General features: G+C 28.6%; 11 protein-coding genes across 26 annotated transcripts in view; 2 read left to right on the top strand and 9 right to left on the bottom strand.

Annotated features, from left to right (window-relative positions):
* LOC123293983 (b(0,+)-type amino acid transporter 1) overlaps positions 1–89666 on the top strand; it is a 91288-nt gene extending 1622 nt beyond the window's left edge. The window contains exons 1-10 of one of the 2 annotated variants that reach the window (XM_044875009.1): positions 56121–56296; positions 66844–67158; positions 71513–71614; positions 84688–84930; positions 85118–85243; positions 85311–85455; positions 86613–86937; positions 87805–87954; positions 88052–88220; positions 89571–89666. In XM_044875009.1, the coding sequence (XP_044730944.1) occupies positions 56200–56296; positions 66844–67158; positions 71513–71614; positions 84688–84930; positions 85118–85243; positions 85311–85455; positions 86613–86937; positions 87805–87954; positions 88052–88220; positions 89571–89635 (1737 nt within the window). In that variant the 5' untranslated portion in view covers positions 56121–56199 and the 3' untranslated portion in view covers positions 89636–89666. Of the gene's footprint in view, positions 1–56120; positions 56297–66843; positions 67159–71512; positions 71615–84687; positions 84931–85117; positions 85244–85310; positions 85456–86612; positions 86938–87804; positions 87955–88051; positions 88221–89570 lie in introns of those variants that run through there. The other variant, XM_044875010.1, reaches the window with a different exon arrangement.
* A 3945-nt stretch (positions 89667–93611) lies between these two features.
* Positions 93612–106582, bottom strand: LOC123293987 (uncharacterized MFS-type transporter C09D4.1-like). 3 transcript variants are annotated; one of them, XM_044875028.1, is made up of 7 exons: positions 106400–106582; positions 104349–104718; positions 103482–103681; positions 102740–102843; positions 102546–102656; positions 102304–102482; positions 96759–97055 (listed from the first exon to the last, which is right to left on the bottom strand). In XM_044875028.1, the coding sequence occupies exons 1-7, from the start codon at positions 106505–106507 to the stop codon at positions 96880–96882; spliced, it is 1248 nt and encodes a 415-aa protein (XP_044730963.1). In that variant the 5' UTR covers positions 106508–106582; the 3' UTR covers positions 96759–96879. The 3 variants fall into 3 exon arrangements, with proteins under 3 accessions (XP_044730964.1, XP_044730962.1, XP_044730963.1); XM_044875029.1 differs by lacking the exons at positions 102546–102656; positions 102740–102843; positions 103482–103681; positions 104349–104718; positions 106400–106582 and adding exons at positions 93612–94312; positions 94376–94486; positions 94638–94741; positions 95363–95562 and having other exon boundaries at positions 96686–97055; positions 102304–102417; XM_044875027.1 differs by lacking the exons at positions 102304–102482; positions 102546–102656; positions 102740–102843; ... (1 more) ...; positions 104349–104718; positions 106400–106582 and adding exons at positions 93612–94312; positions 94376–94486; positions 94638–94741; positions 95363–95562; positions 97896–98179 and having other exon boundaries at positions 96686–97055.
* Positions 106583–110087: 3505 nt separating this feature from the next.
* On the bottom strand, positions 110088–116841 carry LOC123293986 (feline leukemia virus subgroup C receptor-related protein 2-like). Its single transcript, XM_044875026.1, has 7 exons — positions 116678–116841; positions 115499–115938; positions 113718–114087; positions 112978–113177; positions 111331–111434; positions 111136–111246; positions 110088–111077 (listed from the first exon to the last, which is right to left on the bottom strand). The coding sequence occupies exons 2-7, from the start codon at positions 115766–115768 to the stop codon at positions 110759–110761; spliced, it is 1374 nt and encodes a 457-aa protein (XP_044730961.1). The 5' UTR covers positions 115769–115938; positions 116678–116841; the 3' UTR covers positions 110088–110758.
* A 4009-nt stretch (positions 116842–120850) lies between these two features.
* LOC123293989 (uncharacterized MFS-type transporter C09D4.1-like) lies at positions 120851–124203 on the bottom strand. The gene is made up of 6 exons (XM_044875030.1): positions 123838–124203; positions 122714–123080; positions 122352–122554; positions 122176–122279; positions 121543–121653; positions 120851–121470 (listed from the first exon to the last, which is right to left on the bottom strand). The coding sequence occupies exons 1-6, from the start codon at positions 124102–124104 to the stop codon at positions 121164–121166; spliced, it is 1359 nt and encodes a 452-aa protein (XP_044730965.1). The 5' UTR covers positions 124105–124203; the 3' UTR covers positions 120851–121163.
* Positions 124204–131582: 7379 nt separating this feature from the next.
* On the bottom strand, positions 131583–136033 carry LOC123292807 (uncharacterized MFS-type transporter C09D4.1-like). Its single transcript, XM_044873521.1, has 6 exons — positions 135767–136033; positions 133959–134256; positions 132829–133031; positions 132640–132743; positions 131955–132065; positions 131583–131889 (listed from the first exon to the last, which is right to left on the bottom strand). Exons 1-6 carry the CDS (start codon positions 136031–136033, stop codon positions 131583–131585), a joined length of 1290 nt encoding a protein of 429 aa, XP_044729456.1.
* A 4589-nt stretch (positions 136034–140622) lies between these two features.
* Positions 140623–143833, bottom strand: LOC123293990 (uncharacterized MFS-type transporter C09D4.1-like). The gene is made up of 6 exons (XM_044875031.1): positions 143747–143833; positions 143102–143468; positions 142128–142330; positions 141953–142056; positions 141435–141545; positions 140623–141376 (listed from the first exon to the last, which is right to left on the bottom strand). Exons 1-6 carry the CDS (start codon positions 143825–143827, stop codon positions 141073–141075), a joined length of 1170 nt encoding a protein of 389 aa, XP_044730966.1. The 5' UTR covers positions 143828–143833; the 3' UTR covers positions 140623–141072.
* Positions 143834–147246: 3413 nt separating this feature from the next.
* LOC123292806 (uncharacterized MFS-type transporter C09D4.1-like) lies at positions 147247–151470 on the bottom strand. The gene is made up of 6 exons (XM_044873520.1): positions 151399–151470; positions 149959–150325; positions 149299–149501; positions 149130–149233; positions 147605–147715; positions 147247–147541 (listed from the first exon to the last, which is right to left on the bottom strand). The coding sequence occupies exons 1-6, from the start codon at positions 151468–151470 to the stop codon at positions 147247–147249; spliced, it is 1152 nt and encodes a 383-aa protein (XP_044729455.1).
* A 2936-nt stretch (positions 151471–154406) lies between these two features.
* Positions 154407–154872, bottom strand: LOC123293997 (uncharacterized MFS-type transporter C09D4.1-like). Its single transcript, XM_044875042.1, has 2 exons — positions 154827–154872; positions 154407–154754 (listed from the first exon to the last, which is right to left on the bottom strand). Exons 1-2 carry the CDS (start codon positions 154862–154864, stop codon positions 154454–154456), a joined length of 339 nt encoding a protein of 112 aa, XP_044730977.1. The 5' UTR covers positions 154865–154872; the 3' UTR covers positions 154407–154453.
* On the bottom strand, positions 154866–158815 carry LOC123292805 (uncharacterized MFS-type transporter C09D4.1-like). The gene is made up of 6 exons (XM_044873519.1): positions 158540–158815; positions 157109–157475; positions 156067–156272; positions 155895–156001; positions 154911–154937; positions 154866–154872 (listed from the first exon to the last, which is right to left on the bottom strand). The coding sequence occupies exons 1-6, from the start codon at positions 158813–158815 to the stop codon at positions 154866–154868; spliced, it is 990 nt and encodes a 329-aa protein (XP_044729454.1).
* Positions 158816–169848: 11033 nt separating this feature from the next.
* On the top strand, positions 169849–176440 carry LOC123293991 (leucine-rich repeat-containing protein 58). The gene is made up of 4 exons (XM_044875033.1): positions 169849–170409; positions 172724–172940; positions 174143–174332; positions 175096–176440. Exons 1-4 carry the CDS (start codon positions 169928–169930, stop codon positions 175278–175280), a joined length of 1074 nt encoding a protein of 357 aa, XP_044730968.1. The 5' UTR covers positions 169849–169927; the 3' UTR covers positions 175281–176440.
* Positions 176441–182066: 5626 nt separating this feature from the next.
* Positions 182067–287684, bottom strand: LOC123293984 (glycogen synthase kinase-3 beta-like). Of its 13 annotated transcripts, XM_044875022.1 has the most exons (12): positions 287299–287684; positions 264569–264631; positions 202678–202868; positions 202169–202252; positions 197697–197717; positions 196066–196122; positions 192697–192807; positions 192399–192636; positions 190948–191150; positions 188837–188893; positions 184531–184717; positions 182067–183506 (listed from the first exon to the last, which is right to left on the bottom strand). In XM_044875022.1, exons 1-12 carry the CDS (start codon positions 287381–287383, stop codon positions 183298–183300), a joined length of 1506 nt encoding a protein of 501 aa, XP_044730957.1. In that variant the 5' UTR covers positions 287384–287684; the 3' UTR covers positions 182067–183297. The 13 variants fall into 13 exon arrangements, with proteins under 13 accessions (XP_044730957.1, XP_044730958.1, XP_044730946.1 ...); XM_044875023.1 differs by lacking the exon at positions 264569–264631 and having other exon boundaries at positions 287299–287682; XM_044875011.1 differs by lacking the exons at positions 264569–264631; positions 287299–287684 and adding an exon at positions 219589–219998.
* Between the last annotated feature and the right edge of the window lie 674 nt (positions 287685–288358).

Here is a 288358-nt window from a genome sequence, read left to right as displayed (position 1 = left end):
AAATATCGATATTTAGCGACATGTAAGTCTGCTGTATGTTTTTAATTGTACTTTTTAAATAGAATATACAATTTTATTTCGAGTATCGTGGTATTTATTTCAATAACTAGATCTATACCGATCTGTTGAAAATTGAAAATGGTACCAGAAAAATATAATTTAATTAAGAAAATAATGGTATAAGGTGAAAAAAAAACAGTTCGTGGAAAAAATTGATTAAAATTAATTTAATTAAAAATAACCATGAACATTTTCGAGAAACCATTTTTCCATGAAAAACTATGATAGGAGTGTTTAAAAATCAATAAAATTTCATAAAAAAGTGTGTCTCATCAGATAGGTAAAGATCGACGCCAAAAAATGTACGCCAGCTTAAAGGTGAGGGTTAAGAAGGGAGTAGTTTTCGATGTAGAATAAAAATATAATAAAACTCTAAAATCGTTAAGACCTATACACCAAACGATGAACAAAATGGTGCAAAAACTGAAATATAGTGGTTTTTTAAAAAAACACTTTATCTCTTTCTCCTGATTGTGATTCTCCAACAATTTAATTTTAATCTCCTCTAATCTGCTAGTAGTTGTAAGTTTTTACAAAAAATAGTATAATATTAATTAGTAATTACAAAAAGGCTTTAATCAGTGTCGATTCTACTAGGAATGTGTTTAATAAATGAGAACATTATTGAAAATACGGAATAATTTAATTGAAAAAGTTATGGACATTATAACATATCCCCAACAAGTTATGTATAGTTTAGTAAACATTGAAAATAAACTTTTTATTTTACTTATAACTTTAATGCTGTTAATACACCAATTAGAAGTCAGATAGAAATGCGATAAATAAGATATTACTGCGAAGATTAATTATGGAATTTATCACATTTTATAATTTACTCTCAAAAATTACTACGAAATTACAAAATGAAAGGGTTAAAACTTTGTGGTTTTATAACGTAATTAAAGATATTTCTTACGAAATTCTCTTGTTATGGTAGGTCCACACGATACCAACTTCACACAGACTTCTATAGCATTTTGTCTGTGAAAAAAATCAGTGCAAACAAAATTCGGTATGATGGTAAAGTTTTACATGAATATTTTTACTCAGATTTTCAGTATCTATTAATATATCTAGATATCTGCACAGACTGAAAGTCTGAGTAAAAATGTTCATGTAATGAATATGATGACGAAATGTATATGCAGACCCATAATTAGTTCAGACTTAGATTATTTCATACACACACGAATACTTCCAGCGCAGACATACACGAATACTTTAGTTCAGACTTAGATTATTTCAGACACACACGAATATTTCCAACTCAGACATACACGAATACTTCCAACTCAGACATACACGAATACTTCCATCGCAGACATAAACTTCCGTGCTCAGACTTTTTTAACTCAAACTTAACCATCATACCGACTTTCGTTTGCACTGATTTGTTGCGCAGACAAAATTCTATAGTAGTCTGCGTGAAGTTGGTTTCGTGTGGACCTACCATTATTCTCTTGCTCGAATAACTTTAATTGGTTCAAAAAATAATTTTTGTAACTAAGCACAAAATATGTGTTCAAGCGTGAATCGAGAAATTAAAGTTGGATATTTGAGAGGCGGTTTTTTTTAGCGTGACGCGACGGGCAAGAAAGTTTCACCAGTCAGAGTTCCAAGAAGGAGACAAGGTGGTGTAAAAATAAAATTAATGGTAAAATTTCGGACATAAAAATATAAGAAATAAATAAAATAGGATTTGCGAAGGCAAAAAATGACACGATATCCGAAAATCAGTCATTAGTGAAGCTGTTGCCTCTCTCGGTCCCCTTCTTTTTGTGTTGACGCTCTTGTTGATTGGACAACTTTTAACTGCGTGACAAGCTTCAAATTGATAAATATTCATTGAGAACGACAAACTTGTAAAGTTTTATGGTGAAGAAAAACGTACATCTTGCTTGTTCTTTTGAATATCGTGTAATGTTTGTCGTTTATTACGCCTAGCTCTAGACCTACGAACATCTCTTTAATTAATTACGAGTTGATTGGATTGAGTTTGTCGACTATAGAGGAGTTATTTGGGTTTTGGAGTTACCCCTTGCGTTCAAAAATGGACACAATAAAAAAATTTTTTTTCGGTCTATTTTTTTAAAATCCTTTTAAACACATTTAAAACTTGCAATGAAATGTTTATATTAGTTTCCAAATTATCGTCAAGTTAATTTTGTATTCTTTTGGGAATAATTAAATAATCTTCTTGACTTTCATACTGAATGCAATAAATGGTAATCGAATAAAATAATGCACTCTGAAAAAAGAAAACATAGAAACAATATAAAATTAAGAGTCTGAAATTTATGAGATTATTAATTACAAAAAAAGATGTGGGGTTCTTTGATAATCAATTATACATTACATTAACTAATTATTAGTAGGTATCAATAGCTTCTAGAAAATTCATTGAACTGCTTTCGTTAATAGTAATCTCACTTCAAAGATCATACACATTTGACACAATCACGTGATAGCAGTATGTAAAAATTGTCTAAAAAAAATAATTGATTGTCATATATAAGTTTAATTAAATAGTTCAGACTTGTGATACAAACATTCACAAAATAATGGCTTAATTAAAATTTACTACTATAGCTTCTCATATGACTTGAAAATATACTTCGATATTATAAGTTAAGTTGATATTTCATAATAATATATTCTTTTCCGTACGGAATTTATTATAATGAGAGTTTTAATAATGCATTTTGTGCTATGATGTCTAATTATATTAACATCATTATAGATCAGATTATATAATTGAAAGTAAAGATAAAGTTTAAAAACTTACCTATCAAAACCAAGTTTTTATTATACTTAGCTACCCATAAATTTGTAGGTAGCTTCAACTTCAAAATTTTGCCTAAATGTGACTTTTTGCGCTTAAATTGCCAATTTCTCACTCAAGATGTTAGTGTTCAATGGTGCCAAGTTTCCGTATTAGGTAGCGACAAGTGATTTTGGCTAACAAAATGCGGCTATTCTCAACTTCTATCAAAGTTTGCAAATGCGAAAATTTTTGAGCACTTGACCTCTCATACGACTAAATTGGAGGAAAAAATAGGTTGAAGCTATATGAACGAAACTGTTTTTTTTTTGTAGGCAAAATGGTCAAGGAAAATTTCGTCTTAATTCACAGTTTACCGCACTAGTTTTACATTATAGGTACTAATAAAAACCTTGTATTTTTCCCCCTAATTATTTACAATTAAAAATAGTTGAAAACTCGTTACCAGATAGGTTATCGTTTGTTTTGAATAACTCATAGATAACTAGAACCAATTTTAAAATAATAACAAATGAAATTATTATGAATAACAATTAATAATTTTAATAATAACATTATTAATAATTAGTAATCAATTAATAAACTATATAAAATACGTAATTTAAAACTGTAATGAAGAATTATTCTTATACGATTCTAAATAATATGTGCCGTGGAACAGAGAAGTGTGTGATTTTTGAAAAGTTTGTGGAAAGAAATGACCTTAATTTTTCAAAATTATGTTTTTAAAGGAGAATTTCTAAGACTTACTACTAATACAAATTTAATATAATCTAGTGTACTAAGTTCATTTAATTTACTTAAGGTGTTTCGATACCAGAATGAAAGTGTTACTAAAAAACTGAAATTTTGTTTTTCAATTAATGAGTATTTAATACGTCTTCTGTATAAGTTTTAAGTCAATTCTCTGTACGGTTTACGATAAATTAATTATTAAAAACAGTCCTTTTTATATGGTGGTATATGAAGAATAAATGAAAATGTTGGTATTCGCTCCGTGCGTGAGTTTTTTAGGAGGCGTTTCCATGGTAACGATACACTACTTTAATTATGGTAATTATAGAATTGTATGGATGCATATATAATTGTATGGATTGCATTTATGACTTACAATGAAAATTTAATGTTATTGTCTCACAAATTTAAATAAATAATAATGATAATTTACATTAGAAAAATAATATTTGTGCAATTTGATTTCTTATTTTTACAATTTTTTATGCATTAAGTTTAATTAATTAGTGTTTTTCAATAATTTTAATTTGACACTTTCTATAACATTAACATGTAGAGAATTTCAAATTAGCCATAACAGCCTCCTTTAACGCCAAAATTTTTCACTGGTAGCGCTGACATCGATTTTATTGTCCCTACCATGACTACGCACACAACGAATATGAGTCAATAAGTGTTTAGTCAATTTAAAAATGTTTTACAATTTACATAGAAAACTTTTATCAATATTCCTCAAGTTTTAAGCTTTAAAATAATACCAAAATTAAGAACTGTTCATAAAAGTGAAAAACTTTGTTTGGCAAAAACATTGATTTTGATAGTTTATTTCTCCTAAACCGTACAAAGAATCGCTTCACAAAATTTCGTACCCAAGGATGATTAATTGATAAATAAAATTCCGAAAAAGTCATATTGATTTTCTGTACGGTTTATGAGAAACGTGCCCTTTTTTTCGTAAAAAAACTGACTTTGCTAGTTACTTTCAACTAAACCGTTCAGAGAATCGATATGAATATTTCACAAAAGGTGTATAAAAGGATAAATATAATTTCCAATTTTTTTTTTAATATAATTTTTATTTGTTCGATATCGAAATACATAAATATATATTTTTATTTCACAATTAAAAGTACAAGCACGTTATTTTTTTACTTGCACGTTATAAGTAGTTTCAGGTATTTTTACAGTCTTTTCAAAATCAGACCCTTCTCTGCTGCACTTTGTATTTTATTAAACAAATGTTTTTATTAGAACAAAATGAATGTTAACAATTAATTGATATTTATGTTAATTATATTACTATTTAAATTTTTAACTTACCATTTTTTTATACAATTTATTTAGATTATTATTTACTAAAACCATTTTTCCTCCATATACAGACAAAAAAAAATAAAATTCTAAGATATGATCTGTTTGAAGGTGTTAAAATAAATAACAAATTGTAGATTTTTGTCAAAAAATGAAATCTTCATTGATTATCACAAATTGTTGCAAATAACTTGGTCAAATTTATGTTTGGAATTTTTTAAGAATATTTCACAGTCAATTTATCTTTCCCATACCTTTTTTCATATAATATAGGGAAGAGTTAGCTTCCATTAGAATCATACCACTTATAGATTCACTTCAAAATAATCTATTTTTTTAACTGGTACCTAATACCTGTTACATTATACTTTAATAAAGCCTCAAACTGCTCAAATCTATTACGTACAAACATTAATTTTTCTTTAAGAAGAGTAAGAGAATTTAAGTAGAGTAGACTTAATCTAAATTTTTTTATTGCGTTGCTAGGATATAACTTATAAAAACGTTTTGTTAATTTATTTTATGATGTGCCTAGGTTTTACAGTTTTGCTCATTAGTTGGTTGTTTCAAAAAATAATCCTGTTTCATTTCGATTACTAGTTATGGAGTAGAGTGAGCTCTTCATTGAGATTGAAAACCCAGGTGAAGTTTAATGTCTGCGAAAGATATGCGCACACACAAAGCATTTTTTGCTTGAAACATTTTTATCGCTAAAACTTATTTTTCGTTTTTAAAGCGTATGTCAACTGCATATGTTTAAAAGCCAAATCGATAATCTCTTGTCTTTTTCAAGCGTATGTCAACTACATATGTTTAAAAGCCAAATCGATAATCGATTGAAGTTCTTTAAAAATTGATAAAACTTTTAGAAATCTCCTTTATTTATATAACTAACTCTGTTATGCATAATAAAATTTTGAAAATTTTTCAATTTACTGCGAGGTATCATTTAACGATTTAGGTGCCAATTCAAATATTATTTATATTCAAATAGGTAAACAAATGAATATAAAGGATATTACATATTGTTTTTGATAAACAAATGATTCAATTCGAGCCAATTCAATGAATAAAATATTTTATTTAATAATATAAAATTTATTCTAAATTTTACCATATTTTCGAATTTATTATCATAGAAAATTTCTTTAATGAAGAATGAATGAAAATATCTTTATCTTTGTTTGTCTGAAAAAAGTTACTTCAATGAATTCTTGTTTTGTAACGACCTACGTCAATGATTTTATGGAGTCAATTTTATAAAATAAGTTGGCCTGTTAGAGATTCAATTTTTATTTTATAATTTTCCAGAATATTTTAACTCGAATACAACAGAGTTTATTGTCGTGCGTCAACAAAAGCAAAACGATTTTTTGATCAATCGAAAAAAAAAATTCTTAAAAAATTTTAAAGCAAATTAGTTTATTTCTTCGATCATTTTGAAAATTAAATTAAAAAATGGATAGAAAACAAGATATTCCTCAAAATTAATTAGTAATGTAGCAAATAATTACAATATTTGTTCTACTTATTTTAAGAAAAATTTACGAAATATTTACGAATTTCTAGGTAGTTTAAAATATTTGCCTTTTTTTTCTTACTGCTTAAAACAAAAGAAAGTCGGTGTTGGCCTATGTTTATGTATTTATCTGCTAATTCTTTCCTATAATCTTCAAATGGGTCATCTATGCACTTGTGCGAAGCTGCAAAGACTCACTAATAAAAACTACTTTGAAAAAAAAAGAAAATAGATGATTGGTTTTGATTTGTTCTCTTATATTAAAATAGAAATTAGCTTTTATGTGCAATTAAAACTATACTTGGTCTCATACTCAAACAGCGCTGCTCTAATAATCGTTCGCTTTTGTTCAGTTTTGTTGGACCTAAAGCGATTGCGTACAAACAATTTCTTGACTTGTTGCAAATAATTTCAGAAAATGCAATTCGAAAATATTAAAACTTCTTATTAGGACATCCTTAAAAGTACTAAGTCGAGTGGTGTAAGATTTTCTTGAAAGTATTTGAATTAAAACTATAATTTTATTTTATGTCATTATTAATTTAGTTATTACCGAATAATAATTTATGATTTGATTTATTAAAATGAAAATGTACTTGGCATAAGTTTTGAAGCATTTGCAAGAACGATATACTTATAATATCTCACATTTTCTAATACATAAACATAACATAGATATTATCTGTTGTTTGTTAGTAAAACTTAATTAATAATGCGCAATTGAAAACAATATACAGGCTGTTTTTGCAAACAAGGAGTGATCATATACAGGTTATTCATTTTTAAATTGGACAAAAGATATCGATGTAATTCTTTTTAATTTTCAAAATAATCTCATTTAAAGAATGCCTCTTTGAAGTATAAACAAATATAGTTTCATTTTCAAATATACGATCCAATGACACTTCTATACCACAAACTAGTGATGAGGAAAATTAGTCTCGGTGTTGCAGTCTTGGTCTTGCAAATTTTTCAAGACCAAGTTGAAGACCAATATAGCTATCACTTCGACAAGATCAATACCAAAACCAAGCAAACAAGAATGAAGACTACGACCAAGACGCAAGATTTATTTGGTATTTGGCCACGACTCATAACAAGACTTTTACCAAACTTATTGTTGAAAATAATTAATTAATGAACCACCCAAAGAGTTCTGTGTGCGTTTTTATTATACCTGAGTAAATTTTTTTCGTATTTTCAGTAAAGCCAGACAAATTAAAGTCCTAAGACTCCAAAAGTTCTGTAATAATACAATAAGACTTAATCGAAATTTAAGAGTTCAAAATATAGTTGATGCAAGGCTAAAAGCAAGACTCGATTGATCAAGACTAAGACTGAAATCATTTTTGCAAGGCCAAGGCCAAGACCAAGACTAAAACTAATAATGTAGGACTAATACGTAGGTGGTCTTGGTCTTATCCTTGGTCTCGCTCATAACTTCCATAAATACAGATCAAACTTTTTTTGACCTAGATGTTATAAACGCACTATAATTAAAAAAAAACTTTCAACGTCATTCATGAACATGTGGGTTTATCGTAGAGAGTTTAGAGAGGCATACAGTGGGGTTTATAACTTTAGATGTGTCAATTTCTGTATTCAAGGAGATCCATTATTTCTTGAAAAAAAAAAACGATCAAACTTATTTTTTTTATTAAAATAGCTTTGCGAACAAGCAAAATTGCCGCTTTGGAAATAAGAATACTGTTCATTAAACTTTTTGTTTCTCTAAAAGTCATTTATTTACATGAAATTATTTTTAAATGTAAAAACTTTCACCTGTAGTTTGTTTTTTGGGACTGTTGCAATATCTAGAAGCTTGTGTTGCGAGATAGCTTTTAATTTTGTGATGTCTCATGTAAACTTTAAGATTTACTAGAAGGAAAATTAACTAAATAAAAACTGTTCTTAATTTGATTTTATATTTCAACAATTATAATCATTATGTAAGTTTTAACGTTTCAAAATAATTAACAAAGGTAATTTCATGGTAAAATATATATAGGTACATTTAATTAATTATAAAACCATACAAACGTTCATATAAAAACTTTGTAAAGTATATTAAAATATTTTCTGTAAAAACCATGTAAAGTTGGTAAAACTATTTAGACATATAATAAACAAAAGTTTCAAAAATTTTAATAATAGCCCAATATGCCATTTCAGTTTTTGCATAGTTTTATATTATAATTTAAATTTAAGGTTGATATGTACGTTTATGTGTCAAACTTTAAATAATAATGTTTTTTTCGTTATTTTCTTTGACACAAAATATGTTACAAGAAAAAACTATTTTTTTTTACTTTTTCGGTAAATTCATAAAATATATGTTGGTTATTCTTTTTTATATTATATCTGACGACCTTCCGCATGAAGAGATTTATTTATAAATCATTTTCAGCTTCTTTTAATTATATTAAATTCTACTTTGTTAAATAACTTCTCATTCTGATTTTTGGTAACTTCTGATTACTGTTTGTAGATGACTTTAGATATAAAATTTGAAAAGCTATTTTACAATAATAAAAATAAAATATCTATTTCCCAACTTTGTCAAACGAAAACTTGAAAAAAAAAGTTATTCAATACAATTTTAATACTATTCTCTCATTGTGCTTACAATATATAATTTATAAAGAAAGAAACATAGTTCCTACCGGGTCCCCACGATACTTCCTGAAGAAACTCAAAATTATGATGTCATGTCTTATTATTAGAAAAAGTTAACATTGGCAAACAAAGTTATAGTAAATCAAGTTTACTACAATTTATCACTTGTAATAAATGTCTGATTATGATCATTTGTTCTTCTGAGACTGAGGATTTGCTTAAATTAAAACTTCTTCTTTTCGATAAAATTTCATATCTAATTGGACTAAAGATGTCTATTAAAAATCTCTATTAGAAGAAGGAACATTTAAAATTATAGGAATGAATTTACCAAAAAATTAATGAATTATAACATCAAAGTTCAGAGGCAAAATTATTCGTAGCTTTTAAAAAGAAAACTGTCGGTGTTTCGGTCGGTGTTTTAGTTTACAAAAAAAACATTTTTACTACAATTTATTTTTATTACAGTCATAAAAAAGTTTTCCTTGTTGATTTTCCAATTTTTTTTTTATTGATGTTTATAAATAACCAGTCAACAAACAAAAAATCAATGATTGTATATTTTTACTTCAAATATTTTTAAAATTCACAATCACAAATGAGTAAGATGAATTACGATTTATATCAAATTTCTGGTCAAAATATAATGAAAGTATTGTTATGCTCAAAATTGATTAAAAAGACTATTTAGATGCAAAAGTACCTTTTATTTGCCAATAATGGATAACAAATTTTTAGTCATATTCGTCTTCAAATCAAATAAATTCATTTTCTTTTTCAATTTTTTAAATTTCTTCTACTAAGGGGTCAATTTTTATCTTATCTATGCTTGCTTTTGTTTCCACGTAACGTGATTCTGGAATTATAAGTTTCACTCGGAAATTGCTTGCTTCTTTTTTGGACTTTTGCCTAAAGCTATTTTAATCTATCCTTATCTTAGTCTTAAAAGAAAAGTTGCAAGGTTGCGTAAGATTTTTTTCATAAACATGTCATAAAATACTTAAACTTTACCTTCTTACAAAAAATTTCGCCCGACAAAATCTGATACATAAACAAAAAAGCTTTGATTATGATAAATATTGAATGAAAGAAATTACTTTTTTAACAGCAAATATTTCATTATATTAATAGAAAATTAAATAGTAGTAAATAAAGCAGAAACTTCCCCTTGAATAATAAATATACATCTTTACTTAATTGCAGCAGCAAACACAGTAAACATAAATTGAATGACACGGTAAATTGACAGCGGTAACAATAATGACATGCATCCGTAAGAGCAGATCGATTGAGGCTTACAAAACAGGCGGGTAAAAAATTAGCTACCTACACTAATTACAAACATAGAACAGTTTAATTAATTTATTAGTAGGTAAGTACTAAAATTAGTAATCAAAATACTATTTTTTACTCTGTAAAATATTTATAATAATAATATAATTTCTCTTATTACCGAAATATAACACCAATATATAGCTTTTAATTATTAAATACCAGCAGTTACCCATTTGGTTCGGTGGAAAATTTCATCTTTAAAATACTACCGCGTTATAGCCTTTTCTTCTTTTGCTCTCACTTATGTTATCTTTTTTTTCACAATTTATTTGGTGTTAATTTGTTTCTATGGTTGCCGAATACTAATTCTTTTTTTAATAGTAACACTTTTTAATTAAAAACTATAATCTGTGAGTAACACAGTTCTTTTTTTTTAAATATATTCCTTATATTCCGACAAGGTAGTAAAAGCTAGTGGAACCTTAAAATTACCAATAAAAAACTAAAGTAATGGTATTTACATGAAAAAAAGGGATAGACAATATTAAAATAGAGTGTAATGTTGTTTACCTAACAAGTTGGTGAATTTCGCTACCTGGGAAAACTCTTATAGGTCAAGCAAAGAGTGCATTTATGAAACTAAAAAAGTTCTTAACGGGCAATAAAATAAACAAAAGTATACGTGTGCGGTTTTAAAAATGTTACGTGTGGTCAGTTTTTCTTTATGCTTGTGACACTTGAACCTTGACAGCAAATATAATAAACACAATATAGGTATGCTTTTGAAATGTGGTGCTATAGAAAGCTTCTAAAAATTTCATGGAAGACATATACCTCAAACAGTAAAGTGATTAAACTTATCGGACATTCACCAAAACTGAATAAGACCGTAAAAAAGAGACAGTTAGGCTACTTATATTCGATCAAACAAATGCAATATTATTCGATCAAACAAATACAATATTTTCAAGGCGGTTTTATTTGGTAAAATTTCAGCAAAAAGAGCAGTTTGAAGGAAAAAAATTAGCTGGATGGATAATTTAAAAGCCTGGATGAAATGTTTTTGGAAGAAATCTGCTGGGTCCCGGAATAAAGGAAAATGTGGAATAAAGTAGTCTCTAACATCCCTTAAAGAGATATGGAACCATACATATTATATACATCCAGGAATAATGTTCCATAAGACTTATATACCAAACTGCAAGTGAATATGTTCTGTAGTTCGTTTTATGAAACCACACAGTAACCTTAAATTATTCTATGTGTTGATAATTCAGATAATAAACTATCTGTGTGTTAAATACGACCCAAAATCCGTTCAGGCACTTTCGCGAGATTAAGTAACAATCATCCATACATCTAAATATACAAACATACAAACTATGACACTTATGTATATAATGAGTAGGATAAAAATCTCATATACCTGTAAATGTAGGTATAAATTTAGTAATAAATAAATAAGGTATAAATTTAGTAATAAATAGTGTATTTTTGTTTTGCTGTAAAACTGGAATATACAAAATAGAAATTTATGTAGGTTAGTAAAATTGTTTAAATTAATTCTGTACCTTTATATATAATACAGAGAATATAGACATTTCATTTCGGAAAAATTCCCGGAAAGCTGGATTTTTGCATGAATCTTCTATTTTAACAAAATCCCAAGAGCCACCATCGATTCGAATGTCGGTACAATAGTTATCCTGAGTCAACGGTCACAAAATAACGATTATTCGCGAATATTGAATATTCGACAAACAGATACCGTTAAGAAGTGCATACTGTTACAATTTTTTGAAACGAATTTTTTTAAAAACCATTAGTCTTACGAAAAAAGTAATTTTTAATATACTTTGATAACTTCTTTGATAAATGGAATCAATTCTACACTGAACCCTATCAGCATAAACCTAAAATTGATTGAACTATATTTTACCGAGACTTATCGTGCAAAACTTTCCAGAAATATCTTCTTCTTTTATTTATTTTTTTAAAATTTTCTATGGGAGAATTTTTGTAAGGTTTTTATTAGGAAATTTTTAATTGTTTGATTATTTTTAAATACTCATTTTGAATTTCATAAGGCTCTGAGTTTACTTACAAAGCTCCAATGCAACCTTGAAGTTAGTAAAGATAGAAAATTTTTTTTTTTAAATTTGCCAGGCTCCCAAGTTCCTTGGTGGTCGAGTCTTACAGTCCTTGTGAGTCTAAAAAGTTTGTTAACCGACTTCAAACAAAAAAGGAGGAGGTTCTAAATTCGATTTTTTTAATGTTTGTTACCTCAGAACTTTCGACTGGGTAAACCGATTTTGATGATTTTTTATCTGTTTAAAAGCTGGCGCTTCCCGTGTGGCCCCATTTCAATTTAGTCCTATTTTGACAATGACATCTATGAGAAAACTATATAAATCTTAAATTTGCATTAAGGTTGTGCGCGACAAATGGATGAATAACTCAATATCACGCCAACCAATTTCGATTATTCTTTTTTTAGTGAAAAATTACTTCAGATTCACTAAAAATAAAAAAAAAATAAACTTTTAACAAAAAAAAAACCGACTTCAAAAGGTTAAAAATGCACTAAAAAGTAAAAAAATTACGATAATATAATGTAGTTTTAATTATTATTATTTTTGGGGTCGGTGTCAGCCAAGTAAACAACTGTGACAGAAGAGTTTGATACATTAACATGGCTGACACCGGCTTCAAAAATAACAATAATTATTACTTACTACATTATATTATCGTTATTTTTTTACTTTTTAGTGCATTTTTATTTTTTTACTGAAGTCGGTTTTTTTTTGGTAAAATCAGTATATTTTACGTAAATTATTTTGTATTTCAGCTAATATTTTACTTATTTTAATTCGTTATCTAAGAAAGTTGTAAGTAATTTTCATAAAAAATTTTATTTAAAAAGGCCAATTCATAAATCATTATCCAAATCATTTACAGTTCATAACTATAATATTTTATACTCGAAAAGAAGGAAAACTATTAACAGTAAATATTACGTAAAACGTCTCAAATATTATTTATAAGTAAATACCCGTAACGAAATGGATATTTTTCAATCATTAATATATTATTATTGATATCATCACAGAATCAAAAACTCAATCATTCGAGGAAAATAAAAAAAAAAAACCACTATCTTTTCAAACGATATTAAGTCTATCGTTCGTTAATGTCTTTCTGAAAAATATATTGTTACATTGATTCAAAGAAAAGTTTATTTTCAATATATTTATACTTTATATAAAGTATGTTCCATTCATTAAACAATTTTTATTGAAAAATTACTTATTTTTTAGAATATTATAGCAAATAAATTTGAATAAAACGCAGAGAATTCTGTTTAAATAGTTTATTAACAAAGAATACATAGATTTTGAATATCTATAATAGGGAATATTCATGTATTTTTTTTGTAATTCATTGTTTACACCGTTATAACATAGTTAAAAAATATAAATACTGGTTAAAAATGTTGTATTTAAGTGTAAAAAATATTTAAAATACATTAATTTTGAGATATTTAAACGCAGTTTTTTGGCGCTCTCTGTTGATGACGTATAAGTACGTGATCTGTGACAGTTCAATTTATAATTTACACTTTAAAAAAATTAATTTTCAACACAGAATTTACACTCTTTATCATTAAGTTTTCTAATAAAAAGCCTTGGAATAATTGAAACCAATATAATACTTGGTAATACCATGCAAAATGTAAGTAATTAATACCATAAAGTAAGTCAACAAATTTGACAAGCCCGTACTATGGAGTCACGTCCGTTTAAAAATTTGAATTTCCCGTTTTAGAAATTTTGAATTTTTCTCACTGAATTTGTACTTTTATTAATTAATTTTAAGTAATTAAAAAGTAATTAATTACTAAAATAATGGTTTAGTTGAAATGTCCAGCCAATAAAGTTACGGGAAAAAAATTTTTGAACCAAATTTAAATTTCATGAATATTCTCTATTAGAAAACCTCAAACGTTTTGTGATAATTTATCGCATGCTGAATCTATACTAATAAATTTATACTCATTGAAAACAAGTGAAAACAAACAATTGACTGAGTTAATTGTTGAAATACCATGTATAGACAGTGTTGATAACGCATTCGTTTGTCTTTTTACGTCATGTAAGTAAAGATAGATAAACAAACAAACACATACATAATATATGTAACGTATAACTTTAAAATATAATTAATAGATACCTGAATATACAAACTATATAATGTTTTTAAGCTAATTTGCGCCCTCACGGGTAAACAGTGATGTTTACGAAAAATTGTTGCAAACAAAAGTTGTTTATTTTCACAAGGTGGGTCCTACGGAACTTGTTTATTTTTACAAGACCTGTGTTGCTCATTTACGAGTTCGACGCTACTTTTTACGTCCTACGCACGCTATACAAATTTTAGCTTGATATCTTCAGTAATCGTGTTAATGGACAGATAGACGGACATAAAATCGAAAATGGGCTAATAAGGTGACTATGAACACCTATACCAAAATTTATGAACACCTATACAAATTTGGGTCTAAATTTAGTATACCTTGATATATTTCAGATAAACATGATATAAAAATGAATACTTTCTGAAATAGATTGGAATATATGAAGGAACTTTATATATTCTTTCTGGTGATCTTCTTATGTATAGACAAACCCGTTGATAACTCATCACTAAATTTTGGATGGAAAACATTACCATTATGTCACTGCATATCTAGTAATAGACACTTTGCTTTTGAAGTAAATCTTTAATAAGATATAAGCATTCTCTTGAAGGCAGGGAAGATTTGCATATGACCGGGTAAATAAAAATTTCCATACGATAACAAGAGTGTTGAATATAATTTATAAATTTATACAATTTTCATAAATATTTTCCGTCGTTTTACATTAATATTATCGATATCTATTATATTTAATGTATTTATAAAACGTGTATGAAATATTTTATTAAATATATACAGTGTGGGCCATGTTATTCTATACACTTAAATATCTCGTTTAGTAGTTAACCAAACAAAAAATACATAGTTTGATTACGGATATCATGTTTTGGCATTAGATTGGACTTATTTCTTCGGGTTTCTTGGAACTAGTTATATACAATGCATTACACCAGCTTTTTTTTTACAGGCCATAAAAATATAAATATAATGAATGTGAAAATGGGCTGGTTACTTGTTTCACGTTCATAAGGTTTTTTTATTGCCATTTTCAATTGTAAAAAATTTAAAAAAAAAAAAAAAAAATAAATAAAAAAAGTCTTGATCCCAGTAAATGGGCACCGGCCTCTCTTTTCACAAATGTAAATAAAAGGCAGAATGTCTGTCAGTAGCATTTCTCGACCATGTATTTCCACCGTAGTTTCTAAACTCACCCGACCATCTTACGTTGTCTCCCACAATTTCTACTATTCATTCTTGGTGACCAGAATATAATTCGATTTGCCCACATATCGGTTTTTGAACGTAAAATGTGTCCTGTCCAGGTCCACTTTAGCTTTTTAGACATAAACTTTGGTGAGCAAATTTGTGTTTTTGAACGTATCACTTTATTTCTAATTTTATCTCTCCGGTTAATATTGAGAAAACAGCGTTCCATACTCTGGCAGGTATCCAGTTGATTGAAAATCATGTGTGTCAGAGCCCATGATTGACATTCATACGTTAAGACTGGTGTTACTTAGAATCAATTATCTGAGCTTCCACCCTCTCCTCTCCGGACTTCTTTAGTGACTTCTGCCAGGCTTTGGCACAGCGGCGTTGTATTTCTTTGTTATAATGGTCTTTAAAAGATACAATTATACTGCCCTTTAAAAGATACAAACCAAAGACATATTCAAACTTTCAGCTCAATCCGTTGATGATAACTGCTTCAAAATTGAATTGCAAGATAAACATATATGCATACATTGTAAGTTAAATAAAAGCTTGTTAAAAAGGTTTATTTTGAAATTTTTTTATAGATCAAATGTGTTCGATGTTAAATATTTTTATAACACTCTGTTTAAATCAATAAAACTTTTCGTAGGTAATTAATTACTTTTTAATTATGGTTGTATTCTTAAATTGGGGTAATAAAGTAGTATTTAAGTAGTAGGAAAATGTTTTAAATTATTATAAATAAAAAAAAAAATTTACTTAAGAATTTATTTTGAAGTTTTGAGTATCATTGATTGAGTATGACCTGTATTTATATGACCAAATATACAAGCTTGAGTCGTTAAGTTTTCAATTGTTCAGAAAGCAGGAATTATCTTTATAGGTTTGTGGTACATAATACTTACGATCTTATATTACATGTGATAATGAATGATGTGAAATGATAATCTTAGATAATTAGAGACGAATAATTTGCAAATGAAAAAAACTTTTGTTTTGAGTTGATACAATTCTATGCAAGCAAGCAATTATGTGTTATTAGCTGAAGCTATTTTTAATTTAACATTTGTTTATTTCCATGTTTTACAAATGAAAACAATTTGAAAAATGCGTAGTAAAATATAAATATCTAAACAGAAAAAGCATGAATGAAAAATACTTTTTAAATCCTTGGGGTAGAATTTGAAGCATGAAGGATAACATAATAGACATGGTTTTAAAATGTGCTCATATTGTATTGTTTAGGGTTCTGTAGGCGAATGTTAGTAAATTATACAATCATAATTAATGAGAGAAAAGGAGTTAAGAAGTTATTTATTTGATTAAATTTGCTATTAATAAACATTACGATTCTTCTTGGTTTCCGCTAAGAATAGTTTTTGATGAGATAAAAAATTTATTCATTTGACTTCATATAGGAAAGAGATTACCACTAACCACTAGAAATATGAGATTAGAAGGTAATTTCAAATTAATTAAATAAATTTTAAACTATAGTTCTTATGAAAAATGTTCGGAGGAGGTAATATGAACTTTTTTGAGCTATATTCTGACATTAATAATTTTTGAATTTCATGGTCTCGCATTTTATCTGTTTCTTTGCCTAATGATTCTGAAGTATTATTTTATTTGAAAGAGAGACAAAATCTGATTTGCTTTGAAATTGCAAACGAAAAATTTTCGAGTAACGAACTGAAATTGTTTCGAGATCGCAGCCTTCGATTTTGGAAACTAAAAAATGAATTATATCCAAATTTTAGGCAAAAAAAAGTGCTTGATTTTTTGTAGTTTTCTTAAGGTAAATATAGGAAATTTTTGGTTTCGGTATTGAATAGAACTTGTGTACTACATACGGTAATTTTGATCCAAAAAATAAATAAAAAATTTATTCAACGATTGGATGAAAAGCTTTTAATTTGTACGGGATTCTGGAGATAATTCGAAAAATGCTCATATCATATCGTCAAATGAGCTAATTGAATGAGGTTTTGGTTCTTATTACCCCAAATTGTCTATAAACACAAAAATCTTGTTTAATTTACGATTAATCGACAAGTTACGACGGTATCGATTAAATAAGTTGCAGTTAGTTGTAAGTTGAAGTTACTACGGAACCTGATGTGTAAACGAATACTTAGGGCATAGTTACATTATATTGAACGACTTTTTTTTTCTGAACTACAAGCTTACCTTCAAACACGCAATTTCATAAATAAGTTATTAATAATGCAAAGGTATGAACAGGCTTCCGTATTATATATATCTATTAAAATTTCAATAATTTTTATGAATTGTACTATCATGACGACAATAAGCACGTTTATGTGAATAAAATTTTATTTTCAAATTAAAAAAAAAGTAAAAAAAAAAATTAAAAATAGTTTTTAAGAGTTTTATTGTATGATTGAAGGTAGTCAGAGCCGGATTTAAGAGAGTTATATTAATTTGTTTGTGTTCCCTGCAAGTCAATTTTAGCATCCTACTCAATTTGGTGTTTCTTTGCTGACTCTTGTCACGTATGATCTTTTATAACAAATAGTGCAGAAGTTTTTAGCAAAGTATAATTCAATGTAATTTAATTATTTTTGGAGATAATTTATTTGGTTCCCTCGCGGCCTTTTGAATCTTTATGTTTCATAGTCAGGACAATGTATTGACATCAGTTTTATATTGATGTCTGTGCGTCAATCACAATGATTTGCGTCAATCGTTGCTTCAAGATACAAAAAGGACTGAAAAATGCAGTACATAAAAATTGGGAAGTTTGGGGGAGAGCAGAAAACAATAACCTTGAAAATTTCCTATTAATATTAAAAAACATGCAAATTTAGATCGGCAGTTAAATAGGTGCATCATATTCTGGGTGCTGCTCACAAAGGGCGCCAAATGATCCGCAAAACAAAAAATTGCTGAATAATTTTTATTTTTATTTCTGGATGTATTGATGTCTGGAAAATTTATTTTAGATTGAGTGCTAATGTAATATAATGAATGTTAATTCGTAAATAAAAAGGAAAAAAAGGAACAGTAATAGTCTAAATCAAACTGTAATAATATATTCATAATAGAAATGGCATGTCTTTTCTACTGGAAGGGCTGACTCGACCTGTGTCTGTCAGCACTTTCTTATGGCATCTACACTGTGTGGTTACATAAATGATCTCTTTTCTTGATTTTTCTGATTAAATGTTAAATATGATTTTGAATCATTAGGGATTGAACTAAAAGCGAAGTCTCTTTGTGAAAAATTGGATATTGATAGAACAATGCGTCTAAGAAGACGCCGTAAAACTTTCGGTTAATTGGCTAGAAATAAATAATAGGTATCTCTTGAACTAATTCTAGATGAGCATATACATTTCAAAATCTAATCTTGTTTTATCAACCATATATTTTGTCTCAAATTTAAAGCCTAGCTTGAACCCACGACTTTATTTATTTTACATTATTTATTTATTAATTACCGAGTAAATATTACATATAATATTATATGTTTTCCATAAGCTCAATGGGGGAGGGCTAAAAAGGTATTGTGCCCCGGGGAGTTAAGTTCGTTACGTCACTGGGCATAGACTCACGAGAATCGCACTTACATGATCGACTGGTTTTCTGGTAAATTGGTTTGCTTTAAAAATAGATTATATTTTGAATAGGCATCAGCTCCTGCTGAAAAACTTTTCAAATATTTATAGTTTTTGCGATATTTTTGAATGAAGAAGTGGTGATCGAGGACACTTAACAAGAACTGCGTCTATGATTTTGACCAAAGATCTTTGTACATGCAGCATGTGTACTTGACATAGAGACAATAATATAATTTGATTAATAACGATGATTTATTGATAGTAATATTTACCAATTAATTCCAATTAGTTTGATTCTGAGTTATGAGTTTATGAGCGTGTAATAAAAGTAGATAATATGTCTATTTTTATCATGACATATATTTTTAGTTAATTTTGTGATCATTCTAGAAATTTTTCAATAAAAAAAGTCAAACTACCCTGTGGTGACAAATAGCTTGAATTCTATACAACTAGGGAGAAGAGTTGGTAAAACTTAAAAGGCTGGTAAAATTTTCATAAAATAATACTAAAAACCATTCAGATTAAGGATGTACGAGCACCAGGGCAATTATGGATAAAAGTCTTGCTTTTTTTTATGTTGGACTAAGTTGGGCTAAGTATAAATCAATTCTGAAAATTTGAGGAGGGATTGTCTGATTATTTAAATAAATAAATGACTTTAAAAGTGGGCGTATTTAACGTTGGCCTTATGGGAGCGGTATATGGATCATATGTTGTCATAGATTTCTCCAAAACTAGTCGGTGGAAATAAAAAAAACTTTTTAAATTAAAGTTAAAGCTATAATAAATTATTGTAAACAAAAAAATCTCGTTGTGCCCGACTAATTAAGGATGTTGGTGGTGAAGACACAAATTAAAAAAAATATATATTTTCAATTTTTATGTTATAACTTGACAATATAAGACGAAAAGTAAGAATAAAAGATATTTCGAAAACTAAGGCAGATATCCAAAAATTATATTCTTATTTTTCGTATACATTCGTGAAGTTAGAACAAAGTTCCATCATCAAAGTGGAAAAATAAGGTACAAATACCTAAAATTCTTTTAAGATTTGAGTAATGTTGGATCCTGAATCAAATTTGTTTTATTTTCGATAACAGTTTTATCCCTGGAAAATTCACTGTAATTTCGATGTTACTTTCGTAAAATAATACTTTTGAGACTTCAAATCTGAAACTTTATCAGATTGCTTTTTTCAAATTAAAAATTGGCTACAATATTTCTAAGCATAACTTACTATTAAATGACACTGTATGCAAGAAGTGTATTTCACTAAAAAGCTTTTTTTGAATGAATATATATTATATATGTAAATAGTATAGACACTCTAGATAAGAAAAAATTGAATCAATTAATTAAAAAACTTTATAAAATTTTATTCCAAATGATTGGTAACATTTTCTGAATTTTAGTTTTTATATCATTCTTATAGCTATGTTTCATTTTAAAATATTCAGCGATCAAAAATATAAATATTAAGTTCTGTGGTCTCGTTAAGATTAATTAAACTTTGCTTGAAAAAATTATTTGGTAATTTTTTACTTCATATTTCAATAAAAAATATTTGCAAGATGAGCTCATTTTTGTTGATCGTACGTAATTATAATAAGACTGTGCGTGCTTCTTATAGCGGTCCTTGCCATGAAAGTCACGTAATAGCTTTGAGTTATTTGTTATTATAGTAAAACTATTTTTAAACGTTTGAAAATAATTTGAATGTGACTTTTATTCATTTTATATAAATCTGGAGTTCTTATACTGTAATAAATTTTCAGAAAATTTAAGTCTACTCCTTCTACCATTCATTCAATTTATGTAAAATAATTTTTTGTTTTTAAATAAATATTATTTTAATATATCACGTCCTCTAGATTTTCTCTTTTTTTTACTGTGGAAAACTGAAACTCTTTTGTTTTGTTTTTTTACATTCATTTTATTAACGCGGTTAAATTAAGTATTATTTCATTGGAAGTTTTGTTTTTGATTTTGAAAATCGATTCACTAGAACATCGTAGCTTGCGAGTTGTTTGCCGAGGTCGTGTGATGTTAACAACAATAGCGTTGCGTGTTAATGTTATATGTGTTAAAAGTATATAAATGTTTCAATTATATTCACAGGCTGTAATATATTTCCCTTGACAATTCTAAAGATTTTCACAATGGAATTTATAGTTCATACATTTTTGAAATGAAGAAAGATAATTTCATTGAAATACTCAAATACAAAACTTCGTTACAAACCACACTCAAACAGACAATTGCAATTGCAATACACATTGACTTAGAGTCTTAGACTGACACATATTTACGTGTTGATGTACTCTTTTTTGTTCGAAACTTTATCATCATTAATCTAAACAAGTGAAATTTCCAAAATTTTAAAAACCCCCGACAACACATCTAAGAACACATCAATTTTCTTTCGGTAACTTTAACATTAAATTACCTTTTTCATGGAACCCTCAACTCAAACTTGAGATCTAGCTAAGAATATTCTCCATTAAATAACCTTTCAAACGAAAAAAAAAAAAAATATAAATCGGTTCATCCGTTTAGGCGCTATGATGCCACAGTTAGACAGACAGACAGACCCACAGACAGATACACACACGTAGTGGTCAAACTTATAGCAACCCTTTTGTTTTAGTTCGGGGGTTGAAAATGAAAAGTCTTTGGTCAAACATTTATATGAACTCTTTTTCTTATTTTTGTGAAAGGACTCTCACACAAAATTGTTTGCAATATTATTAATACATACAAATGGTAGGGAATATGTAACTGTCGAAATGTTTGAAAAATCATTTTACTTTAATTGTTTTTCGTTATTTATCTTTTTGACAGTTGCCAAGTGCCTGTCACCTGATCTGCTAATGACTATTAACGGCAAGCACAAAAAATTGAAAATCAAATTTTCTTTTTCATAAATACGGGTCTCAAACCACCACAGTTGAAACCTCTTTTTTCTTTATTAACTAAATTTACTTTTATCAAGTATCCAACAGTAAGAAAAAAAAAAGAGGCATAGAAAATTCGCTTTATTATGAAATAACGGTATCTTATAGGAAAATATGGTTATAACAAGTGAATTTAACCCCCCCCCCCCACATGTATTTCAGGTACGAAACCCAAATCTCACACTGAAAACATATCTAAGAACACTTTCCATTAAATTACCTTTTTCCTTAGAGCCTTCTCCAAACTGAACCGATTTTGAGGATCATGATCTATGTTTTACTTGTCCGAGTACAGAACCTTTAAATCGCGCTTGAAACAAAGCTAAGAACCCTTTTTATTAAAGTACCTTTCAAACAAAACAAAAACAGACAGGCAGACACACATAGCGGTCAAACTTATAAAGCCCCTTTTTTAGTCCGGGGGTTAAAAATACTTTTTAATACTTATATATTATTGAAAACGCCAGAGTGTCAACCCGTTTTATTGCTATTCATCTATGATAGACGTGTTATATGAAAATTGATTCACTTGCAGTCGTTAAAATGTTTTCCTTCCTTTTTCACTACTCGCATACTTGAATGGAATAAAATAATCGATTAAGTTAAAATTAGATATTTTAATATATAAATTGAAAACTTAATAATATATTATTATGCTATAAAAAGGAAATTTTTTCTTATACGATAACGGAAATTATATTCTAAGCAAACAATTATATTAAAAATTATAAAAGATAATAATAATAGTGAAAAATTTCCAGAAAATTTAAGTGTATTGACACTTTATAAAGAAACCTTTCATTAGATATAGGTATTAATTTTGTATGTAGGTACTGTAAAACTATTTAATTTATAAATATTAATAATTCATTAATATTGATCTTAAAGGTGTTTACACTTAAATTAGGTTGCTTAAGAAAATTGAAACAACGATATTATTTTTTTTTTTAATATTTAATATCGTTGTTGGTTTTATTTCAAAGAAATTATTTTAATGGTAAAAGTTAAGAAAATTTGAACCAATATTACCGACTCGCCCAACTAATTATGTCCAGATTGGGCTGGTAAATAGTCGAATATTTTACCATGCATATAACAGGTTGGCTGATAAGTCCCCGGTCTGACACATAAATGGCGTCGCTAGTATTAAATGCATATTATTTTTATATAGTACCAACCTTCAAATGATTCGTGTCAAAATTTGACGTCTGTAAGTCAATTAGTTTGTGAGATAGAGCGTCTTTTGTGAAGCAACTTTTGTTATTGTGAAAAAAATGGAAAAAATGGAATTTCGTGTTTTGATAAAATACTGTTTTCTGAAGGGAAAAAATACAGAGTCCGGAAACTCATTATCAAGCCAAGTTTTTGCTTCCACTGTATTTTTTCCCTTCAGAAAACAGTATTTTATCAAAACACGAAATTCCTTTTTTTCCATTTTTTTCACAATAACAAAAGTTGCTTCACAAAAGACGCTCTATCTCACAAACTAATTGACTTACAGACGTCAAATTTTGACACGAATCATTTGAAGGTTGGTACTATATAAAAATAATATGCATTTAATACTAGCGACGCCATTTATGTGTCAGACCGGGGACTTATCAGCCAACCTATTATGTGCCTTTATTCTCTAATAATACTAATTACCAATTAGAATGGTGTTTTCTTAAAACAAAAACAAAATGGTGGAAGAGTTGGGAAAGGAAGAATACATGAGTTTATATATTGGAAACATATTACTTCTTTGCGCTTCCACAATAGAAATAAAATTAATTTTAGCATCCGCACTTGGTGCAAAAAGTTTGTTGTTTTACTTGCTTAAATTTTAATTACCTTTTATTACATAATGAGTTTTCAAATAACCTAATTTGAGTCGTTGAAAGTTTATCTATTTTACATTTAAGGCTCGGAAACATTGAGATTATTTACGTTTAGTAAAATAAAAACAAATTTTTTAATGTTTAGCTGTTAGACTTCTGTGTAAATAATATTTGATTAGGTCAAAGACTTAAATGAAGTCATATTACTTTAACTAACACTAACTTTTTGTATCCAATTTTTCCACGGTTTACATAATTTATTGAAGATAATTAATTTCCGTTGATAAAGTTAAATTAAAGGAAATTTACAACAACAAAAAAAACTTAAATTTCTGTCGACATCGAATTCATGTTCTTGAAGGATAATTTAGAATTGAACTTTAAAAAAATTCTTAAGCAAATGTCAATCTTTCTGGGTGAATCTGCACTTGCAGGTGCTGTAATTTCTTCGAGTTTTTGGTCAAGATCGAATTATTCATTCCTTTACAATTATATCTACCTCTAAAATAGATATAAAAATAGAAGAAGATGTTCAAAAACAAAAAATTTTGCTTTCTTTAATACAAAAAAATCTTGTAAGAATTAATTAAACACTTGACTTCTTTACTTGTTTATCTTCGAAAGCATTTAAAAATTCTATTAACAATATCAATTATGCTAAGTTTTTAATTACTTATATAATTAACTAGTGTAAGTAATATTTAAGATACGTCAAAGTTCTTAAAACTGAAGTATTTATTTTTATAAGTTTTTCTAGTTAACAATATTAAGTAAGAATAAGAATGGAAATATTGACAGAATGGCCAACATTATGATATGCATGTAAAAATTAAAACAAATAAATAAACTTTTATTGTAATGGATAATGGGCCCGAAAATTAGAATAATTATTTCCAATATATTTAAATGTTTTGTCGACATAAAAAGTAACTTAAAATATGAAGCTTAATTTAATCATTACCAACTGAAGAAAATAATTTTAAGCTTTATTACAATTTGATGTTCGACTTGGAATACTGGGAAGTTTATCATTCGGTGAGAATCGTCTCGAAGAGTTGCAACTCCAAATAACTTATTTTTTTTACGAAACGACTCATTTTTAAATATTAATTATAAAAAATTGCAAAGTGTCGAATTATTTAAACTCTATTAAATTAAAAGATTATTCAAATTATTTAAGTGTTGTTAGAAGAGGATAATTGAAAGTTCGAAATTTCTCTGAGACAGTTTTTCTTACTATTGTTAACAAAGAGAGGAGGGGAGAATATTATAAATTTGACGCATGATAAAAGATGTTTTCAGACATTATTTATAATTTAAATTAATTATTTTATTACGATATAATTTTTTTTTTCTTTTATTATGATATATCGAGTTTTTTTTCATATTTTTTACTTTTTTCTACAATTTTAATATTTAATAAAAGTTCATTCAAATTGGAAAAATTCATTCAAATTGGGTCACAAGGAAGAGGTTGCAAGAGCTTGCTCTTACGTCTGAAAATGCTGGAATCTAAAATACGAAATAAAACCAAAAAACTATGTTTGAGAATTTATTCCGCAATTATATAAAGTACAAACAAGGTCGTTACAAGGTTCTAAAATCATTCAAAGTTTGTTTACACAATACTTGAATGATGCCTTAACACAAATTAATTACTGAACAGTTTTTATTTTGTTTTACGTCATTCACAACTTCAATAAGGTTGAAACATCTTGTACAACATTTTTGAACGATGAATATTATGCTTTGATTGGTTACAAATAAAACATATCATTAAAGGATTACATATTTTTTTCTTCTAAATCTCGAGTGAATGTAATTTCAACGTATAGAGCAAGAAAATACCACAATATTATTAGGTCAAGAGCAAAAGATTACAGCTTACCGAGTTACATACCCTGGGTAAACTGTAATATCTAACTAAAAACTATATATTGTTGGAGATTGTGGATGGGTGAGTCGAGTTTGCTTGTTAGTCTACAACATTATAAAACATGACCCAGTTTTCATGAACTTGATCATATTCATCTATATTTGTCTAATACTTTCATACTATTTTATAGAACTTGCAACGGAACTGAACTTGATATAATGTTATTGAGTAGTTTATGACTTACTTTTAAGTAATAAATACATCACTAAAGGATTAATTTTAATATTGTTAAGAAGAAAAGTTTTGTACTAAAGTTGTTTGAATTCCTTACTAAAGTTACTCATAAGAAGACACGCTTTTCATGCAAGACGACCTTTATGGTTCACACATTCAAGGACCCCACAATATAAAATAGGAAAATGACTTTCTGTAAAACTTTTTCTAACCCACCCTAAAATGTTCTTTGGATCATTCTGATCAAAAGCTATCACGACCACAAAAATTTTTAACGAATAGTTTTCGGGCGGTCAAAGCAACGAATATAATATAGTTTTAGTATATGACTTTGAAATGGCTATCTATGAAACTTTTTCTAACCGCCCCCAAAATGTTCTTTGGATATAATTTAATCAGTATGATTAAAAACTGTCATGGTCACAAAAATTTTTAACGAGTAGTTTTCGAGTTACGGGTGTTCAAAGCTACACTTACATTACAGCTATACAGAATGTTCGATTTAGATCTAGGCATATAAATATTACGAGTATGACAGAGTACATGCGTTAAGGAATGCATCTAAGTTAGAAGTATTATAGGTGTTATATGAAATTGTAAAAGTGACTTGCATCGTGGCTTATCTGTTGTCTTACAACTATCTCAACGCATATCAATGCTTCAACACATGTATGTAATACCTCTCACTTAGATACATTGCTTAACGTATGTATTCTGTCATATTCGTGATATTTATATGCCTACATGTAAATCGAACAGTCTGTATAGCGAGTAGCTCGAAAACTACTCGTTAAAAATTTTTATGGCCGTGAGAGCTTTTGATCAGAATGGTTCAAAGAACATTTTAAAGTGGGTTAAGTTTCACAGAAAGCCATTTTCCTAAACAATCGTGCGGAGTTCTAACATCAATACCAGGCTACCAGGCTTTTAATAGTTTCTAATGTGAATAAACACATTTTTGTATATAAAGACATTCTGTAGTATATTTGGTATCAGCATTGCACCCGTGCGAAGCCGAGGCGGGTCGCTAATCATACATATTCCGCTTTGAATCTCAGCTCTAAGTCTTTGTTATCATCCCTAAAGAGAGATAATTTAGATTATCTCTCTAGATAAATTGTATCTTATACATTTCACTATTTTGAAACAAAGCCTTAAGGTGTTATAATCATTGTTGATAAAATTTAGAGAAAAATCTTATATTTAAAAAATTTTTATTTTTCCATTTGAAATAACCAAGATTGACTCATCTTCAGAAAAATTACAACTCAATTGTGTTTTCAATTATTACTCTCAATTATTTTTTTAAGAACGCAAACTATCTTTTAGGGAATAAATTAGAGCCTAATCTCTAAAATTAAATTTTGCCCTGCTAAATTAATTATCTATACTAAGTCTCTTTTATATTTAAAAAAAGATTAATCTACATATATATAATGAACATTTTAAATGATTTTTGATAAAGAATTATTATTATAACTGAACATATTTATTTGAATATGATGTCTGCATCTGTTGCCAAAATACTAAGTTTGTTTATTTGTTTGTTTATAATTAGCATTTAAAACAAGTCAATATTGTTATATTTTATAATAATTTACTATATATATTTATTTTATTTTACCTTCTTGCGAAATCGAAAATATGTTTGAAAATTATATCTAGTTCAGACAGCTCCTGCAGTAGTCGTGATACACTGCCAGGCCCAGGTCAGCATGTCTGCCGCCCAACCAGTGTCCTATAATAGCCGCAACAACTTTGTTAATAGAGGCCCTTCGAAGTTATATAAGATCTTCGGAACGCCTGCGATTGTACTCTGACCATATCTGCTTGTAGTACCACAAGTAAGTTCCTTCCTCCATCTTAGATTGGCTTTTTTTAAGATATCCTCTTTGAGAAGCAACTTGTAGTTCGCAAATGGAACTCCCGCATATTTATTGATGCTTATGTCAGGCGGCATTGTGTCATTCCTTGCAAGCTCGTTGGCTTCACAATTTCCGGGAACGTCTCTGTGTCCCGGTACCCATACCAGGTTTATATTCATTTGTTCTGCCAGCTCATTTAAGGGCGCAAGGCAGTCCTGTGCTACCTTTGAGGTTAGATAGACTGAGCTAAAGGATTTAAGGGCTGCTTGGCTGTCGGTGAAGATTGTAATGTCCCTGCACCTAAGGGTGCTCAGTCTAATTTATTCACATACCTCGTAAATAACCACCACTTCCGCTTGATACACGCTACAGTGATCCGGCAGCCGAAATTGCTGTGAAGTAAAATTTTCATTAAGGATTTTTCATCAATCATTAAAACTTTAAAGGATATTGCCTTTTAACGACACATACAGACATGCGTTAAAAATTATGGTAGTTTATTTTTTGTTCGAGGGCTAAAAATTAGTGAATTATCCTGTATTGCATGCCCTTGTAAAAGGATTACTTTTAATATTTATTTTACAAACATATCTCGATCGAGATGGCAGCAATGAAAAAAAATAATCGAATGTAAATAAACCAATGGGAAAAAAATAGAAAATTGAACAATAGAATTTCTCTACTTACTTAACTTCATTTAATATTTATTGAATTGGATGAATGAAATGAATGTGTTTACAATTTTATATCCAATTTTTACACTTTTTAAAAGCGTAGAAACTTTAAAATATGTTTTTCATTAAATACAAACATGAGTAGGCAAATATCTTACCGTTCCTCAAGTATTATGTAACTTGCAGTATTTATACTGTCCATTCAGAATGTTGTGCTCCATTCGGTTTATTATGCTTATTGATTTTATGATATCTCCACCTGTTTTAATTTGAAAGTTACCCACATTTTGCAATTCATAAATGTGATAAAATTATACACCAGATTTCAGGGAAGTGGCAATCTTGGCAATGGAATTGAGACTGTGTCAACGTAAGGAAATCCAACCTTTTAATTCCAGTTTTTGCCCATGCTTCAAAAAAATCTAATGAACTTCGCCTTGATTTGCCAGCTTTTATCAAGACTCGCCAAAGGATGGTAAATCAAGTTTTGGCTTTCCCTTAGGTGAAGTAGGACTTGGTTTGAGAGCCAAGGCCTGATAAGTACGTCTGGGTGAAGATCAGATATCAATTGTTATCCGATGTTAAGCCAAGACTGTACCAATCTTACTTTACAAACTTCATACATTCAAGTTTGGACGAAGGAACCGACTCAGTGGCCGTGCGAGTTAAAGCGTAATCGTCCTTAAAACGTTCAGGTACTATATGGGAGGTTGTGGGTACAAATCCAGGCAGCGGCAGTATGAGCAATTATAACCAATTGGGCGGTAAAATTGACCACACTGTCGTCGATTGGATAAGAACGAAGTTACCGACTCCACCTACATCATCAAAATTTAATTGTATATTGAATGTAGTTTAACCTAAAATAAATAAAGATTAAAAAATAATGATGTGGGTGGCCTCTGTTATAGATAGATATATGAAAAACGGATGTTAAACCCTATTATTATTTATTATTTCTAAGCCTGGTCGAAGGCTAGATAACCACGTCTGGGCGAAGGTCAGATAGCAAAGCTTGACCCGCTGTTGTAATTCGATATTATAACTCTTTACAAACTTGGTCCAATGGACAATAATTTACTTTCAAACTTGAACCAATATTTTTCCAAGTTTTGTTTTCTGTTATGAATTTTTAAAAATCGCAAAATTTGGCCTTTTTTATAGAAAAAATTACTCTATACAAAATTTAATCTATGCCTTGATAAAATCGGTACGTCAGACAGTATAAGCTACACCAGACAGTATAAATACCATTGGTTGCTAAGGCTACAGTACATAAACTTCAGCTTTACAGAATTTTGAGATTTTAACAAAATTACCAGAACTTTAATCTCCTATCTTAGATTTAAATATTTTTATATATGTATTTTCTGATATTTAAAAAAATTATATTATGGAAAAAATTATATTCTTGACTTTTACTTTATTGTCGAATTATTTATGAAAACGATTTTCGAGTAGCTGACATTGAATTTGAAAATATAAAATTTTATAGATGAGTCTAGGAGAAGTTTATCCCCTCTTTTTAAATGACCATAGGGGATTATTGGAAATGATTAACTTTACAATAGAGAATGGATAATATACATAATCGGAAGACGCTTTAAAATACTTTACGGAACCGATATAAAATGTTATTACTGCTATTATTTTGATTAAATCTATTCACAATCTTCTCTCGTCTACTTACAATCAATTTTGTTCAACATTTATTCTTGACTTTTACTTTATAAAAGAAATAACTTTCTTTTCCTTATAAAAATGCTTCAACCAGATAATTTTCTTTATAAATAAATTGATGTAAGATACCTATCCGATGTTAGTAAAGATGACAAAGAAGAATTTTTGATGACGTTGACAGTCCAAAATATGATATCAAAGTTGTTATAACAACATCAAATACATCATCGAAAACAATTTCTAAAAAGGTTAACCGCTCTACAGTGCTCTGTCTATTCACACTATGGCGTAATAATATATTTAGAAAAATTCTTTCCACTCAACAGAAGCTTATGGTTTGATTGAAAACGAGAACAAGAGTGCCTGAGTAGGCAACTTCAGAAGATTAAAATCTAGCAAGGTTATAATGAGCCCCACTAATATCTCTAATTTTTTAGGTATTTGTGTTGATTTTTACTTAAAAAACTTTGTTAGAAAATTTTTGATCATTATCACGATTTATCTAATTTGATCAGTTGAAATACCATGTATAGACTGGTTGATTTCTCTGCCACATTACACATACATACATGTTACACATATATAACTGATATTCCCATATAATACATACTATACAATTTGCGCATAACTTACGCTCTCACGGGTAAACAGTGATGTTTACGAAAAAATGCTCCAAACAAGAGTTGTTTATTTTTTTGATAAGGAACATTTTTTAAATTTAAACTTTTGTTCTATCTCTAACGGTTTACAAGATGGGTCTTACGAATCTAAGACCCAATTGACCTATGTTCCTCATTTACGAACTCGACCCCATTATTTACGTCTTAAGCACGCTATGAAATTCAGCTTGATATCTCTTTTCGTTTTTGAGTAATCGTGATGACAGACGGACAGGCTACAGACGACAGACGACAGACTAACAACCGGAAATGGACTAATTAGGTGATTTTATGAACCCTATACCAGAATTTTGTTCATAGCATCAATATTTTTAAGCGTTACACACTTGGGACTAAACTTAGTATACCTTGGTATATTTCACATATACATGGTATAAAAATTATTTTCGTAAAAACCATTTTAACACATGTGAAAATATGTGAAATGTGCCTCGTTCTTTCTAAATTTGTTTCTTTTCCAAAATTTTCTCTTAATTAAGTTTTGTAACGAAATTTAAACAAAAGTACCAAAAATATTTGTAACTGTAGCGTGTAACTTGACGCAAGTCAAACGAATGTTTATTATTCGTATGATTCCAATTCATATGTTAATATTTATAGTGCTAACCCTTATACGAATTGTACAAACCTCTTCAGGTTGAGGACATTCGAATACGACAGTATAAATTAAAAGGTAGAAACCTAAGAAAACATACTTGACGCCCATTCATGATGGTTATTTCGTAATTCAATTCATATTCATAATTCAAATTTTTGTGAAAAATTCTTATTTATTCCCGAAAACAAGGTATATAAAAACAAGTTGCAAAGCATATTTCGCCAAAATTAAACTATGTTAACTTAGAAAATGAGACTATAGAGGTGTGCCAAATCCGTAATTGGCCGAATGGATGATATTGAGATTTTGTCAATTTCAAAAAACTTTTGAAAAAAAAAACCGACTTCAAAAAAGAAAACAATTCAAAAACAAATTAATAGGCACTAAAAAGTAAAAAATAACGCAAATATAATGTAGTTACAATTATTGTTATGTTTGGAGCCGGTGTCAGCCAAAGAAACAACTGTGTATGCTAAATTAACTTGGCTGACACTGACTCCAAAAATAGCAATAATTGTAACTACATTATATTTTCGTTATTTTTTACTTTTTAGTGCATATTAATTTGTTTTTGAATTATTTTTTTTGAAATCGGTTTTTTTGTTTTGTTAAAAGTTTTTTTATTTTATGATTTTTAGTGAATCTGAAGTACACTAACTAATTTGTCACTAAAAAAAGAATCATCGAAATCGGTTGGCGTGATACTGAGTTTTTCGTCCAAATGTCGCGCCCATACTTGTAAATTTAAGATATATATTAATGGTTTTCACATGGATACCATTGTCTGAATTGGACCAAATTGGGACCACACGGGAAGCACGAGCTTTCAAATAGATAAAGAATCATCAAAATCGGTTCACCCGGTCAAAAGTTGTGAAGTAACAAACATTAAAAAAAATACAGTCGAATTGAGAACCTTTTTATTATTGTTTGATGTCGGTTAAATATGGTAAGTTTTACAGAACGGAACCCTTACAAAGATTCGAAGATCCGTACACTTGATCATACCACATACATAATTGTAATAACCTTTACACTTTTTCCAGCTTCTCATATTCAAGAAATTATTTCAAAATAAATATCATTATTTGAAGAAACAATGATATGATTTTACAATTGTCATAATTTATTTTCCATAAAATTTATATGAAAATAAAAATACTGAAACTAAAGTCATGTAATAATATAACATGTGCCCTTGACAAATGAAACATAAAAAAGGTTGATACTACCTTCAAATATAAAGGTGAATTGTTTATTTAAATAGATGAAAATCTCCTTAGGGTTTGATATTTTCTTTCATATGTGGTTTTTGTGTTAATAGCATTCAATATGAACTTTATTTTTTATTTTTTATAACCAGAATGTATGGTTGTTTTTATCATTTTATTTCTGATGCTAACATTTTGAATGTCATTTGCAATTTATGCTAAAATTAACTTTTACCTGCAGTTTCGCTCGTGTCAATTCAGATAATTCAATTTTTATTTTATTAATGCTGTATATTACTATAGATACAGTATCTTCGTTTATGCATACAAAATCTGTTTTTGGGTTCGAAATACAATTTGGATAATTATTTTGTTTTGTTAAAATATTAATATTGAGAAGAATACTTCTAAACTAATCCTGTTTTTTACGTGTTAAGAAAACTTGGCAATTATGACATAAGTTAATTAAAAATCAAAGACTTTCTCATTTCAATTACGATTCACTTTTGATTTGGACTAAATGTTGAATAACCAATGTGACTAAATGTTTGTAAAGGTCTATTAATGCATTAAGAGCCAGGCCAAAAAAATTCTCTGAATTTACTAAAACTGATTTGACGATTGGTTATGGTAGTTGTGTACACCCACATACTACAGTCAGTCAAGCGGGCGGCAGAACATGTGTCACATATATGCTTTCAAATCGGTTAAGATTGCATGTTAATAACAATAATTATTGCATATAACAGTTATGTCAACCAGTTAGTTAAATGTTAGAACAGAGCTGGCCAGTCAGCTCTAACATAAATAAATCAAATGCTATTATTTGATTGAACTTGAAAATTTGTTAACTTAAACTGATGACACTTATCAAAATTTAATTGAACGGCTTTTTACAAATGATTCTTTAAATTTTATATTCCCTAATTAAATTTCGTAATTTTAGAAATTTTATATTCTCTAATTAAATTCCGTAATTTTAGATTCCGTTTATTCTTCCATCATTTATTCGTCTTCCATCATAATTTTTAAAAACGTCTACTTGAACAACTTAAAGCGAAACAGTGTGTTAAAGAGAAAAATTGTAAACTTAAAGTTCCTATGAAAGAATTTCAGAAGTTCCTGAAAGGCAATGTACCAATATTATTTTCGTGAAAGTGTACTAAATAAGCGACAAGTAACAAATATAACATTATAAGAGTGCATTTGATTATTACGTTAGAATTAAAATTATTGTCAACTTTTTAGTGCCATAAAGCGTAAAGTTTAGTTTTTTAAACTTTAATTTTTTCTCTCATTTTTTAGTCACGCTAAGATAATGATTACACAGACTGAAGACTGCACAACGACGGCGCAGTCCGCCACCAAATTTCAAATAGCTAATTCTTACTGATGATGGCCACTTGGTAGTCGAAATACGTATTTACATAATACAAAAAAGCTAAAATTAGGGCAAAAATCGAAATTAATTTCTTTTTCGGTGTTTTTTCTGAATTAAATATTAGAGTTTAATACAACAACCAAAACTAAAGAAGAATGTTCTCAATTTTAATCGAAATTTTTCTTATTATAAAATAACATTTCTATTATAATTCTAAACTTAACGTTAGAAGCAAAGGTGTTGCTCGAGAGAAGCTATTAAAACATAACAATCACAAAGCGATAAATGCGATGACAATCGGAAGCTTGAAGAAAACTAATTAAACATTCCAATCGAAACAAGAAATACATATTAATTATTCGAGGAAAAAACTAAATTGTTTGCTTTATTTCAAAACTGCAAATTTTAGCGCATTAAAACTTATTTAATAATATTAAGAATAAAAACTATTTGTCATTATTCAGAAAATAAGAAAAAGTTTTTCTCTACAATTCGAATCAAATAAATGAAAAATTCGCACGTGTCTTCGTTCAAACCAATTGGTTGTTTGTTAAACATGATTGCATCATGAAAACTATATATTTACTAAAAAGTTTTTCATGTTTTTTCTACGTATAGCTAGATATATTTATGAATGCGCGTCTATTGGGTGTAACCCGTACAATAAATGGTGATCATGAATCCCGCCAGACAGCGCGGGGCAGGCGTCAAATCATTGATCTTACTACGATGTATATATGTATGTATGTATGTGTATTGTATATATAGATAGAAACTTTTAGGTACATGTGAACTGAAGGTATTCCATTTATTATATACATTCTAAAATTGCGTTGGTGTACCCATACGTAGTACAGATATACTACGCGCTCAAAATGTAAAAGCTTATCTTTCTAGTATATTGCTAGTATATGTTGACAGTTACTAATTTAATGAAATCATAGTTAATAATCTAGTGAAATTTTTTGATTAATTTTTTGTTTTGAGATCACCCCATGTTAAAATAAATTAAATATTAGTGTTTAACAAATTTAGAAGGATGCTGTATTCTACCAGATTCTAATATGATTTGTTTTAAACAATTTATTGTCAAAATGAATTATAGTTTTAGCTATATCATAAAGAGAACTATAGTAAATTCAAAAAAATGCCCTAAAAAACTTGATATTGACATTATTTTTACCAGTAATTTCTTTTTGAACAATTTTAAGGATAATTTTTTGTTGTTTTCAACTATAGACATAGTAGAAATAAAAGCCACGATACTCGAAAATTGTTTATTACGAAATTTCATTTAAAAAATAAACAGGCTTACATTTCGCTACATAACAATATTTCTATTACAGCGCAAACATCGTCAGTAGCTAAATTTATTCATATAACACATAATAAATATTCTTTACAAAGTTAAAAATATATCTCTTGCAATCGTCATTTCCATCGCTTAAACTTAATTTTATTAACGGCGAGTAAAAGATTTTTATAATGATAAGATAATAGTCGCGCTTTCGTTCAAAAAATTATTCTAATTTTTGTTAATTTGTGTGTTTTTATGGAAAAACTTTTTTTAATTTTATTTGAAGTTTTTGGCCGATGAAAAGTCTTCCTTTTATGAATTATGTTATACATTTATTCTTCTATTGAGAATTGAAGCCGTCTATGAAGCCAACAGTAAAGTTTCTTTTTTGTATAGTTACTTACTTTGAAATTGAAATATTAATGTAATTAATTGAAATAGTAAATTACCATTTATTCCTAAATAATAAATGCAAAATACCTTTTTTAAATTTTTAATAAATCAACCTGAAAAGGCAATATCTCCATCAATTTTGAACCAAAAATTTTTTTAGCGAACTATTTAAAAAGCACTTAATTCTACTTTCTTTTGTCTGCGCAATACCTATACCATAAAAACTACCCATACAAAAGATACAGACAATGCAAAAAACCACAAAAAATCGAAATTTTGCCTTTTTTTTACCAGTTTTCAACTGTTTTGACATGAAAATTTTTTTTAATTTAATAATCCGATGGAAAATTTGATTCTCAAAAGTTTACAAAAAGATTACAAAAAGTTTTATATAAAAATACCTCGAAATTTTGCTTGGTTTACTAGATGTTTGGAAGAAATCAAAATTAGTGTTTTTCACCGCTATCTCCAATTTCCACCCTCTAATTTAATAGCACTCCGCGATCTTCTTTAATAACCCATTGAACGATTCTTGCAATAAAACCCGCGAAAGGTTAATTGCAATGAAGACAAACATTCATATCGTTATTTTATCATAAATTTTACCATAGTGTGGTAATTTGTCGAGAGTTTGGCAGCCTTTCAAGGTAAAAATTTGACACAGAGAGGTAATCCATTTTATAAAAATGAGTTTAGCTTGTGGAAATATAAAAATTATTGACAATTAACCAAAATACTTTTAATGAAAATAATCGTTTGCATTTTTTGTAAGCCTGATTGTTGTATTATCAAAATCACAATACAAAAAATGCTAAAAATCAATGTTAACGTCACTAAAAAAAAGTTCCTATATTATATTAATTTTTATCCCGTGGGTGTAATCGCAGTTGTTACACATATGAGAGGGAGTTGTAAGTCCTAGTATAATAATAAAAGGGTAAACAAAGGTAGGCATTTTTATAAAATTTAATTACGTGAGTCATATCCGACGATGCGATACAAGGTAATGTAAATTTTTATAAACAACGTCTATATCACTGGATAATAAATATAACATTGTCAGCGATTTCCATTAAAAAGTGATTCAATTACATTTATACGATAATTACATATACAATGGCTAGAGTTTTTATACGATTTAACGCTGTATGTGTTTGGAGGGAGTAAAAATGTAGGGGTAATATCGTTGAATGGATATGTATCGTTTTGAATTGCAAGTGTAACTGAATCTGAATCTCAAAATAGCTTGTATAAGTGAGTTTGACGCATATAAAGTACAGAAAAACTTGTAACAAATGTAAACATTTGGTTTGTATAGTCTAATGCGATCCTTGAGGTCCACTTGCATAACTTACCAACATAATAACTAGTTAAAAAAAAAAAAAACTCGATCAAACATTATGAAATTCGTTTTGGATCATTTTGCCGTTATTATTTCGATAGTCATATTGCATCATATTGCCGTTATCATTTCGAAGTCGATATCATTTTTTGTTCGCGTGATATCGAACAGAATATAATTGAAAAAAGACTAGCCTGATTCGACCGAATGTTATGAAATTATTTTTGGATCATATTTCTGTTAATACTGTTCGATCGACATCTCAACGAAGTCGATATCATTTTTGTTCCTGCGATATCGACGACAAAAAAAAATATCTACGGACGTACGAACGTTTCATATGCGTCAGAAAATCTGCACTAGTTGATTATCCACATCTATTAAATCGGTAAAAATTCTAAGGTTTTGTTGATAGGTTATCACATGTATATTACCAAATAGTTATAATATACTATTGTATATTAAACAAAAATATTTTAGAGAAAAAAGTATGGCACCTTTTTACATTTGCTTAGCTTAGTGCAAATTTTGTGACGCAGAGCAGAGTGTGAGTACACACACTCACACACAAATACATACTTCTTCTCAAAATTGGTGTTAAAGCCTTGTCCTGACCATGAAACGTAAAGTTGTTATTATGACAATAACTTCCTATACTGGAAAGTTAAATATATGGCAAAAAAGTTTTTGAGATATTTGCGGGAAAAAACCACTTGGTTCACTAACTGATGAAAATTTTAATTTTTGTACACTTCCTTGTTGGAACTGATTGGCTGGTAGGTGTCTATTGTTATCTATGTTTCTAATTTTGACTTTAATATATCGAAAACTATCCACTTAAAAACTTTTTGTTCCGTGGCACTTTAGAGCTGTAGATTAAAATACATTTTTCATTTGTTTTGTGCTGAGTTTGTTGCCATTTGCTTGTATACTCAACAATATTATTGGCAAAGCATGTAAAATTTTAATATACCTGGAAATTTTGTCTTCGAATAATTGTTAAAAATTTATTCACTAGTTATTGTATACAATCACATTGAATATAATATGTATACGTGTTTAAGTATTTTACATTAATTCAACAATTTTAACATTCTTTAGTTAATAGTATAAAAAACAATCTGATGTATCTCCTGATATAATTTTCATCAAAACAATTTCACCCACATGATTGTAGCAAACTGTTTATAAATGTATCATACGTATGTATGTATATATCTATCTATCTTTATATTGTAAAGATATTAGACGTTATTAAGGTTACCATAAATACGCGGAAAGCTTACACCACATATTATAAAGTGTAAAAAAAGGTGTAAAAAAAGCTTTTGGTATTATCTCATACTAATACCAAAAGCTTTTTTTACACCAGGAAATAAACACTATTTTATAATTTTTTTACTGTACTGCCCGCTTTACTGTACATTCTATTTTTTAAACAAATACACCCACATAATTCTCCGCATTTGACAAACTGGGATTTAAAGGGAAGTAGCTCTTGGGCATCAAAGATAATATGGTTTAGATATTTGTAGGTCAAGGGAGAAAGAGATAAGGGGACCTTTGAACTTGTTTCGATATCTAAATATCGAGGAAGAAAGGAATACAGATATACGTATGGTGCTATGATAGTAGAAATAATGGCCTTGTAAATAAAGGATCAACTTACAGAAAGCCCATATACATATTCGAACTTCGGTTGTGACAAACGTTTATTGACTATAATGTCTTATACATGTAATTCATTTTAATCTATACACCTGAATATACCGTTTTGTAATTTTCTTTCGATTAACTACAATAATGACATATTTTAAGTCTCATTTCCTCCGAAACCTAACATTTTGCGAAAAAATTAAACAAAAATTATTTATGTGGATCAACTTTCTAATTTAAAGTGTCATTCTATCCTTCCGTTTAGGTTTTAAATTGGCTATTAAAGAAACCCGAAGAACTAGATCCAATCTGATGTCAGAACATGATGTTTCCCATCAAACTCTTCAACTTATGATGGGTTAGCGATAAAACGAGATACTTAGGTGTACTTATAGATTAAAATGGCCTATCCTATATAAACAAATGTAAAAATATACGAAATAAATATACGTAAACTCAAAAGACATTATGTCGTACTGTACAAAACAACCACAAAATTAACGAATAATTCGATACGGATAAAAACTAAATAGATTACCACCAAATACTTCGAAAAATCGGGTACACAGTTTTGGGCTAATATTTGACACACAAGATTTAAGCAATAGTATCATAATTCGGTGAAAATTCAAAGACTGGAGCATTTTTACCTTTAAAGCTTGGTTCAGTTTTGATTCCCAACACTTAAAGAAACTCTTTTAAAAAGTTACCCGTGACTGAATGTTTCTGGTTACCTTAGATATATGTATAATACTAGAATGCAGTTTTTGCTATTTTTAGTGAGGTATGTGGAAACTATTTTATTAATATATTTAAATACAGTGTGTTTTTTTTGACATATGCTTGAAACTTGAAAAATAACTTTTATCGGTAAAAAGGCTTCAAGCGAAAAATTTTGTATGTGTAGGCGCACAGCTTACGCGGACATTTTTGACTTGACCGATGTTTTCAAGCTCAATCAAAAGCTCACTCTACTCCATAACTAGTAATCGATAGATAAACACTTTAAATTAGAAAGTTGTATTTGATTAAAAAAGTAACATTTTTTTGTTCGAAACATTTTTCTGCAAACTGAAAAACTTTACTTGCTTTTTCGAACCAAAATTTCGTATAATTGTTTCTTCAAAATCTAGACAATCTTCGAAAAAAATTGTATTCAAATTGAATGAACAAACGCACAAAAATTTAAATTACTGTAAGCTATTCGGTTTACAAAAAAAAAAAAAAAAATGTTTATACAGTACAATTTTCTAATTTAAAACGCTTGTCTAAAACTAATGTTTGTCAGTTATGAATCAGAGTGAGCTTTTAATTGAATACGAAAACTTAGATCGCATTCGATGCCGGGATAAGATTTTTCGTTTGAAGCATTTTCCTCGATTAAATAAATTTATCGAGTTTCAAGTGCATGTCAACTTAAAATTGACACCCTGTATATATATTTATATATATATATATATATATATATATATATATATATATATATATATATATATATATATATATAAAATTCTAGTATTTATACATAATATGTACAATGTATATAATTTATAAATATAACACGGAAAATATTATAGTTTTCATTTATATAAATTGACCTACGACAATAATATACCAGGTATGTTATTTAATAAATGAAAGAAATTTTTAAGCAAATAATTTTCTGCTACGAAATGCATCAGTGGATCATCGTTGTTAGAAATATGAATTTAAGAATAGCACGAAAGTTTCAAATGGACCAAAATGATCTCGTTTTTCCCTATTATCAATTCTTCAAAACTTTTTTATAAGCTCTTATTTAACTTGCTAAGTTTGTACGTATATATTAAGTACTGTTTGCTCGGTTTAAATATTGCAGATTAATTTTAAAGCAGTTATCCTGAAACGATTGTTCTGAAATTTTTATAACAAGTGTAGTTTGGATGACAATGCATGGCGAAGTGGCGTCATTATAAATCCAATATGGCGGAGTAGTAATTTTTACGTATTCCCAAGATATGTACGAATAACATATGTAAAACGGATGACTTTGCATTTTTATGGTAAACATGACCCGATTTTCCCATCGCTTTTACCATATTTGATAAACATACCTTTTTATACTATGTATATATGAAATATAAATAGGTATATTAAGTTTAGTCCCAAGTTTGTAACGCTGAAAAATATTGATGCAACGAACAAAATTTTGGTATAGGTGTTCATAAAATCACCTAATTAGTCTATTTCCGGTTGCCCGTCCCCCGTCGGCCAACATGATTCATCTTTTAAGCCGTTAGAGATAGAACAAAAGTTTAAACATACAAATGTTTCTTATTAAAAAAACAAGTGAAAACAAACAATTGACTGAGTTAATTGTTGAAATACCATGTATAGGCAGTGTTGATAACTCTGTCACATTTCACATACATACATATCTGACATATTTAACTGATATTCTCATATAATGCGCAAGTGTTGATGCGCACTCGTTTGTTTTTTTGACGTCACGTAAATAACAAAAGATATTCACTTTGATATTCCTATATTAATACATACTATAAAATTTGCACCTAATTAACGCCCTCGTGGGTAAACAGTGATGTTTACAAAAAAATGTTTCAAACAAAAGTTGTTTAATTTTTTATAAGCAACATTTTTTACATTTAAACTTTTGTTCTATCTCTAACGGTTTACAAGATGGGTTCTACGGACCCAAGACCCAATTGACCTATGATGCTCATTTACGAACTTGACCTGACTTTTTACGTCCTGAGTACGCTGTAAAAATTTCAGATCGATATCTTTTATCGTTTTTGAGTTATCGTGTCCACAGACGGACGGACGGACGGACGGACGGACGGACGGACAGCCGGAAATGGATTAATTAGGTGAATCTTTGAACACCTATACCAAAATTTTGTTCGTAGCATCAATATTTTTAAGCGTTACAAACTTGGGACGAAACTTAATATACTATGTATATTTCATATATACATGGTATAAAAAGTATACAGCTTTTGTTTGAAACATTTTTTCGTAAATATCACTGTTTACCCATGAGGGCGCAAATTATTACTTTTTTGTGTAAAAAAGGCTATCTTTCTTTATTTACATGACGTAAAACAACAAACAATTGCAAAATGAATACTGCTTACATATGGTGTTTCAACAATTAACTCAGTCAAATGTTTGTTTTCACTTGTTTAATTTTAAATTAAAAATTTAAATTCTCATAAAAATAATTATCTTCTACTTTTTGTACAATAATTTTTATTTACTCAAAGATTATGTCTACGAAACGATTAGAGTCTTAATCATAATTATAATTCCTAATTTAACTTTAGAGGATTTGCCAAGTTTTTACAACTAGCATTAACTTGAAATATAATAAAAATGTAGCAAAATTTTTTTATTCCATTCAATGAAATTCGTTCAATGAAACTAATTAAGATAATTTATTAACTGTGATTTTTTTTCATAACAATGTTTTAATTACATGGTAAAGATAAAAACAATTAAAATACTAATTAAATTATTGTTTAATTGTCATTCTGATACTACAGGCGCCAAATTTTAATTTGTCTCATTCAATATCGGTTTTTTATTTTAACTTTTTTTACGTCTATATACAGAACATTTTAGAACATTTTAGCTCTATGGCCATGGGTGTAGTATTCGACAAATATGTATCAGAATGGCAGAAAATAAGAAGGCTGCTATAAGGGTCGCACCTATAACAATTTTTATGTGTACGAAAAATTTCCATAGCCAAGGACTTCTCTTTCAAAGAGTTTGGAAATTCTTGTATGCAATCTTAATATTCTCCAAATTTGTGTGAACTTTTAATTATTTTAACTGTTAATAGCTTAGGTGGTGACTGTGCGTTTCATCAAATTTGCACTTTGCGTGATTTTTATTGGAGGCGTTTTCATGGTAACGATACACTACTTTAATTATAGTAGAATTGTATGGATGCATATATATAATTGTATGGATTGCATTTATGACTTACAATGAAAATTTAATATTATTGTCTCACAAATTTAAATAAATAATTATAATAATTTACATTTGAAAAACAATATTTATGCAATTTGATTTCTTATTTTCCCAATTTTTAATGCATTAAGTTTAATTAATTAGTGTTTTTCAATCATTTTAATTTGACATTTTCTATAATATTAACATGTAAAGCAAATTAGTCATAACAGACTACTTTATCGCCAAAATTTTTCACTGGAATCGCTGGCATCGATTTTATTGTCCCTACCATGACTACGCACAGTCGCACACAACGAATACGTTGACTGTCGTCAAATGTTCTGAAATTATGGATTCTGGTAGTCCTTGAAATGCTACTTTAAATGTTCAACTACATTTTTCTTACAATAAAAAAATGAATTTTCATAAAAAGAAGAAAATTTTAGGTGAAAAAACAATAAACAAGTGAAATTTACAAAATTTAAAAAAAAAACCCGATATACGGAAACCAAAACGCGCGCATGAAACACAGCCAATAATACTCACCATTAAATAACCAGTCAAATGAAACAAAAAAAATCAAAATTGGTTCATCCGTTAAGATGCTACGATGCCACATAAAGACAGACAGACACACACACATAGGGGTCAAACTTATAGCACCCGTTTTTTTGGTACGGAAGTTAAAAACCAAAAATTTCTCCTAAAGTAAAGCTTATCCGAGTACATGTGTACCTACTTATATAAATTTCATATTAGTTTCTTTTTTTCCCTTTGACTTTATGGAGATGTTTAAATTTCAAAATAATTTTAATTAGGTATTCATTTATATATTCATTGGTATGTATCAACAACGCTTCTTAATTGAGTACAATTAAAAACAGGTCAAATTCATTGACTTTGGTCAGATATTTGAAGAACGTTGTCTATATATTTATATGAATTTGTAGATATCATTCATTTTCAAAATGTATAAAATCTGGCGGGAAATATTCCCATGACCTCTATATATAAATATGAAAAACTTCCTATGATTTTTTTAAATTAAAGTGAGGGAAATTTTTCTCATAATTTCGATAGGATTTTTCACAATAATTTTTAACTAGTCATAAAAATACCAACCTTCTTACGCTGGATTATAAAGTTTATTTGCTACTTTTTTTCTTTTCGTAAGGAGTAAGAGAAAGTAAAATTTTACGAAATATTGTACCGTAGTGACACTGTAGTGAAATTATAAGGTTTACGAAACCAACAAAAATTGATTGAAATTTAATAAAGAATTCTTATTTAAACATTTCTTTTATCTCTTTCCATTTACGGCCATTAGTTGAATTTTTGAGGTTTCTGTGAGATGCCCTCTCCAAGTAGAACAATTTTATATCTCCTTCAGGACTCACAATAAACTTAATTAAAAAAAAAAATGAAAACAAACAATTGGCAATTGAGTTAGTTGTTAAAATACCATGTATAGATAGTGTTGATGACTCTATCACATTACACATACATACATGTCACTCATACATAATAATACATACATATTCCCATATAATACATACTATACAATTTGCGTTCTCGCGGGTAAATAGTGGTGTTTACGAAAAAATGTTTCAAACAAAAGCTGTAAAAATTTCACACAGACAGACGGAGGAACGGGCAACCGAAAATGGACTAATTAGGTGACTTTATGAACACCTTTACCAAAATTTTATTGGTAGCATCAATATTTTTAAGCGTTGGAACTAAACTTTTTTTTTAAACTTGGGACTAATCTTAGTATATCTTGTATATTACTTATATACATGGCATAAAAATTAATTAGCTATACCGTTTTCCACAATTAAACCGGCCCATTAATAAAATATAATGAACAATAAAAATTAAAATAAATATATGTACAATACCTTTCGACAAAAGTAATTGATTAATTTTACCTTTACCTAACATTTTTGATATAATATAATTTTAATAATTTATCAATTTAACAAAAAATTATAATATTCAAAAGGTTATACGTCTATTTCATATAAGTAATTAATAATATCTTTGATTAGAGTAAAATTTTATTGAAAATATGTAAGTAATTAATTAATATGGAACCAAAATATTGCTATAGACACTTTTTGATTTATAGATTTGTTTGGAAATTGGTTAAAGATTTATTAAACTCCTCTCTCAAGGAACAAAAATCTTGGTGAAATACAATTTATCAATCATAAGTAAAATAAAAATTCCTTTCCTAACAATAATTCATATTTGATATCGTAAATCATCAAATTGGAATTCTGTTTTGAACATTGATTGTTAAGAATAGTATATTATTTGATAAATAAGCATTCTATTATTCATTAATTATTTACAAAAAAGTGTAAATAAATCAGTGTTTTATAATTTTCAAGGTAAAATTTTCGTTACATATATAGTTAGTACGCAGAATCCAATTAAAAAAGATCTCTATAAGACAGGCCCAACAAAAATTAGAAAAAAAAATGGCTGTGTTACCCAAAATAAAGTGCAAATCTCAAAAAATTATCTATCTAAAATTATATCTCTTAAAATTATTTTATTTTTTATTATGAAATCGCTGGGAGCTAATTGATTTTAAATTGATCAACATGGTTATTCGTTCTTTACTCTTCCTAACTTTTCTATATTTGTATCATTGATCAGATCAATAGGTGCCTTTTCAAACGGCCGATATTTTATCGTCAAACATAAAAAATATCCTTAAATCAACCTTCAATTTCAAATAAAAAATTACTAAAATCTATTTGGAGGATTTGATTCCATAGACAAGAGGGCATAGGTACGAGTTAAAATTGTAGCATTCTAAGTTTCTTTTCATAGATTTAATAAATAGAAAATAATCAAAAGAAAAACTTTTCCAAAATAAATTAATATACACTAAAATGTAAAAAAATAACGATAATATAATGTAGTTAAAATTAATGTTATTTTTAGAGTCGCTGTCAGCCAAGGAAACAACTCTGACAGAACAGTTTGCGACATTAGCTTGGCTGATACCGTCTCCAAAATTAACAATAATTTTAACTACATTATATTATCGTTATTTTTTTACTTTTTAGTGCATATTAATTAATTTTGGAGAAGTTTTTCTTTTGAAGTCGGTTTTCTATTTGTTATAAAATTTTTTTGTCGGTTTTCTTTATGTTATAAAACAATTATTATAAAATTTTTGTCTGATTTACGATATTTTGTTAAGTGATAATATTAGCACAGTTTAAGTTATCATAACGAATTTAAGAGTCTTTTTTTATTACTGATTATTTTCTTAGTGCTTCAAGACTACGCAACTCTTCCGCAATTTTGTTTTTGCTTTAAAATACGTGTATGTAATACGACCAACACTTATTCATCATAATAACAAGACAAAAATACTTATTTACATAAAATAATTTGCCTACGTGAGAAAAATCATGTCAGCAAATTATCCCATAAATCTGATAGAAAAATGTATTTCTTACAAGAAATACTGTCGTCATTTTACGTGGTTACATTATTATATTCTTTAATTATTTAACCACGATACACTACAGCAACAACTGGGAAATGTATTTTCATACTTAAAAAAAAAAACACCAGAAAAGTTAAAAATAAATGTCTACCGATTTGATTTATTTATTAAAAGCTTTATTTATTGGCTAAAAATATTTTGTTTTTTTGCAAATATATTTTATGTTTTATCCACTCTTACGACTTCGTCGCATAATATGTTTTATATTTTCTTATATATTTTTTTTGTAAATAATCTGTATTGCGAATTAATTACGTATTTGTTTAGGAAAGTATTTTTATTTTTAATTTAAAATATAATTTCCGGCATTATAGATCTAGCTTATATGAAATGTTTTTAATCGTGATTTATAGCTAAATAAAAAATAGCTAAAACTTCGTCGCACATCTCTGTCGCTATTGCTAATGTGTATGTTATTATGTTATTCAAATTTCAGCAATTTTATTTATATTATATTTTGGTCCATTTGATAGTTTTTTGGGGATCATGTCCATAACGAAGCTAAGAATTTTGACAATTTTCATAGTTAATATTACATGATCTTTCTCACGTAGGCAAATGATTTTATGTAAAAAGTTTTTTGTCTTGTTTTTATTGTAGTAGCTCTAACTTCAGACATTTCTGATCAACAATTAAATATTTAAACTTTGCATGATATATCTCAACAATGAAACGGTCCATAATCTTGGTTTTTAACCTCCGAACCAAAAAAAGGGATGTTATAATATTTGACCGCTATGTGTGTCTGTCTGTCTGTGCGTTGCATTAATTTTTTTTTTGTCTGTGGCATCAAAGTGCTAAATGAAAGAACGGATTTGGATTTTTTTGTTTCGTTTGAAAGGTAATTTAATGGGGAGTGTTCTTAGCTTTGTTTCAAGTGCGAGTTTAGGGTTCCGTACTCGGAACCAGTAAAAATAGGCGATGACCTTTAAAATCGGTTGAGTTTGGAGAAGGCTCTGAGGTTAAATGAACTAAGTCTAAATCAATTCCGAAAATTTTACAGAGGATTGCTCGATTATTTAAATAAATAAGAGATTTCAAAAGTAGGCTTATTTAACATGTTTTTGGAAATTAAAAAAAAGAAGCTATTTAAATTAAAGTGAAAATCTTAATATATTCCTGAAAACAATCCGTGTTCCTGACTTATTAAGCATGTATGAGCACGGTAGTGGGGGGTACAAATTAAAATATATATAATTTTCCAATTTTGATGGTGAATTATGTTACAATTTATTGACAATATAAGATGAAAAGTAAAAATACAATTTTTCGATATGTGGAGTAATTTTCAAAATATCGAAAATTTTATTTAATTATTTAGCTTTCGATATTTCGAAAACCTAGGCAGATATCAAAAAATTTGATTCTTATTTTTCGTCTACATTCATGAAGTTATAACAATATTCATTATTAAAGTTGAAAATAAGGTACAAATAATTTTAACCACACGTCTAAACTTGCCTTGGTGCTGGTAATACGTTAAGAAGAAATTTTCATGAACTTTTTCCAAAGAGCACTTGCACTTTAAGAAAAAAAAGGTGGTTGGTATATACTTATTAAACGTTGATAAACAAGTGAAAACAAACAATTAACTGAGTTAATTGTTGAAATACCATGCATAGACAGTGTTAATTACTTCACATGCAATACCATGCATAGACAGTGTTAATCAAATAACACAAACATACATGTCACACATACATAACTGATATTCCCATATGATTCACACTATATAATTTGCGTCTAATTTTTGCCCTCATGGGTAAACAGTGATGTTTAAGAAAAAATGTTTCAAACAAAGGCTTTAATTTTTTTATAATAAAAATTTTTAACATTTAAACTTTTGTTCTATCTCTAACGGTTGACAAGATAGGTCCTTTGGACCCAAGAACCAATTGACCCATGTTGATAATTTACGAACTCGACCTCACTTTTTACGCCCTGAGCACGCTATAGTAATTTTTGCTTGATATATCTTTTCGTTTTTGAGTTATCGTGTTGACAGGCAGACAGGCAGACAGACAGACGGACAGACAGTCGGACAGACAACCAGAAATGGTCTAATTAGGTGATTTTATGAACACCTATACCAAAATTTTGTTCGTTTCATCAATAGTTTTAAGCGTTACAAACTTGAGACTAAACTTAGTATACCTTGATATACTTAGTATATTACATATATACATGGTATAAAAATAATGAGTTAATAAAACAGTTTTAAGTGCATATAATTTATTATATAAGACGTAAAATTAAAATTGTTTATTTTATCTAATAAAACGATAATAAATAATTATTACTCAATTATAAATATTCCCATCATTTTAAAAATACTTTGTGATCATATGCTTACATTCTTAGAATAAAAATTTTTTGTTTTATTTATTCTAGACTATAATATTTTCTCTGAACACGATGCTTCATTGGTTCAAAGGTTTCCTGTGATGTGACGACATTTTATTCGTATACATATATCTTGAGTGCAAATTTAGTGTATATGTGCATTGTAGGTACAATATTTTTTACGATACAATGAATAATTTAGATTATTCGGAGTACAGGAAGTTAGAAAATGAAATGGAAAATTCATTAAATAAGGAGATTTCTTTTTTTAGATTGTATTACTGAATCTCCAATAATATTTTATCGTTTAATGGTAGTTTTTTATTAATTACTTTTTTTAATTAATATTCTAGTTGATGAGAAGGATATGAACAACCGAATGAACTTTAGATATCGTCCCTTGTGGAATGGTTTTTTTTTTTTATATATGTGAAAAGAGTGACATTAAAATTATGTTCTAGAAAAAAAAATCACCATTTTTCGTTTTGAATACTAGCTAATTAATTCGAAAATCTGATGAAACTTATTGTGTTGACATATTTGAAACGAGATTTTCTAGTAATTTTATACTTCAACGTCATGAAACTGTTGATTTTAAGAAAATTGAATTATAGATATTTCTTTTTTAATTGAAATAACGGAGGAGTAGATTTAATTAATAACGGATTACACAGCGGCTGCGATACTGATTTTACTAGTGCGCATTTTAGAAAAAATATGCGAAAAGTGCTGATTTTGAACTCATTTTAATACATTTTTAAAGAACTTTTTAAATAAATCTTTTTGTCCTTTTAACAATATAAATTATAATTTCCAGACAATTTTGCCGCGCTCATTTTGTAAGGAAAGGTCGCAGTTTTAAGGATGTACGATCGCCAGGGCAATTGAAAATAAAAGGCTTGAATTTTTTTTATGTAGTTGGACTGAAGTCTCAAGGCAGTTGGACTGAAGTCAATACTTATGCAGTTGAAGTCCAAATCAATTCTGAAAATATTAGGGAGGGTTGCCCGATTATTTAAATAAATAAATGAATTCAAAACTAGGCATATTTACCATTGTTCTTATGGGAAAACGGTAGATGGATTATATGTTTTCAGAGATTTCTTCAAAACTAGTCGGTAGAAATTAAAAAAAAAAACTATTTAAATTAAAGTTAAAACTTAAATAAATTATTGAAAACAAAAAATACCCGTTATGCCCGGTTAATTAAGAGTGTATGAGCTCGGTAGTGGGAACACAAATTTAAAAAAAAATCCCTGTTATGATGGTGAATCAAGTTATAACTTGGTAATATCAGACGAAAAGTAGGAATAACTTTTTTCGATAACTAGAGTAATTTTCAAAATATCGAAAATTGATTTGTTAAATTATTTAGTTTTCAATATTTCGAAAACCAAGGCAGATATCGAAAAATTTTATTGTTATATTTCGTCTACATTCATGAATTTATAACAAAATTCATTAAAGTTGAAAAAAAAACAAATAATTTAAACCACAAGACTAAACTTGCTTTGGCGCTCGTACTTCCTTAATGTGAATTAATTTTATAATAAAAGAATGTAATTTTAAATTGCCGCGTTTTTGTGAACTGTCTGTAGAATATAATAAAGAAGTAATTAAACAATAATTCAAACTTTATACACTGTGTTTTCTTGTAGCTTACTGTAGGTAAGAACAGTTTTATTTTTGTCTAGGCCAATGTTACAACAATAAACAACATAACTGAAATTCTATTCCTAGCTTTGTATACATACAAGCGAAAATATGTGTTCAAAATTTTAAGCATACAAATAATAAACAGTGGTTCAAAAACTATTTTATTTATGCCATTCAACTTTTGTTTAACGTACAGTTTATGGTGTTATATACGTAGGTGTCTATATCTGATATTTCAACAATTATCCCAGTCAATTTTTTGTTTTCACATACCTTTAATGTTATTTCAACACTATGTGTCTACGCAGCTTAATTTAATTTATTTTGGACAAAATTAAAGGTAACATTTCTTAAATTAGTGGCTGCTCAAATTTTGAATATTTCCCATAATTTTCACCAAATTTTTATTGATGGTATATGAGAAAAATGATATCAGTTCGATGATACATGCAAATTATTGTAAAGCTTCAACCGCAAAATTAAACATTTCGAAAATTGTTAAGAAAGTGGAAACTTTTCTAAAATTTACAAGGTATTTCTTTCCCAGCACTGTAGTTAAATATTATTGGTTGATTACCCATGCTGTACCTGCGTACACACACAAATATAAAGGTTTCTTACTGCTACAAATATAAAGGTTTCTTACTACAACCTAGATTTCTTACTGCTTACTGTAGTGTTACTTCAACTAATGAATACAATACAAGTAAGAAATGCACATATATATTAGGATGAATACACTCACTCATCTCTCCATTAAAAATAATTCTTTAAATGTAATATTAAATTTCATTTTTTAATAATAACTTTCTTTTTTTTAATGATTCGAAATTTTTTTGTCAATTGATTCGAAAGATTAGTTTTTTGTCAAAACGCTAATTATCCTTCACTGGAAAAAATTTAAGAGATTGACATTTTCACACGCTTCTCTTATGCTAAGTGTATTAAAAATGTCATTTTTAATTGCAATTAGATCATGCTTGGGGTGGTAAATTGTCTTCAAATTTTAACAGCGTGTGAATTAGGCTTTTCATTACTTATATTAAAAATTTTTAATATCAATTAAAGAGAATTGAAAAAAATACACTCGAACCAGGACTCGAACCCGGACTTCTTGTATTCATGTCAAGCGCCGTCTTTAATTAAGATTACTAGGCAAGCATTTGTCAATAATTAGTTTACGATTGAATGTAACATATTATATATCAAAATTAGTCAAACAGACCATGATGTAAATATTGTGTGCATAATTAAATGTGAACAACAAAAAATAAGTAATATTTTTAATATCTTTTAATATTTTGATTGCGTGAGCCAACTACCTTAAAGCAACCTTGTTCGGTTAGCCATATAAGGTAGTTTTAGTTATATATCAGTTTTAAAAGAAAAAGAAAATTAAGCTATTCATATTGTAAAAATTGTATCTTATGAGCAAAATATTTCAAAAACAATGGTCTATTTGATTACATGACTGTTGTTTAATGTATCAATATCAGCAGTTAACGCAGACGCTATCAGATTCCAGACGTACCTCATTCCTACGTAATTTGAATAAGAAATTCTTAAAATCAACTTGTTCGTGCCGTTTATACGTGGTATTTTTTCAGGACTTCAAAAGCTGAATTGCTTTGCGAATACACAGGAATTATATCAAATAAAATAATTACTTTAATTACGAAGATTGATAAGGTTATTTATGATTTAGAAAAACGATGTTTATCTGATTTTCATTAATCTCCGACTTAATTCAGAAAAACAAACTTTATACGAAACTATATTTAGAAAATTGTATGTTTAAAAGTTGATAAACAATAAGTTTCAGTGAAAATATAATAAAGCAATTTTTTAAAATTTATTATTCAAACAGACACGTTGGAATAAATTAGTCACGAAAATGCCATGGTCTATAAAATGTTTTCTTAAATATTTTCTATAGTAAGTTGGCTAAAGTTTTAGTAATAATTCAAAATATTATGTGTAATTTTATATGAAGTTAAAAGCTAAATATAAAATAAATTTTTGGCATTTATAAATACTTACAAAAATGTATTGCTTATTTATCTACATAATCATTAAAATCTAGAAATGTGTATATTTTTGGGACCATTTATTGGATTATAATGTTATACTTATTCAATCTTTGAATGAACTTTAGACTTTTGAATAATAAAAGCTTTCGGGGAATCTTGATTACCTGTTTGATACAGGAGGTGGTGACACCACGATACAGGACAGCAAATGTATAGAAATAGGATGCTTACCAAACTGCAAGTGCGTGGCTGTCCATATACTTGTCTCCGAGTTTAAGGAATGAAAATTATTAGGTGCAAAAAGAAAAATTTTGATTTTACTGTTTATTTATTTACGTTCAGTTTTTTTATTATGTTCTATGTTTTAAATTACATTCCACCTAAATAACTGTTTATTATTGGTGAATAATTTATCACACTGTATTTCAGTTTTAAGCATAGCGTTAATTTGAAATGAGTTTGAATGTTTTTATTGATAGCTGTATAATATTTAAATTCTCACAATTTTTAAGCTGTACATAATGGAGCAAAAGAAAGAATAATGGAGCTTTCAGTAGATACTATTTCCATTATTACATTTTAAAAAAGACTTAAAATAAATAATAGTTTTAAAAAACTACAATCCACGCTTTTGCAACTAGCTCAACTAAAACGTAGAAAATAATTTCTTTAATTATTGTAAATATTTTATGGACAGATATTGGTAAAAGTAAAGCCTTTATAAAATATCTTAAAAAGCACCTCGCTTAGTTTTTTTAAACAATTATTCATTTTGTGTTTTTTAGTTTTTTAGACTATTATTTAATTATCAAGAATTTAGCATAAATATGGTGGAAGCGCAAATAAATGTATATATTTTCAGATATGAAAACCGTTAACCCTGAAAATCCTGGTCAGGAAAATTTAATAATTATGTATTGTAATTGTCAGTCCTTGAAAAGTATGCCAAATTTCGAGTTAATCCGAATTTTTGAAGGGTGTCAAAATCATGTTCAAAGTTTATGTTACATACTAACATACGTATGAAGCTAATAAAAGCGTGTTCAAATGTATTTATACAAATTTTTGGTACTTAAATGTCTATATTCATATCTTAATATATATATTTCTTGTGTGCGTGTGTATGTGACTGAACTCCTCCAAGACGGCTGGACCGATTTCGATGAAATTTTTTGTGTGAGTTCAAGGGGATTGGAGAATGGTTTAGATTTACCATTCGGTCCACTACAACTGTTTTTGAGGGCTCCGTACCAAAAAAATGAAATTTCATTAAATGGTGGGAGCGCATATAAATCATATCACATTATGTATACTATGTGTACTATGTATTTTTAATAGTATTCAGGTATTGTCAATAGGCATTTATCAGAGCCATATGCGAGCGCAGCGAGCTCTACTATCAAAGGTCAGGCCAAAGGTCGAAGGTCAGGCCACTCCAATAAATAGGAGTTAAATTGGGGTTTTAGCGGGATGGGTTTAGCGGACAGGCTAAACGTAGTATAGGTATTCATGAATTGGAGTTACGTTTTTACGGGACAACGTCCGTCGGGGCCGCTAGTATACATGTGTATTTTAGTGACATACAATAGAAGGTTATTCCACTAATTTATTCAAGCCCGATTGTCAAACTCTACTCTTTCGCTATGCCTAGCTTTTTATTTAATGATTCATATGAAATCATTATTCAAATTTATTAAAAATTTCACGTCAATGAAAAGTGTAAAAAATTTATTGGCAAAAATACAGAATATCATTGAACAATATCTAACCGTATAGTGGGAGTATTTACGGACACTGATATAAGTTTAAAAAAAGCCTCACGAATAGAATACCTTTATCACTGACATTCAAGCTCTGAACTTTCCGTCTGCTCAAGATCCATTACTGATATCTTTGATCTCAACTTATTTTAATTAAAACTTTGCCAATTTATCAAGGTAATTTTCTTTGAAAGATAAAAAATTATCATTCTTGAGCTTATAGGAAAACGTCGTAAATTAAATCCTGCCAAATATTCAGTTTTTTTTTTCAATAAAATTTAATTTGAATTAAAATATTTGTTTATAAATTATTTTAATTTTTATGTGAGGGAAAAAATCATTATGAATTATGTAAAAAATATGTGATGGAAATATTATATATATGAATACGTCATCAGATAGATAAATCATTTGATGATTAAATTAGATTTTGTGAGTAAACTAAATTTATAGGGTATGAAAATAAATGAAATACTATAAATTTACTGGAGATATGTAGGTAGTCTGAATTTAAGATTTATAAAATGCATTTAAATATGCATTTATTTAGAAATTGGATCAAAAATGCATTTACAATAAATAATACTTGCAAAATGTATGATTCTAAAATGAAAATTTAAACTAGTTTTAGGTATGAAGCTAAGAACTCATTTGCAACAGGACTGTGCAAAGGCGATATATTAAGATAAATGCCGTTTTTCAAATACCGGCTCGGCCAATTTTTATACCAGCACCAGCTTCAAATTAATGCATATATACTTTTTTTCTTATTTTAATAAGAAGCTAAGCGACTCTTTGACACTGTCGACGTCGATTTAAAAACTTCCAAAGCGGTGTGCCAGTCTATGAAAATTTCAAATTTAACCTTGTTCAGTATCGAACCAAAGTTGCCAGAATCAGATATAGCCGATTATCTATCTTTTTTTTAGAATAGAGACCGTTAGAGATAGAACAAAACTTTATGGGTAAAAAATGTTCCTTATAAAAAAATAAATAACTTTTGTTTGAAACATTTTTTCGTAAACATCACTGTTTATCCGTGGGAATATCATATGGGCATATGGGAATATCTGTTTTGTGTGTGAGACATGTATGTATGTGTGAGCTATCTAAGAGTGGCTACCTTTTTTTCTTACATGACGTAAAAAAAACCAATTGATTGCGTAATCAACACGGATAGTCTATAAATGGTATTTAAACAATTAAACAATTAATTTAGTCAATTGTTTGTTTTCACTTGTTGAAAATCGTATAGCAATGATTTTCAAGATTGCAGTTGATTTTCATGCCTTTAGTAGACTAGAAATTGATTGATTTACAAACTGTATTCTAGAAAATTTTGCATTTTTAACTGACCTAAGTTAACTAGTTTTAAAAATGTGATATATTGTATTTATAATTGTCATAAGATAAACTTATTTTATTAAAATTATAATAATGTTAAACTTGTTTTGTCTAAATTGTTGACTTTTTAATTGGCGCCAACTTAAATATTATTGCAAAGTCTGATGTTGCCTCAAAGTAACAATAAATTTTTCTATCCAGGCACTAATTTTGAACACACGTTATATTTTTGTATTTAATTTTACTTTCATACCTGTAGGCTAGTATTCTATATGCAAACAGATAAAATTTTGGAACCATGCCAACTGCTGACGTAGAAACAATATATCATTGAGCCAGGCGAGCAAACCACATGACTTTATACACAAAATTTCGGTGGATATCTCGTTCAGACGTAACGAAATGACTGTGTTTGTCATGTTGTCCTCTACAAATATGAACATCGTTGAGTAGTTTCAATTTAACATTCATGAGTATCGTTACAAAATAGTTATGTGCTAACAAAATTTATTTTATTGAATTTTTTTGGAAAATTTGTTTTTTTAATTTGGTTTTTTTTTTGGAAAAAAAGAAAAAATAGTGAATGCTTAGAATTCATAATAGATAATGTTAGATACAATTCAAGACATATTTAACTGCACATTTGCAAAATCGAAAAAGTGTTCTCAAAATAATAGATTTATAAATCAAGATTTACATTTAGGTACAAATCTGTTTATTTTATTACCTATTTTTAGTTTTAGAAAATTGTGTGAAAATTGATTTGCATTGTTATGAAAAGTGCTTTTTCTGTGGTTTTTTTTATTTTAAAAATCAATTTTTCCAATCAAAATTTTTAAAGAAATATTTGTAAGTAATATTATGTATATTGGCATATTAACTATAAAAAGATTAAAAATTAGAATAATCTTTATTAACGAAAAATTAGAGTTTTTAGAAAGTCATACTACAAAATACTCATACCAATGATGATCATACAAGGTGCTCTTCTATTTTAAGTTGGCATATACTTGAAAAATAAGATTAATCGATAAAAAATGTTTGGTGTATATGCACACATCTTACGCAGACATTAAACTTGACCATGGTTTTCAAGCTCAATTAAAGGCTTACTCTACTCCATAAATGATAATCGATAGGCGAACACTTTAAATTAGAATGTTGTTATTGATTAAAAACATAACATTTTTTGGTAGAAACATTTTTTCACAAACCGTACAATTTAGGCACAAACGGACTGAAAAATTTTACCAAAAAAAAGTATTGAAATTGTTATTTTGTATAATTTTTCTTGTGAAATCTAGGCACTTTTCGAAAAATTTTCCAATAAATCTAATAAAAGTGGTTTGTTTTTCTACATAGACCATTTTTGACCAAGTTGAATGAACAAACGCACAAAAAGCTAAATTTCGAAAACTATTCGGTTTACAAAAAAATGTTTGTGTATTTATAAAGAACAGCTTTTAAATTTAAAGCGTTCACATAATGTTTGTCAGTTATGAATAAGAGTGAGGTTTTAATTGAACCTGAAAACTTAGATCTAATTTGATGCCGGTATAAGATGTGTTCCTTTAAAACTAATATTTGAAGCATTTTCCTCGCTTTTTATTTGCCAAGTTTCAAGCATTTGTAAATTTGGGAAAAAATCATTTGTTCACTCTAAACTTACTTAGAGGTTGGCACATATTATGGGTGAAAACCACTTTAGTACATTCCTTGCTTTTTAAACTGACGTTATTAAGTGCTAAAACAATGATTTAAAGCGAGATCAAGATAAGATTCTAAAAGAGCATATACCATTTTATCAAAACATTATTCGAATATAATTCGTTTCGAATACTTATTCAGAGTTAGTATCCAACAACGTGGTATATATTTGCTGGTGCAGGAGTGAGACAACAAGTGGTGTGACATCCATATTTTTACTTGCACTCACCTGTACCGCGTAAAAATGACGCCCTGATGTTTAAACTTACTTTTACATTTAGGAGCTTTATTATTCAACATATTTCCTGATGGGTCATTTCACCCAAAAAATTTCAAAATGGGCTTGTGGTCTATAAGCAAAATAGCCTTATTGCACTTTTTATTACCCCGACTATACAATGGCGAAGGCTATGTGTTGGACCGATATGTGTCTGTTCATCTATTCGGACATAGCTTCTAAACTACTTATCATAATTTGACAAATGAGGTATCGCTAGCAGCATCTTGAAGCGCCCGCTGCTTATCAATTGAATATGGCGCCCTCTAGAGGACATAAAGCTATGACAGAAAAACAAATTTCGATTTAATTATAGCGTGTTTGGTATAAAATTAAAGGACGTAATTACCACTTTTTAAAAATATATATATTGTTACACTTAATCACGAAATTATAACCGCAAAATAGTTTAACATGTATGTATTTTCGTCTGCTCCCTCCGAGCTTCTAAACTACTTATCATAATTTGACAAATAAGGTATCGTAAGAAGCGTCTTGATCGTTCGCTGGTTATATTCTATGTACCGTCACATATAATTGAAAATGGTGCTCTCTAGAGGACATAAAGCTATGATAGCACTTTTCAAATAAATATTTGTTGTTATACTTTCTCACGAAATTAGGTATAACCCTAAAATGGTTTAAATAAAATAAAGTTTGAAAACTAAAACAGTAGGAAAAAATGAAAATATTTTTATCTGAATTTGTTATAGTAAGTAAAATCGTCATTACAGTCGGGGGACCTGTCAGATTAAACAGTTTTTCGAAGGACCGAAAAGAGGTTCCCCGACTGTAATGGCAATTTTACTTATCATAACAATTTCAGATGAAAATATTTTCTTGTTTTCACACTTTTTAGAGGGCGATTATGTAATTGTCGGAGTTTTAGTTTTCGAACTTTATTTTATTCAACGTGTTTCCTGCTGGATTATTTCACCCGAAAAATGTCAGCATGGGCTTGTGGTCTATGTAAAATAGACTGATTGCACTGTTTACTTATTCTATATAACCCACGTTGCATTCCAGAATCGTTCAAGTATATCGCCTTACCGAACGTAATGTATTTAAATTATATACAATATCTTCTTAATTTATTTTAAAGTATTATTATAATAATATTTGATTCATATACGAACGTCATGTATTTACGAATGCTTTTCTAAAATAAACTTTGTCTTTAAATATTCTCATAGTTAAAATCTTTATACGAGTAATTTATTTCAAAATGACCTAAATTTTAACGTAAAATAATTTGTCGTTTATTACTTAATCTGATCATTTTCTAGTGCATAATATATATTTTAATATGTTTATTTACTACGTTAATTTGTTTAATTCGTTATAAATTTTGTTTTTACAAATTCAAATATAATCTTAGGTTTATACCAAAAGGTCTGATTCACACATGTACACCCCTAAATAATTCCAAGTTACATAGGTACTGAGCATTTGTAGTTATTTACGATATTAGTGGGATAAAAGCATTACTAATGTACGCCTGCAAAATTTGCCCAATGGTCCTGCAAAATATGCCCAACGAGTGCATAGTACGAGTTGAACAACCGCAGAAGTACGTTAATTGTGCGTTATCACACGTGTATCGTACAAAACTTTATCTACGCCTCTAAAATGTAACTTATTATTTATAAAAAAATGCATTACTTTTCATATTTACTGTCTCTTATAATGCCTTCAGAATACTTTAATATTATCATTCCAAACTTCTATTCCACTATTATACACAAAATAGAAACTTTCTTACTTTGTATACCTACTCTTCTTTGGTTTTAAATAGTATATATTGCAGTTTACATAAATTAAGTTTATTAAACTAATTGCTTTATTTCCAAATTTGAAAATGCTACAACCTAAAACTTGCATTTTAGGTACTCCATTAATAGTAAAACGTCTTCAAACCGAAATTCGCATAAAAACCTAGAACTTAAATTGTCATGAAAAAATTAGAAAATGGAAATTCTTCTTGGAGGGGTGGTGCATTACACTCCGTATATACCAATTCGATTATTGTACATAAATTGTTCATTTGGTTGAATAAAAACAATGTCTTAGATACAAGTTTCAAAATAATTTGCAAGTTGATTATAGTTGTAGTTAAATTTTACATTTGTTTGAAAAAAGTTTTTATTACGAACTTTTTATAAGAAAAAACAAGTTTTTCAACGAGACATAAACTTTATAATATGGTTTCTTTAATTTCCTAATTTTCATATAAATAAAATGAATACTTAAGGGACCGAACATTAGCTAATAATATCTGTGTACATAGAAGCTTTGGAATATTTTTATTTTTTGTTAAATTTATTGTGTGTTAAAATTATATACAACTTTATACCAATTATTATTATAATTTTTGGGTAATTGTATTTCATGGGACATTAATTTGATACTATAATTTAATAAAAAAAAAAAAAAAACAGACATTAAAATTGTTTATAAAATTTCATAAATAAAATTATTTGTTATTTATAAAATTTTATAAATAATTTTATTACATACTAAAGTAAAACCTAAACTATAAAAGTAATAATTTTTAAATTATTAAATCGATATTACAATGCGGTAAATAAATCAAACAATATGAATTTTTTAAATTTTATGAAAAATAAGGGAATAGGTTTGTTTTCTTAAAAATTGTACTCATTACTTCAAATTTAGATCATTTACACTACTTTCTAGTTTTTTAATACTTGAATAAATAATCAAGTTAGATCAAGAATCAAGAGCCAAGAGTTTTTTTTCTTGGATTTTCTTTGCAAAAAAAACCTACCGTACAGTTTGTAACTGATTTCATGGTGCAATATAATTTATACCTGATTCCGCACTGCATTCCAATTTATAAAAGTCTCGCATGAGTAGAGCTAGAGAGGTACTCTCGGTTACGCTTGATGAAAGTCGAATCGGCATTTTTTTAAACTTCTGGCGATTATATATTAATTTTTTTAAATGTATTATTTCACAGCGCTTCTATATTAAACTTATTTAAGTTTAAAACACTCGATGTAAAAGGGTTCGTTATTTTACGTTATTATACGTTACTATAACTAATTTTTTTTTTTTTAATATATTGATATCTTCATTAGTTTATATTTGATTTATATATATCATTTTTGATTCAGGCTACGATTTTTATTTTTATAGTATCCTGTTTACCCATTTTAGTCGAAAAATGAATTCCTATAATTTTTATAGTGATGACCAGAAAGAAATGACTTTCCCAAAATAATTAATGTATTGCAGCATCCACTAGCTTCTGAAAGAAATGTAATTTCATAGCTAAGAAACTGAACTATAACTAAAGTCAATTATTTTGAAGATATTTTTTAAAATGATAAAATTAATTATAAACAAATAAATTATAAATATGATATACAAACAAATCAATAAAACAAAAGCTTAAATAAAGCACGAAATAGAGAAATGATAAACTATTTAAGATTAAGTGTATAAATTGTTATAATTTCATTTGAAATTAAAATAAATTGTTTCACTATAATTTCAAATTGTCTATTTATGTTGTGAATGTCTTCTAAGATCAATGTACGAAAAAGTTCATTGTGCGTAAAATTTATACTGATATTTATACTGATATTCTATCTGATAGACCGACCTAAGGCAACAAAACTTTGGACGGTATGAAATATTTATTGATGTTTTTATATATATTTTAGGTCTGTTTACTATTATTTAAAAAAGTTAACTATAACACAATACGTGGGGAAATTGATAGTATGCAACTATCGACAGCGTTGGCAAATGAAATGAAATGGCAATTTTAAACATCCTGTTATTTTTGTGTTTCCAACCGTATTATCCAACAAAGACTAGCTGTTAACATAAAGATAAGCAGATATATATAAACAATACTTTTGTATTGCTTGATTCATTTTAAGCAAAAAAGTACTCTTGTGATTTTTTCTCTAGACGCTTAGTTAAAAATTCTTGGAAGATTAAAAAGCAATATTCGACTTTAAGAAAAATATGTTATTTTTTCACTAAGCTAACGCAGCTCTTGCGTTACGAATTTTCATCTTTATATATAGTTGCTATTTTATTTATTAAATTTTGCCGAAAAATGAATTCTTACAATTTACATAGTTTTTCTGCTAACTTATATCGATGGAAAATATTGCATACTTCAATTTTTAGTCATTAACATTATTTTTTATACCTTATACTCATGTTGGTATAGTTTTGAGGCTGACTTTTTGCATCAAAGCATCAAAGTTCTTGGAATTAAGCATATTGTTTTTATTTTTTATGGACAGTTCTCAATAAAAGAGGAAATTGATTTTTTGCTCTTGATAAAATAAAGAGCAGGACCAAAACTACTACCTTTAGAAATTACGATCAATATGCGAACTAGTATTATTTATACCCATTTACTAAATTTACGTTAGAAATTTGTTTATGATGATGTACTATGTGCTTTGGTATTTCTTTTGTACCACGATGAATTTCCATCGTTGATAATATTTTTGTATGTATGTAAATTTATTGCAATCTTCCGTATTGTGATGTGTACTATACATCAATATTTACCTTTATTTCTAAACGATTTAGTTATTCTTCTCTTCTCTACAGTAGTATCTGTGTCATTTCATTCATTAAACCGTAGAAATAAAGACAAATGTTTAATTGAAAATTAAAATTACATAATTATCTAGAAATTGGAGGGTAATTGATTTCATTAGTGATTTTTTGACGTTATCATTACAAAATAAAAAATGAAGTTTTAATTTTATACTCATACTAGCGGCCCCGACGGACGTTGTCCCGTAAAAACGTAACTCCAATTCATGAATACCTATACTACGTTTAGCCTGTCCGCTAAACCCCAATTTAACTCCTATTTATTGGAGTGGCCTGACCTTCGACCTTTGGCCTGACCTTTGATAGTAGAGCTCGCTGCGCTCGCATATGGCTCTAATAAATGCCTATTGACAATACCTGAATACTATTAAAAATACATAGTACACATAGTATACATAATGTGATATGATTTATATGCGCTCCCACCATTTAATGAAATTTCATTTTTTTGGTACGGAGCCCTCAAAAACAGTTGTACTGGACCGAATGGTAAATCTAAACCATTCTCCAATCCCCTTGAACTACACAAAAAATTTCATCGAAATCGGTCCAGCCGTCTAGGAGGAGTTCAGTCACATACACACACACACAAGAAATATATATATTAAGATTAGTTAGTTATTTCTGCACAAAGGAGGCTGTGAGTTTGAAAAACATATAGTACCGATTCACTCACTAAATTTATGTAGGTATTAAAAGAGTTTAGAAATTCGGAAAGGATTTTTTAAAACCAACCTTCCAAGTGCTCATATAATAATAACACAAAAATTTTTGGATTGAATTAAATGTGTAATACTAACAAGTACATAATATTTCTTGAATTAACGATCTCAATTCGCACCGTGCGTGAGTTTTATTGGAGGCGTTTCCATGATAACGATACACTAATTTAATTATAGAATTGTATGGATGCATATATAATTGTATGGATTGCATTTATAACTTACATTGCAAATTTAATTTTATTATCTATCAAATTTAAATAAATGATTATGATAATTTACATTTGAAAAATAATATATGTTCAATTTGATTTCTTATTTTCACAATTTTTAAGGCATTAAGTTTAGTTAATTAGTGTTTTTCAATAACTTTAATTTGACATTTTCTATAACATTAACATGTAAAGAATTTCAAATTAGTCATAACAGCCTCCTTTATTGCCAAAATTTTTCACTTGAAGCGAGCGCTAGCATCATTTTTATTGTCCATACCATGATGTTAAGAACATATTTTCTTGCAATTAGCACTTTTTTTGCTGTGATTCCACAACAAAATTACCTAATAATTTTTAACTCTCGATTTTAAAAAGTTATGTTGATTATCTGAGCCATAATTGAAATATAGATATTTAATTTTTTTTTTAACATAATGCAATACTAATTTTTCTTTAAATGTATATATTTACAAATTTTTTTTCGTTTTAATCAAATAGGTAATGAATTTGTGAAGTTATATAACCAAAGCAAACTTGAATACACAAATATAAAAACCCGCAGGCATGATATATTTTCATTAAATGTATTTCTGAATAAAATCAATACCACAAGAAACACTATATTATATAGAAATTCAAATGTATTACAGAATCGAGGGTTAAAAAACTCTGTATAGTGTATACAGTATTAGGTCTTGGGTATGACGTAATATCTTACAGTCATTATTTAAGCATAGCTGTAAATTTGAGAGGCTGTTGTAAAAGTGGTGTCCAAAAATTACTTATGTATGATGTTTGATGATGTATTTTCTTTTTCTCTAGGAATGTTTTCCGGGGTATGGACTTCGTATTTCTGGAAAACTTGTAATTAGGTACATAGAAATCCATATATTTAAAAAAAAATCGCAGACTGTGCCGGTATAAGTTATTATTATTATTTATTATTTAAATTATATGACACGCGAGGCCAATTTAATTTTTTGTTTTCGTATCGAGGTAGATTGGAAGTAAATATGTGATAAACTAAATTAATTAATTTATTAATTTAAAAAAAAGCAAAAAAATTATTTTAAGAATCTTGAACTAGGCTCGAACGCTGACATCCTGTATCGGAGTTGCTTTAACACCTTTTTTTATCCTACCAAATTTTATTTATTATACATATATTACAAAATTTCTATCGCTTTAGAAGCTTTCACACTAAAAGAAAAAGTAGGACGATATTCAAATAAGATGCTTATTCAATAAAAAAAAATGCAAGAAGCCGTTGTCCGACATCTTAAAATTCCAATTTTCAAGTTGTCAGACAATGAATACCCCGCTTTGTAAAGGTTTGAGGAGTTTTTTCAACTATCTTCCTATTTACATTTCATTAATGAATATTCATCAATTGGAAAAAGGTGTTAGACACAACAATAATCTCTCAAATTTCCAGTTGTTCTGAAATGTCAAATATCACACCTGACCTAACCCAGACTGAATATAATTCGAAAACAAAAGCAATTTGCTTTGTGTTTTGAGATCTTTAATTTTTAATTAATTATGTATTTTTTTGTAATTAAATATTAAACCTGTCTAGACATTAAAATATGTGTGAGATTTTGCTAAAAGCAACCATTTGATTGAAATTACAAAGGATTATGAGAATTTATTTAACACAGATATAGTAAATTTATCCCTTGATATTTAAATAACAAGCGTCAAGGGTCATAGAAAAATCAAATTTATACAAAAATATAATCTCACAAACCCTTATCTAAACTTAACTTAGATAACTTAGATAATATTTTCTGTGTTAAGTATATTGTATTTTTTTATTGAATTTCACGAGTGATTTTGTGAAATCACATATGGTTGACCTAACTTAATAGAATCTAGGTCCTCTAGACCATTCTATATACAGATGATTTTATTATTTTCATAGGAACATCTCACATACAGGTGTTACTTTTTAATAAAACGTATCGAAAAAAAAGTTGAAAACACAATTTGAGGAAAAATTACCATTTAAGGGCTTCTCGTCTACCTAAGCCATTACAATAGGGTATCGGACTAAATTTTTTTTATTAACGAATTGAAAAGTGAAGTTGGTTTTTAAAAATCTTGACTAGCATGCAAGATCTGAACGTTTAAAATTCCTAATTAAACAACGATGAAGATACCCACTAGGGACATCATACGTGGATATCGCCGTAGAGGTTACATATAAAACTATGTTTTGTTAAATGGAGATGGGCAAACTTTGAATGCAATTTTTATGCTTATAACTTTTCTTCGTTTTTAATCAATTTTAATTTCACTTTCAAATTTTGTCATGATATCAAGTCTAGTTTTACATTCTTATGGGTAATATGGCCAATTCGAAATCAGTATTATCCCCTATTGAATTGTTAAAAATCGTTACAAATTTGGGACTAAACTAGTATACCTTGATATATTTTATATATACATGATATAAAAATAGTAAACACAGAACGAACAATTGTATTTTTTCAAAGAGGTGTTATATGTTTGGTCGCTATGTCTGTCTGTCTGTGGCATCGTAACGCCTAAACGGATGAACCGCTTTTAATTTTTTTGGTTTTGTTTGAAAGGTAATTTAACGGTGTGTGTTCTTAGCCATATATTTCAAGTGCGAGTTTAGGGTTCTGTACCCGAAAAATTTGTTGGGGTTTTTTTAAATTTTGTAAATTTTACTTGTTTCCATACATTAACTTAAACTAGGAACGATTCACCTGTCAATATCAAAATATTCATAATCTCCTCCTATAGCTCTTCTACATTTTTGAACTATAAGCGCATAATAGAGTCAAAGTTCAAGAAGTTTTTTATTTGCCTGTCTTGGTAAGGATAATGGTATTAACGAAAATTTTGTCCTTGACTATAGCTCGACGATTTTTTTGACAATTTTTTTACCTAGCATATATATTTATTAAAAGAAGGTAAAGACAACAAAATACTTAAAAAAAATGACAGGAAGTTCGCAGCTGTCGAAGGTTCTGAAGCAAGCTTTTGCAAATTTCAACTCTTGCAAACTTCCCGCCTTTATATTTTTTACATATTGGGTTGTCAATTACTTCCTTTTTTGAAACTTGCACGGTAGATAAAAAATATCGTTGACGAGTGAAATTTACAAAATTTAAAAAACCCCAAACAATTTTTTCGGGTACGTAACCCTAATTCGCATTTGAAACATATCATAACACTCTTCTCAATGCTTTGCCTCAGACCCACAGACACACGTATCGGTCAAATTTATAACACTACCCTTTTTGGTTCGGGGTTTAAAAAACATTTGGTTCGGGGATTTAATGAAGAAAATTGAAAATCAGAAAACATAATCTTTGTGCAAATAAATGTGCACATAAAACCAGCATATGGTGGACAAATCTGATTATCTACGAATATAAAATTTGATTTTATGGAAACAACTAAAAATCACAAAAACAAGCGATTTCTTTGGTTTCTAGTAAACTACATTTCCATTAGAATTGATTGAATCTGCTGCATTGCATTGAGTGAAATTCTATTAGTTATTTGGGTTAGTAGTTTTAAAACTATTGACGATGTTGATATAAATTGAAATAGTGTACGTCATCAATAGAGTATCACTGAAATTCACTATTGCAATTATTTTAATGCTACATCAAAATTTATATAAGACTTCTCTTGAATATGTGACATAAAAATTTACAAAAATGTATTTTGTTTGTTTTAGGAAATAACAATGTGTCTACAAAAGACGGCACCGTTTTACAGTGGCGTGGAACAAATGGTATACAACACAATGGAAGCGTACCGAATGCGGGCACACCAAACAATGGTGGAATTAATGCAACAGTCAGATCCTCTAACGGGAGCTGCAATGGGGGTCTCATCTGCAGCGGTGGCAGCGAGGACTCGGGCGGTAGTGATGCCGCACCAGGGCCGGACCAGTTGGAGGGACCGGGCACAATTGCGGATGACCCTATTCACCTCAAGAGACGGGTGGGACTCGTCAGTGGGGTGGCTCTAATTGTTGGAACTATGATTGGTAAGTGTGTAGACTAAAAATATGGTCTAAAATTGTATATCACACGAAATTTTCTATTATCTCCATGGTTTCTATTGACTTGCATATTTGAAATTTTAAATGGCACTTCCTACTTTGTGATAAAAAAATGAAATCGACCGATTGGTTTTTAAAATAGACTACCCAGAAGATTGAATTCATATCACTATGTCAGTATTGGTGTGAACGTCATACTGTGTACTGTATTGAGAGAATTGTAACATTATCATTAGTTATAGCGGAGCCAGGCCCATACTGATTGACGAGACCCGCAATGCTTATGGTGAATAACCTTTTGTAATACTGTAATATTACTTACGCTAACATAGATACTATAGTATCTGAATCTTTACCATATCAGCATTGTAGTAAACGTCATTCGTTTCTTACCGTGTATTCAAATGTATGACTGATAGTCTAATAAAAAACAACAAACTTTAAACAGGCTCAATTTCAGGATAGAAAGTTACTATTGTTTTCATATAAATGATATATTTATGGTGTAAAACTATAAAGGCATTTATTTATTCAATATAAGACTTTACCAAATAATGAAATCATCTTGCATAATTTGGCAATGCTTCAACAAAGTTCAAACAATTAAAAAATTGTATAAACGCGCAATTTTTATTTTGGTAAGCGCCTCACAACGAAAATTAAGAATGAAAATTTATGTATTAAAAAAATAAAAAACAAAGCATTTTTAAAATACAAAATTAAATACATAATTATGTCTAATATTATCAACAATAATAAGATAATTTGATTGTTACGTATACCACATTTGGCAGCCTATCAAACTTATTTATTGTTAGACGGTAAATGTAGATACAGGTTGAACTATCAATTCTATAACAAACCATCGTAGATGAAATCATAAATAAAGAATTCCGTGGAATTTATAAGACTATTCTGTGGTAATGCTCGAAAGTAAATGATGACTTATATCGTAAGAGCTTGGTATTATATCGTTCTTCTAAAGACATTAAAAATATTCTATAATAATTTATTTTCCTTATGGAAACATTCATGTTTACATAACTTAAAATTATCTGAAATGAGGTGCCAAAAATTGAAGCTTAGGAATAAAAGAACAAGAATTTGCTTTTAAAAATATGTAGTTCCATTTAAAAAAACAAAGTTGACTGTTTGACCATGAAGGCATCCAGAAAATTAATATAATATTTTTATTCTTCCTTAATCTTTTAAAAAATCACCTCTATATTAAACAAATGTCACATTTGCACACAAATCACCCAGTAAAACAAATTTTAAAATGAAAAAATATTTTATGTAAATATAAATTATTTAAATTTTTTCTGTTTTTTTAAACTAGTCACAATTTTAATGAATTATAATTATACGATTTTGTCGTAGTGTTATCTTAAAGCAATTATAATGAATGACATTTTGACATAGCACTGTCAAATTCCAATTGTTTTCTTTGGCTTTTAATAATATTTTCAATTATATTTATATTTTTATGCCAACATTTCTTCCACGAGTTTATTGAAACATAGTTAAATATTATAAGTTTGTTTGCATATGAAATTCAATAGGACAGAAAGTATATTTTAATGAAATACAAAATATTTTTCGCGTTTCCAACAAATGATAGTTAATAGCAACATTTGAAGTTGATTTATTTTTGATTCTCATTGAGAAAAAATCAATTATGTTAGTGCCATCGAATTACATTGAGAATTATATACTTTTACTAGCGGCCCCGACGGACGTTGTCCCGTAAAAACGTAACTCCAATTCATGAATACCTGTACTACGTTTAGCCTGTCCGCTAAACCCATCCCGCTAAACCCCAATTTAACTCCTATTTATTGGAGTGGCCTGACCTTCGAACTTTGGCCTGACCTTTGATAGTAGAGCTCGCTGCGCTCGCATATGGCTCTAATAAATGCCTATTGACAATACCTGAATACTATTAAAAATACATAGTACACATAGTATACATAATGTGATATGATTTATATGCGCTCCCACCATTTAATGAAATTTAATTTTTTTGGTACGGTGCCCTCAAAAACAGTTTTACTGGACCAAATTGTAAATCTAAACCATCCTCGAATCCCCTTGAACTCACACAAAAAATTTCATCGAAATCGGTCCAGCCGTCTAGGAGGAGTTCAGTCACATACACACACACACAAGAAATATATATATTAAGATTAGTTATGGAAAAATAAATCTGGACGGAACTCTGATCTAAACACTGCACTAATTGTTAGAATCCCTCCAAAAGACATTTTTAGTCTACTACGATAATTTTCATTCACTTTTACCTAATTTTTATACCATGCATATATGAAATATACATAGTATATTAAGTTTAGTCCCAAGTTTGTAACGCTTAAAAATAATGATGCTAGGAAAAAAATTTTGTCATAGCTGTTCATAAAATCACCTAATTAGTCCATTTCTGGTTGTCCGTCCGTCCGTCCGTCCGTCTGTGGTCACGATAACTCAAAAACGAAAAAAGATATCGAGCTGAAATTTTTACAGCGTACTCAGGACGTAAAAAGTGAGGTCAAGTTCGTAAATGAGCATCATAGGTCAATTGGGTCTAGGGTCCGTAGGACCCATCTTGTAAACCGTTAGAGATAGAACAAAAGTTTAAATGTAAAAAATGTTCCTTATAAAAAAATAAAAAACTTTTGATTGAAACATTTTTTTGTAAACATCACTGTTTACCCACAAGGGCGTTAATTAGGTTGCATATTTTATAGTGTGCATTAATATAAGTGTATATCAGTGTGTGTGTGTTTATTTAAAAGTGAATATCTTTTGTTATTTACGATTTACGTGACGTCAAAAAACAAACGATTGCGCATCAACACTGTCTATACATTTTTGTATGTGTAATGTGATAAAGAAATCAACACTGACTATGCATGGTATTTCAACAATTAACTAAGTCAATTGTTTTTTTTCACTTGTTTTTCTTAAATTTACCCCTATTGTACCCCTATCAGCTATAAAACGAGATTAACATTTTTGATACACACTTTGTGACCATGGGGGATGGATTCTTAATTTGATGCTTTGATATTTTGTAGATGTTTAGTCATACTTCAATCTGAAGGGGCTCATTTTCAAAAACAAACAGGTATAGGCTCGTTTCCATTATTAATAAAAATTCGAAAAAAGTACATAGGTTGTACATAAAAAGTGCTACCGTTTCATACTATTATTATCCCTCATCCCCGCCGGTTCTTCGAAAAAAATTAGTCAATTTCAAAACTTCAATTGCTTATAACTAGAGAAATGGTAAAGATACATGATCGAGTATCTTGGCTCAAAATACATATTTTTGAATTATCTTCAACTTTCCCATTTAATTTTATCAGCGAAAATCAAAATAGTTTTCCAGAAAACCTTTTTTCAAATTTTTCAAAAAAGCCGATTTTAGTTTTTGGTAACATTACGTACCCATTCCCCATGGTCACGAAGTGTGTAGCCCAAAAAAATTGGCCTCCAATTAGGGGGACTGACCTATAGGCACTTCTCACCCCTTCAAGTGCTTGAGACAACCGCTATCGATATCGTCAAAAATATGGTCAGTATAATTATGGACATACATTTTTTACTTCATTTCTTTGTTTTCATATCTTTTTCTTCAGATTTTTCTTCAGAAAAACCAGCCGTTAACATTATTTTGGGCCGTTAACATAGAAAAAGTACCCATTAATAGTAGCCGTTATTAATATAAAAAAAGTTTCCTTTATTAATATAATCCAACATAAATTGACGATATGAACTTTCTTGCCAGAAATCCTCCTTTTTCTTTGTATAGCTCAGTAATCGTCATTATTTTGCTTCATTGGATACTTCGAAAATATCTTAATTGCGTCGACTACCCCTTTTTAGTTATTCGAACGTGTGTAATTTTTGGTTACTAGAACGAAACATGTTAATGACCACTCGAAAAAATGTAGGTAATATTCCACATTTTAGAGAATCGAAATGAATTTTCATTCACTTCTGTCAATCTTAAAAATTATCGGAAAAAAATTAAGGTGAAACGAATTTTTCACGTTGACCGTCGCCAGTACTTTCTGGCTTAAAAAAGCTTTTAATTTATTATTTTGAAAATGATTTATAATTCTATGACATCACAAAATACTAATATGTATTAGAGTTTAGCGTGATGTAAGAGATTTTTTCAATTCGATATAAAAAATTATTGTATTTCTTATTTTTTACTATGCAATATCATGATTTTATGTCATTAAATAAGACAAATTTCGTACATAGATCAAAATCATAATACTGGCTTTATAGTTCAATAGTATTTAAGTTCATTCATCTTTTCTTTGTCCAGGGTCTGGAATTTTCGTGTCACCGTCAGGATTGCTGGTACGTACCGGCTCCATCGGGATGAGCTTTATTATATGGATGGCATGTGGCCTCCTATCATTATTGGGTAAGTTTCAATTCATTTTTTGATAATATTATTAAAGGTATAAATAGAGAACTTGAATTAAGTAAAAAATATTTATATTTTCGAAAAAAAAAATATTTTTATTTAACAAATCATTAAATACATCAAATTTTAGCAATACTATTACTCAATCAATGTGATTAGTATTTTAGGGTATCAAATACACAGTTAGTAAATTCGTCCCATCTCTCCTGGAACTAGAGTTTATCTTTTCCTGGGTTTGACTTTTGCTCTAAAAAACAATGTTTTATTCATTTAGCTATGATAACTAAGTAGAGTAGATAGATAGATATTTGAAGACGTTCTTGCAACTAAATTCGCATTTGTTGATTCACACATTTGAAAAAAAAAACTCAAACTAAAATTACATCAAATTGTAAGTATTGCTTCGAAAATTAAATTCTATATTTTTATTTAGAATATCAATTTGCGTTTGATTTTCTAGATATTAAATTTCTAACTTAAAATCAGCATCAACTACTTTTATTTAGAACTCAACATTATAAAAATCTTATTTGTATATATTAAAGATCAAAGATCAGGGAAGTTTCATTTAATTAGTATTTTCTATACATTTACAATTTGTAGCCTTTGAAAACAAAAAATAAACAAAAAGTTTTTCTTTTTTCATGTAATTATCAAAACGCTTTGAAAAGAAATCAGTCGTTATTGAAAAAGTCAATTGATGTCAAAGACAACGTAATTTTACCAATAATACAGTGTAAGAAATGAGCGCCAAAGAAAATTTCTTTTTATTAAATGTTTCCATCTAAGGACTGGGTGATTTGATTAAATCTCAATTTTTCGAAAAGTATCGGAGTATGCTATAGTTGCGAAAAAATCTCAACAATTTAATGTGAAAAGAAGCCAAATCGAGATAAATCTCGGAATATAATATTTAAAAAGTCTGCTTAATATAAGTAAAAATGAAGCTTGTTTTTTAGAAAGCATGTCTCTTGTATTATCTTGTCTTGTAAAAGTTTTCTATCACCTTGGCTTACGTTTGATTGAATGTTTTCTATCGTTTCGTCTCGTTATTGTAGTTAAAATATTTTTAATTTTCAAAAAAAAAAAAAAAAATTATTAATATCTGATCATTTTATACGTTTGTCAAATATTTTGAAGTAAAAAAAATAGAAGATCCTCAAGGCTAATTTTTCAATATTAAAACCCAATACACAATAATTTAGAAAATCAATTACTGTCATAATTATCAAAAATTAGAATTCATTACTTTTGTTTTGCTTATCGTTGACGTATTTTCATACCGCTCTATTCGTCTGTCGCGGGATCAATATTTTTTATAAGAACAACTACTATACACACCCTTTTTACCCCACAAAGAGGAGCAGACTAGGCTTTCGTTAGTTATGGGAGAAATTTATTAAAATCGATATCTTCAAATTAAAAATGTATCAATACATTTAGAGAAATGAATCGTCGTTCATGGCTATAGTTTCCGAGTCACTTGTTGAGAGAACCACTATTTTCAAAACTTATACATAAAAATTTTCCAGAGCGTTTTTGGCAACTAAAAATATACTAAATCAAATTCATCTACTCACATGCATTATCAATTATCTGAAATATTTACCCAATACTTGCTTAAAAAAATAAGATATGTCAAGAGCATTTTAAATAATCAATGGAAGGCAAAAGATTTAGTCGCTTTTCGATTTTTTATTTAAACAATCATCCTGTGTATTTTATTTTAAAGCATATTATATAATTTAACCTTGAATATCGAAATTGGATTTATTTTTTATTATCGAAAAACAACATTTTCGGTATAAAGTGAATATAATGAAAAAACAACATATAAACATTTTTTTCTTTTGAAAATGAAGTTTCAAGTTACAAATTGCAAATTACAAAAGAATACATTTTAACTAAAATGTTGTATTTTTGTTACAAATACATTTTTCTCTTTTAATTTAAAATCACTTACATTTATTAAATAAATTTCAAATTATCAAGAACATTGTTTTTTACACTCCGATCAAACAACTCATATGGAGACATTATAGATAATTTAAATTTTATAATACAATTTTTGTATTTTTTTTAGATCTTTCGTACTATTTAAGGAATGCTTTCTGATTCATGTTCACAGTTAAAATCGAGATTGTTCATTTTTTGATACCTATATTTAAAATTTAGAATTTCTTTTATTACCCATGTAAAAAAATATTAAAATTCATACATATAGGTATTACTTAATTTTCCGTGTAAGAAATGCGCCAGTCACATTCGTGTGTACAAAAGTGTAAATATTTAGAAAATCCCGAAATAAGGGCATTAGTAACTTTACTTTTTTTATTCTACTTCCATAAAAATTTGAGAGTTCAATATATCAAAATCTGAGCACGCTCATATGCTTTTTTGTCGTTGATTTTATGACTACTTATAACATTAAAATAGGAGACTATGATTGTGAAAATAGTGTACCTAAACTGGGTTTTTTTATTGTCTTGCAAAAGAAAATATAATAAATTCATCAACTTACATAGAAAATATTAGTCAGTTAAATATTTTTAAAACTAAAAATATTTTACACATGACGACATTGGTTCGTATGCTGATGTTCCTATATAAATCAGTAAAAAGCTGCAGACTACACACATCTCAAAACTTTATCGGGTTTTAATCATTCTGCAAGGATTGGCCATAAAAACAGAATCAAGGTTAAAAACACGATATATCTTTCCATGGGTACCATATGTATTGCAAATAAACTATGAGTATCATATACGAAAGATAGGTATAAAAGAAAGCAACAATTTTACTATTCCATAGGCACTACAAGAAAATACTTTTATTCCGGCTCGGCGCCAAAAATACTACTAAATATTTGACAAAGATTTAAGTAAATAATACAAAATTAAAATAATTTATACTTTTGTTGTCTTCGAAATAAAAACGAAAAATTTATTTCGAACATTTTTTTGTAAATAAGATTTGTTTGTGTCTTTATTGTAAAAATTTATTAAATTCCTCTTAACATAATAAATATTTGGTGATGTGTGTGGTATTTAATCTGTGAAATTTATTTTGAAAATTCCTATGACATAACATGTATAAATTCGTTCGTTTACTTCGTATCCCTTTATTCGCTTTTATGATAATGTTTAACTTAAAACTTACACATTTTTTGTGTGTTGGCTCAGTTAAAGAATTTTTTTGTATGAATAATAAATCCTTTAATACCTTAGAAAGTAAAAGTAATAAATAATATTATTAAATTTTTCATTCATTATAATTTTATTTTTGATTTATCTATATTTTAATAACGACTATTTTGATAAGAATTCAGTAGAGACTCGATATAAATCTAAGGTGTCACAATACCTCAATCAGGTGTTAATCAGGTCTCAATATAAATCATGGGTGCTTCCGATTATTGGGTTTCTCCCAATAAATGGAAACATTACATAACAACATTAGAATGTATACTCAGTGTCACAAAAAATGCACGAATTACATATAGTTTTATATGTAATCCGATGCATTTTTGTGACAGTGAGAGTATGTATTTAAGAGAGGCTGTACACACAGCATACTTGTTGTACGCTTAGATGTATACACCGTGTTCTGTTATTGACTGCAGAAATCCAGCTTACCAAAATAAGCTCATCAAGGATGCATCTGGACTTTTGCAGTCAAAAACAGAACACGGTGTATATAAAAAAGTTTCATTTTTAGTGATTCTAGAAAGCTGTGTGGAAAGTGCGATCGGGTGAAAAGTGGTTCGATTACAGGACCTTTCCGATTGTTGTGAGATCCGATTATCGAGACTCTACTATATACCATTTCCTTGCGTTGCCACAAATAAATAAATTTTTATGTAATAAAAAATACATATATAATAAAATTATTTTTATTTTTTTCGTTGGTTTATTAAGTTTTTTAAATTTTACTTGTTTTTAAATTCTTAGAAAAATTTTATAATTATTTTCATAGGGAGTTTTTACAGGGTATTCCCAAGATAAACAATAAAAAATTAAACAAATTGTTGGATCCACATTTATTTCAATGTAGATATAAAAGTCGTATTAATTGATACTGATGAGTTTCATTTCAATAACTTGGCACCTACATAGGATAAATTTTCTATAACATTATTGAAGTGAGAAGAAGACTTAATTTACTTTTAACGAAACCTCTAACGATGAAAATTTAATTCATTAAATGTTAAGGTTTTTATCATTATACAATTTTTGTAATCAGTTTATCTATGATATGAAATCTGTGTATCTGAAATCTATATGTTTAATAAAAATAGAAACCTTACACAATATTAAAATATATGTAGATTACTATAAAGAAATTAATTCACCTTGAACTTACTTGATAGAAAAATAATTATTATTATTCTAGAAAGCTTTTCATATGGAATCATATTATATGATTGTTAATAGAAATTTAAATAATCAAGGACTTTTTTCTAATTTTAACATTTTGTGTCTAGTCAAATATAGGATGATCATTAAAACATTTGTAAAATCTAAAAAATCGAACATAAAGCATAGATTTCTTAGGAGAGTTGTTTCGTTGTGTAACTGGCAAGAGTTTAGGGTTTTTTTAAACCATAGAATCGATTTTTGATAGTTGCAAACCTATACGCTCGATCAGTTTTCCCAAATCGGAATTTGATGGGTTTTGTACTTAAAAAATAGAGATTTCGGAAAGTATTGGCCGAGCATAGGAAATGATAGATATCTCGAGTAAACTTTTCTATTTTATTTAAAATACCTAGAATTTAACTAATTATTGTTTGTAATAATTTAATCAATAATAATAATAATTCATTTATTTTCCTAGTCCTATTTCCTGCGAATTAATTAGTAATATAAATTATGGATATACGAATATTGAAATAATAATATAATAATAATGTTTCTGTGTGCAATTATTGTCATTTTAAACTTGAATATTTTACGCCTACGCCAGTTAAATTTTACAAAACAAAAAAAAAACTAAAATCGCAAAACGCGATATAAAGCTACTTTTGTTGTATGTTTTTGCAATTTTATTCAAAAACTATGAGCTTTTGACATAAGTTGCTACCATCATTTTGAAAGTATATTAAATTTTAAATAATTTAAGCCAACCCGCTGCTTCGTATGTCTAATGGTTTTGGTATATGATGCTTGAAAAATTTACATGGTTTTCAGAAATGTTAAAATTTTGAGTTTTGCTTATGTTATACCGTTAGAGATAGAACAAAATTAAACGGTAACAATAGTTTTTAAAAAAATAAATAACTTTTGCTTGAAACAATTTTCTGTGATCATTGTTTTCTCGTGGAGGGGAGGCAAATTGGAACCAAACTTTGGTGCCCATTTTCTCCAAAAATATAAAAGATAGAGAGATGAAAATTTGTAGATGGCTTCAATTAGTGAGCCTTATGAAAATTTATTGTAAAAATCGAAAAAAAAAATTATTTAGATTACTTCGAAAAATTTTCAAAACCAGTACAAATTGCGGCTAAAAAGCGATGCAAAGGTGCTTTTTTGGTATGTTAAACCCCTTAGGGAAGTGTGAAACTACGCTTTGCAAGACAAAAAAAGTTGTGCTACCTAACTTTTAATAATAATAATAGGTGAAAAACTGAAATAAGCCCGAAAATCTAAAGCACAACTTTTTTTTTTGCTCGCAAAAAATAGTTTAACCTCCGATAAGGAGTCCAAATAACAAACCAAAAAAGCAGCTTTACATCGCGTTTTTCGATTTTAATGTAGAATTTGACTGGCGTAGCTGTAAATAGTATTGACATAGTATTTTCAATTGAATGCAAACGAATTAAAAGTACTTGACCGGAGCATTTATAATCTGATTTTGATAAATTGGTACTATAAGCTTAATTAATAGTTAATTGAGTTGTTGAATAAAAACAAGTAATTATTAACTTTGATTTTGATAATTAATATTGAAATTCACCAAAAATTATTTATAAAAAATATATTTACAATCAAATCTAAAATGAATTTAACTCAAAAAATATTCACAAATTACAGGCTTGCTATTCGCTCCGAGCGTGAATTTCGTTTCCATGACAACGATACACTACTTTAATTATAGAATTAATGGATGCATATATAATTGTGTGGATTGCATTGAAAACTTACATTTAAAATTTAATATTCTTGTTTCACAAATTTAAATAAATAATTACGATAATTAACATTTGAAAAATAATATTTGTACAATTTGATTTCTTATTTTCACAATTTTTAATGCATTAAGTTTAATTAATTAGTGTTTTTCAATCATTTTAATTTGACAGTTTCTATATCATTAACATGTAAATAATTGCAAATTAGTCATAACAGCCCACTTTATCTCCAAAATTTTTCACTTAAAGCGCTGGCATCGATTTTATTATCCCTACCATGACTACGCACACAACGAATAGGCATAGTGTACCATGTTGGTGATGAAATGTATCTCAGTGTCCGTGCATTTTTTGAGACACTGAATACACAAACTCGAGTAATGGTACTTATTAAAAACTTTCTAAGCATGCTTATTCGAGCTTCTACTCTATTATCATTTTTAAGGGTTTTAAAAAAGAACAAATTCAATTTTTCAATGCCCAAAATAAAGTTAAATCTAAATGACAAAACAATGAGTCAAAAATAAATATAAAAATGAACTTGATCTATTCATTAAATATACTTGAAAATTTTACTCGATTCGACCTTGTCAACAACAATATTCAATAAATGCAACTAATAAAATTTAATTATTAATAAATGATTGCCAAGTTTAGATATGAATGAATATTCATCTAACAAATACTCAAAATTATGTGACTTTACTTTATGTAGGTAACTACATAATAGCCCTTCGTGAGTATTTTTCTAGCTAACTTCAGAACCACTTATGACATACTAGCCTTTTGTACAGTACTTAAGTTATATCTCAAAAACTTCTCACACAATTGTGGAGAAATTATTCTATTCGCTCCGAGCGTGAATTTCGTTTCCATGACAACGATACACTACTTTAATTATAGAATTAATGGATGCATATATAATTGTGTGGATTGCATTGAAAACTTACATTTAAAATTTAATATTCTTGTTTCACAAATTTAAATAAATAATTACGATAATTAACATTTGAAAAATAATATTTGTACAATTTGATTTCTTATTTTCACAATTTTTAATGCATTAAGTTTAATTAATTAGTGTTTTTCAATCATTTTAATTTGACAGTTTCTATATCATTAACATGTAAAGAATTGCAAATTAGTCATAACAGCCCACTTTATCTCCAAAATTTTTCACTTAAAGCGCTGGCATCGATTTTATTATCCCTACCATGACTACGCACACAACGAATACATATATAGAGATTTGTTCAATAAGATGCTACCAAGAAAATAGGCGACATTTTGATCAAAGAGATGTTAAGATTAAGTTATTTTAAATTAGACTAAGTCTAAATCAATTCTGAAAATTTTAGGGGAGGGTCCGATTATTTAAATAAATGAATGACTTCAAAGGTAGGCATATTTAATATCTTATGTCTTATGGGAAAACGGTAGATGGATTATAAGTTTTCATAGATTTATCCAAAACTAGTCGGTGGAAATTAAAAAAAAAAAAAAACTACTTAAAGTTAAAGCCGTAATTATTTATTGAAAATAAAAAATCCCGTTATGCCCGATTAATGAAGGGTATGAGTACGATAGTGGGGACACAAATTTAAAAAATATATATTTTTTCAATTTTGATGGTGACATGGTGACTTATGATATAACTTGACAGTATAAGACGAAAAGGAAGAATAACACTTTTCGATATCTGGAGTCAAAATATCGAAAATTATAAATTTTTTTTCTTATTTAGCTAAACTAAGACAGATATTTAAAAATGTTATTCCTATTTTTCGCCTACATTCACGAAGTTATAACAAAATTCATCATCAAAGTTGAAAATAAGGTACAAATAATTTCTACCCCAAATTGCCTTGGTGCGCGTTCTATCTTAATTGGTAATATCTTTCTTTAGTGAACAAATCTCTCCCATTTACCAAATTCCAAAACACAAATTTTTGAGGGTTTTCTTAATTTTCATTTGTTGTTTCCGTTTTTCCGATTTGCATAAAATCCCTTTAATAGCTACCTCCGACTATAGGACGAGTTAATTTTTTAGATATCGACTAAAATCGTATACAAGGAGTTATACTCCAAAGCCATTTTCTTCGTACGATAGGTACTTATCGTTCAATTTTTTTAAATCAACCAGATATTAGTCGAGTAACGAAAGATCCAACGTCAGTGTGTAAAACAAATCCAATTAAAATATGATAACATCAAAAGTAAAAAAAAAAAACAAAAGTCAATATTTCCCAAACCAGAAAAATAAATGCTTCATAATAGCTTTAAAAAAATTAATTACACTATATTATAAGTATTTATTGTTACAAATGTATTTATTCAATTACTTTTTTTTTAATGAATATATTTTCAACTAATCCTTAACGTAATAAATAGACTGTTGCGGTTAGTTTATGTTAAAATTGTAAATTTGCCAAAATTGTTGTTCATAATAATTTAAAGAAAATATAAGCAAAACGGATAATAAATTCTATTGTCTAATGATAATGTTAATGATGAAAATTTTGTATTAATTTCAATATTTTTCCACTTCGTTTATTGTGTTTTAAAATGTAATAATAATTAAAGAATTAACCTCGAATGCTACTCTCCTTAAATATAAATACTGTAAAATGTAGTTTAAAACTAAGTCAATTATTTATGTAGTCTGAATATTTTCAAGATTGTCTATGTCTAGACTCAAATTATGTTTGATCCTTTTTCTTGAATCGAATCAGAACTTGCGCTATTATGCTAACGTAAGACGCAAGTAGGTGTCCTAGGTATATTTTGATACAGTCTTGGAATTGTTAAACGTAAAAGTTACTTCCTGATTTAAAACACCAGTTACGAGTCTTTTTTCCTGATTTAAAACACAAGTTTAAAAAAAAAAAACACTAACTTTCTCTTTGTGACTTCGCTTCGCCCCATAACAGGTGTGATATTTTCAAGAGGGTTGCAGAAAATGTATACGCAGTATGACTTTTATTAAATTTCTTTCAAATTTGTTCCATTTCAATGTAGTGAAAAGATTGCATTATTCTGTATACTTATAGGTGTACACTAGCAAAGTCTCAATGAGAAATTGAATGTAAATAAGAGTTTATAACGGGTGTCTTTTGGTCAATGAGACAAAATATTTATTTACCTTTTAACCAATAAGCGATGTTACTAATAATTATTTTATTCCATTTTTAAAAACAGGGAGTAATTTTCACGTTTAACAATAACGTTCACTAGCTCGTCCCGTGTGGAATTCCACAGTGCGGTACTCGTTGGTAATAACAGGCTACAGAAATAATATATAAACTAGCGGACCCGACAGACGTTGTCCTGTACACACGTCAATAAAATAGAATAATATTGAATGCGATGATAGCGCCATCCGTCGAATCTGATGTAAAACATTCCAAAATCAAAAACTCCTTACAAATAAAAATTAATTAAAAAAAACATCTGAATTCACAAAATTATTTAGCGGCCCAAACAGACGTTGTCCTGTGGAAACGTAACTACAATTCATTAATACCTATACTACGTTTAGCCTGTCTGCTACACTCATCCCGCTAAACCCCAATTTAACTCCCATTTATTGGACCGGCCTGAGCTTCGACCTTTGGCCTGGCCTTCGGCAGTGGAGCTCGCTGCGCTCGCATATGGCTCTAAAATACATAGTACACATAGTAAGTTGTAATATAATGTGATATGATTTATATGCGCTCCCACCATTTAATCAGATTTAACTTTTTTGGTGTGGAACCCTTAAAAACAGTTGTAGTGGACCGAATGGTAAATCTAAACCATTCTCCAATCCCCTTGAACTCACACAAAAAATTTCATCGAAATCGGTCCATCCGTCTAGGAGGAGTTCAGTCACATACACACGCACACAAGAAATATATATATTAAGATGATACAAAAATTATTTCCGTTTTATTTTATAGACAATTTTATTGCAGTTATTATGTACAAATTACATAATTCTGAATATTATTTCTCCTGTCTGTTTTTTCCTAAGCGGTACGTTTTTAGATTGTGAGTCTATTTTTCGTCATTATCCAGCACACAAAGCTTTGAAATAAGGGAATTTGATAAAAGAATAACGAAGATCTTGCATGGACAGGACAAAGGAGGCTAAAAAAATAATATGTAAGAATATAAATATTTATGTAAAAAAAAATGATTAAATTAAAATTTTAAAAAGAGAATCAATTCAACTTTGATTCTGCTGTACTGTTTAAATAAATTAAATTTGATGAAGCCGATTATATGCAACAGTTTATTTCAACTATTTTCTTTTTTCCATTCACAAAATGAAACCTTAGAATTTTTAATTATAAAAAAAATCAAATATTTTGAATCCGTAAAAATATATTTCAAGATAATGTTACATTTTAATTAAATGTTACATTTTAATTTCAAAATAATTAATTGGAAAATTTATTTTTGTGTAATTATAATTAAATTGAAAACAGATTAAAACAATTAAATGTATAATTATAATATACATTTAATATAAATTTACTATTTCCCCGGACATCGTGTATTTCGTTTGGCTGGCTTTGCGTCAGAGACAACATTTTCGTTTCATTTTTATTTATTTACTTGAGGTTGATTGGACTCCTATGTTTCAACGTCCTACATTTTCTATTATTTTCAACAAATATCGAATAAAATACTTACATTTGCTACAGAAGTACGTACCTGAAAATGTGAATAGCTTAGTTAATAGTTCAGATTTAGATTTGAAGTATTTACATAATTTACTTAGATTTTTGTTCACCATCCAATACGTCGCCTTATTAGTTGGTTAGAGCGAAACCAATACCGTCCGCGGTATGCTTTGGATAGCGGGTTCGATTCCCGCCGTCGCAACAAAATTAATTTAATTAATAGTTGTGATGGGCTGGTGTAGGGCATGGTATATGCATGAAGGGGGTGCACTCGGCCTCTCAAATTGAGGAACTAATAAGTGAAATTATCAGCGAAAAGGTGGTAAAACACTTATATGGTATCACAATGGGCTCTAAAGCCTAAGTGTGTCCTTCGTGGACAACCAATATAACTTAACCTAACATAACCTAACACGTACAAAATATCAAAAAAAAATTTTAATTTATTGTTTTTTTGTTTAAGTTTTACTTTGGCATTTGAACATCGCATAGTTTCTATATAGCACAACCTTTCATAAAATTGTCCAGTGCTATGACTCTATTTGGTTGTGCATGTGGTTTTTTTTCAAGAACTCAATTCTACACTGTTGAAAAGTACTAGTTGCAAGAAAATATATTCTGAACATAGTAAGGTAACAAGTGAATATTTTCTTAGCTCAAGAATATTTTTAAGCAGTCAAATACTTGTTTCTTTGAAGTAAGTAATAACTAATAAGATCGTTGACTGAATAAGTATTTACTTGCTATAGAAACATCAATAGCCAAATAAATGCGTTTACTTCCATGAAGTAATTTTTTTTACAGGGTAGGCATTTATCCGATTTATGATGTTAAATAAATTGCCCCGTCCTAATATAGACCCGGCCAAATCCGTCATTTAACATGATTAATTTTCGCATTTCGTTTCCTGAAATTGCAAATGGTTAGTCCATTATTAAAGAAACGTCGGTTATCAGATATCGTATATCAAATATTAACAAAAATAAAATATAATATCATGTACTATAATATAATAGTGGTGACATGCGTCATAACCATTCAACTATGACAGATAATCTGACCATCCTATTTATATGGTATTGAAAACAGCCTTGTATCATCGATTCATCAATAATAATTAGAATAATGTATAAATAATTAGTTAAAAACTATAAATGTACTTTACACAAGAGTTTATTATTATACTTCTAGTAATTTGTTAATTTTAAAGCAGCTCCTCAATTAATACAATACAATTATCAAATAATTCACTAAGATTAAGATAATTGAAACACTATTCTAAATCTATTTACAAATTTTAATCCAAATCGGCCTGACATAGTTTCCCAAAATACGATTAAAAATATGCTTCTTATTTTTCTTGATAACTTTGAAATCTACTTTTATAATATGGTATTTGCACACAACTCGAGTAAATCACTTATCTGTACATTTAAAATGACAACGATTTCATTGTTCATCACATCTAGAATGAATGTAGAATTTGGTTGCCTATAAATTTAAACCGTAATGAGCATCCTTTTGACGTGATCTTGCTAGGTACATATAGGTACCTATAAGAAGGCCACCACGAAGCCAACAAATTTCAAGTCAATCATTTAAAAAATTTTTAGTTTACAATGAAAACGAAAATTCCAGCAAATTTTCTGAATAAACAATTGTCTAAGTTGTTAAAAATTTACTTCAAGATGAATAAATAACAATTTAAATAAATTTACTTCAAAAGACCTATTTTCAGCGTTAAATTAAAATTATAAATAATAGAGATAGAGTTCCGGGAGAGTAGGTTTTTTATTGGAAATTTTCTCCTCTTTAAGAATTTTTAATTAATCTTAAAATTTCTTAAACATTAATATTTTAAGAAATGTTGGCGAAAAACAAAATACCTTTTTTTTCATCTTTAATTGTTTATAGCTTTTGCAATTTCTTACGTGCTAAAAAATACGTCTGGCACAATCTAGACATCAATCCGAATCCAACGAGCTATCACCCGTATTTTTGCGACCATTATTTCTATATTTCACCAAATTGAAATTGTTAACCAGAATAATAAAGGAATGTATAAACTTGTGATCTCAAATAATACAAACAATACAAAAATTTTAGGCCAAGTAAATAGAAACTTCGAAAAGGATGATTTAAAATATTTTAGAAAGTTTTCTAAATAAAAATTCAATTTTTTTTCAATTCAAATCTACCCATTATTTATGTCAAATCTCAAATAAAAATTCAAGAGATTCCATTATTAATTTTGAAAAATTTATTTGTTACAGGTGCTTTAGCGTATGCTGAACTAGGCACAATGAACACCAGTTCAGGAGCAGAATATGCATATTTTATGGATGCATTTGGTGCACCACCAGCGTTCCTCTTCTCCTGGGTAAGCACTCTGGTATTGAAACCATCACAAATGGCAATTATATGCCTCAGCTTTGCCAAATATGCAGTTGAACCGTTCGTTTCAGAATGTGAACCACCAGACTTTATAGTCAAAATCGTTGCTCTACTGGCCGTAGGTAAACACATATTAAAAATTTATTTAAGAACATAGTTTTAAAACTCCTTAAAAAAAAATCATAAAATTCCTTCTTTTAAAATTCCTTACTTCTAAAACTCCTAGTCAACGCATGTATCTATCGTCGGCTATGTTGGCGAGACAATTCGATAAAACACTTTTTAATTTCAGATTGATTTTTATTTCAGTGCTGATATTATTTGTTAACTGCTACAGTGTTAATTTGGCAACATGTGTACAAAATATTTTTACAGCTGCAAAATTAGTTGCAGTACTTATAGTAATTATCGGTGGAGGCTATAAATTAGCAGAAGGTAATGACATAATTATGCTGGATAATTTGGAAAATATACTTATTTCGTATTTATGTTTTTCGTGTAGGAAATACCCAACATTTACGAGATCCATTTGAGGGTACTTATTATAATTTTGGCAGTATTGCAACTGCATTTTATACTGGTTTATGGGCCTATGATGGTTGGAATAATTTGAATTATGTGACTGAAGAAATTAAAAATCCCTCCAGGTAAAAAAATTGTTGCCAACACAAAAAAAAATCTTAAATGATGAAAATAATTGTTAAAGCTCAATTTATTGTAACCAAAAATTTTCTAAATGAAAAATTCAAAGTAATTTTGTCCTATATACAATCTGATTTTCATTTGATGAGCTCGATTCTTCTTTTGTTATCTTAGAATCTCCGTCTATATAACGGTATAACTGTAAAATTAAAAGAAAATCAAATCCCTCATATAATCATATACCTTCTTTCCATAAGTGTTTAAAAAATGCACAACTTCACTGGGTTACTTGCATCAAAAAAATTAAAAAAGTTCATATGAAGATATTAGAACACAACCCCATGTCGAAATTTTTCGGATGAAATGACCCACCAGAAATTATGTTGAAAAAGATGCTCCTTTATGTAAAAGTAACTGTAAGCACCATGGCGTTAGTTTTGTGCAGTACAGATGAGTAGGTACAGATGAAAATATGGATGTCACACTCCTTTCTACCTCACCCCTGCACCAGCAAGTATGTACGGCGTTGGTGGGTACTAACTCTGCATAGGTATTCGAAGCGAATTACATTAAGGTTAAAAAAACACTTTTGATTTCCGGTAAATTTCCGAAGCCCTACATATATATTTCTGTATGGCATTTATGTTATACGCTTCGAATAGGAACTAATGCAAAGTTCGTATCCTGCAACGTCGTACATATTTTATGGGGAAAAATTTCAGCATAGGATTGTGGTCTCTGTGGCAAATAATTTTTCATTTCTGAAATGAAGTTTTAAAACAAAAATATAATAATAGTATGCAAATGAATTTTTGAGTGATTCCTTAACTAAAAATAAAAAAATTTTAAATGACCATATTTTTGACTATATTTATTGACTTCTTTTGGTGCAAGAAAACTATGCCCGAGTTTTTTAATCACCCTGCATAAAATTTAAATTATTTTCCCAATCAAAGTTGTGAGCACGCTAATGTTGATTAGAGATCCTTATTACGTTAAAATATAGTGGTAACTATATAATAATAATAAAAATGGACGAACACCAGCGAAAAGTTATTTAATACTTAATTTTTTTTGCAATCGAAATCGTGTTTTATTTAACAACCCATTGAGATGATTTCACCCTTATATCAGAAGTATTTATACCAGTTTTTGTTTTCAGAAATTTACCACTGTCAATAATCATTGGAATTCCATTAGTGACAATATGTTATGCATTAATAAATGTATCATATTTAGCTGTTATGTCCCCACAGGAGATGATAGATTCAGAGGCTGTGGCTGTTACATTTGGCAATAGATTATTAGGTATGATGGCATGGTTAATGCCATTATCAGTTACTGTTTCAACGTTTGGATCTGCAAACGGCACATTATTTGCCGCTGGACGGCTGTGTTTTGCTGCTAGCAGAGAAGGACATTTAATGGATATTTTAAGTTATGTGCATATCAGGAGATTTACTCCAACACCGGGACTAATGTTCCATGTAAGTATACTCCATTAGACAAATTTTAATAATGGTTTTAGCAATCACCCAATTAATACAGACACCAACGGTCTTTGTAAAAAATCTTCGATTCAAATAACTCAATTTATACAGACACCAACCGTCTCTGTGATTCAAATAACCTACCATGGCAATATTTTTTAAAAACTTTGTAAATGATAAAACATAAAATTTTGACCAAAAATACAAATTGAAATTATAAAAATATTTTTGCATTTTCTCAAAATTCATGGCAAGCTGGTCGGTATTTGGTGTTTTTTTTTTTTTTTTGCACTTTTTTTGGTTTTACTCTCCAACCAGCAAACAAATCAGAACGATAACGTGCGATAAGGAACATAGTTCCAATAAAATGAGTAAAAATTGAGAAAAGCACCACGTTATGATCGCACAAAAGTTACACACTTCTGACATTTCCGTCCTCTCCCTCCTTCCAAACACCTGAAAAAGGGGTAAATGGTTTGAATGATATTACCTGGGAAGGGAAGGGGGATATGTCTGCTAGTATTGCGTAACGTTTGTGTGGTCCTTAAGGAACTTATTTTGCAAGGAGTATGAATTTTTTTTCAATTTTTACTCATTTTATTTCCCCCTTTTCTGCCTCTCGACCGATGACCGCTCTGCCATATATATGTCTTATGAAAAATAATGCTCCACATCGACTCAAGAGGTTATTTACCACTCAGCAGAAAGTTAGCGTTCATAGATTTTTTACGTTCCATTTCCTTGAATAAGCTCGTAGTTCTAATAAGTAATAAGTATGAACAGATTTATAAAAATCAGCCTTTGCTCTCTTAATTTCCTTATAAAAATAATTTAATTAATAATTGAAATTTTAATTTATTTCAGTCCTTAATCGCTGGTGCAATGGTCCTATATGGAACAATAGATTCCTTAATTGACTTTTTCAGTTTTACGGCATGGATCTTCTATGGAGGATCGATGCTTGCCCTTATTGTTATGCGTTATACCAAACCCAATTATCCGCGACCCTATAAGGTAAGTTGTTTTGTAAATTCCTACAAAATTATTCCGCACAGATCATAAAAGATAAGAGATAATTTCATTTAAATTTTTTTTTTTTTATATAAATTAGGTGCCGCTTATCATTCCAATATTGGTTTTGGTAATTTCAATTTATTTGGTCGTCGCACCAATTGTCGAGAATCCAACGATTGAGTATTTATATGCAGCTACATTTATTTTGACAGGAATGATTTTCTATGTCCCATTCGTACATTATGGTTATCATTTACGGTGCTTAGGTAAGACGCAAAAAAATTATATTTTCTCTATTCGAAAGAATAAAAAATTAAATAAAACAAATCTTGTATCTTTAATTTTGGTTTAAAGCCCAATCCTAAAAACTTTTGTTCGAAACTATTCAAAAGTCAAATTAGGTAGCAGAAAATTACAAATAAAGAAAGGTGTCCTATAATGATCCCCCGAAGAAAAAGTGTAATTTATAGCCAAACTGTTCTAGATATGTATAAGGTCGAAATATTTTTGGCTTTTTTATTTAAGCATTGCGATATTGGCATATCAATTTTTATTTATTTGTTCAAATTTTTAGAGCTATTCAATATTTCTCTACTTTTTTTTCTGACCTTGTAAGAATAGGTAGGTAAAATGATCCTATTACATTATTTCCAAACAGTTCACATAAAATATTTATTGTTTTTTTCCATCAACGATTAGTATGAAAACAAAAATCACTGGTTAGATAATCTAACTAAATCAACACATTCAAGACCCGCCACATGAGGATCATTATACCTATTATAATTTTACACACAAAATCGGAATCATTTTAACACAAAATAGCTTATATATCGCCATAAGTCTTTGCTGAACATTAATTTGATCACGTGGATTCACTTAAAACAACGATAGATCATTTCTCCCTGAGAGGTCATTATTTAGCACTTTCCCCTTTGTTTATAAGATTTTTGTAGCTGACTGTTGCAAAGATTTTTCAAAAAATATTACAGCAATAATTTGAATTTATTATCAATATTTTAATTTTATCTACTCCTTATATTTTTCGAAAAATATACGCAGTGAAATGCGGGATGCCGAAAATAGTGTGTGCGAAACTAGCACTTATATTTCTGAAACTGAGACATGTAGAAAAAAAAATTTCCGAGCAAAATTGCTTTGTTAGACTAGCAATTAGTACAATAATAGCTGTTGTTATTTTGTTATGAAAGAACTTTCTTTATTATACTAATCCAATCTGGGGGATTTGACCTCTTTAAAAATGAAAAAAGGTATCCACAGACATTACACACATAGTAAAATAAACCTTCAAAACGTGTGGATTCGAGAAGAGAGCATTCGAGATTTTACTCTATAATTTGAGTCATATGTCCTGGTTTTGGCTGCTGAAAGTTGGGTTAAAGCACAAGAGCTCAATAGAGAGAGACTTAACAATATGAAAATACTTTATTGTACGCTGTTTTTTACTGTATTTGTGATTCGCGAACATGGCATACGAAATTGTAAAATAGGCTTTCAGGCTTGCTTTTACGGTTGAACCTACCTAATTTTCTCATATTTTAGTAAGTCTTCGTAACCTTTTTAAAATTTTACTAAGAGTTTTTTCTTTTTTGCAGATGGCATGACAGTATTTTTACAATTACTCTTGGAAGTAGCTCCAACACAAACAATGTTTGAATAAAAATATAAAATCATTATAAATACTCTAAGAAATATTAAGAAAAAAACGTAATAATATCTAGACAAAAATAAATGTTGTTTAAATAAATAAAAATAAAATTGAAAAACACAAAAAAAAAATTTACAAAGTAAGATTGTTGGTTTTATAAACAAAATAACTAAAATAAACACAAGTTAAAAAAATATTTCAATGGGAATAATTAGAAAAACTATCTCTAAAATAAAAGAATCATTCCGAAATTTTTAAGACAAAATACGTAATTTTGTTCAAAAAAATATTTAACTTTTTCTATATTCATTTTTCGTAAGAAAATAATTTTTGTTTTGTATATAGTGAGTTAAATATTTCGGAAAAACTACAAAGTAGGTAGTTGAAAAAGCAATTTGAGTGTCATTTAAACCTAAAAAAAACTTGTGATAATTTGTGGATTTAATAACTAAAAAAATAGCATTAAATTGGATTTGTAAGTGCAACTTTTTAGGGGCAAACTTTTTTACAAAGACGTTGAAAATTTTTTAACTTCTGTACATTATTAAAAATTGTATTGAATATTGTAATTGAATATATTTTTGGTAAGGACTCGACTCATTCACAATTCTAGGCCCATAATCTTTTCTAACTAGTATTTCCTTCATCTTCAATTTTCCGAAACTGAAATCAGACAAATTTTTACTTCTCTTTTTTATAAAATATAACCATTTTTGATCTATAAAAAGTACCATTACATTTTTATCAGTATGGGCAAAAGAGCTTGGAATGGTTTGTAGATAATTACAATCACTTTATTATTTAAATCGTTTTTGTACAGATACTGAATTTAAATTGTTATCTTGATTTGAATTTATTCCGAATGTGTCCAGATTTTTTGAAGACGAGCGAATTATTAAAAATATATTTAATAAAAAGTCAAATACGTAATTTAAAAAAACTGGAAACTTAAAAGACTTTAAAGCTATTAATGCCAAAATAAATACAATTGTTTTTAAGAATATTTTACATTTTTATTCGAAAGCAAATCCAATTTAATTGATAGCAAACAATATTTTTAGTAATACTTCTAGGATTATTAAAAACAAATAATTAAATAAAAAAAAACTATTTAAAAAAAAAATAGCTGCAACTTGTAAACTTTTGGACTTATCATTCCTTACTTGGGCAGCTATATTATTAACCAAAAATAATAATTATATACAATCAAAAAAACTTAATTGTTTTATTTAAAGTAAATCAAAATACATTTTTTTTAACCAAAATAAATTTTATTAAAAATACAATCGTCAATCTCATTTTAATATTCAAACTTTTGAAAATCCTTAATCCTTGCCTATTAAGGAGGGCTGACTCGCAAGTAATAGAAAAAAATAAATTAGTATTTTGTAATTTATTTTTTCCTATTACTGGTGAGTCTGCCCTCCTTAATGTTTCTTTTAGTTAAATTAAAAGACTACCTATAATTTTAATTGTTTTGCGGTAATTTCCTACGAATTTAACTGTTTTTCAAAATTTCTCATTATTCACAGAGAAAAAAAAATCGAATAAGATAACAAAAGAAAGTTTCTCATAAGGAATTTTTGCTGATAGCATTATCATTTGTCAGCAACGGTATTATAGTTTACATTTTATATGTATTTCATTTTTATAAGGCCCATAGTTAAATTCCGACTAAAATAATTCAAAATATTTATTGGGCTTATAGTAATGTTTCGGAAACTTCTGTTTAATTTCGATTCATTTCCGACATATAAATAATAAAAATTTTCTTTAGTCCAATTTCAATTCCAGTAATCGATTTCAAGCCTATCGTTCAAATACAGCACAATTGAAAACAACAGACTTGCATTTATAAAAACATATAAATAAAACAATTATGTTTTGAATTTAATTAAAATGAAAAAAATAATTATTATTTTCTAAAAAAGAAGGAAATAAAAGGAACTATACATTTTTATAATTTACAAATATTTAATTAAAAAAATAAAAAAATATATATTTTACATTTTACATAATTTGTTAATAAAGATAAAATAATTAATACTACAATTTTACAAAACTATTTGTTAAAATAAAAACACACAAAATATGTAATTATTTAAAAATAAATATATATTTTTCAAAAGTCAAATGAAAATAAAACAAATATTTTTAAATTTAATAAATAATAAAAAAGTAAAAATAAATAATAATAGTAATATAAAATAAATAAAAAAACCGTTTTAACAAAAATGTACAAAATGAAGATATATATTATATGTTTTTAAATAAATATCATTTGTTATTTAATAATTTTTTTATTTTTAACAATTCATAATTGTCTAATCTTATTAAAAATTTTATCCAAGCCAAAGACTTTAACAAGGTGAAGGGGCAAAGAGAGTGACAGCTGCCTACTAAAGACTCGAAAAAAGCAAATTTATTGTCCGTTTTTTAAATCTCACCCAAATTTTTTGCCATTGCGAAAACTTGATCTATTAAATTTAAAATTTTTTATCCTACATTTTAAACTATAAATTTTATTTGTACACCATCCAGCCCTCTTCCGTGATCAAAAACCTTCAGCCCCTGGCGTGGTTCTCATGCAGATTAATCGTTAAATGAACCCAATTATTTTATTTTTGAGTCAAAATATACTCCAAAAGCTCTGTTTCAATAAATTGAAATTAAAAAGTTGTTTGTGATTTGTTCGATTTTTTCAAGGGGGTTGCTGGTACTCCCTTAAGAAAATCGCAAAAAATCGTGTAAATTTCTGATTTTCATAAAATTCAAAAATAAATAAAGACGTCAATTATTGGGAGGACACTTCGAGGCTTCATCCAATAGAGATACATATTAGCATATTCGTTATATTTTGGACAGATAGATACTTTTCTAACTAAATACATACTGGCCTAATATGGAGAAAAACTTTTAAATCGGTTTGATTTTCGAAGATATGCTCCACCAAAACTTGTTATCTACTTTATTTTATGGCAAATAACTTTCTAACTTGAAAAGTTCTCCTAGAACTAGATAAAACGCCTGGAATGTAAAGGAAAAATTCAAGCACCATTTTTTTGATGATTTTCTTGATGAAAAGTTTGCAGCACTATTTTAAAAGGAAGCATTTGATGTTAAAATAATCATAATATTATTTTTACATTATTAAAATGATAATATTGGAGTTTTTCTGTTCGTGATCGTCATCTATAATACGATTTCCATCCGAGTATGTCACCCTCGTTTTAAGGTGTTCTAGAAGAAGCAAAAAATTTTAAAGGTAAGTACAACACATCTACCTACGAGAGGTTCTTAAATTGATCTATGAAGTCGACATTAGTTATGGAAGTCAAAGACGTGTTAGGAGTTTTTTAAATTGGTTTAGGTCAATTTTACGGATTTCTCCAGTTTTAATGTTCTTATATTGCTAAAAAACCTCAATCCTGCTGATATCAGACTTTCTAAAGTTCGACTTTCTAGAATTTATTCGTAGCTAGATATTCTTGCATTTGTTATAATTGTTATATTGAACTATTTCGTAACCCTTATTTAATAAATAATTCCTGCCATTATTATCGATCTTCGCTTGCATACTAATATTTCGAAAATCAGCTTAAAATAAGGGCCGTGCTTCGACATAACCATCTTGAAAAATGGTTGTAAAAAATTCGATATCATTCAGTTTATTCGACAAGCGCTCTATCGGGCTAAATACAGTAAATAATTTGTAATTAATTTAACTGTGGGTAAAAATAAATTAAAACTAGATAATTTGTTAATAAATTAATTAAAATTTAATAAATTAAACAGCTAAAAATTCCATATATAAAAAAAATACATAAATAAATAATAATATTCAACAAGTTCAATAAATAAATTTAAATAAATTTTAAAAACACTTCATTTACGTTTTTCTTACAAAATTATTTCAATTTTTCCTCTAGACGATTTCAATTTATTACTCTAAATATAGAAATATCTATAATTTCCAAACGATCTATCATAATGATAATTTGCGTCTTAGAATCTTGGAAAGGTCTTTTGAAACAATTGTGGATAATATTATAATATTATATAGAGAATAAAGACAAGATTTAACAATTGGTGTTGAAGTTAAATAGCGATAAATTGACGGATATCAATATCACACAAATACCCAATATAGTTTGGTTTAAGTAAAAACTTCAAAAATGTTTCGAATTCCTGTTTGTTCCCATTATTATATTCAAAAGACGCCTGTTAATATGGATCAAGAGCAAAGTGAAAACCTGGTAACATTATTTTATTTTTTTATTTAATATTAAACGGCAAGCTCTTGATCCTTTGTAAGGGACACCTTTCGAATGTGAACATGCAAAAAATTAAATCAACTAAAAAGCTGTGAACAATATTTGAAATTAAAACTTTTCAAGTTTTTTTTCGAGATTTACATTAATTAGATGTTGTTCTAAAGCATCTTGCCGTTTACGAATATTAGGTGTACATATAGTAAGAATTAATCCAATTATTAAAAATGCCACCATACCCATATTTGTCCAAAAGCTGTTAGTTTTTGTTAGTATAAAAGTAAAAAATATTGTAAATAAGCCGCCCATTGTATGCGATCCAGTACTTAAAACACCAGTTGAATTAAATTCACTCTCAGGGTATGTTAGTTCAACTCCCGTTTCATATGCTACCGGAATGTAACCATTTGCAAAAAAGCTAAAAAATAATACGATTTATTGAAAATGTACTTTAGTTTTAAAAATACTTTCATAAATTTACCCTAGTAAAAAAGTTGCTAAGTAAATTAGAAGTTTATGTTCGGAGGTCACTGCAAATGTAAAGGCTAACATTCCTACTGTTGTCATTGCGTAAGCACCCAACGATGTTTCTCTGAAATAGTTTAAATTGTTTGAAATAAGATGTTATATAAGTAATTTCTGAAAAAAGTGAGATAATGTAGAAAATACAAGCTAATCTAGAAGAGAACCAAGGTGTTGTAAAAGTAAGCTAGCTGTAAAAGTACGTAGCGGATAAAACTTACTTAAATCTTTTCGTTTTATCTAAAATCACTCCAAATAAAACTGTGCTAAAAATTCCAGAGAATATGAATACTACTCCAATATGACCAGCAAATGGCCCACCATCCTATAAAGAAAAATAATTTTTTATTAGATACAAGAAAAAAATGTCTTGAATAATTGTGAAAGCACATGAAAAAAGTATAAAGATAAACGGAAAATAATGGGTTTAGTTTTCAATTAATCTGCCAAGATCCAAAAAAATTCATATAATTAATAAAGGAGACTCGAGACGATTTTTTAAGGGATGGTTTCCGGTTAAATTGGCTGAAAAGTTGGTGGAGGATATATTCCTAACAAGCTGATTATAGCTGCTAATGAGCCCAAAATTGTGTATTGAACAGTTTTTGACATATCAGGGGTGGCAGGTCCCCATTTTTTTTATTAACTAATATCGAGCGAGTATTCTAAAGTTTAAGGACCAAGTTCAGAAATGAGAAGCAAAACTGCTTGTATATATTTTTACGTTTTATTTAGTATGTATTCAATCTCTAGAAATAAAACAGTTTAACATGCGGGAATTGATCCCTTAAATTTGAAAATATACGAATCTAGTTATAATACAAAAAGGTTCCTTTGACCATAAATATCTTAAAAAGTGTTAGCCAAATTAGCTGACAACCATTCAACATAAAAATTTTGCAGTCTCCTTTGGAAAGAAGCTAAACGGGTAAATGTATCTACCAACCTCAAAATGTTCCAAAATAATTGGATTAAACAGTGTACTCGTAGCATTGTAAACACCTATATTTAAACCATATGCACACAATAAAGTCATGAAAGGCCCATTCGTTAACAAATTTTTATAAGATTGTAATGTATTCGAGCTTTCTTGTGTTTGCGTGTTTTGTGCCTCGCTTGGAGGAACAGGTGGTGCTTCTTGAAAAGCTAAAAAATAATAATTGAAATTAAAAGCCATTATCAAATATATATTGGCATGACTCATCTAAGCAAAATTTAGTTGCATTATCTTGAGATAAAGCAATTCTTTTGTTATTGTCAAGCAATAAGATAATATGGCGATTAGTTGAGTAAGTCTATTTTTTGGCCTCAATACAATTTAAAAGATAATATTTTGAATGAATTAAAACAAAAGATTTTTAGATTAGTAGGGGTCATAAGTTGATGTTTCTGAGTTATGGTGGGTCAACACCATACAGACTATTGTTTGGTGCAGACTGAAAGTCTGAGTAAAAATGTTCGACTTTACCATCATACCGACTTTTGTCTGCACTGATTTGTTGCGCAGACAAAATTCTATAGAAGTCTGTGTGAAGTTGGTATCGTGTGGACCTACCATTAGGTATTTTTCTTCAACAAGTTTATATAATACACTTTCTAATCAAACATACATTTGAAGTTTATAAATAAAAACTCAAGCTGAGAAGTTTATGTAGGAACAATTCATAAAATGTATTAAAGCACATCCGGTTACTATTGATAAATGGTAAGTAATCAGGTAGTCTAAATCGGAACTACTGAAAAAGCGGTCCACTTTCCGTTTAAAATTACAAATTTTTATCGCCAGTGAACGGGATTTATCCGATCTGAATATTTTGAATATTTTTATTGGTCTTAGAAATGGTAAGTACAAGTATTGCCACCTGGTAGTCGAAATTGTAACTACTGAATTCGGGTCTACTTCTGATTCTAATTAGTGCGAATTATTATCCTAAGTTGTCGTGTTTTTGAAAACTAAGATTGTTTTAGCTTTATGACCATTGAGATATTGTTTCTTGTTTTCATGTATTAATAATTCGCAAACTTTTTAATAATTTAACGGGGACCACTTTTTTAATCTTCCCAATCATCTGGCACGCGAATGATTCATCCTTCAGTATTCAAGTTTGTGGTTCTAGCTTTACTTGGCTTTTAAATAATATTCGAAACTTGAAAATAAATTTTAAAATTATTATGCAAAATTAAGAAATGAACTGAGTTAAATCTTTTTATCTTGTTTCAAAATGAAAAGCTTCTACTAATAATTTGTCATAAATTAGATAAAACTCACACACAAATATTAAAACGGTCACGACTGTAGTGGCTATAGCAATAATTAGAAATAAAAGAAACAAATCATTTCCAGTTTCTTCGACACTCTCAGGTTCTTGTTTAACAATCATGGGTGTAATTAAATATCCCATAGCAATACCCATTGGAGATCCATAAAACGCAATTGTGCATGCTGTACTCATCTGAGTGCTGTCAAACCAAATGCCAGCCAATTTTGGTGGCATACTTACGACAAATACCTGAGTCACAGCAACAAGTGTTTGGCCTACAAATCCAATCCAAAAACCCGTTTGGTGTGTGGAAAATAATTTTATCCATGATCCAATGCAGTGCCCAGTCACCGCAATAATCATAGAAAATCTGATACCCTAAAACAAATGCAAAATTAAGGAATAATACGCAATTTGAAAACGCACCTTAGCTATCGGCTAATCCCTGCATTATAACTCTCATTTTATGTAATGTCATACCCAGTTCGTACACTATCTATACATGTTCATATTTCAAATTCTATAACTTTTAATTATGTCGCATAGAAAGAAACGAATGCGGAGTGCTATTAAATTAGAAGATGAAAATTGAAGATAGGGGTGAAAAAGCATCTCCTTTGGTTTTTCCCAAATATCTCGTAAACTAAGCAAAATTTCGAGAAGTTTTAGATAAAATTTTTTGTAAAAAATTTAATTTTCCACCTGTTATTATAAAACATGCCAAAACAGTTGAAACAGAGATAGGTTTTGGCATTGCTTCAAATAAAAGAAGGTAGGTTAAATTTCCTTTGAAATTGTATGCTGAAAATTTTGGTTAAAAATTGATCGAGATATACCCATTTCAGTCTGGCTTTTTTTCGCATTTCATCCCTGCTTCGCTTTTTATTATAAAAAATTGTTGTTTTACTCAATGAATAATGGTGTCTTACGCTTATTATTAAGCCTAAGTATGTTTGGAAGAATGGTGCTACTACATTTCCTCGATAATGATATCACACGTGATATCGATATCATCATCTATGTCGACTTCATCAGGATCGAACAAAGAGGCGGAAAATAAACTATACAGCTGCAGCGGTTAGAGTTCTAAGTGCAAGTTACAAATTATAACTGCCATTGACCACAGGCAAATTTTGAAATCTCTCTAATAGATATATCTGATTCTGCATAACGAATTCACTAACAATTAGTTTAAAATTGTAAAATAACATCAATTACCTTTTTCTTAATAACATATGAAACAGGAAAAATTAATGGCAAATACGTTAACAAAAATATAACCGATGTTAAATTAACCGTACTTGCACTAACACCATAATAGTCCATAACGACATCTTCAATTATTGTATATTGGATCCATTGTATAGAGCCCACAAAATACAGTACAAAAAATATAAAAAGAATAAACCATCGACGTTTGTAAACACGATAAGTTTCGACAGTTTTGCCTGTCTCAACTTTCAAAGATTTTTCTTTAATTACACCCATTTATTTTTGTTGAATTTCACAAAGTAAATGTATTTTCATTCGTGTGAGAATAATCATTTATTTGAAAAATTTAATCGACACATCAATTATATTTTAATTGATTAGCGACATTAAAATTGCTTTCCAAAAATCTGTTGATTATGATAATTTTAAAGTGGTTTGTTAAGTGATTTGGCTATAACAAAAATATTTCATTGTTATGATTTCACAAAACGTCAAAACCGCGAAAGTACCTCATATTCCGTCGTAAAAAGGGGAAATGGCTCGGAAGTTAGCATTCCCAGGTTAATTTATTAGGTTTTCGAATATCTACAATTTATTTATCCAAAAAGAAATTTTTGTAAATAAATGCGTAATGGGACTTGCAATGAGAATAATTTATCCAAAGTATTCTTTATTGAAATTTTTTTAATTTTGTTCATTTTTAGTTAATTCTAAGACACGAATTCAAAAAAGAAGTACAACAAGCCCCCTGCTATTTTATTCCAGCCACTTCTAATGTTGTGAAAATTTTAATGAAAATAAATATTTCTATTAAAAATTTATTAAAATTTTATATGTATTAATTGTTAATAATTAAATAATATTAACTTGATCAATTTACCCAGACAATGGGATAAATTGAACATCTTGATCTTCGCAAGTAAAACTCAATTCTGTACAGAAAGCGTTTCTTAAAGAGTTAATTTTCTATTTGGTAAACATATCAAATAAATATAATGTACCAATTAGGAGCTACATAAGTGAAACCTGTCTGCTACAACCTGACCTTGTCTACTAGAAAAATCATTTAAATTAGTTAGAAATAAAAATAATGGAAGCTTGACATTCCTAAAAACCTCGAATTTTTGAAATTGTATTTTCTTGAATGAAAGGCGGCTCTTAACTACCTAACAAAACCTGAAGCAAAAGCAGCACTAGCACGACCATGACATAACATCATAATTAATTATGTTTAAAGCATATAAAAGAAATACACAGAAATCATTGTATGTTATCACGTTTCATTCGATATTTATCTAAGAAATTTTACGAAAAATAATAATAAATTAATTATCAAAAAAATAATTTGAACCCATTAAGGACGTTTGTCTAAAACCACGTTTCGATATCATCTTTTAATCGTATATATGCATTCTGATTAATGTCCATAAGACCACGTAAAATTTTTAGATTTTAGCAATTTAAATTTGCATTTTTAACATAAAGGCTAGAGACCAATTGCTTTTTTGTTCATTTTTTTCAAGAGGTTTGGAAAGTTATGAACAATGTATCATTCGATTCGGAATACCATGTAGGTAAATGATTTTTGAAAAAAATAAAGTACCGCTTGCGAAAATTGCAATAGTACAAACTGTGTAAAAATTGCAATTAGAAAAATTTAAAAATTCTTTATCATCAATTGCACTTTTAAATTCTTTAAGAATAGCTCCAAGGTTTCCTAAAAATTTTCATATTGATAAACGATACATTTGTTTATAACAATTTTTTAAACAATAGGAGATTAAAATGTAAAAAATCATTTGACGCATTTTCCAATTCTGACATATAAAAATTGATTATCACAAATATTACAAAACAAAATTATTTTTCAATGATTAATTGAACTTAAAGTAATTTGGTGTTAAAAAATCAAAAAATGAAAATTCTTTAATTTTTCAACGGGGGATTTTATATAAAAATCCAAAAGTGAAAATACCGACGAAAACGAGTACTCTTCTCAAACAAGTTATTTAAATCTTTATCTTACTCTTATTACTTTGTGTTTGATGTGAACTTCTCTATCCTTCTCTAACAACTTGTTTAGATCAGTATCTTACTCTTATTACTTTCTTAGGCGCTTGTCTTAGATCGTTGGACTATTTAGACTTAGGTTGCGGACTCGAATCCAGGCAGCGGCAATGTGAACAATTTATAATTAATGGGAGTGCAGAATTGGATCACATTGTCGTCACTTGGATAAGAACGAAGTAACCGACTCCACCCGCATCAAAAATGTAATTGTAAATATGTTTGTAATGGAATAAATAAAGATTAACAAATAATGATGTGGATGACCTCTGTGATAAGGCATGCGTCACAAAAACGGAGGTTAAACCCCCATTATTATTATTATTATTACTTTCTTTTAAAACTTACAATTTTCGTGGACACTTTTTATATACAGAGCTGTGATTTTATATCCATATGTCAGAACAAAATTTTATAGGGGAATCGGGACATCGGAGGAATGTCTAAACTTTTTTTTCCAAAGTTTTCGATTTTGTTTTAAAGAAGTCAAGAATTATTGGGAGAACACGTGTCCTCTATGGCTCTCTTCAATAGTGATACTTATCAGTACACCGGCTATATTTTCGTCAAGTACTTTCCTAAATAAATACTGTCTAAATATTGAGAAGTTCTTTTGAAAAGAAATGTTCCCTTCAAAAATTGTTTTTATTTATTAGGAATAACTTTTTAATTTTAAGTGTGTCTCTAGATCTAGATTGGATTTAAAATCGTCTAGAATGTCAGGTCAAATTCGAGAGTAACTTTCTTTGATAACTTTCGTCAAAAAATTTACCGCACTATTTTAAAAGGAGACATTCAGTGCTACATTATTAAAATGATAATAATATTTGATTCTACCTAATTTTGATCGTCTTGCTTAATACGATTTAAATTCAAGTATGTTAAGGTCTCCCTGAAGAAATTAAAAAATTAAAATTTTTTTTCGTCCAGTTCTGACAATGGCATTCATGAGAAAACCATAAAAGTCTTAAATTTCCATTAAGTATGCACGACAAGAGGACGAATAACGCAATATCAAGCCAACCGATTTCGATAATTCTTTTATTGGTGACATATAAGTTAATGTACTTCAGATTCACTAAAAATCACAAAGTAAAAAAAACTTTTAACAAAAAGAAAACCGAGTTCAAAAGAAAAAATTTCCCAAAATAAATAAATATGCACTAAAAAGTAAAAAAATAACGATAATATAATGTAGTTAAAATTATTGTTATTTTTGGAGTCGTTGTCAGCCAAGATAATGTAGCAAACTGTTCTATCAGAGTTGTTTCCTTGGCTGACACCGACTCCAAAAATAACGATAATTTTAACTACATTATATTATCGTTATTTTTTACTTTTTAGTGCATATTAATTTATTTTGGAAAAGTTTATCTTTTGAAGTCGGTTTTCTTTTTGTTAAAAGTTTTTTTTTCCGCATATTATATTTGGTATTATTTTGAACTATTTCGAAATCCTTCTTTTGGAAATATTACTTATATTTTACATTATTTCACTTCTACATACAAATATTCTGAAAACCAGCTTAAAAAAAGGGTAAAATGCTTCGACGCAGCCAATAAATTTTAATTAATTTAATTGTGGATTGAAATAAATTATAACTTGATAATTTTAAATAAATTAATTCAAATTCAGTAAACTAAACAGCTAAAAATTTCAAATTTAAAAAATTACATAAAATGAAAATAACACTCAACAGTTTAACAATTTCAATAAATAAAAGTAATACTTCTTCTTCTGCGATGTTTTTTCTGCATATCTCACGAGCTTCCACTAATACGGTTTCAATTTATTACTTAATAGTAATCTCTATAATTTTAATTAGATCTGATTGTGGCTCTGTTAACTATTTAAGATTTGGATCACAAAATGATGTACGATATCGTGATTTTGTTTAAGAAGGTGAAAGGGTCTTGTGAAACTATCGTAAATAATATTATGGAGAATAAAGAGAACATTTAACAATTGAGGTTGCTCAAGTTAAACAGATAAATTGTCGGATGTCAATATCACACAAACACACAATATATTTTAGTTTATGTAAAAACTTTTTTTTTCCATAATCACAGATGTGGGTTGACCCTTAACATGGATCAAGAGTTTACCGGGTGAAGTCTCGTTTTTCACACGACAATATAAAAATTGGACGCCTTTGAATTGAAACATACATAAAATGGAATTCAAAAATTTTCTCCGAATTTTGTGTTATGTGTTCCACTAAAAAGCTATTCAGGTTTTTTTTCAAGATTTGCAGCAATTAGATGTTTTTTTAAAGCATCTTGCCGTTTAAGAATATTAGGTGTACATATAGTAAGAATTAATCCAATTACTAAACATGCCACCATACCCATATTTGTCCAAAAGCCATTAGTTTGATTTAATAAAAACGTAAAAAATAGTGTAAATAGGCCGCCCATTGTATGCGATCCAGTACTTAAAACACCAGTTGAATTAAATTCACTTTCAGGGTATGTCAGTTCAACTCCCGTTTCATATGCTACCGGTATGTAACCATTTGCAAAAAAGCTAAAAAATAAGAAAATTTATTGAAAATTAAATAAAATTTAAAATATACTTTCAAAAATTTACCCCAATAAAAAAACTGCTAAATAAATTAGCAGTTTATGTTCAGAGTTTACTGCAAATGTAAAGGCTAACATTCCTACGGTTGTCATTGCGTAAGCACCCAACGTTGTTTCTCTGAAATAATTTAGGGTGTTTTAAAAGTGATTGGCAGTGAATGGAAACGTGTGAATAAGGAAAAAGGAGTGGATAAAACTTACTTAAATCTTTTCGTTTTATCTAAAATCACTCCAAATAAAACTGTGCTTAAACTTCCAGACAATATGAACACTACTCCAATATGGCCAGCAAATGCCCCACGATCCTATAAAAATTTCGTACTAGTTAGAGCAAAAAGGTAAATTTAAACATTATAACACAAATAAAAATAAAGATGCAATGGGATGATTTTGTTTTCATCTTACCAAAAATATTCAACAATTAATAAAGGAGAGTGTAGAATTTCTTATGGGGAATGGTTTTCAGCAAAATTAACAAAAATTTGGGCGTAGGATATTTTCTTAACAAGATGATTAAAAATGTCAAAGATTGCAAAGTTGTGTAGAGAAAAGTTTTTGTGATATCTATGGTCAAACGTCCCAACTTTTTATGAACTAGTTTTGAATATTTTAAAGTTTAAGAATTAAAAAATATTATTTTGTTTATTTCGGTATGCATTCAATCTCTAGAAATAAAATAGTTAATTAACATGCGGGAATTAATCCTTGAAATTTCAAAATGTTTAAATTTAGTTCATACAAAGATAAGGACCTTTGACTCTAAACATATAAAAAAATGTCCATTACACAATTGACCCCTAAATATCTCAATAACTATTCATTACACAATTTTGTTCATTATCTTTTCATCAAATTTTCAGCCAATTTACCTGAAAATCATTTAACATAAAAATTTTGCAGTCTCCTTTTGAAAAAAATTAAACGGCAAAATTTATCTACCAACCTCAAAGTGTTCCAAAAGAATTGGATTAAACAGTGTACTCGTGGCATTGTAAACACCTATATTCAAACCATATGCACACAATAAAGTCATGAAAGGCCCATTCGTTAACAAATTTTTATAAGATTGTAATGTATTCGAACTTTCTTGTGTTTGCGTGTTTTGTGCCTCGCTTGGAGGAATAGGTGGTGCTTCTCGGAAAACTAAAAAGATAGAATTTTCATTAAAAATTTTATATACGTACATACATACATACATACAAGATACGCGCGAAAAACATAACCACTCCTTGACAGTCGGGTAAAAAGATATTGGAGTATCTCAGCTAAGCAAATTTGTTGCATTATCTCTAGTTAAACGACTATATTAAATGTTGCTATTAGCAAGTAATGAGATAATTTCGCGATTAGATGAGCAATTAAAAATTTCTCCCTGAATACAATTTAAAATATAATAATAAAATATAATTGGAAGGAGTCAGTTGATATTTCTCGGTGTATTTCTACACCAACGTATAGCCCCTCTAATCAAATACACATGAGAATCTTTTTTTATAAATAAATACTAAAGTATAGTAGTTAATGACAAAACAATTAATAAAACGTACAATTATAATTTAACGTGGACCAATTTTTCAATCTACCTTCTTGTCTATTAAGTGAGTGATTCATAGTTCAGTATTCAAATTTGCGGTTTATCTTACGCAACCATATCGGCTTTCAAATAATATTCGAAACTTTAATTGAAAATAAATTTTAAAATTATTTTATGATAACGTAGAAATGAACTCTGTAAAACCTTTTTCTCTTATTCCAAAATGAAAAACTTAATATTTTATCATAAATAAATTAATAATTAATTAAAACTTACATACAAATATTAAAACGGTCACAACTGTCGCGGCTATAGCAATTATTAGAAATAAAAGAAACAAATCATTTCCAGTTTCTTCGGCACTCTCACGTTCTTGTTTAACAATCATAGGTGTAATTAAATATGCCGTAGCAACACCCATTGGAGATCCATAAAACGCAATTGTGCATGCTGTACTCATCTGAGTGCTGTCAAACCAAATGCCAGCCAATCTTGGTGGCATACTTACGACAAATACCTGAGTCACAGCAACAAGTGTTTGACCCGCAAATCCAATCCAAAAGCCGTTTGGATGTGTGGAAAATACTTTGATCCATGACCCAATGCAGTGCCCAGTCACCGCAATAATCATAGAAAATCTGATACCCTAAAACAAATTCTAAATTAACGACTAATGACTATACGTAATAAAAAAACGAATTTTATCTATCGGCTAATGTCCTACATCATGGCACCCGTTTTGTGTAATTTCGTAACCATCTTGTACTTACACATATTTCAAATCTTTAACTTTTAAAGTTTGAAGAATATTCACAATATTTTGATCCCAAAAATTACAATTTACTTAAATACAAATGATATAATTTTCTTATATATTTATTTATGTATTTTAAGTTGGAAAAAAATAATTTGAAAAAAGTTATGGGTTTTTGTATCACAGTGTATTTAAACCGCACACTTCTTTGTCCAGTCTATATTTAAAAAAACCTCAATTATTTTTTGTAAATTAAGTAATGAAAGTTTTGTAAAATGCCTTGCAAGCTACGAGAAAATTATAGTGGGTATAGTATCTCTTATTTTCAGCTTTATGAGATTTTGTACGATAATGTCGTAAATAATCATTGTCTATAAACGAAAAAAAAAATAAATTTAAAATTTAGTTAAATTACTCACATTTAATAAATCGATTTAAAATCATTATTAAACATACAACTCAATAAATATCACTTCAAAAATTCCAAGCGTAGGAGAAGGTGGTCTAAAATGATCCCCCCAAAGAAAACATGTAATTTATAGCCAAACTATTCGACTTATGTACAACGTCGAAATATTTTCGAGTTCTTTATTCAAGTGTTACAATATTGGTATGTAAATTTCTTTTGATCTGTTCAAATTTTTAGAACTATTCAATATTTCTCAAAAGGGATCGTTTTGACCGACCTTGTAAGGATAGTGGGTAAAATGATCCCATTGCATTTTTTATCAAACAGTTCACATAAATATATTAATTGTTCTTTTCCATCAACGATTAGTATGAAAACAAAAATCACTGGTAAATTCATCTATAAATCAAAACATTCAAGACCCGTTACATGATGGGGGATCATGTATTATTATAATTTTACACTCAAAATAGGCATCATTTTGGCCTATATAAAGGGGATCATTTTAACCGTAACGACATATTTGAATTTCGTCATAAATCCTGACCTTAAAATTTATTTTTATACGCCTATGAAAATGTGTTAATATTATTAAAAGTCAACAAAATAATATTATTAAAAGTCATCAAAAGTCCATAAAAGAAATTTTAAGTTGAAATTTGTCTTACCATAAATCATTATAAAAATTAATATTTTTTGCTACGAAACACAAATTAGGTTATACATCAACATAAGTCTTTGTTGAACGATTAATTTGATCGCGCGGTAACCATATATCGATAAATATATTGGAAGGCTTTAATGGTTTATTTACCCTGAGGGATCATGATAGACCGCTTTCCCATACAGTATTATTTTGAAAATTGAAGGTATATATCGAATCATTTTAAAATAAAGAATGTTCAGTTAGAAGCGCTTTCCTTTTCAGCCACAGGTGTAAATTTTGCACTCTTCCGATTTTTGTCAATCAGTTGTTGGCATTTATATGAGAAAGATTTATGTAGTATAAAATTTACATAAAATATTGCTAGCCTTTGACTCCGGTTTATATCGTAACTAAACAAAGGGCTACTCTGTCCAATGTGCGTGGGCAAAGGGAGGGTGGATTTTTCTCTAGGCGAGATATTAAAATCTAAGTAAAAATTGTAAAATAACACCAATTACCTTTTTCTTAATAACATATGAAACAGGAACAATTAATGGCAAATACGTTAACATAAATATAACCGATGTTAAATTAACCGTACTTGCACTAACACCATAATATTCCATAACGACATCTTCAATTATTGTATATTGGACCCATTGTATAGAGCCCACAAAATACAGTACAAAAAATATAAAAAGTATAAACCATCGGCGTTTGTAAACACGATAAGTTTCGACAGTTTTGTTTGCCTCAATTTCCAATGATTTTACATTAATTACATCCATTTGCTTTTATTGAATCGCACAAAGTAAATTTAATTTCATTCGTGTGAGAATAATAATTTATTTGGAAAATTTATTTGTCATATCAATTATAATTTAACGAGCGACAACGTAGTTTCCAACAATCTGTTGCATATAATTAATTCCAAGTGATTTTTTAAGTGATTTGTAAAAATTCCGTTGTTATGTTTTCAAAAAACGATAAAATCATGAATAAACCTAATATTCCGTCATAAAAAGGGGTATGAGGTCTGAGAAGTTTACACCCCCAAGCTAATTTAACAGATTTTCAAATATCGATTAAAAACTTTTCTTACTCAAAAAAGGTATTGTAGTTTTATAATTTAAATTTGTGTAAATGAAATCGCAATGAGTCTTGTAAGGGAATTCGTTGCTTCATCGTATTATTTATTCAAATCTTGTTAAAAAATAAATTTTTTTTAAATCCTGTTTATTACAAACTTTTATTGAATTTCTCTTATATGTATGCCCGTGGAATTTTAAAAGTTAAATTTGAACGAAATTTACATTCGATAATTCATTTTCATTGTATGACCTGATTTTCCCATAACTTCCACCAAATTTTTTTAGAAAATTTTCAATAATAAATACTTTTTAGAGACAAGTTTTGTACTAAAATGTAAAAAATAATGTTTCTTATCAGTCACTCATACATGACATTGGCAAAAGATTGAGCACGTTCAGCTTTTTCAAATGGTAACAATGTATGCGTGATTCATAAGAAGTATTATTTTCTACTTTTTAGTTGAATAAAAACTTGCCCCTAAAAAAATATTTCATTTAAATTTTTAATTTTTAAGATGCAAAGTAAAAAGATTACAACAAAGTTCCCTGCTACTGGATTGTTGTCACTTCTAACGTTACGAAAATTATTGAAATTTCAAATGTATTAACTATTAAAGTAAAACTCAATACGGAATCAATCAATTTTCTATCCATAGATATACGTACCTAATAAATATGTATAATTATACCAAATGGAAGCTACATAAGTGAATACCTGCCTGCTACAACATGACCTACCATACTTATAAAAATAGACTTGGAAAAATCATTATAATAAATTAGAAATAAACTAATGACAACATGCATAATTAAAAACCTTGAATTGTTTGAATTATCTTTTCTTGAACGAAAGATGCCTTTTAATTAATAACACCTGAAGCAAAACTATAAAATACAAGGACGACCATGAAATAATACTATAATTACGCTTAAGGTTGTTGTCGTGGTACAATATATATATAAATATTATGGAATATGCGCGATGTAAAAGTATACGAGCTTGTAGCTTAGTGATCCATAATATTTATGCATGCCGTGGGTAGGCTCTGACGCAACGCATGAGGTCCTCACTTCCCAACATAATTCGACTCTATCAAATGTTATGAAATTCTTTTCGGATCATATTGCCGTTTATACTCTTTGATCGACAACTCAGCAAAGTCGATATCATTTATCGTTCGCGCGATATCGGCGATGAAAAAAATTACTACGGACGTACGTAAGAACGTACGTACACACACATTCTGACAAAATTGGTGTTAAAGTCTTGTCCTAACCATGAAAAGTAAAGTTATTTTGAAAATTTCGATTTCGAAAATCGGACCCATTACAATAACTTCCTATACCGAGAAATTAAAAATATCACATATTGTTACACATGTAAATATTTAAAATATTATTCGTTAACGCTAGTTATAACTCCATGGGATCTGAATCCGCATGAAGCTTGTTTTTAAAACAAGCACATCTACTATTGCTACACTGATTCGCAACAGGCTTTTTGGGAATCCCTGGCAACCAAATAGTGACTGATTTGCCACAGTCTTTAATTACTAGACTAGGCAAATAGTTAAACGCCATCGATCCAACTCATTTGGCCAATTATTTGATTGAATGGCTGAATATATGCTGGTCGCTAGTTGAATGGCGCCATTTAGTAAAAAGGCAAGGCTGTTATTGAACGGCTAATTAAGCTTGTTGGCTTCGTCATATACATTTTCTTTTATGTTAATGTTAATGACCAGGTTAAATTTTTAGATTTGATTTATTAAAGCTTATATTTTTAACATACAAAGCAATTCAATAAATTCTGTATTGAACTGCATTCAAAGTGATGTAAAATAACAGTTCTAAAATTGACTAGAAAAGCGTAGCAAAAGGTGTTTGATGATAACTTCTCTATCCTTCTCTAACAAGTTATTTAGATCTTCACCTTACTGTTATTACTTTATTTTAAAAATTACAATTTTTCTATAGTAGTGCCGCCAATTTTAAGCTTTTCGAGGACACTTTTTTAAACACAGAGGTGATATATATACAGAGGTGATCGGAACATCTGAGGCAATGTTAAAACTTTTTTTCCACAAGTTTTTATTTTTTTTTCAAGAAGTCAAGTATTATTGGGGAACACGTGTCCCATATGGTTCTCTTCAATGGTGAATCCTATCAGTACACAGGTTATATTTTAGTCAAGTACTTTCCTAAATAAATACTGTCTAAATATTGAGAAGTTCTTTTGAATCCGTTCCGTTTTCGAAAAGAAATGTTCCCTCCAAAAATTTTTTAATAGTTTTTTTTATTAAGAATGTCTTTTTAATTTGAAGCGTTCTTCTAGGTCTAGTTTTGATTTTAAATCACCTAGAATGTACAGGTCAAACTCATGGGTAACTTTCTTTGATAACTCTCCTGAAGAAAACTTTATGGCACTATTTTAAAAGGAGGCATTCGTTGTTACATCATTAAAATGATAATAATATCTGAGTCTCCCTGCTTTTGATCCTGTAATACTCTTTATATTCAAGGATATTAAAGTTTTCTTGAAGAAATTAAAAAGTTAAAAAGGAAAATACAATGCATAAATGGGCAATCCTAAAATTGATCTATGAAGTCGATATTAGTTAAGGAAGTCCAAGACGCGTAAGGAGTTTATTATATAAACAATAAATGACGTATGTATATTTTAACAGATTTACTTTTCAATTATTGTAGTGATATTTTTACCTTTCCCAATCCTCATATTAATTTTATTTCAGTTTTAGTTCCTTATAGAGGTTAATTCAGTCATCGGATTTTGTCTCTCCACGAGAGTCCCGGGAATCTAATGGTAATGGTTTTTGAATGCTCCACGAGGATTCAACAACCATTTTATTTTAACTTCCACTTACTCTGCTCATCTACAAATTATTTCAATTGTGGTAGATAGCTAAATAATTTTATTCAAATCGTACGTTTCTTTTATTTAAAAGGGAATAAGAAACATTCTTTATTTTCAAAAAAAAAAAGTTAAATATTAAAAATAAAGGTATATCTTCCAAAAATTTTATTTTTTACTATCAAACAATAATATAGTTTAACAATTTCTATAAATAAAGTTAAATACATTTTTTAAGGCAATACTTCTTCTTCTATGACGTTTTTTCCTCGTTTCTGACGAAATTATTTCAATTCTTTCACTAATACGGTTTCAATTTTTATTTAAATATAGTACTCTTTATAATTTTAATTAGATCTTATTACAGCCCTGTTAACTATTTAAGTTTTGAATCACAAAACGATGTACGATATCGCGATTTTGTCTAAGAAGCGTGAAAAGGTCTTGTGAAACTATCGTAGATAATATTATGGAGAATAAAGAGAACATTTAACAATTGAGGCTAGGGTTGATATTAAACAGATAAATTGGCGGATGTCAATATCACAAAAACACCCAATTAATATAATTTGGTATGTTTCCATTTTGTTTTTCTTTCCATAATTACAAACGAAAGACGACCCTTAATATGGATCAAGAGTTTGCCTGGTGGAAGTCTTCACGAATAGAAAAGTGAACTTGGTCTTTCAAAATCTTTACTAATATGTAAGATATGAACGTTTAAAATTCCTCATTAAACAAAGAGGAAGATACCCACTAGTATCGAGTATCGCCATAGAGATTACATATAAAACTTTGTTTTGCTAGAAGGAGATGGATAACCTTTGAATTCAATCTTTGATTGCTCATAACTTCTTCGATTTTAATCAATTTTAATTTCACTTTCAAATTTTGTCATGGTATCAAGTTTAGCTTTACATTTTAATGGGTAATATGGCCAATTCGACATTAGGATTATCCCTTATTAGATGTTTTTTTAAAGCATTTTGCCGTTTAAGAATATTTGGTGTACATATAGTAAGAATTAATCCAATTACTAAAAATGCCACCATACCCATATTTGTCCAAAAACCATTAGTTTGATTTAATAAAAACGTAAAAAATATTGTAAATAAGCCGCCCAATGTATGCGATCCAGTGCTTAAAACACCAGTTGAATTAAATTCACTTTCAGGGTATGTTAGTTCAACTCCCATTTCATATGCTACCGGTATGTATCCATTTGCAAAAAAGCTAAAAAATTAAAAAATTAATTGAAAATTTATTTAAGTTAAAAAATACTTTGATTTACCCGAATAAAAACGTTGCTAAAAAAATTAGAAGCTTATGTTCGGAGTTTACTGAAAATGTATAGGCTAACAATCCAACTGCTGTCATTGTGTAAGCACCCAAAGTTGTTTCTCTGTAATAATTTAGGGTGTTATAAAAGTAATAGGCAGCGAATTGAAACGCGTGAATAAAGAAAAAATGGTGGAGTTAAACTTACTTAAATCTTTTCGTTTTATCTAAAATCACTCCAAATAAAACTGTGCTAAAAATTCCAGACAATATGAACACTACTCCAATATGACCAGCGAATTCCCCACCACCCTATAAAGAAAATGACTTGTTACTAGCTACAGCAAAAAGGTAACTTAGGTAAATGTTAACATAATAACATAAACTGAAAGTAAAGTTACAATGGGATTTAATTTTGATATTGTCTGTCAAAAATTTGGGCGTAGGATATTTTCTTAACAATCAGATTAAAAATGTCACTGAGCGCAAAGTTGTGTAGTGAACAGTTTTTGAGATATCTAAGGGTCAAAGATCCCAATTCCAAAAACAAAAATTCCAGAAAATTTTCTAATTGTCTAACTTGTTAAAAAATTTGCTTTAAGATAAATTTTCATCGATAGTAAATTCTTTAGATTGTTCAGTATACACCATAATTTCTTGAAATTTTAAATTAATATTGAATACCTTAAGAAAATTATTTAGCATGAGATACTCGTTTTTGACGATTTAACAACAATTAAAAAATGACGCAAAAAGCCCTATTTTCAGCGTTAAATTAAAATAATAGAGAGAGAGAGAGCGAGAGAGAGAGAGACTGAGAGTGGAAGTTTTTATTGAAAATTTCCTCCTGCTTAAGAATCTTTCTTAAGAAAAACGAAAAAATATTGGCGAAAAACGAAACCTTTTATTTCATCTTTAACTGTTTATAATTTTTAGCATTTTTGTGCTTAAAAAATGTTTCTGACATATTCTTTTCAAGACATCATTCCGAATCCAACGAGCTATCACACGTATTTTTACGACTATTATTTCTATACTTCACCAATTTGAACTTGTTAACCAGACTATACAAATTGTAGATTAAATTCGGTATTTAATCTAAAATTTGAAAATGCATAAAGCTAGTTCATACAAACACAAGTGAAAACAAACAATTGACTGAGTTAATTGTAAAATACCATGCATAGTCAGTGTTGATTTCTTCATAACATTACACATACAAACATGTGACACATACATAACTGATAATCAAGTATAGTACATATTTTAAAATTTCCGCCTAATTGGCGCCCTCACGGGTAAACAGTGATGTTGACGAAAAAATGTTTCAAACAAAAGTTGTTTAATTTGATAAGAAACATTTTTTACATTTAAACTTTTGTTCTATCTCTAACGGTTTACAAGATGGGTCCTACGGATCCAAGACCCAATTGACCTATGATGATCATTTACGAACTTGACCTCACTTTTTACGTCCTGAGTACGCTGTAAAAATTTCAGCTCGATATCTTTTTTCGTATTTGAGTTATCTTGTCCACAGACGGACGGACGGGCGGACAACCGGAAATGGGCTAATTAGATGATTTTATGAACACCTATGACAAAATTTTTTTCCTAGCATCATTATTTTTAAGCGTTACAAACTTGGGACTAAACTTAATATACTATGTATATTTCATATATACACGGTATAATAAGGAACCTTTGACCCTAAATATCTATAACTATTCATTACACTATTTTGTTCATTATCTTTCCATCAAATTTCTAGCCAATTTGCCTGGAAGCCATTCCACATACAAATTTTGCAGTCTCCTTTTGAAACAAATTAAATAGAAAAAATTTATCTACCAACCTCAAAGTGTTCCAAAAGAATTGGATTAAACAGTGTACTCGTGGCATTGTAAACACCTATATTCAAAGCATATGCACACAGTAAAGTCATGAAAGGCCCATTCGTTAGCAAATTTTTATAAGATTGTAATGTTTTCGAACTTTTTTGTGTTTGCGTGTTTTGTGCCTCGCTTGGAGGAATATGTGGTGCTTCTTGGAAAACTAAAAAATAGAATTTTCATTAAAATGTTTTGTATGAAATAAAAGCCATTATAAAAAAGATATTGGAGTAACTCAGCTAAGCAATTTTGTTACATTATCTCTAGTTAAACAATTTTATTGCTATTAGCAAACAATGACACAATTTCGCGATTAGATGAGCAATTAAAAGGTTCGCCTGCAATACTATTTAAAAAATAATATTTTAATAAAAAGTAGTTGAAACAAAAGATTTTTAGATTGGAAGGAGCCAGTTGACGTTTCTCGGTGTAGCTATATTTCTACATCAACTTATAGCATCTCTAATCAAGCACAAATGAGAAGGCTTATAAATAAAAACTAAAACTGAGAATTTAATGAAAGAACAATTAATAAAATGTATTATTATAATTTAACGTGAGCCAATTTTTCAATCTACCCTCCTGTCTAGTGAGCGAGTAATTCATGATCCAGTATTCTAATTTGTGGTTTACCTTACGCAACCATATCGGCTTTCAAATAATATTCGAAACTTTAATTTATCATAAATTAATAAAAACTTACACACAAATATTAAAACGGTCACAACTGTAGTGGCTATAGCAATAATTAGAAATAAAAGAAACAAATCATTTCCAGTTTCTTCAACACTCTCACGATCTTGTTTGACAATCTTAGGTGTAATTAAATATCCCATAGCAATACCCATTGGAGACCCATAAAACGCAATTGTGCATGCTGTACTCATCTGAGTGCTGTCAAACCAAATGCCAGCAAATTTTGCTGGCATACTTACGACAAATACCTGAGTCACAGCAACAAACGTTTGACCTACAAATCCAATCCAAAAGCCGTTTGGGTGTGTGGAAAATACCTTGATCCATGACCCAATACAGTGTCCAGTCGCCGCAACAATCATAGAAAATCTGATACCCTAAGACAAATGCAAAATTAACGATTAATATCTACGCAATTTAAAAACACATCTTTTTTATCGGCTTATGCTCTACATCATGGTACCCGTTTTGTGGAATTTGGTAACCATCTTGTACTTATACATATTTCAAATTCTGCGGCTTTTAATGTCAAAAATTTCAAAAATACAATTTAGAATTTATATAAATACAATTGATATAATTTTCTTAAATATTTATTTATTTACTTTAAGTTGGAAAAAAGGAAAGAATTTATGGATTTTTGTTTCATAGTGTATTTAAAAACACACTCTTCTCTGCCCAGTCTGTATTTACCAAAGGCGAATTTTTTTGTAACTTGAATAATGAAAATTTTGTAAGCTACTAGAAAACTATAGTGGAGTATTTTTCATTTTCAACTTTATGAGATTTTGTATTAATAAATAAGGAATCAGCAAGTAGTAATGGATATACAATTATGTCGCAATTAAACATTTCATATAAACGAAAGAAAACAAATTGAAATTCATAATTAAACATAATCTGCAAATTGCTTATATTTATTGCAACTCAATAAATATAGCACTTCAAAAATTCCAAGCATACAGAATGTCCGTTTTTGAAGATATGATCAATAATCCAAGATAATTTCGAATCATTATAATAAAAGTAACGTATTGTTAGGAGCGCCATCCTTTGAAGCCACAGGTGTAAATGTTGCACTGTTCCGATTTTTTTAAATTAGTTGTTGGCTTTTATACGAGAAAGATTTATGTGGTATAAAATTTATATAAAATAATGACTTTCTTAGCTCCGTTTTATATGGTAATTCAGAGAGTAACACACTAGCAATCAATTTCGATATAAACTATGCCCATTGTTCCAGATTTCATGATCGAAAAACTTCTGAAAACTACACTAGCATAGCTGGTTACTAATAATAATATCTGATTAATAACTGATCCTTTAATAATTATAATTGACAGGATGACGCTGCTGAGACTTGACGCTTCAATATCCGTTTTTACCTGTTAGCGCCTTAAAAACCGTAATGAATAATAACAGTATTGAATTAATGTTTTAATTTTTTTTCACAACACTACTCTGACCCTTGTAAAAGTAATAACCAAGGGACAATGCGAAGTAAACAAAATAGAATTTCGGCATGCGTGCATTAAGATGTATAATTTCGTATACCCCCGCAACAGTGATAGGGTTGGCAATAATACTTAGTCAATTAATCGGCCTTTTTACAACTGACTAATCGGCTAGACGGCCAAAGTCATAGTCGGCATATCACTAAATTTATACTTTTTAATTCATGATACTATCGATGACTGTCTTTTGCCAAAACTTAATTTGAAAGGTGTATTCTTTCTGACAGAGATATTTGAAACAGAGTAAAACTTGTAAAATAACACCAATTATTACCTTTTTGTTAATAACATATGAAACAGGAACAATTAATGGCAAATACGTCAACAAAAATATAACCGATGTTAAATTAACTGTACTTGCACTAACACCATAATAGTCCATAACGACATCTTCAATTATTGTATATTGGATCCATTGTATAGATCCCACAAAATACAGTACAAAAAATATAAATAGTATAAACCATCGACGTTTGTAAACGCGATAATTTTCGACAGTTTTGTTTGTCCCAACTTCCAATGATTTTTTATTAATTACATCCATTTGATTTTATTGAATTGCGCAAAGCTAATGAAATTTAATGCGTGTGAGAAAAATAATTTATTTGGAAAATTTATTCTCACAACAATTATAAATTAATTAGCGGCAACGTAATTACTTAACAACAATCTGTTAAATATCATAATTTTAGAGTGATTTGTTAAGTGATGTAACTATAACAAAAAAAATTCAGTTGTTATATTTTTTAAAAACGTCATATCCGCGAAAAAAACCTGTTATTCCGTCACAAAAAAGAGGGAAAAGTGCCGGGAAGTTAACATTCCAAGGCTAATTTAATACGTTTTCAAATGCCTATACTATATTTATTACAAAATAGGTATTGTTGTATTACAATTTAAATTTTTTTAAATAATTCATCGTATTATCTATTGAATATATGCCCTGGAATTTTACATGTTTAATTTGACCGATATTTCATTCGGCAATGCATTTTCATTTTAAGTTTCATCTGATTTTCTCAACGCTTCCGCTATATTTGATATACAAACGTTTTTTAGAAAATTTTAAATAAAAAATACTTTTTTAGAGACAAGTTTTTATTGTACTATAATGTAAAAATTAATTTTTCTTATGAATCACTCATGCATGACCATTTGTAAAACCATGAGGCGTTCCGAATCATCCTGATATTTTAAACTGTACACGTCCAGTTTTTACAAATAATCATTTATGAGTGATTCATAAGAAAACTTATTTTATACTTTTTAGTACAATATTAGCTTGTCCCTAAACAAGTATTTTATTTAATTTTTTTAATTCTAAGCTGATTTTAAGACGCAAAGTAAAAAGATTACAGAAAAGAGCCCTGCCACTGGATTGCAGTCACTTCTAACATTGCGAAAATTATTGAAATTTCAAATGTATTAACTATTAATAATTAATTAATATTACCTTGGTCAATTAAACATTCGTCTATTAAAGTAAAACTCAATACGAAATTAAAAAAAATGGTACTAAAGACGGTTGCTACAAAGTAAATTTTCTATCCATTGACATACGTATCTTATAAATATAAAATACCAAATGGAAGCTACAAAAGTGAAAACCTGCCTGCCACTACCTCACCTACCATACTTATAGAAATAGACTTTGAAAGATCATAAAAATTATTTAGAAATAAACAATGATAACATTACAATAAAACATAATTAAAGCAATATAACTAAATCTTTTATCTATGATTAAAACCTTGAATTGTTTGAATTCATTAGACAACAAAGAAATATTTTTTTTCTGCTTCATTAATTTTGGTATACCTACTTACATAATAATATGTGTTAACTTTGTTTGGATTAACTCTGGTTCATGAGGTAAATGATACAAAAACAAACATTTAAAAAAATGTTAATCTACCCTCCTGAGTTGTTAGTGCAGGCTCTGGGTGGGGTTGAGTGTGCAAAATATGAGTACCGTACTTTGTCAATTGATTCTTGATCAGAAAAGCTTATAGATTAATATTCTGGATCTTGCCATAAACCCCATTGGTCCATTTTTTAACCCCCTCCCCTCCACAGAAACAGTTAAATGACATTTTTTTGAATCAAATAAGTGGAAAAACTCCAAAAAAGCGATTTTAAAAGCTGAAAAACTCACAATAACATTTTTGAGCTTATCAACATTCTAAAATAATGTTTGAATATCCTTAAAATAATCCTTTAAGTTCTGAAGAGTAATGAAGGATGTTCAAACACTATTTTAGAATTTTGATAAGCTCAAAAATATTTTGGAGTTTTTCCAAACATTAAACTGTTAATATCTCGAAAACGAAAAAGTTTACGAAAAAATCACAAAGAGCCTCTTTGACGTTAAATAACCCATAGAATCAAGAGTTACTTTTACTTGATTCAAAAAAAATGTCATTTAACTGTTTCTTTGGAGGTGGGTTTTCAAAAATTGGACCAATGGAGTTTCTGGCAAGATCCAGAATATTAATCTATAAGCTTTTCTGACCAAGAATCAATTGACAAAATGCGGTACTCATATTTTGCACACTCAACCTCATCGAGCGCCCGCTCTATGTACATTCTCAACTAAATCTTGTTTTTGTATCTTACTAAGTTTAAAAAATTTCTTTAAACAAATATTAGACCTAGAGTTGAAAAATATGAATTCGTCTCGTTAATCTTGTGTTAACAAGCCCAACAGTTTCTGTTTTCTATGTGGAAAATATTGTCAATAAAAACGAAGAAAGAAAATCACCAACTTCGTGAAACAAATGTATAAAGCATATTTTGGGATAAATCTTGTACAAAAAGATAAATATTGGGTGCCCAATATCGTGTGTAAGTCGTGTGTAGAATCCCTGTGCTACTAGAGCCAAGGAGGGCGTAAAGAGCTTAATTATGGAAAGTCGATATATGGAAAGTAAAAGGTATGAACCGGTACAAAAACGTACTTGGGTTTATCCTAATGTTGAATCGGTTAAACCACCCCTGTTACACAGTATTACAGAGCTATTTGGGCAGATCCCCAGACAATCTGGACGATTACAGTGAGTAACAACGCGAACGGTTCCTCCAGGACATCGTAACGATGGAGGAAAGATATCAAGACCGATGAGACCGCCATATGATGCCAAACTATTTTTGGACGTTAATGAGGGATTGTCCGGACCTAAAACACGGTAGAAAAGCCTACAGAAAAAGTTTTTTGTGACATTTTTTTCATTATGTGTCTTAAGTAGCTTGTGTTTTTAATATATATATCATTAATACATAGTTTCTCTTAAAAATATACATTTTTTAATACGTATTATATTTTTTATTCAAGTTTTCTTAGTTAATTAGTTGATGGTCATGAGATACAATGAACTAGAGTCATTTTAACAAATCTGCTATTTTTTTTCGTATTCAGCAAATTAAAATTATACAAAATTGACGTCTATTTACCATTCCGCAAAATGACTGTTGCCCAGTGTATCTTTTCTTGAACGAAAGATGGCTTTTAATTAATAACACCTGAAGCAAAAACAATACAATACTAGCACGACCATGAAATAATACTATAATTACGCTTAAACTATTTAAAACCTCATTGAGAAATCATTGTAAGTTATCATGTATTTATTCAATAATTATATAGTAATGTGATATTTATTTATACAAGTAAAATAATAATCATTTACCTAAATACTAAGTAATATAATAATAATTTACCTAAATTATTAAAAAAATAATTTTAACACATTAAGGGCCTCTAAGCGATCCGGAAGTGGCAAAATTTAAAAAAAATAAAAGAGAAGTGAAACAGCATAAAAACCACTCGGCCGACATACATTTTATTTTTAGAACCTGCCTACCGAAAAACATCATTCAAAAAAATCGGTAAAAAGAGCATAAGGGGTCATATCTGGGGCCCATAGCCCATAAATGACTCTACGTGTGTATGTACTTTACGTACAACTTTTGTCTGAAAACTTTTTTGACTTTTTGACTCAAGAAAACCGAAATTTCCCCTTAGAAATTACCCCCTCGATTTTGACTTCTAGGAAACTGGCTTATAGCCTTCTTCACCCACAATCATTCCACATATCCATATACTGCATGTAGATCACTATTTTAGCACTCGTGTACTCCGATTCCATCGTTACATTGGCTGGTGTCAAATTTTTCAATTGCTCCAATATATTTACACTCAAAATTATTATTATAGACGTTGGCATATCTGGTCCATTTAAACCCGCTTTAGGTTCACTGTCAAATAGTGATTTATATGGAAATCTTCCATGTATTTTTGTCACATCGATCTATCGATCCATTTGGCCAGTTATTGGGTTGAATGGCTGAATATATGGTTGGTCGCTAGTTGAATGGTGCCGTTTAGAAAAAAGGCTAGGCTGTTAATTGAACGGCTAATTAAACTAATTTGCTTCTACAATTAAACTACTTGACATAGACATTTTCATTAATGTTCTTAATGACCAGGTTAAATTTTAAGATTTGATCTATTAAAGCACATACAATTTTAACATACAAATTCTGTATTGTGAACTGCTTTCAAAGTGATATTTTATTATGTTACAAGGGTAATACTTTACTTAGAGATTAATTTTAAAACTAATTTCCATTAGATAAAAACTTCTCTGAAGAAAATTACAGCAAGCGAAACTCGTTTAAAGTTATCGTTCTCATCTTTTCTATTATATTTTTTTATCAAAATTATTAACAAAGTCGAGTTTTGTGGCTTATGCTCCTAGGTTTTGATCCATGTAACATTTTTGATGAAAAAATGTCAATTGTGACAAGAAAATGGTGTATTTCATTAAAATAATTATTTCTACTAAATTTTCATGCTTCAATATTGTGAATTCATCATCAAAATTCATTTAAGATCATACACTCATTTATTGTCGAACTTACCTTACTTTCGTGCGTCAATTTTTCCAAACACGTGTTTGAGTCGGTTTTAATCTAATTAAATTGTGTTATTGAAAAACCCAAATCTCTAATTTGTTCTTTAGATTTTTTTGTTCTTATTTTAGGAGTTCCAGCAGTAAAAATGGGTATAGTGTGTGGTTATAAAGTTGGAATTTATCAGCGAAACGGACGAGTAACGGCTAGTATTATGTAACTTTTTTTTAACCTGATTATTTTAAAGAGTCAAGGAACTTTCTTTAAAACAAAGGGATTCTTTCGTAAATTTTTTAATAATTTTTTATATCTATATAAATTTTTTCTGTATTTTTTAATTTCGATAAAATATCGTTTAGTTTGAACCGTCGGTTTATAAGGGGGAGTGTTATTTATCTATAATGAGGTGTGTTAATAATCTGCAATAATATAAAAACATCTGTAATAAGGAATTTTATCAAAATTTATTGATACTCAAAATTTACAAAATGTTATTATTTTAAATATCTAATTATCAAAAAGTATTTTCCACATGATATGCCCACTTCAATTAAGTTAACTCGATCAATACTTATCGAGAGGTTGAGAAAGATTAGGCTGTTTATTTTTTTAGTATTTTACATTTAAATATGCTTAGTTTTTTGCAACAAAATATTCAGTCTTTTAAAATTTAAACTACTTTTACTGTGAAAGGAATCGATCTAAAAGCCTTTTTTTCTTAATAACTAATTTTGTCAGATCTATAAAATTAAATACATGTAAGCTTTTCCGCTTGTTCAAAGTTCACAAATTTTCTATTCATAGTTCAATAAAGTTAAAGTTTTGTGAACAGACTTCACAGTTTTTGTGAGTAGATTTCACAAACAAATTTCACGTTAATTAAACAGCTCTTTCAGTAATTGAACAAATAAGGTATTTCTTTGCAAATATAAATATAGTCATACTATAGAGCTCATAAATTTTCTGAACTATCTTTAAAAGATCCATTATATTATTCCTAGAGAGATCCAATAAATATCCGCATAGCTTTAAAATTTTTCCGTATTCTTTTCAATATGTTGCTTAAGTTTTGACGGATCTAAAGCTTCTTGTCGTTTACGAACATTACGTGTAAATAATGTGAGCACGGTTCCAACCATCAATAACATAGCCATACCCATGTTGGCCCAGAAATCACTGGTTGTCTCCAAAATATATGTAAATAAAAACGTGAAAATTACTCCTGCCATTGAAGACACTCCAATTAATAAACCAGATGAATTAAATTCACTTTCAGGATATGTTAATTCAACACCCGTTTCATATCCCACAACTAAGTAACCACTTACGAAAGTTCTAGAATTTAATATAGCATCATTTAATTATAAAGGAATGGTTTTTTTAATGATAACTTAAACTCCAACTTACCCAAACATTAAAGCAGATAAATAAATAAATAATTTATTTTCAGATATCACTGCAAAAGTAAATGCCAACATTCCGACCACTGACATGAAGTAGACAACGGCCGTAACTTCCCTGAAGAAATTAAATTTTAAATAAAATATATTAATAAATAAACTTAAAACTCGAGAAAGAAAATTTTACTATTGAGCAAAAGTAAAGCAAAATGTATTGGAAATTGCAAAAATTTGTCTAGAATTTGTATCGCCTTTTTTTGTAATGATTTTCGATAAACAAAATCAACAACTTCGGTGATTCTTAAATGTTGCCGGTTTAAGCCCAGACCTCACGTACTTATGCCTAATTTTGCCACCGTATTATCTAAGGACTAAATATTTTACCCACGGCTTAAGTCTATTTAACTTTTATACTTCGTGCTTTTCTGAGGGTTCAATAAGCAAAGATAATCATTTTTTAGTAAGCTGAACTAATAACGGATAGCTATTTCCGGATAGCACTTGTAATTTTCTTGAATGTTTTTATAATTTTTGTTCACTTTTTTTTTATATATCGAATAATTACGACAGTGTCTTTCTTTATAGAATAATTAAGGCAGGGTTTTTCATTAACAGAAAATTTAAATGAAAATACACATACTTAAACTTTTTAGTTCTGTCTAAGATCATTCCAAAAACAACTGAACTGAAAGTTCCAGACGCCACAAACACAACTCCAATACGACCAGCGAACTGGGCGCCATTCTTAAAAAAAAAGACCAAGTATAATAAAAGTAATAACACTTTATAATAATACAAAAAAAAATTAAAACGTACGATTTTAAAATGCTCTACAAGTATTGGATTTAATAACGTATTTATGGTATTATATATTCCAATATTTATGGAATAAGCACAAAGCAGCATTACAAACGGTTGATTCGTTAATAATTTCTTAAAGGATTCAATAGGATTGGAATTTTCTTGTTTTTTTAATTTTTGAGCTTCACTTGGAGGTGTTGGTGGTTCTTCTTGGAAAACTAAAAATAAAAATAAGACTTTACTGTTTATAAGGGTCCAAACTGTTTCGGAAATCATACTCCTTGAAAGTGTCCTTTTTGAGACCTTTTTGATTTCCCTCTTAGACTAAAAAGCCAGAATCAAATATGGAAAAATTATTTCTTTCTATAAATACTTACATAAAATAGTTATAATTAAATTAACTGTTGTATATATGGCCATAAATATAAACAACCTATATAAATCATCTCCAATACTGTCCAAATTATCATGGTCTTGGACAACAATAGGTGTCAAAAAAAAACTGGTTGCTATGCCTAACTGTGTACCAAATACTCCAATTGTACAGGCTGTACTCATTTGATGTTTGTCAAACCATATCCCAGCTAATTTTGGTGGCAAACTTAAAATAAATAATTGTGATATAGCCAATATTGTTTGGCCAGTTAATCCAATATAAAATCCATTGGGATGTGCAGAAAAAACTTTTAACCAGGATCCAAAAAAATTACCAATGGCTGCTAGTAATAATGTAAATCGGACACCCTTTCAAAAATAATAATATATAAGCTGTAAAGATTTTCCTCTAAATATGAATATTTGAAAAAAAGTTTTTCTCAAACATTAGTGCTGCCTCCCCACTTTTCAACTCTCTTTTCTTATCAGTTCAATAGCTAATTCAGTTAATTATTACTATAACTAAACCTGAATATTAATATTTGAAAAATATCTGGAAAAAATATCCAATTGCAGGCAAAATTGCGTAGGGAAACTATCCTTAAAAAGGATAAAAATAACGACAATTATGCATTATGAAAAATTTTATTTTAAATAAAAATTATCTTCTTAAATTTTGGTTGCCAAAGTAAGCAGGTATAAAGATAGAAGAGAGAGAAGATAGAGGTCGAAAGTGGCATCATTACGTATACATTCCTTTAACCATGAACATATTGAGCTCAGTATTGGATTAAAGTGAAAATGTTTTTAAACAAAATAGACCCAGCAAATGTGTATAAAGACGTATATTTTTGGAATTATTTGCAGTAGTAAAAATTACGGAACCAAATTTTATTTTAATGTCAAAATTTTATACCCAAATATTCGATTTGTTTTGTATCCAGTAAATTTATTAATTTTTCATTTACCATCTTATTAGAATAACCCATAAATATAGGTAAAAAAACTACAATTTTGTCAGGATATCAAAAGACTTCGCCTATCCAAATTGTTTTTTTCTTGCTGGAAATAACTCCAAAAAATACACGTTGACTTTCTTTTAAATGAGAAACAAAAATTAAATTACCTTTTTGTCGATTAAGTAAGATGCTGGTAGTATTAATGGTAAATATGGGACTAAATACACCACAGAAGTCATATTAACCATTGTCGTATCCACATTGTAAAATTTCTTAATTGTATCCGCAATTATTGTATATTGAACCCAATGTGCTGAATTTATGAAATATATTGCAGCAAAAATGAATATCATTAACCAACGACGTTTATAAACACGATACGTTTCGGGTTTGGATTTTTCTGAAACGGCAAACGATGTTTTTCGTACAGTCATCTTGCTTATTAATATTTATAATTGGTACAGTTATTAAATATAAAATAATCATATATTTTTCCATTAATTTTTAACGAAAGTTGTTTGTGCGGTGTTTGTAGGATAATGTTTAAATTTGTTAATAATTTTATGTAAAGTATTGATTTATTTTTTTAATGATAAAATTAATTGATTAAATTAAAAAAGTTATTTAATTATCAATAAATTTGACCATAGTACATCAAACTTAAGTTATTTAATGTTCGATATGAGTACCTCATTTGTACGTAAAAGTGATTTCTACAAATCCGTATGTTTGATGACTTCATAGCAAAAAAAAAATTGACGAGATATTTACTCATACTTTATTGGACTTGGGAAAATTTTGTGATAGGCGATGAAGCCCTTATAATTTAAAAGGACAAGCACTTTAAAACTTATTTTTACTAAGCAAGTGCATATCAGATTACTTTTAGACCAAAAACTTGAATTGTTTGATTATTGTAATTCTGCTGATGATGATATCGACGAGAAAAGTATATTTTACTAGAAAAGCTGGATTTTTTGCTTTTAAATAATACTCGTAGGTTTTGTACATAGGAAAAATATCGAACATGAAAAAAATTTGAAAAAGTTTTAGATTTTTATAGCATGATAATCCGTTAAATAGAAAACAAATGAAACATTGGCGACGAATGGATTCTTTCTGAGATGTGGTAAAAGCCAATCTCAACGAAAATTAGAGTACGTATCCTCTACAAGCAAATTTTTTCTTTCTTTTTCTATCTGTAAGAGATAGAATAACACTTTAAATTAGAAAGTTGATCCACATAAAAAACTAACATTATTACATTTAATCGAAAGGAAACCCGCTACTTACGGAAAAATGCCTTAGCCAAAAGTTGTCAAGAGCAGTAGAGGACATTCGCCTGTGTCCATGACTTTGACCTACAATGATCGATAAACTTTAAGCGTTTTTTTTTTCATTAAATGTGTTAATGACATATGTTTAGGTCGCATTTGCTCTGAAAGTTAACGTTTTTCGAAAAAATGTTTAAAACAAAAATTGTTAATTTTTTTTTTGAGGGTCAACTTTCTATTTTAAAAGTATTATTCTATAACTTACCGTTTAGAATTTAAAGGTCTAGGTTCAATCTGATGTCAGAACACAATGTCCTCCATCAAAATGTACAATTTTTGTTTAAGTTATTTTTTGTTTGGTTAAATACAAAAGGGGCTAGTAGCCATTATAGATTAAAACGACCCATCCCTATATATATTTTTTTTAATGAATATACACTTTTAAACTTTTTGATATTTAGGAAGTATGACGAACTACAACGCAAAAAGAAAACGACGCTTACCTTTGGTTGAAACGGAATCCTTAAAAAATACTCACGTAATCAAAAATACTTCTTGATAAATAATCCTACTTAAAAAAATATGTTTTTATAAAATACCTCAGAAATATCTCTACCATGAATATGTAAAAACCAATTTCATTAAATCTTATCTTTTGCATTGTTTTAAAAAATCCAACAAACAATAATTAGTGGAATAATTGATAGTTTAATTAGATAATTAGATTTCTAATTAATTAATTTTTTTTTTTTTGAATATAGGTGTAAATTGCAAATATTAAGTCAATGGAAAAAATACCTCCTTGAATATATTGTGTAATTCGGAAGCATTCATTGAATACAACAAATTTCTAAATAATTCCACTTACTGTAGGCGCCAAGCCAATGCAATGCAATGAGCATTGAGTTGTAATAACTGCAGCATATATTTAACATTTTTATGTGCCAATTTTTAAAGATACGGTGCTTGAATCCAAAGTACTGGTAAAAATCATTTTCAGGATTTTTATCATTATCTCCTGGTATAATTTCAATAAATCCTGTGCTCATGAATTCTAGCTTAAAAAAATCATTTAAAAGTAGTAGTCTCAAAAAATCCTCCCCAAGAAAGCTATATACATAGTTAAGATAGTACGAGCTCCTTATTTTCATTCATTTGTACATAGTGATTCTCATGTATTTTGTAAAAATCGCAGTTTTACATATAATAGGTACACAATAATTTTATAATATTGTGAGAATTTGTAGAATCAGCCATCGGTCTAAGACTTGTGGTATTTACACGTGTCACATGAAATTGTGACAAAATTCAATACATGTGCGTGATTGACTATCCTCAATCGCGTATAAAGGGTGGGTCGTTTTAATCTATAATGACTAATAAGATCGTTTTGTAGTTAGCCAATCAAAAAATATGTTGAAATATTTTATCATTTAGCCTTTGCATCGATTTCAGGAATATCGAACAGAACCTACATTTTTAAAAAGGTGAGTAAAAGGTATGTGTATTAAATTATTGAGAAGTATAATGAGTCAATGGTGGAGTAGTGGCGAGCACAGTCGCTACCGGTTACAGAATACCTCGGTTCGTATCTAGCAATTTTCCAGATTAATTTTTAATTAAATAAGTAATTATGCCGACAGAAAGTTAAATTTTTTAGAAAATTTTTATGAGAAACAAAATCGACAAATAAGTACGAGAGCGTGGTATATTTTATGTTATTTTAAGTCCCACCCCCTGGCAGAAGAGTGATTTATGGCATAAGTAGGAAAGTGGGACTAACATAATTAATTTTTTTTGTTTTCTCCTATTCAAAATCTTATAAATTTCATTTAACAAGAATAAAAAATATTGGCATGTACAAACAAAAAAGCAAGCAAAAAGCTCCGCGATCTTAGCACTTCATGTGCGGAATTTCGATTGACCAATTATACCATCTGAAAGGTCAGAAATTGGTCATAAAAGGTCAGTTGGTCTCATTAATTGGTCAGCATCAGAACATTTTTTATTAAAGATTGAAAAAACTCCACCTATGCGCGATCGGGAAGCATTCGCTGATAATTAATTGGTCAGCTAATATAAATAATTGGTCGGTTTAATTTTATATTCAAAAAATAATATAATTTCGAAAAAATTTTCAATTTTTTCAACATTTGTACTAGGAGAACATAAGTGGGAATTAGTAGTTCCTGATAAGGAGAAAGGTGAGTAAGTGTTTTCACCCCGAAAGCCTATAATTTTATTTTGGCAGAAAGTTATTGGTCTGCCCACTAGAGGTCACACTCACCAAACACGGGTGTGCAGACCACTAACTTTCTGACTTACGAGGTGACAACAATTACCTTGCTATCAGGTACTACTTATTCCGTCCGTCCTTGATGTTCTCTTAGTAGAAATGTGAAAAAAATTGAAGTTTTTGAACGAAAAAAAACTAATTTTTTCATCATTTACTAGGCAAACATGCTGTGGTGGAAATTTGAAAAAAAATGAAAATAAAAATCAGATTTTGCTTAAAAGATTTAATGAACTTTTTTAATATATGTCCTCACCTAGTTTCGAACCAAGGGACTATTTATTCGAAGTCAGATACGCTAACCATTATACCATTAGGGCTCTGTTATCCGTATTAATAAATAATTATATTCATATTTTCGACTTTCTTAAATTATAACAAAAAGTAAAACTCATTTTCGGAAAATTTTGAGTAGTATTATTACAAAAAAAAATGGCAAACGAAGTTTGAAATACTTACCTATCGTGAAGTTCGAAATACTTACCTATTTTTAACTGAAATAATATTGTATAGCTACAGAGAGATGGGGAAAAATAAAATAAAAACAGGGTTTGAGTTTTCAACTTTATTTAAATGAAATCAAAATACATAAAAACTATTTACGAATTACTTGCACATAATTCCATATAATTAATTTCATCTTAAAAAAATTTTTTTGCATCAACTTTTTTTTTACAAACCAAATACCACACAAAAATAAAATGAAAATCCAAAAAGAATATTACGTATTTACAATCCAACTTCTTTATCTCACCTATATTTTATAAGAATTTGTTTGTGCCTTTACTAAAAAAAAATTAATTAGTTAATTAATAATTTTGTTCTGAAAGGAAAAATGGGATAGAATAAAATAAAACAAAATTTTAAATATATAACGATATTTATTTATTTATATTAATTTGAAAACGTTATCCCGAAAATTGATTTTTTACTATATAAAATAACCATTATTATTATTCATTCAAATTTTTTATAGGTGACATATGTACAAATATATATAATACAAGTGAAAACAAACAATTGACTGAGTTAATTGTTGAAATACCATGCATAGTCAGTGTTGATTTATTTATCACATTACACATACAAACATGTGACACATACATAACTGATAATCAAGTATAGTACCTATTATAAAATTTCCGCCTAATTGGCGCCCTCACGAGTAAACAGTGATGTTTATGAAAAAAAATTTTACATTTAAACTTTTGTTCTATCTCTAACGGTTTACAAGATGACCTCACTTTTGAACCTATGATGCTCATTTACGAACTTGACCTCACTTTTTACGTCCTGAGTACGCTGTAAAAATTTCAGCTCGATATCTTTTTTCGTTTTTGAGTTATCGTGTCCACAGACGGACGGATGGACGGACGGACAACCGGAAATGGACTAATTAGGTGATTTTACGAACACCTATGACAAAATTTTTATACTGACATCATTATTTTTAAGCCTTACAAACTTGGGACTAAACTTAATATACTATGTATATTTCATATATACATGGTATAAAAAGAGTGAAAAATTTAAATAAAAGGAAAAATTCATTTTTTTAAAAGTAAAAAATTATAAAAAAAATATTTCCCCTACTCTGGTTTATAGTGAAGAGCTGTGCGTAAGTACTCACTGCCCTGATAAAACCATCCGGCTCAAACATGCGCGTTACGACAGAGACAACTTTTTTAATTTTTTTTAATATTAAATTAAACTGACCAATTATTTATATTAGCTGACCAATTATCAGCGAATGCTTCCCGATCGCGCATAGGTGGAGTTTTTTATTTTTTCTGCGAATGAGGTGCTAAACTTATTAATTGACCTTGAAAAACTTTAATCTTTAATAAAAAATTTTCTGATGCTGACCAATTAATGAGACCAACTGACCTTTTATGACCAATTTCTGACCTTTCAGATGGTATAATTGGTCAATCGAAATTCCGCACATGAGGTGCTAAGATCGCGGAGCTCAAGCAAAATAAGTATTTTTTTAACATTTTGTAATAGGCGAATATGTTATAAAAAAGTGGGATAAAATATATAACATGTTCTCCTGTTAACGAGCGATTTTTTAATTTTAAAATTAAAAATTTTAGTATTTTGTAATAGGAGAATATGAGTGAGATAGACTATTTGACATGTTCTCCTATTAAAAAGTTTCAAATTTAGCGTAACCCAGCTATTTTTGTGCAAATTTTTTTAATATTTTGTAACAGAAGAACATGATTTTAAATGATTTATTTATGATTATTTAAATTCCCACCTCCTGACAGAAGGTGATTTATGACATATGTATAATTGACATTTATAGCAAGAGGGCGGGTTTTATAGATAATTTAAACTATAAAAGGAGTAGAAAATTTAAACATCAGGAAAAATTCATTTAATTTAAAAGTAAAAATATTAACCACACCAGGATACGAATCAGCGCACCTTGGTTTCATAGGCAAGTGCTGTATCCACACAAACACCCGGCTTACTTACAAGATTATAATTAACTTAATGCATACTTACCTTTACTAAATAATTAATTAATTGATAATTTTGTGGGGGGCCAACTTACGTTAGCTTCAAATTAGCTTTAGAGCGATCATTGTTTATACAAAAGTGGTCCTACCTACTAGCTGCCTTGTTTTAGACATAAAAACAATTTAATATGCATATTTTACTTATTTTTTATCTAATCTCTTTAGTTAATATAAAACAATACATAATGTAATTAATTAATGATAATTACCACTTAAACATTTTGATTTGATCTTATTAGATGAAAACAACAGAAAAACAAAACCTTTGAACATTCATTTTACCAATTAATGCGGATATATCTGGTTTATAATTTCAATAGAAAATAATTTTCGCATTTAAATATCTACCTATATAACAATGAACGCAAAGCTTCATTTTAAGGAGGGGATTATTGCAGGGAAAACGTAAATAACACTCGTAAATAATTTTATCAAAATATTTTGTACTAAAATTTACAAAATATAAATATTATTTTAATTTATTATAAATTAATTTCTACATAAAAACATTTCGAAAAAACTCATCAATTTAGGTACAACGGCAAATTCAATGAAACTCAGGTCTAATATTCATTGAAATAGGTAATAGCTCGTTGGATTCGGAATGATGTCTACAAAAATGTACCGGAAGCTGAAAATAGGTCTTCGTGCGACAAAAAGGAGCACTCATGTCATACTAAATAACTATTTTAAGGTATTAAATATTAAGTTAACAATTTAAAAGAAATTATGGTGTATTCTGAACACTTTAAAGTATTCACTACCGTTGGAAATTTATGTTAATGTTAACTTTTCAATTTTGTTAACAAAAAGAACTTTAAAAAAAATATTATAAACAAAGCATTAAAATTTTTTAAACGTTATTAACATGATCATGTTAAGTATATACACAAGAAAAGCTCCATGGAGCCGAAAAATTTAACGCAATTATTTAAACATTTTTTTTTTAGTTTACAATGAAAACGAAAGTTCGAGAAAATTTTGTTAATATCTTAAGATAAATTTCCACCGATAATAAACTTTTTAAAGTGTTATTATTACCTCTATATTTCACCAATTTGAATTGTTGGATAGACTATTTGGGGAGAAAAAAACATTTCCTCTTAGATAGGAGAGTTTATTTAATTTAATTCGGGTCTTTCAAATTTAAGCGGTTACCTATTATTATTGCCGAGATTATATTTCTTAAATACCTTAATTGAGTGAGAATTTCGAAAAAAATATAAAATATTGTTCAGATCTATAAAAATAAATATACACTAATTTTTTTAAACTTAGCAAAATAAACCAATAAACCAATTCTTCAATTAAATAACAATTCAATAAATTTTGCAGGTACGGGCATTTTTGTGTCGCGATTCCATAAAATATCTAAAGGACCATGGCACACACAGCGACTTTTGCCGCCGCGGCTTTTTATCACTGTTTCTCATTGAGAAGCTTGCACCATTTTACTCTCTATACCAGTTTATATGTTCTTGTTACATGTGTTCTCATAAATTAGATTTAGTCAAATTTTCAGAGTGTTTTTGCTCAATATGCATGCTCCTTTTTAATTGAATTCACTATTGTCGAAACGATGATAACGATAAAAACATTATTGTGTGTAGGAACACTGGCCTTAAGAAACGCTAAAATTTAAATCCACTCTATCCAAACTCTTTTAGCAAACTGAAAATTTCACCAATAGACAAAAGCTTTTAATTTATATATATAAAAAAGTAGTTATCAATATTAATATAATATCGATAACACCAATATTGATAAATAAACCAGTTCTGATATCATAGATAAATAAATATATGTAGGACGCGGTCTTAAAATTTTTCCAGGTTTTTAATCACATTTACATTAAATCTGGATGGATCTAAAGCTTCCTGACGTTTACGTACATTACGTGTAAATAATGTGAGGACAGTACCAATCATCAATAAACCTGCCATGGTCATATTGACACAAAAATCATTCGTCTTGTGCAGCATATCTGAAAATATAAATGTAAAAATTCCTCCTGCTGTTGAAGACATCCCAATTAATAAACCAGCTGAATTAAATTCATTTTCAGGATATGTTAATTCAACGCCTGTTTCGTATCCCACAACTAAGTAACCACTTACGAAAGTTCTAGAATTTAAAATTAAAATTTTTATTACAAATGAATAGTTTTAACGATTTAAACGCCAACGTACCCAAAAATACAAGCTGATAAATAAATAAATAATTTAGTTTCAGACATAACTGCAAAAGTAAATGCCAACATTCCGACCACCGACATGAAGTAGACAGCGGATGTAACTTCCCTAAAATAAAATAAAATCGCAATTAATTATTTAACTTACTTGAGTTTAAAAATTAAATTTTCAGTTAGTTGGGATTCATTTAAACCGAATACGAAAGACAATTTGTTTGGAAAAGCGAGGGAAAATAAATGAATAAGGGGTTTCAGAAGACTCGAATTTCAAGTTTTTTTCAAGTAGTTCAAAATAGCGCTAAGAAGATTCGGACAGAACCGTTTTTCCGAAAATCCTCAGAGAAATAAATTCAAAATCAAAAAGTTGCAAATGAATACACTGATTATCTGAGCTAACTGTGAACTATTTTTCAGTTGAAATGTACAGTTCTGGCTTCTAAAGTACAGTTCTGGTGTTATATCAAGTACCTTGCACTTTGTAAAGTCTCATTACTACTAAAACTGCATCTTTTGGGCATCTATTATCCAAAGTAATAGATGCCCAAAGCAATTTTTGACGCTTTTATCCAAAAATTGTACAAGATAAAAGATTTGAGGAATAATAATAATTGTAAATTTCTTATATCGTTAAGTATTGGAGTATTTCGAGAAGATGATTATTCCGGAAAATAAATAATACTTACTTAAATTTTTTAGTCTTGTCTAAAATCATTCCAAAAACAACTGAGCTCACACTTCCAGACGCAACAAATATAACTCCGATACGACCAGCAAATTGTTCGCATTTCTTTTAAAAATAAAATAGTTTTAATAACGATAACACTTTAAACTTCTAAAGAAAAAAAATTTTGTGTATAATAAATTCAACGTACATCTTCAAAATGTTCCACAAAAATTGGATTTAATAACGTATTTATGGTATTATATATTCCAATGCTTATGGAATAAGCACAAAGCAGCATTACAAAAGGTTTATTTGTTAATAATTTTTTAAAAGATTCAATAGGGTTAGAATATTCTTGTTTTTTTAATTTTTGAGCTTCGCTTGGAGCTGTTGGTGGTTCTTCTTCAAAAACTGAAAATAATAAATTCATTTAACGTGACTATAGTAGCAGATTCATTTAATCTTTTCTCCTCGATATCTTCGAGGAGGGATATCTTCTTAATCGGCGTGTTTTTACTCCAAACAAATTTTCCTCGATATCTAAATCGACGTGTTTTTACTCCAAACAATAATCGCAAGTCAAGAGTTATTAAGGGTGGATACTTTTGAAATGAACACACTGTATAGGTAATAAAAGAGGTTTGTATAAGCTTTGGTCGTTATATATAGACTATGGGAGGGCAGATTTTGATTTTTTATACTCTTTATGACTTAACAAAAAAGGTATGTTCCGAAGTGAGACGGAATGATATACTGTATGTATGGTACGAAGTGAGATGTTTGATACTCCTTGAGAGTATCTGTTTCTACCTGTAGAGCTGAGTTATTCTAAAGTCTAAAGCGTGCATGGGCAAACGTGGCTTAAAGTGACACTCATACGAGTAAGACAGAGAGACAACATTTTTTTTCTATCTGTCTCAGTTTCTCTTATAGAGAAACTGAGATAGGTAGACGAGTCGTATACCCGTCTCGCTTCCTCCTCTATGAGCCATGCGGTCTTGGATAAAGGAACAAAAAATAATGTTTATGGCACCCAATAAAGTTATAACAATGGTGGCTTTAACTTAAAATAATTCGCCCAAGTCTGCTCTAAAAAGTAACCATTGGCCACGAGTGTTATAGACGATATGTGTCGACTATAATTCCAATTAACATTGGTTGCTATAGCTGAATCGTTATAGCCGATATTGTATTTTGCCCAAGACTTCTATTTCAGAATATAACAACTTGATACAAAGACGTTATAATATTTCAATATAAAATACTTACACAAAATAGCTATTATTAAATTTATTGTAGTATATACGGCAACAAGCAAAAATAACTTGAATAAATCACTTCCAATATCATCTTTATTTTTATGATTTCGAACAATAATAGGTGTCAAAAAAAACCCGGTTGCTTCGCCTAATTGTGCACCAAATACACCAATTGTACATGCTGTACTCATTTGACTTGCATCAAACCAAATTCCAGCTAATTTTGCTGGTAAGCTCAATATAAATAATTGTGATACAGCCAGTATTGTTTGACCAGTTAATCCAATATAAAATCCATTGGGGGTTGCAGAAAAAACTTTTAACCATGACCCAATAAAATTACCACTTGCTGCTACTAGTAATACAAAACGCACACCCTGTTCGGTTAAAATATATAAGTTTATAAGAAATTTAATAAATCGGCGTTAATTTTGGATTTTTATGAAAAAGTATGATTTTTGAATACTTTGAGTTGCCTACATATTCGTATTTCAAAACTATTAGACATAATTCCCGTCTTAGATTTAGTTGAAATATATTTTTTTGAAAAGTAACAATTTCGCTGGCTGAGAGTAAATTGTGCACTTTTTACACAAAGATAATAAAAGCAAGTAAAGATTTCTTGAGTTAACGATCTCAATTCTTAATATTCAATAAAATATAGCATTTGACTTCTTAAAAATTAAAATATCAGATGAAAATATTGTCTTATATCTAAGTATTTACTTGCTGCCTTAAGAACAAAATTTCCTACTACATAGAACGTTTTATCCAATTTTTTATTTATTTCTAAATAAATTTCACGGTAAATTATATATTTTAGTACAAAAACAGAAACCTGAATATTTCGAAAAACTATTTTTTTAGTAATCGAAACTTGACTATACGATAGATAGAGACTTAAACTATTATAAAAAAATTATCTTTCCTTATGATATAATATTTTTTAATTAACATTAAATCAATTGCTTAATTTTCAACTTGATTTATTAGAATGATAAGGAATACAAAAGATTTGTATGTGTTTTACACAAACAAAAAGGTTTTCTTGTTTCAAGCAAAAAACTTTTAGATATTTTTCTACCCTCAGCTAAAATTTTTCTCGCTCCAAGTACATTTTTGTAACCCTCTAAATATTCTTGGTTCATGATAAAATTCCTTAAATCAAGAAATTCTTCTTTTTTTTTAGAACAACACTGTAGTACAGTAAAAGATGTTACAAAAATCGGCTGATACAGGAAAATGAAAGAAACCGCTCACATTTTGGTAAAACCTCATGGAAAGTGTTTCTATGGTGTCAATTATCATTAGCCTAACGCATAAGTTAGTGACGCAAGTGTTTCTATTTGTTAATAAACAATAAATTTTTAATTGAATGAAACGATCAATATTAAACTTCTCTTAAAAAATTAGTAAGTAGGCAACTTGTATGACGTAAATGTTATGTGTTGCCAAGTTGCCTATTTATTAATTTTGTATGTCAACTTTAAAATTAACCGTTTCATTGAATAAACTATTTATTGTTTATTAACAAATAGAAACATTTGCGCCAATAACTCATCAAATTTTCTTTCTTTATTTTTTATTAGAAACATTTACTGTACTACTGTTTAAAAAATTTCTACGGAAATCAAAATTTGTGTCAAATTCTAAGCAAAGCTCCCTTACACCACTATCAAGCATTTTCAGTTTTGTATCGTTATTACGTATTTAGTTATCAAAATTGAAGAAAATTATATTTGCATAAAAATTTCTTAAAATTTGATTACAAAATCAACGGATACAAACTTTCTTCTTGGAAGATATAATAATTATATTTCATTTATATTGAATCTATTCAGTTTTCGTATTCCAGATATATAGAGGCAACAGCAAAAAACGATTTACCTTTTTGTCGATTACATAAGACGCTGGTAGAATTAATGGCAAATATGCGATTAAATACACTACAGACGTCATATTAACCATTGTCGGATCCACATTGTAAAATTTTTCAATAATATTTGCAATAATTGTATATTGAACCCAATGCACTGAATTAATGAAATATATTGTAAAAAAAATGAATATCATAAACCATCGCCGCTTATAAACACGATACGCTTCAGGTTTTGATTTTTCTGAAACACCAAACGATGTTTTACGCACAGTCATTTCGGTAATAAATGTTTAAAATGATTGTTAAATATTAAATAAAATAAGTTTGTTGATGTTCTTGCATTTAACTAAAATAAACTTGTTTGTAAACTGTTATTATTTAAATTTACATTAATTACTTTTCAATGATAAAATATATGCGATTAATTAAAGAAAATTAGTTATCAATAGATTCCATCATAATACATTAATCTTACTTATTTCAAGTTCCGTATAAGTGTCTCGTGATTACCTAAATGGTTTATATATCCGAATGGTAGCCTACACGAAAATACTGAAAAATAGATTGAATAGTATAATAGAGTCTAAATGTCCGAGCGGTCTAAGGCGCTAGTCTTAGAAAGTTGGACTATTTAGACTTAGGTTGCGTGTTCGAATCCAGGCAGCGGCAGCAGCGGCAGTGTGAACAATTTATAATTAATGTGAGTGCAGAACGAAGTAACCGACTCCACCCTCATCAAAAATGTAATTGTAAATGTGTTTGTAATGGAATTAATATAGATTAACAAATAATGATGTGGGTGGCCTCTACGATAAGGCATGCGTCACAAAACGGAGGTTAAACCCCCCATTATTATTTACATAGAATAGTTATGTAAATTTCTTTTATACGAATGCCCGAATGGAGAAGTATTTTCAGTGCAAAACACTGCCTAATTCCGTTTCTCAAGAAATCATATAATTTGCTTAGCCAAAATTTGAGTAAAAAATTTGCAGAGTATACCTACTCAAAGTATATAGGTACCTACTATTTAATCCATTTTTACTTTTGACAGGGAAACCTTAAGATAATTGCAATTTGGAACGGTAGTTATGAAACATTGTTTAACATTTAATCTTTTAATCTGATTTCTTTTAATCTATAAATTGGTTAATCTTTGGTGCATATTACTTCTAATAAAATATCAAAATAGTTTTGAGTTCAACTAAGCTATTAATAAATTTTATCTAATCTAAAAAATATAACAAAATTGATCGTAATCTACCTAGAATAAGCAATTTTATGAAGCTATTCATCATTGAATTCACAATTGCGTGTAGATACTAAAAAAATTGCACTAAATTAATATAATCTTTTGTAAAAAATATTTTGCAGCAATCAAGTAACTTAAGGTATTTCCAACCAGTTCCTATGCTTAAACAGTGGTAAAACCCACTTTTTGACAGAATTGAACGGATAACTTTTTTGACAGACTAAGAATCGGGCTTATTATTAAATCCCAAAGTTTCAACAATATTGACCGTTTAAAGGGAATTTTTTTATATCTTAAAAATAGCTGGGAGGTCCTCAGGGAGGACAGTGAATTTTACATGCCTTGACTCTCGAAATCTCTAACTTTGCAGCTGATTACCTCGCGATCTAAACAGCCAACAATTCTGCAACTTGGAGATCCAACAGCTAAGTTAGAGAAAAAAATAGACCAAATCTGTCGACAAGTGCTTTCATGTTGGAAATACTTTAATAAATAAATAAGTCTATAATATTTGAAAGTCATTTTAGTATGGATGTAAAGCTGTTCTTAAGGTCGCCCCTACAATTTTTTGTGTACGAAAATATTTATAGGCGGAAGGATTTCAAGGATATTCAATACGAATAATTGAATAAAAATCCAAAAATGATTTTATATACTACACACGATAAATCAGGATGTCCGTCTTCCAGCAACGAATATCATATTCTTTGACGGAAAAATGTATTTGAGCTTGGAACGCAATTTTACTCTCCACCTGGTCGTAGGCCTATAAGCTATTTCTTATTGAACTAATATCGAATTAAAAATACAATAATCTCTTGTAAAAAAAACGTCTATAATTTTAAGAAAGCAAAAAGTGATCTAATTCTAAACAAATTAAAGCTCGATACAGTTGGTTCGATCATATCGTTCGATAAATATTATCTTAATTTGAATTTATAGTCATCAAATCAGCCAAGACTAATATATTTCCTTCCCCTGAAAATAATTAAGATTATCTGCCTATAAATTTTTATCGATTCATACTAGTGAAAACCACTTTTAACTCGAAATAGCATGTATATTATATTATAAATAATTGATCTTTATCGAATATAATAAAATTTTTTTTATACCATTTGAATATACAGGGTGCTCCTAAAACTTTTTTCTAATGCTGTACAAAGCCTGCTCAACTTAACCACTTAATTTGAATATCTTTTTCTATCGATCGAAAGGAAAACTCAACTTAGCTATTGTAACAGCAACTGAATTAGCATCCGAAATTGATACTCAGCCATTTTTCAAACCTCAAACGTGACTAAGACATATTAATCGTTGACCGGGCGAAGAAACTACTCATGAACCAACAGCTCCAAAAAAAGTTTGAAGCCGAATTTTTAATGCTCTTTTGGACACCGGACATACATCTATAAAATAAATAGTTCCCTACTTTTTATTTTTATTGTTTTTAAATGTTCCGCTACATGACTAAAAAAATATAGATATACACGTGTGTAATTTTCTATTAATGCAATAATAAATATGATACAAATTCGAAATATAATCAACTAAGTATAACTAAAAGGGTCTAGATAAATCGATTAAGGTTAATTGACCTCAATGTATATATACTATAAAATTTGCATCTAATGTGTGCCATCGTGAGTAAACAGTGATGTTTACAAAAAAATATTTGAAACAAAAGTTGTTTATTTTTTGATAAAGAACATTTTTTATACTTAAACTTTTGTTCTATCTCCAAGGTTTACAAGATGGGTCCTTAGGACCCAAGACCCAATGGACCTATGTTGCTCATTTACGAATTCGACCTCACTTTTTACGTCCTGAGCTGCTTTAAAATTTCAGCTTGATATCTTTTTTCGTTTTTGTGTCATCGTGTTCACAGACAGACGGGCGGACGGACGGACAACCAAAAATGGACTAATTAGATGATTCTATGAACACCTATACCAAAATTTTTTTCGTAGCATCAATAATTTTAAGCGTTGCAAACTTAGGACTAAACTTAATATACTATGTATATTTCATGTATACATGGTATAATAATGTTCTTGCTTTAATTATGTTATAATAGCGTGTGCATCCTTTATGTTATAGCATGTGTATCAACTTTTTAACTTAGTTAAATTCTTATTTAGCGAGAAAAATACATTTTGGCAAATCGATTATAAAATTGATTAGATAAAAAATAAAGAAGTTTCATTGTGTATTCGAAAAAACGTTTCATTGTGTGCTGGAAATGTTTTGAAAGTCACTGATCACTTTACAAAACAATGGGTAAGAATTTTATCAATATGTTATGAAGTGGTATTTAAAATTGACAATGTAGGTAAATATTATTTTTATTCTCTTATCAATTCAAAAAATTACAAAATAAGTAAACTGAAAAATTACCTTGATTGATTTTACAAAGTACATAAATATATTCCATTGATAGAACAATTTTTTATTGTTGTCCTTAATTTCTCTAGACAAACAATTTTATGTTTATTAGGTATATTGGCCTGTGTGATTATCAGTACAAGCTTTCGTACTTTTCAAAGGATTGTTTCATTCGATATCAGATTTTATTCAAGGATTTTCTTTTTATAGATAATTAAATTTTTATTAGTTTTATTCCAAAATAAACATTATTTTACCAAAATAAATATTTAAACAGCGCCAAGGCAAGTTCAGACTTGTGATTGAACTTGCCTTGGCAAACCTTTTATACAAAATTGCTCTGACACTCGTACATCCTTAAAGGAATTTAATTTTAGTTTTTGAGAACTATCTGATTAACCAAATTTTACCCTAAAAGTTTCCTAAAATCTTAGGGCGCAGTTACAAGTGATAACGTACACAGCATCCACAGAGTCACTTCTCCATACTTTTTCACGCAATCGGCATATAAAAACAATGATTTTTCAAATATGACGAAGGGGAATTGGGAGATCAGATTAAGTTTTCACTTTTAGCATCAAATAAAGTCTTAAGCCATGTGAATTTTGCTTGTAATTTCTCTAGACATAAGGAAATTAAAAAGTTTAGATACAATCTAAAAGGTACGATTTAATTGCTTACCACAGTATATTTTCCGATAAAATCAGGTAATACATTTTTTATGGGCAAGATAATCGATGACCTTGGTCTTGGTCTTATAGCAAAAGCTCACCTTTTGATTTTCCAATAGAAATAAAAATATCTTCAAGGGACAAGCTTTTATTGTACTCAAAAATGGGAAATCATTTTTACAAACTTTTACAAATAGTCGTAAATGTCGCATAGAAAAAATTGTTTTCTACTTTTGAGTACAATAAAAGCTTATTCCTCAGAAAGTATTTTTAGTTAAAATTTTTAATTTTTAATTAAAAAATATATCTATATCAATTATGATGGGAGAGATGAGAAAATCAGGTAATGCTCACCATAAAAATGCTTTGTCATTACATAGGCATGCATTTCAACTCAATCGATTAAAGATATCTCCTTCAAAATTGAGTTGCAAAAATCCAGCCGAAGAGTCCCTTGTAAATCCTTGCGTTTTTTGTGGCACAGAGTGTACAAACACACATATATTGTTTTTTTAATTATTTATTTTTATTTCATACATTTTAGTGACAAGTTTTATTTTAAAATCATTGTCTATTTATAAAAAGTTGCCTTTCTTTTGTTCGCATTATTAACTTTTTGTCAATGTGATCAACCATTTGTCACCTTCCTGACTCTTGTTCCACGCGAGGCTTAGAAAAACCTCTAGAAAAAGAAGGGTCCAGAAAATTGCTAGTACTATCCAAAATACGAAAAGAAATCCGTTTTCAGAACTTCGCAAGTTTAAATCGCTTGATATCCCTTCCATATTTACTCATTTTTATACAATAAGATGTAAAGTATTACTTCAAATACTTCCAAGGAAATGTTTGACAAGTGCAGATCTTGAAAACTTATGTTTTAATAATTAAATATTCATAAATAAAAAATGGTCTAAGAGATGAAGCCAGAAATATTATCTGGGCTAAAATATAAGCCAAGAAATTCACTGTAAAAACATTCATTCACTGAAGAATATCGAAAAAAGCCTTAAAATTTTTCAATTTTCTGATTCACATTTTCATTTAAATTGTATGGTCGTAAAGCGTCTTGGCGTTTACAAACGTTACGTGTACATATTGTCAACACAGTTCCAATAGTCAGTAATATAACCATGACCATATTGGACCAGAAATCACTAGTGGTTTCCAGAATGAAAGTAAATAATAATGTAAAAATTCCACCTGTTGTAAATGATATACCAAATAATAATCCTGATGAATTAAATTCACTTTCGGGGTATGTTAATTCAACGCCTGTTTCACATCCCACAACCAAATAGCTGCTTGAAAATCTAAAAATTTTGTTTCATTTAATTCATTTTTTAGGCGCTTAAAAAATGAGTGTCTTACCCATACACCATGGCAGATAAATATATAAATATTTTATTTTCTGATGCTACCGCAAATGTAAATGCTAACATTCCGATTACTGACATGACATAAACAATTACTGAAAGTTCTCTGCAAATTATAACTTATTGAAATTAAATAATTTAACTAAATACTTTGAAAATTCATGGTCCCCGTGCTAAAAAGTGGGCTATAAATTTAACGCGATTGTGAGTTTTTCGATGCCATAATCGGTTTATGCCTTCGGATTTCTTCTATATTAATAATAATTAAAATTATCTACGACCTTCCTTGCGCTTCCACCATAATAATATACTAATTGTGAACTAAAAATAAGTAAATAAAACCGAAAGAACCCGATTAATACGGATTATTAATGCAGGATTATAATTAAGAAGGAAAACACGAGTTATTGCAACATTTCCCTTTAGGTATATCTCTTTTCTACAGTGCCCTTCTTGGTTTTTGGTTCCTGAATGAATTTTCTGATAATTAATACTAGGTACAGATTTACTTACTTGAATTTTTTAGTCTTGTCTAAAAGTATTCCAAAAATAAAACAACCCAAAACTCCAAACACAACACAAATTACTCCAACATTACCAGCCAATCGTTCACCATTCTTTAAAAAAGAATATAAAATTAATAAAACTAAGCTTGAAAAAAGACTTTCAACTTAAACTAGGTACATACAGTTTGGAAATGTAGTAGTAGTATTGGATTTAACAATGAATTAACACTGTTCAAAATTCCGATATTTATAGCAAAAGCAAACATTAACATCACAAATGGTGGATTGATTAATAAAGCTTTAAAAGATTTGATTGTATTCGAGCTTTCTTGAGATTTTAATTTTTGTGCTTCACTTGGAGGTGTAAGAGGTTCTTCTTGGAAAACTACAAAAAATGTTGATAAAAGGTTTTTTTAAAATGAATGCTTATTTGATAATGATATATAATTTCGCTACAACATTTCAAGTACTTTCATTTATATTAGAGGAGAAGACATTGGCACCAAATGATATACGAATGAAACTTTAATAGATTTCTACCAAAGAGATAAGGGGGGTATTCTGATCTAGAAGCCTAAATTGTAGTTTCAAATAAGGATATAAAAAAATGAAAAACATTTTTGTATTTTTGTAGCCATTTTTTAACCCCCGAACCAAAAAAAGGGTGTTATAAATTTGACCGCTAGATGTGGGTCTGTCTGTCTGTCTGTGGCATCGTAGCACCTAAACGGATGAATCGATTTTCATTTAGGATATTTAAATGAGCGATTAACTTTAAAATCGGTTCATTTTGGAGAGGACTTCAAGAAAAAGATAATTAAATAGAGAGTGTTCTTAGATATATGTTTCAAATACGAGCTTGGGGTTCCGTACTCGAAAAAATTGTCGGAGGTTTTTTAAATTTTGTAAAATTGACATTTAAAAAATATAATTAAAAAATTTTATTGAAAAAAATTAAAATTCTTCGAAGTGAAGTGGGGGCTACAAAAAACACGACACCCTGGTTGGCACAATTCTATCCTTTGTAATGATCCGAAACAAAAAAATTTGAAATATTGCAAATACTGTCTTAAGAAATTTAGAGAGGGTAAGATATAAATACCAACGATGTCGCAGTCAACGACTAGTGATATAATGATTCAACAAAAATACTCACATAAAATAGTTAATACTAGAATAGTAAAAGTAGCTATTCCAACAATCAAAAATAGCATAAATAAATCATTTCCAATTTCGTTCATATTTGCATGATCGCGAACAACAATCGGTGTAAATAAAAAACTTGCTCCTATGCCTAATTCAGATGCAAGTATACCAATTGTGCACGCCAGGCTTATTTGATTTGCATCAAACCATATTCCAGCTAATTTTGGTGGCATACTTAGCAAAAATACTTGTGCAACAGATGATATTGTTTGGCCAAATAATCCAAGAAAAAATAGATTTGGATGTGCCGAAAATACTTTTAACAACGATCCAATGAAATTACCACTTGCTGCTAAGAGTAGTGTAAATCGTATACCCTGTATGAAAATACAATGAATGTATAAATACAAAATGTTGGTTGTATGAGCTCCAAAGAGTTAATAATTATCTAATATTGCAAATAAATGTGTCAATAATTTGGTTTAATTGAATACGGAATTTCTTTCTCTGAAATAAGAAAAGAGATAATTTTAAAAATTTTTCATTTTCGAGATTTCTTCTAGGCTCTAATTAAATACCTCTCTGCTACCTATAATATTTTTTTTCAAAAATGAAAATAGAAAATTAAAACTATAATTATGGAAAAATTAATTACCTTTTTATCGATAACATAGGATGCAGGCACGATTAATGGCAAATACGGGAGTAAATACACTACGGATGTCATATTAACCATAATTGTATTAATATTATAATATTTCTTAATAATATTTCCAATTATTGAATATTGCACCCATTGTGCCGCATTTGTAAAATAAAGTGCAGAAAAAATAAATAACATAACCCATCGTCGCTTGTAAGTTTTATAAGTTTCCGATTTCGATTTTTCTGTTATAATAATTGAATTCATAACGACTAATGTTTGTTGGTATTATAATTCCACTTTTCAAATATATTTGTGAACAGATAGGAAAAATGATTTTTTTATATTTATAGTATTGAAAATTAATTGAAATTGCTTTTGTGTTGCACAATGAAAATTTTTGGCTGATTACAAAATATTGATTAGAAAATAATAGGCCAGCTTATTTAGAAATTCCCAATTTAAAATTTAAGTAGTCTTAAATTTTACAAGCACATTACGAAAATATTACGCATAAAAAAAGGTAGGAAATCGAAATATAAAAATCTTTAAAAGTATGCGATATCCGAGTTATAATAGGAGAGATCCTAAATCTGATCATTTAAAGATTGGTTATAGTAGTTGTGTACTCACACATACTGTGGTCAGTCAAGCAAACGATTGAACAAGGATCAGACATATGTTATCGAAACGTTTATAATTTCCATGGTATTTAAATGAATTGAATAAAGCTATAAATTATTATACAGATTGTATATTGCATATAAATAACATTTATGATAGTCAGCCAGTTAAATGTTAGAACAGAACTGGTCAGTACAGCTCATGTATGTACAATTAATGAATAAGATTCAGTTATGATTGCAGTGGTATTTAAATGAATTTACTGCAGCTGAAAATTGTTATACAAGTTGTATTGTATGTACTATACACGCATATTTTTGTCAAATTTTTCTTGATTTATGCCACATTTTTCAAATTTTTGATTAATTTTATTTGCAGGATTAATTTTATATATAGAACCAAATTTGACTCGTTTATCCAAAATTCCATTTTAGGATGACGTTCGGGTTTATGACTGTGATGGGCGAATATATTCAAATGGACAAACCTAGTTAATTTTAAACGGCACATAATAAAAAGTTTTAATTTTCAGCTTTCAAATTATTCCCAAATTCATTTACTCGTTGACTGGTGTAAGTAAGCATAGGGTAAAAGCGTCTAATCTCGCTTAGCTGATAATATCGTTCGCCAACGCCAAAATAAAAATTAGCACGGCCTCGGGAGCGAACGTATATAATGACCGTACCGTGTGATGACAAAAAGCAATTACTGTTTTAATACCAAATTATTATAATATTTTGATATCAGATAATGATAATTAACCGATTACTTTAAGAAAGAAAAGCTTACCGTTTTTCTTTATTCATAATTTTAAGCTATAGTTGAATATAATTTTAGCTTTGTAACTATTATTCTTTGAAAATTTGTTGTTATATAGGTTTAAGAGAAAAATCATTAAAAAAATATACTCCGATTGTAAGCTATCTCGTTAGCCATATAAAATATATGAAGTAAGAAAATCTTTTATGGACTTTCTTATGTATAAAACAAAGAGGGAATGTGTATTGGATATTATGGTTATGTGTTACTGTGTGTAATTGTTATTGCATGTGTACAACTTCAAGATATTGACCGGCTGGGTTCATGCATATATACATATACAATCTCTCTTGATTTTATACATACGAACGTCCATAAGAACTCTTCTTACTGCTAATAATATATATGGCTAACGATATGGTTTACAAACAGTATATAAATTATGACAATACCAGTCATAGTAACCGGTAATATGTGCAGCAATGGTAACAAAATAGAAATATCAAAAAGTCTAAGAAAAGTAAATCTTTATAGTTTCTAACGTAAACGAGAACAAAGTATTGCAGGATACATATTCATCGGATACAGACATATAAAACAAATGCCTTCTTTGTAATTATTACGACCATGACAAGACGTTTGGAATTTGATATAACTAAGAATTCCCAAGTATAAACCTACCAAAGATTATATTCGTAAATTATATCTAAGTCGTATTTGATCGGTATTATAATCAATCCGGTTTTGCCGACCACGTTGTCTCTTATCGGTTATTTTATTTCATTTAATTTTTCTATTACACTAAGGTTGTTATTATTTTTTATTTCAAAAATCTAGAATTATTAGGAGAATACCCCAAGTTTTATTGAACTTTTTTCTTAAGTTATCACTAATACCCCGTTTTACCCTAAATAAATTTGCAATCAAGATATAATCAGATAGATCTTCTATTGTTTAAATGATAAAAACAAATTTTATTCCCGAAAATATAAACTTTATTTACATTATTAATGATTCTTATCCCTTGTATCTCGTATTATTTTATTATTTACATAATTGATTGTTTTCAAGGGATAAGATTAATAATGTAAATAAATATTTTTGTTATGAAATTAAATATTTGCATTTATTTCAAATTTGTGTGTACTTTATATAAGTCAAAGTCCGTCATAAATGATAATTTGAATAGCTTTTGAGGGGGAGACTGTAAGTACACTTCAATGAAAATCGCACATATACGTATTTTCATTTGAACAATTTGTTCAAATTTAAATAAAGTTTAAAGTTCTTGGGGAATGATAGTTTCAGTCATTCAGCATTCTGAATAATAGTTTCCATGGCCACAAGTCATGAAAATGACAGGATTTTAAGTTATCGCTAAATTAAAATTGGAAAATGTACTCATTTATATAAAAAAAAGATTATTGTAATTTAATTGTCAAAAATCATATACGTACATATATATGTAGCTGAAAATATTCATCTTAACAATTCATATTATTGATCCACTGAACATTTAACACTGCTTCTTCTTTGAATTTCGTAACATATTATGTACGACTGTGCAAAATTTCTAATCGATATTCTCGAAAATAACGAAAATATTATGGGGTATTTAGGTTAAATGCGACGCACTGAACTTGTAATGTGTTCATAGACTGATTAACACATTACCACTCCTTTGCGCGGCACAGTCGGGTAAAAAGATCCGTTTTAAGAACTTAATATCAAAATAGGGGATGGTTGGTGAAAATACCAAACACAATGGGAGAACGGTGGGTAAAAAATTAACTCTAAATTATTAGGTTCATACTGAATAAAAATTAATAATAATAAATCTTTATTCAAATAAAACAATTTCACATCGTATTGAATAATTCTTAATAATTTTTGTAAAAGTACTAAATGTTAAATTACTTATGATCTCTCACTATGTATATTACAAAAATATTCATAGATATAATAATATATAGAAACTTTAGCTATAAATCTAATTTGGACTAAAATATAAGCCCATTAGGACATTCGATTATATAGTGTTCATTCTATAACTTCCGAAAATATATTTTATTAATTTCCGTTTACTGTAAAATAACAATCGTCGAAAAATATCGAAATCATACAATTTTTTAGGTGTCATTCACATTTAGATTGAAAATCGATGGTTGTAAAGCTGCTTGACGCTTACGCACATTACGTGTTAATATTGTAAACACAGTTCCAATTATCAACAACACGACCATACATATATTGGACCAAAACTCACTAGTTGTCTCCAAAATAAAAGTAAGTAATAATGTAAAAACTCCACCCGTTATAAACGATGCTCCAAATAATAAACCTGATGAATTAAATTCACTTTCAGGGTATGTTAATTCAACTCCTGTTTCACATCCCACAACCATATAGCTGCTTGAAAAGAATCTAAAATTTGAATTTTTTACATTTAAATTGTATTTTGGGCCCTCAACAAATGAATGAACTTACCCAAACACCATGGCAGATAAATACACAAACAATTTATTTTCTGATGCTACCGCAAATGTAAATGCTAACATTCCGATTATTGACATGATGTTTACAATTATTGAAAGTTTCCTACAAATAATAACTTTTTTAAATTAAATTAATAACACAAATTCTTTGAAAATTTATTAATTTAATTCCAACTTTATTCGCATTAAAGGAATATAACATAGCGTTGGCTGATATAGCTAATAGCTGAATGCCAGTTTATTCGATATCATAAAAAGTTTTTGGAATCGGGCTCTCTTGTCTATATTAATAATCAAATATCTCTGCCACCTTTCCTTCTCTCCCATCATACTAATTAGGTGATAAAAACACTCTGATTAAGAATTCCACAAATAGCAAACGAGTGAGCTTCTTTTTGGAAGGTAAAAATAAGGGCGCTAAAAGCTACTTCGTATACAATTTTCCTTTAAATAGCTTTTCTAGTTAGATTTTTGTATAAAAACACCATAGGTTTTTTATTTTGATAAATAAGACCAGATCGAAATCACAAAATCTTTTCCTCTTTACAAGATGGAAAAAGCTAATAGTAACTGCAACAAATCCAGCAGACCACAACATAATTGGTTTTTAACTTTTCAAGCAATTTATCGTTGAAATATTCTTTGAAACCTGTAGGTATGCCGTTTCTATAGAAAAACGCATGTACATTAATCTTATTTTCTTTTCTTTTTCAATTTCTAAGGCCTTCAAACTTTTCGAAAACATCTATTTGAGTCTATTTTTATGGAAAAGATTTTTATTGCACTAAAAAGCAGAAAATAATTGTTAGTATGACTTTATTAGTAAAAACTGGGCACGCTCAATTTAAAATATCAAAGGATGATTCGAAGAGTCTCGAGCTATAATAAATAGTAATTAATGATTGACTCATAAGAAAAAATATTTGCTACTTTTTAGTATAATAAAAGCTTGCCCTAATAAAGAATTTATTTAAATTTTTATTTAAAACTAAAAAACGTGTCTCAAATAAGGTGGAAGAAATGGCAAAATCAAGTCATGCTATCTGGAGTCCATACATTGTCATCCGATTTAAGTATGTAATAAAAATTTCAGCTCTTCGGAAATCGGGTCAAATTTAACTTGCGTTTAAATTAAAAGCTGCTAAAACGCTTTTATTTTATAAGTATACTACATATTGAGGTATTTGCTATGTTACTTTTTTTTCAATAGAATAAAGAAATATGCCTGCCTTTTGTAGAAATAAAAAATTGAAAAAATACAACTTTTGTATTTAAGACGCCAATAATACGCCTGTTTCTTTTATTGTATTGGAAAATCATTATGTATATCCGAACCTAGATAGGTATACAAAAAATTTCCGAATACCCATTTTATAAAAAAATAAAAACACATAGAGCTACCCTTAACTAATCTTTGATTTGGTCTTATTTATCAGAACGAAACAGAGCTCAAATAAAGAATTTAATGATAGGCCTGTTTCGTAGGTTTTTAAAAAAAATAGTGAGTATATACTTACTTGAACTTTTTAGTCTTGTCTAGAATTAATCCAAAAACAATGCAACCAAAAATTCCAAACACAACCCAAATAACTCCAACATAACCAGCCAATCGTTCACCATTCTTTTTAAAAAAAAAACACAAAATTACTAAAACTAAGCTTTTAAAAGGTAACTAAAGGTACATACATTTTGGAAATGTGGTAATAGTGTTGGATTTAACAATGCATTAACACTGTTCAAAATTCCGTCAAATATAGCAAAAGCGAAAAGTAACATCACAAATGGTGGATTTGTTAATAAAGCTTTAAAAGATTTAATCGTATTCGAGATTCCTTCATATTTCAATTTTTGTGCTTCACTTGGAGGTATGAGAGGCTCTTCCTGGAAAACTAAAAAAATTCTTCAACACAATGTTCAAAAGTAGTATCTAAATTCAAAACATTTTAAATGGAAGCAGGATTTTGATATTCGTCTATACTCTACAAGTTGTAAATAAGGAATTTCTGAACTAGAGAGGACCAATCAGAAATTTTTGGTTCAAAGAATATACTCAGCCATGTTTTGGCATTTCTTTCCTTCCCTTCCCTTTGTACGCATTTCAAGCTTGTTTTCAACTTTTGTGTGATTGAAAGCATAACGCAAAAACAAATGGACCGATTTTGATAGAAGTTTTTATGATTAGACGACATTTTTCGCAAATGATAAAAACAAATTTTTCACAAATAAATGCAGCCAATATAAGGTGAGATCTCATTTCAAGTACATACATTCATGCAAAAAAAAAAAACGGAAAAAGTCAGTTAAGATTTAAATATTAAAGGAGGTTTATTCTTTAAAAATACTCACAGAAAATAGTAAATACTAGCATCACAAACGTAGCTATAGCTACAATCAGAAATAACATAAATAAATCGTGTCCAATATCGTCTATATTTTCATGATCTTGTACAATCATCGGTGTGAATAAACAACTAGCCCCTACACCTAATTCAGATCCAACTATACCAATTGTGCACGCTATGCTTATTTGATTTGCATCAAACCATATTCCAGCTAATTTTGGTGGCATACTTAACAAAAATACTTGTGCCACAGATGATATTGTTTGACCCAATAATCCAAGTAAAAATAAATTTGGATGCGCTGAAAATACTTTTAACAACGATCCAATGAAATTACCACTTGCTGCTAAGAGTAGTGTAAATCGTATTCCCTGTAAAAGATATAATAAATGTAAAAATGTCTAACATCGGTTTATGAACACGAAAATTTTAATTCAGATGAAAATGAAATATTCTTTAAATTTTTTAAATAGCAACGTAAGTGCTGCGAAGATTTTATATCACTTCCGAGGGTCTCTATAAGCAAAGTCGTTGCGGCTATTACAGTACACTGATTGGGTGGCAGCCACTTTGAAGTGTCTGTAATAAAGACAGCCTGGGCCTGATAGTGTAGCACGACTATTGTAGGAGCTGCAACAGCGGGTAGGAGGAGGATACTATGCCTCACTTTCTCTGCCACTGTCCAACTCTTGCCAGGAGGAGATGGACCTATTTGAGCCAGCCTCTCTTTGACGATCTCTCTGATCTGAAGCCCGTTGACGCCAAACCACTTTTACTGTTCTTAAACAGCTCCAAATGGTTCATGGGTGGTGGCCGGGAATGGGCTAACCCTTCTTTCGGTATCACAACGGACCCTATGGTCTTAGTGTGTCCCACCCCAGGTATTCACATATGGGTACTGACAAGAAGCATTAGACGAACAAGAAAAAACATCCGCCCAATTCCTGCTAAAGATGATTTCCTGCAACAAACGTACTAACTCTTAATGAGTACCGTAAGGTACGAACAAAAAATTTCTCATCTAGCTGCATGCATTGCAGCGGCGAGACAAAAGTTGTCAGATTTTATATTTGATGATATAAACTCTAAAAAAAACTGACAGCACTCTATCTGAGGGCAAGTTTTATAGTGTATTTCATAAGTTAATTGTACATGACCAGAGGCGGATTATCCTATAAACTACTGTATGTATAGCCGTGTGAGCAGTAAAAAATAAAGAGGCTGAGAATAAAACAGGCATAAGATTCTACATGAGAATAAAAGACAGAACAATAAATAGATTATAGCATGTTTTTTAAGAGCGGTAGGTTTTAGTGGAAAATTTCTTAATCACCCACTAAAAATGATAATAATTAGTGGAAGCAGTAGAAAACTAAATTATACTTCTCTCTGAGACAATGAGAGGTATGTCAAAAAAGAACTATATCAAGAAAATTAAAATTACCTTTTTATTAGTAACATAGGATGCAGGTACAATTAGTGGTAAATACGGAAGCAGATACACTACAGATGTCATATTAACCATAATCGAATTAATATTGTAATATTTCTTAATAATATTCCCGATAATTGTATATTGAACCCATTGTGCGGTGTTTGTAAAATAAAGTGCAGAAAAAATGAATAACATAACCCAACGTCGCTTGTAAGTCCTATATGTTTCTGCTGTCGTTTTTTCAACTTTAGTTAATGATATTTTCCGAACTAGATCCATAACGAATATTATTTACTTCTAATATAATTTTCACTTTTCTTTATAAATGAATAAATTGTCTAGTTAGTACACCCAATTTATATTATTTAAATTTAATTAAAATAGGTAGTGTTAATAATAATTGATTAGAAGATAATAAACCAGTCATTTTAATAACAAATTTAACAACAAAGAACACGCACAAAAACAAGATTTTAAACTTCAGCAAAAATATTACGGACAAAAATCGGAAATCGATTTTAACATTCTCGGCTATGGTACAACATGTAAAATTTTTTTTGCCGTGTACCATTTTTTTTTTTCATTTACCTGCTGACTGGACTAAAAATTAATTTTTGATAAAGGTGGAACCAGATAGATCTTCTATTGTTTAAATTTGATAAAAACGACAAATTTGACCCCCCGAAAATTCATATTTAAATTGTTAATCTTATCCTTATGTTCAGATTTGTACTATTAATCCGGATTTGTAGAAATGATAAAAAATACTTCAGAATCTTTATACCGTTACCAAGTAAATCTTTTTTAAGAGTTAACAAAAATGGCAGAGAGAAGCGAAAGGTATTTGCGATAGTTACCTTTATATTCTTCTCGGCGCTTCCACCAACATTTATAATTCTTCAATGACTTCAGAATTTAGTATGCCTGTACAAAATTTCCAATTTATCGCAACATTGCTGTATATTTTAAAAAAAAAAAAAGCTTGCTAAAAATAATTCAAAACAAGTGAAAATAAACAATTGACTGAGTTAATGAAATATCATGTATAGAAAGTGTTGATTACATATATAACTGATTTTCCCATATAATACATATCATACAATTTGCGCTTAATTTGCATTCTAACAGTAGTGTATGAAAAAATGTTTCAAACAAAAGTTTGTTTTTTTATAAGGAACATTTTTTACATTTAAACTTTTGTTCTATATCTAACGGTTTACAAGATGGGTTTTACGGACCCAAGATGCAATTGACCTATATTGCTCATTTACGAACTCGACCTCACTTTTTACGCCCTGAGTAAGCTGTAAAAATTTCAGCTTGATATATTTTTTCGTTTTTTCAGTTATCGTGTTCACAGACGCACGGACGGACGGACGGACGGACAACCGGAAATGAACTAGTAACAAACTTGGGACTAAACTTAGTATACCTTGATGTTTATTACATATATAAATGGTATAAAATGTAGGTATTAAACTTACTCCATGAAATTGTAGGTGATATATTTGAAGTGGTATCTTTTAAAATTCATTTGCCTTTAAGGTGAGGGGATAGAAAATCTTATAGGATAGAACATTCATTTTTTTCATATTTTTTAATATTAAAAATAAATTAAATTATATACAATATTTAATAAATAACAAAAAATAATGACTATTATTATTAACAATTATACACAATCAAAGTAGTAAAGAAACAAAATTTTTACACAAAATTGTACCTAAATTTCAAAAAACTCGTTTGAAAATTTTAATTCTCCAGTTTGCAATCCATTGCTAAAAAAAATTCTTTGCTGCTTTCCACAGAGAGCTGAAAGGGTGAGAAACGTTATCCCTAAATTTTATATAGGTTTAGAAGAGTACCAAAATTTGTTTGAAGAGTACCAAATGTTTTAAAAACGAAAAATGGGAGACTGATACGAATTTTTCCAAAACAAGACTGTTCGAATGATATGAAAAAAATTTCGATGATTATTTCCAACGATACAGGATTTAAAATCCATAGGTGTCAGTTTTGTTTGGAATGCGAATATCGAAAAAATCCTCTTCCGTAAATTCGGCACTCCAGGCAAACGGATAAGTTAAAACGCCATTTTTCTTCAATGGCAGACAAAAAGAATCCTAGCAATTCATTACAGACTAACAATATTATAAGTACATATTGCTCTTTAACATTTCTAAAAACAATTGTTGTGTATTGAACAACTTCGAATACAAATGAACGGAATTTTGGAAAACTGATTTTGGCAATCTAAAATTTTCAAATAAAAACATTTATTAAGAGTTTGGGTTTTCGTTAGTGAATATGACCTCTTTATAATTGTCTACTATATGACCTCTTTATAATTGTCTTTGGAATATTTTTAATGGAACTCGGAGAGGGGTTAATCGTCCATATCCAGAGTGGTGCAATCGAGCAAAGAGCCCACACAAGAAGATTATTTTCAATTATTTTTTTGACATTTGGATAAAAATTATTTTCTAGAGTAATTTTTACTCGCAAAAAATACGAAAATCGGAAGACAATTTTCTTATCTTTCTAAGTACTTTAACCAAATTACAAAATAAATTGTTTTTGTGATTTTATTGATTTGTTGCAAGAAAAGTGGTGCAAGAAAATACATAAAAACCGGAAAAAATATTTGTTTCTCCGATTTTGTCAAAAATCATTGCCTTGTGTTTCTAAATGAAAAAAATACAAAAGTTTGGTATATTTAACTTTTGAACGAGTTATTTCCGAGGTGTCGGCTAAAATTATTTACGAGAGTTTATATGCCGAAGCAATTTTTTTTTTTGATTATGTCACAGAAACAAAAAACATTTTTTTTTTTCGAATATAAAAAATCGAATAAAGTGTTTATAAGCCTCACAAAAAACTAAGAAGTAAGTGCATGAAGATTTTAAATTATTAATTGCTCAAAAATTGCTCGTGGAAACTTAATATTGATACTCTCCCTCCCTGCATCCAGTGGGTTAGACATGTGTTGTTATAATATAATTAAATATATGAGATCTTGACTATTTAAAAAATAAAATTAAATAGTTATTAAATTATGTTTAATTCAATATTTTGCAGCTTTATTTTCTGTAACACTTTTATGCTGCTGTAATGCATCTTGTCGTTTACGCACATTTTTCGTAAAAGCTGTCAGAATTGTTCCAATCACTAATAAAACTACCATACAGATATTAGTCCAAAAGTCATTCGTTATTTCCAAAATATATGTAAAAAGTAATGTAAATAGACCACCAGTTGTTTGTGAAACTGAATTTAATACACCAGATGAATTAAACTCAGTTTCAGGGTATGTTAGTTCAACACCAGTTTCAAATCCAACAGCCATATAACCGCTAACAAAAAATCTGAAAATTACCTCAATAAATCAGTCAATACTTTAAAGTATCATATATTTAGTATTCAAAAATTAAACTTACCCCAGAATCAGAGCTGATAAATATACTAATATTTCCATTTCAGAAGCTATTGCAAATGTAAAAGCTAACATTCCAATCACTGACATTACATAAATGCCAATGGTTACCTCTCTGGAAAATATTAGAAAAAACTCACAATTATTAAATATTATAGGTAACAGCGCTGTAGCTGCGCTGTACGAATTTTCGTCTTAATCCACGTTTCGTCTTAACCATAAGGCTACACGCAGTTTCGTAAGAATATTTTGAAAAATCATTGTTGCTGGCGAATGAAATTCGCAGTACTTAATTTCAAATAACTGAAAAATTTGACGTTTTTTAAAAGTATATCATACACTTTTTAAAGGATAAAAAAAAAAACTTTAAAAATGAAGAAAAGTTTCAAGTCATTTTCATGAAAATTAACGGAGTAAGAATAAAAGAAAGTTGCTCGTATCTATGATTGACTCAACACAAAAACTAACGAATTTACCACGGAAACTAAAATCAATGCTTGCGGCTTTCCAATTTACTTTATTTAGGTACTGCAGTACCTATGGCAACGTGCTCAAAAAGTTCTAAAAATTTTGGATATATACAGTTGAAAAATTGCAATTTCAATGCAAAAAAAAAATTCGAAAAAAAAGGTTTCAAGGTTTTTTATAGTACTTTAAAAACTGTATGTTATACATTTTTCAAAAAAAAAACCATTTTCCAATTATTTAACGTTAAATACTCCGAATTTCAATCAAAATTCGAATCGAATAATTAACTCGGAAAGTATTGACTTTTCGAAATATACTTAAATGACCCTTTTTGCTTAGATTTAATCGCTTTATCGATTTTCGTTGTCACTTTTAACATATATTTTTACACCTCCTAGAAGAGGTGTCTATCACCCCCTGGACAAAAGCACGACTCGGCATCATATTACTTTTGATGTAGAGGGTGAACTTGATTGATCCCAAATTTTCATCAAAATTGGTGCTTTAGATCAAAATTTAGGGATTTCGCCTTTTTTCCCCTCGTTTACTGGAGTATTAATAAATAATCAACTCCCTTCTATAAATTATAAAATTATAAACTTACTTAAATCGTCTAGTTTTATCTAAAATAATTCCAAACACAACAGCACTAAAGCTTCCAGAGGCAACTATAATTAAACCAATATTTCCTGCAAATTTTGCACCGTCTTCCTATAATTAAAAACGCAAATGAATCAGTCAAAAAATGAAATTTGAATTTCGAATTTAACACTTACAAAATGTGGCCCAAGTATTGGATTTAACAAAGTATTGATGACATTATAAATACCAATATTTAATCCATAGGCACTTAACAACATTAAAAATGGTCCATTTGTCAAAAGTCTTTTATATGATTGTAAGATATTTGAATTATCTTCATTTTCTTGTTTCTTCAGTTTATGTGCTTCACTGGGTGGTGTTGGAGGTTCTTCTTGAAAAACTACAATTAATTTCACAATATAAGAACACAGCTTAAGTATTTGTCTTTACACAGTTTCGAAACCAAATGTTCAAAGCCTAAGTACAGACACTAGAGTCAAATCTACACCTCAAGCTAAAAAATTACGGAAAAAAGATGAAAATTTGGTTATACTCTGTATCTGGATTTATTGGCAAATTTTTTTTCGAAGAGTGTCTAAATTTCGCAATAACAATTATACGAAATTACAATTTTGGGTAAAACTTTTCTGTCCGTTTTTGTCAGTGCCAGTAAAACTGCATCTACACGGATTTCGAAATTTCGCATTTGAATTAATGCTATTAAAGGATACGTACAATATGGACTAGGTGTGTCAGGATTTATCCTGGCAGAAATATTTTTATATTTTTAAAAACTACAAGTATTTTGCACTTTTATGGAAGTTAATTAGTAATGAGACCATTTTATCGCAAATTTTATCTATTTTCAGGAAAATTTGATGTAACAATTCTCTTTTTGTGGCAGAAAGGTCTGTCACAACGATTTTTAATATATAAAGCCCATAAATTTTTACTGTTATCACGGAATTACTTTCTTTTTTCTTTTTTAATTTGTTTGCTTTGAGTTCTACTTTCGAAATATCTTGATGTGACAGCTCAAAACTTGACCAAAATATCTGTCACACTAGTAAAAAATAAAAAGCAAAAAATAGTTCTGTTAGGATAAACCCTGGAACACCTAATCCATATTGTACCTATGGTTAAATATAATTGATTCATATGCAAAATTTCGAAATCCGTGTAAGTGCAGTTTTACTGTCACGGGCTCCAGGGTTTTTATTGTATTGAACAACTTACATGCAAATGTCAATATTAAGATGATAGTGGTTATTATCGCTACAATTAAAAATAACATAAATAAATCTTGACCAATTTCATCCGGATTATCATGATCATTTACAACATTTGGTGTTACAAGAAATCCAGCAGCTGCACCTAGTTGTGTACCAAATACTCCAATCGTGCATGCTGTACTCATTTGATTGGAATCAAACCATATTCCAGCTAGTTTTGGTGGCATACTTAACATAAACAATTGCGATACGGATAATATTGATTGACCGATTAATCCAATGTAAAATCCATTTGGATGTGAAGAAAATACTTTTAGCCAAGATCCAATAAAATTACCACCGGCCGCTAAAAGTAACGCAAATCGAACACCCTGTTTGGAAATAATATTTTAGATAAATTCATTTAGAAATAGGAACTAGACTTAAATTGTTTGCATTTCAGCAACGTTGAATAGAAAAATGATTCTGAGAATAAAAGAAAAACGTATCAATTTGTATAAAGTATTTAATACACGCAAGCTATGAGTGATAAAAAATCATTAACTTTGATAACTAATAAACATTGAAAATGAATTAGTACCTAATTTGATTCGACGCTTAAATTACAATTTGATAGGTACTGTGGAAGATCAAGGTCAAATTATCTCGATACTAGAATTTCAGGTCAAAGTCATGAACACAGGCAAATGTCCTCTATTGCCTTTAGAATTTTTTCTATATCTTTCGATTAAATGCAACAACGACATATTTTTTCGAAAGCAGACGATTTTCGAAAACACATTTTAAAGAAAAAATATTAGTCATTTATGAGAATCAACTTTCTAATGTAAAGAGTTATTCTATCTTTTAGCTTTTAGGATCTAAGTTGACTATTAAAGCAACCCTAAAACTAGGCCCAATCTAATGTCAGAACATGATGTTCTCCATGAAACTCTACAACTTTTGTTAAATCTATTTTTTGATTGGCTAACTAAAAAACGAGTTATTAGCCATAATAGATTAAAATGAGCCACCGTGTGTATCAAGTGTGATCAAGATGAAACAAATTTCTTAATCAAAATGTTTCTCATAGTACTTGTATTATGTACAGTGTGTCGCACTTAAGATAAATACATCCTCATATTTTCGTAATCATATTTTGGTAATGCTAGTCTCTAAAAGTTGGTAATACATCTCTAAAAAGAAAATATTTCCTTGTTGCAAAATTTTTCTTACGAAAATTTTCTTACTACTTAAATTACCAATGCAAGAGAGAGAAATATAGAGTCCCGCATTCGTTAAAAAAATTGTATGTGAAACTTGTTTGGATTGTCTTTCACGCACTCGAGTATGGTTAAAGCACCGAGAGTATAGTAATTGCACTCTCGTGTGCAATTAAAACGTTTAATTACAACTTTAATAGATTATTTAGAAAATAATTTTTTGTAAGTATTACCTTTTTGTTCATGATATATGATGCTGGTAAAATTAATGGTAAATATGTGATTAAATACACTACAGAAGTCATATTAACCATTGTCGCACTAATATTATAATATTTCTCAACAATATCTTCAATAATTGTATATTGAATCCATTGTGCTGAATTTATAAAGAATATTGCAAAAAAATTAAATAACATAAACCAACGGCGTTTATAAACACGATATGAAATTGTTTCTGTTGATTTCTGATCTTCAATAGTTTTCGCTGGATCTTTAAGGGCACCCATCTTGGTAATTTTGGCACAAGAAAGAAACTAATTAAAACAAAACTAGTTTGTATAATTATAATAAGTTTTTTAATATATTTTGAATAATATTTAATCCAAATCAGTGCAGGGAATGTGTCTTTTAAATGAAATAAAAACAATTATTATCTTAATGAAGGTAAAAAATTATTTATTAATTATAGTCAAAGCTAATTGTTTGGATTATTATTACATCTTACAATTAATTACATTGCTAATAAAAATTATGTACGATTTATAAACTTTCCTGAATCATCTTCGTATCTCAGAAAATGTAGGAAATATGATAATATTTATTCATTTTTTATCTTTTTATCCTTCTCTTATAAAGAAAATCGTAACCTGTTTTAGAGATGTTGGTTCTTTACTCAAAAATTATAGTTAACCGGTTTGTTTTAGTCATTTATAAGGAGAGTCTAATATAAGTGTATACTATAGTGATGGGACGGGTATTGTATTTTATACAATCGCGAATGCGAATGTTAACTTTCAAACGAATTGCTCGAAAATTGAATAATACATATAGAGTGAACCATTTTAATATATTAAGGCAAATTGCTTGTTTTGTAGTTAATCAATCAACAAATGACTTAAACAATAGTTGCAGAGTTTCATGGGGGACATCATGTTCTAGCATCAGATCGGGTCTAGTTCTCCAATTTGTTTAATAGATAGCTCAGGTTCACACAACAGTAAGAGACAGAATAACACTTTAAATAAGATTAAACCTTCATCTAACATTTTTTCGAAAATCGTTAGCTTTCGAAGGAAATACGACTTAAAAATATCTCATTAGTGAATTTAATCGAAAGAAAACACACTAGCCACAGAAAAGCTATAGCCGAAAGTTGTCAATAGCAATAGAGAACATTCGCCTCTATTTTGCCGAATACAATTTGATTGTATTCTGCCGAATACAATTTTAAAAATAAAAGCATCTTGCAGGGTTACAAGCCTTGCAAATGGCCTGGATTGTTTATTTTCTTCATTTTTTTCAATATTTAAGTTTACTTAAAAAAAAAATAGAAGTTTCCCCCGCTATCATCCAGCCAGGTCAGCATTTTTGTATTAGGATATTATGGGAGAGATATCTGAGATCTGACGAATTTTCAGAATTCCTCAAACACCTACCCAAAAATGTCTACCAGCTCTCAGGCTTAAAAGTCATTGTCCTATGTTACAAGTGAAATTGAATAATGATTTAATATTCCGTAAAATGAGTAAAAAACGATCGAATCGAAAGTATTGAGTTATTAATTGTGAAAACACACCCAGTAATAATCCAGAATTACAATTTTACCGTTTTCCTGTATATTCTTATGAATAAGAGGGAAACCGAACCCACAAAATAAAACACGAGATGGATATTCAAGATTTATAGGTTCACTTTCAATATTGCAATGGAGCTTACATTTTGTACACAGCTTCAATTTTGATAACAACATGAAATTATGAATCCATTTATCTAACTACATAGTGGACTGCTGATATTTGAAGTAAAAATATTTTGAAAGCGTTATAGGGAGAAAGCAAAAAGTATATAAATGGCAGCAAAGGAAAATTAAATTCATCTTCGAACCACAAAAATTATTTTGCCCCTAAATCGTCCATATTTTATAATTCTATAAACACAAATTAAAATTATATTTTGAGTCTGTCAAAATAGTGAAATTTAAAATCGTTTTATAAAATTATAGACCAATTCATACAATTACTGAAACAGTAAGGTCGCTTCAATTCAGTGTCGTACGCAGAGCAAGAAAAGTTTGCAAAATGTTTTAAAAATCTCATTATAGGTACTTTTTAAATTTGGCTAGTAAATTTCATGCTATTTTATCCTATTATGAATATCATTTTCCTCTGAGTTGATTGAATGATTCGTTTTGAGTTTGTAGGTTCTGTTAGTTAATAAACATTATTCATTTTAAAAAATGAATTTTTAGCAGAAATTTTACAGACTGCTGCTCAAGTTGCACAATAAGTTTTTTCTCTACGAAAATTTTCAAAAATCATTCTGCCCGATACTCAAGAGATATGGTAGTCCGATACCCAACAAGAACAAAAGTTTTCAAAATGTTGGGAAACGGGTATCCTTAGTGCTGTAAAAAATTTTCTTATTTTACTTGGCTGTGAGAATTTTCGTAGAAGATAACGTTGTTGGATTTGTCTATGACAAGAGCCTTTTAAATTTGTATACTTAATAAAATGAGTTGCCAAAAATGTACCATAGCCCTGGATCTATCGCCATAGTATGTTAAAATTTCACTAAATACTTTAGATTTTTTTTAAAATCTACTAACTTTTTTTGCTTTTTTATTTTTAATTATTCATACTTTTAAATTATTACTTTATATAGGTGTTGTTGTTGGTTCTTTCCTATGTTATGCCTTGCACTTATAAGTCGCAGAAACGAAACACTAAAAACGGGCAATGTTCGAATTTGAACAGTAAGTCGGATTTGTTGCGGTTTTTGGCATTCGATTTGATCGAGCGTCAAAAAATTTTGTGGCCTAAATTGGTTTATAAGAAATACTAATATGCAATTTGCATAAATAATATGCATTTAAAATATACTAACTTCACAATTCGGTTAATAGTGATGAAAATGAATCCAATATTATTACTCGGAAGTTTTTGGGGTCGCTGAACACGAATTGTAAATTTAGTATATTTACGGTTAATTTAAAATGCAATTATAAAATGCATATTATTATTTATGCAAATTGCATATTTTTAATTTCTTATAAATCAATCTAGGTCACCAAATTTCCTGACGCTCTAACGAATCGAATGCCGAAAACCGCCTTCAAATCCGACTTACTGTTCAAATCTTTCGAACTTCATTGCTTCGTTTCTGCGGCTATACGAGTTTAATACGATTTCGTTTTATGATACAATCAATTAACTGATATCTGTCCCCATATATACTCTAAAACATTTCAATAAAATCTCTTGCTACGCTACTGAAACAATTATAAACAAATTACAAATTTTGCTATCTATCAAACTAATTTGAAGTTGTTTGTAATGATGATACACGTAAGTGAGTACCACGTACGCTTGTCAATTGAAAGAAATAAAAAAAATATCAATAAATTAAATCAAAGTATAGTAATTTTATCAACATCCTTTCACGAGAGCCAATACATGATTGCCAACACCGGTTATCAAGTAAATATTTTCGGCTAATTAATTAGAATAATTCAATTGATTATTCATTAATTTTATCATTTGTTTTGGAAATTTTAAAAACTAAAAACAAAGCATAAATACCTAAACGTGAAATTGATAACTTTTATCTGATTTTTTAAACGTGATTGCCATCCGATCTGGATACAGGATACTCAAAAAATTTTTTTGTCCAATTAAAAAAAAATCTAAATTATATTTTCAATGGTATATTGGGAATTCGAACTTTGAAAAAGACCAAAGTAGTGATTATTGAAATTAAAAATCTAATTTTCAAAATAAAATAAATATAATTTCAAATGTAAATTAATGAGAAATTATATTAAGTTTATAATTATAAACTTAATATAATTTCTCAAAAATAAACATCATTAACAATTAGTTAAATATATAAATCACTAATAGAATCATTTTCTTTTTCCTAGATTTGGTTTGCGAAAGTGATTCTACAAGTGATTATTTAACCAATTTAAGGAAACTTAAAGCATTAAGTCTCCTATGCTTTAAACGTATATATAAATATTTCTGAAGTATAATTAATAAGTATCATCCAAAGTAGAATTTGTCGGAATTTTAAATGTTTCAGTTTCAGATACATAGAGGTTTATATTTTTGATAACTAAATGTTTTTGTTGCCGAATAATTTTTTCTGTACATTTGTAAATTTTACACCCTTAGATGAAAATTTTTCTACGAAATTTGTTGTTTGTTGTTTTTAGCCACAGGTACAGGGTAACTATACAGGGTTACTGTACTTATAGAAGCGGAATTCGGCACGTGTCGAGGTAATTCATGTTATTTTTTAATAAAAAAAAAATACTTAAAGAAAACCTTTTGTGTTTGCAATTAACCTTTACAGCTTATATTATCTTATAACATGTATTTCTAATTTTAAAAATATATATATACAAATAATTTAAGTAAAAGAAATACCTATAACAAATTAAATGAAGTAGTTAAATTACTTAAAAGAATCTGAAAAGAAAAAACCGAGATGATAACTAACTCCAAGACATAAGTAAAAAATAATATAAATAAACCACCTGTGATTTGCGATACAGAAACTAAAAAATCTGAAGAATTAAATTCACTTTCAGACCTCGTCAAGATCCAATATTACCTTTGCCAATTAATTTTTATTTACCTTTAGACTTTGGGAATCAATGTAATCAATTGACTTAAATTTTTCTTTTTCAATCTTTCTATAATCAGACCGAAACAAAAACAGGTTGTAAGATAGAGGTAAGGAGTCGAAGATTGGAATCTTGGGCCCATAAAGTAATAGTATAAAAACAGTTTGTAAGGGAAACTAGGCAAAAGTAGTTCTACAATTTTATTATTATTATTATTAAGATAAAATTTTCATTTTAAAAATATCTGCTTTTTTTTAAATTATGCTGTTGTCTTATAGCCCATAAATTGGCTACCGCTTTTTGGGCCTCGAATCTTACAAAAAATAACTTACCCTAATATTAGAGCAGATATACTAATAATTTATTCTCGGAAATGATAGCAAAGGATTCCACCCCTAGGCTAGAACGTAATTTTTTTATTATCAAGTCAAGAATATGGTCAGGTCATTGTAAGAATATAGTTTTCGCCTTTCCTATTAATTCCTATATATTATAGTTGAGAAAGTAAGGATGTTTGTTTGTTTGTTACGCTTCATACATCAGAAAAACACATAAGCTATATTATTACTTTTTGTTTTTGTTTACTTTTAATCATGTATACGATATTTATTTACATCATGTTCTCTCGATTATAGTTGATGATTTTTAATATGATACATACAGCGTAAACTAATTATTGACAAATATCTTGTCTAGTAATCTTAATTAAAAAGAACTAAAAAAAATCAACCACCAACCACTTTAATCAACCGAACACTTTTTAATTTTTTTTCTTTATATATATATTTTCAAAAATTCTGTACAAAAGGTATTGACAAGAATTCTTTAGTCTGGATCCCTTTTCATAAAATTGCACTAGTTTTAGATGTTTCTAATCGTAATTGCCTCTGCTGTGGAAGCTTGGATTAAATCTGATTCATCTCATATTAAATAATAAATTATACTATAGGTATTTCTAATGTAGTGGAATTAATGTTTGATTCAATCAAAATATTTGTGATCTTTTAACTAACAAGTTTATCAAGGTAAAACAGCCGCACGCGAAATATTAAAATAACCGCTAGCAACATTGGAAAAATATTTATTTTATTAATATCTCAAACAGTGGAGTACATAAAGAAAGCGAATCCGTTAGAGAAAAATTTTGAATTCAATTTTCTCCCATTTTTCCATTCCTGAAACTTCCCTTAATAAGGGTCATGAGTTTGTCAGACAAAAATCTGATCCAATTTTTTTTTCAATCAACTTTCGTTTTGATAACTGCCAACGTATTATAATAATAATAGTATATAATATACGATTTATAGTAAAAAAGTTGATCTAGGAACTCCAATGAACAAATTTCACGATTTATGCACATTTTGAATCGAAAATTGGAGGACCAGATGTATAGTTTTTTGTATAAAAAAGTATGCAAAAATAATTACCTATAGGTACGTATTTTTGGCTGAATGAATATTACAGTTATACAGCCCGTTGGGGAATTTTTCGTATTGGATTTTTTTTTTTTTGGAGATAATGTCATTAAATTTTTTAATTTAAAATGTGTTTCTAATTTTTTTAATTTTTATGAACAGTCCGGGAAGGTACTTTTCCTACGAAATGCACAAGTTGAAATTGCTAAACAATAGCAACTTTCAATTAGCGTTTTGAAGAAATTTGTTTTCTGGTATTTTAAATAGTTACCGGGCAATGACAGTACGAGAAAATTACTTTCCCGGTCAAGGGCAGAAAATTTTCACTTTCCCGTAATATTATTTGTTTCATTGTCCAGTAACCATTTTAAATACCAGAAAACCAGGTTTGTTGGTATTAAAACGCTACTTGAAAATCACTATTGTTTAATAATTTCTTAACAATTTCAGAAGAGTAATATTTCTATAAAACCTACAATTTTATTAATATAATTAAGAATCATGTGCTTCAAAAAAAAAAAAAACAAAATCCATAAGGTTTGAATCCAAAAATGTAAAAATATAAAATGCACTCGCACTCTCCGGCAGCAATTTGAGTTTTCATCAGAAACGAAAACTTTTTATATACGGAACCCTTAAAATTTTTTTTATATACTAACTGATAACCTATCAGCGAACCGACCTAAAATTACAAAAACCTTTATCTTTCACTTATTTATGATTCCCTGTTAAATACAGAGTGATTTTTTCTTGTTTCTGGTCGATATACAGAGTGTCCCAGATAACTACAAGCTGAAGTATACCATTAAGTCTACATCTAATATTCATCAAAGAGTTATTTTGCAGTTTTTTAGCCCGACGCAGCATTTACGCGTTGTTTGTTTATCGTTAATTTTCATTTGTATTGAATATTAATCAAAATGAAAGTTTCATAGCTTCCAAGAAAGTTTCAAAGGACAGTTGCAAAAAAAACATTTATTCCAAGTCATCTTCTAAGAAATTTTCTGTAACTTTAATATTTACTTAGATAATAACGTTCAAAGTTCTTAAACACATTTGAAATTTTTCAACCAAACCCATAAAGATTGGACCATACAGCATGGACATGTATGGACATAGGAACCGCAATAAGTGAATTCTTGACCGCGAAGGTAGAAAGTATTATCTCTATGACAACAACTCAATGTAAATACCTACTAGATGATTCCGTTCAATATTATAAAATAGAAAATTTGATTTTTTGTTGAAAAACTTTTGTATTTTACATCTTTGAACCTTAATATCTCCATAAATACTAAAGCTAGAAAGAAAATTCTTAGGGGATAATGTAATATTAATATGGTTATGTCTGTCAGTATTACATACTTCTGTTTGTGCGGCCGTTAGGCAACTTATTTGGCAAAGCGCACACAGTTTTTTCAATTTTTACTTTTTATGTTGTTTTACAGGAAATTTTTGATTTTACAGCTTTTTTATTTGATTTATTTGAAGACAAATGGACTAAATGCAGAAAATCCTAACTACCCTATATTCTATTTTTTACGGAAGTAGCAAGGACATCGAAAAGAAATAGGTCTATCCTACCTTGTTTCTTACGAAATTTTGATGACTTAATAGAAAAATTTATCTCTTTAATGTTACATTCTAACGAAAAGTTTCTAACAAGGACTTTTCTATTAAGAATTGCATACTCTATAGCCTGCATTACTGTATTGTTATATATACCGGACACCCTATATATTTATTACAATGCCACACGGCGTGTGCACACGATGAAAGCATATTTAAGATTAGTAGGTAATGTACTAGCGTATAATTCTCGAAATTTTTTTTTATAGATCGATGTTTTGCAGAGTTATTTTCACTATTTTTATAACTAGAGCAAAGGCTAAATTCACTTAGTTTTTCTAAATTCACTTAAGTTATCGTTAAATTTGTTTGTTTATTTATTTTTCTTAGTATCAATAAATTTTATACTTAGTATCAATAATACCACTACTTTGAAGTCTTATGTACTTTGCAATGGGGTGGAATTCAAAAAATTTTGATTGTACATACTCTTTTAATTGTCGCCCTATTAGCTCAGTTGGTTAAGGCGTAACCAATTTCGCCCGCGGTATGCTTAGGGTAGCGGGTTCGATTCCCGCCGTCGCAACCATTTAAATTAATTAATAGTTGTGATGGGCTGGTGTAGTGCATGGTATATGCATGAAGGAGGTGCACTCAGCCTCGGAAATTGAGGAGCTGATAAATGAAATTATCAGCGGAAAGGTGGTAAAACACATGTGGTATCACAATGGGCTCTAAAGCCTAAGTGTGTCATTCGTGGACAGCCAATATAACCTAACCTTACCTACTCTTTTAATTCAGGTACAGTAACGAATTTTCCATATAGGGCGGTGATAAATGGAAATAAAAAGGGATTAAAAAAATTGTGGTGAAGATAAACGATGCAGACAAGTTTTTTGTTAAAGGCGGCCATATACGACAAATAGGCGAAATTTTTAGTAATAACTATAATTATTTTTTACTTTTCATACGTTTACTTTTTAATTTATTTCGTTGTTAAATGACACTGAACCATTAGTTTATTTGAAAAACAGATCCGGAATTTCAACCGAAATTGCTCTAGATAATCGCTTTTCGTATACTATTTTAAGTGATATCTTAGAAACTATACGCCTAATCGCTTTTTAACTTTTTGGGATACTGTAGAAAAATAATTTTATTCAGATGAAAGAAAAATTTTTTTCTCAATTTTTTGCAAATTTGTGCGAAAACGTCTTTCAATTAAAGTTTTAAAAGTTGACATCACATTAGACAAAAGACAGCAAAATTATACATACTATATAATTGATAAAAGATGAAACGACCACATAAAGCTGGCACCTAATCTAATCGCTGTTCTGGTGAATCACATTTCGAAAAACATATGGATACCTGTTCGAATGAGAAGGAAATTTTATGATCTTTTATGAAAAAAAACGACGGGTTGCACTCTGGGAGTGCCGGCAGAAGTGAAAACTTGAATATTAACGTTGTGCATTTTTGATATTTTGGTATGGTTAGGGAATAATTTTGCACGAATTGCTTTAATTATCAGTATAAAAGTACTCTCATTTATGTGGTAGAATACAATATTTATTTATTGGGCTATCGTACACAAACATGACATTTTATATTACATTAAAAAGTTTATCTCTTAGAAAAATCAACTTACATCCATAATTTCGACGACTTTTTCCCCATCATTACTACCAGAACCATCATCGCCAATCTCTAAAACTGATACGATCGGTTTATGATAGCTGAAGTAAGAAACGAACAGTTTTGATTCGAACCTATTTAAATGTCTAATAAAGACCGCATCAATAGCAGTTTTGTATTTCGTTGTGCTAACATTGCGATCATTTGACATAGTTAAACCAAATTCATTATTTAAAAATTCAATTAATAGTTGATTTTTATCGTCTGCAAAGTTTATGTTGAAATCTCCACTCAAAATCATTGGCAATTCATAAAAACTTTTTCCAATTTTTTTTTTGAAGCAATGCAGAAGCGTCATGAGAATAAATGAATAAAAAAATATATTTTTAATAAAAAGGCAACCGCACACAGTGTTCCCAAGCGGTCACCCATCCAAGTACTGACTGTGCTCAATGTTGCTTAACTTCGGTGATCGGATGCGAACCTGTGTACTGACTGTGACAAGATCTTACGAATTTTCGATCAGGACACGTGCCCTGTCGCGAGTTCAACATTTTTTACCCATTACAAAAAAAAGTGTACAACGCCGCTAAAGAAGTTTTCACTTCAAAAATTAATTATTCTTCTCGCCATTATAAGAAGTGCCAAAATTTCGAATAAAATTGAAAATATTGATAGTTATGAAAACATCCCGCATCGCTGTATAATAAGTTAAAAGGGATATTAATGACCAATTGGTTACCAATGAAAGCTGTATATTTTTTCTATTCTATTATTATTTTGTATTGACTCCAGCGAGAAAAAATTATTTAGAAATTCCCGTGGCCCTAATTACTTAGTTGCTAAATTATAAACAAAATCTGCGAACGGCTAAAACACAGAGGGAGCCAAAACTCACCACTCATTTTCGTATTGTATCAAATTAGTTACCTAATGAATAGTAAATCTTGTTCCTCCGTGTATATGCACGCTAAAGTCTAAACTTCAGGTAAAAAAACGCGATTCCGCGTAATTTCACTAAAATTTTTCCTCATTATTTGATCCGAAATTGTTTTTGAATATCGAGGGGTGTAAAAAAGATTGACTTGGAAGAAAAAAGTTAAAAGATGAAATTTTTCGTTTGCCAAAATTCTTAATTTACGCCAATAAAAGTACAATTTAACTTCACACCAAATTGCCAATCCATGATTTAGGGTCAACGTTTTTGGTCGATATCTCGGAAACTATACACTTTAGAGCAAGTATGCAGACCATTATGGTCCCATTATTATCCCCTAAACTTTCTTGTAAAACTTACCGCTTACGATTTATGGCTCATTTAATGAACAAGTTTTACTACCTCAGCCGATAACTCTTATAATATTGAATTAATGAATAAAATACATCTATTCATTTTTAAAGATCAATCTATTTTTATAACTTATAAAATAAACTTTTTTTTCTAATGTCCTTTTCGATCTATAGGATGATTTAATGTTGGGCCGACGGGTGCAAGGTCTAAAATTTTAAAGGATGCATAGAGTAAAATGGTACAAATTCCACAAATAAATTAGATAAAATATCCCGATTGTTGATGTACTTAACAATCAACATTCTGGAGAATCAAATTTCATCCTCAGGTTTTAATTTTCATTTGTAAGTAGATGTCATTTTTCAAAATATTACCCCAGATTTATACCACCTACATTATCAAGATTTTGGTTTATTTTTCTAAAAAGAGTTTTTTCATATACGAGACTGTTTATGACTCGGAAACGTTCAACTTTACTGAATACTTGAAAATTTGTTAAAACTAGTTTATAACATAAAACTCAAAATAAAATCTACTCATAAGAAAAAAAGTAGATTATTCAAAAAAATAATAATAATAATAATTTCTAAAATACGACCTTTTAAATTTTGTAAGTGGTAAATGAAGCTGATAAAGTGTCAGCTTTATGGAGCCGCATGAAATAACATATCATGTTAATAGTGATAATGATAAATAATAAAAGCAAGACGCAACTAATATTGCATTCAACAAAGACACAATATATTAATCATTGAATCTTTTCAAATTCTCTCAGTTAAAAAAGCAATATTCATTAAACAATATCACATATAATGTAAATTTTTTACTTGTTATAATTAATTTTCTTTAAAGATCAAAAATGGAAAATTATACATCAGATAGTAGTGACAATGATAATCAAAATAAAATAATTGATTTCTCAAAATTAAATCAAAGTGAACAAGTGATCGAAGACAATTTAGAATACATATTAAATTCAAATAAATCATCTATACAAGATATTGAAATTATGGTATTAAGTAATAACCAATTGAAAATAATACCAAATAGTTTATCAAACTTTACATGTTTAAAATCATTAGATATTAGTTTTACTGGTGTTAAAAGTTTACCCGAATCATTAATACAAATACCATTATCTTCATTGATTGCTAAAAATAATCAATTACGTAATGAAACTTTACCAAAATTATTACCAGTAACTTTAAAAGAATTAAATTTTAGTGGAAATATGTTTCAATATTTTCCGGATCAAGTGTTAGAAATGCCAATATTGAAATATTTATATTTAGGTGGTAATCAAATTAATTCAATACCAAAAGAAGTAAAAAAGTTAACAAAGTAAGTAACATATTTTTTACAATATTTGTTAATATGTTTTAATTAAATTTTCGGAATCGTTAATTTCGGCTAGTTTTAAATGAAATCTTACTCACGTGTATAAGCTCCGAAAAATATTCAAAAAAAAAAACGCTGCGAAATAAAATTAGAGTGGAAGCGATTCGAAGAATATATAAATAACAATTCAGGAACAGTTCCTGTGAAAACCTAATTGAACTTTTAATTAAGCCTTTAATTAAAATAGATCCATACAGAAATCTACATGCTTTTTATTTTAATAGACGAAAAAGTAGAAAATACCTTTTTTCCTTGCAAATACATGTAATTATATTAGAAAGCAGAAAACACCATGTTTTAGTCCAGTCAATATATTTTAAATATAAAAATTTGAGAAGCTCTAAGCCAGACCCGGTAAAAAGGAGGGGCTGTGAGTACAACTGTACCGACTCCAAGACGATAGTAGGCCTCCAATCCTACTTCATATGTTAGGTACATCTACATACAAATATAACAAACATAAATAAAATAAAAAGAAAATAAGGGACCAGGGCACAGGAGAATCAGAGTAACGGGCCCAAATATTTCTGTTACTATATTCAGATACTTCAAATGTGAAAATCCAGAGTTAAGAGCAGATTCTCTTGAAATATGTAGGTCTTACGTCCAAATGAGCTTTAATTTTCTTAATTTGTGGTTCAACATTATATATAAAAAAAAAAAAATAAGTGTCATTGAAATCGGGAGAAAAAAAGATCATTATTTTCTAATAGGTTTTTAAAAAAGATGCATAGTCTTAGACCTCCAAATTTGTACACTTTTTTGCACTACCATAAGAAGTAAAAATTCCCATTGGCAAAATTCGTGTTCAAATAACTCCAAAATAACTAAAAATAATTATCCAAATGTAACGAAATAACATGCGCAATCTGAATTTAAAAATGCAGGAGAATTTTCTGTAGAAAAACATTTTAAACAATTAACTTTTCAAATTTTCTCCCAATTTCACCTTATTTGAATAAGTAAAAGATAAATTTTTCAAAAATATAAATTATTAAACACACAGGCATTACCTACTTTATGCGGTGTTTCAAGCTTTCTGATTTCTGAATCCAAATTTGAAGTATAAAAATTCAACATGGCGAAAAACGTAGAATTTTTAAACAAAACATTTCGAATGATTATTTATTTTTAATCCAAGATTTTGATCACAATTTCCAGCTTTTTGAAGTTATACTTCTTTTGGCGCGTTTGGATGAGAGTGAATTTGTGAGCTGCGCGCGCACGAACGACATGATGAAGTTAGCCACAGAATTGAAATAATAAAAAAATATATTTTCAACACTGAATATAGTTACAGTACTGAGTGTTCATACTATACACTACATAGTACTTATATCCCTGAGCCAGTTCAAGTCGATGGTTGTGAAATATAGTATTCATATGAATAATTAATTTTGAATGAAAGAAGTATAACTTCTAACGCGTGTACATAAGTACACACACTCTTTTTTCTTCTCATTTTCTTACTTCAAATCTTAATTCAGCGAGATCAAAAACCCTTTTGAAAGCATTATTTACATTTTCTATTTCCTTCCACAATAATTTAAGTTCTTTAGGGGACGATTTCGAAAGCCTAGATACGAGGAATTAGGATAAAATTTAACCAGAATAAAAGGTTGCTTTCTAGAAGTGAAATCATTAAAGTAGACGATATAAGAACACGCCTTCTTCTTCTTCTGCCTGACTGCCAAAAAGGAGACTCAGAACTTCTGCCTGACTGCCAAAAAAGAGACTCAGAACTATTAAAGTTTCGGTTTATATAAACCAATAGGCATGTTGTTAAATTTTTTTATCACTTCAGGTGAAGAATTCTCACTGCACGGGCAGAAAAGTGAAGTTGGTTTTTGAAAATCTTTAGAAGTGTGCAAAAAATAAACGTTAAATATCCTAATTAAACAGAAAGGAAGATATAGGTTAGTGACGTCCTTTTCCTATATCACCATAGAGATATATAATAAAATACATATAAAACTTTGTTTTGTTAAAAGGAGATGGGCAACAATCTTTGAATGCTTATAACTTCTTCGTTTTTTAATCAATTTTAATTTCATTTTCAAATTTTGTCATGGTATCAAGTCTAGTTTTACATTTTTATAACATGGCAAATTTGACAACAGGCAACTACCATATTATACTATAATTTTAATTCTGAACTGGGCTGATTTATAATTAAAGATGTAAAAATTTCGTAGTTTCATAAAATTTCATCAGCTTTATACTTACGTTGAAAATCATATTTTTTTTTAATATCTAGTTTACAAATACTATCAATGGGAGGAAATAAACTGGCCGAAATACCAGCATCACTTGGAGAATTAAGACTTCTACAGGCATTAGTTCTAAGTGACAATGAAATTGAATCATTACCAGCCAGCCTTGGAAATTTACATCAATTGAAATCATTACTATTACATAAGAATAAACTTCGGACACTTCCACCAGATATCATAGCACTTAAAAATTTACATGAGGTAAATTTTATTTTGTATAATTGTTATTATAACAAAAAAAACTTTTTGGTTATTAACCCAATAATTAACCCAGGTTAAACTAGTTTATTTCATTTAAATAGAATGGCTGGGATGTTAACTTTCAAACAAAAATGGAAAACACACAATTGACTGAGTTAATTGTTGAAATACCATGTATGAACAATGTTGATTACGCAATCGTTTGTTTTTTACGTCATATAAGTAAAAAAAAGATAGCCACTCTTAGAAAGCCACATATACATACATGTCACACACACGCATAGCTGATATTCCCATGTAACACATATATAATTTTTGCCCTCACTGGTAAACAGTGATGTAAGTGAGGTAAACCTTAATGAAAAACACCTTTATTTTGATTGTAGAATCTGAAAATTAAATAATAAGCAGGTGTTCAATTAAAAATACAACTTTGATACATTTCGCGTTTCCGATAATCCTGCACATTACCAAATAATTTTAAAATGTACAGCCAACAACCCTCCATCTATTCCTGAAAATTTTATTAAAATCAAGCCGTTTTAATTTTCCGTTTCGTATAGCGTGAAGAACCCTGGATAATCGAAATTACAATTTCCTAAAGTGAGTTTTTTTTCTTGTATAATTGAGATTAACTGGAGTATGTATTATTTGTTTACATTATTTATGAATTATTATATTTGTTATTACCAAAGAAGAATAACTGCTTATGCGCGTATATAAATACACCCATCTTTTTTTTACAATATGGCTACACAACTATTGAAAGAAAAATGATGATCACGGCACTACTCGTCGGGGCGCAAAATAAATAAAATTAAAATAATTTTTTACGGGTGTTATTTTGTTTGCTATAGACTAAATTTTTTTAACTAATCATTTTCTAAAAGTCTCACGAAAATCATCATGTCATACTTTTCCGACTCGAAAGAGACAAAGCGACTATGCGGCCAATTTGTCTATTTTCAAAAGTCTGTAAAAATTCTAGAAAGATTCAACTACTGGTCGTACATTCGCTTTATCTGTCTCATAGTTTCTTCCCCGTATTTTAGCCAGCGCTGTGACCAATATTTTCCTTTCTATAATTACGTAATTCGACCAATTAATGAATTGTCGTACTCAATCAAATCAAATGATATAAAACTTTGGGTCAGTATATCCAATTCTCTTATGTATATTTATATTTTTATTTAATTTTTCAGTTAAGTTTGCGTGATAATCCACTTGTAGTACAATTCGTAAGTGATATGACATATAATCCAGCAACATTAATGGAACTGGCAGCACGTGTTGTAAAAGTAGCTGAAATACCATACAATCCCAGAACAATACCATTCACTGTTTGCAGTTATTTAAATAGCGCACACTGTTGCGTGAACCCCAAATGTAAAGGTCAGTATAAATAATTTAAATATCATTGATTACGTCTCTATACAAATGTCATATATACAATGTTTTCGTCAATGAATTACATTATTTATTAAACATAAAAATTAATGTTAAAACAATTTAATCATTACTTTTTGTCTAATTTATTTATTTTATATTTGCCGAATCATCCAAGTCAAAGTGTATCAATTTCTTAAATTACATTTGATTAAAAAATGTACATGGTACACACATGCGTTATAGATATTTCAAGTTTAGGTAAATATTTATTTGGCTAGACATTTTAATGTTTATCATTTTGCTAATTACGTCTTTGAAAAATTTTGCAAATATAAATATTTTTTTATGCAAAATGATCGATCGTTCTACTTGATAAAATAATTTTTTAAATCTAAAAGAAAGATTTAGATGCAATCTACTGTTTATAATTTCCCAAATTTTAATTTTTCGGAAATCGAATTAATTACTTTCGTTGAGAATATATTTTCAACCAGATAATGCAGCCAGATAAATCAACAAACACTTAAATGTTTCACATAAATATTTTTATTATTTATTACTAAAGAAATAATAAAAATTGACTTAACAAGCAAGGCAAATATAATTTATCAAAAGAGACTAATATTCAATAGTTAATTCAATAATTAATAAATTACATTAATAAATATTTAAACATTCAAGTCCACGATGAATACATAAAAATTACACTCACATAGAAAATATTAATATTATATAAAATAATATTTTTTTATTTCCTAACAAATAGGTGTGTACTTCGATAATCGAGTGGAACATATTAAATTCGTCGATTTTTGTGGAAAATATCGAATACCCTTATTACAATATTTATGTTCATCCAAATGTGCAGCTACAGGCAGTATTGATAAATCAATGGCTGGACCAAGTCAACTTCCTAATAGACAAATGTTACGAAAAGTTCTATTGGGTTAATTGTGATTTTTTAACACTTCCAATTCTGCAAGAAAATACGTAAAAAATGTAATTTTTATATTTGATTTTTATATAGTGCCCATTAGTATATTATGTCATTGATAAATATACGTCTAGAAAATTATACTTAGATTAGCAATTTTTTTCTCTGTGAAAATTATACCACTGGAAAAAGTCAAAGTAAGAATAAGTAACTCATACAAAAATTTCTAGAAGTGTTTTTACCAATAACATAAAATCCTGACGGGCATCTTATCTATAAAGAAGTATTAGTTAAGACCTTACCAAAGGAGGCCAGCTAGATAATATTTTGAGACAAGGTGACCCACAGAAGAGAATATACACAAGCGGTGGCTTGATTAGATTGCAGTGTTGTGTCGATATTCTACCTGTAGTGAGTGCTCTGCACTCTAGCCACTAGGCAATCCACGAACCCTTATAAATAATCAAACAAATAACTAGATTTGGTTTTCTGGCACCTAGTTAGTCTCCTCCAGTGTGTCCTTAACCTAATACAGAGTTTCGCCAAATTTGGCTTAGGTTAAAGTTAAAGCCCTCAAATCTGAAAGCAAAGCTTTACTAGACGCATTTTCCTTTAAACAAAATGCTAGTCTCGGCGTACACTTCTATTTACTTGAATTCTGATCATTTATTCAAGAACACCATGTCTTACTTTCCAAAACCTTATTTTAAATTTTGCAATTTATAACTGTATTTACTACCGACTTTATTCTAACAAATACAATTTGTGAAATTACCATCGAAGACGTCGTGGATTATTTATCTGTATCCAATTGAAAGAAATCGCACTGTTTAAATCAATGAAATTAAAAATATTTAAAATTTTAATTCAAAAAATTATTAATTTAAAATATAAAAATTTTAAATCTGTGAAATATTGGTCCGTCACCCTCCCAAAAAATGTGGCTTATATAGTATCGCTAACATCAGTTTCTAAATTCGAAAAAGAATGAAAAAGGCAATCGGAGATCACCCCCCTTACCAATTTGGTATTAAAAATATATCTAAAAATTTTATAATTATTTTTAAACTTATTAAATTCCATTATGTTACCATTATTCTGATTGGAATTGATCGATTTACTTTTTTCCTAATAAATCTTGAAATTTCCAATACAAAGTTATTGTTAAAAAATTTGTGCTGTGTATGTTATTTTTATTGAATAAAATTTTTTTTAACTGATGTATTTTATTTATTTTTTTATTTAAGACTCTATACGTAAGATTTGATATTTAAATTGCAAAGTAGTTGGCAAATCGATTTCCGTAGTTATTCGTATACTGGGTGTTCGTTTTTTACTTGACATATACGTGAATCATGAAAATAAAGCTTAATATTTCATAATTTGAACAAAAACGGACTTTATAGAAAAACATACCACTCTTATTGGAATTTTTTTCGAAAAGTGCCTGTTTCTGCGATTCCGCAGAAACAATAACACAAAAAAACAATATTGGGTAAAACTTTTTAACCCGTTTTTGAATAAACTATACAACGTTATTTTAAATTGTTCATCTATCTATTACCAGTTATGAAGTAGACTGAGTTTAAAAATCTAGATCAAGCAACAAGCACCCAACATTTTTAGCTTGAATCACTTTTATCGATAAAAATTATTTTTTGAGTTTCAAGCATATGTCAACATCTGTATGAATTTCATTATAACTAGATCATCTTTGTCAGAATAAGTAATCAACCTCGAAATCTAACGGAATAAGCTAATTTTTTGTACATTATAAAAATTGACCCTGCACTAAGGTACGTATCGCTGAGATAATATTTGTCTAAAAGCTTTTTTTATACGTTGGACCGTTTTTGAAATAGGGGGAGCAGAAGGTGGAGCGCTGAGCTATACGTACCTTAGTGCAGGGTCAATATTTATAAATATATGGTATTAAAAAATTATTTAAGTAATATATAATCGATATTAAGTGAAAAAACTGTATAATAGATAAGGTCAATCGTGAATCCCAGTCTATTATGCGGTTTTTTTCCATAATTATTCATTAAATATTACTTAAATGATTTAATACCTTATATTTGCAAATATTGACCCAGAACACAAGTACGTTAACTTGAGCGCAACACATTCTGCGCCCTCTATTTAAAAAACGGTTCAACATACAAAAAAAAAGTTTCAGGCAATATTTGTAGAAAATTTTATCCTCTACAACTTTTATAATAAATACTAATACGATTGAACGCAAAAGAAACGAGATATTTATAAAAAACTGATTTTCGATACCTTTGACCTTGAATATCTAACGACGCGAACGCGTTATCATTTGTAACTTTTGAGACAAAATTTGTACTATCAAAATAAAGGTTTGTACAAAAAATTAGCTTATTCCGTTAGATTCCGAGGTGAAATTCTAAGATGATTGGAGTATTACATATCATAAGTCCAACTGTGAGACCATATTTCTCTATTTTAGCTCCTGAATTCGGTTTTTAAAGTTTTGAAAGGCTTAATACATCCTCTCCATGTGTATGCCATGCAATTACTCAGCCTATCACAGAGACTTTAATTTTGTTGTAACGGCGGTTGGTTCGATACTCCAGGACGCACAATTTTAGGTATACCGTACGTTTTTACTGAATGAGCCACTTTGGTTGACAATGTTTTTATGATTAACTGTAGATGAACTGCAGATTAATAATGCCTTTTTTACTCACAGTACTTTTCTTCTGAAATAAATAAATTGAAAACTTTTGAGTTTTTGATTAGAAAGAAATAAAAAAAAAAAACAAGACCATTATATTTGTGATTTATACATCTTTATTTGACACAAGTCCTGATATTTTATTAATATTATTTATACTAAACAACTAAAATCTAATAATTCATAATTTCTTTTTTTTTCTTGCTTCGAATATCAATTAATAATAATATAATATATATTGCAGTGTAATTAAAAAGAATAATTTGTGAAGCGATAGATATTTACAGCATGTGATACAATATAAGTGAATCATTATCAATAATTAAAAAGTATAATTAATAATAATTGAATTGAATTATTATTTTAGCTATTCTCATATTTATATAACACTACCTCAGACAATCTGTGTGTGTGTATATGTGTGTGTGTCGTAAACATTTTTTTATAAAATAGTGTTCAAATTTCAAATATGTCAACCTATCATTGTTTTGAAATAAATCTTACCTCTGTATGGTGTATTGGTTTGTATTCCATTACAAGACGTTTTGTTGCGCAGAAAGTTCAAAATCTTTTTTTAAAACTTTCAAAATAATCGCATCAGTTATTCATAGTCATAATTAAGGCAACATATGGACATGATTTTGTTTTAAAATGATAATGAATGAATACTTTTTAATCAAAAAGGAACCAAATTTTTAAAAATTAGATTTTATAGTTTATTTACAGTATTTTTGAAAATTCTTATCGAAAATACATTAATAAATCATTTATATATTAGTTTAAACCTTACTCAAACGCATTTAAAATTTCAATCAATGAAAATTTAAATTACGTTGTTAGTTTCGTAGCAAGGTAGATTATATATATTATCTTGTAAAAGCAAATTGACTTTCTTTAACCGAATGGCTTTGATCAATAAAACAATATTAAACCAGGTCAAAAATCGGAATATTCTGGCAAGTGCGTCAGTCGAGCATTATTTTCTCCCGTTCCTCTTATTTCGCCAAATAATGTTATATAATAGAATACAATTCCTCTTCGAAGATATCAAAGCCTGATTAGAGACTTGCAATCCTAGTCATTTGATTAGTTTCCAATAGTAAAACTGTTAGTTTTTTGAGCTGGAACTGGAGTGTACTGTTGGTAACGTTATCTTTTGCTGGAAACAAAGATAAAAGATTAATTACTTATCCACGACTTCAAATAATTTAAACCTGATTCACTGTCAATAGCAAGAAAGAGAATTCAAAGTAATCTTTTATACAACAAGCACGCCTTTTGAAGGTTTAATCAATGTTTCAAATAATTTTCGATTGAACTTTGGTCGCAGTTTCTACATGATATCTCTGACAATGCTATATTTTGTGATGTAATTAATGCGGTAGCTTCCGTCGCGCAACTATCAATCCGACATTTGAAAGTAATTTTAGAAAAGATGCTGTAATTGTTTCTTTCATAGCTTAGGAATTTCACTTTTAAAATCATCGTCGTAAATAAGATTTAGATTTTAGATTGAAGATAAAATCTCTTCTACATGCATTAATTAACATACTCTTATATTCTTGACCTGTTATAATATCATTTGCTTCTTATTTCGTCGACTGAGAACGAACTAACATTACCTGTTTTTAAATATCTGGTACTTTAAAGAAACGTAGTTGTATCGTCTTATCTTAACCAAAACGTCTTTGGACAATTCTATAACAAATTCACAGTCCAGCCTTGAGGCATTTTTCTTAAGTCGGCTAAAATTAAATACAGACAGCTCTGTATATGCGGACTGTTAAATCATGGTGATAGTTACCGACGATCCATATTAGGCTGAGGACTGTGAACTTGTTAAAATAATTACTAAAAAACAAAAAAATCGACAACGCCATAGAAAGATAATTTTGATTGGACCTAGGCAAACTCGATGCTGAGATGATAGCTTGCAAAGGACTTATAAATTTGTTACATTTTCTCTAAAAGGCTGTAGTTATTAATTTTACTGAGGCTCATTAAAAGTTAGAAACATACATAGAGCTTATGCCTCTTAGCAGATTAGTGCAGTCAATTTTTTTGCTCTTAATGTATTTCATAGCCAAATGATAACTTAAATACGAACTGTGTTTACTTTTCCCAATTTTGAATATCCAAATTAAAAACTAAAATGACATAACGTGCGCCACGTTGCAAAATGAAACGCCAAGCCTTAAAATAAGACTTTAGTTTCTGTACAATTTTTTAAATATTTTTTATGAAGGGAAGGATTAAAAAATGTAATAATACTCCTTGAAAAAACAGCATTCACTAGAGTATTTACAAAAATTTATTTGATAATTTTAAGTGCGATGTTTTAACAATAGTGGTTGATATTATTTTTTTATAAATTTGAACACTTAGTGTGTTATCAATTTTTAGACCATTTTTTTTTAAATGTGCGAGTACAGAGTTTTAATTCAGTACTAACATAAGCCACGAGCCAGAAGGAGGTTAATTTCGATAAAAATTTTATAATGTAGTGATGAAATATCTTTTGCTATAATTTTTGTTCAAAGTTTTAGATTCTCCAAAAGTGATTAACGTTTTGATTACTGACAACTAGCGAAGGAATGCATGAACAAAAGTGGATAACTCCGTTTATTAGAAGATTGGAATCATCTATTTTCAAAAACAACAAAAGATAAGAAATATAACAAAATCAGATCCTAAATTTACTTTTTGAAAATTAATTTTAGATAGGCTAAAAATGATACTTATATTTAGTAATGATTTTACTTAACATTCCACGCGTTGCCGAAGAAATGACGTTGAGAAATGATATAAGTGGAATGCCACGAATCATATTATCACATCACACTACGAAATTTTTTATTTTTCCAGGATATATTTATTTGTTTTCCATTAACACACGACTATGAAAATCTATAATGGGGCTCTCATCAATCACTACATTTAAAATAAGAGGATGTGTGGGAAGTGGGTTAATGGGTGGTGTGTATACTAAATTTTTTTTAGTGCAATTTTACAAAAAGCTCATTTACAGTAATTAAGTAGAAGCATATTTTCAATAGTATATTCAGAAATGCATTTGTCAACATGCAGACATGCATGTTGCGCGAGCTTTTAAGTATAAATTTTTTCATATTCCTGAACACACGATTTTTAAATATTGCTCATTTAACAGTGTGGAGTGATTTACGTAAATCACATGCAAAATCACTGTTTTTTTACTATGGATATTTTTTTTTTGTAACATACATATTTTATTTTGATTCAAATTATTTAACATAAGAGCACAATATTTATACGTTGTTCTTGCTGCTGTACTTATTTGTTAAATTTTTTTTTGGAAATTATTAACTATCGTGAAAAATGAAAAAATTACACTTTGTAAATAATGAAAAAGAAAAATCACAAGCAAAAATTACTATATAAAAAACATATTTAGCCATATTTTCATTTATAATTATAATTTTGTTACAAGTTAATTTTTTTTCATATTACGCTAGTTTTTTGAAGTTTTAGATATAAATTTATTTTCTCTGATTTGTTTTTTATAATGTTGATGGAGCTTTTTTACCATGCATCATTTACTATTAAAATTACTATTACATAATTTTTAGGATGTTTGGTTTTTAAAAGCTACATCACCATTTTCATTACAAAATCATTCATGTTACATAAATTCCTTAACGAAATAATATAGCATGCTATTTTTTTACAAATCTAAATTATAAACCAGAAATTTTACACATTTATTTTAATAAAAAAAAAAAATAATGCTCGATATTTATATATAAATTCGATAGTCGAAGGACAATAAAATAAGAGACGTTGTAGCTCCTGTGGGTTTTTTTTATTATTATCAAATATTTTGATAATGACGGTGTTATGATTTTATTATAACAATATACACTACATATTAAAAGTCGTTTATCGCCATTTAACAACGCTTAATAAATTTTTTTCCCTTCAATAAAAAAAAAATTGCCACAAACGACTTGTAATAATGAACAAGGCAAATATTCAACGTATGGCCGTATAAAAAATAGAAGAATATTTGTCCCATATAAAATTGAGCTAAAACTGTCCACATTGACCCAAGAATAATCAAAAACGAAAATATTTATTTTAAATATGATCACTTTATAATCATGGAAAAAACTGTTTACCTAAATGATCAATTTTAAAAATTTGAAATCACTTCGATAAAAAATTTATAAAAATTCTTAAAAACTCAGGAGATCTGTGTGTGTGGTGTTTCTTTTTTTGTTTTATTTATTTAAATGTAGCCTACAACCAATCCAATGAAAAAATAACTTAAGAAAAATACGCATTTGACTGCATATATTTTTAACACATCTATATTCGTACTAATTTATACGTCTAATAAAAAGATAAATTTATACAAAAAAAAGTAGTAATTTAATTAATAATTAATATATAATAATAAACATTTTCCCATCGATTAACTCGGAAGTATACACAAAGAAAATAAGGAGAACAAATAAGTGATGATTTAAATCAAATTTTAAAAAAAATTATAGAGCAGAATTAAAAACAAGAGAAGCCCAATTGATTATATTAATTTGCAGTCATATTTTTGCTACCAAATATAAGTAGTTACGGTTATTAATTAGAGAGTGTTTTTTTTTGTTTGTTTAAATTTTAATAGCTTTGGAGACTTTTTGATATTATTCTGCAGTGGTCGGTTTTTAAAAACATCCTTTTCTTTAGCACCGAAGAATACATCCGTATGCTGCGTTTCATTTGACAATTGCGCCTCACTGCGCGCTGCTTTGTGTTTATAAATTTTTTTGGTAAAACGCATAATATTTATAAATACGCAATTACCGCACAATATATTGAATATCACAATGCAGCAGTCGATAAACTATTTAAATTTGTTTTATAATAACTTCTAGGCTTCCACAATAATTAAAAACAGTTTTAAAACTAGATGACTGTTAATCTACACGATCATCTCGTTACTTTCAAAAAACAAATAATTAACAGAATAACTGTACAATTTTAACATAACACTTATGGTTATGTTATTTTAAATATATCAGCTATTGTAATTACATAATTTTTAATTAATTCATTAATTAATAATTATTAATATTAATAATAGTAGTAGTCTTGCGATGAAGCATTATCTAGCAGGGATATAGAGCAGAGGGTACACGTCATCATGTTGTTTTGAAATGGCCCTGTTCAGAAATTGGTTGTATTGTTTATTTTATTTTATTTTTTTTGATTTTTTGTTTTTATTATTATTATAATTATTATTTTTTTATTATTTTGTTTTAATTTTAAATAGAATTATATATTTATTTGGTCATGACTTAAGCCAATCCGGTACTAGCAGGTGTAGCTTGAGAAGTTGTAGTGGCAGCAGGTGATGGAACTGTAGCCTCAGTTGGTCCATCAGTTGCAACATTTGGTGCAGGGCTGTTTGTCGTCGGTTCTGTGCCTGCATTACTTGCTTCACCTATTCCGCCGCTCGATCCCCGCGGCAATAACACTGCATTCAAGGACGGCTGGATACTCAACTCTAGATAATATAGAAATAGTTATCAATGAATAAACTGTTTTCAAAAAATTAATTTAGATTTAAATGATGGACTATTTCTACATTTTTTTTATGTAAATGAAATAAATGGGGCCAGTAGTCAAATACCTTCAAAATTATGTTTGAAAAAATCAGCAACAAGTATAACTGATTAGAAGAAAACTAAGGTTTACTATACTAGTTTTTTGGTAATTTTTAGTATTAATCAGACTTTGTATTTTTAACCAATGCCATACACGATCCATTCAACGTAAAAATGAAACTAACGAGTTTATAAAATTTTCATATGATAAGAGTTCCGAGACTGATACAAAGATGGTGGCTCTAATAGCGTATTCAAACGACTTTGAATAATGGCGGGACTATCGAAACATATAAAATTTGTAATACTTTTTAATATTGTTATGCAGGGTGTGGTATAAAAGCTAAGTGTTCTTTGATGAGAAAGTACTCTTAATATTAGAAAAGTGAAAGATGGGTTACTCAAAGCATTTCTTTTTTAGTTGCCAGCATCGTGGACGTTAGAACATCGCATTTTCACGCATTTCTATAACATTCGAAGTGGTAAGTCAGTGTCTGCAGTACGGCGTAAATTTAAAATAAATCGAATACGTTGTGTTAATAATTTTCGAATAGAAAGAACAATAATGAAAAAAAGATGCATTCTTTCATTATTCAGACGAAGATTATTAATCCGACGTGAGATATGTATTTCGATCGATATTTGAATCATCGGCAGAGTAAGTTAAGTGTAAGTTTTGTAAGTTAAAAGTGTAAGTTTTATTTATTTACAAAAAATCTCAATAGGCATTGATAAATATTTTTTGGCTAATTTTTATTTTTCTTTCAGAATGGATCAGGTGTAAACCTTGTGTATTTCATCTAGGAACCTGAGTATCTACTGTTAGCTATATTCAAAAACAAACGACTTCTATTAAAAATTCAATTTTAATAGAAATAAATATTTGTATTAAATCAATTATAATAATAAAATAAATCAAATTACCTTGTGCAGTAAAGTTGAAAAGAGGTGGAAGATCGCGACCATTAGGTAGACGCGTATTAGGTTCTCTTAGCTCGTTGAAGAAAGGATGTGCACATGCTTGTAATGGAGATATACGTGATGATGGAGTGTATTCAAGTAGGCGCGACACCAATTCTATAGCTTCAGGTGGTGTACGTGCTCTAAATACCTGCTGACACATGAAAAATCTCAAGTACTACAATCAATGTATACATTAATGATGTATTTGTTATAAAAAGAATGATAATATACACACATATGTTCCATTCATATACATATAAGATTTGTTCTCTTTGTATTCTTATATATACACTATTTACTATATGTCAGTAGAAAAATAGACTAGCACTGTAATAGCATTATCATATCCTACTTATACTGAGTGTAATACACCGATACAAAGAGAACAAAGAATTATACAATCAATCAATAGTGTACCACCATATCTTATATTCTTCCAAAATATATTCGAAAATATACACATAAAAAAGTCTACATATTTTATTAAAAATTTCTTTTGAACATTCGGTGTCAGTTGTGGTCCAGTTACCAAAAATTTTTTGCTTTTTTTAAATATCTTGAAGCAATTAAATGGGAGATTGACGATTTTCAATTTGAAATACAATTAGAAAATTTATCGCCAAATAATGGTGGTTTTAAAATTGTTTCTAAAATATAATTTAAAAAATATCCAGGTTTTTCATTTATTATAATACAATTTCTACTCACGACTTATTCGCTATTAAATAAAGCTTGCAAATTTGTCTGAATGCCATTTATATCACTAATAAATAATTTCCCCCGAAATCTAGAGGCAAAATTTCGGATAGATAAAACTCATGATGGTGTTCCGCTTTAATATATGATTTAAAACAATTTTTTAATTAACGAAGATTTTGAATTCATATATAGATAAATGTTCCCAATTATTTTGAGGTATCTGGAATTTCTCTATAAATTCAAGCTAAATTGATTAAATCTGTACACCATTTAACAACTTCATTTACATTTTTTATCATTGATGTAAAGGACAACCAGTGACTCTTTTTATGGTTAAAATTTTTACAATAGACAGGTATTCTATTCCTAGATTTTATCTTCACAACTTTTGAGTAAATTTTAGTTGTAAATTTTTGCTCTTCTTTAATTTTGCAAACAACTTACTGTTATTGAAAACTTACAAATAAAAATAATTTTTTGGAGCCCTTTTACCCTAAAATAGAAGAATTTTTATCCAATCATCTGTTTGAGCAGTTGGTAACTGGTATCAATGTAAAAAAAAAAAGAACTTACGACGATTCCTATGTGTATATTTTACGAAACAAATATAGAAAATAAAAAAAGTGGTGGTATGAGCTAAGCTTCAACCAGACCACTGACGATGTTGTCGGATATTCATTCTACATAGTAAATTTAAGTTTTATAGTTGATGAATTCAGTGTTTTATCTGTTTTGGCGGTGAAGTCACTCAAAGTACAGTACTATTAAATTTTAGAGTACTGAATTCATCTCTCTCATAAAAAATAAAATCATATATTCAATAATTCAAGAGTTTTGGAAAACTCGTTTGGTTATTCCTTGAAACTTACAAAACATCTTACTGAAAGACCACAAGTGAGTCGAAGAGCTGTTTTTATACCATGTTTATATGAAATATACATAGTATATTAAGTTTAGTCCCAAGTGTGTAACGCCTAAAAATATTGATGCTAAGAAAAAAATTTTGGTATAGGTGTTCATAGAATCACCTAATTAGTACATTTCCGGTTGTCATTCCGTCTGTCTGTCAACACGAAAACTCAAAAACGAAAAGAGATATCAAACTGAAATTTCTCAAAAATGAAAAGATTATTATTATTATTATTACCAATTTTAAAAACTATTGGATATTTTCTTCTCTATTTGACCTATTTGATGGAGGGGAAATAATATTGATTGATATTAATAACTGATATGCCTATGGTCAGGATACGTATTTTACAGACATTTTGGCTGTTAATTTGAGAGGCTGAAGATCGTACCTAATAGTTTTATGTTTCAGAGTCGGAGACGATTATCTTTTTGGGGAACGGGAAAAATTTCAATCACGTGGCAAGTTTTAAAATTGAATATTCATTTAGATTAGTATTCAAATGGACCGATAATTAAATAAAAATACAAAAATTATTTTATCTAAAACCCAAACATGGTGTCCTTTGCATGACACTTGGAAAATTTTAATTTTAAGATGTCGGATAACGGACATCTGATTCTTCCAAAAGAAGGATAATATGATTTTTGCATTATTTATTCAATAATTATTTTCTTATTTAAACATCTTTCTCAGCTAATTATTCACCAATCTTAAGCTTGCTTAACACGCAATTAAAAATTTTCGTAGCGAGAAAAATTGAAAAGACACGATCTTTGATAAGAGCCTCTCGAATTTTCAACCGTTCTAAAATGATTGTCAAATAAAATATCTGACCCTAGACCGATTGTACAGAAAAGTTAAGTTCAGATTAAAAACAATAAAATGACTAAATCCGACAATAACATCAAATCATTTAAAACACATTTGTGTAGAGTAGTATAACATACAAAAAGAAAAGAAAGGACCCATTACCACGTGTTAAAAAGAAATAACATAAAAATTAATCTCCATAGCTTTATTTGTTAATATTAAGATGAAATAAAAGTAATGAGATTATCTTGTACAGACTGACAGACCCTCGACTCAATGACCAATAGAAGAAAACATATTTCCCAAGTTTACACCAATATCAATGAGTATTTTGAGTAGACTAAAGGCATTCGTAAAGAATGATATAATAGTAAAAGAAAATTAAGGTTTGATACAAAAAAATTTCCACAACCAAGGACTTGAGCGAAAATATTGTGTAGATCTTACTGTTGAAAAGTAATCTAAAATTGAAACTGCTGCAGTTATAGATGGAACTCTTAATTCTAAGTAAAAATCATCTGTAACTTTATTTAATTTTTAATGCGTAGTTTCTAAAATGTGAAAGGTTGAAGTTGATCTAATTGAGTATAAAGTTGTTTATTCTTAATAATTTGAAAATCTTAGAATTTATCGAAACTGTTGTCGTGACCAAATTGGAAAGTTATATCAAAGTAAAAGATTTTGTTGTATCGCTTTCTCTAGCATTAAAAGCTAAAATATTTATTTTAGAGTGAAAATTACAAAAATTTTGAATTTTATCACGGTCAATTATTTCAAACATTCTCCTACTATGTTCATTATTTAAATAATTATGACCAAAAACTTAATTTTGAACAATATTTTCAAAAATGGTATCTTGAACATACAATTGTAGGAGACTGTCAGTATGTTCGACAGCGAGATCCACACAGTATTTATATTAATCATCTTGCTAGTTTCTTTCTACTATGACGGCATAATTATTGATTCACAGTTTATATTAAAAAAATCAGTATCTCTCATAAGCTTTGTTATATACTTTTTAATTTCCTGCTTAGTACAATTTTCTTTAATTTTTACTTTTTACATAAGAAGTAGGGTTTTTTTATATTATGTTGCACATCCTTTTTTCCCTAAATCTATCCTTAAGAATACATTGTAAAAAAAACATAAAAATTGTTAAAACTAATACGTAAAACAAAACTTGGAATATACCAAAGATAGCAATAAGAGATGGTAATAGAACATTGGAACATCTACGAATATTTGTAATACTTAATTGTAATATTATAATCTGGCAATAAATTCTTTTTATCTTTATCTTTATCTAATTTTTACTTATATCTGCTTTCTTAAAAACTGTAATTGCTGCATCCCTAAAAAAACTGTGGCTCATGATGATTTTGTTTTCTGTTTGGGCAGTAGTACAGCAGGTTTAGCGTTCCCTACATTTTCTTAAAAAATTTTATTTCAAGCCATTACGCTTAAGGTAGTACGTTCGTAAAACCACTTTTCCATAGAATGGAATAACATTTTGAGTAGATGTTAAGAATAACGTCATAATAATTTAGTTAATTTTTAAACTTTAACTGTGAATCAAATATCAAAATGCCGCAGGAAATAAATCTTTGTAAACTCGGTTAATATAATTTTATATGCTTAAGAAACATGCTTTTTTTCTTCGGTCAGTATGCCGCCAGTATACTATTCAATATTATTATATACAGAAAATATTTTCCCCCGTACTAATCCATGTTTAACAATATTCGAAAATATTATATGAATATAATAATATTTTTCAAAAGTTAATTATATAATTAGTTGTTGTAAGCAGCAGTAGCACCAAATCAGAACACCGCCACTTACTCTAATTTTTTGATGTTCTGTAGTACATTTAGGAAGAGATGTTTTCTGAAGAAGAATCTGCAAAACATGCCCAAGTCTTTATTAATATCTACTTAAAAACTTTTAAGCCTATAAATATATTTGTTAGGATTACTTGAAATGATTTTAAAGCATTTAATGAAAGCATGCATAAATTATTTAAATTCCCAAAAAGATAAGATAATTTTACATGATGTGGTTAAAACCTTTGATCCGCCTTGAATCAATTTAAATCTAATTCTGAATTAAATCTTTTACAGTCAAATTAAAGAAAAAAAAAACCTTTCCTTACCCGTGTAGTTCTAGTCGCACGATCCTAGCAAACAAAGTTGTATAAAAACTCTCGATTTCATTAAAACAGAAATTATAATATACTTAAATTCATTAATCATATTCAAATCGTACACAATTATCCATAGATGGTCATTAATTTAAATTTTATTCTTAATTTGTTGTAAATTAGCGCAGATATTAATTTTATTATTGTAGATTTTTTAAGATTTGGGATGCATTCTCAGGTTTCCAATTTAGACGCCATTTATAAAAAATGTTGGAATTATTTCAAACAACAATTATTCCAACCAAATTCGATCAATTTCTTTCGCTTTTAATTTGAGGAAAAACGATTTTTTCGCAAATTGGATGTGGTTACCGTTTATATTAACAAAAAACAATATAAAACTGAAATAATTTATAAAGGGCGAACGGATTTTTTACCTATTTTAGGGCAAAGTGGACTGTAGAAGTTATCTAACGTTCTATTCGTAAGCTAATTTTTAAAATTAGATTTCAATTCCCAAGATTCTCAAGACATAAATAACATAAAATTTAAAATACGGACTTTTTGCACATAATAAAAAGATGTGCACAAAAACTAGGCGTTACAATAGTCTCAAATCTAAAATTCCAACATTTAAAGGCAAGCATATACATTCATGTACCAAACCCTCCCCCCCCCCCCAAATAAGCGCATGTATAGATTTTTTTAAAACGCCTCCTACCAAAATGCTTTCGTAATTAATGAATCCCAACAATTGATATTTACCTATTAGTGGTGTCCAAGTCGGAATTTATTGACCCATTTTATGCCTAAATTATTATAAAAAAATATTGATAGTCTATGAACGCTTTATTAGACATAAATTCAAAATAAATCGAGTCATTGTTTTCAGAACATTATGTGTCTACATTTCCCGTGAATCACCTCTTGATTTATAAAGTATGTTTTAACGTTTACGTGTTTTTTAAAATTTGCGTGAAGGTCATCATCACGCGATTTTTTTATACAAAAATTTGCATTCGATACTGTTTCATAAACATTCAACGTATTTAACAATGATATTAAGGTCGGTAATGCCTTATCAAAATTATAAATCAGAATAATTAGAACTTTTAAACATCAATATATCTGATCTCTTAAAGTCACAGTCTAAGTAAGTCCTACATTTTAGAATATCAACGCTAATGAAGATAATACAAGATTAAAAAGACTTGGCGTTTTGTTTGAAAATTTTGCAGTACATTGGTAAAACGAACAATTAATACACCTTTTATCAACTTCGGTTCATTTTTAAATGGCATACAGATCAAATCAAACAGAAAATATTCATTTTTGTTTAGAGAAATATCAACAATTTGATGCGTGACACGTGAAGCAATTAACTTTTTTTAGATTTAGATAAATTGGCCATTTGATCAACGTTTGGTCTATTTTAAATAAATTTGATGGTATCTTATTCAACCTTGATTTTGCGATTTCCTTCGAAGTAATTTGCGTCAATAAATTCAATAAAGCAGCCTCCTCTGCGATTCAAACATGTATACAATTAAGACTAAACGTCGAATTAATTTAATTATTTATTAGTAATTATACTTTTCATGCATGCACCCATTGACTTTGTTTTATTAACAGATTCAAAGTAGCAAAATTAATAACTAAAGACTTGGGCAAATTTGCTTCCAGATGTTTAAAATATGAACAAATAGAAAAACAAATAAAGTAAGCAATAAATACAAAAAATAATATGAAAAAAGTTAGTAAATGAATAATGAGTAGTAAGGGGCACGCAATCCGTGGTAATGGGTATCCATACCTGTCCTACCTTTTGCCATGGGTGGGATTTTATTTGTGGAAATTTAAATTCCGTATAATTTGGATTCATCTCTCGAATTTGTTCTCGAGTTGGTGTACCCAATACTTTAATTATTTCCACTAATTGATCAACACCTGAATCACCAGGGAAAATCGGTTGACCAAGTAATAATTCTGCTAATACACAACCAGCACTCCATACATCTAAAAAAAAATAGAATATGAATTAAATAACATAAAGAGCTTAAAAATTTGATAGAAAAGAATTAAAATCAGATAATTATCCAATCAAACTAGGCATTTATTTTATTTTATTTTTTTAATGAAAGGTAAAACCGATTTTTTTAAATAAAATCTGAAAATAATTTTTCGAGGAAACTACTCCTGTGATAATCTAGAGCATATAAAATTTAACATAAAAACGTCTACCGTCAAATCGTTAAGAAAAAGTTTAGTTTATTCAGCCGTGTCTATCTATGAAGTCAATTTTTTTGCACAAACTACAAATCACTTATTTTTGTTGTTAGTAAGGAAACGAATAAAAGCTTTCCTGAAATAAGTTATTGAAAAACTTTTTAATTTTCTACAAACAAGTTTTCCATCTCAAATATTTCTTAAGATTTATAGTTTGAATGTATGTATTCCGTGCGTTACGAACATATATCGTGCCCGTGTATTCCAAGCGTTCATTCAAATAATTTTTGTGGAACGCTGTGTTTCTTAACCTTTACGTTAACCTGAAATTTTATATTTATCCGTGGACGGCAGTTACGATAGGTTCCTTTAGAAGCTTCGAGTTCAGTTTCTGTTACTTCATTTGGGTTTATGCTCTGAACAACCATCGCGGCTGTAAAGCCGCGATAATAATAAATATTTATTAAGTTAATAATAAATATTTATTAAGTTTATGTAGTTTTTTCAAATTATTTTGCGTATCATGTACACATTTTTCCAAATATATTGTAGAAAAAAAAGCATGGGGGATGTTTCTGTAGAAATAAAAGCATGTCCATACCTATCGAGATCTGTGAGGGTGCGAGAAACATTAAATAAGAATTTTGAAGTCGTAGTTTTTACCATCATGGCTTAAATTTGAAGCAGATGATGATGGGGAAAAAGTTTGAGAATAATATGGATACCTATGCTGGGGTTTCGAACCGTGAAGATATGATAACAGCATCATATTTTAAAGAAAAAAATTTATGTTTATTGACTTAATTCTTGTTAGTTTCATTCTTAACTTAATTCTTGTAAGTGTTAAAATTGTATTTGGAAGAAAAACATCTGAATTTTTCTGATGTAATAAATCTGATTTTATTATTTTAATTTTGTAGTTTTATTATAAGCACCATTTTAATTTCGGAGTATATTAACACCAGTCCTTATATTAAAAAAATTTACATGTCAGTAGTTAAACGTTAAGTTAAATCAATGAAATATCATCAAACTTACCTATTTTAGTTGTATAATCAATTGCACCAAATATAAGTTCAGGTGCACGATAATAACGTGAACAAATATATGAAACATTAGGTTCCCCTTTAACTAAATGTTTTGCACTGCCAAAATCACATAATTTCAGAACGCCAGTCTCTGGATTTAATAGAAGATTTTGTGGTTTAATATCTCGATGGCAAATTCCAAGTGAATGAATGTACGCCAAACTTCGAAACAGTTGATACATATATAACTACAAAAAAAAAAAAAATTAATATTCATAAATTTTTAAGTAGCAATTTTAAATACTTACTTTAATAAAGCTGATTGGTATCGTCTGTTTACATTTGCTGTAATGGCGGGCAACTTTGTACACGGTCTCGGGTATAAACTCCAGTACCAAATTCAGGTACACTTCGTCTTTCTGTGAACAGAAAAGTTTTTATTCGATTCATTAAGAACTTGAATTATATTCAAGTAAGTATTTGCCTCGTACTGTCAGCAATAATTTTAAAATGACAACCATTATCTAAACTACCATAATTTTTTTTATAAATATAATAATTTTTTTTTTTTTTGCAAGCATTAAAAGTTCCAATTGTAAAAACTAAAATTGCACCAAATTGAGAATTTAAATGATTTGAATAATTTGTTATCTTTTTTTTAATGATACAAAACAATGTTTTTGAGAGTTTCTAAGTTTTAGCAAGAGGGACTTCCGTGATCGATAGAGATTTACTGCTCCACCTTATATTTTTATCTCGAGAATTCAAATTTCGTGAATGGAACACGAAAAATTGTGCAAATTTTTTATAAAAACAAAATATTCTTAAATCTTTTTATTTTTTAAACAGAAAAGATATTTTATAAAAATTTTTCTAAAATCTTGAGTTTTCGCGAAAAAATTCGTAAAATTTGATAATTTGAAATTTGAATTTTTTATTTCTATAATAGTCGCATAATATTGGGTGACTATGTAACTTTTAAGTGAAAAAGGATTAACGGAAAATTCTTCAAAATTAAAATTTAGAAGGTAAAAATATAAAATCTGCATGGAGGAGTAAACTTTAATCAGTAACGAAAATCTCTTCGGCCACAAAACTATTAAAAAAAAATTCAGTGATATATTAAAAGAAATTTTAACTCATTTAAGTTTTGAGTTTCTGTAGGCGTTTTAATGAAAACTAAAAAATATGAATGGCTTTCTACATGAAAAAAGCAAAATCTACATTAAGTAACTTCTGTATATTTATTTTTAAAATTCAATATTTATTATTTTCGAAAAAAATGAAAGGTTCGAGAACACGAATACTACAAATTTAACTACTTTGTATATTGTTACTAACGGGTTCGAATTCCTAAATCAATATTAAATCTTTAAAAAAATTTTAAGGTTCCGAGGACTTTTTGAAGCTTCTTAGATTCGTTGTGTTTCATACAAAAATAATAACCAATTAATGCGCTAATTTTTTTCTAGGTTCTCGTAGGCTCAAGAGACATGTACGGCTAAATATGTACAAACTGAAGAAGACTTGATTATCGCATTACTGAAATTTAACAGAAATTTCGTTCTTTCGATCTTTATCTTTTTATTTTAATATCTCCAATAAATATTTATTAAATATAAAGCTTGTCACGTAATTAAAAATTTCTGGAGCCTCCTGAAAGAGAATACGCAGTTACGAAAATTCTAAAGGAAAAAAGTGTTAGATACGACCTTGCCAACAGATTCGCATCGCACGCTTGAATCAAGAAAACATTTCTTGGGTCAAGAAATTCTTTTCTTCTTTATACATCGAAATAAACTTCGAAATATTGATTCAGAAATTTGGATAAACCTAACAATAATAAAAAATTATCCGTTACATACAAAAGTACTTTATGAAGAATTCTTATCAACAAACATCATGTGTTCGATACCAAAACATGTCAGATAGAATCCGTTATTTTTAACATTAAATTACCTACAGAGAGCGAAAAAAATTTCGTAATTTAAGTTTTTCTTGGTCTCTTATATAAGTATGTTGTCCCGTAACGACAAAAATTTAATTTCTGTCAAATTTGGTAATTTGAAAAATTACGATACCAAATTTATGCAATAGTTATATTATATCGCTGATTAAACTTTGTTATTATAGGAATAGAAATATAAGAATATTTTTTTCTTCCTAAATGCAAAAATTTTTCTTGAATCAAGAAAAGATTTCTGGCCTCAAGAAACCTTTTTATTCTGTGTGTAGGTGAGTGAAATAACAAACTTTAAAAATACAAAAGCGATATAGCCTGCTGGGTGTCCATCAGCATACATGGTCATTGATAATAATCGGGGAGCCCAAGAGGGGATTTGTGTAGTAACTCGAGCGCGTCAGATTAACATATGAGGGGTTCCTTGGACTTACTTTAGTACCTCCTCCAAATATTAGCCCAAAATATGGGGGGGACGCACGTAGGGCAGACGATCAGATTAGTAAAAAAAAATTGTGATAGGTGAATTAACACGAGCGCGTCAGTTTAAGATATGGTTGGTTAATTATATGCTCAAAAATGTTCATTTCAATAATCTGATGATTTAAGCGTGACGCAAAAAAATGGGAGGATTGCAATATTGCGTTACCCGTAGTAACTTGAGCGCGATCAAAATTTTTCAGATTATTGAAATGCACATTTTTGAGCATGTAATTTATAACCCACCATATCTTTATGTAATCTTCCGCCCTACGCGCGTTCCCCCATATTTAGGGCTAATATTTGGTGGAGCCTCCAAGGAAGGAAGAGGCTAAGGAAGATCCAAGAAACTTCTCATATGTTAATCTGATGCGCTCGAGTTTCTACACAAGCCCACTCTCCTGTGTATGTATCTTGTGTGTTATCTACGACAATTCTTGTAAGTGGAACTTCGCTTTCACACGATTAGAAAAATTTTTGATCGCCTTCACAGACTTCAATTTGACAGGTATTTATTCCAGTTTTTGGCATTCCATTGATCAAGATAATTGAGCAAAAAATGGCAATCCGATACTGAGTTTAATTAAGTGTCCGTTATGCGACAAGTATCGCCCTAATGGAATAACAATAAAGCGAAAATCCTTCAAATTTGAGCCTGTGGTGCCGATTGAAAACTTTCTGAGTAGCATGTAAGAGAACGCTCAGCTTGCAAAAGTTTTCACTTACAATAATGCATCATAATTGAGGAGGGTATTTATTATTGACAATATATGCTGACCGGCATCGAGACAAGTAAATAATGCATAAATTCAACACGGTGACTTCTAGCTCTAGTTCGTTAATAATTAGGTAGCTAAGATAATATTGTAGAGGTAATTAATTACTATGAAAAACATATTTTTTAAAAACATGTTTGCTAGCTCTCTGATAATTTTAAGAAGATTTAGTAATGGATTTATAAATATTAATGGATTTTATACAAACATATTTTGATTCCTATTTTTATTGAATCATTTTACTTATCTTATACACTTTTTTGGAAAGTTGACAACACATTTTGTGGTTCCAATTTTGTTTTTTATGCTTAAGTTTTTGATTGAAAATGATAAAAAAAAAACAAAAAGAGCTAACATACAGTTGGTGTTTTATTTGTGATAATTTAAAGGTGAATATGATGTGCATCAAATAGGAGGCTTTTGGAAGAGAAGATAATCATAATCTACGTTCTTGACGGTACCTGATCACTGGTGCCTGCTGCCATGAATATGCTCATGTCGCAGGGCACCACAGCTCGCTAAACACAAATTGCAAATTGATGTTTTAATTTTTGTTTTGTTTTTAGGTCTTTTTTTAGGGTTTTAAAATACAATTTTATTTTTCATATTTCAGTTTTAATAATAGTCTAGAAATCTTAACATTTGTGAAATGTACTCTTTACCTGTTATACAGAATATTATATTTAATGGGGAAAATCGACTGTTGGAAGCCCAACCAAATTTATCTGTTTCAGTTTTTATCAAATATTCGAAAAAGTACAAATTAAAGAAAAACAAATTACAATTTTTGTATTGAAAAAATCTTTTGTCCGTGAGATTTCGCATGATTTCGAATCAGTAATATTTTTAGAAAATTTAATAAAAGCGAAATTTTGAGTAAATTCGTGCCATTTCTACGTATAATTTAGAATATAGAATTCTATACTTGCAATACTTTGAAACAGAAAAACATATTGGAATTAAAATGATCGGATATTTTAATCTATATCAGTTGTCAAATGTTCGACTCCAATAGATATCAAAAACACCAAATTGGTATTAAATCTCAAAACCGGGAAACCTTTCAAAAATTACTGTTTTTGACATTTAAAAAAAATTTCAATATATTTTGTTTTTGTTTTTTTTTAATTTTAACTTTTGGCTTTGTATCAAAAACCGAAAAATCACTTTTGTTTCGCATTTTTACGTCACAATTGAGAGCTTGAAACGTTTTAAAAATATTGTCGAAACGTTTTAAATCAATTAAATCTGTTTAAATTGAATTATTCAACGTTCCCAATAAAATATCTCATTCTATGAACAGATAAAGAATATAACTTTTCGTCTAGCCTGATTCTGGACTGTGATATTCGTTATTATGTAATAAATGTCGAAAAAATTCCCATCCCAGCTCTTAGATAGTATTAGTAGTGTTTGAAAAATTATATTATTTACAAATGGATGCAAAAAAAAGATAAAATGTATTCAGCATTACTAACAAGATAGTTCAAACGTATTAATTAATTCGTATGAATTATTTCAACGAATCATTTTTTGAAAAAGAAAGCGAACAATGTAAAAACAAAAATGAAGCTGGAATTAATTATGATCTGGGTTAATTATTGTGTACATTAATACCACGGAAAAGCCTATACCGTTCGGACTCCTTGTATCTATACTTCGTGTTTGGAAGTTAAGAACTTTTCTTTTTTTTAATCAATTTTAATTTTAAGTTTTTTTAGGCATTACGTCTAATTTGATGTGTAATGTGGAAAATTCAGTATTAGTCGTCAGCTGACCAATTTTAAAGATAAACGTCTTATCTATCTCAGTATTGATAATTCAAGCTTCATTATTTTGTTTAATTTATATGAAAATACAATGACAAGAAAATTTGTTGAAATATGTTACAAGACTGAACCATTAAATATGAAAGTATAAATAAATATATTTATAAAATAATTCGAATATTAAAGAGAAAAAACAAACGATACAAACTTGATAAAAAAATCTTTGATTAAAGAGAATAACAAAAATCAATAATGATATTTAGAGAAAAACGTTGAGAAGAAAACTTGTGCATCGAAAACAAATGAAAACACTAATTTCTTACCTTTGCTTTATCATTTGCAAGCTACATTAAAAACAAGTGAGGTATTTTCAATTAGTTTATTAAGTTCAAATTTATTTTATTCCTAATAATTCTTCTATGAGTATTAAGTTTTCCACGATCAAGAAAATTAATCACGAATTTTTTTAAATATCCCCAAAGGAAAAATGGAAAAAATGTTGAAATTTTATTTTATTTTTCTTATTTATTAATACTTTCATTTTAATAATATCCAAAAAGCAATCGTGAAATTAGCGAGGGATTATGATATTTTTTTATTATTTCATTTTTTTTTTAAGCTTCCTAATAGGTATTATATACGAAAAAGGACGATTATAGACATAACACGACACAATTATATTAAGGAAGAACTTAGCGAGAACTTTACAAAAACATTCGAACGTGTAGGACGATTTAAAAAGATAGATACTGTTTTACGTTTTTGGTTAGAATCTCGTCTCAAAGATATGTATGTCTAAATCAATGATTACAGAAGAATTCATGTTGTTAGTTAATAAAATTGAAGGTTGGGGGAGAAAAACGAAAATTATATAAAATAATATCAATTTTTAGGAAAAAATTAAAAATCGATCATTTTGATTTATTTTAGGCGTTGAATGTAAAGAAATATACTACCGATTTAAAGGCATAGAATGAATAGGGAATTATCGATGCTTTTCTTTCGCATTTCTAAACAGAATATTAAATTATCATAAAAGATATGACAAAAAGTGAAATTAAAATTAAAATCGATGATATATGATGATATAAGTATTTTAAACTATTAAGTAGACAAATAGGATATAATATTTGATTTGTTTGTTACTTGAATGAGCTCTTATTAAAGCAAAAAAATCATCGATATTCTCTATTAATATAATAAAATTTGTCAATATTTTAGACTTAAGCTGGAGGCATGAGTACAATCGATTACGCATATCTGTGATTCAAAAATGTCCAATGAAACTACTATATGAGACCAATCATACAGTTCGAACAAATTATATGCTAGCGTCTATGCTAGGCCGCTTATACTTATACTTAAGCTTTAAATTCAATAATTATTTTTAAAAAAAGAAACGGGAAAAAAGTTCGGAGAATGAAGCTGCGGCCATATACGTGGCAAATATCACATCAAATATAAGCGAGTCGATTACATTTATTATGTTTTTACTATGTTTGCCACATATGTGGCCGCAACACGTTAGCTCCTAAAATTAGTTTAAGAGTTAGTGCCAACTTGAAGCTGTTACATCGAAGACCGGCATAATTTCTTGAATACTTTCAAAAAGTATCACGGCTTTTAACGAATCGATTAAGAAATTAAACAAAATTACGCACCGTTATTATAGAAAATGTATTGATAACAATGTTTAAAGTTAGTCTTTTAGTTCCTTGCCATTTAACCGCAATGTATACTACCATATTACATAATCAAAGATTATGCTTAAATATCATAAAAACTCATTTAATAAATATTCGATATTTTCGAAATATGTAATTAAAAATAAGTAAATTCCGTTTATCTCGAAGTTTACCCGTTTTTACCGAAATCTACAGAGATTGATTTCATTTTTCGTACGTATTTGTGTTATTCTTTATTATTACGTTTGATTCAAATCCAAAATTTTCTGAGATATGATATACGTTGAATATTAATACTCCAATGTTCATAACTCAAAAGCGTATGCATTTGCTCGCGTAATGAGTAAATTTAACCGAAACCCAATTCTCATAAGATTAGTGCAACGTCTTTTATTTATTGAAAAGTCGTTAGATTGACTGGTGTTCCTATACTCCTGTTAAGCCCAGTCTTTAAATTTAGAATTTCAAAGATAATACGATATCCAGCTACTATAATTTAACGATGATTAACGTATATCATAATCATACCGATAACGATTACTTCGTAATCGAAATATATAATATATATTTGTCATTGAAAAATCGTTAATATAGAAATTGGAACATCAACAAAGTAAAATTTTATATTCAATTTAATATGATTTTTTAATAAAATAAATATACTGAGTGATTCTAAATGACTGAAGCGTTTGGAACCGAGCAATTATGGTAACTGGAGAATAAAATGTACATCCTGCAGTACCATTTTGTCTCTTATTGGAACAATAATAAGCACGGTTTTATTGAACCATTTTCCTGAAATATGCAAAACTTGTATACTAAATAGGCGTTTGTGGTACAGCAGATACAAACATGGACTGAATAAAAAATTATGGTCTTAAAATTTTATAAATTCAACAGAAATGAAAACTTTGTGTAAGTCTACGTCCGTTGGAGGTCGCAGCTGCCTTGACTAACGCAAATTCTTCGCTAGGGCTTTTCTTCGGTTGTGTTTTTTTAGGATGTTCAATACGAATTTGATATTTGTAAACAAAATATCGTATTTTTCTTTTTTTTTCTTTGCTCGAGCATTGTACAATGAGCTTAGTATTTAGATATCTGAGAGAGTTTAATTCATTAAAAATAGATAAAGCTGTTATACTTTTATTGAAAGGGTCTGTATCAAACTTTGGTGATAGAAAAAGTTATTTGAATCACGTAAAAATTCATTTTGTATTGAAGACGTATCTTTCCAACGGTATACAAAACTTTTGCATTTAAAAATTTAGAATTGAGTAATAAAATGCGAGAGCAGGATGTATTTAAAAAAACGATCTTACTGCTTAAAAAGCATTACCAAAAAGTCTATGTGTTATTCTACGCAATTTTCGAAACATTAAACTTGTATATTATAATTACTATGTGCTCGTAAGTAAATTTTATCCCTCTCTTGATGTCCCTATTTTATATCGTACAATAATATACTTATATATCACACTATTTCTTCACACAAATCGTAAAGTAGTGCCTGTACGAGATAAATAACTTCTAGCACAATATTTTTACAATACCAAAGCAAACTAATGGAAAATGAAATCGAGCTTGCATACTTGTGATAAATCCACTGCATGATTTAAATTTTAATATATATTACCCTTATTTTAATAATTTTATTTCTCCAAACTAATTAAATACAACTGTAGAACTTCATGTAATTATGCTTAGTCTACCAACTATTTTCTTATTAATTGACTTTTAAGTCATTCGGAAAATTTCTGACATGCTTCAAATTTACGAACATGTTTCTTTTTTTTATTATTTAATTTTAATTGAAGATAATTAAATAAAACCACCTGCAAAATAATTTTGGCTGCGAAAAATTCATTATACCATTCTGACACAGTGAGTCGGAAAGTCTGAGAAATGACGAGCAAAATGGTTCTGCGCATGTGATATAATTTCCTTCTTAATAGAATAACAAACAGAAAATTTATCTTTAAATTTTGGCTTTACATTGCGAACTTTGCGTGCCCGTTGAAAGAGAACATACAACATAGAAGAGTATTCGTAGAAGAAAAAGTTGGTAGACTCAGTTAAGACTGTTACTTACAAATTTTTGATTGGCGTAAATTTTTTTAAGAACCCTCTTAAATATTAATTTGGCGGCAAAAAAATTTTATAAAGAAAAGCGATTTTAAAGATAAGAATGGTTCAAGTAACAATTGAATTTCAAGCACTGCGATTATATTCTTTACTCTATCGATTTGAAATTGGGATATGTCATAGGTGGTATTCATATTATACCTGCTCTGGGTACTTTTATTTTTCGAAAATTCTTTTAACTTCCCCAATTTTCATTTTTCACACCTACATTGGTACAGTGGAATAAGAAAAATTTCTACAATCCCAGTTTAAAATTTGTAAATAACAGCCTTAAATTAAGCCACTCAAGATTTTTTGGAAATCTTGAATTATTAATGATAGCATATGCTAAATAACACTCTGTCTAAGACTGATAACGTCGATAAATTGTCGAAGGTCCCGATTATTTAAAACCATGTACAACATTTACGAACAAAAAAAAAACGTCCATAAGCATTATTTGATACTTAACTGGAGACTTTTTCTATAATTTAAGTTCCAAAAAAATGCTTGGGTTTTTTTTTGCCCGTAAATATATTTATATGAAAAATTTTACCCCGAATTATGCGATCATTGTTGATTTCACATAAAACGCCATAACTTCGGAATATTACTGCATAATAAAATAATTGTTCTTAAAAGCGTATACACATATAACCCGACTGACATTAAAGTACATCTTGGAAAAAATGGAAAAATAACTGCGATTAGCCAAAATGAACGCTTGTGATCGTTCCAGAGGAAAGTTGCGAATAGAACACTCCGATTATTGTGAGTTGTCATCGATTACTCAGAACCATTCACTTTTTTGGCTAAACGCAGCTGTTAAGAAAATAAATATTCTTTTATATTTATTTTGCCCACAAAATATAAAAAAACACAGAGAAAGAATAACCCATTAAAATGAAATAAAAAGGAGGTATTGGAGAGTGTCACGACATTAAGAACAACATTATTAAAGGTATTTAAAAGAGAATGCGATCGCATACCTTATCACCACTTGAATAGAAGAAATATTTTAATTTGACTATGTTACAGTGTTCCAGTCTCCGCATTATCTGAAGTTCTCGATTCTGAAAAATTAAAATATGAAGATGTTACTTAAAATGTTAAACAAAAAATTTTTCTTTCAAATTATGGAGGTTCGGCAATATTAACCGAAAAAAATTATATATTTTTTATTGAAGATTTCTGCAGATTATAACATGCTTGTAGAACACTAGATGTTTAAGTTTCCATAAATGGTCAAGATGATTTCATAAAAAAGAGAGGGGGGGAGGGTCAAGGAAAACAATAGCGAATTGTTCTGCCGAATCTATCTAAAAAAAAAAATAAGATGAACACCATCTAATTTCAAGTTTTTCTCTGGACTCTTATTAGTTAAAAGTTCTTTGGTCTACAACTTTTTTATGAAACTTTTTCTAAAATTTCCAAATTTTGCTGTTACGGGACTTTTCTAACATCATATATAACTGAATAAAAATTTAATAATACTCACTTTAAACCTTTTGTCTTGAAGTACTTTTTTAATAGCCACCATTTCACCAGTCTCACATAATTTTGCTTGATAAACAACACCAAAACTTCCATTTCCTATAACTTTCGTATCAGTATAAGACACTTCTTGCGGCCGATCTGGGCCTTGTCCGGGCGTTGCCACTACGGTTGTCACCTTTCCACCATCCTTAACTGTAAAGTAAAAATTAAAAAAATTATTAATAAATTTATTTGTATAACAATTTTTTAATAAATCTGATTATTAAATTTTCATTCATGATTCCACACATTTTTTCACTAATAGCTAACCGAAAATTGGATTCATTTTATATATCAATTCAAATTAAACAAATCCTTAAAAAAAATTAGACAATTTTCAAACAATCCTAGAAAAGATAGCGATTCTACGATTGCTTTATATGGTTCTAAAAGTTATCTTCACGGATTAATAACGATTTGAGTATTAGTATTTTAATAGCTAATCTTAAAAATCGTAAACGAATTATTGATATTTTATTAAACAAATTAATATAGATAAAAATTAAATTAGATCAATTACATCAGATTTCTTCAGAAAATAATTTTTTTAAATGAAATAATGAAATTAATTAAACTTTCTTTTTAATATAGAAAAGAAAAATCCTGTCAATTCTCAATAGACCAAATTTTCAAGTTTTATTTTGTGAATCGACCATATCCAAACAATCGACTATTAGGAGGAGGTTAATAATTAGGTTTATTCCTCAATATCCTCGCTCATTATGAACCGAATTCCAAATTTTAGTAACTTTACTACTTAACAAGCAACCTTCGGGAGCGTAAACAAAAAAAATATTTAAAATCACTAAAAAGTGCAAAACAAATTTTGTCTAGCAAAATGAATACTTACAAATAAAAATAAAGTTATTCAAGAAATATTTCTATTGTGAGAAAATTTTCTTATAAAAAAAATCAAACTATCAAGAATTATTAAGGTTAATTAAATGTATTTACCATATTTACTAACAACGAAGCATTGAAACTGAAAGTATTTTACAATGTCCATAAATCATTTATTTCGAATATTTTCCCAACAGAAAAATTAAATAACAATTTTCTGTCTAGTCAGAGAATTAATTTTAACAAACTAAATAATTTTTACTTAATTACAAATAAAATCGAAAAATTATTTCACACATTATTAAGTATTACGTCACCATTAAAATTGATTAATTGTTTTGAAATTAGATGAAACCTGTTGAAAAATAAAAGGAAAATCTGATGACGATTTAACTAAAATTGCAAATTAGAATACTATTTCTTTTGATTTCGAAAGGGCGTGACTACAAGAATTATATTTCTAATATTCTGATAATTTCCGATTTTCCACTAACGAATATAACGAATGCAAAATTTTACTGAACTTTTATAAAATATTTTTATTGGACAGCATACATCGAGGAAAGAACACGATAGAAAATTTATATTAAATTATACAAATACGTGTAGGAGGATTGTGGAGTTTTGTTATGTAGGGTTCAACACTTTAAATCAATTAAATAATTTGTATTGGAAATATAAATTAATACATTTTTTACCAATAACCGAATCAGGGGTGTTCCATTATAAACAAACCAGACAAATATGAAGGGCGTGCATTTTTGGGGGAAAAAATGTCTTAAACATATTTAGCGTTATTTGAATGAAAAATATACAGGGCAAAGATACATCTTTAGAAACTCATAATATGAATAGAAATTGGAGTAGCTGTTATCAAGGTCGCGCCTAAAATCCCCTTCCTCACAATTAAATCAAATTTGAAAATATTGTACGGTAAATTTGGGAAAAGTGAAAGTGTTTTTATGTGATTTTTGAAATGGATTAAGAGCCAGACCAAAAAAATTTATCTGAATTTATAAAAGCTAATCATTTGAGGATTGGTTATAGTAGTGTACTAACACACATACTGTGGTTAGTCAAGCGAACGGTAGAACAGGGGTCAGATATATGCTTTCAAAACGGTTATGATTGCTGTGGTATTTAAATGAATTTACTAAAGCTGAAAATTGTTATACAGATTTTATATTACATATAAATAACAGTTAGGACAGTGAGTGAGTTAAATGTGAGAACAGAGCTGGTCAGTCATCCCTAATGTATGAACAATAAATAAATAAGATGCAATTAATTTTTTAAACTTGAAATTTTTTTTCTAGGTACTTAATTGTGCATTAACTATAAATAAAATGGTCAGTGAACCATATTGTGGAACAACTTCCATTATGATTCGAACGGTGATTTCAAGTCAATGGGACTGGAGGATCAAGTGGCTCAAGGGGAGAGTTTAAAGGGGAATATTATGTGATGTATTTTTTTAATTGTATGGTGATATTTGTTCAGACGGATAACGGTGTATTTCTAAATAAAAATAACATCAGGTGCAATATCTATTTTTGTTTTATTTGTATAATGTATTATTAAAATTATTTTTTATCCTCAGTAGATTTCAAGGTAAGTAGTTCAAGGTGAAACATAGCTGATCAATTACAAAAGTTCATATATTTAGTGGTGTAAGGTAATTGGCTATAAATTAAATATTACCTTTGTAAATGTCCGAAACTATTTCAACTCTAAATGTGTTGATATCGTGTATAAGCAAATAGGGTTTACACAACGACACGGAGAACACCACACTAAATGAATCATTCATATGCTTATAATATTATTGAATATTATATAATAAACATTTTTTATGATTAAATACACTATGTTCTGTTATTTAAGGTTTGAACTTTGAACATGCTTTATATTTTACATGGTTTCGACCGCACATTTCGAATCTTTATTGAGGCAAGAGAGGATCGAAAAGAGGCAATTAGGGCATTTGACGGGTCTCTCACTATTTAACAATTGGTTTGAAATATTGATTAAAATCATCGTTTACGAGCAATGATTTAGCCAAGAGCAATTTATTTAGTCAAATAGTCGTTTAATCTCAAAAATCGAACAGATTTTAGACGATATCTCAAAAACTACCTACTCAATCGTTAAATAAACCGGATTTTTGTATTTTATGGGTAAAAATTATCTTATTTACCAAGTTTTTTCAAATTAAGAAACAAAAATCATCTCCGATTTAGATAAAATACATTTTATATCGTAATTTTGATTCCAACAATAAAAAAATAGAGACCAGACCCTTTGATGATCCTTTTAAAAATTTTGTGAGTGTTGATTTGTATTAAAATGTAGATATAAAAAAGGCTAAATGAATGAATTTTTTTAAAAAGGTGGACTATATGAGCTTTTTTGAGAAATCTTTAAAATAAGCTTTTAAGGTCATTTGGGCATGTGTTTTTTCCTTCCAATATTAGTACCAAAATTTGAACATCGATAGGCATAGGTGCGTAAGCTTCGTAAAATTTTATTTCGATATTTGAAAAGAATACAATAAATTCTTGTAAAAAAATTAATAAGCCTATCCTTTGCAAACAAACTTGATAATTTCTCCACGCCCATGCTCATATCTTTGATATAAAATCCTCTTTCCAATTATTCAATTCAATGAATCTGAATTAACACTTGAGGAAAAAAACTACTTCAATATTAATGAATATCCAGAACAATATTAATTTATTAAAAATAAAATAAGCCCACGACACGTACTTAATATATTATGTTAATTTTGTTTATCAGGCAATTATTACAAATTTTATTTACAAACTACTGTTAAAGTATTATTAAAAGTTCAAGATTGTAAATTTTTATATCAAATATAAAAAATCCGCTACCTTCGCAGAGAATTTCGGAGGTAGTTAGATCAACAAATTTTGTTTGTTGTGAATCTACAAAAATAATCATACAATCATCAAATGTATTCGATTTTCGGAATTTTTTTTAGTAAAAATTAAGCTTGAAAATGATTTATATACAATTCGAAAACAAACTTTTCCGGTTATTGGCAATTTTTCCAGGGGGTACGATACGTATGTATCAATTAAATTCACAAATTGGGTTCATTTAACGATTGGGTGATTAGTTTTTGATACATAGACTAAAGCCTTGTACAAAAAATTATCCGAAAATCAAAGAGACCCCATTTTCGAGTGGAATGTCTTGTGTGAATCCAACATGCCCACCACATGTTTTGAACCCCAAAGCGTATGTTTTTAAAGTAACTTCTTTTCCATGATTTATCCTTCATTTTCAAGCTTATCATGATACCTTCTGGCAAAAAATAAGACTCACGGTCAAAAAATGTACCGCTGAGGAAAAAAAACAGACTAAACAAATATTTTAACGAAAAAATATACTAAATTTAAATAATAAATGTATTAGGCAAACATGTTCCGAATGATTTTTATAGATGTTATCCTAACACATAATACCAACCGATATGAGGTTGTCCCAACCTCATAGCGAGATCATATATGGCGAATGGTGCCACGAATGTGATACAACTACCGTTCGGGGTTGAGTGGTGAAGGTGGCTAAAAGAAATGACAAACAAAACAAATCATTTTTGATTGGTTTTACTACCACTTATAAATATTATAACAAAATACTGATGTGATTGTCACAACTACATACATTTGGCTTCATTTTCACGATTATATATTCCAACTAAGTACAATTTTATTTTCCATCAATAAAATGCATAACTATAAACTAAAATCAATCTCTTTCATAGAAGTAATGATTTTGTTTATTTAACTTCAGTGATTTTGTATCAATGAATTCATATTTTAAATTCAATCCCATTTTATTGTAAATACAAATATTTAGCTGTACTTGTTCCAATCGTTAGACAATTGTTTGAAAGTATTTTTAATTTACTTCAATATGAAACGGCCAACTTCGGGTTGAGGTTGTCATTATTTTAATTTTTTCAAGCAATAATATTTATAGTCCGATATCGTGTCAGTATTTTACATGAAAGAAAAATACACCTTCATTTTTTTAAGTTTTAGCAAAAATATAAGGAACCCATTTAAAGTAACTAGTTTGAAAGTAGTACATCGCCACTTTATACATGTTTCTTTATTTGAATTGAATATGTATGATAATAAAAATAGATAAAGTGTATAGTTATTTATTATAAAAGTGAATGAGAACTAAAATACATAAAGGGAACCTAAGAACCTTACGTAAAACGATATAAAAAGTAAACTTTCTTTTCTTTAAAAAAAATATCAAATTTCGTTTTGAAATGACGAAATTATTCAAATATTTAAAGAATTGGGAATATGTAATGTCCATTCCGCGACCATAATAAAATAAAGTATATTCGAATTATTTTAAAATGATTAGGTTTCTTCAAATGTTATATTACTTTCTTTAATGTTTTAAAAAAAGTCAGCAGTGAAGGACAGTATTCCAAATTTTTAATAAATTTTCAATAACCTGTGAAAGAAGAAAATAACGAAGTTAAATAGGAAATTTCGGAGGGATGATACTGAGGACTATAAATTTTATTTGGTGTTAACTTCTTTGTATTATGAGAGATTTGTTGCTAATTTTTTCTGAAACTTTTAAGAGGGGGGAGGAGGTGTCCTCGCTAATTTAAATAAATAAATGACTTAAAAGTAGGCATATTTAACATTGGTATTATGGTGAAACGGTAGATGGATAATATGTTTTCATAGATTTTTCCAAAACTAGTCGGTGCAAATTAAAAAAATAACTATTTAAATTAAAGTTAAAACGTTAATAAATTATTGAAAACAAACAAACCCGTCGTATCCGACTAATTAAGGATGTATGAGCATGGTAGTCGGGACACAAAAAACAAAAATATTTTTACTTTTGATGGTGAATTATGTTGAATTTAACAATAAAAGACAAAATGTAAGAATAAAATTTTTCGATATCTGGAGTATTTTATAAAATATCGAAAATTTTGTTTTATTATTTATTTAACTTTCGATATTTCGAAATCCAAGGTAGATTTAGAAAAAAATTTATACTTAATTTTCGTCTACATTCATGAAGCTATAACCAAATTCATTATCAAAGAAAATAAGGTACAAATAATATCAACGTTAAATCTAAAATGGCCTTAATACCTAATGATGGCTAATGGTTAATATTTGTTCAATTAGCTGATTTTGACAGTTGGCCGAGAAAATGCGATTTCTTTTTATTTTGATTAGGTTCCATCGTGTAAATTTCAGTTTGGAATAGGTTCATTATATAAATATTTGCCCCAAATCTAATAAATACTTTGACTTACTACAAATCATGAAAAGAAAACTAAAAATGATTTTAAAAAAATTTAAGGATCTATTGAAATAAATGCTTCATAAATACGATTTTTCAAAGACGAAAAAATCAAAAAAGTAAAATAAAGCTTAATTTGATAGAAACACTAAGATACCTAAAGTGTTCCGCTATAAAATTGCAATAAACACGATATTTATTTTTGAAATTGACTGTAGAGCAGCAGATGAATAATTCTCTATATATTTGAAGATATTTATTATTCAGTACAATAGTATTGTTTTTATCTGAAAAACTAGTGCAATTCTCTTGAGTGTTTTTAAATGAAATTTATGTTACAACAAATACGAAACTTGATCATATGTGAATAAATTATTATATAAAAGAGTTTTTCGAGTTCCCAAAAGGCATTTTTCCATTATAGATTGATCTGTGTTCTCTACAAACTATATAAAGTTTGATTTTATTATAGTACTATTTTTTAATTAATCCAGTTAATTGAATTGCGAGACAAAATACCTAGTAAATTCCTCATGGAAAATGGATTTAGTTTAATTTTCGAATGTTTAAGTCTATACGTAAGTGTTACGTAAAAATAGTATTTTCTATTCGTTGCATGCAGAACCAAATTTGGCATCACTGCTTCTGTTGGAATGCTGAAAGTCCAACATTTATGATTTGGTGTCAAAGCATAAATGTCGAACTTTCTGTCTCCCAACAGAAACAGAAAGTAAATACTTTCGGCCATGGATAAAGAAAAAGTTATTTAATTACACTTAGAAGTAATTTCCAATTTTATTATTAATAAAAATAGGGCAACTGTGTGCAAAGATTTTGTTGACACCCGGTATATACTCATTGACAAATTCAAGAAAATTAGTAATTATTCTACATTTAATTCAGTAGTATCCTAAAAATAGTACTTCTAAAATCAATGATGCTAACAATATTATGGAATAAACAGAACCGTTTGAAATATTGATTCCTCTTCACCACTTATCGAGACCCACTTTCAATTCATTGTAGTTCGATGTACATGCAATTTTAACTATTTACAATAACAACACAACCAAACATTCATTTGGTTTGATAATAATTTTAACCCTATCATGTTAAATATAACATTTTGTTTCCCTTATATTGACATTAATTTTACATACCATATTATAAATATCACAAATAGAATACCATAGAATGATTCAAAAGTCTCAGTGCATTTTATAATACAGTCAAAGTAAGTTATAAGAACGAAAAGACCCGCAATCAATCCCTTTTATATAAAAACCTATTTGAATGAATCGGCTATAGCGATTAATATTTATTGAAATTATATGCCGACTATCGGTTATAACGACCAACGCTTGTACATACTTTTGTTAAGTTTACATACTTAACAACTTCATAATACTATTTTGAGCCTTACAAAATTAATTTCCAGTTTCCTTATTAACTATGTTTACTTTCATATGTTTTTCTTTAAAAAGTAGGTTAGAGTTTGAGTAGTTGAGAAGCCGAAAAATCTCAAAAACTATGAGACACGTACGAAAAGTTCGTGAAAAATTATAGGACTGTTGAGGAGCCTAGTTCTTCAAAACAGCAGTTAAAAAGCGATGTAAAAAAATTATGTAAAAATATCATACGGCAAAATTTGACAGTAAGTTATAATAGAAAGTAAATATAATTTCAAAATTTATTTTAACCCAAGGGTAACTATATTTCAAAATAAATAAATACATTCGTCAAGGTCCTACACACACGATGATATTTAGGCTACAAACTAGTAGTAAACTAGTTTTAGGCTACAAACCCGAACTAAAAAAAAGGAATGTTATGTGTGTGTGTGTCGGTTCAATCGGTTCAGTTTAAAGCAGTTTCTAAAAAAAGACACTTGAATGAAGAGTGTTCTTAGATATGTAAGTTAAGGGTTCTGCACCCGAATAATTTTTCGGGAGGTCTTTCAAATTTTTTAAACTTCACTTGTTACAAAAATGTTTATCCAAACTAGAATTAAGGACGTTCCTCGCTAAGTGATGAAATTATTTGAGACTTCCGTTTCTTATTTTCTAGGTGGATTCTGTTAAAAATTGAGAAAATTTACCGAAAAAGAAAAAAAATTTTTCGATATATACCATACTTTTCGAAATATTGATGCCTAAATATTTATACGAAATCGCTTTTAATAGAAATAACACACAAATGCCGTTCCCCTTGTTTTAATTTTCTTTACAGGAAAATATTTGTGTCGTGTTTTTAACTAATGAAATATTAGTTTTCCAAACTAATCCTAAGAAAGTTACCCTTGTGACATAAAAACATTCCTTTAAAAATCCTCCAATATAGGATTTTTATGTTAAAAATGTAAACTTAAACAGCTTAAATCTATAAATTTACCACCGAAAGGCGAATTAAAAAATTTATCTGCTTATAAAGAAAATTAATGAGAATGCATATACACGATTTACAGATGATTTTAAGAACACTTGATTTTTTGGCCCTTCCCAAAGAACATCCTTAAACAAAATTCTTCTTGCAGAATTTTCCAAATTATGATCTTACTATATGTAGTAAATAATTATGTATAGATTGGAAGACATAACTAAAAACAAGTATTAGTCCAGGTAAAATTTACCAAGAAAATCGTAAAACAGCTTTTGATGACAACACTAATCGATGAACATACATTGATAAATCAAAGAAAATATTTAAAAAATCTATAGGAAAAAAGTTCATTTTCATTTTAAACATTTACACCTATGACAGAATATGGAAATCAGAAAACAGTTTCATTCGGTTTGCGGAATTTGGTAAAATATTTCGAAAAAAAGTTGGTAATAGAAATAGGTTCCGACAAAATAATGTATGTTACTTTTATTGATCACAAAAGACAATGGACTTAAAGTCTACAAATAAATGTTTTCCGAGATTTTAGAAAATAAAGGAATAATAAAAAAAATAATCTTAAATTTGGAATATTTATTTGATAAAATTTTAAAGAATAATTTTGGAAATAAATACTCACTCCAATATCTTACTACAATCACTTATTATTCTCAGGTTATTGAACTTTCACAAATGTGCGACTAAAATAATAACACATATTTGTTTAATTGTTTGCAAAGCCGTGACCTTTCACATAAATTGCTTAAAAATAATCAACACAAACAATTTTTAGGTTTTCTATTTGCAATGCCAAAAAAGAGCATGCAAGACAATCATTATAAAAACTAAAGTGCGTTCAGATAAAAAAAAAAAGCGCAGAAAACTCGTGTCGATTACTGGCAGAAAAATCGTGTCGATTGAATCGCATATGACCTTCAGAATTTGTGTTTCGAAAAATTAATAAATGGGATAGGTTAGTTAAATCATAACCTGGAACAAGATAGTTACAATTCAATTTTTCGAATTTTCTAGTTTTATAATTCGATTTCGTGTTTCAATGTTACTTTTTTGTCTGCCGCATGTTCAAAGAAAGTCATTACCAACATAATACATTCAAAAAAATTTCCTTGAAGTTTGGAACTGTCGAAATGATCGAATACCGGAAATAATCATTTATCAAATATTTTTCGAGAGTTGCAAAATTTCTACGTTTTCAATGACTTTTTACTTTCATAACAGACATAAAAAAACTATATTGAAAAACAAAAATCGAATAATTGGACTGTATGTTTCATGTTCCAAGGTTATGATTTAATGATTTCGTATAATAAAAATTCGATAGGCATTAGATATAGTTAAATGTTTCTGTTAGATGCTACCGGACTAAATATACAAAATAGCCCGAACAAAATATAAAATAAAAATCGTATTGTTATCGAAACACGCGACCACAATGTGATGTTATAAATTCAATAATTATTATGAGATAGTTAAAATAAATAAAATGATAAAACAATTTTTATATTATTTATCATTAAGCATGAAATTAATGTTAAAACGCGTGGCCTTTCAAATAATAATACATCACTTCTAAATATTTTAAAAACTACATAAATTTTTTTCATTTTCAGACAAAAATCACTTACTGTTACATGAAACAAAAACATATTGCACATTTCGAGTTGACATTAAAAAACACACGTAAATTTACAGTTTTTTAAAACACTCAAATTTTTCTTCTTAAGTAAAAATGATTTGACACTTTGCAAAAAATTTTATTGTAAAAAAAAAAAGATATGTTATTTAGTTAAAACTGCGCATACGAAATAATAAAAACACCAAGGATTACGCAAGTAAATATGAAGTTGAAATAACAAAACTTTTGCATCTTCATTGTACAGTTGTTCACAATAAAATTGTACCAAACAGAATCGTAAACTGCTTTTTTACTTGTGTAAATTAATCAAATATTTGATGGATTGAATAATTTTGGTGGCTTCATAATTATTATTTGAAAGACATTTACTAACGAGTGGGGTATATTAGATAGAGTGGAATTGAATTCTTTAAATTATTAACCGAACCACGTGTTCTGTATACTACAAATCAGAGGGTGTTATTCAAATAATTTTTTATTCGAATAAACAATAATTCTAGCCCAACAAAATTAATTCAAAAATCATAGTAATAAAAAAAAGTGTTGCGTCTTTTTTTTCAACTTTCTAGCTTCCAAATACGCTGAGATATAGACCACAAGCCCAAGCTGAAATTTTTCGCATGAAATGACCCATCAGGAATCATATTTAAAAAGATGCTCCTATATGTAAAAGTAAGTTTAAGCACCATGAATGTCACACTTCTTGGTATTTCACGCCTGCACCAGCAAATATGTATGGCATTGATGGATAGTAACTTTGCATAGATATTCGAAGCGAATTACAGAAATGCCGTACAGAAATGGAAAATGTATCAAATTTTTAACTCGGTACCAGAAGTTAAAAAAACTATTCTATCTCTATTTCCCATCAATTTCGAGGGCCTTCGTGTTTATTTTTTTACGGTATTAATATTATTCGTCTCAAATACGAGTTAGTATTAATCAACGCCGAATATATTTGCTGGTGCAGGGGTGAGATATCAAAGGGTGCGACATCCATATTCACATCTGTACTCAAATGAACCCCGCAAAGCTGACGGCATGCTTAAACTTATTTTTACATATAGGATTTTACCCAAAAATTTTCACCATGGGCTTGTGGTCTAATATGCAAATTTTAAATGGTGTGTATATTTTGATCATTCAATGAAATAAAAAAGTATTCTTCCTGTAAACCGTTAGAGCTAGAACTTAAATGTAAAAGTTATTCCTTAATTAACAAATTTATTTGAAATATATTATTTTTCATAAGCATTGCTATTTACCCGTGAGGGCGCAAATTAAGATAAAATATAGATAATTTTTTCTATATTGCAAATGATTTCACAAATCGGCTGCAAATGATTTTTAAACAAAAAAAAAAAAAAAAAAAAAATGAAGCAGTACCAAACCATTGACAAATAGAATGAATCTTTTTTAAAAGTCTAAATTCGTAGCACAAATTATTTGTTGAAAATTTTAGTTCGTAATTTTATTGCCAAGCATTGTAGATGTTTCGAAATTATAATACGTATTTAGTTGGAAAATTTAAAAATAAATTTTTATAAATACAAATTCATTGTTTACTTCCAAGTCCTTAATACATTGATGTTTGCAATCCTAGTCTGTTGTTTCTCTAAACAGGATGAGTAAGATTAGTGTTTAATCGTTAGGCTCGTGATATTTATCTTTATTATTTCAGGCCCGTAGCCACGTATGGGCATGTAAGAACGACGATCGTACTATTGGCTTGTTAGCACGTACAGTTCAAGAAAAAACTAATGTTTAGCAAATATTAAGCATTGATGTGTGACCGAAGTGCATGAAAAGTATAAAAATTACAATTTAGTGTTTATTGTTTAAAAAGTCGCAAAAGTGAGAGGTCATGTTGACATTGAGGAAGTGGATATGCGCGGTGATTTAAAATTCTAAGTTTTAAAATATCAAAAAATCACTGAAAATTTCCTCTTACACATATCATTCTTTATAGATCGGCACTAAGACTTTATTAAACAGAGCGAAATTTTGTGTTATAAATTTCCGAAACTTTTTGTCATCCTGTAATGAATGTTGCTAAGTTTTGCAAAGAAACCTTCATTTTTTCTTCTTTTAAATAAGGTATGGCCTTCAGCATTACTCCCAAACATCATTTTTTCCAACAGAATTTCTTCAAGCATTAATAGGCGTAATAGAATATAACGACTACTCATTTTAAAAACATTTTAAAGGGACGCATACAATTGAAGCTCTAGAAGCAACAGTCAAGTACGCGTTAGCAGTACATGTCATACGCTATAGCGACAGACGTTGGTGTCCCTTCTAAGGCGGGTGGTATCGTCCTCCGGCTCACTACGTACACGTAACTGCAATTTTGACTAGTTAATAAATTCATATAAAAAAGTCGACTTTCGAAAAGCAGTTTATTCGCTTTAATATAGACTGGTAAATAAACGTAAAAAAAATTCTGTACCTGTTTCGATAACTTCAGATAATCTAACATGATCATCATCATTAATGGCCCATGTTTTTTTATGGCGATCTGGTAAAATTTTATGATTAGCACGACTGTTACTTCCACCTGACACATTAACACTTCTACGTTTTGCGTTTGATTCTTTACGATCTGACATTTTGTACCCGTTTTATGCGATTGCTGTTAGTTGATGTTACGATATAAATGAGATCGATTTAAAAAAGTTTTAAATATATATTAATTGTTGATGTTAATAAAAATATATGCATTATTGTTTTCTATAAAAAAAATCTGTTTATCTTTTAATGTAAAAATATACTTTTTGTGACATTTTAACTCATATGTCAGGTGGATAAAATTTTGACAGGGAACTGTAAAAATTTGATGTATTTTCTATAAAACGTCACTTACTTTGATTTTTTTGAATTAAAATATGGAGTTTGAATGATTTTGTAAGCTTATTTATGAATATTTCACGGTGTTATAATATTAAATGACAGTGTCAAAAGAATAAAGAGAAGAAGAAATAAAAGGTACCTACAGTAGAATCTTGATAATCCCAACATCCGAAACGTCCAGTGATTTGAACACATTTCTTCCGCTCTGCCTAAAACTGTTTCTTACGCTTGTGATAGTACAATCACATAAAAATGATATCATGTGTGTACGTACATACATGCATTTGGTATTCTACACAATTCCAGTAATCCGAACACTCGATTTATATTGAGTCTCAAAATTAAAATAAATATTTATACAATTAATACCTATATTAATTGTGCCGACACAAGTGTGGATCCAGAAAATTTTTTTGTACAACTTTTCATGAGCATTTTTTGAGTCATTAATAATTTTATAATTAAATTGTCATTATTAAGGTAGTACGAGCGCCAAGGCAAGTTTAGACTTGTGGTTTAAATTATTTGTACCTTATTTTCAACTTTGATGATGAATTTTGATATAACTTCATGAAGACGAAAAATAAGAATAACATTTTTATCTGCCTTGGCTTTCGAAATACCAAAAGCTAAATAAATAAACAAAATTGTCTCCACTACCGTGCTCATACATCCTTAATTAGTCGGGTATAACGATTTTTTTTTGTTTTCGATAATTTATTAAGGTTTTATCTTTAATTTAGTTTTTTTTTTTTTTTTTAATTTCCACCGACTAGTTGTGAAGAAATCTATGAAAACATATCATCCATCTACCGTTTTACCATAATCGATGTTAAATATGCCTACTTTTGAAGTCTTTTATTTATTTAAATAATCAGGCAAGCTCCCCTAAAATTTTCAGAATTGATTTAGTTCATATAAAAAAATCAAATCTTTTATCCAAAATTGTCCTGGCAGTCGTACATCCTTAACTAATTTTTATTTATTTCGTTGCTTAATGACACTGAATCTGTTTTGTTTACTTCACGAAAATCTGATGATTTTACGATTAGACGATTAAATTTCGAGGCGTACGATTTTTATATTTTTTGAGTCAAAGTTTCCCTAAAAAAGTGATTTTCATTCAAATCGAATTAATTCTGAATTTTTGCAACATTCTTATTAAATATTAATGTTTTATGAAATATTGGCAAAACACGAAATATCTTTTATCATCTTTATTTGTTTATAACTTTTGCAATTTTTTATGTTCTGAAAAACGCTTCTGGCATATTTTCCAGACATTATTCCGAATCCAACGAGCTATCACAAATATATTTACGATCATTATTTATATATTTCACCAACTTGAACTTGTCGACTAGACTAATACATAACTTCGTTTATTAAACTCCAATATGCATTTACATCCCACTGGGAATTGATAAAAAAAATTCGTCATAATCATTACATAACCAAATTTAATTTTCAATCAACGAAAATCTAAAATCTCCTTTGAAATAAAATACTAATTTAAATATTTATATTTTAATTTTATAATAAATATTTAAAAAGAATTTTGAAAAATATATCAATTTTGTAATAAGAAACATTTTTCAAGTATAAATTAAATATTTAAAATAACTTTATTAATATCGTATCAATTTATTTTAGGTGGAGAAAATTCAATTAAATTTTGATATGTGTATATTCTCAATTTCATGCATATTTGCTTTTAATGCAATTAAGAATGTGGTGTTGTATGTGTAGTTAGCAAGTACTTCCTAATTACCCTGAGCATTTACTTATAGGTATAAATTTTCTACATGAACTATCATCTATACTGATCAAAAAAGTTGAACTGATTTTAATATCATTCTGATCAATGTATGGATACTACTGACATTGCTACCATAAGCAAGTCAAAATATAGCATTTTCAATTTTTTTTTTATAAATATTGCTAGAATGATTACCTGGGCTAGCAAGGATTAAATGCAAAAAATTTAGACGTATAGAAGTCTATTGTACGATGTCGTTTTGATCTCAACATGCGCTTTCAATTAAAATATTGATAGAAAACGTCACTTAAGGGCCAAACATTAATTATGTATGCACGATTTCAACAATTTTTGATTCCTTCTTCCCCCAAGTAAGCATTAAGCATACATAAGATTTCTCTAACTCCCCTCCTTCTTCTTACGTAACATTCAATATCTTTTTACCGAATAATGAAACGCTGTTAGAAAAGTATCATTTACACTAAAACTCACAGTTTGACGTAAATTGCAGATTTTTATTTTTTAGTAGATAATTTAGATTATTATACTAAATTACAAAATCTTTCTTCGTAAAAATGGGTTTTACATCCCTCTCCCCTCACATAGGCGCATGTATAGTATTTTAACCCTGCCCCAAATGCTTACGTAATTAATGAAGAGTCCTTTTAGCAACCGGAAGTTGAGGATTAGTGGACAAAAGAAGAACTGATTTGATGTTTACAAAGAAGTTACGCTCTGTATGTGCTACTTGCGTAATGCAAAACGTTAAACTCAGAAGGAAACTTGTGTTTCTTTTCATCAACCTAACAATTTTACGTTTTCAAGATATAAGAAGTGTTTTTGTACCCAGAGGCAAGCCTAATTCAGACCTTACTTTAAAAGTTTTAATTAGGAAAAACGAACCATAGCATGGCGCAAGGATTTCAATATAGGCCGTCGCTAGGAAACTCGATATTGAAGTCCAACTTGGACATATCTTTGGAATTTCAGATTCGTGTCTTACGCTGATAACCAAAGACTTATCAAAAGGCATGACGATTTCGACTGCTATCAGGAGCACTCTATCAAAACTAAGTATTTTTTTTTACATATATATTATATATATATAAATATGTATCAAATAATTGTCATGCTATAGTTAATCTGTGCCTTTAGTTTTTTCTAGGATTTCTTCTAGGAATTTTCCGTAAAACCATTAAATATTAACTCTAATAAATGTGATACCGTGGTATAAAGGACAGCATGTGAGATTCGGTTTCCGAAGGGCACCAGTTCGAATCCCATCATCACCATTATCAAAATTAATTAATAACTGAGATCAATTAGACATTGTAATTAGTAGTAGAAGAATCAATAGAAATGCAACGAGAAGTGTGGATATACTTTATTTTTTTAATTGTTTCGGCAATAATTAGGAAATGCAAATGTGGATACACGGGCGATTAAGAGGCGGTATGTCAGCATTGAGCTTTTTCTTTTTTCGAACGGTTCTAAGTTTACGGATGTTTCAAAATACTACCGGCGTTTACAAATCCACTTCTTTATCTTTAAAATGAGTGTAAAAGGATCAAGTGCGCAAGTGTAAAATAACATACCTTTTAAAAAGTGCATGCTTGAATAATTTAAAATTTTAGCACTGTTGGCATCAATGCAAGTTTATCGTACGACTCAATGATTTCTATGGTGGCATAACGCTGCTTTTTTCAAATCTAGCATGGAATGGAAATTACAGTGACAGCGCAGGTCATCAGAACATGATCGGATAAAAAATTTCATCCATGCGTTATATTATTTGTTACAGACAAATTTTTTCCTTCTGTTATTTACGAATCATCATACCATACTTTTTCAATGGGTCAACTACCCGCTTTACAGCTGCGCAAGAAGCATATTACGTCGATATAGCGGCTCTTTAGTCCCGTCGTATATGTATGCCTGGATGATTTTCGTGAATGCCAGAAGAAAAATGTATTTACAAAAAGTCAAATTGTAGCAAATAAATTTTGAGTCAGTGTCTCGAAATCCATAAATTGAACTTGAAACAAACGTATATAAAAATATGAACTTACGGAATATTTTACGAAGTTTTTTACATATTTGTGTAAACAATTTATCATGTCTGTTTTTATTAAATTTACTACACATATTATTATTATTTAATTGCAAATCAGATTTAGTTATTTCACTAAACTTAAATTTTTCATTATTGTTATCTGTTGCCGTTACAACTACACTTTTTGGTCGTTTTAATTGTTTTTTATTATGAATACATGAACAGTTTTTATCACAATTACAGCCTGATGTAGCTTCACTTTTATTGAATACACAATCACGTGATTGACGACGCCATTTTATATTATCACAGTCACTTCCAAATGGTTTTGATTGTGTTGGTCCTGTTGCTCCAGTTGTAGCATTACAGCCTTTTGGTGCCATTTTTATTTATTATTTTTTTTCACGATTGTTTTTTTACATTAATTCATCACTTGCAGAATTTGATAAATAATTTTTATTACTAAATAAAATAATTTTCAAATTATTACTTATGTAAAATTATAATTGTTGAAGATATGATAAAAATAGAATTCGTCATAATTTTACAATAAAAATATGTTTTAATGTTTAATTTTGTTATCATTATTATCATAGAAATTGGCTCATACGTAAGGTCTTAGATATCAACCTGTATTGGTGTTTATATTAATGTCGATGCTATTTATTTTTAATACATTTACACATCTATCACTGGAATAATTACGATTCAGTAATGTGTTTATAGTCCAATGAAATTGGAAAATTATACAAAAAGGTAATGAATTTTTGAATAATTTTTATACTTTAATATATTTCAACATTTTATTAAAGACTGAACCTAAAAATAATTCTACTTTCAATGTTTTATACTTAAAGCAGCAGTTTTCTCACTCGCTTTGCTGGACAATTCAACTTTAGATTGTAAACAAAAACTACAGTCTACTCCTCATTTGATTTAAAAATGTAATATTCTTATAATTATTTTAATGTAATATGAGTTCAAAATTTCATTTCAAACTTTCATTTTCTATGATAAAATCACATTTCATGTAAATTAATGGTAAAATAGGTCTAATTTTAAAATACTGCCATTTTTGCGTTTTTATACCATGTATATATGTAATATATATAAAGGTATACTAAGTTTAGTCCCAAGTTTGTTACGCTTAAAAATATTGATGTTACGAAAAAAATTTTGGTATAGGTGTTCATAAAATCACCTAATTAGCCCATTTCCGGCTGTCCGTCTATCAACACGATAACTCAAAAACGAAAAAACATTTTTAGCTGAAATTTTTAGTGTGCTTAATACCTTATAAAAAATTAACAACTTTTGTTTGAAACATTTTTTCGTAAACATCACTGTTTACCTGTGAGAGCGCAAATTGTATAGTATATATTATATGGGAATATCATTTAAGTATGTGTGACATGTATGTATGTGTAAAGTGACAGTGTAATCAACATTGTCTATACATGGTGTTTCAACAATTAACTCAGTCAATTGTTTGTTTTCCCAGCTATTCTTATTGACGTGAAAGAAAATGCACCACCCTTTATATAAACCTAAATGTTACCGTAAAACTAAGTTCGCGACCTAAAAGCTAGTGTGAAAGTATTAATATATGAATAGAATGAATGATATGATTGAAATTTTAGAGTGTTGTAGTAGGTTCGTCCGATAAAAACCGTCTGTTTGTCCGTCACTGTAATCGGAATACACGGCTATTGGGAGTCGTTTTGCATAGGATAATAAAAAAGTATTTGAAAATGAATGTAATCATGTCCAAACAATGATTAGCTTCCTCAAAAAAAATTTACTTTATCTAAATTCCAAAGAATCATCAATAATCAATTAAGCAAAATGTACCATCCTCTCTAAATATCTGTTTCTTGCTCTTGATTACTCCCACTTTTGTTCTCAAATTCAAAGCAGAATCTTAATTTACAAATCGGTTCAGTAGTTTTTAGTTTATCTAATGGATAAACATGCAAAATTTATGCTGCTGACTTTACGGGTCCAGAACTTAGAAAGCGCAGCTTTTTCAATAACGCCTTTGTTTTTGGTTTGCCAATATTTTGAACTATCTAAGAACTACGATCACCCAAATTTTTGACTTGTTACAAAATTTTCCAAAATAATGTGTACTTTGTTTATCCGCATAAATAAATTGCACGAAATTTACATGTGATAAAACTACCTTGAAGGATGTTCAATTCACGTGCGTAAGACGAATATATAATCTGTACATAAACGTATTATTTATATTCTTTTGAACATCAATTGTTTTGGCGAATAAAAAATGAGGCTTAGGTAAATTGTCTTTAAAAATGAATAGATAAGATACAAATAACATTTATACTGTATATTTATCGGTTTTTTTTTAAATACTAAATACTTTGTTAAAAATGATGTATGTTTTGTCCTTGACACATTGATTTTAAATTTGTGTTGAAAAAAAAATGTGTTGATGATATATGCTCATTTCAAATTTGAACGTGTATGATTGATTTAAATAAGTCACTCATCCTACACAAATACAGATTCAATTTATATGAATTTCGGCTTGAATGCAATTTTAACATAATTCGAAAGTTTGATTTTAATCGAAACATTATATTTGATATTTATATTTGATAAAAATATATTTGATAACATTTATATTTGATAAAAAACAAAAACATCATTTTATAAAAAGCAATTTTGATTAACCCCGCTTTTTTTAAATCCAGGAACTTTAATTTTTAAAAAGCTCCGCGAATCGATCAGCTCTTCTGATCATATCCAATGATCAACTGTTACCCTCCCCAGCCCCCTCAATGTAAATGGTTTAAAAAATAAGTAAATTAAGATCAATAAAATATTTAAAAAAATTCATATATTATTTTTTTAGGCCCAGTGTGATATATTTGTGACGTAGTAAATGTTAAAATACAAAAGCCTTTAAAAAAATAAAATTTCACATTGCTGTTAATTGATTTCTTAGACATAGACTTACTATTACTACCATAGAATATTACACATAGAGAAGACGAGGGATTTGCTAGCCTGTAAAAGGATGCGATATGATGAATGAGAGAGAAGACTGTCAGTGAGTTCCCCTGTGTCCTTGTCATAATCATATGTACATATATACTTTTTATATGTATTAGGTATAAGTATATGTATTAGACAAAGACACAGAGGAATTTACTGGCAATCTTCTTTCTCGCTTCGAATATCGCATTCACTTACAGGCTAGCGTTCTCTATCTTCATATCTCTATGATTACTACTATCTATTTTTTATACCATGTATATATGAAATATATCAAGGTATACTAAGTTTAGTCCCAACTTTGTAACGCTTAAAAATATTGATACTACAAACAAAATTTTTGTCTAGATGTTTATAAAATCCATTTCCGATTGTCCGCTGACATATCAAGCTGAAATTATTATAGCGTGGTTAGGGCGTAAAAAGTGGAGCCGAGTTCGTAAATAAGCAAGTCAATTGGATCTTGTAAACCGTTAGAGATAGAACAAAAGTTTAAATGTAAAAAAAATATTCCTTATACACTCTTACTACTTTGTGTAAGAGTGCATAAATTTTATATTTATTACAAAATAATTAGTTAAATTTTAAAGCTCGAATATGTGACAGTTAAAATATAAATTTTTTTAATTTTAAAAAGAGTTTGCCCAAATTTTGGATTAAAAAAATGATGTTAATCGTATAAAAATTCTTAACATATCGATGCAGATACAAAAAACCGGAGACGTTTCAGACACCAAAGTTAAATGAATGGGTTTTCAATTAATCGTAGACTAAGAACTGATTAAATGTTTTATTCATTTTCGTGTTCCTTCGCTTCTTTCAAACAGAATTAATAACACTACTTAATAAAATTTATTATTATTTCTTTTTGTTTTTGTTTACTTTAATCATGTATACGATATTTATTTACAGCATGGTCTCTCGATTATAATTGATGAATTTTAAAATGATACATATATTAAATTTGAAACTGATGTAAACATAATTGATCATAAAATACCATTTATTTATTTATTTAATAAATTTGAGTACAACTAATAATTAATAACTAAAATATTTACATAAATTTGTAAAGAATATAGCAATAAGTGATAATTATCACAAAAAATTAATATGTTAATTTATTTGTTGTCAATCACATGATATGATACAGAATTTCAATAATACAAAAAAAAATTTCCTGACGTCAATATTTAAGTAAAACAACACATTTTTACAATTAGAAATAAAATTTATTTAAGATATAGTAACAAAATACTAAATTTATAATTAGCCTTAATGGGAAAAACCGTTGAAAAAGTAATTACGGACTGCAGAAAAAATATACTTACAGTTTTTAAATCGTGTAAAAACACAGTGCTAATATAGAGAATCAAATTTTAAAAAGAAAGTTTTTTACCGTTTTTTGGATCCAATATGTAAGCTTTTAGATAACGAGATAAAGCTTCTTTAATCGACTTTAATTTTATTTTTATCATAACCAAAGTTATACAGTGTGTTGCCGGCTATGTGGTTGAGCGGTCTAAGGCGTTAGTCTTTGACCGTTTGGCTACTGACAGGGAGGTTCTTATTTTCACAATTTTTAATGCATTAAGTTTAATTAATTAGTGTTTTTCAATAATTTTAACAGCGTCCTTTATCGCCAAAATTTTTTAATGGAAGAGCAGGCATCGTTTTTATTGTCCCTACCATGACTACGCACACAACGAATACTTATACGATAGTTAATTTAAGGACCTCCGTCCTATGTTTTTAGTTATTGATGATTGGAACTTCAATAAAATTATTCATTCACTCGTATGTTTTATTGATTAATTACAATTCTAATATACAATAATTAAAAAATAATTAACACATATCATAAAAATATGTAATTTATTTATATATGTTCATTTTTACAGGTGTAATTAATGAATCGTATCTTTTTTTTTTAAAAGTTGTTTTAAAAACATGTGGCTGACATCTCTTTAAAATTTCTGTTTCAAAATAAATTTAGGAATTTATTGTTTCAATAACAGTGTATCACCTTGACCTAAAATCAAAACTTTGTTTTAATGAGAATATTATTTTTACATATGCGGGAGACTAAGCCGTATAATTAAAATTGTTTCGAATTTTTATTCTAATTGAGTTCGACATTAGTATCTGTTCTTAATTTGTCAAATTAAAAACAAAAAGCCTCCAAAGTGAATCACGACAAAAAATACCAATAGACGAATTTCGATTATGTTTTTGTTTAAACAACATAAATAAACTAGTGTTGGAAAACAGCAATCGAAAAGTTGATTTTTCAGTTTTAACAATTGATATTTTTTATTCAATTATTCGATAAAAAAAAGTTTCTAACAAAATATAATAATAGGGTATTTTTTTGAGTTAAAAATTTCTCTATTTTTGAACGGTTTTGAAATCAAGCTGCCATTTACATTTTTGAAATCCTACAAGAACAAAGAGCCGAGATATTGATAATACACTTATCAAAGTGGCCGTTATAAAGTCAAATAAGATAATGCATTCATTGTAAGCAAAGTTTAAGCTAAGCACTATAGTTTTAAAATGTATTGTATTCTATAAAATTGTTAACTTGCAATGACAAGTGAAATTTACAAAATTTAAAAAACCCCCCATACATTTTTTGGGTACGGAGTCATCAATTCGCACTTGAAATGAATCTAAGAACACTATCCTAAATAACCTTTTCCTTAAAGCCTGCTCCAAATAATTTTGAGGATCACTGCCTATTTTTTAGTTGCTCCGGGTACGGAATCCTAAAATCGCGCTTGAAACATAGCTAAGAACACTACCCATTGAATAACCTCTCAAACGAAACAACAACAAAAACACAGACAGCCAGACACACACATAGCGGTCAAATTGATAAAACTTTTTTTTTTGATTCGATCAGGGTTAAAAAATAAATAATTTTGAATTTGAATAATAAAACCTATAGAACAGAGGTGGAGAAAGCTTCTACCAAAAACTGAAAGTCAGTCTACCAGATGCCAGAGAAAAATTGATTTTATTAATCCTAAAAAAAGGATGTTATAAGTTTGTCCGCTATGTGTGTGTGTGTCTGTCTGTCTGTGGCATCGTAGCCCTTAAACGGGTGAACCAATTTGGATTTTTTTGTTTAGTTTGAAAGGCAATTTAATGTAGAGTGTTCTTAGATATGTTTTAACTGCGAGCTTAGGGTTCTGTACACGAAAACTTTGCCGGAGGTAATACTCGACGTATAATAGCATGTAAGTCTGAAAACAGAAAATCATTTTTGAAATTTGTTTACTGTCTTTCTGTTTGAACTAATTTAAGCACGCTTCACATGAAATTTATAGCTTCAAAACAAAGATCCATATCTGTATTCGCAGATCTCCGGCACATAACTTGTATAGATTTAAGGGTTGAAGTTTGAAGATGAATGGTTACTTTTACATAAAAATGTTATTTTTATTTGAATGACATTAAAGAAAAAATACGATTGTTAAACAAATCAATTATTTACAGTCGATTAATCGATACAATATATATTCATGTTTCGTTCATTTATTTCCTCCACCATTCAATGACGGAATATCTTTAAGATTGATGCAACAAATTTACAATGGTAATTTAATTGTAACGAATTAAATACTAGTCAATGAATAAGAAATTTTAAATAATAAGTGGTGGATGGAGTGAATGACCGACCCACCACTGTATGAAAAGCGATTATTAAATTCAATTATCAATTGCAATAAAAGAGTAAATAATCATCTCCAACCACAAACAAATTTAATGTCTACGTTATGCGGTTGCATATCTTTAACAATGACAAGATAAGAAATTGAAAGAAACACGTGTAAAACTTTATATCTTTTATTAAAAAAAATCAGGTTACCAATTGATGAACTATGATCTCAGATCTAGGACCAAATGTATCAATTGACAGCCATATCTAAATCCCATAATACATAATACTCCAGTATGTAATCGAGATATTAAAACTGAAAAATGATCAAAAGCTTGGAATTTAAACATACACCTCCGATTTATGGAAGGGAGCGCAAAATGTTCGTATGAAGCTGTAGAAAAAAGTCACTTTAGTTAGAAAGTGTGGACTTGATCCGCAACAGAGTGCTTATAAGTTCGTAATAACCAATCATACTGGAAATAGAAAAAAAAAAAAACTATTTGGTCTGGTATTTTTAACTATTTTTAGCCTTTTTTGTCCTTTTTCGTCGCCGTTTCCAAAAAATTCGTTATTTTGATGAAAATTTGATACTTTCAAAATTAACGATTGTTGTGTAAAATTCAAAACCAATTGGATCTTAAATTTTGGACTTTTCTAAATAATTTTTCTTATGGCTTTTTCCCCTTACCTGGCCGTTTTCGAGATGTCGTTTAAACTTTTAAGTTAAAATTTTGTTATCAACAAGTCTGACGATTATCGAGTAATTTTGATGGAATATTTGATTAGAAAACCAACTGACTTTAAATTTAAAGACCACACTTTTTGACCAAACTGACTTTTTTTAAAACAACTTCCTCTTTTGGGGCTTAAATTGAAATATAAACATTTTATTTCGAGAATTTCTCTCAAAAGATTTATTTGGTCGGTGCTCACGAAGTCGGCGTTTAAATTCAACAATTCCACATTCTACAGAGATCTTTGGCCAAAATACTTCGTTTTTTGAGCGAAATATAAAATATAAATATGTTCTAATATTTCGTACTTTAGTGATGGTATTGTTCAATTTTAGCCCCGGATTTCAAATTAGCGAATTTTTTTCGTCCCTAGGAAGAAATTATCGCAGGACGTTATATTTCTACACAGTTAAAGATTAAATTTTATTGCAGAGCGGAAAAATATTATATTTATTGATCCAAGAAGTGGAGCAAAATAATATAGAGAAAAGAAAAAGAATAAACTGCGCATAAAACAAAATAAAATTCCCATAAAATTAAAATAATTGTATAATAAAAACATTATTATTGAATTTATTCACAATTTTAAAACAATATCATGTATAAAATTATGACTAAGTATCATATTTATATTTAATTTATTTAATTACTAGTTCAGTAGATTTCTAAAACAAAAATAGCAATATACCTCACACAAAGTTAACGTCGCGTCGACTCTGTTAACTGAAGATAATTATTATTTGAACACGTGTGTGATATTCTTTTATGACGTACTAATTCAACCGGGGTGAAACGAAACTATTAAAATATGTCCATAAATCAGATTTCTGACCTTTCTGGCACATTGATTGAAAAATACAGTCATTTTTTGAAAAATTAATTAAATGTGCCTTAATAATTTTTGTTTGAACAAGCGATCAGAGATCAAATTTTCAAAATGAAAAGCAAAATTCAAATCATTTTTTTTCGAAGTATATAAAATAAATGGTTATCGTGTCAGGCTAAAATTATTTGAAGGAATTCCAAAAATTTGTAGCTTTGTAAAACGCAGTCAATGACTGGTTTTCAGGCTCGGTAGCGATCTATATTCTTAGAACTGAATTGAGAATAAACTCAAGTGACCCTAGAATTCAATGAACTTAAGAAAAAGTCATAATATGCCATTTGAAAAAATTGAAGGAAATGTATTATATTTGAGTACAAAACGCATAGATGAACAATTAATATTATACCAAAAATAAACACAAAAAGTGGATTCAATGACTTTTTTAAACGAATGTGATATTCTGTGCAAAATCATAATACACATGTCAGTTTTTTCATTTAGTGGCATATACAAATTACCAAGTACTGTCATCCGAACATTGGTTTGTTCAAATGTTTTAAAAACGAAATCGTTAAAAAAAATAAATAAATATCATTTTTAAGGTAGTTCATTCGTAAACTCCAGTAATTTTTTTCCAAAGTTCAGAAAACTAGTCATTATAGTGATTACCTTTCCTAACCCTAGTTTGTAAAGGACATTAATTCATGAGACTTGTTAATAAGACAAATAAATACATTATGAAAATATAAAAGTTTATAATGATTTTGAATGATTTAAGAAAAAAAAATTATTATCGAATTATTTTCGTGTAATTTTAAGTTTAAAAAGTGACAAAAAGCAAGGATTAACATGAGACTAAATGGAAAATATAAATCGATATTTCTTAAAAATAAGATCAAGAACTAAACTTCAAACTTTTACCAGTTAATAATTATTTAAAATTTACATACTATTTCGGATTTCCCTATGAACGCACATAGCAAAACAGGTTGGTGAGTAAACATCTTTAAGGAGAGAATATTTAGTAAAAAATTTTTTCCTAATGTCAACATAAACTTAAACTGTAAACTGTAATTTTCAAGTTGCATTAAATACGATTTTAAGGTAAATTTCCTTTATTTATTTAGATGATAATAAAATTATAAAATTTCTGTAAAATAATAAAAACTCAAAATAAAATAATTTACATGTCTTAAACAGGTACGGATTATCGAGGATTTTTATAATGATTCTGCCGTAAACGACTTGCGTAAAAATATCAGATTGTGGCTAGTAAACCACCTTAGAAGAACAAATTCTTTATTTAATTTCTCAAAACCATTATATTTTTAAGATTTATTAGTGTAATTTTTTAAAGATAATATTTGAAGTATAATTTTTGTTTTAGAACTTTATGCCAATTACTTGTCATCGCATAAAAAAAATTATTGAAAAACAAGTAACAATTAAGAGTTAACTATTTCAACACTTGTATATCGTGAGTTGTAATCAGGGCTTGAAGCGTGTTGGGCTAGAAATCTGAAGTCTCAATTAATAAGTTAGTATATTCAAATTAAATATATACTTAATTATTTCACTACTTCTAAAAATAATTCATGTCACTATGATAGTCTACGACTTTTTATTGCCCTATAATATGAGAAATTATGTAAAAATATTCTTACAAAATCCACCTTATAAAAGTGGCGTTAAACATAAAACAGTGTTATGAAATAAAAATAAAAATCAAAGATTGTGGTAGACAAGCATGTGATCAAGTTAAAATTACTTCCTTGTATATTAGATTTTTCTCATTCACGGCAAAAAATTGTTCGTATATTTGATTGATTTGCGCCAAAAATATAACAATGCGATAAAATTTTTCATAAAAATGCACTGAAAATTTAAAGAAATGAAAAATATTTACTTTAAAAGAAAATCTAAGATACTTTTTATAATATTAATGAGAATCTAGTACAGTTTTATACTCAAGAGATGTCATCCTCATTAACGAAAAGCTTGCATGCATGCATGCAATTAAAATTTTAAGAATACGCATTAATTATGAATATAATAATTATGAATAAAATACTACAACGCTTCCAACATGTGTCATTGTACTAAATGCATACCTGAGATAGTGCCAAGCTGGCAAATGATAACATAATGTTTTTTTATCGATAATAAGTAATCAATGAAACTTTTTATAGTATAACTTCGATATTTTTCACAGTACAACTTCAATACTTTTACTAAAAATACGAAGATTTTACAACTAAAACGAACCCTTACAGAAAAAGCATTAGTTTAGACGCACACAATACTTGAAAAATTTGAATTCACAAAAATATTATATTGATAATTTTCTTGTCTGATGATTGATTATTAGAATTGGAACTACTAATTAATTTTAAATACGAGCGCCAAGCCAAGTTTAGACTTGTGGTTGAAATTATTTGTACCTTATTTTCAACTTTGATGATAAATTTTGTTGTAAACGAAAAATACAGATAAAATTTTTCGATATCTGCCTTGGATTTCGAAATATCGAACGCTAAATAATTTAATAATATCGAAAAATTTTAGTCTCATTTCTCGTATTTTATTGTCATAATTCACCATCAAAATTGAAAATATATATCTTAATATATATATTTCTTGTGTGCGTGTGTATGTAATTGAACTCCTCCTAGACGGCTGGACCGATTTTGATGAAATTTTGTGTGTGTGTTCGTGGAGATTCGAGAACGGTTTAGATTTACAATTTGGTCCAGTACAACTGTTTTTGAGGGCTCCGTACCAAAAAAATGAAATTTCATTAAATGGTGGGAGCGCATATAAATCATATCACATTATGTATACTATGTGTACTATGTATTTTTAATAGTATTCAGGTATTGTCAATAGGCATTTATTAGAGCCATATGCGAGCGCAGCGAGCTCTACTATCAAAGGTCAGGCCAAAGGTCGAAGGTCAGGCCACTCCAATAAATAGGAGTTAAATTGGGGTTTAGGGGACAAGCTAAACGTAGTATAGGTATTCATGAATTGGAGTTACGTTTTTACGGGACAACGTCCGTCGGGGCCGTTAGTTTATTTTTAAATTTGTGTCCCCACTACCGAGCTCATACATCCTTAATTAATCAGGCACAACGGGTTTTTTTTGTTTTCAATAATATATTAAGGTTTTGTATTTAATTTAAATGATTTTTTTTTTTTTTTTTTAAATTACACCGACTAGTTTTGTAGAAATCTATGAAAACATATCATCCATCTACTGTTTTCCCGTAAGACTAATGCTAAATATGCCTACTTTTGAAGTCATTTATTCATTTAAATAATCGGGAAACCCTTCCTAAAATTTTTAGATTTGATTTAGACTAAGGCCAACTTTATATTAAAAAAAATCAAGCTTTTATCCAAAATTGCCCTGGCGCTCGTACATCTAGCAGGCAACATTGTTAATAGAAAAATTGCGTTTTTTGTTTAGAAAAAACTACTAAAGATTTTCCGTGTGCGCATGATTTCCAAAAATGGTATTGAAAGAGTGAATGCTTTTCTTTTGAAATTTTTTTTTATTTACATAAAAATAGATGTGCATGTCTCGACGTGACGTAAAACTTTTATCATTGATGTTACAAGAAATTTTAACATATCAAATGCACTCTTTTTAAATGCAAAATAGTATAAATCTTGAGATTATGACATAAAAAAGAATTTTTATATTTTGTCATAAAAAATGTAAATTTTTTTGATAATTTTCACAATAGAATTGAATTTATTACATGTACACTGCCGTAAAATGAATTTTAGACGCACACGTGAAACATATTATCCGCCTCTTAACCTCACTAGCTCTGGATAAAAATAGATATTAACACGCTACACACAACATTAATTTATAATGCAAAAGAGTATACGTTTAAATTTAGGTTCACACGTAGGTATACGTTTTATTTTAAAATCATGGAATATGTTATAAATAAAATATGAATTATCATTTTCTAGATGAATTCCATGCATCCGAACATTCATTTTTTGCAACTATTAATTTAATTGAATTTGTTGGTAATAAACCTGTTTAAAGTTATAATGAAAAAAAAATTTACTCCTTTACATTTTCACTCAATTATTCTGCCAGTTTGCAACCAAAAATCTGATAATAATATAATATTGATATTAAGAAGATATGCAAGGATTGGATAACACTAGGGATTTCAATCAAACTTAATAATATAATAAATACATTCACCATTGAATGACGTTTCCAAAAATCACAAAAAATTCCTAGGTCACCTTGCTTTTTATTATTATTTTATTTTTCAAAGTTTTTTTTATCTATATCATATATATCTATATTTTTATATTTAGAAATTAAAAATATCTATATCAAAAAATCTGGATATTGTGATAAAAAACTACCTAAAATATTGACAATCTTGGTGTTTATAATAATACTATAAAAATATAAGGTTGTCAATGATATAAAAACAAAATTTTAATTTAATTATTAAAACTCGAATATCCATCATTTGATGAACAGAGACTACTATAGTTAAAGTATTGATGATTGAAGAGCGATATCTATATTATCAAATATATAAGTATCACTTGCCCACATTATATTTTTGTAGTTGCATGGTATTGTAAAGCCAAAAATAACTCCTTTCTTGACTACAAAACATGTATTTGGTATATATGTATGTACCGTGCAATAAACCTTTTTTACAATACTGTAGGTTTACAATCACCTTAAGGTTGATTGCCCGGGCCTGACAAAGAAACATGATTATTGTAGGAGCTGTCACAGTGAGGAGGAGGAAGAAACGAAATCTCATCTTCTCTGTCACTGCCCAGCTCTTGCAACGAGAAGAGAGAATGCATATGCACGATTTAACAATTTTCCTAAGAAAACTAATCTGATTTCAATAGTTTCTATGTATCATGGCTTTCATGTTTGCAAAATAAAATTGTGAAATACAAAACGAAAAACACTTAATTCGAAATTTCATCATGGTTTTTGAGTTATGCGAGATACGAACATACTTCACGGCAAAATTAGTCAAAATTGATTCACATGAGAAGTTCGAAATGAAGATTTCTGTTGAAATCACAATTTGAACTTTTGAGGGTTGATCTCTCTTTTTATAAACATTAAACTTCGTATAAGGAGAGAATAAAAAAAGCTAATCCGTTAAAAAATAATCCATTAATAAAATAAACCATTGATTTGTAAAAGTAAACATGAAAAAAAAAAATAAACACGAAATTCATACAAAATAGAATAGCCATTACTGACAGTGAGTGTGTAACTGGCGCCTTTTACATGACCTCCGGTACTGTCTGTGTCATTTGTAAAATTCAAAATGTTTTAAATAAAAAAATGTTGATAAATATCGGAGATTCGTGTAATAGGCACCAATACATTTGAAAGTGTCTGGCAGTGACATTTGACAATGATTTGGACATCATTTTTTATTCAAATTCATTAGTTAGTAAATATGAAAAATATAAAGCTTACGGAATTCGGACTTAAGAAGTAGAATTTCCACAAAAAAAAGCAGTACGCGACATGGAAACAAGCAAATTGGCAAACGTAGAAACTGGACACAAATATTAAGAACTGTTTAATTTAAAATTCAAATTTTTTGAACAAATTATTTGAGTGTATCGTAAATGATGGTGGGGCGGGGGAGTTTTTTTTCGCAATTTACGGAAACTTCTATCAAATTAATAAATAAATGTGAAAGTGCAGGACTAATGAATTAGCCTTAAAATGAAACAACCAACGTTTAAGGACTTTGCTTCGTCAGTAGTTCTCGCGCTTAATTAAGTTTTCAAAATTAAATCTAAGTGTGGAAGGTAAAAATTAAAAGAAATACTAAAAAAAATTGATGTCAACAATTTCGTTAAATAGTTGTGATTCTTGACTTTTCTGGAAAACTATTCAGGAAAAATTTATGTGAAACTTATTACGTCAAACCTAATAATAATAAACGGAAATTTTATATTTCATTGAAATGTTATTGATTTAGACTCAACAAAAATTTTGAGGAAAATATTATGATGATTTGTTTGGCGGTAGCCCAACATAAGAAAAATACTAAGTAATTTTTACTGAATTTATATCACATAAACATCTAAAAATTTCGTAGTTTACAACGCCTGTCTGTCAATTGGTGAAAATTGTACAAGCACGAGTCGTACATGCACGGAAAAGGCTCCGTAACTACAGTTTTCGATTTTCATACAGTTTATTTATTTTTAAGCTCTAACATAAAAATCATTTGTATATGCTACATTACACGAATTTTTTTAATTTTCACATTTTTCGTTCATTATATTTGGAGGAAATTTTGGGATGTAAAAGTCAGACATGAGTGCAGTCTTGTAAAGCCTATTCTATTTTATTTAAATTGTATATTGTCTTGTCAGCTGGCATACGACTTTAATTGGGAAATAGATTTCAGAGTTCCATTTTTATTCTCATTAGATATACTGAACCCTTATAAATAGTTTCGTTCTAATTCGTGTGAATATTATTTCTGCAATTTTAATTGCATTACGTTCTTATTAACGAAGGTTACGATAACATGAATGCTTTTGCCACGAAAATTTTTATTATCATTAAAATTTTGTTTAGTTTATTTTGTTAACGGATCACGAAGCGGCTGTGCAGTTTTTCTGATAAAAGGCAGACTTAATAAAACTAAATAAAAATGCCTGCTGTAAGTTGTTTTTCTGTTTTCAACGGTGCACAAACATTCTAATGAGATCAAGTTTATTTGAGTCACCAGAAAACGTTCCTCATAGTTTCATACTAAACTACCTTTAGAACCTACAAAATTATAACTTTAGTACAAGAACGTCGCTATCCGCATCTATCTGTTTATCTGCTAACTTTTTCTAAACCATGCAACGGTTTTCACTACCATATTTTTAGATGTGTGAAGGCCGTGTGATTACTTGACGGTAAACCGGATGCATACTTATTCTGGTGTCTGCTTGGATTGCGAAAAATTTTGACGGATCATTTAAATTAAACCCGAGTGAATCCAGATCGAGTAGCTAGCTTTAATGGCCCTTGAACATGTAAACATAATGGCTATTGATTTTTAATTTAACTTTTGAACGATTTTTCACACATTTGACGACTTTTCATACTTTTCTTAAGGAAATAAACAATGATAGTAAAAGAAAAATAAATTTTTAATGGTTAAAATTATCAATAGATAGCAATTGTGAAGTTTTTGTGGGAAAATTAACCCCAGCCTCCAACTTTGAAATATAATATGGCATCCCTTACCTTGTGAAACCTAATTTCTGTCCTCATGAAATGGTATAAATTCCTTCTTCAACCATGATAAAAAAATGATATCGATCGATTGGTTCTTAAGATAGATTACTCAGAAGATGGAAGAAATGAATTCCATCTTCTGAGTTGAGATGAGTTAAATTCTAATCTTAAGGACCAATCGATAAAACTTCATTCATGTTAAACAGAGAATTTTATGCCATTTCAAAGATGTAGAACAAGGTAGGGGGTGCATTTCAAATTTGGAATGGCTAGGGAAGAGAACTATTTTATTTAAATATTTTTATTATTTTATGTGATCTTTTTACAGTAAAAAAACTTTTAAACGGTCTCCCATATTTTTAATGGTATTGAAAGTCTAAATATGGAGGTCGTATAGCATTCACACAGGATACTTTGATTTCGTATATCAAACAATGCTCCTCAAGTTACATTATATTAATTTGTTTTTCTAACAAAAAGAATCATGACTTATATTTCTTCCATTATGTGTGTCCTTGATTTTAACGATTAAATTACAATTTTTTTTTTCAATTATGATAACGCTACATACCAGAACAAAAATTGTAGTTTTATTTTGAAACATTATCTTTTCTTTTTTTTAAACAAACGCACTACTTTGTGAATTTGATCATTTAGTTATTTATTTTGTAAAATGTAACAAATAGGTCCTAGTATTTAAGATTCGGTAAATTCCGTCATTGAGAATGAATAATTCTCGCATGGAAAATACTTTCAAGATCTCGTTTTAATAATACTCCTGAATGCAAAAGTGTAGGTAACCAATGGGTAACCGATAGGATATTGTTTAGACTAACTTTTTTTAAACAAATAAATAATTTTGACCAAATCGCTTTGGAAATTTTTTATTTTATAATTGGGGGTCAAAAGTAATAAAAAAAGTTCTTAGGCATTTAACATTAGGCAAAGTAAAATTAACAGTTCGAAAAAGTTCATTTTCCACAACGCAACCCCCCGATTTTCAGAGATTTTTCTGAGGGGTCTTTATCTCGAGTCGATTGGTGAAAATTCCCTTGAATAGCATGTGTATAACAGACCTTAAGGGCTAGAATCGGCTCTGAATTGACAAACGTTCAAAATATCATCAGATTTGCGAAAAAAAAAGTACTCAAGTATGGTATAGTAAAAATGATCATTAGTAAAATGAGATAACAAAAATTTTCATTTTATAAATGTACAATATTTTGATGCATAAATAAAATTTGAATATTATTTTCATAAATCATTATCTTTTTTATAATTATAAAATTGATAATTATTTATAAACAATTTAGAAACTAGCTATAATTCTTCGACTTGACAACAATTTGATATAAAACGAACAAATTAATAAAAATATCACTTCAAATAACCAGCAGCTCACTTTTTAATCCAGTTAATCTATTCATCAATTTAATAATAAAACTTGTTAGTTGGAACTTTCATTTTTGAAAATTGTTGATGAAAATCACTGTTATGCAAAATTGTTTAAATTCACTTTTTTTGTTATTAAAACATCTACGCTTATGAATTTTGTTTAATCATATTAACTATTCAACCAATGAAAAAATTTGACTTTAAAATCTCATCCAGAGCTGATTTTATTTTGACAGAACAACAGGAAATAACAATCGGGCTAATATTTTTTCAAGATTGGGTAAAGATTTTGTTGGCATCGAATTAAGTATAATCTCTTTAATAATCTAATATTTCTCAAGTATAATATGACATGACCTATAAGTATATTAATCTTTCATGAACTAGTTTGCCAAAGTCAGTCACTTTTTCTTCATGGGACCCTACTATGGATAGAATCTTCAGACTAAGAAAATTTTTTTGTTTAATCGGCCTAGTCAATCTTCAATCCGGAGGGACCTTTTTCCCTATATTCATGGGCTCCATGGAACTCGAGACTTTGGGAACTTCTCACAGATATCGATTGAGAAAGAGGGGCTTAAGAATATCTAACAATCAGATTCTTTTGTGGATGCGCATGCAAGTTCAACAGTTATTATTACGCAGATATAATATACAAATATCCTCGATAGAAAACATCGCACTTTCGAATTGTGGTGTATAACTGATTCAGGCAGTAAATACTAGTGGGGGGGGGGGGATATTTAGCACACTTGACACAAGTTTTAATATTAACAATTTTACATAGGGTATTCGTATTTCAATCTTTTCTGGAATGGCTGGTTCCCTAGACACTTTACGCTCATGGGACACTTATGCTATAAAAAATTATTTCTCTCAAAGTAGGCGATTACGCCCCGTTAATCGCGCTAGAGGTCTATAAGGGGGGGGGGTAAGGCTAATTGGTATAGACTGTAGAATAAGACTGATTTAACACGCTTTGGGGTCGCTGAAAAAAAGATTGATTCCCGAAGTAGTGGATAAATGAAATAAGTTTGAGATCCTCTGCTATAAAATACACACAGGTGTCTTTTTTGGGGGGGCGAATCTTCAATTCGCGGAGCAGGCGGGACCCAGGGCATTTTTCCACACTTAGTGTATGTGTTTGTTGCAAGTAAATGTTCGCTCATTGCTCGGAAATAGTTGGAAACACTAAACTTGATTTATTAGGCTTGACCAAAACTTGGACAGAAGCTGTCAAATCAACGCCGCTCTAACCTCAATTTCAATAATTGATTCGGAGCATGAGTGGGGCCAAGACAGAGTTATACAATTCAGAGAAGTCTTCCAATAAGACTTATACGGAATTAATGTGAGATTTGTAAAAATAACCATTGAGCGCGTTAGAAGGTAAGTTTTAAAGTAGAAATGTCAGTGAATTTAATATAAGATCTGAGATGGGTTTTTCTGGAATAAGAACTTAATATTTGATTATTAACCAAACGGAATAGTTTTCTTGAGATAATGTTATCCTTTGCATTTTAAAATAACGGACATAATATATACACTTGAATACACAGATTCTGAGATATGAACGATATAAGGAAGAGAATTGTAATAAATCTAAAGATGTAGATATAAGTGGGAGGAATTTTGCTAAGTTACTAACTAACTAGTGTATAATTTTATATAAAATAATTGATGTTAATTAACAGTTATGTTCAGAATATATTATTAATATCACCTTGATATCAACTTCAAATTATCAATATATGCAGAATAATGTAACATGCTTTTTAAGATATACTTCTTAACACAACCTTCTAATTTTTGAGTATCAAATTTAAAAAAATACCTTGGACTGCGACCTATATCATATATTTAATTTATATAAAATGTTTTGAAAAATTAGTATGAATAAAAATAATTTAGCAACTAACATAGTTATTTGTTTAAATACCTTGTTTATCCTTATCCCTATATATTATTATTGTGAAAGTAAGGTTGTTTGTTTGTTACGCGTTCACGCAAAAATCACATCAGACTAAAACTTCAGCCCTATATATTATAAATGTGAAAGAAAGGTTGTTTGTTTGTAACGCTTTCAGGCAAAAATTATTGAATGGATTTGAATGAAACTTTACAATAATATATCTCATACATCAGACACATAAGCTATAGTTAAAGATATATTTAAACATAATAATAATAAATTTGTCTTTGACATTCCATTGCGCCATTTATGAACATCATTTTAAAGATAAATTAAAGATTTCTGTAAAAATGGTGAACGAGATACAATTTATGGGCATTTGTTCTGATATACTTAATGAATTATGACTATTTTACATTCGAAAAAGAAATTGAAAACTTTATATATATTTTACCTGTGTAAATAAATCCCTATTTCTAGTGTAATGGGGGGAGGGGGTAAGTGAGAGCAAGGGAGGTGAAGGCTATAACGTGGCGGTCTTTACTTTTAAGCTCAGCGAAGCGAGTGGATATCAAGTTATTTTTAAATATCCCTACGTGAATTTTTTTAAATCGCTTCAGTTATCACAAGTTCAGGTTGCTGTTTCTTTTCATTTTCTTGTTGAGTAATTATAAGTCTATCTTTCCGCTATGAGTCAGATGTATTGTGGGTCATGGGATATATAATTATACGATTTAATTAACACCTGTAAAACTCTCGTCTTGTATTGCCAATATTTCAAACCGTTGAATTTTGGATATGTTTCGAATATAAAATAAAAAAATTCGAATTTTTTCCTGAAAACTCTTTATTATGAATGTTATATAATAATGTTATCTTGATGTGCGATAACCGCAAAAAGTTGAAAAAAAAATTTTTCAATCTTCAATTAAGAACGTTAAATTAATAAATTAAGTTAAAATTAATTTTTTTTTAAATTATTGTTGAGTTAAAATGTAAATTAGAATAAGATGAGAAAAACCTATTCACCGATTTTATAACGAAAAGACGATTAAACAGGCCATAACCAGCACAGGTCGGAAATATGTTCTGTTACGTTAGTTTAAGGTCCAACACTTTCAGAATCCGTGCGTTTAAAAATTTGTAATATTTACTAAAATTTTATGTAAATATTTAATAATAGATCATGATTTTATCGTCTGGGTCATAAATCATCAATCAATCATTATTTTAATATGTTCAAAGTTTGTGGTAAAATATGATTTTTGTAATTTAAAATAAATAATATTTATAAACAAAGTGAGATATTTTACGGCATTATAATATTCTGAAGAATTGAATCAAAATAAATTTTATAAAATCATTCCCCGTTATAGAAAAGGGAAATGTATAAGGAAAAGGGCAAAATATCGCCTATAATTGCGTTCGATTTACTCTTGTTATATACTGAGCGTTTTTAAGTTAATAATTGGAGGATTTTGTGTGTTAGTATTAATCGCATCGGAGACTCTTTACCTCTTAAGTTAAGCGTTTGTTATGATTCTACGAAATTTTTTATTTGTATAGTCCAAAAATGAATAATTTTCTCCAATATCCAATTTAATACCACGATTTTGTATAAAAATTAATCAAAACGACAGAAACTCAATCTTTAAAGTTTAAAGATTACACTACTTTACAATGTACTTATGGCCCTTTTTGCTCTAGTTGGATACACATTACATGTTAAGCTCGTATATATAATTAGAATCTTTCGATTATCTCTAGTTTTTGAGCTTCAGATATCTATGATATCCACGTTATCAAGGAACAACAACACTTAATAATAATAAGCCGGAAAATACCATTATCACTTCTGGAGGTGGTTTTAATGGTATTAGAATTATCTTCAGTTGATTTTTTACATAAGAATCATAATCAATGACCCCGAAAACCCCGGAAGAGGATTTAAAAAATTTGTATCCTTTAACTATTTGGAATGCTTTGGGAATAAGAAAGTTATCCTAATTTTCTGATTTTTCATAAGCTCTGCAGAAGCTAGAGAGTGTGAATGTTCCTGAAGGTCTATTTTTTATTTATTTATTTGATATGCCCTATTGGGCTAATCAACGCATACATTAGCTCTGATAAAAATTAAATACCCTCTAGCCTCTGCAATTAAAAGGTCTAAGAAGGTCCTGGGGGTCTAAGAAACACGTACAAACAATAATTTTTGAAATCGGAGTTGTTGCACCACTTTTCCGGCTTATTAATTGTACTCTATAAATAATGAAAATCAACAATCAAGTTATTTGAGCTGCACACAAATATCTGAGGAAATTTTTGAAAATAACATATAATCAAACAACAGCCACCAGAAAATTCGTGATAACAGATAAAAATTAAAATTTTGTAAACTATATAGTGATATCAGTATTATCGCCGTATACTATGAAAATTGACCTGACCGTGACCGAAAACCTAAAATGTATTGTTTTCGAGTAATCTACGAGTAATGGTGCCAAAATGGTTTTATATATGTTTATCTCGTACATGAAAAATTGGACTGACTTAGAATATTAACTTGTTTACATTTCGATCATCTTTTTTTGAATATTTAATGTTTTTGCGGCACTACATTTGTACAAGTGCATTGAGCACTCTGTAAACCGCTGTTTATTTTGAAAAAATGCAGTATTATATTTATAATAAAACAAGAATAATTCCAATTAAATGACTAATTATTATTTTCAAAATTTTTATAAACCTAGTTAGTAATTAATAAATAAAAATAATAATGAATAAATTCACTTTTAATGAAACTAGTTTTTATAAAAATTTCCTACAATTAGTGTAATTTTTATTCTATGAGATAAAAACTAAGAATTTTAAAATCATCCAAAAATGGAAAATTGTTTAATAAAAAACTTATTTTAAAATTAAGTGAAATACTTAAAAAATTCATTATGCATATATTTTTCAAGGTGAATTGAAAAATAACTTTAAGAAAATATTTATGATGTTGATACAAGAGAAAATAAATAATTTTATATCCCTATTTTCCACATACATTTCCCACACAATATAGTAATAATAATTATATATAATTAAAAATTTTATATTTAGAATGAAAATTAGAAAAACAAGGTTAGAATAACACAATTTTAATCGGAGCCAATTTCTCATAATAAACAATAAACAAAATTATTCAACAGTTATAAACAAACACAGAATAAAATAAAGAATAATAAAAAATAAAAATTCCAAAAATTGTGTACCATCACGTTTAGAAAACAATCATAACACTAACCGTAAACAACCGCACTGACTAATAAAAATATTTGTTAAACACTTGGTTGAGAACTGATCACAATAAACCGCGAATTCAGATAAGAATAAGTTATGAACTTACGGTGTGTACCGTACACATTGCATTCTCTGATTACGAATATTTAAAATGTCACCATGTTTCGTTCTCATCAGCGATTTTATTACGGACTGGCTTGTTTACTTGAATATTACAGTGAACTAAGCCACATGACTCAAGAGAGTAAGCCCCAGCCACACTAAGAGCGTGTGTTTGTTACTTTAACTTAAACATTAAACAGAAATGAATTATTCACACAATATAAAGTATCTTATTTTGTCTGCACTCTACTCACTCCGTCCGCTGCGGTCGTTATTATTATATCTGTGTGTATCTCTGTACTTATTATCATATAACACCGAGAACTGAGGAGAGTAGTTTGAGTAGTATAAAACACACCTCTGACTTTACTACTTACTACATAATTATGTTGCCAGATTTCTTTCATCCAAAACATGGTTTGTGTGTACCTATATTATGTTTTTTAGTGATGTGACGAATCTGACATGTATAATTATTAAGATGTCTATAAACAAATATAATGAAATATACGTTTAAGCTAAACCAGGAGCTGTGACAAGAGAAAACAATGACCATATTCTCTGTCACCACCCTTGGATTTGATGACCTCTCAGGATTGAAATCTGTCAATATCGAATCCGTTTTGTTGTACTTGAATATCTCAAATTCATTTGGGAAGTAGCAGTTGAGAATGGGTAGGTACCTTTTCAGGTATCACATTAGGTTTTAGGCACCTCATTGAGCTTGTGTCTTTAAATAATAAGAGAAATTTAAAGAAAAAAGATTTGCAATAAGTGTCGCAGAACTAGCGTAAAGATTAGGACAAGAAGGGTTTAAAAAATAGTCAATCATTTGGTAACTTTTAATTCAAAATTGGTTATTTTAAATCTTGATAATTCAAACCTGGATTACTTTTACTTAAAATATTTATTGAGTTTTGTTTTTTGGGAAGACCATGTATAAAGGAAGACCATAAATATAAAAAGAAGTATACATATAGGACATTTCTTTAATTTTAAGATCCCGTTGTCCGATTTCAAAAATTTGATATGGTACTGCTGCTGTAGGCGATCTTTTGAAGGTCCTACAAAAAAGGTGTCCGGCGGTGAGCACCATATCTCTGGTTTGAATTAATTAAAATGAAAATATCCAGAAAATTTCTTTAGTCGATAGATGAACACGGGTATTAATCGAAGAAATAAAGAAAATTATTATTTTTTACAAAATGACGACTTCCAAAAAAAATAAATAATAATAATAATTCAAAATGCTTCATAATATTTTCAACTTTAAAGTGGTCTAACATATCGAAATAATTTTCAAAAATCTTATTCCTTCAATTAATACCTGGGGAAAATATCTAAGAAGATTGTGTAAAAATTCGAAACCGATGTTTCGAGCCGTTTTGTAGGAATCTTGCTCACCGGCTTTGAAAACGCAATTTCAAAAAATATACGTCTAAAGTTTCAAAAGAAATTCAATTAAAATTTGTTTTTCTTTTGATGATGCGTTTTACCATCTTCATGAAAATTTTTCGTATCAACTTGAAATTTTCAGAGAACATACTTAAATATATATACATTTCGGAAAGGCAGAAAAAAATGGATCCTTTGAAATTCTAACTGAATATAATACCATATACAACGCTAATTTGTTTTCGTAGATTAACAGTAGATTTGTCGCATCACTAAAACTGATTATTATTTTTACCTTTATACTATTTATTTTTACCGCTTATTCTTTGATAATTCATATATTTTGTTGGTGTAAGTAAGTATTTATGACAAGTACAATACAGTATGTATGCAAATTAATAAAAGGAGTCATTTACTTTTACTCTTTTAAATTTAGTAGTTCAAGCTGTACATAGAATTCAGTTTTATTTTTAACTATAATTATAATGTTCTAATATAAGTTTACTTCGAACAAAGTTAATTACCTTGGAAATTTAAAAATATAATATAAACTTTTCAGTATGATCAATTATTACATTGAACTGCGTATTATGAGAAGTAGTATACAGTAATTTGTTATTAAAATCAGAGAGAAAAAATACTCGTTGATAAAAAGAAGGTACACGTGCATTTTAAATATACAATTTGTAATTTTTATGTCATTTATTGTAACAACACTGAACAAGAAAGAAGGAATAAGGAAAGCATTTGTGATAACCCGATACGGTCTGCTATGGAGCTATAGCCCTGCAAATAAGATTTGGTAATTTTTATATTGTCTACAAAATAGTTCTTCCTGTTTATACTCAAATAATAAAAATACATGAAAATAGAAAACTTTCATGGCAATTTTCTCGAAATTTTTTATGAATTTTGCCATTTTCCAGAAAAACAATGGCGTATTTCATATTCATAATGTTACTTAGTAGGTATGTCGTCATTTAAATAACTTTTGTTTGAAAAATTTCTTCAACTAAAGCTCGAGATTGTAATATATCGTTTGTTTAGGCCAAATGGTTTTTGAACAGAATCCACCATAAGAAAATTTTAATATTGTTACCATTTTGAATACTAACTGTTATAATCCAGTACATTTACGAAAATCGAAGAGCGGTATCCCAAAAGTTTGTGATACGAGATTTTTTTTATCCATTCATTCAATAGGTGGTTGTTTGGAGACCTTAAATCTTATTTTGCGAATTAACCCTTTCGCCGCCATCTGGGAAAATGACTTGTTTGGGTTTTGGCACATATCTTGCGTTCTATTAAAATTTGATGAATTTGGTGTCGTTGGACTTGTCTACGTTTTATCTTCAAACCGATTTATGTCAAAGTACACGCTACGATTGATAGAAAAAAAGTACTTCGTGTTCAAAGTCAAAAATTGTTTCGTGAGTTTCTAATATTCTGTGAATAATTAATTATTATACAGAAATGAATTCATCTTCTTCTTTAAAAGATATCAAGCTAAAATTTGTATAGTGTGTATAGGACGTAGAAGAAGTCTTTTAAACCGTTAGAGGTAAAACAATCGTTAAATGTAAAAAAATGTTCCTTATAAAAAATAAACAATTTTTGTTTGAAACATTTTTTCGTTAACATCACGGTTTACCAATAGATGAACAGTGTCAGCAGATAGGGAAAGAAATACAAATCGTTACAAAAAGAAACTCACGAACAAAATTTTGACAACACGAATAAATTTTTTCTATCAATCCTAGCGTGCACTTTTACATGAGTTTTGAGGATAAGACGCAGACAAGTCCACAAAATCATAAAATTGTAATAAATAGAACGCAAGATATGGCCCAAAATCCAAAAAACAAAGTTATTTTCCAAGACGGCGGTGAAAGGGTTAATTTCGCGAATACGCAAAATTAAGATTTAAGGCCTCCAAAACCCTCCTATCGAATGAAATATTTCAAAAACCAAAAACGTAATCTTAGAAACACACTTTAAGACGTAGTAAAAATTTAACTGTAGTGATCTTATTCACCTACGTTGATACTCTAATAATTTCTTAGTTGGAGGATCGGTTAATATTAAAAATTTACTGACTCAATTTTACGCAACTGTTGAACAATTCTGTGAATATCTAAAGAATATTTTTCGAATAATTTTCAATGAATAACGCAGTATTCATGACTTAAAATATATCGTCACCAATGACAGTATTCTCTTTTAATAACTAGCAACAGACACGTTGTGGGCGTTGCAAAAAAAAAAATTGTTTGATATTTTTCTTTAGATATTAAATCATTCTTTAGATATGCAAAATATTTTATACCATTGTTCACGCATCATTTAAACATTAGGGATGCGAAAAAAATTGATTTATAAATTAAGATTTATAATTTTGGTTTTTTAAACTAGAAGATTGTTTGTGAGTTTTCCCCTCAGGAGAAAATTACGCCAATTTGAACGTGTTTATTATTGCTTAAGTAGGTTTTAAGTTTGCTCCTTGTAACTAAAAAGACACAAAATTTTATTTGGACCGTAGAGATTATTGAACTTTGTATGTTATTAATTGCATATATGGGCGAATTTTGTGTAATTTAACAGTCAATCTTAATAATTACAAACAATAAATCTATGCATAATATTTAACCAATCAACTCTATCAGACCTTTACTTGTTAAGTTAACTAGTTTCTGTGTTAGTAATTCATTAAATTTAACGATAAGAATCGTTTATTATGTTACGTCATCGAATATAAAATACATTTTTACATAATTTTTTAATAAACTTATCATACAAGTTCCTTGTTAATGAAGAGTATTTTATATTATTTTAAAGAACATTAATTATATATTCATGAATCTAAACAAATTTAATTTAAAAATATTCGTATTACGTAAGAGGTTATGAAAATTGTATAACAAAAATTATGAAGGTATCATAAAAGCAGTGGAAGGTTCCTAAATAGGTTCATAACTAGCAAGTTTCACAAGGGATTTTGGAGGACATCTCAGAAATTATGAATCCAATCAAATGTTTTTGATGTCTTGGGAATAAAAAAACCGAGACTTTATTTCTTTTTTTTTTTTTTGAGAAGTATTTACTTATTTATCGTATATTTTCCATAAACAAGGACAATTCAATTTCTTAAGTTTTCATCGTTAAAACCTTAAAAAAAGTATAAAATCGAAAAAAAATGTAAGAAGTTTATTTGTGATTTGGATAAAAGTTGTTTATTGTTTATCATAGCACACGAGCTCAACGATGCGAATTGAGTTATTTCATTTGAATAGAAAAAAAGACTTGTTTACATAACAATCCAGCAAAAATTTTAATATTTTCATTGGTATGTAAAAAATACACATATTTGGAGAACGATAATAATTAAATAATAAGGTTATCAAATAAAATAAAATAAACCTTATATGTATTTCAAAAATTTTTAAATTGAAAGCCACATTATTATAAGCTTAGTGCAGACGCCGGTAGGGGCTGCTCTGCGGATACTAAAATATTTATTCAATATATATCATCGTGAACGTAATATCTGTTACGGAGGTCGAAAGTTCCCAAAAGCATCCTGAATCTAGCCGCTTCCGAAAAATCGTACCTCAAAATTTAAAAAAAAAAAAACTTCTTTTTTATTCTTAGCATAGATCAGGGATGCCCGGTAACAAATTCGATGTTTTCAAAATTGTGTTTCTAGATAGACGAGAATCTTTGATACGCTGAATTATCTTATCTTTATTATCGAAATCATCTAAAAGTAAGGGTGTTCAAAGGATAACTCGCGTTCGTTCGTGATATAATGATAGTTCGTAATAAACTAAGAAATAAATCAAACTTTCGCAGGTATTTTCCACTTAGCCACTTTGATCTTACCTAAGCAGTTTCTTTCAACTCTTGTTTTCTTGTCTTAATTTCGGAAAAGATTCATCAATTATGGCAAAAATCTTTCTGTGATTTTTTTAAATTTAGTACCTAATGACTACGAATCAAATTGTTATATCAAGCAGACCAAAGATATTTTTGAAGCTTTCCAAGAAAGTAGTGCGAATAATTTGATTGAGAGGATGGATATGAAACTAAATCGATTCCACAAGTCAAAAAATTTAGGAAATGAACTATATATCAAGTCAAACATTCAGTGTCTTCCGAGCTGCTGCCTGGACTAAATATAAAGTTCATATTTCAAAAATGTTTGAATTAAAAGACACAACATAAATTAATAAGTATAGCAAAAAATTTACAAAGTTATAATATCAATATTATTCAATTATTATTTATATATTTATTGAATACATTAATTTTCTTATCACATGTTTGGAATTATTTAACAACTACTCATGTGACATTTATTAGAATAATTACTATGTAATAATATAATATTTTAAATATTATAAAAATATATTTAATTTATTCAGTTCATGAAAAATTATAAATTCAATAAATTTTTGCTTTTTTTTTTTTAATAAACACTCCACAGTATTGAGATGGTATTCTAGTAAAAAACAAAAGTAAAAGATGGACGTTTTTCAATAAGTTAACATTTTAATATATGAAAGTAAGCCATTACCTATAAAATCATGCAAATTAATTTTTAAAAAGTTCAATAGTACCGTATAAAATATCGCAAAATCGTCGAAATATGCCCATACATAATAGCAATAAAAAATCAATGGTCTGCCCAGTCTAGTCTGGGCTTTTCACACTCGGGCAATAATAATCACATAGAAAACGGCGGACAAAGTTGGTCAAAAAAGGTTTAACGGTTTCTTTTAGTTCTTTTTTAAAAAATACGCTTCGTATCAAAGAAAGTTTCGTACAAAAAATTGTGTAACTTTTTATTTCGGATCGATCTAGCCCAGTACGATATGGCAAAAATCGCTTTTTTCGACAAAAAATAGTATATTTAAATTCTAATAGTTCATATACTTGTGCTTTTTTATAAACGTTTCTGTGCTTAAAATTTTCTTCATTCGTTGCCGGGATATAAGTGGGAATTGCGCGCTTGGTTAATTGATTGGTAATATGTGAAATATTGGTAAAAACAATCAGTTGTGAAACTTGCTTTGAGCCTCTATATATAAAAAAACACGTATTACTTTAAATTATGAAAGTTTGATCTAATCAACGGAAGCTATTTGGGTTAGACAAAAGATAAATAAAAAAATTTTAGTTCAGTCTCTGAAATAAACTAAGTACTTTATGTAAAAAAAACATGTTTAATCAGAATACAGAAGTTTTTGATCGAAATAATCAGATTTATTTAATTTCATTTCGGAACTGAAATTTTTGAAATTGTAGGTAAATTTAAATAATAAAAAATATGTGTTAATTAAACTTACCAACCGGATTATCACTAAACGTTTCAGAAGAAAATAGTAAAATTTTTCACTTACCTAGAAAAAAAGAAAATTTTAAATTAGTTAAACAATATTACTTAAATTAAAAAACTAACTGATGAAGAGAGTTGAATTTAATTTAAATGTTCCAAATTTTAAATCAAAAAAAGTTGCGTGGATAAATGAAAGGCACCATATATTCAAAGAAAAACTCGAATATTTCGGATACATATGAAAAGATTTCCGAAAATGTAATAAATTTTCTACGCTTTGTTGGTATAATGTTCACTTCCTGAGGCGTTCACGAGATAATTCTAATGTATACGTAAGTACTTTAATTACAATTGTTATTGTTACCTTGAATAGTATTTTTGTTATTAAAACACGTAAACAATAAATAATGCATGGATTATCCTGTAGGCGTTTGAGGAACTTAAAAACAACTTTATTGAAACGTTGAAAATTGAATAAATAAAAAGACCATAATAATAATAATTAATTTTCTGATAGCTTATGATATTTTTACATTTCGAGGTGATTTTAATACAATTGAACTTTGTTAAGTGGGGCCTCGATAAGTGAGAAACCTCCATAATTGTAACTCGTACTGAGGTTGTCAGTGGGACGAAGCAAACTTCTATATCTGAGATTCGTACTTGCGATTTTGTCGTGATAGTTACCTACATAACGTGCTCAGGACGTAAAAATTGAGTTTGAGTTTCTTAAATGAGCACCATAAATCAATTGGGGTCTTGTAAACTGTTAGAAATAGAACAAAAGTTTAAATGTTAAAAATGTTCTTTATAAAAAAATAAACAGCTTTTGTTTGAAACATTTTTCTGTAAATATCATTGTTTACCCGTGAGGACATAAATTAGGACAAAACTTTGGTGTTCATTTTCTCCAAAACTATAAAAGATAGGCAGTTAAAAATTTGTAAGTAGCTTCAACTAGTCGTCCTGTAAAAAATTCTCGAAAAATGAAAAACAAATTCTAGAAACTACCTTCGAAAATTTTCGAAAACTAAATAAATAACGGCCGAGAGGGCGGCATCAAGCCTAAAACCACCCCTGCGTGTAATATTTCAAAACATAAACCTAACGTCAAAATCGTACAATTAAATGAAAGTGACTGGAAAACCAGTATTAAATTGAAAAAAATTACATGTTTATTGAAAATTGAAACTTGTTGCTTAAGATTTTGATACGATTAAAAAATAATTAAATATTAAAAGTAAACTTAAACTTCTTGATTTAATGATTATTATTTATCAACAAAATACTGTATAATTATTATTAATAACTGGTGTAAGTTATTCATGCACACATACGTACATATATCTACCTCAAGGTTAAAGGTCAATAATAAAAAATGAAAGTTGATTTATAATTATTAATGTATAAAAAAATATATGTTATCAATATGTTTGACTAACAATGATCGCTGCATAAATCTCATACACATATAATATTATTGTATTCTTTCTTAACTACTAGAGATGGGATTATTATGCAGTAAAGACAGGTAGGGAAATAATTCGCGTGCGATAATAGAATGGTAAGGGTTATTTTCGATTCGTAAATATTGTTATTTGCATTACACATAAGTATTTATTTCCAGAATGGCTTGGTATGCATTATTTGATTACTGGTGGGTAAGTTAAATTTGAGGGGATATTCTGGTCTAGAAGATTATAAAAAAATATTTTTGTAGCCATTTTTGCATATGGTATTTATTGACTTTTTAAAAATATAATAAAAAAATTGTTAAAAAATACTAAAAATTGTTCTAATTATAGGCCGGTGAAGTGAGGGCTACAAAAACACAGCAACTTGGCTGATACGATTTCAGTCCTTGCAGTGATCGTAAACAAAAAAATTTGAAGAAATTCTTATTAGTAAAGATGTTGCTATCATATGGACCTTAGCTTAAAAAAAATGCACAAAATGGCTTCAAAATTTAAAAAAAAATTGTTTGCCTCTTGCTTTTGACCTTTTCGAGTTTTAAAAAATACTCAAAATGAATATTTTTTAAATCAAAGGTTCAGCAGATAGATAAAGAGATTCATAAAGAAGATTCCTACCAAATTTCAAAGGAATCGGTCAAGTAGAACTTGAGATGCCATGTCAACCACCTCAAAAATGTAGTTTCAAGAAAAACGCAACTTATTTTTTGAGAGGTAATTCCGACAGAGTAACTCCGATAATAATATTACCCATTTTGGATTAATCGACGATCCCAGTTCCATAAATTGAGCGTTCTTCTACATCGTAAGGAATGTCGTGCTAAGTTATTTCAGCTAACCAAGCTGTTTTGCCTTTTTTGAAGCAGTAAAAGCTCGTAGTTCAGAGTAATTATTTCGAACTTCTTTACCAGAAAATGAGCTGTATCTCCGAAAATTATTAGAATTAAAAAAAATTCGTTTAAGGTTAATTCTTAAGAGTCTAACCTTTAAAAATATTCAAAAAAAAAACAAATCAAATTTGAAATTTCTAGAATACTGCCTTAAGAAACTTTTGCTTTCGATATTTAACTTCCTTAATAACTGAAATCTCATAAGCGAGAGTTAGCTAGCTTACAACGCTTTTGAAAGTTTCATTTAAAACGGCTGCTTGCGGATAATTCTTTCCTTATTGCGCTTAGATTAGGATGAAGTCCATCTTGCACTTGGTAGTGATTGCGCTAACCAACCAACGATGCATGTGCGCTAGTAAAGCAACCGAATTCCTGCCTATCCAATTAAAATCACATTCTTTAATTATAAAATTAAATCATATTAATTAGAACCACAAGGAAATGAATTGAATCTTTTTTAAATTATGAATAAAATATCTGCGCGGTGTTGTCTTAAAATAATTTTATAATCAGCCATATTCGCTCTTTTTCATAAATGCTCACTATAGCAAGCGTAGTAAATGTAACCGCTTTCAGCTGCTAGACTTACTTTATCTGAGCCGTCTTGAAATCAACTTTTTCGGAACATTACTAGGTAGCAAACTTATTACCAATAGCAAAATTTTTTAATTTCAACTTTAAACTAACAAAGAAATTCATTTATATTTCTCTTATTAGAATTATACGAATATCGTAAAACTGCATAAACCATAGTGCATAGTCGTCAAACAACATAACATGCAAATGCATATAACGCGATCTCTACAATTTATTTTTATATTTATCTTAACTGAACATGTTCAGTTTTAATTTTCACTTATTAAAAACAACAAAAACTAGGTGACATAGTGTGGATAAAAATAGAAAACTTTATTTATTAATTGTGTTGTTTTTGTAGCTAGTCTAGTTTATTACTTAACGTGAATAGAAAATCTATGAATTTTATATTCTAGTGAAAGTGATTCACTTAAACAACTCTTTTAATTTTCAAGTTAAATTTCAGTCTTTATTTAAAATTTAATAACTGAGACAAAATTCCAAGTAAAAATGATAAATAGAAAATTACTTTCCAAAACAATCAAATTATTAAAAATAAATGTTGACTAAAACATTTTTGGTACAAAAGCTTTATTAAAAATTTAGCCTGAAAGTCAAATCAGTTGTCCAACACTGATTCACTTTCACTAGAAAAAAAGTTTCATATTTAGCAAAATATTATCATCCATCGTTTGCTAAAGACGTAATCGAGCTATAAAAAATGTATTACCCTCAATTTTACAAACGTTTAAAAAAAAGAGCGAGATGTCATGGGCACCTGATAGGAATTATGTTCCTTTCCCTATAAATGATGTACTATTTGTTTACATTTGTTACTCTATGAGAAATAAAGTCGAATTTAAAAAATTCTAATCTATTAACATGGATTAGTTCCGACCTGGCGACCTTCCGCATGAGGTGCGCTACCCTAACCGCAAGACAAAGTCCTCTTTGGGAAGACTTAATATTTCAATATAATATACCACAAAAAAAGTGTCAGTCGTTTTTTGTTTTCATCTAGCCACCATACGTGAAACGAACGACAAAGATTACTATTCCAAAAACCTTTAAAAGACAAGCTTCTGTATAACATAATAAACTAAATATAAAATAATTTTTTTTTAAGTTAAGTATCTATATTTATTTGTATTCATCCTAAAGTTTAAAAAAAAAAAAGCTTCTTTCTTATTACGCATTAAGAAAATGTAAATTTTGCGAAGAATAAACTGATAGTTTTAGCTCACTCTGTATGAATCTTAAAAAAATTATGTTTTTTTTTTTCAATTTTTTCAAATATTGTAATAATTATTTTGCGATACCGAAACGTTCATATAAACCAGCATGAATTTTAACACCCTAAATTTTCTGATAACATAAGAAAATTTATGGTAATTGTATAAAATTTCAATTATTAAACTCCATTTAATAATCGTCCCCGCACACGATGTAAAATATACAAATAACATTACAAAAATACCCCCTCTATTTTTCAAATTGATAAATTATTCGATAATTATGAATGTATTAGTTTTATTTTAAAGGAAATTGCACTTTATGATGAATAATTTCCGTTTTTATTACTGTTCCAATAAAATTATTTAATGTAATAAAAAAAAAATGAAAATGGTTAAGTGGAACGCCCAAACACAAATTTAGGGTTAGGTAACTTACTAATTGTGAGTATAAAAAATCGAATTTTTCATTATTTTCGTTAGAGAATTAAAATATACAAAGGCAGTTCTTTTTGCATTAGGGTAATTTCGAACAGAAAAAAATAACACTTTAATTTTTCGAGTTCTTTTCATTTGTTCCAATTAATTAAATGTACACAAAACTTATTTTTAAGGCACAAGTATTATCGAAGATAATAAATTTATTGAGAACTCGGATATTTCGTAATAAATTTCGATTTTTGATCCAATTTCCTAGATCAATTTTTGTATTATATACGTATTTCGATTAACAAGTAGTCATCACAAGTATGAATCAGTTATAAATATCGTTTGTAGCTCAAATTAGCAATGGCTAACAGAAAATCCCTCGAAATAGACAGGAGTTTATTTACCACTCGGCAGAAAGTTAGGGTTCATGGATATTTTTTACGTGCCATATCTTAGAATATGTATATCGTAGAAAACAGAATATCTTTTTGGCTACGGGACACCAAAAACAATAACGTTGTTATGTAATTGGTTAATCAAATTTATTCGTATTTTTGTTTTTTAGGGAGTATTAAATTATCTCGAAAACGGGAAAAATTTTTATGTCGATTTTGAACAACAAATAAGATTTACTTTGTTATTTTATTGCAGATAAATACATCGATAAGAATACTAATAGATACATCGATAAAAATATAGTAAGCGAATATTTCGCATCTTCGTGGAAAAGTTCGAGGAAACTATAAAGCATTGGTAATCAAGTAATGCATGCGTTCAGTCAAGAATACGCAATTGGATTTTTTTTTGTAGGATTTTCTTAAGTGTCTATATCAACAAAATCGGAACGTCGAAACACCTAAAAGCGCTAAGTTATAACCAAAAAAATAATTACCTTGAACAAATAAACTGCTGCAGAAGGTCCAGAGGCGGTTATTTGGCGGACGTCATTTTTTATATTAAATGGAGTATTTTGTGTGTGTGTGTGTTTTAAAATTAAATTTGCGACATTGGGATCAATTAGCTAAGAAGTATGGAAACCAAGAATTTGTGGCTTTTTGTGGTACCAAAACAGTAAATTTTTTTCAATTTTAATTTTCACCAATCTTAATTAATCAGTTTCTCCAAAAAACAATGAAATCCAACTCTGATAATTTTCATTCATGTTTACTTCGAAAAATAATGATTTAATGACTGTGTTTTTTGCTTCGTAAATTGATTATTGAAGTCAGTAAACCGTATTCTATAAATCACGCTTTTCCGTTTTGTACTGAAATAAATATCGCTCAAATTTCCGAAATACTAATTTTTTTCTAAGTAAACATGAATGAAAATTATCTGAGTAGGCAAGAAATGTTTTCTGGAGGGATTCTAAAAATTGATGTGTATGTTGTTCGGATCAGGGTTCCGACCCATTTCCGGGCTAGGGACTAATCTAAAACGAATAGGTATTGTTTTGGAACAATATTAAGATACACAATAGGTATTTTATGTCAAGAAAAACTAAAGCATCGTAAAAACGTGAGCTCGTGACATGAATTTTCACCTTTATTCTCTTAATATTTGTTGATTTTATATAAATGTAAGTTTATAGAATGAAACAGAATTAATATAGAAATAAAACATAGAAAATAACACGAAGGATCATGAGAACGAAACCTTATGTGAGTTCAATTCTTTAATATATGTGTTCTATAAATGTGGTTATTTATTATTCGAGTAGCTAGCTTATAATACACAAATAACGACTATTGATTTGTAAAATATAATTGAAAATGAAATGTTTTACGTTTTCATATGGTTTAATACTTAATTTCAATATAAGAAACATTGGCTTATTGATAAATTTTAAGAAAAAATATTTTATCCTACTACAAAATTGAAAAATTCACAAAATCGATAAACGTTATTAGTACACCAAAAAAATTGTAGGTATAAAATCTAAAATTAATTTTTGTATCCGTTGTTTATTGTCATTTCTTTCATTTCAATTAGAGTTCAAAAGTCACGAATCTAGTTCATTAGACAATTGGACAAATAGTTTCTATGAAATGGTTTTTAATAATCGATCCGAGACATTTCTCTTCATATGGATATCTCAGAAAATATGCAAAAAATCATCAAATGAATTGGAATTTTGTATATTTCGGGTCATAATTACAAACTGTTTTATCGAAACTGGAGGTAAAATATTGTCGTCAATTTTTTGCAATTTTCTTAAAAAGGTTTGAATAGATCTAAACAAAACCACTTTTTATTTCAAACTTGATAAAACACGCTATTTAGAGTAAATTTGACCCAAAAAAAATAAAAATAGAGTTCATTTGACGATAGGTTAAATATTTTCTATAGTACCGCCCGAAAGTCTGTACATTAGAGAAATATTCATCAGAATTCCGAAAAATACTCATCTAATCCTCAAATGAGCGGGGTTTTTGTTGCTTATGGCTTTTCTTTCTACATTCTACAGGGCATTGACTTTAGAATATACATAGACATCATCGCCTATTTTGCCATACAGTGAGAAGCGTACCAACATCTGAGCTAATTGATTAGGTCACCTAGGGACATTTATCAGATAAATACATTTATTAAAAGGATATAGATAGGGACGGACATGTATCAAAAAAATATACATTGAATCAGTTAAATTTTCATATCACAAAATGTTTTACATAAAAGATCGTGATTTCACTGAAGTTTTTCGCTTTTTGACTTAAAAAAATACTTATCACGTATCACTTTACATTTTTTCTTACGAATCTACAATGGATTAGACCTAAGCCTTTACCTCAGATGTTGGCACGCTTAAAATCGTTTGACATTCATTCAGTCTATGTAATGTAACGTCAATGCCACAGAGACAATAAAAATTTTTAATTTCTAGGTAAGGAATTTTTTAAGTGTTATAATTATTAATATTAATTGCAAAAATCATATGTCCGAAAATTTAAAAAAATATTTCGTATGGCTATCGTAAGATAATAAAATGTTAAAAGCCCAATAAACTTAAATCAATTTTATTATATTGCTGGATAGTTTCAAAGATTTTTTACTTTGGGAAATATAAGTTAAAATAGAAGAAATAAAATTTGAATATTGGATCTTGAACAAAGAACAGTTCCATGTTCTTAGAATAAAGTGGCATCAACATTAATAAAAACGAAACAATAATAAATGTTGAAGTTTTTACATTTCATACCATACTGTTTCCAATAATAATATTATCAGTTATAAAACCAACCATATAGAAAATAAAATCAATACTTAAGTTATTCAAGAAATAAAGAAAATCATAAATACAAAATAATATAATCATTATTTTATTCAAGTTTAACAAGTATTTCTTAGTCAGCCCTAAATTTAACAATTTTATATACCAGATGTTCAAGTAGAATGGTTGGTAAATGTAAAAGAAGGTGGTGGGTTGCTGCGATCGCAATTACAAATCCAGTTTCAACGAAGAAAATAGAAAAATTCGTTTGTAGATCTCGAAAAACAAAATCCGATGAGTTACAATGTATAATTAGAGCAATTAAAACAAGTGAAATTTACAAAATTTAAAAATCCCCCGACAAATGCGATTTATTTTTTGTAAACCGATTTTTGGAAACTTAACTATAAAATGTTCTCAATGAAGTCGGTTCGCCCGTTTAAGGGCTACGATGTCACTGAGAAACACATGGACGCACGGATGAACACTTTGAACTTTTAACACTCCTTCATTTATCAATATCAAAGTGATGGTCAAGGACATCAGATGAGATGAAAAGAATACTTAAAGAGCTATCATTTTTTGGGACAAATTTTTGGAAATATTTTAATTGAAATTTAACTTTGTTCTTTTGAATTATTGTTTTGAATTACCTAATTATTTTACCATTTCACTTTTCGAAAGAATTGAGCCATGTTTATTTGACCATTTATTTCCATAGTAATGATTTATATGTTAAAATTATATGCCATGCCTTTTCCAAACTGAATCGATTTTGAAGATCATCGCCAATTTTTTAGTTTTTTCGGGTACAAAACTCTAAGCTCGCACATGAAACATATCTAAGAACGCTCTCCGTTAAATTACCTTTCAAATGAAACAAAAAAACTTTAAATCGGTTTATCCGTTTAGGCGCTACTATGCTACAGACAGACAAACACACAGGCACACATACATATCGGTCAAACTTAGAACACCCCTTTTTTTAGTTCAGTTGTTTAAAATAGCACAAATCAATTTTTCCACTCTCGTCTTCAGGATATTTTTTTCAGTTGTGTTCGACAATCGGAAATCAACATTTGAATACATGGATGCAATCTCTTCAAAATGAAAAAAAAATTATTCATTTAGAACACACACTTTTAAACATAGAGCTTATAAACAGTGTGTCGCAAAAATCGTAGTTTCATTAGGTACTGGACTTTATAGAATGTGACTGACACTTACATAAATTTTTAAATAGCTGGCCATTTTACAATATGAAAAAAATATTTAATTAAGACCTATTAGATAGGTAAGAGATTCTTTTAATATCAAAAGAAAAACTTGAAAGGATTATAAAATATTCCATATTTCTAAATCACGGTTGACCCTCATTAAGTCAATCTCGTATGTATTACAAAATCTGCCACTCTTTTTTTATTTGGGAACTTCCTGGCTACACTAGCCCTACATCCGGTCTAGTGGATTTCACTATTTTATAGCACTTTCACAATTAAAACAATATTACCCCCTGAAACACTTTGTATTTGTAATGTTATTTAATGTAAGAATATTATTAATATACACTTATCAACATACAGTACTTGTATCAATCGATTACAGCAATTTCACCAATAAATTCTCTTTACATTTAAGTTACAATAACTTAAGATTTAAATTAAAAAATAAAATATCAAAAAGTGAAAACGGTTGTTACCATTCGATTTGATTCATTTATTTATGTATTTTTTTTCGCTTTTTAGAAAGAATTGATTTTATGTGATATCGATACAGAATGTCTTACAGAAACAGTTCGTACGTTCGTTTCATGTGTGGATAATGTACGGTATAAGCAGTCTGGAATAAAAGGGCACTATTTTTTTTTTAAATGAGTTAAAAACCTTCTCCTTTTTAGCGTGGATGAGTCTTTTAATGGTATAATGAACTCTCAAATCAAATGGTTAAGCGGGAACATTGCCTTAATGTCCGATCAACCTTAGGGTTAAACTTGTATCTTTTTATATGAAAAGACTATAATAAATAAAACTACGGAGTTATTACTTAAACCTTAAGGCAGTAAAACACTTTTTTTTTGCATCATTTTAAAGTTTTAGACCCTTAAAAATATGTTCTTAAACGAATTTTTCAAAATTCGAATTATTTTCGAAGAAACAGCGGATTTTAAGTTTACTGAACCGATTTCTTTGAAATTTGGAGGAAATCTTCTTTAAAAAACTTTTTGTCATCTGAACTTTGAATTAAAAAAAAAATTCAATTTTACATTTTTTTTTCTAAGGTTTAGGCGATAGCGAAGTCTTTACGAGCTAAGAAATTTTCATATTTTTTGTTTCAGATCACTACAAGGGCTGGCATCGTGTCAACCAAAGTAGCGTGTTTTTTTTTGTAACCCCACTTCAACGATCTGTAATTCGAAGAATTAAAATTATTTTTTTTAACGCTTTTTTTATTATATTTATAAAATGTCAATAAGAATATGAAGAAAGAACCCCTTAATAACTTGCAATAAAGCTGCCAATTGCACATATAAAATTAGGCCACCTCAATTTAATTACTATATCTAGTGTATTGAAGTAGCTTGTTAATACTGTGAATGTATGTTGCTGTTGATATTGACAATATGAAGTTAATATTATCATTATCTTCAACACTATACAGAACGTATTCAATACACTGATGTATGTATTATACCTTCTACCCACTCAACACACGCTATGCAGCTAGGTCTGGGGCCATTCGTAGGTTTTTTACAATTATTGCAGAACCGATAAAAATTTGAGCAAAGTTGCAGAGTTTGATGAGGGGCAGTCATGTTCTGACATCAAATTGAACCAAGTTCTTCTGATTTTTGTAATAATTAATTTAGATCCTAAACGGTAAGAGATAGAATAACATTTTAAATTAGAAAATTGACCCTCATTAAAAAACAAACAATTTTTGTTTAAAACATTTTTTTCGAAAAACGATAGTTTCCGGAGGAAATGAGACATTATTGCATTTAATCGAAAGAAAATACACTTAAAGTTTATCGATAATTGTAGGTCAAAGTCATGGACACAGACGAATGTCGTTGACAACTTTTGGCAAAAGCATTTTTCCGTAGTTTTCTTTCGATTATTAAATGCAATAATAATGACATATTTTTAAGCCGCATTTCCTCCGAAAGCTAATGTTTGACGAAAAAATGTTTCAAACAAAATAGTTATTTTTTATGAGGATTAACTTTCTTATTTAAAGTATTATTCTATCTCTTACCGTTTAGGATCAAAATTGTCTAGGATCAAAAAACCCGAAGAACTAGATCCAATTTGATGTCGGAATATTATGTCCCACATCAAACTCTGCAACTTTTCTTTATTTTTTGATTTATTAACCACAAAACGATGTCGCAGATAGATTGCCGAATCAGCTGTTTTACAAAGCCGTTAGTTATTTTACAAAACATTTCCGTTGTGCAAAACTAGACTACCCTAGTTTAGACACATAATGCAGACTGGCTTATCTGCAGTCACAATAAACGTTTTGGGTAGAGAGTGACCATGATTAAAAAAAAATGAATATATAACTTCTGTTTCAAACAAACTATAAAAAAATATATTTAATTCTATCTGAGTCAACAGAATATGACACAAGAAAAAGTATTTTTTAGGTTACAAAACCTAAATAAAGTAAAAACAAATTCTCAGAATTTTGATGAGAAAAAAGGTGTTAGCACAATCTTGACAACAGCCTTTCAAATTTCCAACCGTTCTTGGATCATTGTCAAATACTACGCTTACCCCTTGACTTATGCTGGTCTTTCATAATAATCAAGTCAACAATAGACAAACACACACATGCAATCAGATGTATTCGTTCATTCGATATATTATTAATAATTTTAATTAACTTTCTTCTTGTTTCATCTTAGGATTATTTAGTACACTAGCCAGTAGCTATTTATTACAAGCTTTTATTATACTTGCAATGTTTTTAAGTATGTTTGTATTTATGTATGATGTTTGTATACTCTGTGTCAAAAAAAAACCCGCATAGATTTATTTAGAGTATATATACTATAATTTGATTGGGCTGCAAATTTTGCATACATATTTTGTTTAGATGGCGAATACATGACATCATTCCAAATCCAATATAGCGCACAAGATAGAGGACTATTTATTTTTTATGCACTTCCATGATATGGGTGTTAAATGAATGCGATTAACATATATACATCGGATGACTTGATTTTCTCATCGCTTCCACCATATTTTTGATGCACAAACTTTTTTTAGTTAAAAATTTAAATAAAAACACTTTTTGAAGAGCCATCATACATGACTACGTAAAAAACTGAGGCGCTCCGAATCATCTTTAATGTTTTTAATTAAAATTCACTTTCAGCTTTTACATATAGTGACTCACGGAAATAATTATTTTATACTGTTTTGTTCAATAAAAGCTTATTCTTTAAAAAGTATATTTTATTTAAACTTTTTTTACAATAAAATCATGTTAATTCTTAATTTCCATAATTTGTTGTTAAGCAAATTTTTTGCAAATTAGAGAAATAAGTGAAAATTCGTTAAATTTTAATGTATTTATTTCTTCCCCAAAAATAATTTGCCTAGTGACACATTTGAGTACCTCATTTTTTTGCTTCTATTTCGGAGGGAAGTGTGCTGATTCCATTTTTGGGGAACTTAAGCTTTCTTGACCATTTATTACAAAGTCATGCCATTATTACAACTCTTTTGAGAATTCACATGAGTCAAAAAATTGTACCTGTTTCCAAAAAAAATTAAACTAATTTTTCAAGTGTAATTATAAATTAAAAAATGCAAAAGATAAACAGGGGGAGGGGTATTGGAAATGGGCTAATGGATTTAGAGAGGGGGGGGGGTATTCATAAAGTAAATATCGTGCTCACCTAATGAAGCTGTGCATTTCATGATAAGAATGTGCACTTCATAAGCATAACTGACTACTCTTCATGAAATGGGATAAATATTCGATTATTAATCGAATAAGTTTCTATAGGAAAATATAATTTGGAGTCTTATTTGGTGAAAAATATCCTCCTTTAAGATCGATATATGTCAAAATTTGGGCATTAAAAGGACAAATCGAATTACTTATATCTAAAATAATTCATTATAGTTTTAAAACCAAATCGGAAAACTTTTTTGTGACTTTCCTTTCTGAACTTAAGAGTTTACACACTTATTCTCGATCTAGCTCTCTTTGTTTGAAAGCATACACAGATCAAGGATTAAGAAATCATAATTGGAATTTTCGGGTAGCAACATTACCTCCAAAATAATATGTATGGAGTGAGTAAAAACTAATTTATAAAACATAAATAATAAATGAAAATGAATACAATTATAATTTTAACTGATGCAGTGACAATAGCTATGATCACATACCTATTAATTAATATTAATACGACTGTTGTGTATAATACTATCACAAATCACACGCAAACGTGTTCCAAACACGTTGGTAACAACAATTAATAGTTATGTAACAGATGTTTGTAACAATTCTCAACATATTATAGACACCATTTTTCTGAGAGAAGTACGGCCAATTAATAACTAGATGTCAGTTTCTAATATCCCCTCATACCAGATTTGGCTCCCTCTTCGCCAAAAATTTCAATCATCTTCCCCTTTGGTAAAATGCTGGGTACGCATAAGCTGTCATTTGACAAAATGTTATTGTCTGTGATTCGACAGGAGCTTTTATTGTACTTTGCATTCCTTAGAAAAATTTCTCCTAGAGGCAGTTTCTCAAAAAGTGACTGTATAATAATATTTGAGACTCCCGAATGTTGAGTATGAATTTTGTTAGAAAATTAATAGGAACATATCGAGTTTATCAAAATATCATCCCAATAAAGAATCTGAAATCAAAAGCCTATTTTGCTTAATAATAAGTATAAATACAAAAGATATAACGATTACTTTAAAAGTATTTTATGGATAAATTAGTTCCACTTGCCATAATTTTCCTTGCCATAATTTTTTTAAGGAAAATATTTTTCATGCCAATTGATATTTCTACGGAAATCTAAAAATCCAAAATTTTCGCTTTCACGAACTATTATAAAGAAGTGAAAAAGGGATAGAATTGTACAACAGTCAGATTGTACAACAATCTTGTATCCAAAATTTCAACAATCTACGGATGATAGTTTTTGAGTTATGCGAGGTACAGAAATATAAATCTAAAATTTCAGCATCTGAGATTTAAGGTTTTTTATAATGTTAGGTACGTAAACGATGCAAAATGGAGTCAAAGTTGCAAAACGGTTGAGCACTAAAAACTCGTGTTTTTTCGTGACTTTCCTATACTTTATTGAAGTAAAAAAATATTACCAATATTTTTACGATTCAGAATTCTTCACCTTTCGGAACGTCAATCCAAATCACTTTTTCAGAATTACAATGATTTATTATTTTAAATAAAAAAAGTTTATTTTGAAAGTTACCAAATAAATTTAAAAAAATAACTAATATTCGTTACATCACTGTAAAATTTTGTAACAATCCTTCCTGTATTGCATGTCGTAAAAATATGGCTGCTTGTATAATAATGCCAATATTAATCATCTCTTTCTGGCTTAAATAGGGGTATAATAGAGTAAACAAAGTAAACTAACTATAAAATGTGGTAGCTTGTGTACAATGTCCCAACTTTTGACCATTTGTTACCATTATAGAGAATAAATTATTCAAAGTTCATTAACATTTTAATTATAAATTTTATAACTTTAGAATTTGAGTATAATAAGCTTGTTAGTTCAACTCAATTGAATGACAAAACAATGGACATCTTTATGAATTAGATTTATGAAAATTTCAACTTCCAAATAGGAAATTTTGATAGAATCGAGGTTGAAGAGCATTGGGCAACCGAGATCTTTTCCAGGCCTCCACTAGAACTTGCAAATTTCGTCTAATGAACTAAGGCGAGTCCTTTTCCAAGGCTTAAATCGTTTCTTGGTCTGCCAACTTTCCAACCAAGTTTCCTGTTTATTCTTTATGTTTTAGGTGTTGATAGTAGAGATTTAAAAAAACATTGATCCTTGAATTTTGTTGAAGAATATATTCAATACTAGAATGATACCCACTCGCTTCACTGGGTTTAAAAGTAAATATTGCTCTCGCTTATCCCCTTTCTATATCACTCGAAATAATCGTAAGGATTGTTTTACACAGGTAAAATATATGTATGGTTTTCTATTTTTTTAAATGTATAATAGTAATTATTCATTGTATATCAGAGAAGATGGCCGTGAAATATTTTATATTGACTATTTTTACAGAAATCTATAATTTATGGTAATGTCGAATTACTACTTTCACAGAAATCTGTAATTTATGGTAATGTCAATTAAAGTAATTTAAAATTTTTTTTATTTTATTTTATTAATACATCTTTATAAATTATATCACATGTGTTATTCTGATATATCAGCTATATTGCTGTACACTAGTTTTAGCGTGAAAGCATAACAAACAAACAAACATGCTTCCTTTGGCATTTATAATATAGAAATAAGATATAAGATTTTTTGAGAAAATAATTTCGGATGTTTGAATTTGAATTCTCGAAAACGATAACCCTCACTTGTTTTATAGGTTTTGTTTTGTATCTGTTTGTTTACCCATTATTAATAATTTTGGTGTATTAAAAATGTGCGTGACTTCAATTACACTGTAAGCATTTTGTGAAAATTCATGAAAAATGAAATTTTTCTCGTGTCATTGTGAAACATGATAATATGTGATAAAATTGGAGTTCATAAAAACGCTATTTATTAAGTTAGGCATGTCATTAGCAAGGTTATTTTTGCTACTTTTGCAAGGTCCACTAAAAAGTACTGAAAATGAAGATATTATATAGACGAAAGAAAATATAGAAACGAACACCGCAAACAAACAAGGTTTAAATAATATGCATTAAATTTTCAGAAAATCACGCTATGGTAGGAGGATCATGGCATATCCTGAAGGAGACTGAGGGTATGTACGTGTGACCATAAAGATAAAAGGGAGATTGTCGCATGTCTAAAGCTTAAAACAAATAAAAGAAAATCGTGATAGGTTTTCGTTTTGAAATATTCGACTTGGTTACAATGATGAAATACAGTAAGGGTTGAAATGCATTCAAAAAATTTATTGAGGTTCTTTCTGCAAGGTATTATTTTGATCGATTGATATGCGGTTTTGGAAATATTGTACTCATTACCTGGTTTTGGTTTATCCTTATCAATATCGTTTTGAAGTTTTAAATCCCAATCATTTACATCATCTATAACAAAATAAAAAAAAAGTATTACCTTTGATTTTGTAGAAATTTACAAAACAAGATAATAAAATTCGTCACGCTAGAATTGCGTTGTCTTAGCGAATTTTCTGAGATGAAGTAAAAGTACACAGACAAAAAATTATACAATATTACGTAATATGTCTTTTTATGAACGAAACAAAAAGAAGGTAAAACACTCATAGCACAATTTTCTTTCAGAAAATTCACTAAAATCATCGACTTTTTTGGAATCTAATCTGATTAATTTTTCAACACAAACATGCAAAGTGTAAAGTAGACAGTTTTGAAATGTTGTGAATTTTTGAAATTGGATGTTCACTTTAACTCTCGTTTAGTGTATCACTATGCACGACGAAATTTATCTAATAGTCAGTGTTAAAAAAAAATGTACTAATTTCTAGAAACCTAATCTACAAAACAATCAATTTCGATTGAGTGTAAGTAACTACTATTCAAATAAAACTGAATATATTAAAATTCTTAAAATAAACTTGAAATTTTTGTAGATTGAATGGTGCATACTCGTATGTTTTGAAATAGAATATACATAAACATTTGAAATATTTATGGTGTTTAAGTTTGTTCGATTGACTAAAGAGAGTTCGAAACGGTTAACATTTTTCGAAGGTAAAATTTTTTTCGATCTGATCATGTCTCTCCAATGCTACATGTTACGTAAACGGCTTAGTGAAGGTCATTGTCAGTAATTGAAGTTTCGTTGAATCTGTCAGAATCATGCGAATGAATAGTTTTCAAAATTAACAAGCCTTCAACATCAACATGTGTTTTTCTATTTAATTTCAAATCCGTTGATATTAGAGATTCCAAGAATAGTAATTTAGCCGAATACGTCGAAAAACATTATTACACACATCTACATAAAAGCACTACATAACGTACATTGAAAAAAAAATTAAAATAATGACAACCTCATCCCGAAGTTGGCCGTTTCATATTGAAATACAGTAAAAATATTTTCCTAATGATTTTAACAAATACAGCTAAATATTTGTGTTTACAATAGAATGGGATTGAATTTAAAATATGAATTCATTGAAGTTAAATAAACAAGATCATTACTTCCATGAAAGAAATTGATTTTAGTTTAAAGTCATGCATTTTATTGATGGATTCAGATTTAGGTTGCAAGTTGGAAACTGAATTCCAAACAGTCACTTTCCGCAGTTATTTATTTAAAATTTTAAATAAATTCATTTTGATAGCAAATCAACTAATTTGAAACAAAAAATTGTATCGATGTTTGTAGTTCCTTAATAAAACAAGCTATTTTAAGAATTTTGAATAAACAAAACCAGTGAAAATTAAAAATATCCAATTAAAGCAAATAAATTTTATTTATTTGTGATTATTGAAAATAAAACATTTATTTTGAAATATAATAACAATTCGTAATAGAAATTGATACGAAGTTCAAGTTAGAACTAGGAATAAAACAAAATATAATAATTCACTGAAAACAGGGTGATATTGATTTATTTAACAAAACTAAATGATTGGCAACAACCGAATCAATTGCCTTTAATTTTATCCATAAAAAATTGTAAGATTGGATTGCTAATTCGGATTGTTCTGATTTTCTAGAGTAATTAGGACTCCAAAGATACGAAAATTTGACAAATATTTTGTAAGAAATTTCCTGAAATTGTTCCGAGAATCCGTTTTATAAAATGATTTTAGACTATATCTCATAAACTAAGGATCGAATCATCAAATGAAAAATGTAAAAAGTACTGGATTTTGAATAACTTTTTGTTTCGGAATTTATTAAAACGGGGCGTGTAACTTTGATAAAAAAACGTAAAATTCAAAAAAATGGAGGGGATATATTTTTGTTGAGTATTTCTATGATTTCGACCAAAATCCTGTATGAATAATATCTATATTTTTGCGGAATATTCGGAGATTAATCGAGAACTAGTAATCAATCAGAATAAAATTGACAACAAAAAGTTTTGGATTGAGACAAAATCAATGACTAAGACAATTAAAACCTTAAAAACATAAAAATTCATTCTATTGTTAGGTAGTAGTTTCCAAAATTTTTTGATAATTCTTTAAAAAATTTTTGATTTTGAAAATTTCTGGTCATATTCCCTAATAGTTCCCAATTTTTTCATTTTTATGAATCTCGGCTATCAAGAAAACAGACGTCGCTTGAAAATAAAAAACTTAAAGAGGTAAAATAGAAAAGTGCAAGAAGCTAGAAAAAGAAATCCAGATAAAAATTAAAACTTTTAAATGATTTTAAAATGGATTATGGGTAAAAAATACGACTATAGCCGAATTCGTTCAATGCTTACAAATATGCATACTAGTTACTGTGAAGTGACAAAGGTGTTTGTTTGGTGTACTCACGGAAATGTCTAGAGTTTGTTTATATCGTATTCGTAGTACATAACTAACAACGACTACATATTTAGGTCACGCTATGCCTCTTGGAAACAAAATATCATATTTTTTTTTCGCAATGGAAAAATAAAAACATTTTCATATTATACAAATATTAAACATATCACTGTCGCTCATACATGTTATAATCTTATGTACAATGTAATTCTAGAAAATTGAGCTTATTACAAAAATTTCGATTTTATCCATTCAAGAATATAAGGTATCTTTTTTTATTAAGACATTATTTAAGCAAAGGCGTAATTTAAAATCTGACGCCAAAACAGAAGTCTTCTAACCTTTTTCGATGTAAAAAATGAAAATTTCAAAGATGCAACACTTTTTTTGTTTTAGATATTTAGTTTCATTGTACTATTTTTCGCGAAATAATTTTTATTTGTATAAAAATTGATTGTGAATATTGACTTGGATTAATGTTGTTCTTTTTTAATTTTTATTTCCTGCTTATATGTATATGAAGCTTCAATACTGAAATACTGTTCTAAACTCAGTCTTTATTTATTTATTTATTTATTCAGTGACTAATGATATGACCTACATTATTATTCGTCGAATAAAGAATGATGGTTTGAATAAAAATTGTAATTAGTGTATATATTATTATGTGAATACGCAATTCCATGTTAATTTTTTTTAAATGCATAAACAAACCATTTACTTCACAACCATCATATTTTTAATAAAAATACGTGACCAGCAGAGCTCCGTAACTAAGGTTATATTTCCCCTTTATTATATACATCTTATTATCTAATGTTCTCTATTGTAACGGGATTTATATCTTTTCATGGATATTTAACATTAACTCATTTATTCCATTATTTTCAAACCTATAACCCAATTTGAAGGAGCTTTGGAAGTGCCCAAAGCCTTAAAAATTGCAAAAATACAAGCTTTTTCGATATACAATTGAGATGGACCTTGACTTTCTAAAATGACACTTCCTTGACATGGACTCGACCTATATAGAGTTTTTCAATTCTCTATCACATTTTGAGAAGAGATTGTGGAGCCACGCAACGCCACAAAAACTGCGAAAATCCACATGTGCCGTCAAAAAAAGGAGTGAAGTAATTTGAATAAAAAAAAAGTTATAAAATTCAAAAAAACCGACTGCGTTAAATAAAAACTGAAAAGAAAAGTCCAGAAGTTCACATGGCATGTTTTCCATTTTTTTTAAAACCATGTATATATGAAATGTATCAAGATATACTAAGTTTAGTCCCAAGTTTGTAACGCTTCAAAATATTGAGGCTATGACCAAAATTTGGGTATAGGTGTTCATAAAATCACTTTTCATTTCCGGTTGTCTCTTCATCAGTCCGTCGGTCTGTCTCTCTGGACACGATAACTCTTAATCATAATAACTCTGAAGTTATCGATAACTTCAGGAGATATCAAGCTGAAATTTTTAAAGCATGCTTAGTACATAAAAAATAAGGTCGAGTTCTTAAATGAGCAGCATAGGTCAAATTGGGTCTTGCGTCCGTAGGACCCATCTCGTAAGCCGTTACAGAGAAAAACAAAAATTAAATATAAAAAATAAACAACTTTTGTGTGAAACGTTTTATTGTTAACATCACTGTTTACCCGTGAAGGCGCAATTTAGGTTAGAAACATTATATAGTATGTATTATACACGTATTGTTTGTTTATCCTCTGAGGAAATGAGAAGATACTCGTATTACTTTGAGTATAATAATGGCTCTATTTCTTTAATTACATAAAAAACACTCCTTGCTCACCTTTGATACAATGCATAAGTCTATATTTTCATGGAAAATATGGCTACAAACGTATATCATATTTTGTATGCAGTGTGCATTCTAATTCATGATAATGCTGGTCTATGTATGTAAATGTATATTAGAGATATTTATATAATATACAGGGGTGTGAAAAATAGACTTCGTTCAAATCAAAGTGACACCGAGCAAGAGAGAGTGTATGATGTATATGTGTATGCAATCGTATCTACTCTCTATCTTGTTCAATGCCACTTTGATTTGAACGAACTCTATAAATTTTTAAAATCATACTCGGCTGCACTTTTGCTGTAAGCTGTTGGCAATGAAAAAACAAAAACAATACTACAGATTGATGTAACATGGTATTAATTATTGAATTAAAGTAATTCGCACCGTGTATGAGTTTTATTGGAGGCGTTTCCATGGTAACGATACACTAATTATATAATTGTATGGATTCATATATAATTGTATGGATTGCATTTATGATTTACATTGAAAAATTAATATTATTGTCTCACAAATTTAAATAAATAATTATGACAATTTACATTTGAAAAATATTTATGCGATTTGATTTCTTATTTTCACAATTTTTAATGCATTAAGTTTAATTAATTAGTGTTTTTCAATAATTTTAATTTGACATTTACTATAACATTAACATGTAAAGAATTGCAAATTTGTCATAACAGCCTCTTTTAACGCCAAAAAATTTTCACTGGAAGCGCTAGCATCGATTTTAATGTCCCTATCATGACTACACACACAACGAATAAGTTTAAATTCAAGATATCTTTGGACACACTCTATATTCAAACGTGGAAGACGAAAATAGATCATCCTCTATTTTATGAGAATGTTTATCATATTATAAGATATCAAACTGCAATTTTAACAAACCAAACTCGTGAAATACACTCTTAATTCCATAAATAGAATTTTCTTATCGATTCAAGAAAATCATGCATAATCGAGTTAACAGTTCTGCAAAACATGTCAACAATAAAGATTTATTAAAAATTCAAGAATACTGTGCAATTTTTCTTCAGTCATTCAAATTCTCATTCAATCATTCACCACTGGTTTAGTAAAATCATGAGTGTAAAACATTTAACGTTTACGGTTTATAACTTGGGTACACAAAAAAACTTAAAGATAGTCCAAAACAATTTATCTTACAATGTAAGATGAACTTTTTTATTTTCAGAATTTCGTTTTGTGAAATTTTAAAAAAAACATACTGAAGTGAAAATTTATTTTGTTGTTTATTCTATTTAGAGCTGAAATTTTAGAAATTATTGTTCGGGTCTCATGTAACTACCTTTTTAGTAGGTACTTTGTTTCCATTAATATTTTATATTATACCACGCGACGTTAGCAACTAAATGTTAGTTTAAATTTTAAAATAAATGATAAATTTACACAATTATTTAGAAAAATAAATTATAATATGTCAATTAAATAATTTTAAAAGATTCTCTATACATCTTATTTTTAACCGACTTCAAACAAAAAAAGGAGATTCTCAATTCGACTGTATTTTTATTTTAAAGTTTGTTACCTCAGAACTATCGACTGGGTGAACCGATTGTGATGATTTTCCGTGTGGTCTCATTTCATTTTAGTCCAGTACTGACAACGGCATTCATGAGAAAGCCATAAAAGTCTGAGATTTGCATTAAGTATGCACGGTAAGAGGACGAATAACTCAATATCACGCCAACCGATTTCGATTATTTTTTTTTTTTTTAGTGAGAAATTAGTTAGTGTACTTCAGATTCACTAAAAATCACAAAATAAAAAAAAAATTTTAACAAAAAGAAAACCGACTTCAAAAGAAAAACTTTTCCAAAACAAATTATTATGCACTAAAAAATAAAAAAAATGACGATAATATAATGTAGATAAAATGATTGTTATTTTTGGAGTCCTTGTTAGCCAAGCTAATGTAGCAAACTGTTCTGTCAGAGTTGTTTCCTTGGCTGACACCGACTCCAAAAATAACAATAATTTTAACTACATTATATTATCGTTATTTATTTTCTTTTTAGTGCATATTAATTTGTTTTGGAAAAGTTTTTCTTTTGAAGTCGGTTTTCTTATTGTTAAAAGTTTTTTTTATTCTATATTGTAGTAGTTACACCCAGATATTCTGCAAGCAGGCGTGGATAATGTTACAATCTCGATTTTTTGCTTGTACCCTTCATTTAAAATTGAAAATAAAACATCTTCTGATCGATATGCATACATAAATTAAGAGTAAAAAACACAAAGTTAAAACTGCTCATTTTCATTTTTTATTTATTTTGTGATTTGTTCAAATATTTTTATAAACAAAACCTATTTATTTTTTTTAACATTACTTAACAATATTCAGAGGTCATTCAACCCGGAAATATGTTTATTACACTGACAATGCGTGAATATTATGTGAAATAATATTTTTATTTATAATTATTTTGTTAAGAAAATTGTCTTTTTTCATGCAAATTTCGAACTTTTTGTAAAATAGAGTGATCGGTTCTGAACTTCCGACGATTAGAATAATTTTAATATTGTTTAATTTATATTTATCTTAAACTAACTTTAGTAGAGCTATTTTAATTTCAATAGTTACCTCATTAAACAGTTATTAATTTTGCATTGACAATGCATAATCCAGTCACGGACTTTCTGCATTTCACGGCCTATTTTTTCCGAATCTTCCACATACATGAATTGAGAGCGGAATCAATCATTTAAAATTATGTCCGTAAAAAATCTGTCAAGCACCAAGTGTATTGAAATACTAATGTTAAGGTAACCATAACCGTTAGGACATCGACTACGTTGTACTTAAATTTTCAAATATTGTGCTATAATAGATTTTTCCATGTACAGAAAATATTTTTACAAGTATTCAAAAAATGATCGTAAAAACATATTTTCTTTGGAAATATATTCGCTCCGAGCGTGAATTTCGTTTCCATGACAACGATACACTACTTTAATTATAGAATTAATGGATGCATATATAATTGTGTGGATTGCATTGAAAACTTACATTTAAAATTTAATATTCTTGTTTCACAAATTTAAATAAATAATTACGATAATTAACATTTGAAAAATAATATTTGTACAATTTGATTTCTTATTTTCACAATTTTTAATGCATTAAGTTTAATTAATTAGTGTTTTTCAATCATTTTAATTTGACAGTTTCTATATCATTAACATGTAAATAATTGCAAATTAGTCATAACAGCCCACTTTATCTCCAAAATTTTTCACTTAAAGCGCTGGCATCGATTTTATTATCCCTACCATGACTACGCACACAACGAATACCTTAATATTTTAAATTAAGGCGTGTTCGCCTTGTTCAAACACGAAAAAACTGAAATTTAGTGTGTCAATTAATGAATAAAAGTGCTTTTAAAAATGTTACACCAGTAACGTAAAAAAACTTTTATCAATATTCCTCAAGTTTAAGCTATAAAATCATACCAAAATTAAGAACTGTGCATAAAAATGAAAAACTTTTTTTGGTAAAAACACTGACTTAGATAATTAATTTCATCTAAACCATATAGAGAATCGAATGAATTTTTCACACAAGACATATAAAAGAATGATTAATTGATAAATAAATTTCGAATCTTTGGTCTCATTTTCAATTTACGGTATCGAAATACCTTAAAGATTTGAAAAGAAAAGAAAAATTTTAAATTTTATTTATCAATTAATCACCCTTGTATAGGTCTTTTGTGAAAAATTCATATCAATTCTCTGTGCGGTGTATGAGAAATGTGCCCCTTTCTCATCTTCATCTTAATTTGAATAACTGACTTTGATATTTAATTTATCATAAACCGTACAGAGGATCGATGTGAATTTTTCACAAAAGACGTATAAAAGGATGATTGATAAATAAAATTTAAAATTTTTTTGGTATCGAAATACCTTAAGTTAAGAAAAGAAGAAAAGAAACATCCAATTTACAACAATCTCCTCTAATTTTGAAATTGTGATTGCGTGGGTTATTAATTTTCTAATGATTAACAGTAAATTGTTATCCAAAATCAAAATGTTTAATGTATAAAAAAAATGTATTTGTTAATTGACGACAATAATTAATATAACATGCCCAGAGCTCTGCAAATACATATATTTTTTTTCTAATAAAAATTGCAAAACAATACCACAATTCAAATAAATATAAAAATGAAATTTTAATCTTTCATCATTTGGCACCAAACAGTAAACACCCAATTGTAATTATTTAGCATGAAAAAATTTTATTGACAAAAGATAGTATGACGTACAATAGGTATACACTAGAGTCCGACGTTAAACAATAACGATTTAACAGACTATTATACAGGTTGTCTTTTTTAAGTTGACATATGCTTGATAATCGAAAAATAAGTTTTATCGATAAAAATAGCAAAAAATTTTGGGTCTATAGACGCACATTTTACGCAGATATTAAACTTGACCTAGGTTTTCAGACTCAATGAAAACTTAGTCTACTCCATAACTAGTAACAGAGAGACAGAACACTTCAAATTAGAAAGTACTTATCGATTTAAAAAGTAACATTTTTTGTTCGAAGCATTCTTCCGCAAACCTTACAATTTAGGCAAAAACGGACTGGAAATTTTTTCCCAAAAATTGTTTTTTCGTATGTCTTCTTCGTAATGTAAACACTCGTCGAAAAAAATTATCCAAAAAAGTGCTTTGTTTTTCTATAAAGATCATTTTTGTTCAAATTGAAATGGACAAACGCGCAAAAAGCTTTGATATGTCGTTTGTTATAGCGTCTTATAGGGTTTTTTTGGTATTAATTACTGTCTAAAAAATGTTTACTCTTTTATAAAGAACAACTTTCTAACTTAAAGTATTCGTCTAATATTTACCAGTTATGAATTATGGAGGATTTTTTGGAAACGGAAAACTTCGATTGAATTCAATACCCAAATAAGATTGCGCATTTGAATTTGACATTTTTGGTCGATTAATCTTATTTTTCGAGTTTCAAGCCAACTTAAAAAAGCACCCTGTATGTGTAACAAACGTTTACATATATACCTAGTGCGGCTGCTATAGATATCCATCCAATTATTATTCAAAGCAATTTGAGAATTTGTTATTAGTTTTTATACCATGTTCTTATAAAATATGTCAAGGTATACTAAGTTTAGTCCCAATTTGTAACGTTTAAAAACATTGATGCTAAGAACAAAATTTTGGTATAGAAGTTCATAAAATCACCTAATTAGTCCATTGCCGGCTGTTCGTCTGTCAACACGATAACTCAAAAACGAAAAAAGATATCTAGCTGAAAGATAGAAAAAAAAGTAGAAAATGTTGTTTAGGTTAGAAACATTAAATAGTATGTCTACAGGTATTGTATGTCTACAATTTCTTCTCTCCAGATACAATGAATTTTTATTTCCGATTTGAGATTATATTTCATTATTTTTATTTCGGTGGCGCCTTCAGGAATCTTCACAAAGTGGAGACCACGAAATCTCAATTTCAGAATAAATATTGATGTACCTATTTCGTACCTTTTTATATTTGAATTTTATGCACCTCCCTAACAAAGCGAACATATTAACTTGGAAACATAGGGATATCATGTTATATTGCTATCGCAGCCGGACTATATGAGTTAGAGAATATAAAATTACATTTCCTATTATTATATAACATTTTTGTTAGATGTCTCATAAAATCATATAATCAAAAGCGACCATCATATCATCAGCAGTTCACAAAATGTCAAAAAGAAGTATAATGAACGAGTGTATTTGAAATGTTAAACAAAATGAATTATTTACTTATTATGTAACAGATTCAATATAAAAGTTATTCAGTTTAGTTCAGTATCCTCATTGTGATTGTTACAAAGATAAAGAACACTAGATGAGAAATGAGATAGAAAATAAAAATAGTTCATATTGACCTATAAATTTTACTAAACCCGTATATTTATGTAATTTATAGTACATGTATAGTTTATAGTAACCGGCTAAGTAGTCAAGCAAGTAAAGGCAAGTCAAGGCGTAATCTCCTTTAATCGTTTGACTACCTATCTGGGAGGTTGCGGGTTGTAATCCACGCAGCGGCAGTCACCAATTATAATTAATGGAGTGGTAAATTGATCACACTGCCGTCGCTTGGATAAAAACGAAGTAACCGACTCCACCCACATCATACATTTAAGTATATGTACTATGTGTCGGATTTAAAAATAAATAAAAATCAAAAATAATGATGTGGGTAGCCACTGTTATAGGCGTGTATATCTAAAAAACGGAGGTTAAAACCCATTATTGTTATTATGATTATTATTAGTATATATAAATAAGTGGAATTTTGCAAAATTCAAACACTCTCATTCAAACAACAATCTCGATTAAATTACCTTTGAAACAAAAAAAAGAATCTAAATAGGTTCATCCGTTTAGGAATTACGATCCACAGAACGACAAATTATCGCTGAAATCGAAAATATGAAAACTTTGTGATTTGGATGAAAATTATTTTACACGGTAAGACATTTTTGTATCACTATGTCAGTATCGATGTAGGCGCCATTCTGTATTGAGGGAATAGTAACATAGTAAAATAGCAATAGTTGTGCCGGGCGGGTCAATGTCCATGGGCATCAGAATCATACTGGTTGACAAAACCCACAATACTTCTGGTGTATAACAATATTCAATACTGTAATATTACTAATGCTACCATAGATATACATAAGTATCTGTCTTTATTCCATACCAGCATTGTAGTTAACGCCAAAAACATTAAAATTCTTTTCCAGATTTCTCTACTTTGAAACCATTCTGTTTAAAAATTAATTAAGTTAAATGACCCTAATGGATTACAAGCCCATGCTAAAATTTTTCGGATGAAATGACCCTCCAGAAATCATGTTGAAAAATATGCTCCTATATATAAAGTATAATCATCATGGTCCTAAGCTCCTAAGTATAATCATCATGGCGTCATTTTTTCGTGGTACAGGTGAGTATAAACTGTGAATATGAATGTCATACCCGTTGGTTTCTCACCCCTGCACCAGTAAATATGTACGGCGTTGCTAGATACTAACTCTGCATAAGTTTTCGAAGCGAATTACATCAATGCGAAGCGAATTACATCAATGCCGTACCAAAATAAATCACTTAGGGCTTCGGAAATTGACGAGTTATCTGAAAAATTTTTTGTAACTTCCGGTACCGAAGTTACCGAATCTATTTCTGTACAAATACTTATGCCGAGTTCGTACCCAGCAACGCCGTACATATTTGGTGTTGATAGGGTGAGACACAAAGGGGAGTAACATTTATATTCTCACATTTATAAACTTACTTTTACTTATAGGGGCAACTTTTCCAAAATGATTCCTGATGGGATCATGTTGAAATTACTTATTGTTATTTCCCACGAAAAATTGTAGCATGGGCTTGTTATAAAGAAGCTTAAAATTACATACGACGTACTTGACTTGACATATAAAGCTTTCTCATGAATAATATGAATAATGATAATTAATATTTAAACTTGTAAAGTTGTTTCGAATGAAATTTTGTGAATTTGTACAATAAACCATTTTATATAATAAAATAATATAATATAGGACATGATTATAACGTGAACAAGGAATGACTTCTTTATATATATTTGACCTAGTTCTGTCTCTCTGTTGTAATATAAGAAAAATATTCTTATGAACTCTCTGTTGTAGGGTAATAACAATAAATTTCAAAATTTTAAAAACAAATATTAAGAATATTTTTAAAAGTTAACTTTTATGATTTAAAAGAAAGCCTGTTTCATGTTCAACATTTATTACATATATCCGCAAAATTTTTTTTAATTATTAAGTTTTAATAAAATAAATACATAAATGTTTGTCTAAAACAGGCATGGGTAAACGTAGCTCAGAGTTCTTCAGACTTTTGTAACTAACATACAAGAAAGACAGTGATAACCTAACCAATGACAACCAAATATACGAGTAAGACAAACAGACAACTTTTCTTTTCTATCTATCTCATTACTATAAAATAAACTAAGATAGGTAGAAGATTCGTATACCCGTCTCGCTTCCTCCTCTATGAGCAATGCGGACTAGGATAAAGAGACACACAATAAAGTTTATGGCACACAATAAAGTTATAACAATGGTGATTTCGACTTAAAATAACTCGCCCATGTCTAGTCGAAAAAGGCGTTGTTTTAGAGGCTCACATTTTTTTATTAACAACAATTTTTGTTTGATAACCGATAGCTCTTAAATAAACCAGATATGAAGGTTCTACCTAATTTAGCATGGAAGTTACAACTTTTTTACAACACGTCTATTAACTGCAAAATTTCTAATAAATATCGTTTATCTCGAAAACCTTAACGATTAAGGTTGGTTACTTTATTATAAAAGATACTCAGAATTATTGACTTAAGCGAGTTATGTAAAAATAAATTTAAAAACGATTTTAGGGTCAACTTCCGGTATAAACGGAACTGTCACGAATCTGAAAATATTTTAGGCGGATATATCACAAACAGTTATGGTGGAATACCAAGGTTAAGATTTCTATTATGTCTGGTTTTCCATAAACTTCTAATGGGCGGTCAACGAGGGCACCTTGTATATTATAAAAGTGGCAGTAAGGTTGTTTTTTTTATGCTTACACGCAAAAACAACTAAATGAATTTCATTGAAACTCGAAAATAATATCAGACTAACATATGAGCTATAATTTATAAATATATATATATTAATTAAAGCGTGACATTTTACTGCGCTCTCTAATAGCATAGTTTTAACCATAAATGTTTCTATAAAAATGATAAACGTAAAAATGGTAAAAATACAATTCATGGCCATCTGTTCTGATTTACCCAATGAATTATGACATTCATGGCCATCTGTTCTGATTTACCCAATGAATTATGACTGTACATATTGAAAAAAAAAATTGAAAACTGTACATATATTTAACCTGTGTAAAACAATCCCTATCCCTATTTCGAGTGTTATGGAAGGGGGATAAATGAGACCAAGGAAGTTGAAGGCAATAACACGGTGGTCTTTACCAGTCTTTACTTTTAAATCCATCGAAGCGGTCGGGTATCAAAATAGTTAAACATATATTTCTTTGTTTTATTTTAATTTAAAGATGTGAACCTCTAAAAAAAAAGAACCATTACTTCTGTTTTCACAGCTAACGAACTCTCTTTTTGGGTTACACCTAAGAAATAAAAACCTCAGTAGATTACCATTACAAAATCTTAACTAAATCAATTAACTGCTAACAAGAGTATTATTGATAGTTTTTATTTTAACATTATTTTGTACATTTCTTGAAGTCGGTTTTATTTTTTTGCAACAAACTTTTGATTGAAGATAAAATGTTTATCTAATGAGCTGAATTTCATTACCTTTTTATTCGAAGTTGAAATATTAAATACTAATAAAATTTAAAGATAATATTTGAAATTCTTATATGAAATTCATGATGAAATTCTGATTTCTGTTTAGTACACAAGTAATTAAAATTTTGGAAATTATAACACAATTTATTATTATTTTAATTAATTAATAGAAATTATCAAAATTTATTGAAATTTCATAATGTTTTTTAGTCATTGAAACTAGTTTTAAAATTCAAATTTAAATACCTTTTATGAATGAGGTGAATAACATCTGAGCTAACATGTATCGAACATGACTTGTATGTCCTTCAACAATAAACAGTTTTATTAAACCTGATATGCTTATCGAGTTTATTTAATCAGGGTGGGTTTATATTACCTTACCTGAGAAAAGAATAAATGATTTGATAAACTTTTAACATAATTGCATAATTTTACAAATTAAATAACTTAATGTACAAATTAATCTACGTATTTAAAGTAAAATGTTCGTAAATCAACCGCTTTGAGACTTAATTGTTCAAATTAAGAATAACCACCCCTTGAGACTTAATTGTTCAAATCAAAAATGTGTTCCCGCCAATTAAAGCAGTCTTTTCGGAGCTTTTCTGGGATTGCGTCTTAGAGTGAACGCAACTAACTCAAACAATCTCAAGAACCAGGCGTAGTGCTTAATTTCTACTTAAGATCAATAAGAAAAGAAATATAAACCTATAAAATGCTTTACCCTAACGGGGTTAAAAAGAGGTAGAAAAAGTTATTTGCATCGAAGTTGATATTCGTCAATTGTGAATTAAATTCTAAACCGAATTTAAAAAATATTTAATCTGTAGAAAGTTACATTATCAGCGAATATCACCGGCTAAATTTCACTTTTTTTAAAATTAGGGTCTCACGCCAACAAATTTAAATCCATAATAATTAAATTCATTTTCCAAATTCATTTATTGTTTGAAAATGTCTTAAATCAAGACGAAACAATTGTCACAATCGATTTTTATTAAAAAAATCTTAAAATATTATAGGGGATTACTGCAAAGTATAATAAAAATTTTTTTTAAATATATTACGTGTATATTTTAATTATTAAAATGCAATTCCACAAAGTAAAGCTCAACACAATCGATAAATCCATAATATTGTAAACAAAAGGGAGGATAAGTGAGGTCAAGGAAAGTGGAGGCTATAACACGGTAGTCTTTCTTTTAAAAGTTGAAGCAAAGCGGGCGGATATTTGCTAGTAGTAATCTAAATTCACCGTCTTCAATTTTCTTATGGCGTTGTCAAGTTTTATAAATGAAGGATTTTTATGGATATTCATAAATGCAAATCGGATGCAGTCGTGTCTTGTACGAATATATTTATTAAAAAAGAATTTATTTTTGACATTGTTAGCATCATTATTTTAATAAACTATTATCTCTATTTGGTACCGAGGTTATACCATTTATCGACTAATTGACTACTGGTGTATAACTGAAACACGTGAGTTTATGTTAAATTTTTCGTTTGTAAAAACCAAACGAATATCAGGAAAAAGTAATTCGGAGACTGAAGTTCTATTTAAAGGTCAATTAAACTATTTAAAAAGTATGTTAGAATAACATCAACGCATAGAGATAATATAAGAAGAGCTGTAACATTCAACGATTTCCACATACGACAGGTGAAGATTATTGTCTTACCAATGTGACGATTTCGACATGGTCGTACCAATAAATACAATTCATGAAGCAAAATCAACTTATCATAATAAATACAGATGAATTTCAAGAATTTAATTAGAACAACAATTGAATATGAATAAAAAAAATTTGATTTGGATTAATTGCGTAAACTTGAATAAAAAAATAAAAAAGTAAATAAATAATAAACGCTGTAAAATTAAATTCACAATTTTTTGTATCCATTAAAATACCATTAAAAGTTTTTGCACCATATTTGAATTTAGAATAATTCTACTTATTTCCCGTCAATTAAAATAACCCTCTATTTGCCATAATAGTTATATAAAATATATGACAGTTGTTAGTATTACTCTTACTTGAATCCATTCCACCTGACAAATGATGATTGTATGCATTTGTATAATATATGGTGTAGAGAGACAGACAGACATGTATATTATTTATATACAAAAGGTAAGTAACACCTGTACACATTTTAAATGCATACATTGTAACACACATTGTATATGCAACCGATGCAACGTCATATCATCTGATGACCAGCATAAGGACGTTAATAATTCAGTCTCTTATATCATGGGACATGATGACCTGAAATATTTGTAACCCTCGCTCGAACTAAAATAAGGGGTGTTATAAATTTGACCGGTATGCCTGAGTCTGCCTGTCTGTCTGTGGCATCTTATTTTTATTTTTATTTTTTCGTTTGAAAGGTAATTTAATAGAGAGTTTTCTCAGCTATGCCCGAGTTTAAAATTCCGTGTCCGAAAAAACGAAAAATTTGGAGGTGATCTTCAAAATTGGTTCAGTTTACTTCTCATATTCATGCGAACTTGCATTTCTCGACTTACGCCTATAAAGTGGAGCAGAAATACCCTAATTCCCGACGCCACATTCTCTTTAACATTTCATCCGGATACAACATTTAAGAGGGTCCTTTCGCCGCCAATGTTAATTCGAAAATATTAGATTACAAGGAAAAATAATTTTTTTATAATACTTTAAGTCTTTATCTATCGTATAGTTTCGATCATACTTTACGGTGTAAGTTTTTGTGAAAACATTTTTTTTAAATGTTAATATTTGTTGACAGTCTTACGTGAAAATAATTAGATGGTAGATTATATTAGATGGGATTCACGATTGTAGCCCATTAAAGTACGTTAAGCTGAGCACACCATCTTCTGCGCCCTCTATTTCAAAAAGGATTCAACGTACAAAAATTTCAGGCGAAATTTGTAGAAAATTTTATCCTTTACTTCTTTTATAATGAATGTAAATACGATTGAAGGCAAAGGAAACGAGATATTTTCTAAAAAATTAATTTTTGCGATCATTGACCTTGGATATCTAAAGACGCGTACACGTGATCGTATGCTACTTTTCAGACGACATTTATACTATTAAAATAAAGATTTGTACAAAAATTTAATATATTCAGATTAATATATTCAGAGGTGAAACCCTAAAATGATTGAAGTAAAAATTAATATTTTCGAAAGCAGAAATTTTTATATAATTTTTTTTTTTTTTTTTTTTTTGTAAACCTTATAATAAACAAGTTTTCCATATGGAGCCAACTTAAGTAGACACGCTGTATATTCTCATAATACTGAACACAAAATAACCACAATCTTTCTATAAATATAAACCCGCCACAGCTCCATTACCCAGAAATTATACACACAACCACAGAAAGTTATACAAATTCATTTTTTAGTTTTTGTGTTTTAACTAAAAACGTTGTACGTTTAAGCCTCTAACTATGATTTTAAACATTTTTATCTCTAAATAATAAAATTACTCACTGCAACCATATAATAATTTTTTAAGTAAACAAAAAATGTACAAAAAATGAAAAACCAAGCATATTTGTTATATTAAAAAAATAATAATTATAAACAAAGTATTAAAACTTTTTTAACTTTTATGGTGTGATATTGTTAATTATATACAGGTTGCGCCATTTTAATCTATACATCTGAATTCAAAAATTACAGTACGTTACTCAACAATGCCTCTACTTTGGGTTTTGGACAAAAATATATAACGCACTTTTGACTTAAAATTGTTCAAAAAATACACTCTTGAGCTATGCGCACCGAGTCACGGGCACCTTGTATACATCAAAACCTTCTGACAACAATGCGAATTTTAAAATTCATATCACGAATTATCAATATTAAATTAATAATGTTTGTTGCTTAAGCAATAAAATGTGAAACATGTTACCATAATACAAGAATGCAGAAATATCCAAACATGGTAAAATTAACACTGGAATAAATTTAGTCAATTGGGGCTCATATATGGTGTTCAGTAGTATCGATGTGATGTTTACCTTTTTGGATTTTCTGGACTAATTTAAGCCCGAAAGTTACAAAAATCTAATTCATTCGACTATAAGATAAATATTTTCTATGAAAATACATAAATTTGATCCGTAATATCGGAATGATCGGTTTTTTAATGTATTTTATATTAAATTCAATAAATATCTAACTTGAAAATTTTCAAAGTTGCTTGGGAAGGGAGGGGGTTTTTGTCCACTCAATCATAATATTCCCATGACATATGTGTTTTTAAACTTTCCTCTATCATAACTTGAGAACGGTTCAACCGATTCACTTGAAAGATATAAGGTATAGGCAGGCTCAGTACATGAATTATAATCACTCAAAAGTTCCAAGTATTTCTATTTGTTTCGTAACGAAAACATAAAAAAAATCATGACATTTGAATTTCCTTTTTTAGCAGTCTGCCAAAAATCATATTTTCACCTGAATCTAGTTCATTCGATGCATTTGTACTTCTAGATGCTATTTTGTTTTAATCTTTCAGATAAGTGAATCAGTCGAAATCATGGAGGAAGTTAGCGTCCTTATTTTGAGATGAGTGTCTTCGGAGTGGTACAACTTCCGTTCCAAGGAAGATTTTTCTTTGAATTTTGTTTACATTCTCAAAAGGTTCTATCGTCTCATTCTTCGTCAAAAACTATTTCCTAAAAATGCTTAAAAATAGGCTATCACTCAGGGGAATAATGAGAAAACCAATTTCTTAATAATGAGAATGACAAAGTTCTTAATTTTAGTATGATTATAAAGCTTATAGCTTGAAGAATTACACTTATTGACTAAAAGCCAACATTTATTACGACTTGTCTATATACCTCCATGTAAAAAGGGCTGTTTTAAATAATTATTTTCTTGTAAACCGTACAAAGAATCGACTTGAAGTTTATACAGAAGACGTTATTAAATACTCATTAATTAACAGGTAAAATTTTATCAAATTATTGATAACACTTTCGTTTTGGTATCGAAACGCCTTAAAATAAATTTAAAAGAAAAAATAAATAAACAAGTGAAAACAAACAATTGACTGAGTTAACTGTTGAAATACCATGTATAGACAGTGTTGATTAATCTGTCACATTACACATACATACATGTCACACAAAGGTAACTGATATACCCATATTATAATACATACTATACAATTTGCGCATAATTTGCGCTCTCACGGGTAAACAGTGATGTTTACGAAAAAATGTTTGAAATAAAAGTTTATTTTTTTATAAGGAACATTTTTTGCATTTAAACTTTTGTTCTATCTCTAACAGTTTACAAGATGGATCCTACGGACTCAAGACCCAGTTGACCTACTCATTTCCGAACTCGACCTCACTTTTTACGTCCTCAGCACGCTATAAAAATTTCAGCTTGATTTCTCTTTTCGTTTTTGAGTAATCGCGATGACAGGCGGACAGACGACAGACAGACAGACACCCGAAATGGACTAATTAGGTGATTTTATGAACACCTATACCAAAATTTTGTTCGTAGCATCAATATTTTTAAACGTTACAAACTTGAGGCTAAACTTAGTATACCTTGCTATAATTCATATACATGATATAAAAAAAGATTATTAAATTATCATCAAAGAAAAAGGAATGAAAAAAGTTTCAAAGAACACGACGCGGTGCGGCGCTAATTCTAAATTCCACTGTATACTAATAAAAAAAGTAAGAATAAACAAATATTTGTTATAGATAATAAATAAATACTTAGTTAAAAGTTGTGAATATAAATTTATAATATCCATATCCATGCAACGCAATTCATGTAAGTTCAGATTTTATTTTAAAATCAATAAACTATTTTATTTTTTATTTTAATAGAATGTGTGTATGTGTGTAACCTAATTTAATTGGATAACTTACTTTTCATAGGTCTGGGGCTAGTCTTTTAAATAAGTCTCGAAATTTAAAAGGCGGGTGTCAAGATCGTGTCAAAAAACTTCCCTAAAAATATATCATAGCCGGGAACTTCTCTTTAATAGTGCTGCAATTTTAAAATTGAGATGTATTTTCATTGAGAATTTTATTCAAATAAGAAGATAATTGAATAATAAATGTAAAAATCATTTAATAATCGAATAATAATCCGGCAAATTTGTCGGACACCATCGATTTAAAAATATCTTTTTACTACGTTTAGGACTTTAGGAAAGTTTATCACCACAACAAACAATAACACACCCCATTTCGGAATTCGTGCCATTTTTGGCCGATCAACTCACTTTTTTCGCTGTAAATTGAAATATAAGCATTTTGTTGCGAGAATTTCTCCTAAGGGATTGGTTTGGTCGTTGATCGGGAGCAAAATACTTACATTTCAATTATCACATAAAAAATAGTTTTTTTTTGTGAAAAATAACATGCATCCCGTACTGGTAGAGTGTGTTATTGTCGAATTTAGTCCTCGGATTCGTGATCAGCAATCAAAAAATCCCCTAACAATGATTTCGTAGGGGAGGAGGGTTGAAACTTCCCGCAATTTTTAATGAAGAGGTTAGTGGTGATAAATGTACGGTCTTAGGAACGGGTGGATAAAATAATTTTTTAATCGGTTTGTTTATTTTACAGAATCTTAAAAAAACGGAATGCCTATTGTCCAGCGCACCTTGGCGAAAATTGCAGTATTTAACGTCGAATAAGGGTCATCTCGCTCTTTCCAGTGTGGGTTAAAGTTAAAGCATAAGATGATTTATTGTTTTTTTTTTTATTAAATTATCTTTTTATTTGAAAATCATTTTCGATCAATATTCATAAATTTTAATTTTTCCATGCATTTTCTCAGCGCTCTAAAAGAAGTCTCAAATATTTAGAGGAGCGTTTGGTACGACCATGATCGATTTTCAATGTCTGAACAGCATATATTTAAATGATGGCGCGATGGAAATCATAATCGAAGCAAAAATTGTAATAGATTACTTGGGCGAGAATCATACCCACGCCCACTGCAATTCTGATCCAGGTTTCTCACAAAACACGATGGATGAGACATTTATAGAAATATTACCTCAACAACCTCTCCATATTTTATTATATATACCCAAAAATTAAACTTCGTTTCTTACTATCAGCAAATCGAATAATAAATAAAGGATGCATTTTTATTTTCCAGAAAAAGCAAGAGGGATATTTTAAGGCGCAAACCATCGATTTTCCGAGTAATTCATCGAAATAATTTTCGATAACGATTGCTTTCCGTCAAATTTACCTGAAAATCGAATGACAAAGTCTCTTCATATTTCCTTTATCTGCCAAAAGTCTTAGCCGATCAATAAAAAATTTATGGTCGGGCAAAGCTACTCTTGAACTTTTTTATTTGAGAATAAATTTTCTATAGCGAAAAATAAGCCAACATCCAGCAAAACTTAATTCAAAACACTTCATATTGGTTTTGGCCAATAAAGATTTTGACTGGAAAGAAACCACACACATGCACACACATTTAAGTTTAATTAATTTCAAAAATACCATTAAATTTCGATTTTCTGAGTGAATACTTCTTTTAACGTAATTTCCTGTAGCAAGAAGTGATTGTTCCTGTTACAGAGATAGTTTGATTTAAATAACCATAGGCTAAAATTTGTACCAACAAATGCGGAAAATCGATATTTTAACAATTATTAATAACTAAAATTTACGCCCAATCGTATAAAAAAAGCAAATAATTCTCTGCTCAATCCACAAATTATGTTAAAATGATGTTTAATTTTGAAATTCATTTGACGATTTTGATTTTGGATAAACAATGAAATCTGAATTTTACATAAATTTTATATTACTCAAATGCGATTAGGAGTAACATAAAATTTGAAATAATGCGTCGGATCATTGTAACAAACACAATACGGAAACATAAAAATTATTAAATCCAAAATATTTATATATAAAAACGGGAAAACAATGCTCTCTACAGATTAAATTGAAAATATGATATTAGATAATAGCGCATAATACAGTCACACCCTGTATCATTATCTAGTTGGAAATGAAGTAAAGTATTCATGTAGGTTACAAAACTAGTATTATCAATATAATATGAGAACACCTGATTCCAAACAAAGAAAACTTATAGAATGCTTTTTGATTGAAAAATGATCGTTTTAATGAATAAGAAATAGAACTTTTTTTTCCATACACAGTAAATTGTATAATTGTTTAGTTGGACTTAGTAACTGTAATAACCTTTAAAATTACACTATTACACGTAGTTAAAAAAAATACAATATGCAGGTGGAATTGACATACATACGTTGTTTAAAAAAAAAAATACACAAAATAAAAAAATTATGAATAAAAACATTGTTTTTTAATAGTTTGATAAAAATTAACTAAACGTTTTTTTTCCAAATGCATATGGTATTTAAATGAAGAAGCCATGCAACATAAAATGAACAATGTAGATAATATTTTCAAGTTAAAAAAAAATACACAAAATATTTATAATATGAAATCAAGACGAACTCATTCTCATTCCAGAGCACATATCATCGAACGTATGGGCAGGTGCAGTGAACTCTTCTACAATTTTTTGGATATTTTGGTAAATGAGAGTGGATACGGATAGTTCTCATCTATAAAACAAATCTTTTTTTGATAAGTACGCAGTTAATAAATTCTAATAAGAAATGAGCTCGATATACGTTTATTACATAGTCGACTTGTTGGTTCGTCATAAGTTATCTTTGGTACAAATTAAAATGGCATACATAAATTGTAGGGAATTAATTGTTTTTAAGTTTTTCATACATTAATTATTATGTAGGTAGAATTAGACATTTGACGTATTAAAATGTCATGTCATTAACTAAAACGTCCAAATCATTATTGAGATGTGAATACTGCGCCATGTTGCAGGAAGGGAACGGGGACAGCGCAGTACGCGGTGATTCGGTAAGCGACGTCATTCGCGCTGAACTGGTGAGCAAAGGCCCGACCTGATAGGATCAACTAAACTACTGTACTTGAATTATTTTTTTCACTTACTGCATAATTTCATACCCCCTAATGGAGGATTTGGCGGCTGCTTGTTGCCATCGGCGAAGGACGTTGTTCTGGGGCGCCCGCTCATTTCTATAATAAATATAAGACGTTTGTCAACTTCATAGAACTATCACATTTCTTTGCAACACCCTTGCTCACGAACTTCCGACCGATGGCTCCTCTGCCAGTCTTTCTAGCCTATTTTCACTAGACAATTGTTCATGTAGATAATACACAATTTTAAAATACACGTTACACTAAACTTATTCACTTATTACTGATATTTTGAATTCATTTTTACACAAATATAGACAATTTAAATCATATTTAAAAGAAAGACAGTCCTCACCTCACTAACAATTTTAGATGCTTCAGACATTGACCCATTCGGTAAAAGTCGTCACCAATCACAATCAGCTTGGCAGGTACGATGTCACCCGAGAATTTATTAATCAAATAATATAAAAGCTATATTACTGCCACCACTCTTTCATATTTGTTACTAAATAAATGTTTATACTCAATCGATAATACATTTTTAAGGCAGTGTTTAAATTGGTTCAAATTTCAAATTTAAAAGATTTATTTTTAACAAATATCAATTTAATTAAGAGTAATTATAAAATCTCCTGCTTATTTATGGAATATCATATATTATATTATACCATGGAGGTTATAAAGATCCATGTATTATACTAACAATCACTTATTATGTTCCTTAAATTTTAAAATAATTCAATCTATTTTGTTATTTTAAAATTCATGACCTGTGAAATTTTGGACTCCATATTTTTAGAATTTACGGAAATAGAAGAAACCATATATTTAGGAACAAATAAATCCATTCATGTTTTTGTTTTCATAAACTTTGTACACCAAGTTAAAAATTTATCGCATTTAGTAAATGAACATTCAATTTTGAGCATTAAAGAGTTTGGAACCTGTTGAAATACGAGTAAAATCGATTCGGACTTTTTGATTAAATAAATGGTAAATATACTAGGACTGGAATTTCAAATATATTTTTATACGCAACTTCCTATATTTATGTGCTTTTTAAAAA

Source organism: Chrysoperla carnea, chromosome 2, assembly GCF_905475395.1.
Source record: "Chrysoperla carnea chromosome 2, inChrCarn1.1, whole genome shotgun sequence".
In the NCBI taxonomy this organism is placed as follows: domain Eukaryota; kingdom Metazoa; phylum Arthropoda; class Insecta; order Neuroptera; family Chrysopidae; genus Chrysoperla; species Chrysoperla carnea.
This window is presented reverse-complemented; position numbering and strand designations above follow the sequence as displayed.

Bases quoted from the DNA above. Each gene is read 5' to 3' on its own strand.
- LOC123293987 (XM_044875027.1), bottom strand. From the start codon at position 98,165: ATGGGTGTAATTAAAGAAAAATCTTTGAAAGTTGAGACAGGCAAAACT. The intron at 95,563-96,685 runs GTGAGTTTTATC...ATTATTTTTTAG, and splicing joins GACCGTTTTAATATTTGTGT to CTTTTCAAGAAGCACCACCT. The intron at 94,313-94,375 runs GTAAATTTATGA...ATTATTTTTTAG, and splicing joins TTAGCAACTTTTTTACTAGG to CTTTTTTGCAAATGGTTACA.
- LOC123293986 (XM_044875026.1), bottom strand. From the start codon at position 115,768: ATGGATGTAATTAATAAAAAATCATTGGAAGTTGGGACAAACAAAACT. The intron at 111,247-111,330 runs GTAAGTTTAACT...AAATTATTACAG, and splicing joins GATAAAACGAAAAGATTTAA to AGAAACAACTTTGGGTGCTT. The intron at 111,078-111,135 runs GTAAATCAAAGT...TTAATTTTTTAG, and splicing joins TTAGCAACGTTTTTATTCGG to CTTTTTTGCAAATGGATACA.
- LOC123293989 (XM_044875030.1), bottom strand. From the start codon at position 124,104: ATGACTGTACGAAAAACATCGTTTGCCGTTTCAGAAAAATCCAAACCC. The intron at 121,654-122,175 runs GTATGTGTATTT...TAATTTCTTCAG, and splicing joins GACAGAACTAAAAAGTTTAA to GGAAGTTACGGCCGTTGTCT. The intron at 121,471-121,542 runs GTAAGTTGGAGT...ATTAAATTCTAG, and splicing joins TTATCTGCTTTAATGTTTGG to AACTTTCGTAAGTGGTTACT.
- LOC123292807 (XM_044873521.1), bottom strand. From the start codon at position 136,033: ATGACTGTGCGTAAAACATCGTTTGGTGTTTCAGAAAAATCAAAACCT. The intron at 133,032-133,958 runs GTGATTTATTCA...TATTATTTTCAG, and splicing joins AAATAAAGATGATATTGGAA to TTTTTGAAGAAGAACCACCA. The intron at 131,890-131,954 runs GTACGTTGGCGT...TTTAAATTCTAG, and splicing joins TTATCAGCTTGTATTTTTGG to AACTTTCGTAAGTGGTTACT.
- LOC123293990 (XM_044875031.1), bottom strand. From the start codon at position 143,827: ATGGTTAATATGACATCCGTAGTGTATTTACTCCCGTATTTGCCATTA. The intron at 142,331-143,101 runs GTGAGTATTTTT...CATTTTTTGTAG, and splicing joins TCTAGTATTAACTATTTTAT to TTTTCCAAGAAGAACCTCTT. The intron at 142,057-142,127 runs GTATGTACCTAG...TCTTTTTTAAAG, and splicing joins TACTACTACATTTCCAAACT to AATGGTGAACGATTGGCTGG.
- LOC123292806 (XM_044873520.1), bottom strand. From the start codon at position 151,470: ATGACATCTGTAGTGTATCTGCTTCCGTATTTACCACTAATTGTACCT. The intron at 149,502-149,958 runs GTGAGTATTTTT...GAATTTTTTTAG, and splicing joins GCTAGTATTTACTATTTTCT to TTTTCCAGGAAGAGCCTCTC. The intron at 147,716-149,129 runs GTAAGTATATAC...TATTATTTGTAG, and splicing joins GACAAGACTAAAAAGTTCAA to GAAACTTTCAATAATTGTAA.
- LOC123293997 (XM_044875042.1), bottom strand. From the start codon at position 154,864: ATGGAAATATTAGTATATTTATCAGCTCTGATTCTGGG. The intron at 154,755-154,826 runs GTAAGTTTAATT...GGTAATTTTCAG, and splicing joins TTATCAGCTCTGATTCTGGG to ATTTTTTGTTAGCGGTTATA.
- LOC123292805 (XM_044873519.1), bottom strand. From the start codon at position 158,815: ATGGGTGCCCTTAAAGATCCAGCGAAAACTATTGAAGATCAGAAATCA. The intron at 157,476-158,539 runs GTAATACTTACA...ATTTCCAAACAG, and splicing joins CATATATCATGAACAAAAAG to GGTGTTCGATTTGCGTTACT. The intron at 156,002-156,066 runs GTAAGTGTTAAA...TTTTAATTATAG, and splicing joins CAATACTTGGGCCACATTTT to GAAGACGGTGCAAAATTTGC.
- LOC123293991 (XM_044875033.1), top strand. From the start codon at position 169,928: ATGGAAAATTATACATCAGATAGTAGTGACAATGATAATCAAAATAAA. The intron at 170,410-172,723 runs GTAAGTAACATA...TTTAATATCTAG, and splicing joins GAAGTAAAAAAGTTAACAAA to TTTACAAATACTATCAATGG. The intron at 174,333-175,095 runs GTCAGTATAAAT...CCTAACAAATAG, and splicing joins CGTGAACCCCAAATGTAAAG to GTGTGTACTTCGATAATCGA.
- LOC123293984 (XM_044875011.1), bottom strand. From the start codon at position 219,955: ATGGCACCAAAAGGCTGTAATGCTACAACTGGAGCAACAGGACCAACA. The intron at 196,123-197,696 runs GTAAGAAATTAG...ATTTGTGTTTAG, and splicing joins TTGCAAATGATAAAGCAAAG to CGAGCTGTGGTGCCCTGCGA. The intron at 191,151-192,398 runs GTAAGTTTGATG...ATTTTTTTTTAG, and splicing joins TGATTATACAACTAAAATAG to ATGTATGGAGTGCTGGTTGT.